Raw genomic sequence first — 276203 nt, 5'->3', positions numbered from 1 at the left:
CCAACAGTGCAGGAGGGTTCCCTTTTCACCACACCCTTTCCAGCATTTATGGTTTCTAGATTTTTTGATAATGGCCATTCTGACCAGTGTGAGGTGATACCTCATTGTAGTTTTCATTTGCATTTCTCTAATAGTTAGTGATGTTGAGCATCTTTTCATGTGCCTCTTGGCCATCTGTATGTCTTCCTTGGTGAAATGTCTATTTAGGTCTTCTGCCCATTTTTTAATTGGATTGTTTTTCTTTTGATATTGAGCTCCATGAGCTGTTTGTATATTTTGGAGATTAATCCTTTGTCTGTTGTTTCATTTGCAAATATTTTCTCCCATTCTGAGGGTTGTCTTTTTGTCTTGTTTATGGTTTCCTTTGCTGTGCAAAAGCTTTTAAGTTTAATTAAGTCCCATTTGTGTATTTTTGTTTTTATTTCCATTACTCTAGGTGGTGGGTCAAAAAAGATCTTGCGGTGGCTTACATCAAAGAGCGTTTTTCCTATGTTTTCCTCTAAGAGTTTTATATTATCTGGTCTTACATTTAGGTCTTTAATCCATTCTGAGTTTATTTTTGTGTATGGTGTTAGGTTGTGTTATAATCTTATTCTTTTACATACATGTAGCTGTCCAGTTTTCCCAGAACCACTTATTGAAGAGGCTCTCTTTTCTCCATTGTATGTTCTTGCCTCCTTTATCATAAATTAGGTGACCATATGTGTGTGCGTTTATCTCTGTACCATTGATCTATATTTCTGTTTTTGTGCCAGTACCTTACTTTCTTGATTACTGTAGCTTTGTGGTATAGTTTGAAGTCACGGAGCGTGATTCCCCCAACTCCGTGTTTCTCTCAAGATTGCTTTGGCTATTTGGGGTCTTTTGTGTCTCCATACAGATTTTAAGATTTTTTTTATTCTAGTTCTGTAAAAAATGCCATTGGTAATTTGATAGGGATTGCATTGAATCTGTAGATTGCCTTGGGTAGTGTAGTCATTTTCACAATATTGACTCTTCCAATCTAAGAACATGGTATATCTCTCCATCTGTTTATGTCATCTCTGATTTCTTTCATCAGTGTTCTATAGTTTTCTGAGTACAAGTCTTTTGCCTCCTTAGGCAGGTTTATTCCTAGGTATTTACTTCTTTTTGTTGCAGTGGTAAATGGGGCTGTTTCCTTAACTTCTCTTTCTGATTTTTCGTTGTTAGTATATAGGAATGCAAGAGATTTCTGTGCATTAATTTTGTATCCTGAAACCTTAACAAATTCATTGATTAGCTGTAGTACTTTTCTTTTTTTTTCTTTTTTTGTTTTTTTGTTTTTTGCTTTGCTTTTTTGCAGTACACGGGCCTCTCACTGTTGTGGCCTCTCCCGTTGCGGAGCACAGGCTCCGGACGCGCAGGCTCAGTGGCCATGGCTTATGGGCCCAGCCGCTCCGCGGCATGTGGAATCCTCCTGGACCGGGGCACGAACCCATGTCCCCTGCATCGGCAGGCGGACTCTCAACCACTGCGCCACCAGGGAAGCCCTGTAGTACTTTTCTGGTGGCATCTTTAGGATTTTCTATTTATAGTATTATGTCATCTGCAAACAGTGACAGTTTTACTGCTTCTTTTCTAATTTGTATTTCTTTTATTTCTTTTTCTCCTCTGATTGCCATGGCTAGGACTTCCATAATTATGTTGAATAAGAGTGGCAAGAGTGGACATCCTTGTCTTGTTCCTGATCTTAGAGAAAATGCTTTCAGTTTTTCACCATTGAGAATGATGTTTGCTGTGAGTATGTTGGATATGGCCTTTATTATGTTGAGGTAGGTTCCCTCTGTGCCCACTTTCTGGAGAGTTTTTTTTTTTTTGTCATAAACGGGTGTTGAATTTTGTCGAAAGCTTTTTCTGCATCTATTGAGATGATCATATGGTTTTATCCCTTAATGTGGCGTATCACATTGATTAAGTTGCATATATGAAGAATCCTTGCATCCCTGGGATAAGTCCCACTTGATCGTGGTGTATGATCCTTTTAATGTGTTGTTGGATTCTGTTTGCTAGTATTTTGTTCAGGATTTTTGCATCTATTTTCATCAGTGATATTGGCCTGTAGTTTTCTTTCTTTGTGACATCTCTGTCTGGTTTTGGTATCAGGGTGATGGTGGCTTTGTAGAATGAATTTGTGAGTGTTTCTCCCTCTGCAATTTTTTGGAAGAGTTTGAGAAGGATCAGTGTTAGCTCTTCTCTAAATGTTTGATAGAATTTGCCCGTGAAGCCATCTGGTCCTGGACTTCTGCTTGTTGGAAGATTTGTAGTTATGGTTTCAATTTCATTACTTGTGATAGGTCTGTATATATTTTCTAATACTTCCTGGTTCAGTCTTGGAAAGTTGTACCTTTCCAAGAATTTGTCCATTTCTTCGTGGTTGTCCATTTTATTGGCATATAGTTTTTTGTAGCAGTCTCTTATAATCCTTTGTATTTCTGCGATGTCAGTTGTGATTTCCCCTTTTCCATTTCTAATTTTATTGATTTGTGTCCTCTTCCTATTTTTCTTGATGAGTCTGGCTAAGGGTTTATCAGCTTTGTTTATCTTCTCAAAGAACCACTTTTAGTTTTATTGATCTTTGCTGTTGTTTTCTTCATTTCTATTTCATTTATTTCTGCTCTGGTTTTTATGATTTCTTTCCTTCTTCTGACTTTGGGTTTTCTTTCTCTAGTTGTTTTAAGTGTAGGGTTAGATTGTTTATTTGAGATTTTCTTGTTTCTTGAGGTGAGGTTGAATTGCTCTGAGCTTCTCTCTTAGAACTGCTTTTGCTGCATCCCATAGATTTTGGATCATCGTGTTTTTGTTGTCCTTTGTTTCTATGTGTTTTTTAAATTTCTTCTTTGATTTCTTCAGCGATCTCTTGGTTATTTAGTAGTACACTGTTTAGCCTCCATGTATTTGTGTTTTTTATAGTTTTTTTCCTGTAACTGATTTCCAATCTCATAGTGTTGGGGTCAGAAAAGTTGCTTGATACGATTTCAGTTTTCTTAAATTTTCCGAGACTTGATTTGTGACCCAAGCTGTGATCTATCCTGGAGAATGTTCCATGTGCACTTGAGAAGAAAGTGTATTCTGCCTCTTCTGGGTGGAATGTTTTATAAATATCAATTAAATCTATCTGGTCTATTGTGCCATTTAAAGTTTGTGTTTCCTTATTTCTTTTCTGTTTGGATGATCTGTCCATTGGTGTAAGTGGCGTGCTAAAGTCCCCTACTATTATTGTGTTACTGTCGACTTCTCCTTTCATGGTTGTTATAGCATTTGCTTTATGTATCGAGGTGCTCCTATGTTGGGTGCATAAACATTTATAATCGTTATATCTTCTTCCTTGTGTGATCCTTTGATCATTATGTAGTGTCCTTTGTCTCTTGTAATAGTCTTTATTTTAAAGTCTATTTTGTCTTATATGAGAATTGCTACTGCAGCTTTCTTTTGATTTCCATTTGCATGGAATATCTTTTTCCATGCCCTCACCTTCAGTCTGTATGTGTCCCTAGGTCTGAAGTGGGTCTCTTGTAGACAGCATATATATGGGTCTTGTTTTTGTATCCATTCAGCCAGTCTGTGTCTTTTGGTTGGAGCATTTAATCCATTTACATTGAAGGTTATTATCAATATGTATGTTCCTATTACCATTTTCTTAATTGTTTTGGGCTTGTGTTTGTGAGTCTTTTTCTTCTCTTGTGTTTCCTGCCTAGAGAAGTTTCTTTAGCATTTGTTGTAAAGCTGGTTTGGTGGTGCTGAATTCTCTTAGCTTTTGCTTGTCTGAAAAGCTTTTGATTTCTCTGTTGAATCTGAATGAGATCCTTGCTGGGTAGAGTAATCTTGGTTGTAGGTTTTTCTCTTTCATCACTTTAAGTATATCCTGCCACTCCCTTCTGGCCTGCAGAGTTTCTGCTGAAAACTCAGCTGATAACCTTATGAGGATTCCTTTGTATGTTATTTTTTTGTTTTTCCCTTGCTGCTTTTAATATTTTTTCTTTGAATTTAATTTTTGATAGTTTGACTAATATGTGTCTTGGTGTGTTTTTCCTAGGGTTTATTCTGTATGTGACTCTCTGTGCTTCCTGGCCTTGGGTGACTATTTCCCATGTTAGGGAAGTTTTCAACTATAATCTCTTCAAATATTTTTTCAGACCCTTTCTTTTTCTCTTCTTCTTCTGGGACCCCTATAATTTGAATGTTAGTGCATTTAGTGTTGTCCCAGAGGTCTCTGAGATTGTCTTCATTTCTTTTCATTCTTTTTTCTTTATTCTGTCCCTCGACAGTTATTTCCACCATTTTGTCTTCCAGCTCATTTATTCGTTCTTCTGCCTCTTTCTGTTATTGATTCTTTCTAGTGTATTTTTCATTTCGGTTATTGTGTTGTTCATCTGTGTTTGTTTGTTCTTTAGTTCTTCTAGATCTTTGTTAAACATTTCTTGTATTTTCTCAATCCGTGCCTCCATTCTATTTCTGAGATTCTGGATCATCTTTACTCTCATTACTCTGAATTCTTTTTCAGGTAGATTGTGTATTTCCTCTTCATTTATTTGGTCTCGTACGTTTTTACCTTGTTCCTTCATCTGTGACATATTTTTTTGCTGTCTCTTTTTTTTTTTTTTATGAGTGGGATTGTGTTTCTGTCTTATTGGTTGTTTGACCTGAGGCTTCCAACACTGGAGTTTGTAGGCTGTTGGGTAGAGCTGGGTCTTGATGCTGAGATGAGGACCTCTGGGAGACTTCCCTCTGATGAATATTCCCTGGGGTCTGAGGTTCTCTGTTAGTCCAGTGGTTCTGACATGGAGGTCCCACTGCAGGAGCTTCGGCCCAACCCCCAGCTCGTGAACCAAGATCCCACAAGCTGCGTGGGGTGGCAAAAAGAGAGAGAGAGAGAGAGAGAGAGAGAGAGAGAGAGAGAGCAATAACAAAGTAAAAAATAAAATTAGACTAGGAAACTAACAGATACATTAGAAAGAATATGAAAATAAAAATATAGATGAATCAACAACCGGAAGGTCCATCAGTAGCACAATAGTAAAAATAAAAGAGTAGGAGGGAAAAGAGAGAAAAAAAAGGGGGGGGGAAGGCCTTGGCTGTGGAGGGCGGGGCCTAAGCAAGTAGGCGGTTTGGGCAGTGGGTGGGGCCTATGCTCAGGACCCACAGGGCTGGAAAAGGCCCTGGGGACTGTTGGGGGTGGGGCTTAGGCTCAAGGAACAGAAGGGGCCCAGGCATACCCTCCACCCCTGGTCTCAGAGGGCAGGGGACCTCACCTGGGAGCCCGGCAGGCTTCCTGGGCTCCGGTGGGTGGGGCAAACGCCCTCCGCTCCTCTCTTCCCGGAGGGCCCCTCCCACCTTCCTCTCCTGTTCTCCCCTTGGTCTCCTTCCTATGCCCCCAGCACCAATGTGGCTGGGGGGATGGAGGGACCTGGAGGGCAGGGGACTGGCCTGGAAACTCAGCAGGCTTCCCAGCCAAGTGGGCAGGGCAGTCACCCTCCGCTCCTCTCCTGCCCCTCCCGCAGGGCCCCTCCCGCCTGCCTTTCCTGATCTCCCTGGCCTCAGGGGCGCTGATCCTACCTGGCCTCCACTTCTCCTCCCCCCTCAGTACCCCCCACCATGTCCTACCGTTCACTTGGGGGTTCCTCCCGTCTCCTTGGGCATCAAGTTCCCCCACCCGCGGCCAGCAGGCACCCTAGTTGTGGGGAGACGCTAACTCGGCATCTTCCCACACCACCATCTTTTTTTTTTTTTTTCTGCGGTACGCGGGCCTCTCACTGATGTGGCCTCTCCCATTGAGGAGCACAGGCTCCGGACGCGCAGGCTCAGCAGCCATGGCTCACAGACCTATCCGCTCCGCGGCATGTGGGATCCTCCCGGACCTGGGCACGAACCCGTGTCCCCTGCATCGGCAGGCGGAGTCTCAACCATGCGCCACCAGGGAAGCCCCCCCACACCACCATCTTGACTCTGCCCCATAGCATAACTTTTATAATACACTGGGAAACCAAAAAATTAGTTTGACTCGCTTTATTGCAATATTAGCTTTATTGTGATGGTCTGGAACCAAACCTGCAGTATCTCCAAGATATACCTGTATATTTGGATTTGAAAATTTGCTGTTCAAAATGCTTTTGGGCTACAAAAGTAGAAAAGGCATGAGGACTTTGACTGGGAAGGGGTTTATCCTGCTCATCTGTCTGGAGCCCCCTGTGCTTTTTGTGAATTGGATTGGCCATCTGTACAGCCATGGTCTTCAAACATTCTCGCTTAAATACTCTCTAAAAGGATCTTGCCACCCTGCGCAACTTCTTGCCACCCTGCGCACCAGAATTATACATCATCGTCTTAACTAGACAGAAAAAATAAAATTTCCAGCGTACTGTCACTATAGACAGCTTAACACAGAACTGTAAGATCACTCTTTTAAACATGCTCAGTGTAATCTAATCACTGCAGCAATTTGATACCTATTATAAGCAATTAAAAACCCTGAAAAAGCACTTTTCTAACAGGATGAAATTTTACATCATTTGTTTTCTTCCTTGAATTTTAGTTTCCATTCTGATTTCTGCAGAGAATTTGATGCTTGAAAATCTTTTATTGATAACTTGTTTTACTTACTGCCGTGGTCTGAATGTTTGTGCCCTAGCCTGCCACAGTTCACGTGTTGAAATGTTAACCTCCAATATGATGGTATTTAGAGATAGAACTTTGGGGGGGTGATCAGGTCATGTGGGTGGAGCCCTTATAGATGAGACCCCAGAGAGCACCCTCACTGCCCCCCCTCCTCCCATGTGAGGACTCAGCTATGAGCCAGGAAGAGGCCCCTCGCCTGACCATTGTGGTGCTTCGAGCTTGGACTTGCAGCCTCCAGAACTGTGAGAAACAAATTTCTGTTCTTTCTAAGACACCCAGTTTCTGGTATTTTGTTATAGAAGCCTGAACAGACTAAGACACTTACCTGAAACAATACTATAAGTTATTTTAAACGTTACTTTAAAAAAATGTCTTGTAACCATAAGCCTGAAGAGTTTAAAATATTTTTCTAGTTTGTGTTATCATTACATTTATTATTATTACATAGTTAATCAAAGCAACATAAACAGACATTGTTTAATTAAAGCATAAACATTCATAATTATTAAATAAAATTTCTTTAAGTGAATCTTTTAATGAGATAAATAGAGGTTTTTTCCCCATTTTAAATTTGTTTATAAATCCGTATATAAGGGTTTCTCAACTTGGACGCTGTTAACATTTGGGACCAGATTAATTACTTGGAGGCTAAGGAAGTGTCCTATGCATTGCGGGATTTTTAGCAGCATCTCTGGCCTCTTCCACTAGATGTCAGTGGCATCTGCTCAGTTGTGTCATCCAAAAATGCCTACAGACACTGCCGAATCTCCCCTGGGGAGCCAACTTCCCCTCCCCTCCAAAATGTACCTGCTGGCTCTTCCATCGGGTCATCCTTCAGTTTTGTGAAAACAAACACTTGGAAATAACGATCTTCCAAAGGATTTATTACCCATCACCAAGTTAATTTTTCTCAAATTCTCATACTTAAACCAAAAATAGTTATGAGGACTTGTAAAATGATGATTAATTTGACATTTTTTTTCCCCTTAGAGGTACTCTTTTAACCCAATGAACAGAGTTGAGAACAATCTAAATATTGTTGAAGTACAATAAACCTTTCCCAACACTACATTTTTTGATAAAAATGTGCCCTACATGCGCTTTTGTCAAAACCTTGGATCTATGTATAAGCCTTTCTCAGTAAATGAGAAATTTCTACCATGAAACTAATAAGCAAATCAGCGTCTTTTTCAAAGTAATCAACCATATCGGACTTCCTTTCCGTCAAAACATTCAGACAAGGGCTTCCCTGTTGGCGCAGTGGTTGAGAGTCCGCCTGCCGATGCAGGGGACACGGGTTTGTGCCCCGGTCCGGGAGGATCCCACGTGCCGCGGAGCGGCTGGGCCCGTGAGTCATGGCCGCTGAGCCTGCGCGTCCGGAGCCTGTGCTCCGCGGTGGGAGAGGCCACAGCAGTGAGAGGCCCGCGTACCGCAAAAAAAAAAAAAAAAAAAAAAAATTCAGACAAAATAGTTCAAGTGAAATGCATGAGTTAATTCATGTTTCAAAGAACATCTTGAGACCTACCGGGGAATAAATTACAGTAGACATTTGTAAGACTAATTATCAAAAGCAGAAAAGAGCTAATGAATTTATCCATTTTTATTGTAGGTTTATATAAATAAGAATAAACCTATATCCTGTTACTCATTATTTAATTTGCAGTAAATGTAATGTGATGTGTTGTATAAAATTGCAAGTTTTTATTAAGCAAGGGTTGTGATAAATGACATGGTATTCTTTTGGTAAATATGTGTGCTGTCGATAGGCTTTTGGGAATCATTAAGAATCATCTATAAACATTCAGACGTAACTCTATTAATTCTGTGAGACATCATGATCTTACTTTTCCTCTTTGTTTAATGAAAAAGAAAAGATAAAAAAACTAAAAATTAATTATCCCAGGAGCCTGTATGTTTTATGTCTTATTAATGAGAAATAAAATGTTAAACATTTTATATGATGAAATGAGGTGGGATTGACTGTAATTTAAGTAAATACAGCATTGCTTTTTTTGGTAAAGTAGGTTTCCATTGTTATTGGATAACACACCAAATCCCAAGGAAAGCGCATCGGATTTTTTTATTCTGAAGGTTTAAATCCAAAGTAATGTGAAGATTGGGTAGAGGCTGACTCCCGTCAGTTGCATTTAATAAAATCAAGGTTACTAGCCTGCAGCGATTCACCTGCTTAGAGAAGTTTTTCTTTCTAACTCATGACACACCACTTGCACTGTACTGTGTGTTGAGACTCTGAAAAGGATTGTTTGCATTGAGCTACATGGGAAAAGTACCTTTTCTTATTCAGCATTTTAAAATAATGTTCTTTTTGCTTTGTTAGTAGCAAAGGATGTCTCTTGAAAGACAGCCTAAGATAATGGGATAGGTGAGATTGAGGTTGGTTAAGGAAAGCTGGCATCAGTGTCACACTGCCCAGCCTCTGCAGCATGTCTCAGGCCTGGCCTGTCTCCTCAAATGGAAACAGAGTGTGTGAGCAGAGCTCGGATTGTAATTCTACTCGCTTTCCTACTCAATGAGCATCTTACATTCACTTCCCAGTTTCCAAAATGTGTTAAAATCTCCTCTGCTACCGTCTCCTCCCGCATTCTGTCTGTCATTATGAATTACTACATTGATTGACATACCATTATTGTGAGCTTTGAAAAGGAGAGAGAGAACATGTATTGTTAATCCACCATGCGTATGCAGACCTCTTAATTTTTCCAAAACTCCAAATTTAGACCTTATTTAACGATGTAGTTGATTTCATTAACGAGATAACTAACTCCTCCTCTTAACTATAATGGCGAGTTTGAGTTTTTATAATATCACCAAACCAAATCCCTTGTTATTGTATTAGAGCATTGACAGCATTTAATACTTCTTGCAATTGCTGTTTCTTCCTCTGAGTAAAAAGCTTATCACTGGTGTAAGGAGCTCCTAACAAACTCTTTGTTTGCCCTGGGTCAGGGGATGGCAAACTAGAGCCAGCGGGTCAAATCCACGCAGCCCCATGTTTTTGTAAATAAAGTTTTATTGGGACACAGTTACACACCTTCCTTTCTATACTGTCTGTAGCTGCATCTGAGCTACAGTGATGGAGTTGTGTAGTTGGGATAGAGACTGTAGATTTCTACACAGGGCATGTTATCCCACTTGCTGGTGTTGGCTTGGTCTGTGCCAAGCTGTGTTAACTCTTTGTAGGAGATTTCAGATGCTGCAGTTACGTCTTCGGAGTATCTTTCTGACTCTAATATACGTACCATGCTTTATTCTCGCCATGCACATTAACATATGTCGGGCACATGTGAGCAAGTCTTTCATTTTGCAGCTGATCAAACGTTTGCTTTGATCCAGGGATTTTCTATCCAAGTCTTCCTTGTTACAACCAATAGGAGTATTGACTTGTAACCTACTTGTATTTTGTTATTTATGTTATTTATATTATTCATGAATGGAAACAAATATTAATTCACTCTCCTCTAATGCTGTTTTATGGACGTGCACATTTGCATTTATGGCTAGCTTTGCCAGGTTTAGCAAATAAAAATACAAGATGCCTGAAGCTGAATTTCATATAAAATTCATCAGATCATTTTTTAGGAGAAGTATGTCCCAAGAGAATGTAATTCAAACTGAATACGGCATCTTGGGTCATATCTAGTAACTCTATTTATGATTTAAATTTATAGTGTGTGTGTTTTCTAGGGTGGTAGAGCTCTAGGGAATTAGCCCAACGATGGCAAATAGACTTGAAATAAAGACCTGAAAAGTCCACTTTTACAAATGCATGCCATTGTGGTGCCTGATGCCAGCCATTGAAGAAACAGATTGATGCAGACATTAGTTGATTCCTTGTTGGAAAGGAATTATGCTGTAACCGAGATTGATTAAATATTATACACACTTAGGAAACACAAGGGAAAAACCCATGTTCCACAGGTAGGAAATTAACACGGAGTCGGGGTGGCGAATCGTCTCTGGATGGTAGGTACAAGTGGAAGCAAAAAGGAGAGATTGGGGAGTGCGCCGAAATTGCCAGAAAGTAAAAACAACTTGCTGGGTCGCAGCTACAATGATTTCATGCGCGCTTCTGCCAGCACAGCTCCCTTCCGTATCTCACCGATGTTTTTTTATCTCCTTCCTAAATCTGTGTTCTACACTGTTTTCTTACCGCTCACTCTCCAAGAAATAGTAAGGGAAAACACCCTCAGATTTTACCATGAAAGTATTTTAGAAAATAGAGATAGTAAAGGAACGAGTGAAAGCGTGTAGCGTCGACACATGCTTCTTGTTGCTCGCGAAGGGTGTGTTGGGGACTTCACATCTAGGGGGAATCCTGCTCTGAGAAGAGCACCTGGTTGCTGTCCTTACCGGAACCTGATATACTGAGACTATAGGTTTCAAATGGATGTTAGTGAGCGCTGGGTGTGAATATATTTAATTTTTCGTTCATTAATGGCAGCATCTGTAACGTCCCACTCATAAACATAATCTTACATTCCATAACTCCGACTCTGAAATATTTTGCATGGGGCTTTTCTTAGCAACTTGACGTGACGCTTACATCTAAGTCTGTTCCTTTGGTAAACATCTAGTTAACCTTGCAAGTACAAAGGAAATAAGAGTGTCCTTGACCTCCCCAGCCTTAGATGGTACGTGGTTTTGAACTTGCATTCCTTGAGAGCAAACTTTGGTTTTTAAGTAGTGGATGTGAGGTTGTGACAGAGGCTCTGATGGTGTTTACATGCCTCAGAGGAGCAATAGCTGACCATCGCTCATTCTCCCTCCTTCCACACTCAGTCTCCCAGCTACCTGCTCTCCCGGCTTGTGGGGTATATTTATCTTTCCTGAGTAGCATGAGACCCTCGCTATTATACTGATCTTATTACCGTCACAAATTATAGGTTCTGGCTTTACTAAATGACCCTTCGAGTCAAAATAAATGATTATGGATATTTATAATTACAGTTATACATGGAATCAGCTCAGTGATGGAGGACGGTGTGGGTTTCACTGATGCTCTGTTTTATTTATATCAGAATAATTTTATGCACACAATAACATGTCATATAGGATGCTCCAGAGGGTGATTTTAGGGAACTTTGGCTAAAAGCTCTCCCAAGGGTTTGCATACAGTTTTAATAATATTCAACTAAACACATAATCAGATGTTTCTCATATATTTTCAAAAGCCCCATATGGTGTAAAACGCCTGCCAGATTTCTCTGTTTTGATAAACAGAATGACATTTATTTAAATAGTTCTGAAAAATATCTTCTTTCTCTACTTTATACTCAGGAGAGTTAATGCAGTCCTTGTTTCAGGCAATACAATGCCCCATTGTCTGGACCTGTCCTACTGATGATTCTGATTTTCTCCCTCACATGTCATTCTGGAGAGACCCCAAGGACACTAGCCTTCAAAGATTTAAGGGTTTTAAACCAAGGGTGGATGATGGCGAGTGTCTGACCTCAGTGAACTGGTTGGCACTGAGTTTTTAAAAAGTGATTTGGTGTTTGTTGCCTGTGAAACTCGGTATCCTCTAAGGAGGTTGTTACTTTTACCGCATGACATTCAATATATTTACCATAAATTCCAATGATAGAAATTGGAGCAGAATGGCTGAAGCAAAGCAGATAGGAAAAGGAGTAAATACTTCGGCCATTGTTACGTTACGTTGACATATTTTCTACTCCGCTTTGGACATTGTTACGTTACGTTGACATACTTTCTACCCTGGCTCTGTGGGTCACTGAGCCCCGTTATTTCGATAGCAAGGAAATCTAATTGAACTGAAAGTCCCCATCCTTGAAAAACGCGCTGTTTTGTTGTTTGGCTTTTTCCCTGTCAACCTTCCCCGTCTCTGAGGTTTGCTTTGACAGCTCGGAAGTTTGGGTTATATACGCTAACACACACAGAGTAAGGAAATAATTAGGCTGTATGGTATATTTTCATCCAGAAAACCACAGCTTTAAAATATTCCTATTGTTTTCCCCCGTCCTCTGCTGCTCGCTCACAGTTAACAAGGCCTTGTGGGCAAAGGGTTGGAGGCCTGTGTGCCATGCAGAGCTCTGCTTCTCCTGTCGTCCCGCCAAGGGAATGAGCGTGTGCTGGATTAAGTACAAGTGTGCGAAAGTTATATCCCAGTGCTACCAATGAATTAGAAAAAGGGCCTTTGATTCCGAACAAAACACTGAATAATTGAGAGAACTGTGTGTTGTGGTTGATTGTTGAAGGAAGTCTCCCCATCATTTACTCCCTAAGAAATGTGGGCGAGACATACCATGGTGTCAGAATATCCAGGATCTGGAAAATGTGGATTCATCCTGCAGAAGCCAAGGACGATCTAGAGAGTGAGCTCTGGCTGGCGCCCCGCAAAACGTATTTTCATGGGAGTTTCCGAGCTGTTCAGAGGGTGTTCTCCATTCTTTTCGGCTTCACGTTTGTGAAACTGGGTTCTCACAGCTTAGTTTCAGGATTTGACTTCCATGTTTTCTTTATCTTTATCTGTATCGTTTCAATTTCTTTGAACGATAAAGTTTAAACAATGCTCCAGTGAGTCCTTATGAGAAGCTTTGTAATAATGATAATACTTATGTGATCTTACACCAATACCTATTTAGGCTTATACCAATCCATACTTTGCCACCTTTTTATGACTCTCAAAGATTATGGGTGAAGCTTTCTTTTTCAGAACTCCAAATGTCTCTTCAAAAATGTCGTAGTGTGTTTTGATCAAAAGAGCCTACATTAGGTCGTCCTGGTAATGACTAAAATGAATGCTTAACTCACTGAGATGATTTCCACTCAGTGAAAATGAAGCAGTGAAGCAAGTTTTGAAAATAGACCAAAAGGTATTTTCAAATAAATTCAGGCAAGTCCATCTGCTACTGGAGATTGAAAATTTCTATTTTAAAACTGCTGAATAAAATGCTATTTTTATTTGAGATTAGAGAGAGAAAGAAAATGTTGATATTGCTTGCATTAGAGGAACTTTGGAGCCTAGAAATTTTTAATAGAAAGACTTGGTCTCTGACCCAACAGCTTCACTGCTGAAGAATCAGAAACAGACGTATATCTGGGATCAGGTGGGGTGAGCATTCTGCTTTTTCACAGTGAACTGACAGAAAGGGCTTTCAGGGGTTGTCTGTTAATCAGCCCTGTGCCTGTCTGACAGGTGCATCACCGTTGCTTGCAATCCCATCATTCGTTTCAGTTTCCCAACTGCTGGAAAACTGTAATGCTGTTGGGGAGAAATGAATAATTCAGCTTAAATTTAAAGTAACAGTGTTGATTGTCTACATTTTGTAGAATTAGAAAAGTAATTTTGAGTCATTTCATAAGAAGAGAACACCAAATCTGTAGAAAAGGGAGCCTTTATTGTAAAAACACAACTCAGAAACAAATGAAAAATAAATGTGAAGTAAAAATTAAAGAAAAAGGTAGGAAATAATTCAGGTAATCTCCACATATAAACACATATTTTTTAATAATAGAACATCTGACTCCCTTGCTGAATTCAAAATATCTGAATATGTTGCACAGAAAAATGTTTTGCAGGTCTTATGAAAATGAGTAGCTGAATAGAACTTTCTGCTCACGGGCATTTCTGACTTATCTTTGTAATAAATTTTTGTTTTATAACGTGAATAGGAAACCCATTATTCATGTTGTCAAAGGCAATCCATTTTTTAAAAGTCTTCCCAGTACTGATGGGATATTGCATGGGGTTTTACTATCAAAAACTATCAAAACTAGTTCTACTACTATCAAAAACTAGTTCTACTTTATGTCTGAAAACACTGCAGCAGAGCTCCCACAGATACAGATGTAAAAGCTGTATAATCAGGTAACACTCCTTGTATATTCCAATAAATTTTGGCAACAAAATATTTACGAGGAGAACTGCATTTTAAAACAAGCAAGCACAGAGAAGAAATACATAAGAATACATGAATATTTTATGACCTCTTCAAATAGCCTTACTTGAAAAGACCATCACTCCATGGCACATGGACCCAGTTGCTCCTGAAATAACCTTGAGTTGGGTGTGTCCCTTGACCATCAGCAAGCCGACTGTGAGGCAACGAGAAGGAAAACCCAGGTCACCTTGGGGTTCCTGTGGCCGACTTAAATGGGAAGGATGAGAAGGGAACTAGCTGACGTTTATTGAAGAAGAAGTGGCAAAGGTCTTCCACTTGGTACCTTTTAGTCATCATTGCTTGGAAACAAAGATGGATCATGTACCTGCATGTAGGAAAATAAATCTAGTGTGTACTTTATAAGAGAGCCGGGCAATTAACAAGTGGCAATGCCGGTCCCTAGAATCTGTATTGTCTTTGTGTTGGGCAGCATTTCGATAGAAGCCCGGTAAGTAACCCAAATCAGACAGAGGCAGGCAGATGGCTGGATGTCTCTATTCTATGCAAACCCATCCCTCCTCAGTGAAACCCCTAAAAAACCCTCCTCGCTGCCTTCCAGTTTATCGGAGTCTTTGCATCACCGCAGTACATCGCCCTCCTATGACTGCTGACGAATGTTGCCAGTATTAAGGTCTGAAGATGATTTTGACTGTCTTTTCTTAATTAAAAATAGTAAGCATGTTATGTAAATTGGTGACTTCTTTTGCATGTGGACTTCTCTTGTAATAGCCCGTGAAGAGTAGGAACTTGAGAAGAATATTTCAGTCTCTTTGCAGCTAAAAGGATTTTAATCATATTCCTCGACATTTTCTTGGCTTGTAAGTGGACTGTGTTCCAGAATGCAACGCACACAAGGACATTTATGTGTCATAGCATCTTTGACAAGTGAAATTCCCCCATTAGACTATAAATAAAAACAGCTGTGCAATCTCAGACACGTTACATAAACTGAAGATGTGTCAGATTTAAAAATGAAACAGCTATTATGGAATTAAACTCCTCCAGCTTTTAAATATCATTACAGACAACTTAATAATGCATTTCAGACTAACTGTGGCTTTTCAAAAATAAAAGCAGAGGCTTCCAACTTTAATCTAGAGAATTGTTTTTGTTGGAGATCCTTCCCTATTATTGTTATGCAACAAAAAGCAAAACGAAAAATATAGATAAAAATTATCTATGAGTAAGATTGTTAAATTGCATATTTGATTAGAGCTTTTTTAAAATAAATTTATTTATTTATTTTTGGCTGCGTTGGGTCTTCGTTGCTGTGCGCGGGCTCTCTCTAGTTGCGGCAAGCGGGGGCTACTCTTCGTCGCGGTGTGCGGCCTTCTCATTGCAGTGGCTTCTCTTGTTGTGGAGCACGGGCTCTACGTGCGCAGGCTTCAGTAGTTGTGGTGCACAGGCTTAGTAGTTGTGGCTCACGGGCTCTAGAGCACAGGCTCAGTAGTTGTGGTCCGCAGGCTTAGTTGCTCCGCGGCGTGTGGAATCTTCCCGGACCAGGGCTCGAACCCGTGTCCCCCGCATAGGCAGGCGGATTCTTAACCACTGTGCCACCAGGGAAGCCCTGATTAGAGCTATTTTAAAGTAAAATCGGAAATCCAATGGGCTGAGAATACATCTACTGAAAAAGCCAAGTTGAAAATGTTAAAGAGTCTATCATCATTTAAATAGAAGCCGTTTATTATATAGAGCGCTCTACTAGATGCTGTAAATATTTTATAAACGAGGCACACCAGCCTAATCTACTGAGTTTAGCAATGCTCTCTGAAAAACCTGGGTGAATTGAGTCTTATTCAAATACAAAATAGAAGTAGAGATAAGTCACCAGAACGGTTTGAAAAACTGTATGTGGTAGAGGAAAGAGAAATCCGTTAACCTAGTACAGGAATCCTGCAAAATAATATATGGTTCCCTAATAAAGACCAGAAGACTGCAGTCCATGACCTCATTACTTCATGGGACTTCAAGGTTAAATTAGTCAGTCCAGGCCCCTCCATTTCACAGAAATTCTAGATGCTTTATTATCTCGCCCAAAGTTGCACAGCTAGTTAGAAGCAGACTCAAAACTGGTCTATTTGTTCTACACCTGATTGATTTTACTGTAATAGCAGAATATTTACATTTTAATACGAAGGTTTCCAAAGATTTGTATTGATCCACCTAAAAATGTTATAGTTGGATTCCTGAAGGTGTCCCAAGTTCCCTTTTGAGGGTCATTTTCTTTGATTCTCTTTCTAGTTGCATTTTCTTTAACCAATCGACCCCTTATACTGAGTAGTCCTAGGTGTGATGGGAACAGTAAGCAGGACGGGTGGTTTGGGATGTTTCTGATAGGAGAGAAGTTACAGAAACTCTGGAGCATATGCAGAGAAAGGAGTTCTCATTTTGCCCCTAAGATTGCAACTCCTGATGCAACCCATATAAATATCAGAGCATTGCTTTTAGAGATTTTCTGAGGCAGTGGGTGGTGAGGCTGTTTGAAGCATTTTGTTCTCTGTTACTGACACTGAAGATCATAAAAGTAGATCTCAGTCTCCTATGCATTTTCCTACATGACCAGTCCCCACGCAAATGTCCCCCTGACCCTGTCTAGTTGAGCCCCATGTGTGTCTTTACTTGAATATCCCTCAGCTCTGAGAAAATTGACCGGACCGAGTGTGGGCAAAATTCATGATTCACCTAGACAAGATGTCAGTGGTTGGGTTATGATAATAAATGATCCCTTCATTGCAATTGTCTGTAGATTTCTATGCGCAAAGGTAAAATTAAATCCAGCCACAATGTTATGTACATCCTTTGAGCCAAAAACCATAAAGTAAGCAAAGATTTTCCTTTTATTTTCATATAAAGGCTAAACAGTTGGGGTAATTATACTGATGGCATAAAATGCACATATGTAAGCCCTCAGATATTTGAGCCAGGGAATATACATAAGCAAGATTTAGGAACTGTTGTTACGTTGCTTCTCTTTGTAATTGTCTTGTCAAACATTATAGAAATCCTTGTAAGTTTCATCTTTATTATCCGGATTGATTTCAACCAAAGCCTTCAGGTAGATCAAATAGATGTAATTATTTATTCCTTTTTTTAATTTCACATTTGCTGAGGGCTGTGGCAGCCACGGAAGACCTACAGAGATGAAAGTATTGTTCTTGTTTAGGGAAGTCCATTGAAACCAGGAAGATGGTATTTGATGTCTTTTAAACCATAAAAAGGTGACAAATACTCCATTTGAGCACTCTTTTGATGTCCTAAAAGCTAATGAGATCAGCCTCTCCTGGTTAACTAGACAGACCATCTGGTTCTGGACAGAAGTCTCAGCAGGGGTAATCCGTTGGCACAGGCCAGACAGGTTAAGAGGGGTGATCACTAACAGGGCTCCAGGATCAGCGATTCTAACCTTATACAAAGTTCAGGAGACCAGATCTAGTGAAGAATGTCTCCTTGGAAATCAAAACCTGCTGGGAAAGGCAACACAGCCCACTCTTAAGGGGAGAAGGAAGTAGTAGAACTCCTTTAGCAACTACCAAGATGGAATCATCGTATATTTTATTAGTAAGATGTTCACACTTCCGGGCTGGATTCATAAAGATGACATACTGCTTAAACCACGGTATTCAGCTTAGGACCAGGAGGACGTTTTGTTGAAGGCAGCGCATCATGGATAAGTAGCCTCCTGTCTTTGTCCATTTCTCTCTCACCTCCGGGCCTTCCAGGAGCCAACGTGATGAGAGGGGGGTCACGTTGAACCTGTAGTGAGCTGGAGGTATGACCGTACCCATCTCTGTCATTATTTTAGGTCTAGTTAATTTCACTTGTGTACATCTTGCCTCTTCCTCCAAGTTGTGAAAATTGTGTTCACTGGGATTATCTTCCTTTGCACCTTCAGCCCTCACATCCCGATGGGCTGTGTAATAGATGTTTGGAAAACCTCCTTTTGGCACCTGAGGGAATTTTGCCCTATAAACGATAGCTAGGTCACTCGCCATCTAACCTCAGCTCATTCTCTCTGCCCGTTTCCCAGTCAGTCCTTTCCCTCTGCAGTGGCAATCAACAATGTTTGGGAATCATGGTGTCCTCGGAGAATCCGGCGGAAGCTGTGGACTTTTGCCACAGAAAATATCCAGTACACACGAAACTCTGTCCTCAGGGTGTTCCTGACCCATGACTGCCAATCCAGGATCCCATGAAACACCCACCTGCTTGCCGCCCAGCCCCGTACATTTCGGTGTGGTCTGAGGCACACGAGGTACTCCTCCGTGGCCCACCATATCCTTGAGTTCTTAGGTCGAGCAAAGGTGGCTGCTGCTGGATGCTGTGATCTCCTCTCACGGGTTTGTGCTTCACATTATCATATTAATCTGAAATCGAACAGGAAAAAATTCTGCTAATTTTTTTCACTAGGCATTTCTGCCTTTAAAACTTTTTTTTGCTGAGGAAACATGGATATATAACATTATATGTTTCATGTGTACAGCATTATATTTCTACTTCTGTGTACCCTACGGCATGCTTACCACCCAAATTTAGTTTCCATCCATCACCATACACTTGACCCCGTTTACCCATTTAACTCTCCCCCCACGCCTCCCTTCTGATAAACACCACCCTGTTCTTTGTATCTACATACTTGTTTCTGTTTGATGTGGTTTGCTCATTTATTCTGTTTGTTTGTTTATTAGTATTTTATATTCCCCATGTGAGTACAATTATATGGTATTTGTCTTTCTCTGTCTGACTTATTTCATTTAACATAGTACCACCTAGGTCCATCCCTGTTGCTGCAAATGGCAAGATTTCATCTTTCTTTATGGCTGAGGAGTATTCCATTGTGTGTGTGTGTGTACACGCCACATCTTCCTTATCCATTCATCCATGGATGGGCATTTAGGTTGTTTCCATATCTCAACTGTTGGTAGATAATGTCATATGAACGTAGGGATGCATATGTCTTTTGGGTTAGTGCTTTCATATTCTTTGCATAAATACCCAGAAGTGGGATAGCTGGGTCATTTGGTAGTTCTATTCTTAATTATTGGTCATTCAGCATTTCTTAAAGGGATATAGGTCTGAAACCTATTTTGAATGATGTTTACTAATAGCTGGATGCAGTGGCATTAAGTGGCCAAGACCTCCTAGGCTGAGGGAAGAAACTTCCAGAATGTTTGGGTGAGGCGCTCAGCAAACCCTCTTCCCCTAAAGCCTTGATAAAACTGGAAGAGATTTTGTCAAAAGTAACATTTCAGGTCTCTAAAATCCAGCCAAAGGACGTACGAGATCCCGCAAAGCATTTCCCCAATAGTTCTCCCGCCAAAAAGTCGAGATCTCACATTGGCTTCCTGTTCTGCCCGTTTTGCCAAGCCCAACCCTAGACTGAGACAACCATCTGCTCTTTCTGATCCAGCATCAGACAACCATGTCCTGCTGGGAAAAAAAGGAAGTAACCAACCAGAGGACCCCAGTGGGTGCCGATGGGGCACTGCTGTGGACTCCAGTTCCACCTAGGCCCTCGGTACCACTTGCAGATGCTTCCACTTTCCCCTCACAGCTTCCTCCAACATCTTATCCAAGATGGTTATGCCACATTTCTACTGCTCATGTAAGCATCCTTTCCTATTCTTGCTTCCCTGGATTCTCAGGTAACAAGTTTCCCTTTTATTCTAGAGGGGAAAAAAAAAAAAAAAAAAAGATCAAGGCAGAGCTACCTGAAAGTACCTGCTTACTTAGCCTCTTCTCTTTCTTGCCTGTCAAGGTCATCTCCTGCTCGAGCGCAGAGCCCTCTCTTCAGCATCCCCTCTGAGTTCTGTCTCTCCCGGGTTCTCCAGCTTCAGCGTTTCTATTTGCCCCTTTGCTTCAACTCGTGGAAACCTGTAAAAATGTACAATTATCTCTTTCCTAGGGAAAACGTGTTCCCATCACCTCACACCTGTCTCTACCTCTCTCATTATCCTTTCCTTTCATAGCCATATTTTTAATGTGTGGTCAAACACACACAACATAAAATAACCATTTTAACCATTTGAAAATGGCATTCAACCTTTTTTTTTTTTTAAAGTGGAAGGTTCTCCTTTTAATTATTCTTTTTGGCATGATTTATTTCTGCTTTTTTTTATTCGTTTAAATTTTATCTTTATCGGGTTATTTTAGACATTTCAGTATTAAAATCTAAGCTCTTTTAAAAAATAATTTTTATTGGAGTATAATTGATTTACAATGTTGTATTAATTTCAGGTGTACAGCAAAGTGCATCAGTTATGCATATACGTATCATCCGCTTTTTTTCAGATTCTTTTCCCATATAGGCCATTACAGAGTATTGAGTAGAGTCCCCTGTGCTGTGTGTTCTCTGTTTTATGTATAGTAGTGTGTATACGTCAATCCCAATCTTCAACCGTTTTAAAGTGTACGATTCTATGGCATTTAGTACGTGCACAGTGTTTAGCAGCCATCGCCGCTGTCAAGTTCCAGAACATTTTCAACACTCCCCAAGGAAGGAAGGTAGCCCTGTAATCATTAGTAGTCACTCTCTCCCCCCGGCAACCCCTAGCAACCACCAGTCCGCTCTCTGTCTCTATGGATTTTCTGATTCTGGGCGCTTTGTATACATTCACAGCCATAGTTCTTGCAAAGATGATAAAAGCTACCAGCATCCACGAGTTCACTTTCCGTGATCTTCTCATCCTGCTCTAACCTAAGCTTGTTCTTTTCCTGTGCTCTGTGCTCCGAACCGGCTCTCTCTAGGACCTCCGATGACCTCTGATGACAGTCTCGGTAGCCATCCAGTGGGTTGTCTTGTCTTTTTCCTTCTTCATACCTCTGAAACACTGGAAATGGATCACTGGCTTTTGGGGAGCTTTTGCTGCAATCCACGTTTCTTTTTGCCAGCCAGGAATAAAAGATACCAACATCACTGTGGGAGCCACTCAGGACATCACATCCAGTGGTGGGAAACTGAAAACTATTGCAGCTCTGATGCCAGGTACCGAGACTGACTTCTAACCCCTGTGCTTATCCCGTTGGACATTAGAAAACACTATCTTGGGTTCATTTGCATTTTAGATTTTTCGTATGCATTTTGATTTCATGTGTTAGGCCAAAGTGTTTTTTTTTTCCCATGCTACCGTTGTCTCCTGAGTTTATATTTTCTACGTATGTGAATGGTTTTTGAAGGTTTAGTGCATAAGCAAGTGTTGAATTGGTGGTCTATAGACTTTCAGGCTTTAGCAAGAATGGTGAGGTCTCGTGAAACTTCAGGAGAAAGGCTAACCCTAAAGACATAGGTCCTATTTTATCATGGACCTTTAAAAATTTTTTTAACATCTTTATTGGAGTATAATTGCTTTACAATGTTGTGTTAGTTTATGCTTTATAACAAAGTGAATCAGCTATGCATATACATATATCCCCATATCTCCTCCCTCTTGCGTCTCCCTCCCACCCTCCCTATCCCACCCCTCTAGGTGGTCACAAAGCACCGAACTGATCTCCCTGTGCTGTGCACTGCTTCCCACTAGCTATCTATTTTATGTTTAGTAGTGTATCTATGTCCATGCCACTCTCTCACTTTGTCCCAGATTACCCTTCCCCCCTCCCCATGCCCTCAAGTCCATTCTCTAGTAGGTCTGTGTCTTTATTCCCATCTCTTGCCCCTAGGTTCTTCAGAACCATTTTTTTTTTTTTTTTTAGATTCCACATATATGTGTTAGCATACGGTATTTGTTTTTCTCTTTCTGATTTACTTCACTCTGTATGACAGACTCTAGGTCCATCCACCTCACTACAAATATCTCAATTTCGTTTCTTTTTATGGCTGAGTAATATTCCATTGTATATATGAGCCACATCTTCTTTATCCATTCATCTGTCGATGGACACTTAGGTTGCTTCCATGTCCTGCCTATTGTAAATAGAGCTGCAGTGAACATTGTGGTACATGACTCTTTTTGAATTATGGTTTTCTCAGGGTATGTGCCCAGTAGTGGGATTGCTGGGTCATATGGTGGTTCTATTTTTAGTTTTTTAAGGGACCTCCGTACTATTCTCCATAGTGGCTGTATCAGTTTACATACCCACCAACAGTGCAAGAGGATTCCCTTTTCTCCACACCGTCTCCAGCATTTATTGTTTGTAGATTTTTTGATGATGGCCATTCTGACCAGAGTGAGGTGACACCTCATTGCGATTTTGAGTTGCATTTCTCTAATATTTAATGATGTTGAGCATCCTTTCATGTGTTTGTTGGCAATCTGTGTATCTTCTTTGGAGAACTGTCTATTTAGGTCTTCTGCCCATTTTTGGATTGGCTTGTTTGTTTTTTTGTTATTGAGCTGCATGAGCTGCTTGTAAATTTTGGAGATTAAGCCTTTGTCAGTTGCTTCATTTGGAAATATTTTCTCCCATTCTGAGGGCTGTATTTTTGTCTTGTTTATGGTTTCCTTTGCTGTGCAAAAGCTTTGAAGTTTCATTAGGTCCCATGTGTTTATTTTTGGTTTTATTTCCATTTTTCTAGGAGGTGGGTCAAAAAGGATGTTGCCGTGATTTATGTCATAGAATGTTCTGCCTATGTTTTCCTCTAAGAGTTTTATAGTGTCTGGCCTTACATTTAGGTCTTTAATCCATTTTGAGTTTATTTTTGTGTATGGTGTTAGGGAGTGTTCTAATTTCATTCTTTTACATGTAGCTGTCCAGTTGTCCCAGCACCACCTATTGAAGAGGCTGTCTTTTCTCCATGGTATATTCTTGCCTCCTTTGTCAAAGATAAGGTGACCATATGTGCGTGGGTTTATCTCTGGGCTTTTTATTCTGTTCCATTGATCTATATTTCTGTTTTTGTGCCAGTACCATACTGTCTTGATTACTGTAGCTTTGTAGTATAGTCTGAAGTCAGGGAGCCTGATTCCTCCAGGTCCGTTTTTCTTTCTGAAGATTGCTTTGGCTATTCGGGGTTTTGTGTTTCCATACAAATTGTGCAGTTTTTTGTTCTAGTTCCGTGAAAAATGCCATTGGTAGTTTGCTAGGGATTGCATTGAATCTGTTGATTGCTTTGGGTAGTACAGTCATTTTCACAATGTTGATTCTTCCAATTCAAGAACATGGTATATCTCTCCATCTATTTGTATCATCTTTAATTTCTTTCATCAGCGTCTTACAGTTTTCTGCATACAGATCTTTTGTCTCTTTGGGTAGGTTTATTCCTAGGTATTTTATTCTTTTTGTTGCAGTGGTAAATGGGAGTGTTTCCTTAATTTCTCTTTCATATATTTTATCATTAGTGTGTAGGAATGCAAGAGATTTCTGTGCATTAATTTTGTATCCTGCTACTTTACCAAGTTCATTGATTAGCTCTAGTAGTTTTCTGGTAGCATCTTTAGGATTCTCTATGTATAGTATCATGCCATCTGCAAACAGTCACAGTTTTACTTCTCCTTTTCTTGGATTCCTTTTATTTCTTTTTCTTCTCTGATTGCCGTGGCTAAAACTTCCGAAACTATGTTGAATAATAGGGTTGAGAGCGGGCAACCTTGTCTTGTTCCTGATCTTAGTGGAAATGGTTTCACTTTTTCACCACTGAGAATGATGTTGGCTGTGGGTTTGTCATATATGGCCTTTATTATGTTGAGGTAAGTTTCCTCTATGCCTACTTTCTGGAGGTTTTTTATCATAAATGGGTGTTGAATTTTGTCCAAAGCTTTTACTGCGTCTATTGAGATGATCATATGGTTTTTCTCCTTCAATTTGTTAATATGGGTATCATGTATCTTTTAAAAAATAAAATTTAAAATATATTCTCTCTTCATTTAGAAAGCGTTTGTGGGGCCACTACCTATGTACAGAGGAGGGAAAATATTTAAAACTGATTTTAAACAAAAAAATTCAGTATGTTAGTAATATGGTAAAATGGGGGTGGGGTGGGAAATGGATTTATTTTTGTTCTTAAAATTTTTTTCCTAAAATAAGAGAGATTGTCACTGCTGGTCTGAAGGCTAATGTCAGAAGTAATTAAGAGGCTTCCAGGGACGCTTTGGTCTTGCGAGAAGTTGACATTTACAGTTTTGGTGAAGGTCATCTTTTCCCTTCGGCCAGAAGACAACATAACATTAATTTTCCTGTATAATTAAGTCAAACAAAGGAACGAGTAATCCCTACTGCCTAAAAATTATCCCCAAGTTTGGAAGAGTAATGGAGAAAACAAGAGGACATTATTTTTTAATGTCAGTGAATAATAAGGTGGTGATTTTTGTTCTCACAAGTCATTCTCTCAATGCACTGAGCTTTGGTTTCCTAGTATCAAGGTAATCAGCTTATGCTAAGGTCAATAGACTAGGTTAGAAACATTGCTTAATTTTAACCTGCTGGCTGCTGAAGTTGCCACTTTCTTTATGATTGGGGTTTTTGGAAGTACTCCTTACATGTGAAATGAAATTCAGATTTTAAAAAAACTGTCTGTGCTGTAAGGGACAAGTATTTTGATTGTTCGAGGGTTTTGGACCATACTGTAGTTTTAAAACTTCTTTCTTGTCATCAGGTAGACTAGATGTTTTTTTCCTCACCTATTTAAACTGTATTTTAAGCTTCTGATTAATTCAGAATTCAGTAGTGATTCTCCATCACTTCTAAAGATGCAACTGCCTCAGTCCTTCATGAACGAAAGGGGTTGAGTTTTTGTTTGCTTGTTTGGTGTGTGTATGTGTGTGTGTGTGTGTGTATGTGTGTGTGTGAGAGAGAGAGGGAGAGAGAGAGTGCATTATTTATTTGTGACAACATGTGTGAAATGTCTTCTACCAGGGAAGCTCATTAAAGAATCATCACCCAGGGTTTTAATTGGGGCTGGGCAGGTAGGCACCCCCTGCATAGCTCGTACCAAAATTCCAGATTGTCAGGGGAGCAGGTGTTTATCATAAACCACATCGTTTGTACAAACAATTTAGAGCAGTGAGACATTCTTATCAGGAATGGCAACAACATTTCTGAGCTCCACGTTCCCAGCTGCCAGCCAAGGGCTGACCTTGCAAGTGGGATTTCCTCGGAGGGCCCTCTCAGGTCTGCTGTGTGAGACTCTTCTGCACCACCATCACGTCCCTCATGTCTGGCCCTGCGTACGCAGACCTCCAGGTCCATCCCCCATCCTGCGTCTCATTGACTCTTGTACTCCATCTGCGGGAACTGCCTGCATTCCCCGCAGTCCCCCCTCTTCCCTGCCTCTTACTCCTTCTTCTGCCTGTGATGTAGTGGTGATGACGTACACCTTGGTAAGCTAAGCTAAAATACAGTGCAGTCACTCTAGACACACAAACATGGGCTGATGGAACAAAAGGCCTATGTTTTTGAACATTAATGTTTGGTCCATTGATGTTTTTGAACATGAATGTTTTGCATTATATTTTGAAACAGGTATGTTTTTATACAGATTTTACTATTACTTCATTTTATAGATGATGCCATTAAGATTTCATTCTGAAGCTTGTCTTAAAATTTGTTTCATTTTCCTCTGATCATGCTTTTAAAAGGATGAATTGAAATGTAGTTATATAATAACCAATTATTGCTAACAAATATTAATGTTATATTTTTCTTCTGATTAATTAAGGAGATTTGCCCTTCCTGAATTGCCACACTCTTCAGTTTCTTCCCCCTTATAATGTGAAAATCAAACATTAGGTTATTTTTCTCACAGTCACTCCTGTCTATCTATGGAATATTCGTCATTTCTCCTCAGTGCTGAATTTCGAAGTGTAACAGAGTAACAGGTGTTGGAGATGATGTGGGGGGTTGAGACGCCTCAAACGCTGCTGGCAGGAATGTGAAGTGGAGCCGTCACTCTGCAAAACACTGGCAGTTTCTCAGAAAGTTAAACGTAGAATTTCCACGTGACTCAAAAATTTCACTCCTAGATAGATACCCAAGAGAACTGAAAGCATATGTTCCCCAAGAGACTTGAAAGTGAATGTCTGTAGCAGCATATTCATGCAAGAGAAAATGTGGAAACGACCCAAGTGCCCATCAACTGATGAGTAGAAAAGCAGGATGTGGGCTACTACAATGGAATAGTATTCAGCCATAAAAAGGAATGGAACACCGATTCACACTGCGACATGAATGACCCTAGAAAACAAGATGCTAAGTGAAAGAAGCAGCCGTGAAAGGCCACCTATTGTATCCCTCAGTTTATATTATATACCCAGAATTGGCAAATCCATATAGACAGAAAGTAGATTTGTGGTTGCCAGGGGTCGAGAGGAGGGGGAAATAGGGAGTAACTGCTAACTGGTATGGGCTTCCTTTTTGGAGTCATGACGATATTCTGGAATTCAAGGGAAGTGATGGCTACACAACCTGTGAATATAGTAAAATCCCTGAATATAAAAAACTTTAGAATGGTGGATTTTATGGTATGTATGTTACATCTCAATAAAAAAAAATCAAAAAAAATCATGAATTTCCATTTGAAGGTAAAGAAAATAATATTTTAAGTTTCTCTGAAAGAATTTTACAACAGAGGATCTAACGGAAGTTTAAAGAGAAATGAGAACTGAGAAGCAAGGTCAGTACTACTTAATTCCACGACAGTTTTTTGAAGAATCGTGTAATTCAGCAATCGGCGTTTACTTTGTCTGAGAGTCCCCAGTCACACCTAATAATGCATTATGACGTACAGCTAGTGATCCTGTTAAAGTCAATCGCTTTCTTCATGTCAATCTTCACTCTGCTTCCAATGTTTTGAGGTATTGCAGATTTTTTCAGAGATGCGTGAATAGTGTGGGGAAAGACATATTGAGGGCGTTTGGAAAACCTCAATTTCTCCTACCACTCCATCACCAGTAAACGTAAAAAATGTGTCTGATGATGTATACATAAACCTCTTGTCTTTCTCTCTCCTTACAACTCCACTGAAGCGCTGTTAGGTGTTTCGCCCTTGCTAGCTTTGGTAGCTTGTGTCTGCGCTGAGAACAATTGGTCAAGAAGAGGAATTAGTTTAAGCAATGCCACAGTTAATATTGCATTTCCAGTTTCCGGCTTTTCAAGTCTGATGGTTTTGTTGGACCATGAGGTAGTTTCTCAGTGTTTTTCGCTACTTGGAGGAATGTAATCATACTTTCACATTTTTTCAGTGTTGGTGCTTTCTTTTTTTACTTGCAACTTATGCCTAAGATAATTTTACCTTTGTGCTGTGCTATGTGATAAGCTAAAATTGCAACAAACTACTTCACTGATAACAGGGGGCAGTTGGAATACCTTCACTCTGTGATCAGAGGACTAGTGGAATAGATTAAATGTCCAAAAATGATGACAGTTTTTAAAAGATCCTTTGTTTTTGGTTTCTGTTTTGATTAAGATGCTATAAAATTAGTCATGCTCCTTTGCAGGAAAGTAAGAATAAATATTTATTCACTTACTTAAGCACTATTACAAAGTAGGCACCATCTGTGAGACTCAGGGACTAGGAGAATGAGTAAGCACGCGAAGCAGCTCTTCAATCTGCCGGTGCACCAGAGGGGCCTCCAGTGGGCAGTGGGCGTGTCCCACATCCCTGAAGCAGATGAACACGGACTTGCCCTTACTTTCTTTCTACAGCTCAAAGGTCCAGCAGCTTCCCTTGAACCTAGAATGAACCCAGAAGTGAAGTCATGCACAGGTGCCAGGAGTAAAAATTGCCAAAACCGGGCTTCCCTGGTGGCGCAGTGGTTGGGAGCCCGCCTGCCGATGCAGGGCACGCGGGTTCGTGTCCCGGTCCGGGAAGATCCCACGTGCCGCGGAGCGGCTGGGCCCGTGAGCCATGGCCGCTGAGCCTGCGCGTCCGGAGCCTGTGCTCCGCAGCGGAAGAGGCCACAGCGGTGAGAGGCCCGCGTACCGCAAAAAAAAAAAAAAAATTGCCCAAACCTAGCAATTGTGTATAGTCCACCTTTGTTACTTGTAATCCCATAAAATGATAACTCAATGACAAAACACCAGAAAATGTGAACTACTTGGGAACTGGAAATACTTCAAGAGAAATCTGAATCACAGCATCAATCAACATTTTAGGGAGGGGACTAGACCACAGTGCTGCCTCCCGTGAGACCTTCTGCCAACAAAAGACAATGTAAAAAACGATACTAAAACGACAAGAAATTCTAGAAGAGAAAACTCGAGGCATGACATAGAACACAGTCTAGGGAGCCATTGCACATAGCGTTGGATTGCTTCATGTGAATAACAAGAACAGAACTTTCATCTCCTGCTCTGTGCTGTTTACGAAGTTACTTGCGTCCTTCTTAGGGGAGAGGAAGAGAGGACAGAAAACCATTCACCCACCATTGGTGGTGGAGGAAGGGGCGGTAACCTGACTAACTGGAATGTTCCACAGGATCAGTCTTTCGTGGCCATGCGCTAAGCGGTTCAGGCTTATTATCTCAAATTGATCCTTTTAATAGCCTGTAAGTTAGGTATTATTAGTATCTCTATTTTACAGATGTGAAAACAGGATAGAGAGCTAAGTGTCGATATTTTGCCTGGGAATGAATTGTGAGTATTTGGTAAAGATGTTTAATTGATGTTTAATCATCATAACTGGTCTGTTCTCTGTCTATACCACACTTTCTTTCATCTCCTGATTCATTCAAGACTTGGGTCGAAAATCCCTTTACACTTCACCTTTTCTAGAGTGCATCATCTGTTGGTTCTCAAACAAAATGGTGACTTTCCTTACTCTGCTCTCTGTAGTGGTCCCATAGCTCTCAAACCGCACATTATGACTGTTAGTTCCTTAACTGGTACCCACGAGTTTTATTGCATTCATAGTTTTATTCCTGGAACCTGGCATACTCCCGGGCGTATAGAGGTGCTCGATAAACATTTGCTGAATGAATGATTGATCATTGAAGGAGTAAATTGGATGATGTTGAACAAACGTTAATTCTCCATTCTCTGTGTTTACATACATATTAGAAGTAACTTCACCTAGTTAAAACGTTGTCTTGAAATTTATTCAAACTTCCCATTTTCTATGAATTAACCAGAAACCCTCTGTCTTTAGCTTTTCACTAGTTAACGAGTTAAATCTCTTTTGAATTACATCATTTGAAAATATCAAGTGGGACAAAATCCGACAGTTCAGATAGTCCACGTCTCTTTAAGGAGCAAAGGTCGCCCAGCCGTCTGCTCCCCTGTCTCAGTACTCAGCCAACACTTGCCCGGATGTCTGTTAATGCACATTAAATCACATCTCCTTACCTGGCCTCCAAGTGTGCCTTGTTCAACAGGTCCCTTGGTTATTATTATCTTCCACCCAGGAACAAGATAAAATATGCGCCAGAGAAAGATGTCTTATAGAGATTCTCGAAATGGGCTAGTTATACATAAACAAATAAATTACCAGACCGGACGCTCCTACCTTTTCGAAAGAGAAGATTTGTTCTAGGGGTTGAGAGTGAAGAAAATCGATCCCTGTTGAACTGACAAATGTCCCTTCTAGTTGATGTTGCCATTAAAGCATAAAGTTGCCATTTTCCTTTATCTGTCAGCTACTTACTTCCTGCCTGAGCTATTCAGGCTTTCTAAATCATCTCTGTTGGTCTCTTGCCAAATGCTTGGCTGTTGGGCGCATATGGAATAAATTATACAATGAAAAACATCTCCATCTTTCCAGCTATTTGATCAAATGCACCTGTAAATCTTGAAATGCCTATAAAGAAATGTCTAACAAGCACCTTGGACACGAGATACAAAAATCTCACAGAGGACAATAGTAAGTAAATTTCGGAAGGTTCACTGGACTTAGGAGATTTCGATAGTTAGGGAGGAAAAATCCCCAAACCAAGTCTTGAAATTCTAAGAGATGGTAACCACTATTTATACACATTTACGTTACTCTTCGTATTTGGGAAACTGATGGGGAAGTGGGTACTGGTATTTCCTTTTTAGGGTAGGAGGGGGAATTCCCCAGTAATGGAAGGGGAGAAATGCCCCGGAAAAGGGAGCACTTTTTCAAGGCGCCTCTTTTCCCAACCATGGGAAAGGCTCCCATTTCTGAGCTGCGCTATCCTGTGTTCCTTGTTCTCCTGTAGTGGATACTTGTCGAGGCTGCCTGTTTTGTGAGAGCTGTGTCCTCAGGCCCAGCATACTAGAAGAGTATTAAATATTATTGAATAAATGTATGTCACTGCTAGTTCCTACCTTTGCAGCTCTGTCAAGGTCATCCTTTCCTGCACCTGTCTCTCATCAATACCCCAGCACAGATTATCTGCATCGTTCAAGGGGAAGACTTTCTTTTTCTGGGGGATATTTTCTGAGCCTCCCTTGCAGCCTACCTGGGGGAAACTTCTCCATCTTTTTTTCTTCGTTCTACAGTTTGCATGTTGGAAACCTTTACTAATGCCCTTGTCACACTGCGTTGCCGTGTTTTACAGTATTTGCTCCTTCCATGACATGTGTTGTTTGCGTTCCCAGGGTCCAGTACATAGTTTTGTTCAATAAATAGAAACGCACGAGTGAGGTAATGAGGGGGTGAATAAAGATAAGATGTCCCTTATTGCCTTTTCTCATTGAAATCCGTCCTTGTTCTGTGCAAGTTCCCTGAGCAGAGGGTTGCCGGATTTAGCAAAACTAAACGAAGTCTTCCCATACGATCTAGCAGTTGTACGCCTTTGTATTTACCTAAATGAACTGCCAAGTTCTGTTCACTTGAAAACCTTCATGCAAATGTGTAAGCAGCTTTACTCATCATAGCCAGAACTTGGAAGCAAGCAAGATGTCCTTCAGTGGGTCAATGGATAAGCAAACTGTGGTCCCTCCAGGCAATGGAACATTATTCAGCAATGACCAGAAATGAGCTACGGTGCCGTGAAAAGACGTGGAAGAACCTAAAATGTATATGGCTACGTGAAAGAAGGCAATCTGAGAAAGTTATATACTACGTGATTCCAACTCTGTAACATTCTCAAAAAGACAAAACTATGGAGACAGTAAAAAGATCAGTGGTTGCCGGGGGTTAAGTGTGGGGAGGAATGAACAGGCAGAGCACAGTGGAATTTTAGGGCAGTGAGACTACTTTACATGGTACTGTAATGGTGGGTACACGTCACTGTACACCTGTCCAAACCCACAGAACACAACACCCAGAGTGAACCCTCGTGTAAACTGTGGACTTTGGGGGATGATGATGATGTGTCGGTGTTGGTTCACTGCTGGTAGCAAGTGCACCATCTGGTGTGGGATTTTGATAGAGGGAGCTGTGCATGCGTCGGGGAGGGATCTATGCGTATGGAAACTGTCTACTCTCCCCTCAGTTGTTAACCAAGAACAATTCTAAAAGGAAAAGTCTGCCTCCAAAATGCAGGGAACCCAATTAAATGTGAATTTCGGATAACAAGACCTTTTAAGTGTAAGTATGCCCCATGCAGTGTGTGTGTGTGTGTGTGTGGGTGCGCGTGTATCTGTGTGTGGGCACGCGTGTATGTGTGTGCCTGTGTGTGCGCGCGTGCATGTGTGTGCTTGTCCGTGCGTGCGCAAAGACCTTCGCATACTGCTAAGTGTTATTTGTTTGTTTTAGTTGAGACATAGTTTACATACCGTAACATCACCATTGCGAAGCATACATTTTGGTGGCTTTTTGTGTATCGGCAAAGGGGTACGACCATCACCACTGTCTAATTCCAGAGTATTTTCAACACCCTGGAAAGAAATCCCACAGCCACTGGCAGCTCATCCTCCTTCACGCCTCGTCCCAGCGATTGGCAGCCACTAGTCTTCTTGTGTCTCTGTGGATTGGGGACTGGTTGCTATTTAAGGCTCCCTTGAACTTGGGGATTCCGTTTCTGTGTCCCAGCTCACAGACACAAGCAGGCCTTTCCTGAGGGCAAGGAAGGCTCAGCAACTGCAGGTACTGTTACGCTCATGTTCTGAGTACAAAGAACTGACGAGACACTGTCCTTATTTATTTATTTTTTAACATCGTTATTGGAGTATAATTGCTTTACAACGGGGTGTTAGTTTCTGCTGTATAACAAAGTGAATCAGCTATACGTATACCTATATCCCCATATTCCCTCCCTCTTGCGTCTCCCTCCCACCCTCCCTATGAGGCACCGTCTTTAAATCTCACACTGATCTCATGGCCCTCACTCTCCATCTGAATAACCCCTAAATGTTGACTGCACATAAACATGCCCTGGTGCGTCTGTGGCTTAAAGGAAAATCCTAAAGTCAAAAGGTGAAAACGCCATTTTACTCATAGCCTCGTTTGGTTCTACAGGAAATCTTAGTTTCTATTCTTTTCTGACTATTATGCCGTTAACGGATTGGATCAAAGTATGCGTTCCCTTCCTCTCTCCCTTCCTTCCTTTCTTTCTTTCCTTCTCTCTCTTTCTATCTTCCTTTCGGAACTTGGGATTCTGAAAAGAGGAACCAGGAAATTCAGACCGCGCTTGCACTAAACCTCCTTGACATAGCGTGACTGGAGAAGATGTCCCTGGAGACGGAGGCAGGTCCCCCTTGTTCTGTGGGGACACCGGGTGGCACCCGTACTTGTGCTTCTTGTCTTCGCTTTGGCAGAGCGTGGAAAGCCCGTCTACAGTCAGTCACTGACGCGCCCGGGACATTCGGGATCAGGTATGTTTTATGATAGGAGCACATTTAGGCTATGGTGGAGAAATCTGCTTTTTATTCCAAATATATCACATCTGGCTTGTACTTAGCCAGAGGACAGCCATGTTATAATTAAAAATGAATTTGAGTTCTTACAGAATTCAAAACTAACAAGAGCCATGATTGAAAACACATGACAGTGACGGCTGAAAAAGCTAACACTTGTATTTATTTACTGTAAAGCTATCGTAAGAAAAGGGCTTATGCGGCAAAAGTAAGATACTCTGCAGCTCGATCCAAATACTCTCCCTGACGCTGTTCCTGCTTCTGGGGCTGTTCAGAGGGCTTTATACATACTTGGAGTCGAGGAGAAGTTTCTATTCAGTACATGTGTACGTTATGCACTCTATGACGAAATACAACGTATTCTTGGTCTCTAGATTTCACGAACTCACTCTTTGCTTTTAAGGAGCTATCTTTGAATTGGATATAACTGAGGACAGTTAGTAGAGTCACCTCATACACTTGGGGCCATACGAGGATCTCGCGGCATCCACTGTTTACCCCATAATTGCCTAGTGAATGGTGCATACAAGTTCTGGGGCTGCACAAGGAGAATCCTGACCTGCAGACCCGTGGGAAAAGTTTGCAAACCATCGAAAAACAGCACGAGGTACTTGTGGCTATGTCACCGAGAGGACATCCTACATAATTGTGGCAAGCCACGACAGCCTGTGCTACGGAGCATCGGGACCCCAGCATGGGGCACCGGAGTCCATTAACAGAGGGTGCAAGCCCAGATGAAACCACCATGTGGTCCTGCCATCGCTAAGCACAGCCTGCAGCGTCTGCTGTCTGCTGGTCAGGCTGGCCACTCCTCCATGGACGTGGCCAGTGGGGACACAAGGAGCCCGGATGGATGCAGGCAGGGGGCAAGGTCAGCATGGCATTGGCTCCCCAGGACTCTGGTCTCGCACGACAGCAAAGAACTCAAGGCAGAGGCCTTGAGCTGTGGGTGGCTGGAACTAGGGACATACAGCAGTGACCCTCGGTGGGGGGAAGGGCTGGGAACGTGCCTCATAGCAGCTCCTCCCCGGGCTTCACTCCATCAGCTCCCAAAGGAATTGCAGGGTCTTCCACCAAGACGTGGGTCGGGGTGTGGTCAGCCTTTGCACGGGCGGCCTGTGGAGCGCACACGAGGTGCCGGGACACCACCGCGGAGGCGTTTCGTACAGAGAACTGCTCAGTGTCGGCAGGGGGGCATCTGTGCCTCCACGGTCCACAGCCCGGTCCCCTCGAATCTATCAGAAGCTTTGCAGTAGTAACTCTCCAAGGAATGTCTGGAGCCAGGCTTGGCTACGGGGGTGTTTAAGATTGTGCGGGGCCATGTGCTGGCGAAACTGGGACCGGAACTCAGTGAATCTTCCTTATCTTTCTGGCCTGGCGATAACACCCTGGACGACAGGGTAAAATAATTCCTCTGTCTTCTGTCTCCCCACCCCCCCGCCCACCAAATCTCCTGTTCTGCGTCCTGCATCTGTTTCAGTATTTGTCCATGACACGTCATTGCCCTGAAACGTGCGTGGAAGCCCATGAGGATGACCTCCCCCATACAGGTCTGAGTTCTCAGTATTTCTCTCTCCGTCCTGAATATGAATCAATCACTGTGGCCTGTTCCAAGATGTCCAGAGACTGAGGAGAAGGCAATGACCACAGCTGTGGTTACTGGGGGTTTGGCCTGCCAGGTGCCCCGAGTTCCACCAGAAAGGCCTTCCTCTCGTGACTCCCATGCATCAGTACAAACGTTTGCCCTCAGCAATTTCATGCTGCAGACTTGAGGGATTTCTCTTCATTCAGACGCTCACGGGTTGTCGGAATTCTTGTGCTATCTTATACTGTAATGTGGAAAGCGCAGCGGAGATAAATTTAATGCGTCTCTTCATGTAATTAAGGCCTCATGATGAATGACTTGGCCATATATGACTGTGCTTCTGCTGTACACCGGATTATAGCTCTTGTCTACAATGGTGATTTATAGCGCATCTCTCTGTGGTAGTGGAGGAAACATTAAACCAGAGCTTATCTGCTAAACCTGCTGAGAGGCTAAGTCACTTGGTTTTAGTCCGTGGTGAGTCCTGAGTGTATCACTGGCCACTGCCTTGCTTCACTTTCTCCTACCTGACTTCCAAGAAGGCGTTAAACGCAAGAAAGATAAATGTGTATTTCAAGGTCTACCAGGAAATCGGACACTACTCTGAGTATTTAAAACAGAGGGCACTTAATTCAGGAAGGTGATGGCAGGGGATGGAAGAACTAAAGAGCCAACCTGGGCTGGGAAGGCAGAGCAGAGCACAACCTCCAAAAACAGTAAGCCCCCTCGGGATGGAATGCAGGACGGAAGCAATGATTTCCAAACCCAGGGCCAGCACCGCCTGCTGGGAACTGGAGGCGCTGGGATCTGTTAAAAGACACAGCAGCCCAGACGCACCGCCCATTGGGCAATCCCAGCTGGAAGCCTGCTCCTTGGAGAGCCTGGGGACCAGCCTGGGGTGACCAGCCCCAGTACCAGGAGGGGACGACAGTGCAATACACAGAATGTTTGTGCCCCCTCCCGCTGCCAAATTCCTCTGTTGCAATGCTATTGCCCAATGTGGTGGTATTAGGAGGTGGAGCCTTTGGGAGTGATGAGGTCATAGGGCGGAGCCCTCATGAATGGATTAGCTCCCTCGTGAAAGAGACCCAGAGAGCTCCCGCACCCCTCCGCCATGTGAAGTTATACTGAGAACGCAGCTGGCCATGAACCAAGACGTGGGCCCTCACCAGACACTGAATCTGCCTGCACTTGATCTTGGACTTCTAGTCTCCAGACTGTGAGAGACAAATGCTTGTTGTTTACGCCTCCCAGGCTAGGGTATGTTTATATAGCAGCCCACACAGACAGGTGCAAGAAATGGGAGCAAACTGACAAAGACTTGAGCCTTATTGAAGCTTACCTTGTAGGGAGACATGATAAACAATAAGCATTTTATATCATTCGTAATTACATTGCACGTTATTATAGTTTACGTAATGATAATTTTCTGCTGCATTGTTTAGACTTTAAAAGGGTGGTGAGTGTCACAGGGGAAAACAAGCTCAGCAGAGGAAGGGGGTCAAGAGGACTGGGGTGGAGGCAGTTCCCAGCCTTAGACGTGAAGGGCAGGGTGTGCTGACCTGACAAGCTTGCCTCTGAGCAAAAACTGGACAGAGGCAAGTGTCGCTTATGTGAAATTCTTTCCCCTGGTGTATTTCAGGCAGAGGACACTTCAAGGACAGAGACCTCAAAAGGAAGCAGGCCAGAAATGTTCCAGAATCACAAAGAAAGAAAGAACGAAAGAAAGAGAGAGAGAAAGAAAGAGAGGGAGGGAGGAAGGGAGGAAGGGAAGAAGGAAGGAAGGAAGGAGGGAAGGAAGGGGGCAGAGAGGGAGGGAGGGAGGAAAGGGCAGTTTCAGAAGAGGTCAGAAAGGGAAGGGGGCACCAGATCACACAGCATGGGGAGAGGTATGAGCAACTCTACAATAGAATCATCCCTTCAATGTGGTCCAAAGGATGTAAATTATGTCAGCGTAACAACAGGATCTGTGTATTACCAAGTAATGTTTTATCTGTAAACATGGACAACTCACCCAATATTCTATAAATATTGAGTTCTTGTTGTGTGTCACGAGTGGCAAATTTGATAGGAAAAAAAAAAGTTCTTTCATGGAGATTCAATTCTAATTAGAGATAAAGAGGAAACAATAAAATAAATAAATGTACAAATACAGAATACCATTTCAGGCAGAGATAAGTGTTAGGAAGAAAAATGAAGCAGGTCCAGTGAGTGACTGGGGGTTGAGAGTATATACGTGACTAGAGATGGAGAAATCAGAACTCGACAAAAACATATTTTTCTTGGCGTATTACAAGCCATTTTACAAATTTTTTTGGTTAAAGTGATGATAGGGAAATAAAAATCAACTTATGTACCATCTTTTATGTATTGAGAATTTTGAGGAAATTTGTCATTTCTTGTTCAATGACATTCAAAATGCAGTTCTCGTACAGACTAGGGGTATTTCTGCTGGACTGTGTGGAATTATTTTCCTTGTGGCAAAGAATGCGGTGGTGACACTTGCACGGGTGCTGGAGGATGAAGGGCTGATTGGGTGTAAAAATGGCTTTGGCTCTGGGAAACATTTGATCATCTTCTGAGGAAGGAACAAGCTTGAAGTACAGCAAGATGTACGCTGGGGCTGGAGTGGACAGAACAAGGAGAGGACCCAAGAGGGAGCCCGGGCAAACGAGGAAGGGCTGGAGGACAGGAAAAGAGATTGGGTTTCATCTACAAGTGACGGGGAGCCACGGGTGTGTGTGTAGGAGGAGAGCTACATCCCCTACTTTGTGCTTTGAGAGCTCAGTCTGCTGACATTGGTCAGTAGCGGGAAGGGCAGGTGTGAAGGCGAAGACGCCCTCGACAGCTATCGAAGTAGTGAACAGAAAAGAGCAGTGTCAGAGGAGGTGCTGACAGAGGTCACATGTGAAATAGGTGTGTCAGGGCTGTGTAACACGATATCGTTGGCAAGACTCGGGCGAGAGTGCACAGGCAGGAGGCAAGCCACGTGGTTCCATCACACTGAGAATGCCATTTGCCCAACACTTGGTCTCTGCTTTATCCTAGGGGTGGGCAGACTTCTTCCTTAGAGGTCAGGTAGTCCATCTTCTAAGCTTGGTACATCATAAGGTTTCCGTTACAACTACTCACCTCGGTCCGTGTAGTGTGAAAGCAGCCATAGATGGTATGCAAATGAGTGGAAGTGGCTTATTTTTTGTTCCAATAAAACTTTATAGAAACAGAAGGCAAGCAGTATTTGGTTCCTGGGCTCTAACTAGCTGGCCTTGTTTTAGAATCTTGGACCACCCATAAAATTCCCTGACCTCTGCTCCGTGTAAGAGATTGTGGCCATGTACTCTGGCCGTCCGTGTGTCCAGGGACCCAGGCTTCTGGACATTTTGAGCCGTTCAGTACCCGCCACCACCATCCCCAACTTCTGACCTGTAGGTTCACTTAATCTCTGAACTACAATGAGTCTTTTGAGCAGTTCACTGAAATAATATCGTTCTTCTTGGTGTTTACTTACAAATCTTTCACTTCTGTGTAAGATTTTAATGCTAGCCTTTAACTTCAGGTTATTACAGATGAAGCCATGGGTGCATTTATTCTGCCTCCCAATTACTTTCTTCCTTCTGCTAAATCCTTTTCTGCATTTTTGGTGTCTGGAAGGGATGGTCTAATGCAAAACGCATGGAATTTGGAGTACCTGGACCTGGGTTCGGATAACAGTTCCACACTTACCCACTGGGATTGGGCTTAACTTCTGTGAACCTTCATTTCCTCATCTGAATACTCAGATAATATTTCCTTTGCAGCCTAGTTAATATTAAACGATAACCCTAAAGTACCAAAGTACCAGACATTGAAACAACTTAGGATTTCTTTCTTATTGTTTTAATTAATTTTTAATGGAGTATAGTTGATTTACAATGTTTTGTTAGTTTCTGCACAGCAAAGTGAATCAGTTATACAGCAAAGTGAATAAGTTATACACATACATATATCCACCCTTTTTTAGATTATATTCCCATATAGGTCATTACAGAGTACTGAGTAGAGTTCCCTGTGCTATACAGTAGGTCCTTATCAGTTATCTATTTTATATGTAGTACTGTGTATATGTCAATCCCAATCTCCCAGTTTATCCCTCCCCCACTTCTCGCTTGGTAACCGTAAGTTTGTTTTCTACATCTGTGACTCTATTTCTGTTTTGTAAATAGGTTCATTTGTACCATTTTTTTAGATGCCGCATATAAGTGATATCACATGATATTTGTCTTTGTCTGACTTACTTCACTCAGTATGACAATCTCTAGGTCCATCCATGTCACTGCAAATGGTATTATTTCATTCTTTTTTATGGCTGAGTAACATTCCATTGTATATATGTACCACATCTTCTTTATCCATTCCTCTGTCGATGGACACTTAGGTTGCTTCCATGTCCTGGTTATTGTAAATAGTGCTGCAATGAACATCATAGTACATGTATCTTTCTGAATTATGGTTTTCTCCGGATATATGCCCAGGAGTGGGATTGCTGGGTCATATGGTAGCTCTATTTTTAGTTTTTTAAGGAACCTCCATACCGTTCTCCATAGTGGCTGTACCAATTTACATTCCCACCAACAGTGCAGGAGGGTTCCCTTTTCTCCACACCCTCTCCAGCATTTATTGTTTGTAGATTTTTTGACGATGGCCATTCTGACCAGTGTGAGGTGGTACCTAACTGTAGTTTTGACTTGCATTTCTCTAATAATTAGGGATATTGAGCATCTTTTCACGTGCTTTTTGGCTGTCTGTATGCTTTGGAGAAATGTCTATTTAGATCTTCTGCCTATTTTTTGATTGGGTCGTTTTTTGGATATTGAGCTGCATGAACTGTTTGTATATTTTGGAGATTAATCCCTTGTTGGTTGCTTTGTTTGCAGGTATTTTCTCCCATTCTGTTGGTTGTCTTTTCATTTTGTTTATGCTTTCCTTTGCTGTACAAAAGCGTTTAATGAGGTCCCATTTGTTTATTTTTGTTTTTATTTTCATCACTCTAGGAGGTGGATCAAAAAAGATCTTGACGCGGTTTATGTCAGAGAGTGTCCTGCCTATGCTTTCCTCTAGGAGTTTAATAGTATCCAGTCTTACATTTAGGTCTTTAATCCATTTTGAGTTTATTTTTGTGTATGATGTTAGAGAATGTTCTAATTTCATTCTTTTACATGTAGCTGTCCAGTTTTCCAAGCATCACTTATTAAAGAGACTGTCTTTTCTCCATTGTATATTCTTGCCTCCTTTGTCATAGATTAGGTGACCATAGGTGCATGGGTTTATCTCTGGACTTTCTATCCTGTTCCATTGATCTATATTTCTGTTTTTGTGCCAGTGCCATACTGTTTTGATGATTGTAGCTTTGTAGTATAGTCTGAGCCTGATTCCTCCAGCTCTGATTTTCTTTCTCAAGATTGCTTTGGCTATTTGGGGTTTTTTGTGTTTCCATACAAATTATAAAATTTTGTTCTAATTCTGTGAAAAATGCTATTGGTAATTTGATAGAGATTGCATTGAATCTGTAGATTACTTTGGGTAGGATTTCTTTCTTAACACATATCAAGTCAAATAGAAGGCGCTGAACCCACTAGAAAATGCTAAGATTTGTGAAACCTCCAATTAATACTTTACTGTTTTCTAATATTTTCATAAAGTTCCAGTGACCTCTTAATTTGACTATTTATGAATATTATGCAAATAAAGCACATAAACTCTAAGTATATATTTAGAAGAGATATTCAACTAATTGGTTATTCTTAGGGAATACAAGATGTAGAGCAGGAAAACCACATTTTCTAAATTTTTGTTAAAATGTCCTACCAATATACAGTGACAGAAATAGTGAATAGCTCTATAAGGGCAGAGATTTTTAGTGTGGTGAGATAGGTGACACTCACAAAACTCAAAATGTTTTAAGCCATTTACCAGTGCTTCATAAGTAGATATAAATACAGCTATAAGCATCGACATTATAATAGCATCATAAAAAGCGCCACACATTTTCTTTTATTCATTCCTCGTAGATCAACTTAATGTTCGGGCTAGGCTTGGAAACCCAGCTAATAATCATCTACCAGCATCTTTATGTCCCAAGTTTCATTACGTTATTTTGAACCAACAATTTCTTTTTCACTTAAATTTCACAGTTACTAGACTAGTCATTTACCATGAAAAATAAAAATCAATACAGTCAGTCAGTGTAATTGCAAAGTCTGGGATGATGGTTCCATAATTGCTTTTAAACTACCTTCTAGAAATCTTGTGAGATTGGAAGTAAATAATGGCCACACGCATTTAGAATAGAGAGAGAAAACGCAGCCGAGTTGTAACCAGGGTGGCAGTTGTAGTCCTACTGACTACAAGTAGAGTTGAGGTGTGTTCGAGTACCATATTAGAAATCACGGCATCGGGTTAAGGTTTTTGAAGAGAATTACCCTCTTACCTCATTTTTATAGCTTTATTTTACAGAGATATTCATTCCATTTTTCATCCTATAAAGGATTTTAACATCATATGACAAATGTGGGTTCCTTTCTTATATTCTCTTCTGTCTTCATGGAAGGTACCAGGGTGCAGACAAATTCAGCTGGCCCAGAGAAGAAAGCAGTGCATGGCTTAAATGAGAATGACGCTGAGTGTGTCCTATGACGTCCCATGCTTGTGCGCACGGAATAAAGATTAGTGCATTTCAGCCTCACAACCAAGCTATGAGCAGGACTCTGCCCCCTAGTTCACAGATTCAAGAACATCTATTTTTACACATATTAACCTCTCTGAAATTGAGGTGGGGCTCCCAGCACAATCACAGCGTCTCACGGTCACCGGTGGCCAGACGGCAGGTGGGAGACGGTCATCTTCACCTGAACATTGTCATGGCCATCGTTCACTTCTGCTGGGTTTTGTGAACTGTTGGTGCTACACACGCTGGTTCTCCGTGCCCAGCAGATGACACTAACGGTGGGAGAAGTCTCCAGCTCTCCCCTTTGAGGAGCGGCTGTCAGCGTGCTGCTGGGCTCCTGTCAGCGCTGAACATGGGATGCTCAGAGGTTTTGTGAGTCTCCCACCTGATAGCCCCGTTTCAGGGCGGGTCACCGCTGACTCAGTGACTAAGGATGTGGGAAGGGCCCAGCAAGCCGCCTCGCTTGCCCAGTGTGAACGGGGCATTCAGGGAGGCACCTCGGCCTCCCACAGGGGCTGCTACCCCTTGGCGGGAACCTCTCGCCCCCACTCTCATCACCTGAAGCAAAGCCCTTGGTTCCCAGAGTTTCCCCTAAGTGCCGGGGTCTGGTTCACCAACGGCTTGGCTGAGATGAGACCCAGCAGTGTCCAGCGGGCCGCAGCGGCTGTCCACCCTCAGCACAAGCGAGGCAGGTCCAGAGGTGGACAGCACGCAGGGCCATTCTCACGGCTCTGAGCAGCAGTCGACGTGATGATCCCTGTTTTATTTTACTGATCCTCAGGGGGTTGCCACTTAGACCACTCCAGACTTGACAGCTGTGATTCAACCCCGTGGCCCCAAGCAGGGCCCCTTCTCTGCTGAGAGACTGATCGCAGTAAAGCTACACCACCCAGGAGGTCCCCAGTGCTACCTGGTAATGGGTGACCTTGGCCCTGCAGCCCCCCATCCGGGCTCCTCAAGGTGCCCTCCCCTGCTTGCTGTCAAAGCGGTCATTGCTTTTGAACTTACTCAACACAGTGTCAAGTAGCTGGGTAGGCAAGTTCAACGTTTAAAAAAACCTCATTCTTAGCATTCTTTGGAACTAGCAAAGTTCATTGGTTGAATATTTGTTGAAAAGAGAAGCTCATGCAATAAGGAAATGCAAACTGTAGGACTGAATATCATTGTCTAGAGTGATGTAAACATCTCCACCTATGAATAAGTAACCTCCAGAGGGTGGAGACTTTATTTTGTCTGTTATTGCAACACAGTGTCTGGAACAGTGCTTGAGACAGTGAGAGGCTCAGAGTCACTGAATGAATGGATATTCTTTAACTTGTTGCTGGACAAGTAAAATAGAAAACTAATCATGTGAAAATCATGAGGCAGAGGAAAGGAGAGGGAGAGCAGGTGAATGCATGGTCTTCCCTCCCAGGGGCTACTTCTGGTCGCCGATTCAGGGGAAGAGGCCAGTCAGGTGCAGCCTGTGGGGGTGGAGCTGTGGAGCCCTTAGCTGGAAGTGAGGCTGTGGAAGGGGGAGCTAGTTACAACCTTCCAGTAGTTACGGAGAGGGAGAGAGAGAGAGAGAGGCTTTTATCTTCACAAGAAGTTCCACTGAGGCAACTTGAAGAGGGAGTGGAGTGAAGGCGGGGTAGGGGAGGGTATCCAGAAATGAAACAATACAAGAAACGGAAAGCTTTTATATGGTTCACTTCTAATTCAAAACATGCAGAACTTCATTTTGAAATATTGTGTCTCCTTTTGGTTTTTTTTTTTTTGGCATGGTTATATATTTTTGTTTTAATTGAAGGACACATTTGTTTATTTGTTTCGTTTTTCCTAGAAGTACTGCTTGGATATCCTCGATGTAGGAATTAGTCACATTGGTGGTTCTCAACGTAGGAAAGGTAGCAAAGATTGTCCCCCAGGGGCACGTGGCAGTGTCTGGAGACACCTTCGGTTGTCATACTGGGGAGAGGGTGCTACCGGCATGCAGTGGGTGGAGGCCAGAGATGCCACTCACCGTCCTACAGTGCACAGGACAGACCTCGCAACAAAGAAGGATCCTGTTCAAAATGTTAATGGTGCTGATGTTGAGAAATCATGAGTTTCCTACCATTTTCATCCAATTCTCATAATTTTTCTCAAATCTATCATTTGAATTCAGGAACAGAAATTCTCGTTGATTCTCAACTCTGGTGGCATCAAAATCACCTAAATGCTTTAAAAATTACTGACACCTAAGCCACCCCAGACCATTAAATGAAGATGTCTTGAGTTGGGCCCTTGAGTTGGGCATCTGCATTTTTAAATCACTCGTGGTCACAAGCATTGAGCGACACGGATTTAAATGATGCAACACAGGAAATTAAAACCACCAGAGTTGATTTACCTTATCTGTGTTTAAAATATTTACAAATAAAAATGATACAGCTCTCCAGCTTAAATGAGAATATAATAGCTGTCATTACTCCATGGCTTCCTATGTGCTTGATCATATTTTGTAGAAGGATTTTCTTTCACTTAGATATGGAAAAATGTGCATTAAAAATGTTTCCTGTCTTGTAAAGATAGATCTGGAATAGGATAAAAGTATTTACTTCTTTGTCTTGACATGTTGGTAGCAATGCTTAACTTCTAAGTCCTTTTTTTTTTTAAGTGAACATTTCAGTGACTTATTGGAGATGCAAAATAATGGTAATAATAATAAAAGTTATAAAGTATTTTATGCCATTAGTGTGCTAGGCTGCAAGTCCAGATATAAGACCATTATAATTTCTCTATAAATAAAAACTGGAACATAAAATACCTATGGATTGATAACTTTAAAATAACTTTTAGAATAATTGTGGTCTGGATTTAAACATTTTAGTTTTGGGTTGGATTATTCGTTTATTTACTTTCCTTTTAACTAAGTTTATGCTAGTGTGCAAGTGTTGTGTTTTTGTTTTCCTTTCTCTTCAATGCCCAAGACTTTTCCAGAGTTACTTATGAGGTTAGAAATAGAAGCAGACTTTCATGTATTAGGATTCTCCAGAGAAACAGAACTGATAGAAGATAGGTAGGTAGGTAGATAAACAGATAGACAAACAGATGATAGATAAATAGATTAGATACATGGATAACAGATAACTAGATGATACTGTAGATAGATAGATAGACAAATATGCTAGACAGATAGAGATAGCTAGCTAGGCAGATAGATAGATAGGTAGATAGATAGATAGATAGAAGAGATAGAGATTTATTATAGGAATTGGCTCATGTGGTTATGGAGTCCAAGAAGTCCCACCATCTGTCATCTGCTATCTGGAAAACCAGGAAGCTCAGTGGTGCAATTAGGTCTCAGTACCAAGACCTGAGAATTCTGGGGCAGATGGCGTAGGTCCTGGTTTGAATCTGAAAGCCCAAGAACCAGGAATGTGACTGTGTGTGAACATAAGCAGAAGAAGAAGCAGAGAGAGAGAAAATGCCCTTCCCCCGCCCTTTTGTTCTGATCAGGCCCTCAGTGGATTGGATGGTGGCCACCTGCTTTGGTGAGGGCCACCTTTATTCAGTCTACTGATTCATACGCTAATATCTTCCAAAGACACCCTCTCAGACACACCCAGAAATAACATTTTGCCAGCCATCTGGGCATCGCTTAGCCTAGTCAAATCGACACGTGAAATTAACCATCACAGTTCCTTTATCATATTAATAAATGGTTTCCCACTAACATGAAAAAGATCATGTTTGAAGAGAGTCTTTCCTAAAACTCACTCAAGTAATCCAAAAGATAAGTCTAACAAACACGGAGAAAACAATTCAGTAATATCATAGTAACAGAAAACCCTCAAATGGCTGATAGAAGGATTTAGGTTAGGTTAGGTTATATCTGATACAGATACAATTCGGAACATATCTTTTCCTAATATTACATTACTTGAGACCTTCCCCAGATGACAGGTCTGGGTTTTGCAGACATCACCAATCCATGAGTCTAGGGAAGGCTTTATTATAGTAGGAAGTATTTTCCTGGCTTGTGATGGTCTTTAATCCTTGTAGCTCTTCCCTTTTACATATATCCATACTTGGTCCCCACGTGACCTCATTCAGCCCGTGGTTTTGAGTATCATCTGTATGATGATGAGCCTTACGGTTTTCTGTTAGGTGAGTGAAGAGGTGAGAAACAAGGTGTCCCCTATCAGTGGGCAGGCAGGAGGTGCACAGGAGACCATGCCATGGGCGGTGGTTGTTTAAACCCTGCAGTTCTCATAGTCTCCCAGTGAGTCAGTTCCCTGTCTTGCACTTTTTACCTTCTCATTTTTCTCACAGTCACATATTGTCTTCCTAGGGACACGAAACAGTTCTACAAAGTCTGGAGCTATTGCATTCTCAAGGTCAACGTTCTTCAGTCATTTGAACGCTACCTTTTTGTTCCTTATTTTTCCCAAGAATAACTTTCGACTACTAAGACTTATTCTTCTCTGGCTTTGTACTCAGAAAAAAAAAGAATTGCTTTTTGACTCATTCTTTCAACAAGAATACATTTAATATTGCTCTAGAAGACCTGGGCCCTGAATTGCTGCTTAAATAAACATGTAGTATCTGGTACTGTGAATTTTACTTCATTTTATATATATATATATGTATATATTTATTTATATTTATATTTATTTATTTATGGCTGCATTGGATTTTCATTGCTGTGCGTGCAAGCGGGGGGCTACTCTTCGTTGTGGTGCGCGGGCTTCTCACTGTAGTGGCTTCTCTTGCTGTGGAGCACAGGCTCTAGGCACGCAGGCTTCAGTAGTTGTGGCACGTGGGCTCAGTAGTTGTGGCTCGCGAGCTCTAGAGCACAGGCTCAGTAGCTGTGGCACATGGGCTTAGTTGCTCTGCGGCATGTGGGATCTTCCCGGACCAGAGCTCGAACCTGTGTCCCCTGCATCGGCAGGCAGATTCTCAACCACTGCGCCACCAGGGAAGTTCCCCCATTATATTTTTAAATTAAGTTTCAGGAACATGGAGTTGGATGAATTATAATTCGTGGTCCAGACATTTTCACCATTTTCCAGATATGGTACCTTTTACGTATTCAACTAGCTATTTAATTAGATATTGTTAAGAGTGTAATGGACACGAGAAAATCCCATTACCAACAACACAAGCCAGGTCTTTTACAATCAACCAACCCTCTTGCTTTCTTCACTATAACCCTGCAATCTAGGTCAACTATCCCTTTTTCTTTCTTTTTAATGTAGATTTATTGCATATGTATGCTTACTAATTATTTTATTCTACTCATCTTTAACTTTATGAAAAGGATATCTTGCCGTACTAATCTCTTGGCAGTTCCTTTCACTGCCAAGTTGTTTTCAGTTTTTAAGGTTGATCTTTAACATGTACATCTCAGTAATTAATTTATTTTGATAGCTGTATACGACTTCGTAATGTGTATGCATCTGCTCTTCCACTGATAGACATTTTGTTGGTTTCAAGGTCTTGCTGATTTGAGCTGTGCTATTATAAAACTTGCTTGCCTGTGGTTTTTGCAATACACATGCAATAGCTTCTCTCGGGTTGCCCAGGAGTGTAATTGAGGGATCAGCAGCTGTGTGAGTGGTTTGGTTGTTTACAGGTGATGTCTGGCCCTTTTCCCGAGTCATTGCATCAATTTACAGCCCCACCAGCAATGAATAAAAGCTTCTGTGGAGCCCCCTACTCTCTGAGAGGTAGCATGGACAGACTTTCAGTTGTAGCTGAGAGAAAGGGTGTAAAGTCACATGTGCTCTGGTCTTATTTTAGATAATTTCTTTCCTGATCATCAATGATGCCAAACATCCCTTCATCTGCCTTTTAGAAACGTGTTTCCTCGTCTGCCTGTGCTTGTTCATAACTGTTGCTTAGTTTTCTTTTGGTCTGTTTATGCTATTTTTATTGATTTGTAGGAATTCACTCCCTGGTCTTCATTCTAATGTTTTGTCAGTGGTGAAAATATTTTTCTTCCACTTTGTAATGAGTCTCTTTTCTTTCTTTAAGATGTTTTTGATGAACACGATGTCTTAATTTTTAATATAACTGAATATATCTTTTTTTTAAAAAGTGAATGCATTGTGTGTTTTATTTAAGAAATGCTTCTCTATAGTTCTGGATTTACCTTTGATCTAACCTCTGATTTGTTCTCTCACGTCAGATGATGGTTTGAGGACTTCCTCACTTCCCCGGGCCTAATTCAGGTTTTGCTGGAAGGTAAGGCTGAAGCTTTGAGCTGGAAGCTCTCTCGCCTGGGACTGAGCTTCCGGCCCCCGTTCCACATCTCTGACTCCGGGGGCAAATGTTGGTGCTGCATCCCAGCCCTTTGCCGCCCCCTGCAGGCAGCTGTGACCAGGGTTGCTGCATTAAATCAGCCAAATTGCATGCTGGGAAGCAGAGAGAAGGGTGTGGCCTGATGAATTTCCACTTGTTTCAGGTCTCAATAACTTCAGATAATTCTTATGTGGTTCCTGAATCCCCACCTCATACTTTCAGAACCTCACATAGTTACAGGAATAAACTATTCCTGCACCAAACATGTTGAATTCAGAAACAACATGCTCCGTGAAAAGAAGAAAGAAACAACACTTCATACTGTCGTTTGTATGACGTTCTGGAAAAGAGAAAAATGGAAGGACAGAAATCAGCTCACTGGTCGCCAGAGACTGGGAGCGAGGGCAGGAAATGGATACAACAGGGCCTAAGAGAACTATTCGTAGTGCTGGGAATATTCTATATCACAGTCATATTGGTGGTCACACAACTGCATACTTTTTTAAGGCAAATTACGTCTTAACAATCAAATTGCTCATTTAAAATGTACAAATTGTATTTTATGTAAGTTAATTCTGTTTTTAGTAGATTTACCTCCATAAAGATGACGCAAAAGTAGAGTTAACTGAGGAAAAAATATATCATTTAACTCCCCAACGATCAAGTTTTATGCAGCAGGCACCTAAAGAGGTGTGTTTAAGATCAGGTAGAGTGTTTGACCAGGTGTAGAAAAACGGCTCTGGTGTTCACATCTGCTGTGCGAGTTCCTTCTGGATAACATCGGAGGTTTGACCGCTCGTCTTGGATACCCTGGAGAGGCAGATGGTCATTGTACCTGGGTATTTGCTTTTCTCTTTAGTCTGTCATCATTTATATATTGTCAAATAAGCCGTTTTGAGAAATCCTTTTAGAAAGTGGACTTCGTTTTCATATTCAGAAGCTCATGTTCATTTCAGAAGTCATTTGAACATCATCTTTACCTTTCCATTAGTGGGAACTCACTCCTCCAAACTAAAGATGTATTGCTCTAACACAGTGGTTCTCAGCTGGGAGTCATGGAGGGGACGCACGGTGCTGTCGGGAGACAATTTTGTTAGATACGATTGTGTGGGGATGGGGTGTGGATGCTACTGACATCTAGTGGGTGGAAGCCAGATCAGCTTCCCATGGTAGAGGAAGCTCCCCGCGGCAAATTATCCCCAAATGCCAATAGCGCTGAGGTTGGAAACCCTGGTATAAAATTTATACTAAAGGAGTAGTTAAAAACGAAAACAAAACGTACGTCATAAACCCATTGGTTGATACCGTGAATGCTATATGTACCTTGCCTAGTTTGGGCACTTATTATTCACTGAAGGTCTGTACCTAATCTTTTCGAAGTACTACTTCAGAATAATCCTGGGAGGTGGTTTCTGTTATGATATCTGTTTTGCAATGGGAAGATACGTGAACGCAGGGAAGGGAAGGAATTTGCCTAGGTAGCACATCCCTCGTTGCCCCTGTTGAGATTTTAACACCAGGTTGATTCCGAACTGCTATTTTTCACCCCTTCTAGTCTTCAAACTACATCATTTCTCACAGTCCCTTAGCATCTGAAGAGGCAAGTATGAAGTCATAACTGTATAATTTTTACAGTTACAGCTATAATTTCAGTTAATTATTTGGCAGGGAGGGAAAAATCTCTATCTAGGGTCAAAAGTCTTTGGTATTAAATTAACATTGATTAACATTGAACATGTGCACCTAATTCTCTGAAAGCAGGAAGGGGCTTAGATCACTTTCATTTCTTTCATTGTTCGTAACGCCAGGAGGCAGTAATTCACTTAGTGAGATCCTGCTAATGTGACAGAGTCAGCCAGATCTCAGTGATCCCAGACTCCTCTCAACTCCTCTTACTATGTATCAGTGACCCAGGAACACGTCTGCCGCTATGGTTTCTCTCAACTGAACACTTCCCCTAGCACGGTCCTCACATATGAAAAACGGTACGAATATCATTATGTCAAACATAAATTTCTCCAGGATGACTGTGGTCTGTGACCATCCAAAAGGGTAGCTACTAATTATTTGCAGGAGAAGAAAAAGAAACGGATTGAAAGTTCTTTTTGAGCTGAGAAGTTGTTGCATGGTCACCAAGGACCTTCTCTACATGATGCAACATCCAGGACTGTAAGAAAAATCTTCCCACTAGGAATCCCGCTTAAACACTAGGGGAACCCCGTTTACCATCTTTGATATCCAGTTCTTGTCCCTCTGTGTCCCAGAGAAGCACAGATTGCTAAGAAAACGGAGCACACAGAGCAAAGTAGGCTTGGCATTCCTCGTCTGGAGCTCGAAGTCAACCTTTTGTGTGAGAGGGAGTGTGAGCCTGTGAAGAGGGGTGGGCAGGAGAAGCGACTGTGTGGAGAGAGGAGGGAAGGGAACGACCTTTGATTTCAGCTTCCTGGAAGCACCCAAAGGCAATCAAGGGCAGAATATCGTCCAGCTGGTTCCTGTTAGCCACTGTAGAACATCCTGGAAGTAAACCGAAACGTTTTTTGTTTTGTTTTGGTGCTAGGGGACACTTTTTTTTTTTAGCCCCTGCAGATCCAGAAGAGAAGAATATTAATTCCGACCTTAGTTACATTCATCAATCTATTTCCCTCGGTCCCAGGGTATCACAGTGCTTCCCTCAAATTCTTCAATGTGTTTATCTTCATCTCTTGACTCTTGGTCCATCTTGTGTAAGGTGGCCAGTGAGCGATGAAAGGCAGTTTCTGGGTCTTCCTTCTGTTTTGCTAACACTGAAGATAAAGGCTGTCAACTTTATTTGCTTTAGTTTCCCCTGGTGTTCAGTTTTATTCACCTAAGTCTCATATTCTAGGAAATCTTAACAAGCAAGCAATGCGTGAGCTGCAAAGGTGTGTGGAAAAGGGGCTACTTCAAATAGAATTCACGCACAGGCTGCCTTTGTCATTGAGTTCTGTAGTGAATAGCTTGAGGAGTGCTTCAAAGCTGGGAAAAAAATTCACTTGAAGACAGCTGTGCTCATTTCCCTAGTTTAGTTCAGTGTGACTGTAGTTAAGGAGGAAAGCTTTCCTGTGTTGAAGTCCACCGTGGAATTAGTCTAGTTGCTATTCACTGAGAACGTTGCATGATTATCCCAGTCAGACTGATGCCTTAAAGTTGACGTCCTCGAATTAGGTTATCAAACAGAGGATTCTGTCGACTGCCGTCATGTTTTATGTAGATGGCCAGCATGTGGCGCTGTTTCCTGCTAAAAGTTGCCTTTTTCCTTTTCAGAAAGTTCTCCGAATCCATGGCATTTACATGGCTCAGTGGAAATTTCCATGGGCTGAACAACATCAAAGAAGAACAGCCCCACTTCAGTCTCTCAACAGAATAGAGCTTCAGTTTTCTGAGGAGCACCTGTGTAGGCTTCTTTTCATGTTTAGGAATGAAACTCAGAATAAAAGTATGATTATTTGAGCTTCATTTTAAAAAGCAAAAAAAAGTCTCACTTTTACAAAATTTTAAATATGAATTTTACTGCACCATTTCTTATTCATTTCCCATGAAAAGCAGGCCCTTGAGAAGTGAGAAGTGAGGTTTTTAGTTAAAGTTGTCTCATTTAAGATTTGGGATAAAATTACATAATGTACATTTCCTGTAACTTGCTTATGCTTCTCAAAATGCATGTTTGGGGGCAAAGTGGTAATATTTTGGTCATGTCAAGAACCTGAAATACACAAGTTACTTTTTATATTTTAGTGTCCACCATTTGGCCGTTACGTAGTATTTCTTTTCCAGCTATTTATATGTTTTTCAGTATCTACAGCTTATATATAAAATCAAATGTGAGAACCCTAACTCTTTCTGGTTGCTCACTGTAGTGTTGCTAACAGGAAAATTTGTGTAAAATCAGTTAATTGCCTGGTCTTTGGGACAAGTGTTCAGTTCTACTGACATTGAGCATTCTTTGAAACCACTGGGTTTTAAAAACCCAGTGTTCCTTGCACGGGCAGCAGCTGTTATGCTCAATAAGACACTAAAACCAACAAAAGCCCTCAAATAAGCTACAGTTAAAATTTCCTGGGGCTGAGAGGGTAATGCATTTACAGTTGAACATCACCATCACCATACAATTGATCCCTGAAACATAAACATGCACACGCTCCTATACATTTTTTTAGTAAGTATTTAAATTTTAGTAATTATTGCAGGGACAGAATAAAACTTTAGTGATGACTTAATCTAGAACAGGCTCTTAGCATGACTGCAGAACAGGTACCAAACAAATTTAACACTAATTGATGGATTGATGGTGACTGTGGGGGAGGGAAGGGAAAAAGGGCAAGGAGACAAATTCTTGAAGCGTGGTAGTAGCTTGAAATTGTGATATTTGACAATTCTTTGTATATTTTGCAGAAAAAAGTTTAAATTTTTCATTAAAATATTCTTCAGCACACAAAAGTAATCCAAACACATTTCTGATACTTCTTAGTAATATCTTAGCAAACATCGAGGTAATTAAAAATAATACCTTTAAACCTGTGTATACTGTATCTGAATTTTTATAATGTTGCTGAAGAGGAACGTCTTGTAAACTAAAATTATCTCCAAATAGGATATTTACATTGCAAGACGAAAAAAGCAAGCAGATAATTGCAAATGGATATGCGCGTCCTTCTCCAAAAAGCTGAGTGTATATTCAGTGACCCAATGCAAAAAGCTATAATTTTCATTTGTAAGTGATTACATTTGCCATCAGGGAACAGATTGGTACAGCGCCATAGAGGTTCACCCCATCCTTACCTGAAATCATATTACAAAGGATGCAAATCTGATATTTAGACATGCAGTTCTTAACTGCATCCGAGCTCCCCATTTCACTGTGTTTCTTTTTCCTTTTTTTAAGAGCTCTCTCTGTGTTCCCTGGATCATGCAGTTCAAAGCTGAGCAGACGAGAGTTAAGTCTGGAGGAGGGGGAAAGCCAAGTTGAGGAAGAGATCTGGCAGAGTCTGGCTACCAAATTCTGACAACTCCGCAGGCAGGTGTAGAGGTGAGTACAGGCCAAGGCTCTAGCATGGCTCGCTTCTTGGTTTTTCTCAAAATTTTAATTTTTAAAAATTAATTTTAATTTCTCTGGATGTTAACTGCAGTTTCTGAGAGAAGATGCATGTTATTGCATCATCCAGTGAAAGCAATTAAAAGGAAACTGGGCACCATATGTGAGTTCCCTGCCCTCACGTCACTGTCCCCTATAACCCATAACCAGTGACCACGGACCACACTAGGTTTAAAACTCATAAATGCCATAGAACTAAAGTATTGGCCTTCTCCAGTTTTAGAGTAAGCTCTCAATTTGCTTTTCCAAGAGGGGAATGTCAAAGATTGTGTTTGCTTCCTTCACAGTTTATCCTTATCGAATGCAGCTGAAAAGCCTTTAAAGAGACAAGCCGCCGGCCCCCAAAAATGAGTCTAAGAGTGTCTTGGCTAAACGTTTTGGGAAAAATATATCAATATGATCATTAAGAAGTAGATAGGTGTGTCCAATCTATATCAACACACACACCTAAAAAAGGTACTTTAAACAAAATAAAGTCATAGATGCTACTGAAATCAAAGCTTCCACTCCATTTTAAATGGGGCACATGTTTTCTAAATCAGTTCTCTCTCAAACCTGTCCGTGGCTCACGTGCTCTAGGATCAGGAGGTGTTGTTTCCAAGCTGAGATTCCAGGGCTGCCTCCCCTCAGATGTGCTTACTTAGAATCTCTGCACGTGGAGTCTTGGAGTGCACCTTTAACAAACCTCTCAGGGGCCTCTTATTCTCTGCTTAAGAAAAAAAAAGAAAAAAGTATAAAAAGGAGAAGAAGCCAATAACCTAAATCAATTGCAAGGAAGAGCATAGCTAACTTTTTGGAAACTGGGAATGGGGGCCTGGTTCTGTGTTTCTTCTGTAACCTGACTGAGATGGACCACACGTCCTGGTCCAACTGTGTTCATATACGTTGAGACAAGAGTCAATTAAGGCCCTTTTCTACTCTCTTTAATAGATGGGTGTTTTGTCTATTTAAGTCCCACTGAAGTCAATATGAGGTTCATTTCCTCTCCAAATTCAGACCGTGAGGTCCAACGTGGCTTTGAGGAAAGACATACTAACTTTCTTACTAAGGCACCTGGACGAGTCCCACCCATCCATTTACCTGTCATTCCTTCCCTACGTACTTCTGGTTCCCCTCTCATGTGGTTGGTCTTCAGGAACGTAGGGTATGGCTTACCCAGTCATGTCAAAAGTTAGGGAGTCTCTGTGCCAGTTCAAGGGGTGAGCTGCATAATAGTTGCGCATATGTGAGCAGAATACAAGAGTAGATTTTGACTGTTCTTCTGACTTTACCAAAATGCTTCCCTTTTCAAAGTTACTTTAAACTGCAATTAAAATAAATAACATGAAAAAAAGCCAGCATAATCACAGAAGATGTCTGTGATAATTCTAAAAGAAGAAAGCAATATAACCGCAAGTATTATTTTAACATATGCATAATAAAGCAGGCCTGTATGTTTAATCCTAAGCTTTTTGTGCAGCTCACTAGATGTTCTTTTGTGGTTTATCATAAAATGCATTTATTCATGGAAATGAATGTTATGTAACCCCTATAAGCAGAACACACGTCGCTTTTTAAAAAAATGCAGCGATCCCTTTGGACATTGAGAAGCTGCTGTAAAAGGCCAGCACGCTTGTCCCTGTGATTTCACCTTCTAGAATATAAATTTCATGATATAACGTGCAGAGTTATAAATGAAAGATACCATCAGAAAATACAGGCATCGTAATACCCTTACCTTCATCAAGACCAAGTATTTGCTTAACTTCAAAACTCAGACCCTGTGGGAAGGAGGCACTGCAGCTCTTGGAAGTGTTTTTAGTCATTCCTGAATGAAAGCGATAACATTCAGAAGACAGTCCCTGTGTTTAGCTGTCTCTCCTCCGTTGGTTGACCTGAGGCTCAGTGCGCCTTCCTGCTTGGGGTCACCACGGTTAGCTTCTTTGCTCTTAGTCAATACTGAGTATGTTTAACATTCTTTAAAAAGATTTCCATCCACAGTTCTGAGCATCTTTGAAACAAACTTATGAGTTCACGTGAGCCCATGTCTACATTTTTCATGTTTCCGGCTCACGTGCAGCATCGTCACGCTAAAAGCTACAGGTGCCGCCGGCTATGTCATTCGTGGGACCTAGGGCGAGATGAAAATTCGGGCGACGGTGTTGAAAATTAACATCAGCGTTGTGACGCAAGAGCATTAAACAAGGTATGGATCCTTCCAAGGTCACACACCCGCCAGGCCAGCTCTGCCTACAGAACCTTTTGAACAAAACAACGCTGGTTTTTACAACTCATTGGGAAACACGCTAAGCAATTAATTTTATTGGCCTTGCTGACGTAAACTCTATGAAGAAATATACATGTAAGCTGATGTAAAGGAAACATGGGTATAATAGGATAACTGCAGATGGTTGTTGTTACCGTTGAACAGGAAGATCTCAAAATCTCAGAGTGGAAAATCTGCAGAATTTTAGGGGGACAGGATTGGAGGCTGGGAAAAGCCACGGGCTCTGTGGGAAGAAGACCCCAGCTTTGCGCGGTATCTTTGAGCAGGTTGTGTGCATCTAGACGCTCTAGCTACGCTTAGTGGTGCATTTAGGGAGATACCGCGTCTTGGAATGTGCGAGTGCAATTCTGTACGAGAACGTGGCAGTGCCAGTTCACGGGAGTATCCGTCAGTTGCCCCGCATCCGAACGAGTGTGCGTGAGTCTTTTGGACTCTGTTGCGTTACATAAGTATCCCCAAGTTTGGAGCACAGCCTTCCTCATATCCCAGCCCTCTGTAGGCTCTCCTACCGGCAGGGGGCTGGAGCACAGTCACTTCCCAGTGGAGCTCAGGGCAGTACAGAGCTTTGTTAGGCGTGGTGTAGCATAGATGCTGCTGCGTCTCTTCCTCTGGTGGGGCCCTAGCTGGGGATGGAGAACGCGTGTGGTGAAAGAGCATTGGAAGAGAGTACAAGAGGGGACGGGGCAGCAATTTTGCTGCTGAAAAGGCCAAATCAAAAGACTTGGGCCAAAGACAAGGAGAAGAGTGTAGGAAAGGTTTGTCTTGAATAAGTCACTCAGGCTGGGCGGGTAGTGCTTACTAGAACAACACACACCTGAGGAAACCAGGGGGCGGGTAGTGCTTACTAGAACAACACACACCTGAGGAAACTGGGGGGTGGTCTATGAGCTGCCAGCTCAGATCGGTTTCCACGGGACAACAGGAAGGAGGGAAGGAAAGGACTGGAGGAAGGTCTGAATGGAGGGAGGAAAAAGAGAGGGAAGTAGGAAGGAAGGGAGGAAGAGAGGAAGGGAATGAAGGAAAGAAAGAAGGAACGAGGGAGGGAGGATGAGGGACGTGTCAGTCAAACGTCCCTGCCTGGCCTCTGTCTCGCCTTATTACACCCACCACAGTCCTGTCACTTAGCTCTTTCCCACTCCTCGGGAAAAGGGAAATTCAGATAAGCGAAAGCATGAGCGGAGCTGAGCCCGGGGTGGGAACCGGGGAGAAAGCCCACAGCTTAGGGGCGCTCCGTCCTTCCTTAGCCTGTTCCCATGCCCTTATGGGTGCCGAGGCCCTGCTGCCCGAGACAGCGCCTCACATCCAGGCCCGGGCTTGCTCGCACCTGACGTTCACTGGATGGCGTGGGGGAGGGGGGCTGGAAGGAGCGCAAGCGGACCGTGGGGGAACCTGCGTGGGAGCGGACCACCTGGAGAGGGGCGCACGGCGGCGCTCGGCCGGCATCCCCCCTGCGCTAGAGCTCCCGGCTCGCTGCCCCTCAGACCTGCCCACGGCCCTCCGCCCGCCCCCCGTCACTCACTTCCCTTCCAGCCAATGGCGCGGCCGCCTGTCACCCTCACCCCACCCCTGGAGGCAGAGCGGGGAGGGCCTTGGCAGGGAGGGCGCGGGGCCGGAGTTGAATGATTGAACTTTCCAGCGGAGTTGCGGCGGCCGCGAGGTTCCCGGCAGTGCGGCCCCGGCGCGGAGCTGGGAGCCTCGGCCAGCGCCCGGCGCCCGCGCCCCCAACCCGCAGCCATGGTGCCCGGGGCGCCCCTGACCCTCTGCCTCTGGCTGGCGGCCTCCGGGGGATGCCTGGCGGCCGGCTCCGGCGCGACGGCCGCCCGGCGGCTGGACGAGTCGCTGTCGGCCGGGAGCGTCCAGCGCGCCCGCTGCGCCTCCAGGTGCCTCAGCCTGCAGATCACGCGCATCTCCGCCTTCTTCCAGCACTTCCAGGTATGAACCGCCGCCCGCCCGGGTCCTCCCCGGCGCTGCGGGCCGCGGCGGGTGCGCACGGGGCGCGCGCCTCCCAGCCTCGCCGCCCAAACTTCTCGCCCAGCTCAGCCGGCAGATCCGTCTTTCCCTCCGCGTGGATTTTACAGTCTGGGTGCGCGAACCCTCTTTTCCAGCACCGTCCCTGCTCCCGAAAGGAAAAAGAAGCCTGCGGCATCTTTACCTAACTCCCTTCTTCCGAGGGGGAAACGAAAGGCGGTTTCTCTGGGAAGGGAGAGCAGTTGTGTGGCTTCCAAGGGTGGGAGTGTGGGTTTGTTAGTTGCCCGGGACTTCCGCGCGGGACTGCGGGCTGGTGGCGAGTCCCGCAAACTCCGGGGCGCTCCGGGCCCTCGGCGCGGCGGGCACAGCGAGCGAGGCCGGGAGGCGCGCACCGCTGCGCCCGGGGACCCGCGCGACGAGCCCCGGCCCCGCAGGTGCCCGCGGGAGGACACTTTTGTCTCTTTCGAGCTTTGCTTTCGCCCTCGGCGGGCCGAGAGCTCGCGGCCCACCCTTCGAGCCCCGGGCGGGGCACTTGGGCCAAGTCGTGCGTTCCAGCGCGTTTGTGTTGGGGCCCGGGGAGGCGGTGGTGATGGTAGCTGTGCGCGCCCCAGTTCGGAGCCCCAGAACTTCCAGGTCTCGCCAACGAATGGCGTGGAGAGTAAGGGAAGGGATGCAGGGGATACGGGACTTGGAGGCGCCGTGTTTGGATGCTCTGAGCGGGCTTCCGGGGGTCAGTATCTCCCCCAGTCCTCGTAGGTTCTGTCGGCTTGAGGGTAGGAGAGCTTGTGGGAGTGTGGGTGTTGGGTGTGTAGAAGGTTCAGAGAACGGCACGCTTGGTGCTGTGGATGGCCGGGATCCTCGGGCGGGGGGGGGGGTGATGGAGGGCGCCACAGAGGGGAGGACCCCCGCGGGACTTGCTCGGGGGCACTGGCCGAGGGTGGGCGCACGGGAACCGCTCCCGGCCCCGACCGAGGCGCGCCCCACAGCTGCCTTCCCCAGCTGACCCGAGTGCGCGCACTCTGAAACCATTCACGCAGATAACCGAATTCCTCTTGTCTGCCCTGGTTCTCGCCCTCGCCTTTTCGTCTCTATCCTTAGTTGCTCACCTGCTCCAAAGTCCCAGCTTCTCGCCGCAGGGAAAACTGCGGAGGCCAGAAGGAGACCGGGGCTCCTGGGTGGGGTTCTAAGCCGAGCCCTCTGCCCTTGAGAAATAAACTGGGCGTCTCTTCCACTCGGGCGGGATACGTGGGCCTTCCCAGAGGCCCTGGGAACTGAGCTGCGACAGGAGGCCATCGTAATGACCGTGGAGTTGGGGACGAATCTCCGAAGTCTGAAGCGATGTTCATTCTGGCGTGAGAACTCATGAAACCTCGCGCCGAGTGGCACAAGGAGAACTAAAAGTTGGGATCTTCAGAGAGTGAACCAGCTGGCGAAGTTTGCATGCGCCTGAGTGCGTGTTTCTCTGTGTTCTCAAAGAAGCGACATCCGGTGGGTGTCAGAGAACTCGGCGCGCTCTGCTGTCCTCGTGGGTCTTCAGGGAAAGGGAAAAGGGAGTGTGGTCTCGTGCGCTGAAATTACGCGGACATCCTGGAGAGGGCCCCTCCCCAGCCCCCTGGTTTCCAAACCGCCGGCCCTGCGCTCGCAGCCACTCTCCCGAGGAGACGCCACACTCTTGTGTAAACGACAACAGAAAACAAAACGAACCGGCAGCCTGTTCCCAGGGAGAAAGAGTATCTTTTCTTTTTCTTCTTTCCTTCCTTTCTTTCTTCTTTCTTTTTTTAAATTGAATTGTCAGTTGCTGTAATTTATTTGTTTTACAGTTTCAGCGGCTAAAGAAGCAGTTTAGATCGAGCCAATTCCCGTGAAAGGCTTTTCTTGTGGTCTCTTGGCATGATTTCTCTTCGGAAGAAAAACTGCTGACAGAATACACATTGCCAGACAATCCTGATTACATTTTAATTAGCTGGGTGAAATAAGCCGCAAATTACTCAGGACTTAATAACTGCTGTTTTTGCAATCAATTGCAAAGCCATTCTTGGAGGTTTAACCCTAACCTGGTAATGCCTATCTGATTTATCTAAATTGCAGGGATTAAGCGTTCTTAAGATTTGAGAAGACAGAAGCACACACTCCTTAGAAAGCTGCAAGCTTCCCTGCCCCTCCCCCTTTTTAAATAATTGGAAGGATGCGGAGGGATCAGCCTGGGGGCAACTCATTACGCTGCACGTGGGATTTATTAATGGGCGGGAGAAGCTGGGCTGGCGGAAGGGTTCGGAAGAGCCCCTTCTATCAGGGTCACCCCACGCACCTGTGCAAGTAAACCGGAGCAGAAGGCTGTTTCTGGAGCAGGTGCGGGTTCCCAACTTCTCCTGCACAGTTCCCGGCCTCCTTTAAAGGAGCTGCCAGGGCCAGTGACCTGGGGTAGCAGGCCTGCAGAGAAGGCTGGGGTCCAAACGTCTCCGCCCCGGTTCTGCACACTCGCCAGTGCCTCCCAGCCTTGCAGCTCGAGGCTGGAGGTGGATGGAGCGCACGCGTGCCTCCACGTGGGTGGGGCTAGATCGGCTTCACTTGTCAGTCATGTGGCTGTCAACCTTGCCTGATGGCACGGGGGACTCAATACTGATGCTTGGAAGTGGGTGTGGTGATGGGGATACAGGAGTGTCCGTATCCTGAACGATCTGCCCACGGTCCCCGACCTGAAGGAGCTTAGGATTTCATACTGCAAGGGAGATGGATTCTGAACTGAATCATTGATTTCACCACTGAGGGCTGCCTCTCATTTGTGAAAAGCAGTAACAGGTAGCACCTCACAGGTTGTCAGTACCCGGCTCCACGATGCCCTGCGCAGGGCATTTGGCACGTTGCCATTTCAAGTTCACACGTATCATGCGTGCATGTGGCTAAAAGCCTGGCAACGGAGGCGGTTGGGAAGGGCCTTTCCTCAGTGAATGCAGCTGAGGTCAGAGCTGTGGGGTAAGGAGCAGGGAGGCGGGCTCTGGAGCCGGGCAGATGGCGCTCTGCGTCAGGCTTAGCCACTTGACAGATACGTAGCTTGGGGAAGATCACCTTCCTGAACTTCCAGCCTCTCGTGTGTCCAGTAGGACACCTGCCCAGCCAGGTGGAGATCATAAAACCTGTTGGGAATAATGAAAGCGATGGTAATAAAGGGGTCACCGTTCTGGGGGTCTTACAAGTCTGTCTCATTTCATCCCCACAACCGTCATACAAAGAAGGTACCGTTGGTGTCCTCCTAAGAGCTGATGAGGACCGGAGATGCTGAGACGCTAATAGATGGGGGACCTGGGTTCCCAGCAAGGACAGCTACAGGTTTGGGATTTGTTCTTATTTTTAGGATTTTATTGGTTAGTGGTTTAACTTCAGAACTGGCTGCCTATTTCTTAGGCCGCAGCGCCAAATGGAAACATGTCGTCCATTATTCAGAGAGCGAGAAGAGTTGTCGATGGAACTAAAATATAAAACTTGTTCTTTCTTCTGTGACCCTTCTCTTTTGGAATTTGCTATCCAGTGCTGTTCTCGGTAAAGCATAATTTAAACATGAAGTCATTCGCGTGGAGCTCACTGTTCATCTTTTTCTTGTGCACTGCCAGTGTTACACGCAAACATCAGAGCATTTCACTTGTATGTGGAAAATCACCAGCAGTACACAGTTTTGATGTCCTGGTTCATCCCTGGAGGAAAAGGTGGGGAGCAGACTCAGGAAGGTGGGAAGGAGGACATGAGGACCCCCAAAGTGCCCTGTGTAGGGTGTGCCCAATGGGTGCCCCACAAGGGGATCTCGCAGGACATGTGTAGACCGTCACGGGCACCCGGGGTCTGGCGAGCGCATACGCTTGCTCGGGCACGGCCCTTGCCCAGTGCCCTGTTCTACCAGCTGCTGGACCAGCGCGCTGCACTTTGTTCTAGCCGCATCCTCAGGAAGCTGAACCAGGGCTCTCCCCCTCCGACGCTCAACCCATAGCAGATGGTCAGCCCCCAGGTGTGCTTAGATCTGCTTGCCAGATGCAATTAGCTACCTGCATTAGGGACGGGCAATAGGCTTGTTCCCGTGGAGTCTTGGGCTGTGGCTGGCCATCCACCAAACACAGTATGATGGTCCCAGCCTGGGCCGGGGACAGCCACCACTAAATTCTGGGACACATCAACGCATGCACGTGCCACCCTGACCCTCCTCGTGCCCACTCTCAGGCCCCTGCAGAGGAGAGAGGTGACAGTGATTTGGGGGTGAGGTGGGGGAGGCTGGGAGGGTTGGGGTGCCAGTGGGCCAGGGAGTGGGCCGCCGAGAATCTTCCCTGGGGAGGAGAGGGGTGGGGAGAGGCAGCATCATGCATGCCGGAGGCTAGAACATGCTCCCATATCCCCTCAGACTGCACACACGAAACGCAAACTCGAAGATAAGATCTTTGAGGATTTCAACATGGCGATCTCGGCACATTAACCCTCAGGTGCAGGACCCCTTCTGAGCGAGGGCCACGTGCACTGGTCGTTTGTCCCTGAAGCTGGCCCCGGTTTGGGTTTTTTTAACCCTTGGAAGAGGGTAGGTTAAGCCCACTTGTCCTGGTGGTTCTTCATAGTCTGTCCATCGTGTTCAAGGGTACAATGCTGACGTGCTCACTTGGGAATAACCTGCCGTGCACTTGTTTTCTCAACCTCCCTAGAAGATTAAAGAAGAGGGAAAACAGTGAAAATGTGCCTGAAATTAGCTGTCTCTTTTTGGGTGACTCTCATTTAAGTTGAGAGTGGCCTCCTCTTCTGTGCTTGTTGGGACATTCAGGGCGGAGACCCTGCCTGTCTCGCTAGGTTCTGCTCATCATGGCAGTGATGGATCTGAGTCTCAGAGCCTTGCAGATAGAGTCCTTCCACTAAATATTAGCAGACCTGCAACCTGCTCTTTCTCTGCCTGAGTCTTCTCAAAGGAGGCTCAGTAGAATTGGGCTTGAGGAAAAAGAGTAGCCCACGTGTAATAAAATAGGAAGAGTGCGTCTATTTCTTTGCCAGATTTTGGGACCGGAGGGGAAAAGTGGGTGGAATCTTGTTGGAAGATAAGTAGCAGGTTGCTGGCAGCCTTGGTCCTAGGGCTCTAGAATTTTATTAGCGTTAAGAGATTCCAGCTTAATGGGACATTTTTCACTCTCCAAACTACTGCTGATAGACTCGTTTAGGTAGCTGATTAGAGATCAGAGGCTTTTTTCTAGCAGTAATTGGAAGCTGTTTGTTTTGGCAAAAGAGAGAACTAAGCTGGCGATTAGCTCCTTCTGCTTAGAGGACTAGCCTCTCCTCTCAGAGAAAGTAAACAAACAATTAGCGCATCAAAAACCTTCAGCAGCCACAACTCTGCCCCAGGCTCGCAGTTTTGGAGGAGCGATTCTTTGGTGAATATACTCAGCTGCGGTGTGTCCGTTTGGCCTGCCGTGAGGTTGAAGTTATACGCTAGAAAGTCTCTGGGAAGAGAGGCCATCCTCAAGTTTGACCTTTGTATTTCCTGGTCCGGGTCACTGGATCTCTGGCTGTGTTTCTAAGAATTTCTGAATTTGACCCAAACTAAACATTAGGTTATTCATGGCAAATTTTCATGTTTTTAATACAGCATTTTTCCTTGAACCGTGATTCACAAGTGTATCTTATTGTGACTATTACAGAACATGAAGAAAACACATTAGAAAATGCCGACTGATTTATTTCTTTGTGCACTGTACTATTAGAGGAGAAATAAATTTATATATCTATATGTTTATATATTGAGTATAGTATATATTTATATATATTTCAATATATTATATTAATAAAATACATACATGTATGTATGTTTGGAGACCTACATTTAAAAGTTAATGTTGTTGGTTTAAGCATTCCCACCCTAATAACCTCCTAACTTATAATTTTTTAATGTTTTTATGAAATAGATTCATCAGATTTCACTGTATAACCTACCTGGGTATGTTACAGCAAATGGGCATAAAACTTGCAGGCTACGTAAAGAAACGTATCAAAGTGTCAGTGGGCATTGATTGTATTCGCGCAGAAATGGAGAAGTTCCTACGTGTGAGTTGCTATTGCCTTCCGGAAATCTGACTCTTACACGGTTTTGAGGGTTGGGCTTGGGACAATAAACAGTGAAGCGTATCTGGATTATTGAGAGGCATTTTTTATATGCGCAACAGTACTGGTGAAAATAGCAAACGCCCTGTTGGCATGCTTTGTCAAATTACCCCATAACTCATACTGTTGGTGCAGTGTCTGAGCTCCAAGTCCTTTCGAGTGCTGAAGCCAGCCACCTTTCAACATTTCCACTCACCCTGCACTCCATATTTTGAAAGTATGTTGTCTATCAACATATGGCCTTTATTAAGTATGACCTAGTTTTTCCTCTTCACATTAATCAAAGATATCCATAACTCCTTCAAACTTCAGATCAGCGTGAGGTCGCCCACATTACCACAGTAGACTGATAAAACTGACATTCTTGACATTTTAGTTATTTTTTGTACCACCTATCTTAGGAGAACGTGTAATTTGTTTCGGAGTCTCTGAATATTGGAAATGGGTCATAGACACCTATTCCTTCTCGGGAGACGCTGTTGGTGACTTTCTGTCGCTCACCCCGCCAGCCCCCGGCTCCTGGACCGGCAGCTAATAGCTTACAGCTGCTCCCCCTGAGAGACTAATAACCTTTAGCCCCTGGGCACCATCTTGCCAGCAGGGCAGTGTACCCTCCTTCCCTGATGAGGGCAGGTCATGGCCATTGGCTCACCGCTGGGGGATACAGGAGGCCAGCCCTCTGCTGGGATCAACTCTGGTACAATTTATGCTCCAAAGCCTTGCACAGGGCCAGGCTTATCAGGTCTCTAGCCGAGAACACATCCCTACTCAGGTCCTTCTGCATCCTTCCCTCCCCTTCCACTGAGAGCTTCCCCCCTGATACATCACATTCACAGAAAGCCTCCTTTCAGCCTCAGCCTCCAGGAAACCCAACCTCAGACACCTACCTTCAGATACGTCATCGAATTCAACCCTTTTGTTTTGCAGATTAGATAGCTTGATGCTTATAGGAATGATTCATTCAAGCACATACACATAATAGATAGTAGAAGTAAAGGTATAACCCAGCGTTCACAACTCTCAGCTCAGACTTTCCCCACTACCCCCTTTGCTGGTTTTCTTTTTTTTTTTTTTAATTAATTTATTTATTTATGGCTGTGTTGGGTCTTCGTTTCTGTGCAAGGGCTTTCTCTAGTTGCAGCGAGCGGGAGCCACTCTTCATCGCGGTGCGCGGGCCTCTCACTGTCGCGGCCTTCTCTTGTTGCAGAGCACAGGCTCCAGACGCGCAGGCTCAGTAGCTGTGGTGCACGGGCTTAGTTGCTCCGTGGCATGTGGGATCTTCCCAGACCAGGGCTCGAACCCGTGTCCCCTGCATTGGCAGGCAGATTCTCAACCACTGCGCCACCAGGGAAGCCCGCTGGTTTTCTTATTATTTATTGTTTTAATTTTTATTTTACACTGGAGTATAGTTGATATACAGTGTCGTGTAGTTTCAGGCGTACAGCAAAGTGAATCAGTTATACATATATCCATTCTTTTTCCGATTCTTTTCCCATATAGGTTATTACAGAACATTGAGTAGAGTTCCCTGTGCTGTACAGGAGGTCCTTGGTGATGATGTATTTCATATACTGTATGGTAGTGTGTACATGTTAATCCCCAACTCCTAATTTATCCCTCCCCCTCCTTTCCCCTTTGGTAACCATAGTTTGTTTTCTAAGTCTGTGAGTCTGTTTCTGTTTTGTAATCCACCATTCCCTTTTAAAAAAAAAAAAGTGAGAGTTTATACAAATTAAAAAAAGAATCCTTCTAGACGAGGAAGCACGTTGAGTCGGTACGTTTTCTGTTATTTGAATTTAGTTTATCTCGCCTGATGATTTAAGTAAAGAGTCTCAAATCTTGATCCTAAGACATAAGCACCTCATGCGCCTTCATTGCCTCTGTGAAAAAATATATATAGTCGGTGCTCCGTGTGCTCTGGTTCTGCCTATCCACAGTTGGTTGAACCTGCCAGTGAGGAACCCGTGGATACAGAGGACCAGCTGTACTCCTATTATAATACGGACCAGCTGTCCGTATTACATAACGGACTTGAGCATCCGCGGATTTGGTATCCACAGGGGTCCTGGAACCAGTCCCCCACAGATCTCAAGGGAGGACGGTGCTGTTAAAGCCAGCTTGCAGTAGTTGTCTGGTAGGTGGACAGTAGGTGGGGTGAGGGGACGTCATTAACCTCAGTACCCCTGGCAGGTCTAAGAGGAAGGCAGAGAGGCCCAGTTAGTTCAGATATTAACCAAGTTTGCGTTTACTCAGCAAGTGACCAGGCTGCCACGTCCCCCAGGACCTAGAGTCCCCTCCATATCTTTAAAAGATTATGCACATGGTTTCAAAATAGCGAGCGGAGGCATTTTCCCTGATGGTGATGGAGAAGATTGGATAAAAGTGGTTACCCCTGATAGCCGATAAGTAAGGAAAGATTGATGGAAGCAGTGTTTATGGCTCATTTTAGTGTAAATCTCAGACCGTAGATGCTGGGTCTGTTTCTCCCTTAAAAAACAAACCCGCAAAAACCGTCCCTTTAATCGCTTCTACTTACTGCAGCTAATATCGATGGATTGCTGCAGTCTCAGAGATGGGGTGGTGGACTCCCTAACCCTGAGGGGTTTGTAGCCTGGGGGGGGGGGGCTCGGCCCTGTGAACAGACCACTGCCGTCCACAAGGGAGGGCTCGGGGAGTTACCTGTGTGAGATCTCAGGCTTGTTGCTGTAGGGGACGTGTGCTAGGGGAGAGGACACTTGAGCTGAGCCTCAAAAGCTGGGCTCTTCCAACCGCAGAACAGCCAACGTGAGTAAATGCAGAGTCTGGCAGGAGTTTGGTCTGTCTCTTGGGGGCTCTGAGTGGCTCCTAATGGACGGGATGCAGCGTCAGCCCGCCCAGCCGGCAGCCAGGCCTTGGGAACTTGTGGGTAAGAGCTGGGACAAAGCTCGAGTGCTTTGTTCTGCAGGACGGGTTGAGAGCAGGTCATCCCACTTAGAGGTGTCTTCCTGCTTCTTGCTGATCTGGTTGGACATCAGGCCACGCTACCAGCTGCCCTCACGTTACTGAGTTGATCTCTGTGGAGATCCTCGCCAGCACCCCTAAGAAAGAGCCCCCGATGAGCATAAAAAGGAGAGAAGGGGGCTGCCTCTCCCGTCTCCCTGCCGTCATGCTTTGGCTTACGGGAGGACCCCAGTTCTGACTGGTGGGGCTGGATCCTAAGTAAGAAACTCTCCTGAATCACTGAGCCACAGGTTAGAAGGTACTGAGCGTTCATCGCTTTCTATCTTGGTGCTGAGAAAGCAGTTTCACATAAAATATCTATTTGACCTTCACAGCAGCTCTTTGAGGTCAGGAGTGTTATTTTATGTTTACAGATAAGACAGCTGAAGGTTGTGAGCTATTGGGAAGTGAGATAACCAAGTCTTCGTAGCAGAAACTCAAGCCCTAACTGTCATGTTCCCAAATATTTATACTAAATGATCTGCTTCTCAGCATGTTGACAGTGAGAGAAGACAGGGTGAAAATATCAGCTGGAATATCATCGACAATCATGGAGTTTTGGGGGGAAACGGACCTCCATGTCTCAGTCTCTCCTTGCCTCTTGGAGGTACCACTGCACCACGAAGTGGCACAGTTGTGGACGATTGAAAGGTTGCTGGTGTGATAGAAAAAAACCATTAAAAATACCAGTCCATCAACGACATGCACTGTGCCTCTGTCTATCCCAGTCCTTCCTCCAACCAATAGGGATCTGTCACACACAGTTGATTTTCAGGTAGCTTAGATGCTGGGGACCCAGCATAAGTGACACGTGCTTCCTGCCCACAAAAGAATTATTTTCAGAGAGAGAGAGAGAGAGAGAGAGAGGCAGACGTTTACACAAATAGTTGCAAAGAGTTGTTAAAGTGAAGAGTGTGTTATAATCATGAATCATCTTCTAAATCTTTATAGAGAATTGTTTAACACATTATCATAATTTCTTAGATGAAGATTTTTTTTTCCCTTATAAGTAGATTTTGTTTAGGTCCACCCAAAATCCCACTCGTCTAGCAACATAGCAGAGTAGTATTGTGATCCTTGCAGGAATGTTTCACGAACAGCTGAGCTCCTTGATGCCACGGAGGGTGAGTTTGTTGTCTGGGAATGACAGAGGTCTCAGGGCTTCACCCTTGACCTTCATTCTTGGCTACCATTGCTGTTTTGTACAGTGGAGGGACACATTTGGAATATTTGCAAGTGGTGTTCATGGCTTGTAGGTATGTGACTGCTACTGTTAAGAACTCAGTGTGTCTTATAAGTTTGCTTGCTTTTGTTTTGGTTTTGGGAGAGTGTGTGTGTGTGTGTGTGTGTGTTTACATTTTATCATTCTTTCCATCATCTCTGTAAGATATAAAAGTTGGACAATAAGGAATTCTGAGAAAAGAATTTAGAAAATTCTCAAGGCTGCATGTGAAAAGAAAATGGTGATGAATTGGGGTTCTTTAATCCCCCAGAGTACAAAAATCTATCCTCAGGGGAATCTGAGAAACAATGGCTCTTCAAGAGGGAAGAAAAGCTCTTAATTCACATGCTATTTATCCTTTTGTTTTAAATTATAACGTTCGTCATTTAATAAGCTTTTCGGTCTCCAAGTGATTAATACCCTGCCAACTTGAGAAAATAACATTCTGTTAGAGTGACCTCAAAATATATAATTTTGTATTTCATATTAGCTTCCTACTTTGAAAGATGAGGCAGATATGCCGTCACCACTGAAAACAGTCGAGTAATGTCTGGTGACCGCCATCTTCATTTTAGGGAAGTGCGGGTTCTTACTGGCGTGCATAGGATCTCAAATAACCTTCAGAGAACAAAAATGGATGTTTCCCCTCAATTCAGTATCTAATTATCATGGATGACTTTTTAAATTTCATAGCTAATTTCTGGTTATATCCAAAGAAGTGACAATTTTATAAGTCTGTAAGTGAAAACACAAAACAGAGGGTCCTTTTAATGAAACAAGAAACATTAATTTTGCACAGTAATCCATCACCTTACGAAAATGTCGTTAATCCTGCGGGTGCTGGGGACAAGAAAAATGATGGGAATTCATTCACTTAAGCGACTTAGAGCTCTTTTCTCCATATTCTGTTTGTAGTTTACACCTTTTTAAACCCACTTTAATATTCTAATGCATTAATAATTCTTATGTGTGAAACGCATCACAGTGTCTTTGTTCTTCCTGTCTCCCTCCAGTGCAAATGGTGGTCTTGTCTGAGGACAAACCAGGTGGATCACATTCTTGGGAGATTACTGACAGCTTCTCTAAAAGAAAGACTGAAACAGTTGAGAAATTCTAAATGAAAACAAATATAAAGCTTTCAGGTTAAAGGTGATTGTACCTGTTACTCAGTGTGTCTCAGTTGAGTTCATATAAATGGTTCATCTGATGTACGTTTATCAACTCTTGTTTAATTCTCTGATAATGCGTAATTGAGAGAGACAGCACTTTCTAGACTTAAATAAATGCCTCTATTCCTGTCTTTAAATGCCTACACTACTGCAATGAGTAGCACTCTTTTGAAATTTATACTGTTTGTTATACTTTGTGGACTGGAAACAAAATTGACAAAGGCTTGCAATAGTGAGAGAGATTTTGAAGAGGATGCACGTCTTGTAGTGCTATGTCACCCCAGCCGCTGGACAGGTTTCCAAGTGCTGTTATAGCAACCCAAATATGGCAAGGATCCTGGCATCTCAGGATCATTAGTTTGCTTTCCAACGGATGAGCAGACCCGTTCAGAATGCAAATACCAAGACCATTTCCAATCATGAGGGAATCATCACCACCACCACCACCATCATCACCATTATCATCATTATTACCATCACCATCATCATCACCACCACCATCACCATCATCACCACCACCACCATCACCATCATCACCACCACCATCATCATCACCATCATCATCACCATCATCACCACCATCACCACCACCACCACCACCACCACCACCACCATCATCATCATCACCACCATCATCACTATCATCATCATCACCATCATCACCACCATCACCACCACCATCACCATCATCACCATCATCACCATCATCACCACCACCACCACCATCATCATCATTATCACCATCACTACCATCACCATCATCATCACGAGTATCATCACCATCATCATCATCATGATTATCATGATTATCATCATTATCAGCATCACCACCATCATCATCAAAGCATTTGAAAATATGACACTGCTCCCTGAGAAATCTCTGTACAAACGATTCTGTTGAGATACTCAGATTTCCATGCCTGTCCATCATGGCAGGCTAGTTAGTTTTGCCCCTGCTTACTGATGTCTGTCCTTCCCTTGATGGCCATTCCCCCACAAAGAGGGTTTTGCTCACCATGGAGGAGAAACCTCGTGTGAAACAAGGATCAGAAGACCCCCGAGGCATCAGGGTGGCCCATTCTTGCCCAGCAGTCGTGCCATACGGATGATTCAAATGTAGGTAAAGTTACGAGCTGCAACACAGCATACCTTGGAGCTTGCTGTCTGGAGTGGAAGCGTGTTAGCGATAAGGATGCCAAGCTTATGCAGAAGTTACTACTTTCAGGAACGATGAGCAGAAAGGAGGAGACCGTTAAAACATTTTGGTAACTGCGATTCCTTTGCATTTCTTCTGTGGCAAGGAAGTGCAGAGAAATCACCCAAGATGCTATCCACGATTAAAGATAGTCATTGGTTGAAGACTTTCTTGGCTTCTCATTTGCTCGTTCACGTTTTGGGCTCTTATAGCCGTTCAGAACTAGAACTTTGCCTTTAAAACCTAAAATATGTACCCCAGTTCCTTTCTTCCTCTTTTAGACATAGGTAGGCCCTCGGTAGAGGTTTGGCAAATATCCCTGGCGCATCTTTGACTAGAAATGCACTTTCTCTCCCTTTCTGTCACCCCCTCCTCTCTCCCTCTCCTTCCTTTATTTTGACACTTGGCTGTACCATTTTGAAAGCAGCACAGCCAAACCCATTTGCTGATCATTCCAGAAATGGCCTACATCTGGGAAGTTATTTTCCCATTGGGCCAGAATCTAAAAGAAAGTACGGAACATCTTTTGTTTCCACATTTTTGTATCCGGAATTATGAGATAATGTCCTCACAGCTGCAAAGAAATAAAAAAACCACTTCTGGACAGGATATATTCACTTGTTAAGTATCACCAGAGAAAAACCTATTTAGAGGTGAGACTCCATGAGAACAGACATCCATTTGTATTTTGATGTTTCTGTCATACAGGGGCCATGGACATCCATTTGTATTTTGATGTTTCTGTTATACAGGGGCCATGGACTTGTATAATACTTTAAACCTGTTTTTTATTGGGCAAGATTGGCATACTCTAGTCCCATTTATTACTCCACAATTTTGACAAAAAAGGAGGAAGTTTCTTCTTTTTTGAACAGCCGTATGAAGTTAGGGCCAAAATGTTTTCCTCCGTATATATGTCTGTATGTATGATTCAAGAGTGTCTAGTTCATGGTTTCTCAACCTTGGCACTACTGACCTTTTGGGCCAGATTATCCTTTGTTCTGGGGTCTGTGCTGTGCATTGTGGGATGTTTAGCAGCATCCCTGGTCTTTACCCACTAGATACCAGTAGCATCCCTCCTACCCCCAGTCATGACAAAAAAAATATCTCCAGACGTTACAATATGTGCCGTAGGACAAAATCACCCTTGTTGAAAGCCACTGGTCTAGTTCTCTTTTTACTTTACGTCTGTCTCGGTTGATGTGTCTCTAGTTCAATATCTGTATTCAGATATGTGTATCCACATCTAAATGTATACGTGTATGTATGACTCTTTTATTACAGATTCAGTTACCCTCTTTGAAAGAATAAACTCAGATACATGAGTCAATAAATTGATTGCAGTAACAATGTTCTTTTTCACTTATAACATGGGAGTTTGGAAAGGTGCTCATTTATGTCTCCATTTGAGAATCTAGGAAAGAATAAGGCACTTATTTCGAAAAAAATGCTTGTCTTCCATTCTATAGCAAACATTCTCCTGAATGAAAACAACAGTATCTCTGTCTTTAGCAGTGATGATTCTGAAGACATGTCATGGCATTTGGGGATGTGATAGCCTCTCAGAAAATCGGGGTTTTTCAGCCATGACCAGTCTAATGTGTAAAGTTGGTCACATTGCATCTTTTCCTTTAAATACCTGTTGTGTTTTTAAAATTCGGTGAGCTGGTCCGAAAGTCTGATTCCCTCGGAATATCTTTGCAAGTAAACTGTCTTTTCCTTTTAAGAAACTTGTGTCTCTGAGCGTTCTTGCAGACCGCTTACGTGCTCTTTACCTCAAGTGCCTCGCCTAGAAAGTGGTGGCGATGGTTAACACGGCTTCCCTGGATCGTGCTCTGATATGCCACACAGTTCACTCGGAGCAGAACCTCACGTGTACTTAGCTCTACAGAAGTATTGGCTGCTGTGGTTCAGGTGAGCGAGGCACAGAGTGAGTGCTGTGCTGAAGATGCTGGGACAGAAAGTTGAGTAGCGTGCACCCCTCGGTCCTTCACAGGCTGCTCTAAGAGCAATGAAAGGGAATTTAAACAACCTGATTTTAAAGTGGGCCAAAGACCTCAACTGACACCACACCAAAGAAAATATCTAGATGGCAAATAAGCACATGAAAAGATGCCCCACATCACATGTCATCAGGGAAATGCAAATTAAAACAACAAGGTAGCACCACATACCCATTAGAATGGCCGTAATCCACGACACTGACGGCACCAGATGATGCCGAGGACGGGCAGCCACGGGAACTCTCCTTCCTTGCTGCTGGGAGCGCAGAATGGGACACTCACTTCGGGAGGTGAGCAGTTTCTTACAAAACGAAACGTACCCTTACCCCATGGCGCTTCTTCAAATGAGACGAAAACTTACGTACACGATGAAACTCGCACTTAGATGTGTAGAGCAGCTTTATCCATAAGGGCCAGAACTTGGAAGCAGCCAAGATGTCGCTCAGTAAGTGAATGGATGAATAAACGGAGGTACGTCCGGATTATGGAATACTGCTCAGCACTAAACAGAAATGAGCTATCGAGCCGTGAAAAGACACGGAGGAACCTGAAGTGCATACCACTGTGTGAAAGAGGCCCATCTGAAGAGGCTGCACACTGTATGATTCCAGCTGTATGTCATTCTGAAAAGCAAAACTATGAAGACAGTGAAAAGATCAGTGGTTGCCAGGGGTTGGGGCTGGGGGCTGGGTAGGAATGAATAGGTGGGGCACAGAGGATTTTTTCAGGATTTATTTTTGTTGTTGGGGAACCAACATTGTTTTCTTGTCAACAGAACCTGCCTGGGGAAGTAGGGGGCCCACTCTGCCCCCAGGGGGGCTATGGACCTTGGTGGTCTGGGGCCCGTGGGAGAGATGGGTCCACCCAGTGAGAACGGCTCTGGCCACCACTGGCACCTGGGTGGTCAGAGGCAGGGTCTGGGGGGCCAGCAGGGGGCATGGGAGCCCTCCGGGGACCTGGGTCTTGGTTTCCCCTGGCTCATCTGCAGGAGGCCAGTGAGGGCGATCAGCTCACGCCCACTGAGCCAGGCAGCCAGAGGATGGAGTGGGGAGGACCCAGGGGGACATGACTGGGGGTGAGACCACCAGCTTCAGAGAGCCCATCACCTGCTGAGGGGCCTGAGACAGGTGCAGGGGAACACACTGCCCACAGGGCAGCGGAGGGTCAGAAAGAAAGACATCTTCACAGCACATGACTGGGAACCCTGCATCCCTGGGTGGCTGCCCTCCACGGCCCTGAGGCCTCTGCCTGAGGCTACTTCATACAGAGGCCACAATGAGGGATGGCACAAGGTATGATACTGTAGTTATGGATATGTCATTATGCATTTGTCCAGACCCATAGAATATACAGCCAAGGGTGAACTCTAATGTAAACTATGGATTCTGGGTGATAATGATGTTTCAGTGTAGCTTCATCAGTTGTAACAAATGTGCCACTGATTGGGATGTTGATAATGGGGGAGGCTATGTGTATGGGGGAACAGGGGGTGGATGGGAATCTCTGTGCCTTTTAGTTTTGCTATGAACCTAAACTGCTCTAAAAAATTAAAACTTTTTTAAAATAAATGTTTTAAAATTTAAGTTTTTAATTTAAAAAACCCTTTGAAGTTTCTTCGTAAGTTCTTAGTTCTAGGTAGTGAATGAAATTCAGATCTCTTATATGCTCTTGTCACTTAAAGATTTTCTCTTCCCGTATGATGCATGGGAATAGCTTAAGTAGATTTTTAAATTGAAATTTGAAATCCAGGATAGGTATTGTGTAAGTAGAAAAGGCCGTTGAATTCTAGGTCATCTATTCTATTAGGGAAACATAGCTGGCTTCCCAGATGCTGGGTGCTTATAATTCTGCAGATAACATAGTTTTCTTGAAATTGACTGTTTTTATTTTTGCAAAGCGAGGTCTTTTCTTGGGGTTATCGAGCTTTCTCTTGTATCCCATTTAATTCATCATGTTTTCTCAAGTGATCTCTCATTAAAACATGCTATTTTTTTTGAAGTTCATATTAAAATAACCCAGAATCATGATGAATGGGCTAGAATATCATATAAGTCAGGGGATAATGTACTATGAGGTGTTCTGTATTAGTTTGATTAATTATTCTGTACTCTCTAGTGAATAGCATAAATTAGCACAAGGAAGAAGCATATATCACAAGAAAACCATGTGACAAAAATCTGACTTAGTAAAGGCGATTAGAATGGGAAAACCATGTATCTCTAGTAATTCTTTTTTCCTGCTTATGTTTTCTCCACTACAAATGAAAGTCAACTAAACTACATCCTGAGCCTTCCAGCCAATATGTGTGTATCAAGGTGGTAGACTTTGCTTTACTATTAAAATAAGTCCTTCTAGGATTTATTGAGTGTGTTCCAAAACGCGTTACTAAACTCTTGTGTAGGAATGCAAATAGTTTTCATTTACGGGGCATTGTGTGTTTTTTCAAGTAACATTTTTTAAATGGCTGTAGTGATACTAGCAGTAGAATCCAGTTCATGTATCCAGTTCATGTTATCTGGCAACACATTGTCTCTGGTTGCTATTAATGCTTCTGAGTAATCAGCTCCATAATTTAAAATTAATCCTTAGCCTCTGCTGGTCGGCACACCAGAGACCAGGCCATAATGAGTCTCTCGGGAACTGCTTATTATGAAGCACGGATCACCCCTGTCAAGTTTCACAGCTGCCAAGCATCTATTTTGAAAAATAATAGGGGACTTGAGAGTGTCTTTAAAGACTGCTGTGATTTTCCTCCTCACCGTTGTCCCAGTCAATGCATAGCATCTTCCTCGAGTTGTTTATTTTATGAAGATACCCAGAGACTGAGGTGAGGCCGAGACACAGTGGAGGCCAACGTGGCCTGGACCTGCTGGGGATCATTGCCCTGGGAGATTCGTGCTCCCCGAGGTAGTGTCGGCCCTCAGGCTCAGAAGCAGAAACGGACTTGGAGTTGGTGGAAAATTAGGCGCGCGCGCGCACACACACGCTCACACAGACACACAGACACACACACACACAGACATCCAAAGATCAATTTATTACTTGATAAAGAGGATTGTATGTCTCAGTACCCAGGATGCTATGAGATACCTGAAGAGCTGGATGAAGTACTCAGGACTCTACGTGGTAACGTGGAGAGAGAGAAGGAAGCAACACTTGGAGTGGGATTCCATGAAGTCCTGTGTGGCAAAGTACGACCAACAGTCCTCCTCCCTCTGCAGCCAGGTTCTCTAGCTTCAGCAAGCCTCAGAATCAGTGGGTAGCCTTGTTAAAACACAGCTCACTGCACCCCACCCTCAGAGCTTTTGATTCTGTGGGTCTCGGGTCAGACTCGAGATGTGCATGTCTGACAAGCTTCCAGCTGAGGCGGACACTGCTGGTCCCGGGACCCCACTTTGAGAACCACTGATGTAGGGTTATTTATGCTCTGGGGCTTCTCTCTAGGGTCCTTCTCTGCTTGGTAAGTTGTGCCACGTTCTAGCGTGGAAACTTTACGTTCTCTGCCCCCTGACCGCAACATTCCTCTTCTGACCAACCTTCCTCCTTCGTTCCAAGTTACATAACATTTATTAAGATTTAGCTGATTAAGTAGGAGTCGGTGGTGGCTTCCTCAGCAGGAATGTCACTGAGGGCACAGTTCCAAAACAGTCACTTGTCTAGGGAGAGGGTTGGAGTCTCCGCTGGCCGTCATCTCTTTTGAAACATGGGTCACGGCTCCAATCTGTTGATGGGGGAAGAAACCCATCACTGCTTCCTCTGACCATATGTGTTCAGGAGATCTAGGTATAGGGGGAAGTCGCCTTAACAAAGACCTCAGAGAGCAAAAGTCATTCGGAGTCAAGGTTTGTTATGAAATGAATTCAAGAACATGACGTTGGGGGGTCTGGACAGGGTAGAAAGAGCACCATAGAATGGACTGGTTCCCCTTGGGGGAGGGCAGATGCTGGGCATGCCCACATCATCTCCTTGTGACTGTGTGGTTGCTTATTTAAGAGGGCTGTTTTCACCCCAGACTGGACTGCTTGATCCTAAAGAGTCTACTCTGTGGTTAACAGTTGTCTCCTTATGATGCAAGCGTACGCCTTAAGTACTTTATGTAAAACACGAGGGACCGGTCATCGTTGGCGGCGAGATGGAGAGAAGATGGGATGTACAGAGACACTGCGCTCTGACCGGTGCCGGGACGTGGCAGGGAGGTCAAAGTGAGGGAATAAACCCCGACAGTGATTTTTTTGAAGCAAGTGAAAAAACTGCATGAAAATATTAAGGCAGATTCTCAGTTGGGGTGGAGGTTGGGGTTTGGTTGAAACAACATAGCATTCCTTCCATGGCTTTGATTTAGTTTTAGTCACTGTTATGGGATGAACTGTGTCCCCCACCCCCCAAATCCATATGCTGATGTCCTCACCCCCAGTACCTCAGAAAATGAGCTTACGTGGAAATAGAGTTGTTGGAGATAGAATTGGATAAGATGAGGTCATACTTGAGTAGGATTAGCCCCTAATTTGATATGACTGGTGTCCTTATAAAAAGGGCAGATTTGGACACAGACACGCATAGATGTGAGGACACAGGTAGAAAACTGTGTGGCGATTGGATTTGCAAGGAGAACGGGCAGCTAACGCTTAAAGGACCCGCGCTCCCTGGTGGCTTTGGGGGGGGGGCGGTTTAAAGGCATCATTTGGGGTGAGGGTTGCAGGGTACATGCCTTTCTTCTGATTGGTTGGTGGTGAGGTAACAGGAATCTTAATCATCAACCTCTGGTTCCCACCAGACTGGGTCTTGTGCTCTGTATGTAATCACCATCTTCCACCCGGGTGGGAGCCTTAGTTTCTGAAGAACAGCTCAAAGATGTGTGTCAGATGGTTATGTATGTTCCTTGAGGAGCAACTCGGACTCTGTTTTATGCTGAACTATTGTTTAAGCTATCATTACTTTTTTTGCTTAACTGCTTTTCCTATGTTTCTGCATTCCCTCACTTCCCTAATTAGTAACTACTTAAGTCTGCTCTTTAGAACTTAGGGAAGGCCTAGAAGACTAAAGCCTGTTTCTGTAAACAAGAAACAGGGTACACGGAGGGGCTTTTGTACCAGGGAGGACCCTGCAGGGTCCTGCTCAGTTTCAGTCCCCCCTTTTCTTTGCTACTCCTCGGCCCTGATGGGAACAGGGACAGGACAAGAAAGGGAATAAAGTTTTGGATAGAGAGGTTAATTTTATACCTGGCAGGGGAACTCGGTTTTAGGGGGACTCAGTTTGACCATAAAGCAAGGAACGGCTAAAAGTTAAGAGAAGGGCATGGACCAGATTCTCCCCTAGGGCCTTCAGAGAGGGTTTGGCTCTGCTGACACTTTGATCTCAGACCTCTAGCCTCCAGAGGTGTGAGATAATATGTTTCTGTTGTTTAAACCATCTAGTTTGTGGTACTTTATTACAGCAGCACTAGGAAGCTTCTTGTCACTGTGTTTCATTTTGAGTTTTAAATACTATTAGGAATAGCGTGATACTGTGATTTATAAGAATATATATTTGGTTGTTCAGGCGACCAGAGTATTTCTCATATTATGTATTTGGTCTTCACCCATTGGTTCCTGACTCACAACTCTTAAAATCCTTGCAATTTCCTGTAATACGAGTGATGAAGGTATCTTTTGTTACGTTAATGAGAACGGGGTGACTTTGGAACAGCTCCTGGGTAATCTAAAGAAGGGGGTTGGTTGCCGCCCCCTTCAGACATCCTGGGAGGGGAGGTGGGCTGGAGGTTGGATCAGTCACCAGTGGCCCAGGATTTAATCATACCTATGTAATAATAATAAGCCTTCTGTAAGAACTCAGAAGGATGGGGTTCAGAGAGGTTTGGGGTCGGTGCCCACGTGGAGGTGCTGGGAGGGGTTGAGTTTGGAGAGAGCGCGGAAGCTCCGGCCCCTTCCCCACGCCATGCCCTGTGCTTCATTTCCATCTGGCTGTTCCTGAGTTACATCCTTTTATAATAAAGCAGTCATCTAGGCAGTAAAATGTTCCTGTGGATTCTGTGGGCCACTCTAGCAGATTAATCAAACCCAAGAAGGGGTCTTGGGAACCACTATTTATAGCCAGTTGGTCACAAGTGTAGGTAACAACTTGGACTTGCAACTGGCGTTTAAAGCCAAGGAGGGATTGTTGGAACCGCCAATCTGTAGTTTGTGGGTCAGAAGCTCAGGTGATAGCCTGGGCTTGCTGTTGGCATCTGAAGGCGGGGGGCAGTCTAGTGGGACTGAGCCCTTATCCCGTGGCATCTGGCGCTGTGCCAGGGTAGATAGTGTCCGAATTGAATCACCCTGTTGATGTGCAAGAATTGCTTAGTGGGAGAAACCACCCTCCCCCTCGCAACACACATGTTGGAATTGGGTCCAGGACCCCCAAAGAAATAGTATTTGTTGTTATCAGATTTTTAATGTTCCCCCAAATGGGGTTATGAGTTATGAATTTAGTTTAGTGCAGCTCTGCATTGAAGTACTGGTCTGATCTATGCTTTCATGGACCTCGTGCGTTTGCGAAGATTCCAAGCAACCAGGTGATACAGAAGTTCACGACTGACCTTATTCCTAAACAGTTGAAAGTCGTTTTCTTTATCATTAAATCAGAACTTATTGAACGCTCTTAGAATTCTGACTTCTCCACAGTTAATCAGTCCCGTGAGCCAGGCAGGACTCCAGAACTCTCTGTGAACTTCTTCTAAGTTATTAAGAGTTGCTCCTCATGCGAAAAGCGCTCCTGTCAATGGATTTGCATCTTGCCAGCTAGACAGTAGTCTTGACTTTAGATGATCCCAGGGGTCTTCATAAACACCTCTGTGACGATCTTTCTAAAAACACTCTTCTTCGCATTTTAGTAAAGAAGAAATTAATTTTTCCGAGAGCTCACAGTTTACGATGGAGAAGTGACCTGGGATGCTCAGTAGGGTCTTCTGACTCCACATGAGGTGTGCTTTGTACTAAAATATTTTGATTTGAATCAACAATGTGTTACATGTTTTTAGACTTCCTGGACTCCACTATCTGCGTCTCTAAAGAGAGGGCATCGGTCTTGAATCTCCCTTAACTCTCCCAATTCTCATGATCTAGAATTTTCCTCAGATCCTGGTGTTGCCAGTATTGCTGATGGCTGTCATGTGTTACTCAAATCTGTGATAATGAGTGACCCAAGTGGCGAGACAGTCCTAGGCATGGTCATTCCGAGGTTTAGTGCCATCACTGGACACTTATATCCTCCCTCCCCACCCATTCTGCACTTTCCCTTCTCCTCAGACACTGGTGGGCATTTCTCAGAAAGTTCCCCATTTCACGTTCACTTCCAAGATGCAGGTTGTCTGCATCATTATCTTGGTCCCGCCGTTGAGTTTCGTGGGGTTGAGGAACATCTCTGTGGCCTTCCCTCTTAGGACTCAGACTGAATGGACCCTGCGTTGTGTCTTTCTCATGTGGTTTGGGCCTTTCTTTGTAGGTGTTGTAAATGTTTTGGAGAGTTATTAGTGGTGTTAAGTTAATTAGAGGATAAAATATTAGCAGGCAGAAGGTCTGAAAGTTAATACTTCTTACCCCTTTGCTCTTTAATGGTTTTGAGAGGTTTCGGTAGGAATCAGGGACGGAAGAGTCGATGAGACAGGGTAACGTGTTACTGGGACACTGTAACCCCTTTCCTTTGGAAAGTTCCTTGTATTGTAAGACAGTGGCATGTCATTAACGACTGACATGTGTCTTGTTTTCAGCAAGAAGATGGATTAAATGACCCTCAAAGGTCTTCTCTGTTTTGTAATTATAGGGTAGCGTCTGAGTCAGAATTCTACAGTTTACAAACATTTTGAGTGCGTATTTGCGATCATGTTTTGGGTCCCTTTCCTCGTCCTGGTTGTACATAGACAGCAGGCTTGGTCCTAGTCGAATAGATCTTATACTTTCACAGAGAGGGATTGACAGAAATGCCCACTGATGCAAATGCTTTGCACAGAACGTGACTGTTAGTAACGTTGAAGGAGGTCTCAGAGAGCTCTGGGATCCCACATGGCTCATGTGATGAACGGTGGAGAGCCCTCAATAAGTTTTGCTATAATAAATTGGTTTTCAATTGCTTATGAATAAGAGCGGCTTTTGTATACTACCCTTACCCAGGTAGGACAAGATTGAATCCCTCTGTAGCTCAGAGATCTTGTGAAGTCATTGTTTTAGTAGCTGACTACATCCCTTTAGATTCTGTTAATATTTCTCCTAATTTTCTGTTTTGTTCACGTCTAAAACATCCCACGATAAAAACACAACAGCAACAAGAGCAACAACAATTAAGGAAAGAAAAGGCCTAAGAAGACTCCTAAATATTCCTAGTCATTTAACGTTGCCTAAGTATACTTTAGTGAGTTGTAGATATGTACCTCATCACTGTCTTTCCAGAGAATGATAGTAAAAGATGTAATTAAGAGTTGCGTAAAGTTACGTTTTTAAATTGCTGTTCCACGTTGCTCTTGCATTTTTTCCTCCTTTGATAATGGTTTGAACTCTTCGCAGGAACTTTGATGTGTCTTTTAAACAATATTTCCACTGTTCCTTTCAATTGTTTGGTACACAGCCTCACACGAAAGTTGCTTTCAAAAGGGCAGATTAACACAGCTGCCTATAACAAGTGGAAACGTATTGGAAAAACAATATGTTCTTTGGTGAACATGCTCAAGAGACCACAATTCTCTTAGTTTCAGGAAAGATGTATTAACCTGCAGTGGAATTGTGATGGCTCCTAAACTAGCCTGGTTGATCGAGGAGCATCTTGTTGGGACTTGAAATGAAGAGATGTGTCCTTGGGCTGTAATGCTGACCCCCTTACCAGCCTTTTCTTATAAACCCACTTTCCTCTGCTGCACTGGAGGGGCTATACTTCCGTGCTGCTCTTAACACCTTCCCACCATGGGGTCCCTTTCTTCACCCCCCTCATCTTTTTCGAGAAATACGCCTCATATCTGCTTGCCTTTGTCGAGACTTAGCTTCTTCCAGAAGCCCTTCCGTTGGAGAAAGCGCATTCCCTCACACTCGATGTCTACGGCAAGATGCATGCTTTTCTCGGGTGGTGTTATTCGTGCAGCATATTCTGAGGTTTTGAGATCTGAGCTCAGAACCTTCCTGGGTGGTGTTCTTAGGATCAGCCCTGCAGGGGAAGTGGACGGAGCCTGGAGCGGGAGGCGGAGGCAGGCTGCGGGCCGGAGCAACTGCAGCCACCGCGGGTCCCGTCGCACGCCCTGGAGCTTAGGGTGCCTTGAAAGTTACCCTGAATGGGACGAGGTTGGGCCTTTGTTCCCCAGCATCAACCAGGCATTGGATACGGGCTTCTCCCTGAAGGAACGTGGCCTCGGGTCGGCTCTCTTCAACCAAGTGCCACTTCTGGGCGGGGAGAGAGGGAGTTTAGCTGTGAGCTGCCAGCTCTCAACACTCTCAGGAGCCAGGAACGTGTTCATTTCAGTCACGTGGTTGGGATGTGGGGCCATCTGGGTGGTCCGTGGCAGTATTTCCCACAGACAATTACTCTTATTTTGTAGAACAGAATTCTCCCACAGTTCCAACCATTGGCACACCTTGGCGCTCTCACCCACCAGAACGCTTCTGTCTTACGCTTTTTAAACTCCACTTTTCCATGCTGAGCACAAGCACCTACCATTTTAGTGCTTTCATTTCCTTTGCACAAGCGCTCTGTCTCGTTCAGCACAAGACCTTCATTCCGGAATCCCTCAAAGTTGAGATAGCCTGTTGGCCTAGTGTTTACTACATGTGCCACATTGTAAGGAACGTTCGGGGCATCTGTTAAGCTACAGGTTCCAGGGTCGCGTCTAGGTCTACCGAGTCAGTCCCTGAGAACCTTTGTGTTTAACACATTTCCCAGGCGATTCTTGAACCAGGCAAGTTTGAAAGTACTGTTACATTGACCCTTCTTGTCACTTCCTGCTGAGTCCTGTCTAGGACCCGTGATGTATCATTTCAATCTTTTTTTTTTCCCCCAGTAGTTTCATTTTCTTGCCCTTTGGCTACTCTCTAGCTATAAAATTCTAACTCTAAATCTGTCAGGCTCTAGTAGCTGCCTGCTTGGATGTCAGTTCAGTGTTGGGTACTGCCAGAGAAGATCACACACCTATATGGAGTGGTGTGACTGTAAATCCACAGTCTCAGCCGCAGGTAAACGTCTGAACTGTCCATCCATCCTCCGAGTGTACCTCGGGTCAACTTCAACTCTCATCTTCCTTCAGCAACTAGTGCGCTTTTCACTTCTCTCCTTAAATTCCCTCCCCCATTACACTCACTTCTTGTGGAAAGTTTCCTCAGTTCTGGTCTCGCTGGGAAGAACGAAAGGCACGGGAAGCCCCTTCCTCCCAACCTCCCGTCAGGACAAATTCTGTACTCACATCGCATGTAGACATCATAGGAGCTGACGTTGGGTTTACCTTCAGTGTTTGTGGTATGGGCAGACCTTCCTACATCCGCTGACCATCCCCTGCTCCTTACCATCACAGGCCGACTTTCTAGAAAATAGTTACCAGTTTAATAAATCACTCACTACTTATTTCCTGGCTGCAGATTAGGGAAAGGGGGAATAGTCCCCAGAAGAGTAACTATGAAGATATGTCAGTATGGAGGAGAAAGGGATTTGTGGAGAGCTGACATACATCTGTATACAAGATTTCACGGGATCTACGAAGCCATGGGCAGAACAGCCATTTTTACATAACCCTAAGATTTTAAAAAAGTGATTGTGAATAATGACAGATGGTTTAATGATGGTCATTTATGAAGCATCATTGGGTCTCACTAATATCTTGTTGCTTTGTTAACAGCTTTCATCTGGTCCAGGAGATTTGGAGATTTCTTCCGCCTTCATTTGCATTTTTGCATGAGATTGTGAATCCTTTTGTTCCTATATTAGTAAGAATGTGTAGCACAGATTCACCTACCTGTGACATACTCCTTCCTTAAATCCTATAAAGTATTAGTTATTAGTTACAAGAAAATATGAAAATGTGCAAGTTCAGTCTTTCCACCAATGAATATTTGCTGCACCTCTTTAGTCTTTGCATTTCTGAGCACAGAATAATTTTTCCTGTCAATGTCAAATCTTAGCCTAATTATTTTAATCACATTTTTTAAAATTAATTTTTATTGGAGCATAGTTGATTTACAATGTTGTGTTAGTTTCTGCTGTACAGCAAAGTGAATCAGTTATACATATGCATATATCCACTCTTTTTTAGATTCTTTTCCCATATAGATCATTACAGACTATTGAGTAGAGTTCCCTGTGCTATACGGTAGGTTCTTAGTAGTTACCTGTTTTACATATAGCTGTGTGTATATGTCAATCCTAATCTCCCAATTTATCCCTCTCTCCTTCTTTCCACCTTGGTAACCATAAGTTTGTTTTCTACATCTGTGACTCTATTTCTGTTTTGTAAATAAGTTCATCTGTACCATTATTTTAGATTCCATGTATAAGCGATATCATATGGTAATTTGTCTTTCTCTGTCGGACTTCACTCAGTATGACAATCTCTCGGTCCATCCATGTCACTGCAAATGGCATTGTTTAGTTCTTTGTTATGGCTAATATTCCATTGTACACATGTACCACATCTTCTTTATCCATTCATCTGTCGATGGACATTTAGGTTGCTTCCATGTCTTGGCTGTTGTAAATAGTGCTGCAGTGAACATTGGGGTGCATGCATCTTTTGGTTTTCTCCGGATATATGCCCAGGAGTGGGATTGCTGGATCTTATGGTAGCTCTATTTTTAGGTTTTTAAGGAACCTTCATACTCTTCTCCTTAGTGGCTGCACCAATTTACATTCCCGCCAACAGTGTAGAAGGGTTCCCCTTTCTCCACACCCTCTCCAGCATTTACTATTTGTAGATTTTTTGATGACTGGTATGAGGTGATACCTCACTGTAGTTTTGATTTGCATTTCTCTAATAACTTGTGACGATGAGCATATTTTCACGTGCTTTTTAGCCATCTGTATGTCTTCTTTGGAGAAATGTCTATTTAGGTCTTCTGCCCATTTTTGGATTGGGTTATTTGTTTTACTGATATTGAGCTGCATGAGCTGTTTGTGTGTTTTGGAGATTAGTCCCTTGTTAGTTGCTTCATTTGCAAATATTTTCTCCCATTTTGGAGGTTGTCTTTTCATTTTGTTTATGGTTCTTTGCTGTGCAAAAGCTTTTAAGTTTAATGAGGTCCCATTTGTTTATTTTTGTTTTTATTTCCACTACTCTAGGAGGAGGATCAAAACAGATCTTGATGCAATTTATGTCAGGAGTGTTGTACCTATGTTTTCCTCTAAGAGTTTTATAGTATCTGGTCTTACATTTAGGTCTTTAATCCATTTTGAGTTTATTTTTGTGTATGGTGTTAGAGAATGTTCTAATTTCATTCTTTTTCATGTAGCTGTCCAGTTTTCCCAGCACCACTTATTGAAGAGGCTGTCTTTTCTCCATTGTATATTCTTGCCTCCTTTATCAAAAATAAAGTGACCATATGTGCATGGGTTTATCTCTGGGCTTTCTATCCTGTTCCATTGATCTATATTTCCGTTTTTGTGCCAGTACCATACTGTCTTGATCACTGTAGCTTTGTAGTATAGTCTGAAGTGAGAGAGCCTGATTCCTCCAGCTCTGTTTTTCTTTCTCAAGATTTCTATGGCTATTCAGGGCCTTTTGTGTTTCCATACAAATTGTACAATTTTTTGTTCTAATTCTGTGAAAAATGCCTTTGGTAATTCAATAGGTATTGCATTGAATCTGTAGATTGCTTTGTGTAGTATAGTCCTTTTGACAGTATTGATTCTTCCAATCCAAAAACATGGTATATCTCTTCATCTGTTTGTGTCAGCTTTGTTTCATCAGTATCTTATAGTTTTCTGAGTACAGGTCTTTTGCCTCCTTAGGTAGGTTTATTCCTAGGTATTTTATTCTTTTTGATGCGATGGTAAATGAGATTGTTTCTCTAATTTCTCTTTCTGATCTTTCAAGTCACACTTTAAGTAGTAATTAAACCCAACATGTATAGAACCAACAAGGTACACAACTCAGTGTAAATGGTGATAGCGTGCACAACTGTGACCACCAAGTTCACATGTGTAAAGTGTTGACCTCTATGTCATGACTGCCACCTGGCCAGCAACGATGGTGCACATTCATCGCAGTTGGGGTAAGAAGCACCCCGACTTCAGAAACAATCAGATTTTATGTCTTCATGGTGTGTTATCTCGGGACTTTTCCTAAGGTTGTTGAAAGGGGATGTTCTAGGTCCAAACAAGTGGATCCTGGTTATTTAATCATGTTTTCAGAGCTCATTGCCTCCTCGTGTCCACCAAACTTTCCTTCTGTGCTTTGTCTCTAATTCCTGTGGACTGCAGGTGTAGCTGGGATACTCAGATTTTAGTGGGGACCGCATATCCAAAGTTGGACGGGCCGGCCCGGTGGTTGCCATGGAGACCGAGCTGAAGCCACATAACTGAGCCTAGCCTCCTAGTGTCAGAAAGTACCACCTCTTCATTCAGGCACCCACCAAAGGGACCGCTGAGAGGCAGTCCTCATGCCAATGGCTTTAGTGTGGCTGGGTTATAATAATCTTAAAGAATGCAGAAGATTTGCCTTCGCCTCTTGATGACAAAAGCAAAATGTGCTTTTATATTAAATTTTAGAGAGGTTTTAGCGTCTCGTGTTTATGCCCAAGGACTTAACATGCCACTTAACCCAGACTTTTGGGACCTTTTCTATCTTTCTTGCCTATTTCATCCACTTCCTTCCCTACGGCTCCTTCTCTTCTTCCCAGTCTTGTCTTTCTCACCATCACTGAAACCCAAACAAATGATCAGCACTAAAGTCAGGGACCCTTCAAAGTAAGGGTTGGAAACAGAAGTGGGTGTGGCCGACACAAGCCACCCACCTTGGAGATAACCCTTCCAGCACTTCGAAGCAGATGGTCATTCCTACATGCTGAACCCTTGTACCTCTGCCCTGCCAGCCTGGGCCCTTTATTCCATAGGCGTTTACTTTCCAGACAAGCAGGTATGGCGACTGGGGGAGGTTCCTGGAATTGGGAGAATCCACACAATTTACCAGCGAAGTAAACACTTGAGAGTGATGTCTGAGCATACGCCTGCCTTTATAATCTGCATTCATCTTCATCGACACTGTTTCTTGTCCCTGCTGTGAAGGAGGAGCTGGGAAGAGAATGAAGTTTATACTGACGTTTCTTTATTTTCTCGGTTTCCCAGGAACAATGCTGGCGTTGTTTAATTTATATAGGTACTCTATTGCTCGTGCTTCCCTTACTTTGTAATACGAGTCATTTACTAAATTTTAGTTATTACATTTCATGCTCCCTCTAAACCTACCTAAGGTTGGATTTCTTTCGGCACAAGTCATTTATTCAGTCTTGAAATCTTCCAGGGCTTTATGTGATTTTGTGGAGAATGCACAATTTACCAGAATTTTCTCCTGAAAATATAAATTTTATGACCAAACATGGTTCAGTGAATACATACCCAAAATCATAGCTGTGGCAAGAATGAATTCAGAACTAGCACATCCTCTTGGAGGAGATTACAGTTGGAAGACTACTGCCTGAGGTGTGCTAACAGAAGCTAGTATCTCCGATTCTGTGGTGGGTCTCAGCATTCTGTCAGAGACAGTAAGTAGTAAAAGTTGCGTCCTCATTTAGTGTTCTCCCACAGACAGAATTTGTAAGCATATTCCTTATGAAAATTCATAGTAAAGTGTTAATGAAAGTAATGTTTTCCCATATGGCATCGTCGAGCCCTTGCTGTTCTGTAAATTTTTCTTTAGATGACTTTATTTACATCTATAAAAAGATAATTAGCATGACTGTTTCTTAAGTAATTTGTACTTGATTCTGAATACAAGTTTTTGTTCAGATTTTCATATTCTCAGGCCCAATCTCTTGGACACTCTACAGGAAACAAAATAATGAGGCCATTTCCTAAAAGCTCCACCCAGAGAAGATGAAAACTTTGTTCAGCTCCATCCATTTATTTCCTTCTTTTCAGTTCCTCATGATCTAATGATTAAGTTTAAATTTATTTGTATGACTCCCTATTCCATTCATGTATTTATTCAGTCAATATTCATTAAGATCAGGAGGGAGCCAGTGGTGAGGGGGAGATATAGACACATTCTGTCTTTAAGGAGGTCATAGGCGGGGCTGAGGTGGGGAGTGGTCGTGATGATCACTAAGGAAAGACAACACGAATATGTTTATACTTGGCAACTGTGCAGAGTGCGTCGGAAGAGAAGTACAGGGAGGCGCAGAGCATGTGCAACAGGGGAGCTGTTGTAGTCAGGGAAGGCTTCCTGAAGGAAGTGGCCCTTGCAGTGACCTGATGGGTGCATGGGAGTCGACTTGGGGAGGGGACAAGTTCTGGGTGGGAGGACAGCACTTACAGAGGTTCTCGTTCCTGGACAAGCTTGCCAGGTGTGAAGAAGTGAAGCAAAGCACGTGGCCGGGCCCTGCATTCCGGTGGTGGGGGCCAGAGGGGAGGGCTGGGTGTCTGGAGAGGTGTATTTGTACGGTCAGATACTGTTTTCCTGTAGAATTCAGTTCACTCTGAGAGATTGGTAGAATTCAGAGGGAAATTTTTTAGGGGGACTGGTTAATGAAAAGGCTGTTTATTTACTGAGGATGGTCCATAACATGTGAAAGAACTCCTCCTCTAAACAACAGATGTAAACACAGAGCTTTTTTTACCTTTTAAGTAGACTTTGCTTTAGAGCTGTTTTAGGTTCACAGCACAATTGAGCAGAAAATAAAGAGTTCCTATATACCCTCTGGCCCTATACGTGCACAGCCTCTCCTGTTATCACCCTCCCCCACAGTGGTACATTTGCTACCTTGACGACCCTTCATCCACATGTCATCATCACCCCAAGTCCGCAGTTTACATCAGGGTTCGCTCTTGTACATTTTATGGGTTTGGACAAATGTATAATGTATCCACCATTACAGTATCATACAGAGTGGGTTCAGTGCCCTAAAACTCCTCTGTGCTCTGTCTGTTCATCCCTCCCTCCCCTGAGCCTCTGACAACCACTGATCCGTTCACTGTCTCCATAGTTTTGCCTTTTCCAGAATGGCATAGAGTTGGAATCATACTATACTGTAGCCTTTTCAGACTGACTCCTTTCACTTAGCAATATGCATTTAAGTTTCCTGAGAAATATTTTGAATGAATGTATAGTTGTGATGACCACTAGCAAAGATTCATTTTAAAAAATATTTTGAGCCATGGAAATGCTGAGTCTCTAAGTGTCCTGGACCCCTCTTTTAGCTGCTGTGGAACACGTGAGAAACTTTGTGAGTGTATCGACAATAGAAAGGAATATCCTTATAACAACAAACGAAATCAGCTATTTTATTTCTTAATTCCAAAGTAATAGGAAAATATTCTGGATGAAAATGAGCTGCTAAATTTTAATCTATGCCTTCATTTTAGAAACTTTACATTTAACATGAAATGAAAATCATCGATGGAGTCACAGCTAGTTCCTTGTGGTTTCGTAGGGTTGATTTGTAAAGTTCAGGTCTATTGTGGGTTTTCTGGAACGGTTTCAACTCAAATGTTCTGTCCTGCTGTTGGGCAGTCACTCAGGGCTGAGTTTCTGAAACTGCCCACTGCTCAGGCCTTGGGGCTCTTCCACACCATCCCCTGCTTATGCTAAAAAAACAAGTGGGATCTGTCCTAATTCTCTGTTTTCTTTGCAGATGGTTGTATCTAGATAACTAGTTTTCATCTCTCTTTATCCTTCCCTTGAGGGCTGTCTTTGAGTGAAGTGTTTACTTGAAGCTTTTGAAGCATTATTTTTCTTAAAGGAAAAAATCAAAAGGCTAGAAATGGAGGGACTTTGAAAATATCATTGAAATAGTGTCTGGGTGCAGTTGATTGAACTTTATATAGACTCTTTGAAAGTTGGATTGAGTGGCATTCATGTTTGATCTAGTTAAACCAATAAAATACAGGATATAATCTTGAGATAATTACAAAAGTCCCGCTGTCTGATCCTACCTGGAGGTTACAATGATGATTCTAGAGGCAAATGTCTTTCATGCCTAATGTACTTTGTCTCTTTATTTTGCTGGCTTTTAGCCAGAGCGAGACTTTTTTTATTGTTGTTGTCAATTGGCTTTAGTGGTGAAGGCTATTGTAATGCAACTAAAAACTTCCCCCAGGCGGGATGTTGAAATGTACCGGATTCTTGTCTTTTTCCATTGCTTTCCTGCTCAAAGAGAGGTAAGAGCAGGTAAGCAGCGTAGGTGGATGGTGCGGTGTATGTGCACACCTGGCCCAAACACAGTGGCTGGAGTTACTCAGGGGCTTATAGACATCCTTGATGCCATTAGGCAGGGTTCGTAGAAGTTCTTTGTAGAGATAAATTGTATGTATGGCCGATGGTGATTGATAAAGGCAAAGGCATAGGGCAGCTGCAATACCTTGACATGGGGGGGGGGGGGGTTGTTTTAAGAACAATAGGAAACCCAAAACCCAAAAAGGAAATAGGGTGGAAATGTGTGTGTGTGTAGAAAATTTTCTGCAGAGAGAAAACTCCATGAATAAATTCAAAAGACAAGTAATGCACTGGAAACATTTTACAACACCTATTACAGACAAGTTATTATTAAGTCTAATTGGTACTAATAGCTGCTGCAGTTGCTAAGAAAAGGGTAAACCATCCAATAGAAATGGTAAAACGCATAGACAGTTCACCGTAAAGGAAATACAAATGGCCAATTAAAGGCAGTTAGAGCAATTGCCGTCTCATAACATTGGCAAACATTGGAAAATTGCTACCACCCAGGGAAAAATCCATGATAATTCCCCCCGCCCCCCTCGCACCCCCCAAGCTTCACTAATAAGATGGAACCGGTTAGCCTAGGATGAGTGTTACACACAGGAGCTGGGAGACTGTAAGTCCAGGATTTCTCCTGCACTCCTCAGAACAAACATAATGGCAAACAAAGGAAGTAACATCAATAATCACAATGGCCTTAAAAAAAATTTTTTTTTATATCTAACTCTGTGCCAAATATTTTGCTAAATACTTTGCATGGATTACCTTTTTAATCTTCCCAAGCAAACTGTGACATACTATCTTCAGTAATGAAAAAAGAAATGATTATAATCACAATAATCTTTCATGCCTGCTCGCTGTTGCCCCGAATATTTCTTTCTAATGACAGCTTTTCATTTGATGATTAATGGGAAATTGTGCTTAAAATGAAAATGCTTTGGTTGAGGAGATGCATTGATATTAACTCCCAATAAAATGTAGACAACAGATGGGCTTTGTGGCTATTGGGGTATTCGAGCCAATAGGACAGGGAACACTGTGTTTCAGCATGGGAGGGGGCGCAGAGTTTGCATTTGCTGGGCGGCTGAAGACAGTCTTTGCCAGATTCTTTTATTGTTGAGGTTGGACCATTTCATCTACAAAGGAAGCAAAAGGATTCTAACCGAGGTGTGCCATGAACAGAGCGTCTCACAGATCGAATCCTCTATTTCTTTTTTAAACCCCTGACATTTACTAAATAAAATATTTTATTTCCAATAAGTCAAAATCCACTGTAATCTGCTTTCTACCTACTCAGCCAACCTCCTCTCCTATTGTCTGTTCCAGCCCATCCATCCGATCTGCTGTTCCCTGAGCTTACGGCGTTCAGGACTGTCTGGACCAATTCTGCTCTGCTTCTGAGATTATAAACCTGGAGATTCCTTCACAGCCCACTGTAAATCTCACCCTGTGTCTCACTCAGCTTTCCTCACTGGGGTACTCACGGTTGAGTTTAACCACTGGCTTCAGAATGTCCGTATTTTAGTTGCCGTCTTTGACTCCCAGTTTCTTAAGTAGAAAATGGGTAAATGAAACTTGTGTCGTATACGGGATGGTTATGTGGGGCTGAATATGTCCAACACCAGAGCGAGTGCCTGCTATATAGATGTGGCCAGTCATGTCATCATGGTAATATTTATAGGTAATAATCAGGTCAGTGGCATATTATCCCACGGGTAACATTTTGTCAGCCACTAATGGGGGGCCAGCAGCAGTTGCCACGCCTGCTTTTGCAGGCCCAGTCACCTTTGCATGGCCTTTGATGGAAGCCACCTCTGTGAGAATCAGGAGGAGCTGGTCCAGTTGCTACTGTGAAACTTTGAAGCAGAGAGCAAACAGGAAGGCCGGTCTGCTGGACCACACACTCTAGTTGAGGAGCTAAGGCTTAGATCAAAGAAAACAGATGCTACAGCAGGAGAGGGTGTGATACATCTCTCAAGAGCAGTGCGGCACATGCAGCAGAGGCAGGCATCCAGAGGTCCTGCCCATCTGTCCAGGAAAAGGCAGGCCTGGAGGGGAAGGAGGTGGAAGCTGGTCCGAGGTCAAGGTTCCCAGAGCAAGGGGCCGGACCCTCTGACCTGACACGAGGAGGCAGAAGGTCCTCAGACCTGGTGCAGGCGGTTGTCAGGATCTGGCCCTGACCTAGTCTCTTAGATTGGCGTCCATTCACTTCAGCCCTGAGTCTCTTTAGAAGGAACCCCACTGGTTCCCATCTCTGGGCTGTGAGCGCAGAGCACTCAAGTTGGGGCCAGGATGTTCTCTGACAGACGTGGTCCTCGGAAGTCCCAGCGGGACCCAACCCCGCATGGACCAAAGAGCCTTCCGGGAAAAGACAATGAGGGTGACATTCCCCAAAGCTGCCCTGGACCCTGTTGTCAGCTTTCCTGTGAAAATATACTCCTCAACATTTGGCCCCTGCTTTTTGTTGCAGTTGTCACCCTGTTTATGACCGACAGCTCAGTCTGCCTAACCCCCACTGTGAACTTTGAGTTTGTCACCAGGCCAAGGACTCCTTTTCTGAAACACCAATTTGCCCATAATGCCCTCTTTCTTGCACCCTTTTTACTAACACGTCATTTCCAGTAATTAAACCATGTCCACTGTTGGTCCAGCTTTGGCCTCTGCCCAATCTAATTATTTCTCTGATGTCAACCCTGCCAAAGATCATACTTAACCTCAGCCCAGGCTGTTCATATACCGCTCCAGCTTCAGCCCTTGTTTGTCGGACTGATGAACATTGATATGTAGAGAGAGATGAGGGCCCCCTGAAGATGTGTGGACCTTAATAAGGGGATGAGTAGGTTGATACCGCATTATCTAAAATGGCAGAGATGGTCAGCAATTTGGGGGAGTTAAGACTGTAAAGGGGAAAGTTAGGGCCGTATGGTGCAGAGATTTCATAGCTAAAGCCTTACTGTGGGACTGAGATCTACAGCTGAGTGAGTTTTAGATAGGAGAGGAAAATTTCTAATCCTAAACAGTTGAGATCTACCCAGTGGTTTTGGGAATCCTGTATTATTAAGATACATTACTGTGACTGGAAGAGCAAATACCCATACAATGGAACGTGACAACGAAAAAGAATGAAGTATTGACATATATGACAATGTGGGTGAAGCAAATATAGTATATCATTTAACACAATGTAAAACATCATGAAATGAAAGAAGTCGGACACAGAAGACTACATATTGTATGATTCCGTTTATAACAAGTGTCCAGAGTAGGTAAATTTATAGAGAAAGAAAGTACGTTCGTGGTGGCCAGGACCTGGGTGGAAGGACTGCTAATGGGTACTGCTTTCTGTCAGGGGTGATGAGAAAGTTCAGAAATTAGTGGTGATGGTCGCACAACCTTTCTTCTGAAAACCACTGAGTTATATAAGTAACTTTTGTGTTTGTGAATTATATATCAATAAACGTGTAATAAGAGTATTTTTCAAAAGATATATTATTGGTTCATTGTTCTTTTAACTGCAAACAAAGGTGATACTATTCTATTCGTACCGATGTTCTTAAAAGCTTAGGCATTCATATATAGGAAATGGACTACTTTATCTCATACCCAACCTTGAACTTCAAAGAACAGGAGGCCACAGCATCTTAATTTTTGGATGACTGTTTCTGTTATCTGTTACAACCACGCCAGCCTAGAACAATCTGATGTAAATATCACAGTGCAACCATCACCAAAATTTTAGTCATGTGGAATGACAAGTTTCAAGCAGAAATTTAAATACTAGGGATAATAAATCATAGTCCTCCAAAGCTATATTCAAAAAGATACACGCACCCCTATCTTCATAGCAGCACTATTTACAATAGCCAAGGGATGGAAGCAACCTAAGTGTCCATCAACAGATGAATGGGTAAGGAAGATGTGGTACATGTATACAATGGAATACTACTCGGCCATAAAAAAGAAGGAAACAATGCCATTTGCAGCAACGTGGGTGGACCTAGAGATTGTCATACTAAGCGAAGTAAGTCAAAGGCAAATACCACAGGATATCACTTATATGTAGAATCTAAAATGTGACACAAATGAACTTATCTACAAGACAGAAACAGACTCACAGACATAGAGAACACACTTGTCGTTGCCAAGGGGGAGGGGTGTTGGGGACGGGAAGGATTGGGAGTTTGGGGTTAGGAGATGCAAACTATTGTATATAGAGAATGGATAAACAACAAGGTCTTACTGTAGAGCACAGGGAACTATATTCAATATCCTGTGATAAACCATACTGGAAAAGAATATGAAAAAGAATGTATATATTTATATAACTGAATCACTTTGCTGGACAGCAGAAATTAACACAACATTGTAAATCAACTATACTTCAATAAAATAAATTTTAATAAACAAATAAATCCTAGTCCTAGTATTTGGTACATGTTGAGTAACTGTCAAGCTGTGCGAAGCGGATTGTGTCTCACTTAGTTATCCCACTGACCTCATGCAGGAGATATTGTCCTTATGCTTTACAGACAGATACAGACTGAGGGACAGACATAGTAATTCCCTTGTCCAGAGTCACACATCCCAGTGAAAGGGAAAGAGGAGGTTTTTCCCATGGGATTTGACGTCCAGGCTCAAACACTTATTACTGAATTGGTTAAAATTGAAAGCCTCCAGGATGCCAACTTGTAAATCTACCACAGCTACTTACTACGGAAGAACCGTCTAGCGGTCATTTTCCTGTTGGTCTGTATTCTGTTGCTCAGCACACCCGAGAGACGGCTCAGACACTTTTCCTTTTGAAACACCTTGAAATCTTCATTATTTTATATGTATTTGTATCATAAAGTCAAGGGCAAAAAATGATATCCTATTTTAGGAAGAGGGACATATATCAGGGTGGCAAAATTGGTCTTTCATTAATGCAAGTGTTTCAAAATTATATTAATACACACAGGTGTATGTAGATTTCAAATAGAAAATTATTTAATGAGTCAATATTTCTTTTTCTTTTCGCAGAACAACGGTTCCCTGGTTTGGTGCCAGAATCACAAGCAGTGTTCTAAGGTACGTTCCCTACAACTATATCAGTATTTTAGAAAACGTTTCATTTTGTAACAACTGTTAGAGGCACAGGACGTTGCCAAGCTAGTACAGAGAAGTCACATGTACTCTTCACTCATTTCCCACCAGTGGTTACCCTTTACGCATATGTAGAACAATATCACAAGCAGAAAATCGCCTCGGTACAAGGTGTGTATATAGTTCTATGAGATTTTATCACATGTATGGATTTAGTTAGTGTAGCCACCACTACAATCAAGATACATATATCAGCATTACTGTGTACTACCTTATTTCTCTCTTTATTCTCTAATTATTTCAATCAGAAGTATTTTTAAGGAGAAGACATCTTCTGATTACACGAGAGGATTTCATGCATTCTCCTTACACCTAAGTTGTTTTGTTTGCGTTTATTGTGTTTGTGTGTGGGAATTGCTCATTCGCTAATCGGATTCTTGAAGCAGTCTCTTTTCTATCTTTGAGTATTTCTTGTTGCACACACATGCTCTCAAGTTATCATTATACTCATTCATATGTTTCCTAGCATAGATTTCTTACCTCAGTCCCCAAACATCACCATCTTTAAATATATTTATATGTTTATAGAGAGAGTATATATGTATGTATATGCTTTAGCTCCATCTCAAAGTCGGTTTTATTCAGATTATATAAGTGAATAAAGTTGAAACTTGCTATCAATACTGCAGCACGTTGGGACTGTAATAGCGTTTGATGAGATTTCCTTCATGGTTACGACTGTTAGACCGAAAATCGAAGCATTCCTTGATTTCACAACCAAAATTTCATCTGAGCAATACACAGTAATATGAAACAGCATATTTATGAAGAACATTATTAGTTTGAAAGGGCTTTCAAACAAATTATCTCCAAGTAAACGGTTGTAGAATAATGTTCCTAAACCTAAAACTTCACTATAATGATACATTCTGACATTTATGCATGCGTTGTGTCACTTAATCCGCATGAGCGTTATTAAAAACAGAACAGAATTATTTATGTGAATGTGAAATTATTTGGTGAAAACAAACTTTGCTTAGTTCTGACTCTCTAGATCCTGGGCAGAAATGAAATGTCTGGTTTATGAGCCTTTCACTCTTTTTATATAATATCATACATATTTGCTCTGACAAGGTATTTTCTGGTTATCTATTATGTTCATTGTTCTTCAATTGGTGTTTTGGGTAATTTGTTTATGTCATCACTGCAGGAGAGGATATATATGTGTGTGTGTGTGTTGTATGAATGTATGGCTATGAGGCTGACTAAATTTCATAAGTAGTGTTTTTGTCCAGTTTTGTTAGTTGGGTATTACTTGAATGATAATTTGTTGTATCAGTATTATTTCTCATAAGCACCTCTTTTCTCCTCATGCCATCAAGAAATTATTTTTTTTTTACACTTGAAATTTGAATGGGACACGTTCATTTAAACTGCTTTTAAAATATCCTAATTAAAGAACATTGCAGCCCTAGGGAATACAGATTGTTAAACCATGTTTTGTAATTGAATGATCAAGGCTGACCTGAGAGACTGAACTTGACAAGAAAAGAAATCAATTCCTTTTGCCTGAAAGAAATAAATCAGTAAGTCATAGATAACTTCAACAGAAACTTTGAAATATATTACAAAGCCAACATAAATTTAAGGGTTGTCTTTAGTCTGAATACTTGGGGATGAACCTTAACATGTTCATCAAAGTTTATCTCTTTTGGATATTATCACCATGGGATACATTTGCAGATAATTACAGTTTGCACTTCTTCTGAGATTCATGAAGCATTGTGTAGGCTTTTCCTTTGCTTTTTAGGTTAATGAGGTGAAGGGTGAGCGGTGGTAACTCCATTTTACACATGGGGAAATTCAGGCACATACGTATTGCATAATGTCCTGGAATCACTCAGCAAATCAGTAGAGGTAAACTAAAGTTTGGAATGCCATCTCCTAGGCTGTGTTGTGTAGAGAGCAACAACTTGAAAAAACGTTTTGAGCAAATATTCGGACAGAAGAGTAAAAACACCTCATCAAATCAAGAAATAATGCTGATGGTATAACTTTCTGAGTATATATTAAAAGATAAAATTTACATAATATTTTATAGAAAGTACACACTTTCTAATTAGTTCTCGTTGTGTTTGCAAAGCCCATCACCTTCAGGATGCCTCCAGAAGGTGAGTTCTTCTTCCCATCTGACTGCCTGCCTTGTCCATCCTGCCATCATCTCTTCCTGGACCCATCCAGGAGCATCCTCTTGGGTCTCCCAGCTTCCACTCGACCCACGTAGCTGCTGGAAAGACCCTTTAAACATATCAGCTGAATCTTGCTGCTGTCTGCCTCACACCTTTTAATATCTTCCTACATCACTCAGTCTAAAACATCGGCCCTGTCTTGTCTGCCTGTGCTCTCTCTCCAACTTTCTCCTCTGCTTTACTCCCATCAAGCCTGCCTTTCCCTTCACCAGAAGGCTCCTTCCGCAGTCACCCAGCTCTCCGCACCCCATTCATGTCTCAGCACAAATGCCACCTTCTCAGCCTTGCCCTCCCAGGTCACCTCCCACCCATTTACACACTTCCTCGGCCTCATTATACCCGCACGACGTTATATAGTTGTTCCTTTATCTCTGAGAGTTTGTCCCCTTCACCAGAAAGTAAGCCCCGAGGGGCATCGACTGAGTTGTCTTTGTTCATTGTGGTATTTTCAGGCCTAGAATGGAGTTTGGCACAGAGTAGTTGCTCACCAAATATTTGTGAATGAATCCATGAATGAAGTCCATACAGTACATTTTCTCCTCCCCCAAAGTACGTCATTGCTGTATTACCTTCAGGAAAAAGGTTATAATCCATTTTGTATCCATGTAACTTAGCATGATTATTTCTTATTAATTAGGAAAATCTTCCTCCTATAATGAAGCCAGCACTATGAAGTCAGGGGTCTTTGGCATCATTTAGCTCCTAGATGATGTAGAGCAGTGACTTACTGTCCTGCATGGTTTGAGGCCAGTGGTTCTCAAGCTGGAGCGATTCTGCTCCCAAGGGGACATTTGGCAATGGCGGGAGACATTTTTGGTCGTCACTACTGGCATCTAGTGGGCGGAGGTCAGGAATGCTGACAAACTCCAATGCACAGGACGCCCTCACAGTGAAGAAGGTCCAAGCTCAGTAGCGCCGAGGGAGGTTGAAGAACCCTGGTCTGTGCAGTTTGCGAGTTATAAAGGAATTGAAGAACACACTCCTATTCTCAGCAGTTTTAACACTTTATTATATGAAGGAAAATAAACATATAATTTACCGAGCATGTGGTATGCGCCAGGCACCTTTTCAGGGGCTCATTATATGTTAGGAATTCTAATGCTCATCATATACAGTTTCTTTATTTTTATTTCTTTATTTATCTATTTTTGGCTGCGTTGGGTCTTCGTTGCTGTGCACGGGCTTTCTCTAGTTGCGGCGAGCGGGGGCTACTCTTTGTTGCAGTGCGCGGGCTTCTCATTGCGGTGACTTCTCTTGTTGTGGAGCACGGGCTCTACGCACGCAGGCTCAGTAGTTGTGGCTCGCGGGCTCTAGAGCACAGGCTCAGTAGTTGTGGCGCACAGGCTTAGTTGCTCCGCAGCATGTGGGATCTTCCGGACTAGGGCTCAAACCCATGTCCCCTGCATTGGCAGGCGGATTCTTAACCACTGCACCACCAGCGAAGTCCACATCATATACAATTTCTGTTAAAGGCCAGATAGTAAATATTTCCATCTTTGTAGCCCATAAAGTCTCTGCGGCAACTACTCATGTGGCCACTGTAGCCTGAAATCAGTGATAGATAGTACCTAAACAAAGGACAGTGGCTGTGTTCCAATAAAGCTTTATGGTTGGACACTGGAATCTGAATTTCATGTAATGTTCATGTCATGAAATTGTATTATCTTTCCCAACCATTAAAAAATGTAAGAACCATTCTTTGTCTGCCGGCTGTACACAAACAAGTGCCCGGCTGGACTTGCCCATTTGCCAGAGTTTGCCGTTGCATTCACATATGCAAAGTCAGTCAGAAACAAAACAGCACAGTTGCATTTGTCTCTCAGTACAAAGACATACCTTGGTGTATTCAAACTAAAAAAAGGGACAGTTTCTAGCCTCCTGTGTGGAACACTTTTGGTCAACTTGAGAGGATTTGTTGAATGAATGAATGAAGGAATGGTAAACAACTGTAAGAAAACATCAAATCACAATTAATTTTTGAAAATTCAGTGTTAAAACGCAATTATTAGAGCCAGTAAAAATTGTGGAGCGCTTCAAGATGGGCAAAATATGGCTGGATGTCCCCTCTTGCACCCTTGCAGGTTATCTGCGTTGCTCATCGTCTTTGAGCTATTTTGTTACTCTGTAAACGTAGAAAGCTGGTAATAATGCAGGTGATTCTTGTCCACGGAAATGCAAATGGTTGTGTGCAGTGTAGTGCAGTTGATGCTTCCCCCATCAACAGACCATTTTGCATCTAGTTGTAAATCCATTCTAGCATTTGTTTTTGTGTGAATATATTTATATTTCTTGGATTTCTCCTTTGAACCACATGTAACATACTACTGGTTCTTGCAGTATTTCATGAGTTAAATCTTGGACACTTGTTCATTTTATATTTGCATGCGAGTCATGCATTTACTTTATAAAATAAGCATCCTTTGACCTTACGCTGCCCAGTTACCTTTCTAAGCATTGCATCCAAGAATGGCGTTCTTGTTGACACGCACCCCTGTCTGGGAGCAGGCATGCTCATCCTTCTCCTTTTGGGTGTTATAACTCACTCACCCGACTTTTGTTTCCCATTTGGTTGTGAGGATTTGAGTTGAAAAGCAGTAATTTAGGGCTCAATCTTGGTGCGGTGGCATGTTGCTTTGATCTCAGTGGGAGTTCGGTTCTTATAAGGCTCTAACTCCAGATTCTTAGTGATTTTGCAGGTTTATTCAGAGCCAGATTTCGAGGTGAGGAAGATTGGTTTTGCTTGTATGAACATCTGGGCAGTTTCATTTGACATCTCTGAAACTTATCGGATAAAGGTCAAACCCCAGAAACATAACTGAATGTGACTGTTGAAGGTTTTTGTGTTGTGTTAGATGTCTTCTATGATTTATGTGGTAATGACTGTGAATCCATAGAGCCCCAGGAAAAGACATCTTAAGGAGGAAAATGAAAACTCAGGCACCCATGGAAATGCGCTATGTCCAAACACCCAAAGAACCAAAGTTGAACAGTTTATTTTTTGTAATATTCTAGTGTACAACAGTTTGAAAGTTCAGTTGTTTTATATCCTTTCAAACATTTAAAGCCTATTGTAATACTTACTGACATTCATACAGTTTTCCCTGACTTTGTGTAATCGACTTCAAGGACAAAGTTGACGTATACTGAGCGTCTCTTGTCCAACATATTGATATCTTTTGGGAGGTACCAGTTATTCCATAGGCAAAGCCACCATTGACATTGATTGTCAAGAGAGGTTGTAGGATTGTGCCACTGGAGGAGTAGAATACTTCTCCAGTGTTAAAATTAATTCCCTTTATTTTGGATACCAATGTTATTATGTCCATAAGTAATGATCATGATGTTATTTCTAAGTAAATGGGATGTGATAATCTAGGAAGAGAGAAATATTCTATTTCCTTAAACCAGTGGAATGAAAACGTGTATGGAATGCGTATGAAAAGAAATGGTGAGGCGTGTGAAAGTTTGGCTACTGTTCTTTTGAAATACCAGTCTGTACATGCATTATCGTACTAGCATGATGAATAAAAATTGTCAAATGCACATTTGTTAGACTATCCTATAACATCATGCCAGTAAATGGCATAATTCTAAGTACCCCAAAGACCATGATGTGCTTCTGTGCTAACCAAGAGATGAAGTCTCTCCTCCGGGACACCTGAGCTCTTGGATTTCCGGGTCTCCATGCAGCTGGAAAGTCACATCCTCAGCAGCCTTGAGTTAGGGGTCCACGTGTAGCTACATTCTCAAGTACTCCATCCAGTGTCACTGTAGGGGAACATGCAAGTCGGTATCATCTCTGAGGTGAAGGCAGAAATGGAGAAAAAAAGAAAGAACAAAGTGAGAGAATGGGGAACAACAGATAAAAACAAAAAGAACGTACAAATGGGGGAGCTAAATGAGTCCCTAGTTTCAGAACTTCCTTTCTGGCGTGGTGGGTGCCGAGGTTTCTGAGAATCAGCGAAGGCTCCCAGCAGCGTCCCTGCTAGGGCTCAGGCAGGTGGATCGGTGAGTTGATGATTTTAACCATGAGAGATCTGCCATCTGTCACCGCCTCCTGGAATGCAAGCTCACAGCCCTAATTGGAGCCTTCAGCATGGAAGGCAGCCTGAGCTGGTGTCACTGACTTGCTTTCCCTCACACCGTCATTCTTATGGTAAGTGTTTTCTGCCCCCACGCTGGGAACTTTTATCAAACATATTAGTGTGCTTTGGGGCGATCATTAGCCATCAGTAGCTGGAACATTCCAGGGTGTTTTTAGCCTGGAAACTAGCCTGTGTGCTGCAGTAACTTGCAAAACTTGGCCAGGCTCATAGCACCATCAATATTTAAGGAAAAGAACAGGTTCTTATTTGGATTTAAATCCAACATGTGACATGTTAATAGCCCAGCGTGTTTCTGATTTTCCATATCGGTTTTTATGGATGTGAAAGACTTCCACCTGCTGTAAACTTCAAAGCAAAGACATGTGGAGGGGAAAAGGACCTCTATGTAAGTCTTTATCCTCACCCCTTCCTCAGCTCTTCCTATCAATTTCTCCTTCCATCTGATGAAAGAAGATGCAAACGAAATCTCTTATTTGGTTCATGACTGAGGAAGGGTTCCCTGAAAGCTGGCTTTAGAAAGGGAATGCATTTTGAACATATGAAACACATATACGTCAGGATGCGTCACGTGGTGATAATGGTCTGACAAACGTTTTGAAGTTGTATTCATCAGAAGGCACACAGAGGAGCCGGGATGAGCTCCGATTGCTTGAAGATGCTGGGCTTGAGCTGGCAACTGGCAAAGAGGACCAGTGTCGATTGAAGGATGGGCATGGTTATGTTTCAGAAAGAAGATAGACTTGGACTTCAGTAAGCTGGGGAGGGCAGAATTTGTGGGCACTGAATACGTCATTGTGCTGAGTTGCCCTGCCTTCTCCAAGAAGTAGTCTCCCCTGAGGTGAAAACTCTCACTTGAGTTTAGGGGTAGAGGGTCAGCATTTGCTTTTCTGTGTTCATGATTGTGACCCCATCCTGTAGGTAGTCCTTGACATGGGGGTCAAGTTGTTCTACCTAATCATACACAGGAGTTCCTCTTAGAAGCCTAATATGTGTTGGTACATGGTCTGTCTTAGAAACACTATTGCTCCATGTTTGTAAAAGAGCAGTTGTTATAGGGAAATAAATCTAGGTATTAATTTCAACTGTTTTTACTAGCTGACACTCTCTTTACTAGGAGATGCTCTTGTGTCTAATTTGCCTAAAGAAGGAATATAGGCTAATTATTTGAAAAATTAATTTTCCTTTCTCAAGATTTCTCACTTTTGATCTATTTGATGTGGAAGAACTTCCTTCATCCTATAAATAATCACATTCAATTACCTTAGTATATTTGTTTTCTAATCTTTGGGGTCATAGGACTTTCTGTAAGATTCATTGCTCAAAGTATGATGTTCTTTGGGTGATGTTGTTACTGAACCAGACTTGGGCCTGATGGCCCGTGCAGTAAACCCAATCTACTGACACTGGGTTGTGGTGAAGGGAAGTGTAGTGTTGATTGCAAGGCCAAGAAAGGAGTATGGGCGGCTCGTGCTCAAAAGACCCAAACTCCCTGATGGCTTTCAGGGAAACGTTTTTAATGGCTCGGTGAGGAGAAGGGCTGCAGGTGTACGATCAGCTTGTGGACATAATTTTGATCGGTTGGTGGTGAGGTAACCTGGTGGTATTTTGGGAGTCAGTGTCATCAACCTTCTGGTTCCAGCTGGTCTGGGGTCTATGTGCTTGTGGGCAACATGAAGTTAACTTCTTCCACCTGGTGGGGGTTTCAGTATCTCCAAAACAGCCCAAGGACATGGCTCAGAATATTATCTATAGCCCTTGAGAAGGAAACAAACGTCCTTGATTTTGTTTAATGGCTAAACTATTAGTTTGTCTTGCTTGACTCTTTTCCTTTGTTTCTACATTTTTCACTTCTCAGATTAAATTTGTTCTTTGGAACTCAGGGAAAGCCTAGGAGGCTAAAGTTTTTCTACAAACGAGAGGAATGCAGAGGACATGGGGGGACAGTCTGTCCTGGGAAGGTCCCATAGGGTGCTGCTTGGTTATAATATGAAGTGTGTGTGTGTGTGTGTGTGTGTGTGTGTGTGTGTGTGTGTGTGTGTATGTTTAACGGCTAAACTGAACATCTGTTCTAAACTCTTTTTCAGCCTAAAATTACCATAGCTGTGCATGGGATCTACCATTGAGTTTGTACCTTTTGTTTTCTTCTGGGTTGGAAGAGAAAATTTTTCCTAAGGACGATCTTTATCAAGTACTCCCTTCATCTTCTTTGATGAGTGTCTAGGCAGAGTTAGGATGACGTTTTTATTCAAACAGTCATCTTCATTAGGACCTGTAATTTTTTCTGTGGATGTCAGAGCTAACAGCAGTTCTGCTGGCTGTGAAATGACAGTGACGTAGCAACAAGCCGCTGCTCTCCTGGTACTAGAACTAGAATATCAAACCTTTGGTATCCTTGCAGTACCAAAAGGCACCAGAGAGAAACAGTATTTATACATGCCTGATAGATATATAGTTTCCAGATGCTGTACAATCCATGCTTCTGTGACAGGACTGACTATGTCCTTTCACAATCTCAAAATTGTCCTTTGACAAATGCCATTTACTGAATCCCATGTTGCTGCAATGCAGCACGTGTAATATTCTCAGGAACTGTCTCACAAACCCAGTCACCGAGGCCACTCTGAGGAACTCGCCAAGGACAGCGGTCTGTTATTCCATGCCATCTCTAGGAGAAAACTTGGGAAAGCATTCATCGTGTCCACTTTATCAGTACTAATTATGCGTCCCTTCGAAACTGGTAGATATTTTAGCCTGTGGACACTGTGTTTTCCCCTTAGAACTGACTGTTAGAAAGCTGAATGGTAAATAAAATCACCTCCTTTAACAAGGTTACTGAAATTTATCCCGTGTGTGTGGGAACTAGCTTTATCCCTGACTCCAGTGTTTCTTCTCCTTTATCTTGTTTTTATCACACACGTGAGATTTGTTTTCTAGCTGTATCCTGTGGATCTTTGTAAATTATCTTGACTCCTTTTAGGAGTGAGAAAGGCAATAGATAAATCCATAAATCGCTAAAATAACAAATAACTAGAGAAATGCCCCATCGTGGCTGACACTTGCCTGATACGTTGTTTAGTTTCCTGAACCATTTTATCCACAGTTTCATGGTTCACTGAGATGAGATGACAAGACATCTATATTCCTAGCAGAGCTCTTTCAGCCGGTGCTGACAACGAGGGCTTCATTCCTTGGAAAGGAGCGAAGGTGGCCACTTGTCAGTTAGGTAATGGCTGTGCCTGGGCAAAAGAGAGAAGAAAATGCAGTTTAAGTTGTGAAGCCGGGGGGTGCGTATGGACGTGTTCTGAGGGGGAATGAGGTAAGTGGAACAAAGGTGAAAAGCTTTTGTTTGTGAGCGCCTTTTCGAGCCAAAGGGGTTTGGCCCTGTCTTCACAGATCTTAAGTCATAAATAGCAGAGGTCAAAGAATAGTCTTTAAAACCACACAATAAAGAAAGAACTTCTCTCAACTGGGTCTTTTCAGAGCAGAGCCACCAATGTGGGTGAGTTCATTTTCCATTCGCATGGGGGAGGCAGTGACTTAAAGTGTGCACTTTGTAAAGATGGCCCTCCCTCGCTCCCTCCCTTCCTCTTTTCTTTCCTTCTTTCCTTCTTTCTCTCTATTATAGTATCTATTAGAGTAGCAAATGTTGATGTCTAGGAAGAACCTTCCCAATCTGCCTTAGGTTATGGGAGTTCCTCTTGAAAATTTTAGGCATAGAGTAATAGAAGTGGATGAACTGGGCATTTCACCTTCTTTAGCTACAGCAGAAATCCCACTCAGCCTACAGCGTGTGCATCTCCATGTGCTTTTCCTCACGCCAGTAGCTCAGTTCACATGGATGTTGATGTCTATTCGTGTTGGAAGACAGGTCGCGGTAAGGCAGAGCTGAAGGGGAGACGTGTGCTGGTGGTCAGAAAACTGGGATCACGTGGCATTGCCTTATTAAATACCGGGCGTTTTAAGCAATTACAAGTGACGGATGCTGCGTCAGATTCCGCATAGGGAATGAGAACCGTGGAAGCTGCCTGGGCCAGGACGGGCCTTGCGCTGTGCAAGCGGAGGTCACCGGGTGTTCGGCCACCTGCAGATGTGGCCGGTTCAGCCTTTCGTAGACGTTTCTCACGTGCCTTGGTGGCAGCTTTGTGGAGAGGGGCCGGGGAGCTGCCCGCTCTTCCTCCGGACGGGATGCAGCTCTTTTGGAGTCCATCTGCTGATGAAGGTGGGGCTCTGGAGGGCTGGGCGCCTCTGGGTTCTCACAGCTGCAAGGTTGAACTTGGGCGGTTGCAGATGAATGAGCCGCCTTTCCCAAGAGAAGCTGCATAATGGCTTCGGGACTATTAAGCTGTGAAGATTCGTGCGCTGGCGTTTGGGAGTGTGTGTTCCGCATCTTTTCCTTGGGGAGCGAGGGGGGCATGTGCGTTTTTGGCTTTTTACATCCAACTGTATGCACATTTTCCCTTTTTGTATGAGGAAATAATGCCTGCACTAAGGGTAAACCCTCCCCTCCTCCTAAATCCTTCCACAAAAAGATACTTATTAAGGCTGGCATTCTGAAGAACTAAATGCTTCTTTAACTTTGCTTTATCTGCTTCAATGAGCACAGTGTACCGAGTCCGGGGAATTCACATTATGGCCGCGAGCCGCCCTCCCTATTCTCTGGGGCTCTTTGGGCGCAGAAATAATCCCTTCCTAGAAGCTTTTGAGAAAGGAACTGAACTATGCGGGCTAATCAACTGTAAATCTTGGCCATCCCCAAAGTATTGCATGAAGTCGCATCGAAAAGTGTTCCGATCACCAGGAAGCCTAATTTCAGGACCTAGGGCACATTTGCAGCAAACATGTTGATGTGCTGTGTTTTAAAACTCTGGAATGCGGCTCCTTTCTGCAGCCATCCTCCGCTTTTGTTGTTTGCATCCTGTGTGTGTTTATTTGGTTTCTTTGTCGTTTGGAGACAAAAAGACAATGAAACTCCTTAGAACTTTTGTTTTCCAACTGGTAATGGAGAATATTATAAGGAGAAGGGAACTCTGATGGAACGTTGAATTACAAACGCTCGGAGGCTTTTCTAGATGACTTCTAAATCATTTTCTGCTCAGTCAGGGGACAGTATTGGGGAGGAAAAAAATAACCTAGGTTGGGAGAGTCACATCTGCAGGCCTCTGTGAGCCACCGTGCTGCAGTCCCCCGTGTCATCACAGTAGCTGTCATTCTGCTGAGAGGTTGTGTCTTGCTCAGGACGAACGCAAAGCTAGGTCGCCTGCATTCTCCTTGGACCTAAGATAGTATCAACAATGCGTTTATAGTAACATAAATCAAGTCTTAAGACACTTAATGTATAGAGGTGAAAGCTGTCTTTCTGAATCACTGAAATCTAATGGAAATGGGACAGTGGCATTTGCTCTCTTTTGGAAGGCAGAATGAGAACTTCATTTTTGGCCAATGAAATGTCCCTTCTTTACCTGCCTCATTCTTCCCGATATTCCTCCGTCTATACGTGCACAGACCACTGCCATTATTTCTATCCTGAGATGTGGATTCAGCTCCATACCGATCATTTCTGATTTACGGTCCTTTAAAAACCCTTTAAGTTGCTGTGTCCTCATTGAGACACATTTCTTCTGCCCTTTGCATGAGAGGTGGTGAGCGTCACGTGGAGAGTCTGGTCTTTGGGCTCCAGGGCTGAGGGTGTGACTTACAAGCTCTGTGACCTGGACCAAGTTGCCTCTTTGCCTTCTCCAAACCTGTCCCTCACCCTGGATTCTCTATAGTAATTAAAAACATAGATATTCACTCAACCACTCAACCTAAAAACTCACAATTCTCCTTGGTGCCAGCCTCTCCTTTACCTTTATACCCATCCTTCCCCAACGTTCTTCAGTTTCATGCCTCAAGCTAATTTGCCGTCCTCTCTGCTGTAACTCACACATGTATTGTTGTCCTTGAAATATACTTGTCTCATGGCCTCTATTTTCTCCGTCTTTCTACTATTTTATGCCTCCCAACTTCTTAGAGCAATGCTTCTCAAACATTAGCATGCTTAAGCGTGTCCTGGTGAGCTTACTCGAGTACAGATTCCTGGGTCCCACCTCCAAAGACTCTGATTCAGTAGGTGTGGGTTGGGGTTTGAGATTCTGTGTTTCTAAGAGACTTCCAGTGGATTCTGGTGTTGCTGGTCCAGGGTAGCTGCAAGTTTCTCACCATTAAGTCTGATGATAGCTGTAGGTACTTTTGTAGATAGTCTGTATCAAGTTGAGAAAGTTTCCCTCTATTCCTAATTTACTGAAAGTCTTTATCATGAATGAGCGTCAGATTTTGTTAAACGATTTTCCTGCATCTATTAATATAATCATGTGATTTTTCTCTTTTAGCCTGTTATCGTTATGGATTACATTAATTGATGTTTGAATGTTGAACCGGCATTGCATTCGATGCTGGGATAAATCCCTGTTGGTCAAATGTTGTGAATTCTTTTTATACAGTTTTGGATTTGGTTTGCTAATATTTTCTTGAGGATTTCTGCATCTGTGTTCATGAGAGATAATTTTCTATGGCTTTCTTGTAATGTCTTTGTCTGGTGTGGGTATTAGGGTCACGGTGGCCTCATAGAATGAGTGAGGAATTAATCCCTCTGCTGCTATCCTCTGAAAGAGGCTGTAGAGAATTAGTATCATGCCTTCCTTCAATGTTTGGTAGAATTCACCAGTGATCCCGTGTGGGCCTGGTGCTTTCTGTTTTTGAAGGTTATTAATTATTGATTCAATGTCTTAACATAGATATAAGCATATTCAGATCATTGCTTCATGTGTGAGTTTTGGCAGGTTGTATCTTTTAAGGAATTAGTCGATTTCATCTAGGTTATTGAATTTTGGGGCATAGAGTTGCTCATAGTGTTCCTTTATTATACTCTAAATTCCCATGTGGTCCATAGTGATGTCCCCTCTTTCATTTCTGATATTAGTAATTTGTGTCCTCTCTCTTTTCCTTTGTTAGCCTGACTGGAGGCTTAATGATTTTATTGATCTTTTTAAAGAAACAGCTTTTGGTTTTGTTGATTTTCTTTATGGATTTCCTGTTTTTAATTTCATTTATTTCTGTCCTAATTCTTTTTTCTTCTCCTCACTTTGGATTTAATTTGTTCTTTCTTCTCTAGTTTTGTAAATCGGAAACTTAGAGTATTAATTTCAGATCTTTCTTTTCTAATATAACAGTCAATGCTATATGTTCTTCTTTAAGTACTGATTCCCCTACATGCCACAGGTTTTGAAAAGTTGTGTTTTTATGTTCATTTAGTTGAAAATAATTTTGAATTACTTTTGAGATTTCTTCTTTGACCCATGTGTTATTTAGAAATGTGTTGTTTGATCTCCATGTGTTTGGGGGTTTTCCAGTGATCTTTCTGTTATTAATTTCTAGTTTTCATTCCATTGTGATCTGGGAGCAGACATTGTATGATATCTCTTCTTTTAAATTTGTTATAGTGTATTTTATGGCCCAGAATGTGGCCTGTCTTCATGAGTATTCCATGTGAGCTTGAGAAAAATGTGTATTCTGCTGTTGTTGGATGAAGTAGTCTATAGATGTCAATGATATACAGTTGACTGTTGGTACTGTTGAGTTCAACCATATCTTCACTGATTTTCTGCCTGCTGGATCTGTACATTGCTGAGAGGGGGGTGTTGAAGTCTCCAGCTATGATAGTGATTGCATCTATTTCTCTTTGTGGTTCTATTTGGGCTTGTCTCATGGAGTTTGTTAAGAACCGTTATGTCTTCTTGGAGAATTGATCCCTTTATCAATATGTAATGTTCTTTTTTTATCCCTGATAATTTTCTTTACTTTGAAGTCTGCTCTGTCTGAAATTAATATAGCTACTCATGCTTTCTTATGATTAGTATTAGCATATGTCTAATCTATATGTGACTATATATTTAAGGCACACTTCTTATAGACAACATATAGCTGGGTCTGGTTTTTTGATTCATTCTGACAATCAATGTCTTTTAATTGGTACCTTTAGACTATTGACATTCAAAGTGATTATTGATTTAGTTGGGTTAATATCTATCATTTGATACTATTTTGTTTGTTGCTGTTGTTCTTTGTTCCTACTTTTTGTGTTTTTTTAAAATTGAAGTCTAGATGATTTACAGTGATTCAGGTGTATAGCAAAGTCGTTCAGTTTTGTAGATAGATAGAGATAGAGGTGTTCTTTTTCAGATTTTTTTCTGTTGTAGGTTATTACAAGATATTGAATATAGCTCCCTGTGCTATACTTAGGTCCTTGTTGTTTACCTGTTTTACATGTACTAGCATGTATCTCTTAATCCCAAACTCCTACTTTATCCTTCCCACCCCTTCCCCTTTGGTAACCATAAGTTTGTTTTCTATGTCTGTGAGTTTATTTCTGTTTTTTAAATTTGTATTATTTTTTTTAGATTCTACAGTTAAGTGGTATCTTGATATTTGTATACTCTGACTTCACTTAGTATGATAACCTCTAGGTCTATCCATGTTGCTGCAAAGCATTATTTCGTTATTCTTTTATGACTGATACTCCACTGTGTATATATACCACATCTTCTTTATCCATTTATCTGTCAGTGGGCACTTAGGTTGCTTCCATGTCCTGGCTATTGTGAATAGTGCTGAAATGAACATTGGGGTGCATGTGTCTTTTCGAATTATGTTTTTTTCCAGGTATATGCCCAGGAGTGGGATTGCTGGGTCATATGGTAATTCTGTTTTTAGTTTTTTGAGGGGCTTCCATACTGTTCTCCATAGTGGCTGTATCAATTTACATTCCCACCAACAGTGTAGGAGGGTTCCTTTTTCCCCACGCCCTCTCCAGCATTTGGTGTTTGTAGATTTTTTGACGATAGCCATTCTGACCAGTGTGAGGTGGTACCTAATTGTGGTTTTGATTTGCATTTCTTTAATAATTAGGGATGTTGAGCATCTTTTCATGTGCCTGTTGGCCATGTGTATGTCTTCTTTGGAGAAATGTCTATTTAAGTCTTCTGCCCATTTTTTGATTGGGTTTTTTTTTTTTTTTTAATTGAGCTGTGTAAGCTGTTTGTATATTTTGGAAATTAAGCCCTTGTCTGTCACATTGTTTGCAAATATTTTCTCCCATTCTATGGGTTGTCTTTTCATTTTGTTTATAGTTTCCTTTGCTGGGCAAAAGCTTTTAAGTTTCATTAGGTCTCACTTGTTTATTTTTGCTTTTGTTTCCATTACTCTAGGAGAAGGATCCAAAAAAATAAATATTGCTGCGATTTATGTCAAAGAGTGTTCTGCCTATGTTTTCCTCTAGGAGTTTTATAATATCCAATCTTACATTTAGGCCTTTAATCCATTTTGAGTTTATTTTTGTATATGGTGTTAGAGAACATTCTAATTTCATTCTTTTACATGTAGCTGTCCAGTTTTCCCAGCACCACTTATCGAAGAGACTGTCTTTTCTCTGTTGTACGTTCTTGCCTCCTTTGTCATAGATTAATTGACCACAGATGCGTGGGTTTATTTCTGAGCTGTCTATCCTGTTCCATTGATCTATGCGTCTGTTTTTGTGCCAGTACCATACTGTTTTGATGACTGTAGCTTTGTAGTATATTCTGAAGTCAGGGAGTGTGATTCCTCCAGCTTGATTCTTCTTTCTCAAGATTATTTTGGCTTTTCGGGGTCTTTTATGTTTTCACACAAATTTTCAAATATTTTGTTCTCGTTCTGTGAAAAATGCCATCGGTAATTTGATAGGAATTGCACTGAATCTGTAGATTGCCTTGGGTAGTATGATCATTTAAATAATAGTGGTTCTTCCAATCCAAGAACATGGTGTATCTTTCCATTTGTTTGTGTCAATTTCACTTTCTTTCATCAGCATCTTATAGTTTTTGGAGTACAGGTCTTTTGCCTCCTTAGGTAGGGTTATTCCTAGGTACTTTATTCTTTTTGATGCAATGGTAAGTGAGATTGTTTCCTTAATTTCTCTTTCTGATAGTTCATTGTTAATGTTCAGAAATGCAACAGATTTCTGTATATTAATTTTGTATCCTGCAGCTTTACCAGATTCATTGATGAGCTCTAGTAGTTTTCTGGTGGCGTCTTTAGGATTTTCTGTGTAAAGTATCATGTCATCTACAAACTGTGACAGTTTTATTTCTTTCTTTCCAGTTTGGATTCCTTTTATTTCTTTTTCTTCTCTGATTGCTGTGACTAAGACTTTCAAATCTATGTTGAATAAAAGTGCTGAGAGTGGGCATCCTTGTCTTGTTCCTGATCTTAGAGGAATTCTTTCAGTTTTTCAGTATTGAGTATGATGTTAACTGTGGGTTTGTCATATATGGCCTTTATTATGTTGAGGTGTGTTCCCTCTATGCCCACTTTCTGGAGAGTTTTTATCATAAATGAATGGGGAATTTTATCAAATGCTTTTTCTGCATCTATTGAGATAATCATATGGTTTTTATTCTTCAGTTGGTTAATGTAGTGTATCAAATTGATTAATTTGTGGATATTGAAAAATCCTTGCATCCCTGGGATAAATCCCACGTGATCAAGGTGTATGATCCTTTTAATGTATTGTTGGATTCAATTTACAAGTATTTTGTTGAGGAATTTTGCATCTATGCTCATCAGTGATATTGGCCTGTAGTTTTCTTTTTGTGGTATCTTTTTCTGGTTGTGGTATCCGAGTGATAGTGGCCTCGTAAAATGAGTTCAGAAACATTCCTTCCTCTGCCATTTTTTGGAATTCTTTGAGAAGTACTGTTGTTACCTCTTTTCTAAATGTTCGGTAGAATTTGCCTGTGAAGGCATGTGGTCCTGGACTTTTTTTTTGTTGGGAGTTTTTAAATTACTGATTGAATTTCAGTACTGGTAATTGGTCTGTTCATATTTTCTATTTCTTCCTGGTTTAGTCTTGGGAGATGGTACCTTTCTAAGAATTTTGTCCATTTCTTCTAGCTTATCCATTTTATTGGCATAGAGTTGCTCATACTAGTCTGGTGATCCCTTGTGTTTTTGAGGTGTCAGTTGTAACTTCTTTTTCATTTCTGATTTTATCGATTTGGGCCCTCTCCCTTGTTTTCTTGATGAGTCTGGCTAAAGCATTTTATGATTCTAGTTTCTCTCCTTTTTTAGCATATTAGTTATACATTTTTTTTTCTACTTTATTTAGTAGTTGTGTTAGAGTTTACAGTATACATTTACAACGAATCCAAGTCCACTCTCAAATAGTCTCATACTTCTTCACTGGCTGTGTGAGTACTTCACAATAAAAAACTAATCCTAATTCCTTTCTCTTGGCCCCTCTATCTTTGCTGTCATTCATTTTACTTATATATAAGTATACAGAAATATATATATCTACAATTATATAAATATATTTATATAATATATAAATATATTTAGGTATAAATATATACATTTTATATACATATATATTTTATATGTTATGTAATAGATGTATACATTATAAAATAAAAATGCACATATATATATTTATAATGCATAATGTATATATAAGCACACACAAGTGAATAACTTGATGCTATTATTATTTTGAACAAACTGTTATCAATTAAGAATAAGATAAATAAAATTTTAAATTTTATCTTCATTTATTCCTTCTTTAATATTCTTTCTTGCTTTAGGTAGATCTGAGTGTCTGATGTTATTTTTTTCTCTAAAGAACTTAACATTTCATGCAAGGCAGGTGTACGGGCAAAAAATTTTCTCAGTTTTGGTTTGTCAGAGAGTCTTTATATCTCTTTCACTTTTGAAGGATAATTTTACAGGTTAAAGAATTCTAGTTGGTGGGTTTTTTTTTCTTCTCAACATTTTAAATATTTCTGTCCACTCTCCTTGCTTGCATGGTTTCTGAGGAAGAGTTGGATGTAATCCTCTGTTCCTCTATAGGTAAAGTATGTTTTTCTCCTTTGGCTTTTTTCAGGCTTTCTTTTTTTTTTAATCTTTGATTTTCTGTAATTTGAAAGTGATATGCTGAGGGGCAGGGTTTTGGCATTTTTTCCACTTGTTTATTGAGCCTGTGGGTCTGAAATCTGGGGTCTGATGATTTTTCTCCTGAGCTGTGCACTTATCTACCCCTAATTCCATCAAAGGCATTCTTCATTTCTGTTACAGTTTTTGATAGCTAGCAGTTCTTTTTGGTTCTTTCTTAGGATTTCCACCTCTCTGCTTACGTTGCCCATCTGTCCTGGCATACTGTCTCCTTTATCCATTAGCGTCCTTAGCATATTAGTCATAGTTGTTTTAAATTTCTGGTCTGATATTTCTAACATCCCTGCCATGTCTGCTTCTGATGCTCGCTTTTTCTCCTCAAATTGTGTTTTTTGCCTTTTGATATGCCTCTAATTATCTCTTGAAAGCTGGATGTGATCTACCAGGTAAAAGGAACGGCTGTTAAATAGGCCTTTAGTTACGTGGCGGTGAGGTGTGTGGGGGAGGGGAAGCATCCTTAGTCTTACCATTAGATGTCAGTCTTTTAGTGAGCCTGTGCCTCTGGACTGTGACCTTCACACGTGTTTCTGAAGTTTTTTCTCCTCTCTTAGGTGGGACAGAATGGCTGAAGCCAGCTGGCATTGGGTATCCCTTGTCCCCAGGTCAGGCAGGCTCTGATAATACCCTGGCCAGTTAAGGTCTGGTGAACTAGTTTCCCTGAAGCTGGCCGTCTTGGGAAGAACACACTGCTCCAGCATATTTCAGAAGGGTTCCTTTTGGAGTCCCTGTGGAGTTGTAACCCTCAGACTTGTCACCTGGGGCCTCCAGCAGTTGGTGAGTTAGATTTGAGGTTCCCTACCCCAGCACTGGTTCCCACGGTGGCTTCCACCTGTGGATCTCTGCTCTGGGGAGCTGTGACTGCCTGTATCCGCCTGTGTGGCTCTCCAGTCTTCGGAGCACTGGTTTGTTCTGTCCTCCCTTGCCTTATGGGTCCAAGAGCAGTTGTTGATTTTTCAGTCTGTTCAGCTTTTTCTTTGTTGTGAAGATGGAGTGGCAACTTCCATGTTCCTTACACGTGGACCTGAAAACCGGATGTGCCCGTTCCTGATGTTTTTGCTGTGAAATTCTCCTTTTCCTCCAATGGCCAGATTTAATTCCTTTCTTTTGTGCAGCCTTTCCTGACCTTTATAGTTCCTCAGCTCCGGGACCGATGACTCAGTCCCTCCCGTGCGCTGACATGATGCTGCGTTCATGTTCATTGTCTTGGAGGTTTTTGCTTCTGTGTGTTTGCACGTGGAACCCAAGATTCTCGAGGCTGGGAACCTCGTTCTCCTCACACCTCTTTATTATAGTTAGTTTATCCTTCTTCGCTCGCTTTATATTGGTCCAGCTTTAATTACATTATATCTGTGTGCCTGGTCCAGCTTGTGGAGGGATAAGTAGGACGAGGGGATGGGGTGTGGGTTGGATATACATTTCGTCATCTGATCAGAATTCTTCAGTTTTCCGTTCTCAGAATTACCTTCTGATCAGTATAATTCTTTCACGTCCTAAATGTACATTAGTGGTAATTTGACATTTTTATTACTCTAGATTCTTCCGAAATGTGTTGACAGCAACTTTGGCTTGGTCTTCAGTCCTGATGTTAATATCTTTTCGCTTGGTTAAAATTTACAGTCTGCAAAAGTCTTCACAGAAATTAATACCATTTGCTTTTCCAAGCATCTTTCTGAAAAGAGGAGGGAAAATACTAACTTTCTTGGTTGTGCAGGATACGGTGTAGTGAACAGCCTTCTCCGTGTCTTGTGGCTAATAGGGTGTGAGGACAGTGGGAGGTACCCCAGTGGCCTTGGTGACTTTGAAGGAGGGGGTAGGAGAGCCTGGACGGCAGGAGCCTGACTGCGTGTGAGTTGAGGAGAATGTGGAAATGGAGAGATTTATTTCATGTTATAGTTTTTTGATAGCGTGGCCATAAGGAAAAGAGAATAAAAACGGAAATCAGGGTTTTGAGAGGCAGGACAGTCTCTCAAACAATAGATTCAGCTGTATTTTCTTGAATACGCATCAATTAATATTCCTCCTCACGTGTTACTAGTTTGTGTGAATACTGCTTTTCATTGCCTGCTCTATAATTGCGGGTTTCCTAGACTAGGGTAGAGGGAAAACACCTTCCCCTGCCCTCTTAGGTTCCCCAGCTTGGTCTCTTGGCGAAACTTGACACGTATGCTAGTTTTGAGGCAGGGGGTAAAGAAAAATGGCAGAATCTCGGGATGGCTCTTAAAAGTTCTGCTCCGATGTGGTACCTGGCACTCCTCACAGCCCATTGGCCAAGCAAGACACAGCACCCACGGACAGAGAAGTGTATGTAGCCGTGGACCCTCCACTTCTAGGTGGGGCAGAAAACATTTGGGATCAGCGTACAATCTGCCTTACTGGGAAGATCGCTTAGAATGATGAATTATTGGTTTTAATCGTTAAACATTGTTGCAGGTCTGCAAATAATGACAGTAACTGGAGATAATTTAACTCACTCCTACTAAAATAGCACACCTAAGCCATTGTTTATTTAGCTGTGTTGGAAGCAGTGTTCTCTTGCCCTAACGTGGGCATGAAACTCCCGTGAGACGGGACTGGTTCATGCGACTCACCTGGCTGAAATGGTATGGTTTCTTTAATGTGTGAGATTTCAGGCAGTGTTATTTAATATGCACTATATGCATAATACTCTGCTACAAATAATTTTTCTATCAGCTGAAATTTTGAATTACTTTACATGTTATTCTGCGTAACATCTTGATGTCTTAATAGTGCTTTACGATCCCAGGGGTGCAGACCTTCGGGTCCGGCTTTGGCTGTATCTTTTCTATTCTCCCCACTCTGGTTCCCAGTCAAGGAACCTTATAGAGACGCAAACAGCTAAGATTCTCATGTTAGATGAAAAATCATGGATTTGCCCACATGTATTTATTTGACGTTTTTAACTGTTTTTGCTATTACAGACCACAAATTACTAGTGCCGTGTCACACAACATAGTGCACTGCACCAGTGTGTCAAGACCCTGTTTGGGGGCCTGCTTACGTAGACCAGATTCCTCAAGCTTGAGTGCGCATCACTTGGAGATGTTGTTCACAGGTAGATTCAGATTCAGTGGGTCCGGTGTGGCGCAGAAGTCTGCATTTCCAGCAAGCTCTCAGGTGCTGCTGGCGCCGCTGGTCCATGGACCACATTTTGAGTAGCAAGGGTCTAACCAATTAACTGGAAATACTGCAGCCCTTCAGGGGTGGCGTCATGTCCAGAATAAGAGTGCTCATTCGTTGCAAAGGTTATGACATGTAGTTGAGTGAACTTTCCATTTTACTACGTGTAACTGGGTTTCCTTTTCCTTCCCTTCCCTTCCCTTCCGTTTTCCTCCCTCCCTCCCTCCCTCCCTCCCTCCCTCCCTCCCTTCCTTCCTTCCTTTCTTCCTTCCTTTCTTCCTTCCTTTCTTCTCCTAATGGAAATGTTTCCCAAGGCATGAATTTATTTTATTTCACCACAAACTAAACTTAATCCAGACAAGTTGAGTCCCAGGAACTTTTATTGTCATTATGTAAAAAAAGGGATATGTGCCTAAACTACGAATTGTTGAAGTGTTTTTCTCCTTGGCAGCAGTCTGCTTGGTCGTCAACCAGAAAAGCTTCTTTGATGTGGCTGCAAGACAAATGGGTCATGTTACACCACGGGACGTGGGCACCCGGCAGGAGACAGGGGCACTTTAAGCATCGTACCCGCAGCGAGGAGTGTCAGTTAATATTTTCTCCTTAGCACTGATTCTGCAGTTCAGCCACAGTAGAGATGCGTGCCACAGGGCAGACTTTCAGGACTGTTTGTTTCCTGTGAGTGGAGTTTGCTGTGAGGGGTAGCCAAGAGGTTTCTCTGACGTTCTCTCCCATCTCAATGCCAGGGGGCCCATAGGTGCAGGGTGTGTGTGTGTGCGCGTGCATGTGTCTGCCTCATAGCTAGGAGTGCTGCATAACCAGGCTGTTCATATTTTTTTTTATTGGGATAAGATACACATAAGATTAAAATGTTACCGTTGTAATCACTTTTAAGTGGCGTTAAGCACATTCCCATTGTTGGGCCACCATCAGTACTGTCCACATCTCGAGAACTTTTCCATCATCCCAAACCCAAAATTTGTACTCACTAAACACCTGACTCCCCATTTCTCCCTCCCCAGCTCCCGGCACCCACCCTCCTACTTTCTGCCTCTGTGAACGTGGCTCCTCTAAGAGCCTCATGTAAGTGGAATCGTGCAGTGTTTGTCATTTCGTGTCTGGCTCCTTTCACTTACATTATGCACCTCTTCTAAAGCCAAGTTGTGACTTACTTGACCATTACTGTTATTTTTAATGCTACATTGTCGAAACAAAGGTTGGTGGGACAGGGTGGGTCATCATTTAATCTCTAGGACTCTTGAGTTGAATAAGTACTCATGAATCAATGGTTTTGAACTGTTTGTCCTTTGGAAGAGTTCTTGAAACTAACAGATGCTTGACCCCTTTTGTTTTACAATTAGAGAGCGTTGTTTATTTTGCTCTCTTTTGGTAGCTGTTCACTTAGGGGGCATTTCCTCTCCAGATTATATGAGCCGTGGCGTCCGGGTTGCTCCCACAGTAAGTGGTGTGTTCCCACTGTGGACCTCTTTCATCTACTGCCGTGTTTATGTGCCTGTCTCCTTAGATGGGCGTCCCTGGAGCGGAGAGACGGTGCTGACAGCCTCTGGGGCTCCGTGAGCTCCTTGCTGGGCAGGGCAGTCTTTCTGCTTTTCTGTATCTTCTAGCACCACTAGCACCGAAATACCCTCGGTAAAGGGAAATTGAAAGTTAGAGCACGTGAAATGGGTGAAATGTACGGGTTGGCACATTCTGAAAGTTGCTCTTTTCAGTTTTTGCAGTGACCCCAGGAAGGGGCTATTATTTTTCTCGCTTTACAGTTCAGAAAGCTGGGCTTTGCTTGGAATAACGAGTTGTCCAAGGTTCCCGACATTGGCCAGTTGTGGGCTACATGGCAGGACTGTTTGTCTCTACAGCCCATGTTCTTTCTTTGTACTTTAACTGTTCCTGGCACCAGAAACGTTGAGTAGATTCCGCCTCCAAGTATTTGGGAGGAAATATAAAACGTTAGTGTATTTCACCACACTGAATATTGTTTCTTTCCAGAAGTACCCGTATATTTCTTGGGATGTAGAACTGGGAAGTGAGACGTTTCAGCCTCCGGGCTCTTGCCGTTCAGCTGCCTTTGACATTCCAGAGAGGCGGGTTGCTTCATGCGCCCCTCCCTTTGAACTTGGGCTCATTCTGGGGCCCTTGGTTGTTTATGGATTCTCTCACCTGACACAGTTATCTCATGTCCATGGGGGACTGTCTTCCCTCCTCCTTCGTCACTAAACTTTCCACGTATCCTATGAAACTGTGTGAGCCCACTTGAAAGGCCCCGGCGTCAGCTCAGGGTCCAGTGACGGAAATGAGGTGACCGCTCGCCGGGTCAGGTCACTCCTGCTGCCCCAGAGCAGTCGCACCTGGTCCCGCGTGGTGGAGGTGTTCGCAGAGAGGGGACAGAGGGCCAGCAGGCACAGCTTGGGGTGGTCACGGCTGTTAACTCCCTCTTTGGTTTCAGCCCCTGCTACTGATGGATCTCTGTTCATCTCATTATTCCCTCCCTGGGTGGCAGGTATGGATTAAAAAAAAAAACAACAACTTGTGGTGTTTTTTTAAAAATCTCCTTTCCCTATTACTTTTGTACCTTTTTACACATTGCTGGGTTAGGATTGCTGTCACTGCTCTGAGGTGAAGACAGCAAATAAATAATTATTATGCAAATAAAGTGAAAGCTGACATTGTTTTAATCCTTAGCCCTTTCAGGAAAAAAAAATCTGAATGTCCCATCATATTTGTTGGCTGTCAGTCTAGCTTTTTTTTAAAAAATAAATTTTATTTATTTATTTATTTTTGGCTGTGTTGGGTCTTCGTTGCTGCGTGCGGGCTTTCTCGAGCTGCGGCGAGCGGGGGCTACTCTTGCTTGCGGTGCGCGGGCTTCTCATTGCGGTGGCTTCTCTTGTTGCGGAGCTCGGGCTCTAGGCATGCGGGCTTCAGTAGTTGTGGCACGTGGGCTCAGTAGTTGTGGCTCGTGGGCTCAGTCATTGCAGCGCACGGGTTTAGTTGCTCCGCGGCATGTGGGATCTTCCCGGACCAGGGCTCGAACCCGTGTCCCCTGCACTGGCAGGCAGATTCTTAACCACGGCGCCACCAGGGAGGCCCAGTCTAGCTTTTTATACTAATTTCAGGAGTTTTAAGACAGTGCTATCCAAAATAGTAGCTGCTCGACACATTTGCTATTTAAATTAATTTAAATTGAGTGCAATTAAAAATTCAGTTCCAGGAGCCCCATGGTTCTCAACCAGAGATAACTGTGCTGCCCCCAGGGGACATTTGGCAGTGTCTGGGGACATCCTCGGTTGTCACAGCTAGCAGGAGGAGGTGCTGCTGGCGTCTGGCGGGTGGAGCCCAGGGTTGCTGCTCTAGACATCCTACAGTGCCCAGGACAGATCCCACCACAGAGGAGTGTTTGACCCAAAATGTCAGTGGCGCTCAGGTAGAGAAACTCCACATTAGCCACACTGCAAGGGCTTAGTGTCCACTTACCGCTAGAGGCTGCAGTGTGGGGCAGCCCAGGTACAGAACATTTGCAGCCCTCGCTGCAGACGGTCCTACTGGGCAGCACCATCTAAGGTGAGAGGGAAGATGGGAATAAAACTGAGGTGAGGAAGAGACAGGGCAGGGAAGTAATATACTTATAAAATAGATTTCTCTGGACAAGATAGTGCAGTTTCTGTGTTCCTTTTCCAGTCTCTGTCTTAAGTGTTGGAGATTACGACTCTCATTGAAGTCACCCTATTAGTAACGTTAGTACTCGTCCTCTTGTGTAGAAATCCATGACTGACCATTACGTTACCATCAACTGCCTCATTTAATTTTTGCAGAAGTCTAAAACAGATAAGCTTTCCATTTTACAGATTTATAAAAATGAGAGAGCGATTTATTTGACTGTCTTCGTACTAATGCCATAACTAATATATTTTAAACAGAAAACTGGTTTGGTCATGCCCACGTCACAGGGGTGGAGCGCAGGTCTTCTGGTTTGGGAGCCGGTGCCCTTTCCACTTTGTCACTGATGTGTCCTTTGAGAAAGTTTTTAAAGACTGCACTAGTCAATGTATAGTGTTTAGAAATAGGCCAGCTCTCAAAACCCCCAGTCATTTTTGCATCTCAATTTTCCATGGTCAGTCTTGGAAGGGAAAGAAAGTTATAAAGAAAATGTCGTTCTTTTCCCCTCACTGAACATTTATGAGACAGTTATGGATCTTCCTAAATTTATAGACCATGTTTTCATAAATACATTTTTACTGGAACATCTCAATTTAAGAAGAGAAGACATACCCCACCCCCCACCTCCTAAGTTCAGTGGAACTTATGGACGAATGACACAACATTTTACAAAAAGTATCAAGTCATTTTATTTTTCATATTTGGAAAGATTTTCCCCAGATTAGCTTATGCAAATAAAGATAACATATGCATGTGCCTTAGTTGTCTTAGTTTCTTTCCAAAGGAAAAACAGTTATAGTTCTGCTATTTCAACAAAATGAGCGATTTTGGAGAGGAAATCGAAGTATATGATATCAAACCATACATAAGGGAACCCAATTCCCAACTTCGTCTGGTTTGCCATTTGAGTTAAATGAAAAACAAATCAGTCAAAACAGCAAGAAATATAAACTAGGACACCCAAGGGGAAACTCCTCTTAACCATTTCTAAACAAAATTGTTGATGTAGATATGCTTAATTTTAGAGACCCAAGACATGGGCTTCTTACATTTGGATATCTTGATGATTGCGTTCTCCCAAATGTTAAGACCCATGCATGGCTGTTTGCAGCTCCACGTTCAGATAGAGACTGCCGTTGTCATTAATTTCTCGAGACTTTGCCTGGCATCTGGGTGGACTCTCTCTGAATACCGCCAGAGAGGACAGGCTTTCTGGTGGCGTGGTTACCTTGCCTTTCTTTGAGGAGATCCTTTGAGATCCTGCTCCTCTGCTCTGAAGGTTGAGGCCAGCCTATGATCAGTTTACGTATCTATGTGTTACCACATGTTTTGGCCCAAAAACGATGCCTAGGAAAATATGGAATACATTATGTTACAACATACTTGGGAGATTCTCTCTGTTAAGTTTTGTGCCAGTTCAGGGGTGCCAACTTTTGAAAGGAAATGTGTGCTAGTTGAGGTGCTGAATTCGCAGCTTTTGGGTCTTGAGACATTCCTTTCTTGTATAGGACGTATGGTAGTCCATGCGTGTAAGACTCAATTTCTAGACTTCCTTCCATGGCCCACATACGCCTTTCAGATCGTATTTGGTAAGAATAACTCTACAATCAGAAAGGGGCTGAGGAAGTGGGAGCTTGCTATCATGTTACCCAGAGCTGATTGCATGGAGACGGGGCAGAGACGGCCAAGTCGGGAGGTCAAATGCACAGATACCACAGTTTGCCTGAGAAAATCTGTTTGGGATTCCTCTGTTGCTCCTGGGATCACCCACATGTTAGAGGCAATTCAGGGATTTCTGTGTGTGAATTACGAATTTCACATGGATGAGGCACATGCCTTTTATTAGGAACTCCTCAGGCCTAGAGTTTTATGCTGGTCATTTGAGTCATCTGTATCTTTAAGACCTTAGAAAGTAGGTAAAGCAATCCCATCACTCAGTTAGTAACGTGTTACTTTCTTTGTGAGGCTTGTCGATTTTATAACTCTGACTTAAGGGGATCACAGAAATGTTAACACAAACAACCAAACAGACAAAGTGGGCACTTTTTTCATTTCTGAAAAGAATAAACAAGAGTAGTACTTTCGAAACCGAAATTAGCCGAGACCTTGAGGAAATGCTTTCTGTGCTTTTGCAACAGATACGCACGTGGATTCTGCTCCTCCCTTTTCCATCACATAAAAGTGAAGGGGCTTTGTAGAGTCTTCCCACGTTAAAAAAATAAATAAATCCAGAGCATGAGTTTCTTGGTGGGAAGTCAAGAAATAAGCCAAAAGGTCCTTACATTTGGTTTCTGTGGCCCTTCTCGGGAGCTTGTGAAGTTTCCTCTACTGTTGGCATTTGGAACGCGGTGACAGGCTGGTTGACACCTTGGGCAGAGAGAGACAATAGGCACCCTTGCAGTGCAGAGCTTTGGGTGGTGGGGGTGGCCCCTTGCTGAGGCCGGCCTGCCTGCAGCGTCAAGGTCATCACAGTCTACTCCACTTTCCCTTTGCCCTTGCTGGTCGCGTTCTCCAAGCATGTGCACCTTTGGCCCTTCAATCTCACTTAAATGTTGACTGCACCCAACCTGGACACTGAATTAAGCATCGTCTCTGTGGTGATTTGGGGAAAGGACCCAACGCAATCATTTCAAAAACTTGAGTTAACTTTACCTGACGTTTCAAGGCAGAACAGAGTTCACTGTCCATTTCTTGACACTCGCAGAACACGGACATGGAGTTAGACCGTCTGGAGGTAGGAGTTGGTGTGTGTGCCGTAGGGGAGACCCTCAGGCCCACCTTTAAGGTGACATCACTGCCCATGCCATCCTGGATCCAGAGGGCTGATGTGTCTGCAGGCTGCAGGGTTCTGTTTTTGACAGCGTTTGGAAAAACTCCCCAGCTCTGTCAGACAGAGACTTTCCTTTTCCATGGAGATTGTAGTAATGGTGAGCAGAAACGCGTACGACTGCCAAGTTCCATGGTTCCGAACGTTTCTGAAGCACCGTCATGTCCTGTGAAATCTCTTGTCAGTTTCCGAAAAAGAACAAAAAAAAGTCATTCCTGGGGGCATCGATGAACAGAGAAAAGAGCCAGATGCAGTGTGACTCGCCAGTTTTAAAAATACATTAGATCAGCGGTAGGTAGTCAGTCGTGCACGAAGCATTAAGTAGCGTTTACCATACTAATGCCGAAAGGTGAACGGATGTGGGTGGCACAGTAACAATTTTTAAATATGGGTTTTACCTGAAAATCATGTTACATCACCTTCATTTTTTATGTTAAAGGACATCTAAAGTAACAAATGATTTCGGTGTAAAAAAAATAGCTGTCTTATTCCGTAACGTGCATAATAAAGTTGAATACTGCATCGATACTCCATTTTAAGTAATATTTATTTAGTTACGTGCTACCGAGATAAAGTTCTAACTTCTTTGTTGGTTCTATGATTTTATTTGTTTTTATGTCCCCTGGAACAATTAAGAAAATGTCCTTTCCCTCTTGTTTTTCGCTTCCTGGAGGAAGCCTCATCCTGATGGAGGTCCATCGTGCTCTCCTGCTCTGTGAGATCAGCCACCCTCTGGGCGATGAGTTTTCCTGTTACAATCAGGATATGACTGGTGTTCAAGAGGAAGACCCCAAGCTGATGAATTAACAGATTGGTTAGCCCTGTCACGGGCCGGTTAAGGGCGAGGGTGTCTGGCTCTGAATTCTCATCCAGGGGACAAGAGATCAGCCCCTGTGCCCAGTGATCCCGGCTGCCTGGCTGCAGCAAAGCTGGTTAGCAACGAATGGCTCACATGCTGGGAGCAAGGGCACCCCTGGCCCTGGCGGGGATTATAAACTGACCCCCCGTCACTTGACGGGGAACGCTCTGGCGCGGGTCGTTCCCGCTGCTTCAGGCCAAGCCTAAACAGGCCGTTGATGGGACCTGGGCTCATAGATTTGGAGTTTATATGCACAGGTGAGGGCCTGAGCAGCAGATCGATTCCATGTACACTGATGCCCTCAGGCAGTGCCCACGCAGCCACCACCGGGAACCTGACGCTCTCCTGCTGTAAAAGTGGGTTTCTAAACGCTCCTTGGCATGACGGGGTGGGTCCAAGTTTTAATTCTCTTTAATGTCAGGGGAGCCGTGTGGTACACACAGGGCTGTGTGTGTGTGTGTGTGTGTGTGTGTGTGTGTGTGTGTGTGTGTGGTCTGATTTCTCTGGGGAAGTGATTCTTTTGATCCAGTCCAGAAAATTGGTCTCGATCATTGGATGTTTTGAATGGTCTGCTATACACACATAGTATAGATACATATAATATGTGCCACCGTCATATAAAGCATGTATAACTGGTGCTTCATCTGAGAGAAGGTCGGTTTTTATAAGCAGGCCGAGACATTTCCTAAGTCAGAGGAACACTCGTGACTACCGGTGCGTCTGGGCATTTGATCAGGTTACATCCTGGCTCAGCACAGAGGCTTCACAACCATGTTCTTTTTTTCTCTTTCGAAGCCAGCAGAAAATTACTATTCAGAAGAGTAATGGAGCACTGTACCCTCCGGTAACAACAGAAGGGAAATGTAATTCGCACATTTCTGCAAATATCGTCTTATCTGATTTGTACATGCCTTGACCCCCTTTTCTGGAAAAAAATATATTTGAATGTTAAATATTTAAACTAAGCCATTTCCCTTCATAGAGACGAAAACATCTTTCCCTAAAGTGAATGATTTGACCTTTTATAAATGCCTCCGATGAAAAATGGAAATATTAGTAAGAAGCTAGTATTTAACCTCTCTTTTGGAAGTGAGGTTCTGTCCTCCACGACAGGTACCTTGATATCATGTAATGAGTGACAAATATTAAATATTATGCAAAGGGCTTTTCCCCTTCCTACGACAGAATGAGGGGGAGGACGGTAAATAGTTACTAACTGAATGAATGAATTCTGATACCTAACGTATTTCTCATGTTTACTTCAAAATAATTCATTCATGTATTCATTCATTCATGTATTCATTCATCCATCTGCTTAAAAAAACAGTCATTTTGGGCTTCCCTGGTGGCGCAGTGGTTGAGAGTCCGCCTGCCGGTGCAGGGGACGTGGGTTCGTGCCCCGGTCCGGGAAGATCCCACATGCCGCGGAGCGGCTGGGCCCGTGAGCCATGGCCGCTGAGCCTGCGCGTCCGGAGCCTGTGCTCCGCAACGGGAGAGGCCACGACAGTGAGAGGCCCGCGTACCGCAAAAAAAAAAAACAAAAAACAAAAAAACAGTCATTTTGGCACATCATAGCGTGCTTATTCATTCATGTATTCATTCATCCATTCATTTAAAAAACACTCATTTTAGCACCTAATAGTGTGCTAATAAGCCTTTTCCCTGCAGGATGCTCCTCATGTAGGTACAGACTGCCTTTATGGAGTAAAATCGGTATTATTAGCAAAGAAGGAAGTGAGGAAAGCAGCCATTTCAGAAACGGATAGACATTTTATCAAGGGTTTTGGAAAAAATAGGGTACTAAGATAAGAAAGATAGGAGACGGGACATATTGAAAAAGTTCTCTGATGATGAAATTTCTTGGAAATTTTGAAGAGCAGGCAGAGTCAATGGCACGTACCAAGGCACTGGGGCAGGAAAGAACTCACTGTCTTTGGGGGAGTTTAAGAAACTGTTACATGGCCACAGGACTCCTGGAGAAGAAGGTCGGGGCCTGCGCTCTACAGAGCTTTGGAGGATCAAGTACTTTATATCCTGTCTGAAAGTTCAAAGAGAGAAGCCAACGAGGAGTCATAACTTGGGGTGTGTGTGATGAGATACAAGGTATATTTGGGGGAGGTTCTTAAGACAGAGACAGGGAATTGGGGACCTGTTCTGAAGCACATGAACTGATTCAGGCAGAAAAGAGAGACTGTGGTGCAGGCAGGGTGAAGAGGATGGATGTGGGGAGCTTCCACTCAGAATTGGCCAGGCTTGGATATGACGCCTGAGGGAGAGAGATGCCTGGGTTTCTTGGGAAACTGGGGAGAAGCGTGGGCCAGTTACTGAGATGGCAGAGACTGGAGGAGGGGCTGGGCTCTTCCTCTTGGGGAGGGGAGGGCCGTGTTGAAACTTCTTTCGAACATGATACATTGAAGCCTGTGAGATAAGGAAAGGCAGCTCTTAGACGAACGTCTCTCAGGTCTCTGGCTCAGGAGCAGTGGGGACAAGAGACGTGAAGTTGAGTTGTCAGTGGTTGTGTGACGTTTACAGCTTCCTAGGAGAGCCCTTTGGGTAATTCCACTCTCTGTGCCCGTGGGGAGTGTTTGTCAATGCTTCCCTCCGTGGTAATTTAATAAGCCCAGTATGTTGGTGAGGATGGGCGGGGACTCAGCCTTGGCGGACAGTTAGGGTGGTCCATCGATGGGCGGGACCGATGGGCGGGACCAGAGGCCGGGCCAGCGTGAAGTTTACGTCCCCCTCCTCTCGCACCTGCTCTTTGGCCACACCCGGCACCTTCACCTCCTTGCCTTTTTCTTCCCCAAAATGAGAATAATGAAAGTTAAGTTTTACCTTGCAGGTTCACGTAGTCTCAACCACATAGGGAAATCTGGGTTTATGTCAGTTTTCTGGCTCGTCACGGGTGCTGTGCTGATAGATGCTTTATAAACGCACGGGGAGAAGGAAGTGATAAGCCCGAATGCGGTGGCCGGTGGACCACTGCTGAAGCGGATCCATTTCACAGGCAGTGTCACTCCACAATGTACAGACAGGGTGAATCTCCTACTTTTAATGGAAGTAATGACATAGTTGCAATACCTATTTTAGAGGGCATTGCTGAATCCACAAAAAAAGGCAGGTGTTTACTCTCCTCTTTCATTGATTTCCTATTTGACATACTACCTTCATGTCACGTGCATGTTGATGAAAGATACTTAATGATATGTGCAAGCTAGCATTTTTACCATTTATAGATGCTGGTAAAATAATCCAAACAATAGTTTCTTGTGTTTTTTTCTTAAATTTCTACGTAGAGTTCTAAATTGGGTTTTTTTTTTAATCTAACATGTCAACTCAGTCCGTTCACCTACTTGGAGTGGCATTAATTTCAACATAGTTTTGGTACTTGTGTGATAGATTTTTTTACTAGAGATACCGTCTTTGATGGAATGTTTGCATGTTTGCCTTATGTCTGAGAACATTAAGAGATCGTGGACTTTTTAATGAATAGATTTCTATTGGGTTTTTTTTTTTTTTAGCACTTCCACCCCAAAATTGAGTGGAAAATACATGGAGTTCCCATATATTCCTTTCCCTCTGCATGGTTTTCCCTACCATTAGCATCTTGCTTTAGTGTGGTACCTTTGTCACAATCGATGAGCCAGTATTGATATATTATTATTAACTGAAGTCCATACGTTACATTAGGGTTCACTTTTTAAAAAAATATTTATTTATTTTGGCTGCGCCGGGTCTTAGTTGCGGCACGCGGAATCTTTAGTTGCGGCTCTTAGTTGCGGCATGTGGACTCTTAGTTGTGGCGTGCGGGATCTAGTTCCCTACGCAGGGATCGAGCCCAGGCCCCCTGCATCGGGAGCCCAGAGTCTCACCCCCTGGACCACCACGGAAGTTCCAGGGTTCACACTTAATGTAACCAAGAGTGGGGTCCGGCTGCTCACCCCTCAAAAGCCAATCAAGAGGCCAGGTTGGTGGAAAGGAAAGCTTACTTTATTTTGGAGGCCGGCAACCGGGGTGGGAGGGTGGACGCCTATCCAAAGGCTGACTCTCCCCACCCCGCCAAAACTGACAGTCAGTGGGCAAGAGCTTTTATAGGCGGAGGGAAGGGACTGCATGTAGAAACAGCACAGTCAGCTCTGACCGTCATCTTGAAATTGGTCATTGGTGGTCTGACCAGCGTCATCTTGACTGTTTTAGGTACAGTTAGTCTTCAGTTCCAAGGTCGGTTTGTTCCCATTTCCTTAGGCCAGTTCTCGGAATTGTGGCAGCTTATATGTCGTGGCTACAGTCTGGTCATCATGGAGTTCACTTCTTCCACCTGCTGGGGGTTTCAGTATTTACAAGACAGCTCACAAGATATGGCTCAGAATATGATCTCTAGCCCCTGAGGAGGAACTAAAGGTCCTTGACTTTGCCTAATGACTTAACTATTGTTACTTGGTCTCCTTTGACTGTTTTCCTTTGCTGCTGTGTTTTCTTACTTCTCTCATTAAACTTATTCTTTGGCTGAAGTTTTTTCACAGGAAGAAGGCAGGGGGAGGACACTGGGGGGAAGGACCATAGGGTCCTGCTCCGTTTCATTAATGGTGTGCATTCTGTGGGTTTTGACAAACATGTAATGCCATGTATGCACAATTTCAGTATCATGCGGAGTAGTCTCACTGCCCTGAAAGTCCCCTGTGTTCCACCTGTTCATGCCTCCCTCCCTCCCTCCTCTCCTGGGACCACCGACCTTTAACTGTCTTCTTAAGAGGCTTTGGATTTTTACTCTCACTTCGCTTTTCTGTTAGTTTTCATTGCGGCCACAAGGAAAGGATTTGCTGTTACACCTTTGATGCTGAGACCCTCCTACTCAACCCAAAGCTTTCGGACCGTAGTTGTTGATTCCAGCCATTGCCTTACGGGTAGGACAGGGGAAGGTTATGGCTCCCACAAAGTTGACCTGGCTTTCCTGGGTCAGCGTTGTTTTGGAAACTGGCTCCACGCACTTTGGTTTATACTGTAATACTGACCCTGCTGCTGTGGACAGAGAGGTTTTCATAGCTGCTGTTGTAATTGAATGGACCTTATGTGCTCCAGGCAGTTGGAAGCACTTTGCAGGTATTAACTCACGCGGAACCCATTGCAGGCCCATGAAGTAGCTTCTCTTCCTTCCCTGATTCTACACGTGGAGCATCTGGAGGAGACAGGTTTTGAACCCGGGACACCTGGCTCCACAGTCCATGCTCCGAGCTTCCACCCGCTGCTGCTTCTGCACAGCTGCAGTCTCGCCCTCCTGACCCAGGCGGGATTTGGGGGAGAGCCTACCTGAAAGAGAGTGGTCCTTTCTGGTCTTTGGCAACTAAATTCCTTAAATTGCTCCCCCCTCCCCAAAAGAAACCCTCCATCTCCCTGCTGATGTGTGATATCAGATAAACTTCCCAGTGGAGTTAAGTGGACAATGACAGTGACCCATGATCCCCTGGGTCCCCTGCCTGCTGGGTAAGCCAGGTCCCACGGTCGTGTTCATTCTCTGGAACTCGGATCTTCTGCTTGAGAACTGAAGGGTTTTCATGAGATGCTCTCCTGGGTTTGACCTCTAAGATTAAGTTCTAAAACTTGCATGAAATTAGGGAAGAATTTCATTTGTGCAATATCAGGAAGGCTTGAATCTCTTATAAAAAGCAAATGTTGACTCATTTTTCTCTTCATTTTAGACTTGAATTTTCTTAGCTATGTCCTAGAATTTTGAGGAAAAGTGTCAGCAACTCTGAGCGTCCGATGGGGTAGGGCTGGGTGAAAGAATACGGACCGAGTTTATAATTCCCATACAGTTCTGTACTATTCAGCCCAAGGCTGTGGGTGATGGCTGGGGTTTCCGTTCTCTTCACGAGTCTGATTGGCCTGGAGCGGGATGTATTTTCTCCCAGGTGGTTCCGCCGTGGGCACTTGATGTGCTTGTTCGGGGTGGGTAGCAGGAGGGTGGATTGCTGGCGTGGGTGATGCTGTCAGCTCTTGGGCATCCCTGGCCCTCATCCCAGGGCTCATAAGGAGAGTCGAATTTTCCAGTTATCAAGAAGTCTGGAGGCTGGGAGGAAATATGGAATTAAAGGGCACTTATCACAAGCGATGTAAATCTCCACGTTTTGGAGAGATGCCACCGTTTCATTTAGTACAAAACCAGTTTGTCCGTTTTTACTTCTCGGCCACTACAGGATGTAGAGCATTTCCTCTCAAGGTTCTCACCATGTCATAGACACCAGCCCATGCACTCCAGAATTCTAAATTAAGTTCCTCTGTAACCAGCTATAATGATGTGTCAACATGTTAAAAGTTAAAACTTGAAAACATCACAATTTTGCAAATTATCTGACTCCATTTTGTGTGTGTGTGTGTAAATTTCCCTTCAGCTCACAGTAGCAACATTATTTAATTTCTTGTTACAACACCTATGATATAGGAAAAGATAACCTATTACTGGTTTGGGGATCCCTGAATTGTTAGTAGTGAACACTGAGCACTGTTTCCTGTTTCCTTCGATTCCCTGTATCAGCATGTTAATCTTTCAAATTTGTGAAGTGTGAACGAGGAGATTCTTCATACTGGTACATATGTGACAGAGATTACACAGTAAGCTGGAGATATGAGACCCCTTCCCTTCCCTCTTCTTTTTCTTTTCTTTTCTTTTCTTTGTGGAGTGTTTATGAGTTAGACTGAAGAAATGTCAGTATTTTTAATTTCAAAGAATATCATCAAAAGTTGTTCACGGGCTTCCCTGGTGGCGCAGTGGTTGGGAGTCCGCCTGCCGATGCAGGGGACACGGGCTCGTGCCCCGGTCCGGGAGGATCCCACATGGCGCGGAGCGGCTGGGCCCGTGAGCCATGGCCGCTGAGCCTGCGCGTCCGGAGCCTGTGCTCCGCAACGGGAGAGGCCACAGCAGTGAGAGGCCCGCGTACCGCAAAAAAAAAAAAAAAAGTTATTCACTTCGCCAGAGTGAGCATGGAAAATACTGCCACAGTTACCTGCTGTAATATTTTGAAGGTCAAATTAAGTGACCGCTTTATTTCTCAGTAGTCACTTATCCAAAAGGAGAATTTTTTTAAATGTTTACATCATCTGGATCCCCAACATGTCAGCACCTGAAGCATCTACATCCTTATCGAGTAGTTTTAAGAAGGAAAAAATTTGATATTTTAGACTTCAACAGTTGTCTTAGTGAGTGCCTAGTATAAAAATGCTGCTTCCATGTTGAAGGCAACATACACCCCTTCAAAAACACGTAGAGAGTACGAATGGGGAGGAACAAACGTCGCCCCTGGTTCCACTACTCACATCTGAGCATTTGCTTCCTGTATTTTTTTCTAGGACTAGGAAGCCCTTTGGTACCAGTGGAACCTTTTTGCTGGTGATTCTGGCGCCTGGGGCTGGGACTAGCTCACGTCTCAAGCACAGCCTCTGTCTGGGACAGCTCTGGGAACCACTGGGTTCCTCTTTTCTCCTGCGTTTATTAATTTGCATCCTGTTTTAAGGAAGAATTTACTTTCCTATTTGTGTTTGTGTTCTCGGTGTGGACTCGTGAATTTGTATTTAACTTGTGAAAGAAAACCAGAGCGTGAGCACTGCAGAAGGGCCGGCTGAGGCGTGGACGTGCTGCTTCTCGAGCTCTGGGAGGAGAACTGCTAATGGTGATGAATGCCAGTCGTGTGTGCGATGGGACAGTCCCACACCGTCAGGACCGCTGGCCACACCGGGAGCCCAGGAGCGGCGGCCTTTATTATTTTTACTGTGGCAGCAGGCACTCCTGGTTAGCATCAGCTTTTTGAATTGCGGTCAGAGCCAATCCTTTATAGAAATCAAACAAGCAGTAGAATTCCCGCAAGTCTACCATTCTGGGCTGAACCGTGTCTCCTCTCTCCCGCTTTATATGTTGAAGCCCTGAGCCCCAGAACCTCAGAATGTGAGTATTTGGAGATTGAGCCTTTAGAGAGGGAACTGAGGTAGAGTGAGGTCATTAGGGTGGGTCCTAGTCCAGTAGGACTGGTGACCTTATGGGAAGAGGTGATCAGGGCACAGACACAGAGAGGGACGACCACCGACCACCTGAGGACACAGGGAGAAGATGGCCGTCTACACGCCCGGGAGAGAGGCCTCGGGAGAATCCCACCCTGGTGACACCTTGATGTCAAACTTCCAGCCTCTGGAACTGTGAGGCAGTGAATTTCTGTGGTTAAGCCCCCGGTCTCTGGTACTGTATGATGAGAGCCCTAGCAAACGATACATCTACCTAGATCCTTACACTTTCTTACCTGGTTGATCCGTCTCTTGCTGTAACCTTTAGCGTATTATCGAGAACTGCCTTTAGTAGGTACTGCTGTGTTCCTCTTGTCTCCTCTGCCTGCTGTTCACCTTCCTAGTCTGCCCCGGCATGCATCACTGTCTGGGCCGTTGAAGTTCTTTCTGTTTTGCTAAATGTACAGTGAGGCCCTACTGTGGACAGGGCACTCCCCATCTCCTCTGGCGTGTACATGCATCCGAAGTGCGAAGCACAGTGCGTATATGCAACAAGATTGTGACATGCTGTGGGTTAAGGTAGACATATCTCCTTGTTTTCCACGGTGTTCTGGTGCGTGCCTTTTACCTGCAAATCAGGAGCAGAAGAGGTGGACATCCAGGGCGTGTAAGCTGAGGGCCTGCGAAGATATTTTCCAAACTGCCCTCCTTCAAGGAGATTGCATCCTGCCTGCAGTTCTTCCACTGGAGTTTCTTGGGATCCCTTCTGAAATGACAGTGCTCCTGAGACCAAGTTTTAAATCAGTTCATACCATTATTCCCAGAATAAATTCCTTCATTCAAAATATCAGCAGATATTCATTGAACAATGACTAAATATCTTAGTCTCTGGGGATAAAGCGGACAAGTCAAATCTTATGGGGGGAAAACAGACGATAAAGAGGAAATGGTAACAGAACTTGAGAAGTGCTGTGAGTGGATAGGGCAAATAAGACAAGGCCCCCAGGCCCTGGGACAACACGAGCTGAGCTGACTCCGGAGGATGAGCCGGCCAACTGGGAGGGTGGGAGGTGGCGGGCGTGTCTGTGTTCCTGGGAGGTGAACGGCCGCTACAAGAAAGCCAGGTGCACCAGGCTCACTGGAGGAAATAGAGCCGACGGAGCCAGATGCAGATGGGGTCTCCTGTGTCCCCGCTGTGGCGCTGGCTGATCCCCTCACACCCACGGCTGCTTCTGCACGTGTATGTCACTCTGCCTGGGAGCCTGGACACAGTGGGGACCCTGGCCTCAGCCACCTGAGGGACAGCCGGGAGGGTTGGGAGTTGCCGCCCTGAGAGCAGCCCCCAAGCCCTGACGCCGGGAGGTGGTGGACGATAAGTACCTGGGCTTCCCTGTCACTGGGGTGGGAGAACAGCCCGCAGTGGTCCCCAGGGCTGCGGAGCCCCAGGTGCTCGGAGCAGAAGCTCTGCGTGAGTGCACTCTGGGTCCTGCCCTCACCTGCCTCACTCCCCTGCCCCCCCGCCCCCCGCCCGCTCTGTCCTAGGAGCGCACTGACCAGGACTTCTCCAGACTGGGAGGTGACAGACACAGTCCTCCTGACTGTCACGTATGTCCTGCTCGTCTGACACCGACTATAAGTTCAAAGGTTCCGCATACCACCCTTAGGTTGGAAAATTCACTGAAAAGGTGCAGAATTCGATGGTTCATGTTTATTCCAGGGAGAGGATGCAATTGTGAACCAGTCAGAGGAAGAGAAGCACAGGGCAGCGTCTGGGAGGGTTCCAAACAGACCTTTTCCCTCCCGGCGTCCCCGTGTGGCACTACGCACCGAACATGGCCAAGCCTGAAGCTCACCTGCGCTTCGGTGCCCAGAGTGTTTTCTCAGGGCTTCAGCAGTGGGCCTGGTTGATTGAGTCACTGCCCACGTAGCTCCATCTCCAGGTGCCCCGCTGACCTCCCCGGAGGTTGGGCGTGTACCATGCAGCCCGCCACCAGTCAGTCATCTCATCAGTTAAAGTCTCCATGAATAAGAATGGGACTCCCACCACTCAGGAAATTCCAGGGGTTAGAGGGAGGATCACCTCCCGGGAGCTAGAGGACCAAGGCCGCACCTCTCTGAGGGAGGCCACCTTCCTTACCACGCAGCTCCCTCAGCGTGAAGCTGGGGGAACCTAAGCCAGGAGCCTTGGGTCTCAGATTCTGGGGAGCGAGGGGCCTGCTTTCCAGTTCTGCTGACTCTGCTGGTGTTGCTGGACTGAGCTGCCGCCTCGGGTGAAACCACCTTCTCTCCTTCCTCCTGGCTGGGGAGCTTCCTACTAGCGATAAACTTGCTTTGTACCCGCCAGAGTACCTGCTGATGCTATTTAAGGTACTTTACGAGATAAAAGAAAACAATTTTGAGGTCTCAGATTCTTTCCAAAGGTCAGAATTCTGCTGATTTGAATTTGATACAGGTGTGCGGAGGCCCCTCTGTGTTCCAGGGCCCTGCTGTACTGTGGGGAGGACTGATGATAGAACAGGACTTGGCAAGTTTTCTTTAAAGGGCCAGATCACAAGGATGTGGGACTTTGTGGGGCTGAGTGCCCTGTTCCAGCTGCTCAACCTGCCTGCCTGGAAGCAGCTGTGAACAAGTAGATCAGTGAATGGGAGTGTGTGCCAACCAGACCTTGGTTTTGGACATTGACATTTGATTTTCATGTAATTGTCACATACTATGAAACTCTTATTCTTCTTTTGATTTGTTTCCACCATTTAAAAATTTAAAAATCATGGTTACATTGTGGGCGCTACAGAAACAGGAGTCAGGCTGGTTTGGCCTTAGCTGGCCAAACCCTGGATGACACACACAGCCCCTGATTTAAGGAGCTTATCGACGATTCTAGGGAGGTAAACAGAGAGGTAGATCATGTCAGCACCATGTAGTGAGCACTGTAGCCATGGGACAGAGATCACAGAGCAGGCCCTGGGCTAAGTTTTGCTGTTGGACATAAGTTAAAGGCTTTTTATGTTCAGTTCTTAAAAATCTGCTACAGTTCCTATATTGGATGAATTAAATGGATATAAAAAGCAAGAATCAAGGAATGTAAAATCTTGTTTGCTGAACATGGACTTTTTATAATTAATTAATTAAGTAATTTTTCACCGCGTTGGGTCTTCACTGCTGAGCAGGGCTTTCTCTGGCTGGGGTGAGCAGGGGCCACTCTTGGTTGTGGTGCGCGGGCTTCTCATTGCAGTGGCTTCTCTTGTTGCTGAGCACGGGCTCTAGGCGTGCCGGGTTCAGTATTCATGGCATGTGGGCTCAGTAGTTGTGGCTCGTGGGCTCTAGAGCACAGCCTCAGTAGTTGTGGCACGTGGGCTCAGTAGTTGTGGCTCGCGGGCTCTAGAACGCAGGCTCAGTAGTTGTGGCGCACGGGCCTAGTTGCTCCGCGGCATGTGGGATCTTCCCGGACCGGGCTCGAACCGTGTCCCCTGCGTTGGCAGGTGGACTGTCAACCACTGCGCCACCAGGGAAGCCCCAGACTTTTTTTTTTAGGCCACAGCACAGTGAATTTTTAGCAAAAGACCAGAAATATATTTTGTTGCTCTTGGGCAGATGGAGTAGAGACAGACCTTCACCAAGACCACAGTTTATTGTTTCTTTTATGGTGTTATATTTCCTACTAGCAGAGCACAGGTTTCTTTTTGGGGGGGGCAGGGGGTTTGTATTCAATTTTATTGAATGCTCTTCGTAAATATCCAAATGCTAATCCTGACGTCCTGTACCGATAGACTCTGCCCTCCTGATGCAGACCGATGGGGAGAAAACACCAGGTCCAGTTTCAAGGGGGCATGGCTGGCAAAAGAGGTGTCGGCTCTGGGGCTGGACGGCTTGGCCTTGGAAGTTAGAGCAGGGACGGTGTCTGAGGCTGGAGCTGAAATGCAGAGCCATTAATTTCATCCCACTCAGGGCCAGTGCCAAGGGGTTTAGCTGAGAAGTTCCCTGGAAGCTACAGCCATGTCTGTTTTCGTCACCACTGAATCCTCAGCGCCTGGCACCATGCTTGGCACTCACTGCAGTTCAGCTGGGAAACAAAGACGTTGCTTCATATCTGGAGCTGCGTGTCAATCTGGTTTATTCTTCACTCGTACATGGAATGTTTATGGAGTGCCAAAGACTGTGAGGGACTCTAGTGATTCTAGAATGAAAGGGTGGACACGTTCCTCATCCTCATGGGGGACCTTCTAGTGCAGAAGAGAAACAAGAAACACAAGAAGCAAATCTAAATACTGTGGTTGGCAAGGAGAGCAAGGGAGAAAACTGAAGGCACATTAGGGGAAGGTGGAGTTTGGGGAAGGTGTGTTTATTGTGCAAAAGGTTCCTGCTAAAGGCCTTTCGTATCTGCACATCTGGAGGAAGTGAGAGAGAACGTAGGTGTTTGGGAAGGATTTTGAAGGTGGAGCCGCCAAGACCTGAGATGGTGGATGGATTGCAGTTGGGAGATGAGAGAACAAGATGTCCAGGACGACTCCAGGGATGGAGGGGTGACTTCCCCTGCTGGGGTGGACACCACGCATTCACCCTCTGGGCACTTCCTTTCCACCCGGGAGAGCAACCCAGCCGAGGGATGGTGGGTTCACATAGGCTTGTTCAGGCACAGCTGTACGATGAGCTTTGTTTCTTCTCTGTTCCTCAAAATCACCAAACCCAGAACACGTCCAATGAAGAGGTGAGCACGTGACAAAAGTGAGCATGAAAGCAGCAAATGTTAGGGTGAGTGATATGAGTTCAGTGGAATGAAGACGGGCTTCGTTCACTCGGACAGAGGACTGGCTGTGCTCACACAGTTGGCCGGACCCTGTGGAATGGAGGATCCTGACTTTGCTCTGGAGAGATGCTACCCTGCGGTGACACAGGCTGTGAGCAAGGGCTCTAGGACACCCCCAGCGTCGCTCCTAGTGGCATATGTTCTGGCGTCTGTTCTGTTACCAGAAGGCGCTATTCCTGAACCTCAGCAGAACCTTCTTAGTATTTGTATCAGCAGTAATTGTTCCCGCAGCCTACTTCCTTACTTCTGACTTCTACATATGTGAACCATATGTGAACCATGCATATGTGGACTGGTCAAGGTCTCCTCTCCCTGTTGGGTCATCGAAAGCTGAGCCCAGTATTTGTGGCCTCTGTTCAGTGAGTGTTAAGGCCTTTGGAGGGTGTCATTTGGTATCAGATTATTGATTCCACTTCATGACCTCATTTCCTCTTATTTCTTCTCATTAGCTTCCAATTTAGGTCATTTTTCTCTTTTTATGAATATGTATATCATTTAAAATTATTCCTAAGAACAAAACCCAAGGCCTCAATGTACCCCTAGTCGTTGCTGGTGACCTCCGCATTCTCTGTGGCTGCTGTCTGAAGTGTCCCCCGGGGAAGTTTCACCCTGACCCAGGACCTCTGATCCCTTTGCTCACTGATTACGATGGGAGCTTTAGGACAGTAAATGCAGTTTCAGCTAAACTACTGGTTCGACAGGAGTTGATTTCACATAGGTAAAAATGCGGCAGCGATCTGTCGAGTTTTGTATGTGCCGTTTTCCACTCTGAAGTGTTTTATTGTGTGACCTGTGGAAGCCAGTGCAGAAATCTCAATTGGGGAAATTGTTTCTTGATTTAATATCATTTTAAATCGTTTTTAGTGCACCCGCTTTAGTATTCCACAAATCAGAGGCCCGTCCCTCAGACACTCCTGTTCTGAATCAGATAAAAGTGATGACACTTGGTCACCTATTAGATGAGAATATCGTTCTGAAAAAGGTTTTCTCTTTAATCCCTCCCGAGTAATCTTCTCTTCCCCCTGCAGTTCCGTGACTTTGCTAATCTCTGGCTAATTTTATTTAACATTTTCTCCCCTGTTGTTCAAGGCCTTAACGTATTCTGCGCTCCTTTTCACGCAAAGGGTAGTATTGGAGGGGTCTGGGAGGCGATTTGCATTGGCTTGAAGACAGAGGGCATGAGAAGGCCACCTGCTTTTGAGCAGGCTACGTGTTTTGCGGTTTGAGAGGTGGCGGGCCACCTTGGAGCACCTCTGAGTCCCTCCGGTAGGCTGGGAGGGACCTGCGTGCCTGGCCGCCCTGAGCCAGCAGCCCTGGCGTTTCCAGGGTACGCCGGCACAGGGCTCTGTGTCCCGGCCAGGCCATTTCTTCCCAATCATCTGTCCAGTCTGGAGACGCTATGTGCTTTCTTTCAGGTGTCAGTGTGGATCAAAGCCACCCAGAGGACATTTGCATGAGAATCTGTGGAATGATTAATTAGCAATGGTCATTAGTAATTTTCCTTTTAAGGCTTTGAAATGTCTCTCATTGATAAACTAGTTCTGTTAAGGCTTGACTCCTTTTCACATAGTTTCCACTCAGTCCTCCCTCTGTGACTACAAATTGGATTTCCCCCCTGTCTACACCTCTCCTGTTACTTGGATTCGGCAGTGTGGTTAAAAGGACAGCCTCCTGTGAGGGTGACAGTCTTCATCATCAACCTGCACCTCTTTTTCAGACTGTATTTCATAGGAGGGTATCTTCCATCCTCTCTTGTTGGCTGTCTCCTTTTCGGTAATTCCCACAGTCGTTCTGTTTACCCCATCTTCTGGTTCTCTCTGAATTGTAACAGTGCTGTTCTCTTTTTACAAGTAGCACTGACTTGACACTCTGATTCCCGCATGCCTTTTCCTGATGGTCCAGGAACCCCCTGGGGATGTTCTCGCAAAGGGCAGATGAAAGTGCATCATCAGACAGGGTCATAGGCATATTCCGAGGCAACAATTTCACACCCAGGAGAGACCCTGGAGCACTCTGGAAAACATTGCAGTCCCCACAAAGGGCATGGTGGCAGGTCCCCCAGGCAGCTATCACGGGCAGCAGCTCAAACTAATACCAGCCAACCCTTTGCCAAAAATGAAGCATGTCCCCATCACACAATGGAGGTGTGTGGAATGGAAGCTTACGTAGTTAAGAAAAACGAATGAAGATACGTTAATTTTGCAGATTTTATATGTGGACACATAGCAAAGACTTCTTCCAGGGCCTTGGAGGGGGCTCATATGGAGTGAGGAACAATGAGCTTTCAACTTGGGGAACATCCTGTGAAAGTCACTTCAGCACCCAGGCAGGGAGGGCTCGGCCACCTGCTGCCCCCGGAAGGTGTACCTCGGAAGTAGCTGGTACTTGTGGGAGCTCCACTTGGTGCTGGTGAAACGTGAGACGACAGTTCCTGTTCGTGAGAAATTTTAAATTATAGGACTTGGTCCTGTGGAGATTGGGGGCGCTGGAATTTGGTTGCTGTCTTCATTCGTGGAGTGTACCTCCTGCCCATGCAGAGTATCCCTGAGGACAGAGACAAAAATCTCGTCCTCGTGAGCATAAGAAAAGACGGTGATGGGGCTGTGGCAGAAAATAAAGTGAAGGATGTGGTGGTAGCCGTTCTCCGTGGCTCAGGAAGATGCTGTGACCACTGGGTGAGTGAGTGCCGGGGGCATGATGGGGGGCTGGCGGGGAGGTGAGGAGACGGGTCTTCAAGTCCTGGTTTTGTCATGAGACGATGTTAGTCACGTATGTCAACTCCCTGGGCCATGACGTTCTCAGCAGAAAAGTGGCGCACCCTTTAGCCGCTCCTGGACCAGTCTCAGGATTTGTGGAGTCTTACAGTTTGTTTTCTCCATCTCGCGTCTGGTCTCAACAATTCCGTCCCTGTATACCTCTTACCATCAGAGATGCTGGGATCGTTTTGATTTTGCATTTCATGAGGTGTCTTGCAGTTAAGGATGAACCCCTTATAGATACCTGGGGTACTCAGGGAATTCAGGTGTCATTCCTGGGAGAGACGTAGGCTAGAGCAGTGTAGCGTTTTTCTAGTGGATTTTCACATCCTTAAACCTTTCTCTATTGGAACCACTTTAATGGACGGTCTGGTGAGAAAGGAATTGCTGGCTTGGCACACTGCCATTCCCTGCTTGGTTCTTTATATTAAAGAAAGGAGATTTAAGGCAGTGTTCAGTCATGGGTTCAGTGTTTATTCATTAAACATCTAGAGTGCACCTGGTTCTGTGTAGCGTCCTTTAGAATACCATATGTCCATATGTCTATAAGTATATATTAAAACGGGCTGTTAATTTTTAAAAATTTAATTAAATGAGCGTATGTGTTAACATTGGCTATTTAGTAACATCTGGAAAGTAAATTAATAAGTAAATAAGCATGTGTGTTAAAACTGACAGGTTAGTAACTGGTTCTCTTAGAGAGTCATAGGAGCATTTTAAATACAGTATTGTTGCTTAATATGAGTAACAAATTTCTATGGTTCTTTAATTTTATGAAGTGACAATATATACTGAAAGTATAAAGGGTATAAAGTTAACATGTGTTAAAGAATTGTTGTTCTTCAACCTGGATTAGGTATAACAAAATGAGAAAACATGGGCCCGCTTTTGAATCACTCTGCTTCTTTTAGGCTCCAGAATTATGGCCAATAGTAACTGAGTGTGAATGCTTATTGGTGCTTTCTTTCAGCATTTACTTGACCTCATTAAATTTGTTCCCTTTGCAATGAAATTATCTTTATATAATTATTCGGTTTTAATATATCGTATTGGTCCACTTTATAAGAAACATATAAATTATTTTACACTATGAAGATTAACCCGAGAAGCATTATTATTATTATTTTTTTTTTTTTTGCGGTACGCGGGCCTCTCACTGCTGTGGCCTCTCCCGTTGCGGAGCACAGGCTCCGGACGCCTAGGCCCAGCGGCCATGGCTCACGGGCCCAGCCGCTCCGCGGCCTGTGGGATCTTCCCGGACCAGGGCACGAACCCGTTTCCCCTGCATCGGCAGGCGGACTCTCAACTGTGCCACCAGGGAAGCCCAAGAGAAGCATGATTTTAATTGGCTCATCTGACAATTTATAACATCATTACAGTTTAATGAACTTCGCCAGGTCTTGAATGCTTAGTGGAAATGGGAAGTTTTGATGATGTTTGTTGCCCTCAAGTAGGCGGCTGAGTGGAACAGAGCAGAGCGACTAAATGAGGTACAATTAAAATGTGTGAGTTTAAGGTGCTGGTTTGGCTGAAGAGAGTATAATGAGGGAAGTTCAATAATGTAACGATTCACTTTTTCTCTCTGTCCCTCATCTTCCTGGAAATCTTAGGCCTATTCTCAGGGTTGAACACAGTAACTCTCTTTGCTTACTGCTTACAGCTAAGAGGGAAAGGATCTCTAAAACAGCCTCTAGCTAGAGACATTGTGTTCACTGAAAAGCTAACAGACTTGGCTTCTTTACATAAATAGTCCAAAGTACCCCAGAAATATTATTCGAAGCAGTGTTGATCTGCGGAAATACTTTTAAACTCTAAAGTTATTTTCAAGTGTTAGTTATAATTGTTCTTCATTTTCCTTGTTCTCTTCTTTCACCCTTTGAATTGTTACAGTGAATTTCTTCTGTTCGAACCCACTGGCTTTAACGATCTGGATTATAGCGTGTGGAGGTGAGCGTTCCTGTTCAGAATCAGTAGGGCGTGCTCTGAATGGTTTCCCCCTTGGTGCCGATGGCTCTAAACTTATTTATTCATATGCTCTTACCGCATCCCATTGGTTCTCTGTTGGAGACTCGGCAACGTTTTGAGTATTTTGGGTTTTCCTACGTGGGGCTGGAGGTGCTGCCGGCCTTTAGTGGGTAGAGGGCAAGGATGTTGCTAACATCCTACAATGCACACGGCTCAGCCGCCCCCAGCAAGGATATAAGGTCCCAAGTGTCCAGCGTGCTAAGGATGAGAAGCCCTGCCTGCTTCCACAAGGTGAACAGTACATTACTTAGCAGACGCCTGCTCAGAAGGTAGAAGAGAGTTTGCTTTGCATGTGACAAATGGTGCCATTTGGGGGTCAAGCCCTCAACCTCGGTTTCATTAGTAGCTTCCAAATGCCGCTTGACGCATTCTCTTAAAATAGGATTCTGTCTTCACGACTTTCCCTTTTTGTGGGGTGGGGGTGAGGAGGGATAGCCTTTACTAATAATTGCAATCTACAACAGATATAAAGCTGTTATCATAGCCAAGTAAGGATGCAAGATGGGTGTTATGTTGTACATTTATGTTCATGCGGAGACATATGATGTCATTTCATTGTAGCCATTCTTAAAGCCCTTCAGTATCCTGGTGGCAGTTTCCAAAATCGTTAGGCCCACAGAATTCGAACTTCACCTGCCTGAACACGTCTTCCTTGATGGTCCCGCATTTATTACTCTTGTTCTCGAACTGTGCAGCTTTTCCTTTGCTCTTTGTTACCATTTTGAAGACTAGAGTCTATGATAGACATACTTCATGCTACGGCTCTTCTCCCCCAGGTAAAGACTCCCATAAGGCTAAATGCCTAGATACAGCTAAGGATATTCTTGCCTCTTTTGAAAAAGTAAATTATGGGGAATTTTAAAACAGGCTTTTTCCAGAATCAGAGGGAATCTGTATATCTGTATATAGCCACCCTCCCTCCCCAGATCTTTTTGTGTAAGAAGAAAAGACATACGAAACTACATCAGGTAGACCCAGCTTCCAGGCAATGTTTGAGTTCATGTTTCTTCTCTGAGGAGAGAAAGATAGGATGAATTCCAAAATAACTTGAAAAAACAAAAGAGCGTGACGATAGCGCATTAAAGGTGAGTGGAGAGATGTAATAAGAGGAAGCAATAGTAGAAACACAAAGTGCACTGGTCTATGTCTACCGCTGCATTAGGTCGGCAGGGTTATTGAATGTAGAATCTAAGGGTCCGCACAAGAAGTCTTCCTTCGGGGAGGCCAGCAGGTGGAAATCTCAGTCAGTTCGTGCCTTGCCAGCGTCTGCAGAGAGCCCTTTGGGTCACCCTTCTGGGTCTGGCGGGCGTGGACGTTTCTTCTCCTGCTGGACAGCTGGACACGTTGACCTCCCTCCGTCGATGGGAGGTTGCACACAGCGCCAGGGTACCTCTGCCTCGTTGCACTTCTCCCCCGAGGAGCCTTGAATTGCATGTTGAGGAGCATGCATTTGAAATTGGGTGCTTTTATGGTAAAAGCATGTCACTTCAAAATTACATACGGGAAGCCCATCCAATACAGTGTTGAGGCCAAAAGGCACACCACATCAGCCATCCCTTTCACCCTAGATCTTCAAAAGAAGCAGAACAGAACACTAATATAACTGAGAATGGGAGGGCCCGATTCGTGAGTGCAGTGGAGGGATTTTAGCTTAAAATTGTAGTCACCAGTATCTCAGGATGATGCGTCATTTTGCTACATTGATTAGAAGAGAGTCCAATGATTACAAGTTGCAAACACACCTCCTATTTTTTTTTTTTATTATAAAGACCTTTGCTGGATAACATATGCAATGTTAGGAATCCATAAAGGAGTGCCAGTTCTTGCACTGGTATGTCTAGAATTTATTTTTCAAGAGGTCATTTCATTTTCAAGAGGTCTTTTTTTTCCCCAGGTGACAGACACATAGAAAAAAAATGTTTTGACTGCCCTATAAAACTTAAGATAATGTCATTGTTTTCTAGCATCTCCTAGATTTACTGCGTGTGGGTGGTTAAATATGTTGTGTGGAAAATAATTATTCCAAAATTAACATGCAAGTAGAAACATTTAAAGTTCTTCAGAAAGAGTCCTGTTCTTCAGTGTGGCCAGGTCTTCTTCCGGTCTCAGAGTGATGTGAGGTAATTGCTGCCATTTGGATGGTGGCCCTCAAGTTCAGCCTGCATAAGCATCGCCTGGAGCCCCTGTGGACACATCTTCCTGGGTGCTCCTTCAGACCGAATCCCAGTCGTGGTGAGGTGCTGGGGAGGGGACCCAGCTCACACTCTGATGTGTGTGCTCAGCCCACTGAATGGGATGGATGCGTCTGACAACCCATTCAGTGTGCTCAGCCCACTGAATGGGATGGATGCGTCTGACAACGTGAATCTATTCAAAATGGGACAGAGATCACTAAATTTTTAACCTACGTGACTTTCATTTTCAATTACCGTTCAATAAAATTATATATCGGTGGATTTATAAACATAATTTTAAAAACTAGTAACATTATTGAGATATAATCCACACGCCATACAATTTACCTATTTAAATAACGCATTGGTTTTTCGTGTACTCAGAGTTGTGCAGCCGTCAGCACCATTACAGGATATGTTCAACACCATCCTCAGAAAACACCGTAGGCATTAGCAGTCGCTCCCACTTCCCTCTCATTTCCCCAGTCCCAGAGAACCACTCATCTATTTTCTGTCCCTGTGTAGATTGCGTCCTTCTGGTCATTTCATATAAATGGAATCGTATGCTACCTAGTTTTCTCTCTCTGGCTTCTCTCACCAGGTATCATGTTTTTAAGGTTCGTTGATGCTGTAGCATGTATCGCATCAGTGTTTCATTCCTTTTCATTGCCACATAATATTCCATTGTACATTTTCATTTTGTTTATTCATTCATCAGTTAATGTACATTAGGGTTGTTTCCACTTTTTGACTGTAATGAGGAGTGCTGTTAGGAACATTTGTGTACAAATTTGGGGTGGCACGGATGGAATTATTAAACCTATTGGACATATTTTATCCTGAAATTTTTGGATTAACTTTATTCTAGAGTTGTCTGTTTCAGTATTAAGATAAACTCTTTTCTTTGTTTGTCCCCACTGTAAGTTCCTGACTTAATAAAACTCACGCCTGACATTAAAACAATAACAACACAAAACAAAACCAGAGTGGATGCCTTTCTGGAACTCTAAACACTAACCTTAAATCAGCTTGTGGGGAAATTTGCTTAGTACTGTTGAGAAAAGACAAGGAGGGTGCGTGCACACACCCACATTCCCTCGGAGTGACATTCCCTCGAGCACACGGGCGTAACTGGGGTCTACACTTGGTATTTGAGGTGATATCTTGTGGGCTTTAAGAAATCCATGATGATTTCCAATAAAATAGCATGTGTATTGGTGTGTGTATGCCTGTGTGTGTTATTTGCTTTTCAGTCTTCTGATTTTCAATATTCTAATGGATCAAAGAAGGATGACAGTTGTTAAGGAGATGGATTGATTTTCCAGTGATACTGTCTTTCTTTTAAGAAGATTGGTGGGAATAATTGCATCTGCCTAAGTGACAGTGGGGAAAAAGGATCACAAGAAATAATAGTTTAATGAGAAGTTACATATAAGGATCACTATTTTATTTCACTGACCACTGTCCTGAAGCCTCTCTTTTTCTCTTTCCACACATCTGATTATTGATTATTCTCTCGTTCAGCAACGATGAATTAGATAGTTGGCAATGTGTTGCTTTTATTTCTTTGCTCTGTGTGTGTGTGTGTACCTGGTTATGTTTATGACTCTTCAGAGTCATAAAATATATTTTATTGCTTTCTCCCCTGTAAAATGCCTTACTCTTTGGGCCTTCCATATGTCTGACTAACCCACTTATTTCCAGTAGTTTCCTCATACTCTAAAAATGTTTATTTTTCTTCATATAAGCTGAGCTATTGAAGTATAGTCTTAAAGAACATCGGAGAAGGAAGTATAGTCCTGTTACAGTGAGAAAGCATTGCTCTGTTGATTATAACGACATTAGAAAACGCTGTTTTTTAACTACTGACTTGGGTCATGGCCAGTGTTGGGGCCATCTCTACCCATTGGTTTCTTTCCGGAGTGGAAATTGTAGCTGTAACTTATAGAAATAATCGATATGAATCACGTCCTGTAAAGCGTTTCTCATAGAGGCTGTCTTTAGATAGAATGAGCTCTTTATTAGCCTCGAAGAGCAAATATCTCTCAACAGTCCAACAGGGTTCCTGAATCGAGAAGAATTAATTTCAAAGTCCTACGTATGCTGTTACTGCAAGCAGAAGAAAAAATAGCCCAAGAATCAGATCTTCAATATTTCCAGTACTATTTTTTGCAGGTTCTTTTTTTGCTAATTTAAAAAAGTGTGAGCAAAAGGCTATGCTTTGCTTTTTTTTCCTCTTTAGAGCAAGCAACACGTGAGAGCCGAGTCTGCAAGACAGAGAAGGCTCCGTGTCTCACGGCTTAATCGCATTGATTCGGTAGGGCTCTCAGTGCGGTGGGCGGCCGATTTACATGTGCCTGATTTCTGTCGAGTGGCAGGCGGGGATTTGCCCCTGAGAAGACGAAACCCCCTTTCTGCAGCGGGTTCCCTTCCCCCCCTCCCTCCCCCCTCCTCCCATTAGGAGACCTCGCTGAAGACAAACGGATGCCTGATGCCAAAACGCGGGACTTAACCTGACCCTCCACGGCGCACAAAGGAGGGCTTTCAGGTCCCCCGGGAAACAGCCCCTGCATTTTATCAGGCCGTGAAATTCGGAGTGAAAAGCCCTTGCCTCTGGTTGCCTAGCCATGCGGGGCAGTGGTGAGGGTGTCCGGGAGGGAGCGGGGGGGGGCGGGGGAGGATGGACAAAATACCCCCGCACAAAGGCGGCCTCTGCCCCCCCCTTCTTTGATTGCTAGGTGGTCTGTGAGACTCCTGAGAAGCCGTCCACCCGGCCCAAGAGCATTTTGTTGTCACTGGGTCACTCTGGGCGGGGGGGGGGGTGGGGGTGGGGGGGGGGTGGAGGGCTGGAGAGGAAGACTGGAGTCTTCTCTGCACAGGAAGGCCCCTGGCTTCTCCTCAGTAACAAACAGCAAGGGCAGCTTCGTGTCCAAAAACTGAAAGCTAGAAGAGGGAGAAACTCCTCACTTCATGGGAAGGACCTACCTTATCGGACAAGCCTGGAGTCTCGCAAAGTGTTTAGCAAACTCTTATTTCCTGCAGGCGCTGGAACACTCTTTGCAATGAAGTCTGTGTACGAGTCAGTCGCATTTCCTACTTAAAGTTAATAACGGGGTACACGTGTCTAATGTTTTGTATCAGCACGTAGAGACGTTGCGAGCGTGTTAAAGAAATGGGAGAAAAGCATTCCTCGGTGTAAAGGTGCGTTAGGTGCCGCGAGGAGTAAAGCGGAGCGGCTGGCCGTCCGTGACGTGGCTGCATTACCGTCAGTGAGCAGTGTCTTGGCTGACTGCACTTCTGCTCTATTCTGCAGATTCAAGGTGTTTTAGGCCCCTCTCAGGAAGTAACAAGTGCACAACACACCGAATGAACTGGGCAGAAAATAATAGAACCTGTGGAAGAAATACCCTTTACGTTTCCTCTTGCGTGTCCTTGGCCAGTTAACCTACCAAATTTAGTGGCCCTCAGTTATACTGAGATGCCAACTCAGATTTATGGCGTTTGTACACCTTATCTAAAATTTCCAAAACAATCTCCTGTGTGGGTGAGAGTATTTTTAAGCTCCCCTAAAATGGAAGAAAGCCGTCTTAGTATACCAGCTATGTCATAAATACCACATGTGTCTGTTGTGATATAGGAGTGTCCTAATATACGCTGTTTTCAAGTGCATAGAATCTTACTTAGGAATTTTACCATTTCATAAGGCAGCTCTCTCCATGCTGTATTTATTAGGTAATTGAAGAATTGGTTCTATAAACGGTGCTGGATATTTGGAGAAACGGAAGCTAGATCATTTGTCTCTGATAAAGAGAACATAAATTTCTTTAATAACAGTCATTTTCTTTCCTCTGTCCTACACTTTGACATCATGTCTGCTATGCTTTTGGAAACACATTCAGCAATTACTCTAAGGACTGCTAAGATCTCAGCTTCCATTTGCCCAACAGCTAAAGTTTACTCTGGGTAGCCTGTGTGCTATAAATCTTGTATGTTTCCCATCTCACAACCCAGCAGAAACTGTTGGAGTGGATCTCCATCGCTGAAATTTACAGTTTTAGTTTCATGCTTCTGAAGGTCAAATTTGACAAGAAGATCCCACTTGCTTTTGCTACGCATTCTTCCTACTCATTATTCTTTTTACAGCCTAGACATCCCTTCCTGCAGAGAGCTCTGGTCAGCTCTGTGCTAGGGTTAGGTTGTCCCCGCCTGTGCTTCTCTCCATCCTTCTTCCATGGTATTGATCCCACGTGTTGCACCGGCTTGATTAATTTTGCCCCCCATCCCACTTAAGATTGAAGCAGGCAGACCGTCTGTCTTATGTGCCCACGAACTTCCCGTGTCTCTCAGGGTGTCGGACCCGCAGATGTGGCTCAGCAGATACGTTTGCAGGGGGTAGGGAGGTAACAAAGTGAAGGCAGAGTTTATAAACTAACGTGGGTGACGCAGTAGACAATGGGAGAAGCCATGGGTACATTCTTTGCGTTTTTGGTGGCATAGGGGTTAAATCTGAAGGCACATCTGTCTTCCTAGTTGCTTGCGTCAGCCAGTGTCAGTGAGGAAAACAAACCACTCTAGGTACATAAACTAGAAGGAATTGAATACAGGGAACTAAATGCTTCTAAAATGATTTGGAAGTGTTGAAGGAACGGGCTCTGCACTAAACCTCCAGAGGTGACTCCAGAACGGTACAGAGCCGACCCCCTTGCTCGTTCTGAGGTCTCTCTAGAACAGTGACCTCAGAGCTAGGAGTCTCCCCCAGGGAAGTCTCTTCAGACAGAAGAAAACCTGCACACATCCACAGTGTTCTGAAAGAGTGAAGAGGGGACGAGCAAGAAAATACCTTCTGCTTCACTTTTGCCTTCAAAGTTTGCCCTGGAGCATTCATTACCATGGCCAAATTGCATTCCGAATCTTAGTGATACAGTCATCTGGGAAATGTAGTTTTTATTTGCTTTCCCACTAGAAGGAGTATGTATAGTGGATATTGAATCTGCGCCCTTGTACTTTCTTTTAACTCTCCAGGGTGGTTGCCACTAGCCACATATGGCTCTGCAAATTTAAATGATTTAAAATTAAGTAAAATTAAGTGTTTACTTTTTCATTTACACTGGCCACATTTCAGGCTCTCAGTTGCCTCCTGTGGCTGATGGCCCCCATATTGGACCATGCATACATAGAGCATTCCCACTGTGGTCTTACTTTGGGTAGCCCTGGTCAGGATGCTGCAAATGCCTTCTTTTTCTGCCCTTTTTGGTCCAGCAGAGCCACTGATGAATGCGCGGGTAAGGTGGTCGAGAGCGTCAGCATAGAGTTCATCAAACGGGGTTGAATTAGCTGAGTTGGGACATGCAAAACAGCAAGAGGGGACTTCTTTGGTTGGGTCCTTCATTGTGTGTTTCAGGTCAAAAGAGGTACACGGGGAAATTAGCAAAGAAACCCACATCTGCGTTGCCCACGGTGTAAAGAAGGCTATTCTAGACCTTGTGCAAAATCTGAATCATTAAACAAATCTTCATTCTGGTCCAGAGTCACTAAGTTTGCTCTTGCTGCTGGTTTTGATTGGGCTCACAAGTAGGTTTAATTGCTATTTTATTATAATGGATTCCACTGGACACAGGCACCTCAAGGTCACTCTTTAAAGGGAGAACAAAATTAAATATCCACGTGAGACTGTGCAAGTTCCAAGTTTGGTTTAAAGGGCAAACAGGGTCTATAGAAATAGGGTCTCCCACCCATAACTAACGTATATCCTCCTCCCAGTGTTCTCAGCTTCCGGAAAGTTACGAATATTACGACTCACTTGTTAATTTTGAGCAGACCTACCGCATAAGGCCCACTTGAATGGGTTTGTTCAGGGATGCCCTAATGTGCTAGAGGCCCTTTACTGTCAACAAAGCCGGGCTGATTTGATCTGGCTCGGGAGACAGGAAGCATGAAAGTCCTTATGAGATTCAGCGCCCCCCCCCCCATCCTTTCAGGAGCACGCCGTGCCTTCCTGGAGCTTGACGTGTCAGACAGCCGAACCACACAGATACATATTAAGCTGTCAGTTTAACAAGCTGCTTCTATCTGAAAAGGATTAGCGTTGACACTCCTGATGATTTGTCTAACTGTAAAGGACTTGCTTCATTCCTGGGTCCTCGCCGAGTAGCTGCTACAATCACTCACCTCTCAGACAAATAGACTCGACTTCTTGGAAATAATTAGCCACGGTGTACATCTGCCTAAGCCATTCTTATATATTGCTGATACAAATAATCTTATTAACCCAGAGCACGTATTATAAATAAGTTCAAAAGTACCTCCATGAGCTTTAATATGGGGCCAAATTGAAAACTCAATTACTCCTGTGACGTAGGCGAGATTTCATAAGGCCGGTAGCTCAGGGCAAAAGGACAGCAGGCCACCCAGCTTGGGGATACGATTGACACGGTTCTCTGACACCACCAATTACATGATTTCTTAGGAATTGTGTATTGTTAAGAAGATGTGTAGAAGAAAATATATACAGAGATGAGGATCAACGCTAGACTTGCCTAAGCTTTTCAATGTAGCATGAAGGCAGGGAGTGCGTAATCTCCATTCACTGTGTGGCATGTCGGGAGCGGTTCCTTAACCTGGGCCTCATGCTGGCAGAAGCATGCTGTGCAGATTACATTCTGGCTTTCACGAGGGAGCGGGACCTGGCTGGTTAAACCCGCAGGACGCTCTGACCAGGGATTCCTCTTGAGCTGTGCAGCATCTGACCAAATGAAAGCACAAGACGGTTCTTAATTCAGTCTCTAAAATCTGACTTACGGTGGAGACAGGCTTCCCAACTTATTCTGATTCCCTGGGGGTCAATATTGGAGAAAGATGAGTCGTTGATTTGACAGCCTGCAAAGGACACAGATGCCTGTAATCAAACTATAATAAAAAACGGTGTGTGTGTGTGTGTGTGTGTGTGTGTGTGTGTGTGCGTGCGTGCGTGCATGCGTGAGAGAGAGAGGGAGATATCTGGCTTTGAAATGACGTAGAGATAATATTCTCCAGCCATTGTTGATTTGCTGAGCGCCCTGATGAAATATACATTTTTAATTTTCCCAGAGGGAAGGCTGTCTTGTCGTGTACCTCATTTGGTTGGGCTGTCTGCTTCTGCAGTCCATATCCCACTGAGGGCCCATTCTCAGGTGTCTTCAGGGAAATGTTCGAGTTAGGATGAGGAAATGGAACACGCCCTTCTGTTACATCCCTGCCTTGGCCAAACACCAGGGTCGGTTTTTCCTCGTTAGATGTGTAATAGGGGTGGGCCGATTCTGCTGATTTTAGAATTTAGGTATGAATTTAGGCAGCATGTGCAAACACTACTGGAAGCTGGTAATTATGCAGGATGTCTCATTGAATGGTTGGCAACGGCAAAATAAGTAGGTTATACTCATTTCCTACTTGCATTGTGAGAAACGTTTTGCTTTGATGTTGTAAGAATGGTTCCTTTAGTACAAAGGAGGGAGGGACATTTTCAGAGGCAAATTGGACCGCAGGGCTGAGTGAACTCATTTCCTGTGTTTATAATCAGAAACCGAGACAAGGGGTTGGGATGACTGGGGTCGTCGCACCCCCCCCCCCCATGGAATTACCTTGGGACTCCAGGATGACGGGGCTGCTCCAGTCTCAGCGCCATCAGGGTTCCTGAGGCTGTCCTTAAACCACCTGTTTATAGAACCTGTTAGATACAACTTTGCAGAGCCTAGTCGGTTTTTGTTAACCGTTCTGTGGGAAGACGTGCCCCTCAGTCACTAGGAGGTTTTGGGTCTCAAGCCTTTGTCTCCAAGTCTCCATTTCTTCCCACAACTTGTTTATAACTGCTTTACTAATGTTAAAATCACCTTTTGCCCATAGGTCTATGTCCATAATAGATTTCAGTGATGCCTGCTGAAGAAAATTTGTGATTTTGAGTAATTTTAAGATTACTTGATGTGTTCACTTTTTAAAATTTGAAGTGTAGTTGATTTACAATGTTGTGTTAATTTCTGCTCTACAGCAAAGTGACTCAGTTATACACATATATACATTCTTTTTGATATTCTTTTCCATTATGGTTTATCTCAGGATATTGAATATAGTTCCCTGTGCTGTACAGTAGGACCTTGTTGTTTTGATCTATTCATTTTTAACTTCATTTAGAACACTTCAGAAAAGTTACGAGAATAGGTCAGGGTACAGCAAACATTCTGACAAAGACATAAATATTTTTGCCTTTCTTGGACATACAAACTGTTGCAACTATTCACCTCGGCTATTGTAGCACAAAAGCAACCAGTGACAGTACATAAATGAATGGGTGTGTCTGTGTTCCAATAAATTTTATTTACAAAAACGGATGGTGGGCCAGATTTGGTCCCTGGTTTCTAGTTTCTGACCCCAATCTAGATTCACCAGTTAAGTTTTATTTGCTTTATCACGTTCTCTCTCTCTAGATGGATCGATACAGGTGTAGGTGTGCATTTACCATTGTTATTTTTTTCCCCAACCGTTTAAAAGTAAGTTGCAGACATCGTGACTCTCTACGCCTAAGTGTTTCAGCGTGCATCTCTTGCATAACTGCCGTGGCATAATCAAATTCAGAGAATTTCACACTGATGTAATCTCACGATCTCACCTTTGGTCTGGATTTTCAATTTCACGAATTGTGTGAATACTGTCCTGTCTGGCGTTGTTTTCTCGGATTCAGGATCTAGCCCATCAGCATGCTTTGCGTTTAATTGTCACATGTCTTCACTCTCCTTTCATCTGGAAGCAGTCCTCAGCCCTTCTTTGCCTCTCATGATATCGGTATTTTTTTTTTTTGAAACTAATAATATGTATTTTAATGTGGGTAAATTCAAAGTCCTGCCAATACTGACCACACAGATACAAAGATGAGAGACCAGTTCTTAGAAAGGAATCGTCGCGTCGTGGCCTCTTTGTCTTTGGATGTAGGGTCTTTTTTGGTAGGTTCCGGTGGTTTTGTGTGTTTGTTTTTGTTTTTCTGATTTTGGTGTTTTCCTAAGAAGGGGTGAGCTCGCGTCCTTCTATTCCGTCGTCTCGCCAGCAAGTTCCCGATGTTGGTATTTTTTAAGACCAGAGGCTTGTTGCTTCGTACAAGACGCCTCATTCTGGATTTGTCCGATACGTCCTCACGGTTCGATTCAGGTTGTGCCCTTTGGGCAGGACACTGCCTCCGTGATGGTGGTGCTTTGTTTTTACTAGTGTATCACATCAGGGGCACACCAGGCGGGTTTCCCTGTTCCTGGAGATGTATCCTTCATCACTTAGTTAAGGTATTATCTCCAGGTTTCTCCACGGTAAAGTTGTCACTTTCTCTTCATTATTAATATTTTTTACCTTCATTTTTAAAAACTTTTTATTACAAAAAGTTTTAATGGAACTATATTTGATGCACAATATTATATAAGTTACAGGCATGTATACAGGTATACATAGTATCTTTTTAATTTGAGAAGTAACCGTGGGCTATTATGTGGAACTTCAGTACTATGCCAAAATGCCATAGCAGATGATCAGGTGGAAAATCTGGTTGCTAAGAAAGTCTGTTTGGTCTTTAATGAAACAGAATTCCCTGACAGATCTATTTCAAGAGACTGAATGATGGGAATAACGGTATGAGAAAGAATGACAGTGACAGGATGATTTTCTGATAACTACTACCTCGATTTGTTTCTTTTTTCCATTTTAATTGTTTTTTGTTTGTTTGTTTCTACATACTTTCGCTGAAATTAAAAGAGCTCTTGATGTTAGAATTCCCTTTATTGTGAACAGTAGTTGTGATAAAATGGGGCCCAGATTCCTTGATAAGCATCGTGGCAGGAGAGTAACTACCCTTTGAGTGTTTCAGAGAAAGTCGACTTGTGATGTGAGATGTCTGAGGTGTGACATCCCTGTGCTGGGCTGGCACGCCGATTCCTCTCGGGTGTAGGCTCTGCTCATCGTTCAGCTGTACTTCCGTGGGCTGACTGCCAAAAGATCTCATTATTTTGGCAAGACACGGTACACTTTTTGACACAACAAGATTGTAACAATTTCTATACCAATTTAGAGCTGGAGAGAGTCCGTGAATACGTCTAAAGCCAGTGTGGTGCACATATTTCAGGAAATATATTGGGGAAAAAACCGCTTCCATCTAAAAAACAGATCTACAGTTTCCTAGAGAAACTTGCTGCCATTAATTCAGAAAACAGAAGAGGTCTTTGGAAACTTATGTTGCTGGCATTATTATATGCTATGAGTGTATACCTGTATGAAATGAAAAGTGGATTTTTTTTTTTTTTTGCGGAACCCCAAATTTATTCTTTACGTCCAGGCAACCATCTAGACAAAAATTAAATCTAAATCACTGGGCTTCCCTGGTGGCGCAGTGGTTGGGGGTCCGCCTGCCGATGCAGGGGACGCGGGTTCGTGCCCCGGTCCGGGAGGATCCCGCAAGCCGTGGAGCGGCTGGGCCCGTGAGCCATGGCCGCTGAGCCTGCACTTCTGGATCCTGTGCTCCGCAGCGGGAGAGGCCACAACAGTGAGAGGCCCACGTAACGCAAAAAATATATATAAATCACTATTTAACTTTTTTTTAGTCAACAGAAAATTTTTTTGTGTGAGAGCATACCATATGTCCTATAAAACGTACGGTGCTCTAGTCTCAGAATTTTCCTTCTAATTCCACCTTCCGGCCACATACGCAAGAACATGCCACCCCACCCATCCATAGCTGTTGGAATTGGGGCAAAAAATTGGCACTTTTGAAACAATTATTGGAACATGCTTGAGAGACTAGAATTAAAAGAAGGTTTATTTTCTTCTTTAATTAAAAGAAACAAAGGTAGATATCAGGGAAATATGAAAGAACTAAAATTAATTCTCCTTATTGGTCTTCTAGAAATGGAAGGGAATCTCATTCACTGAGTACCTACTACATACGGGCATTTAAAAATGTGGTCATTAAAGTTTTTATTCTGCAAGAATCCTCTTGGGCACATGTTACTCTTTCATGTATCAGAAACCTCAGACCTGGCTGGAATCGTCAGTTTCTGTGTCCCTCACCTGTGTTGTCTATCAACTCAGGACCTCTCAAGTTCAGTCACCAGAATTGCCCCTAGAAGGGCACACACATCTAGCCATCAGCACTTTCTCACCACACTGGAAAACTATGGACAGAATGTGCTTCTCATGACCATTGTTGTGTGTCTCTGCCTCCAGATTCTTACATCCTCTAAGCTCAACAGTGAATTGAATGGTCTGTGTCCAATCACAAATGGAGCCCTGGACTTGAATCCTGCTACCCAGCCATTGCTCCTGTAAAGATGTTTTAGTTCCCAAATCTGGAAGATGTAGGGTTGGGTTAGATGCCATCAAAGATGCTTGCCTTTCTAAAATTCTGTGTTTCCACGTTGTAACCCCGGCACATCCTCTGGGACCTGGATCTATTGATTATTTCCCATTTCTCCTACGTCTTCAGTCAGACCCCCTCCACCTGATCCTTTTTTTTCTGCCTACCAATATGTTCCATTCCCTTCTTTTTCAGTCTCCCCGGGCACAAATACAGAAGGGGGGCAAGATAGGTCACACAAAAACATTTTGCTGAACTGTGAGATTGCCTCAGTGTTGCCATTCTAGCTCTCATATATCCCAGCTCCCCAAATTCTCTACATGCCAACTTCATATTTTCTCTGCTTCCTCTTGACATGTATCTTGGACTTTCGCTTAAAAGTGAACATGCCTTGTTTACCTTTCTAGACTGTGAAGAACTTGAAGGCAGGTGTGTGTGTGGGTGTGTGTAATTCATAAGTTTAACAGACCCATCACTTAGCATGACGCTGTGGTGATGGAGTTCAGCACATGTTTATGAAAGAAAGGAATGAATGATGTAGAAAGAAAGAGAAAAGAAACCTGTAAATGCTCGTGATTAGCTTCGCCCTTTCTCCAGAACTGTGTGTCCATAATTCCAACAGCTTGGTGGGCATCCTTCCCTGTATATCCACTTGACAGCTCAAACTCATCATGTTAAACGCTTAATTCCACCTCTTGCCCCGTGTTTGTCTCGCCTGCGCCCTCCGTCATGTGGGCACAGTCGGCTCCTTTCCGATTGCGCTTAGAAGGCTGGGTGCCTTTCCCACTCTCACTTCTCCCACATTGCCTTTCATAGGTTGTTGATTTTTCTTTTCCTTTCACCCAATGTCCTCTTCCATCCAAATGGCGTATTGGCGCTAGAAGTGCTGGAGAGAAGGTTTGGAAGAAATTGTAAAAGCTTTTGCTCTGGTTGCATTTGCTGCGTGTTTTGCCTCCGTGATCCATCTCCTATTCTAACACTCAAGTCATTTTATGCACAGATGGGGCGAGCAACTCCTTTCTAAGACTGTCAGTGGCTCTCATTGAATTCCAAGGGCCATCTTCCTAGCCTTGTGTTTCATTGCGTCTTCTTGTTTAGCTCTCACACTCCACATATCTACGACGTTGTCCAGGCCCCAAATCTGTTTACCATTGATCAGGTCCTCCTCATTCTTCTAAGCTAATCCATGAGCCCTCAGTTCTGTGAAACCCTCTGCAGTTATCCCATGTGGAACGACATACCACTTCTTCGCTTTCTTATAGGACTTTATTCTTCTATCACTTATTTTATACTGTGTTGCTGTAGACTGATTTATTTGCCTGCTTTTCTCCCATGGAGATTATAGACAACCTCAAGGCGGAACAAATTTCGACCAGATTTCCCCCACCTTGGTGAGTCGACGAGTGCTTAGCACATAGGAAATACGAATCCACACTCATTGATTTAGCAGAAGTTCATTTGAACAGGTTGGAAAGTATGGAACGCTGGCTGCTGTGTTTTAACGTGGCTTCTGTCTATTTAGCATAATGTAATGATGGGTTCTGTTTCCGTGAGGATTGGGCATGTGTGAACATTTGAATTTTATAGGAAACTTTTTGCCTCGGAATTTTTTGCGATCGCCACTTAGGTAATATAATTTCCTTTTCTGTACTTTGGCGTGAAAGTTTTGGGTTAAGTGTAAGGTGTGGAACTTTGTGCTAAACTGTCCAGATGGTAGTTCACCAAAGCAATATCAATAATTTTCCTCTTTGTCGGTACTTTGGCTCGGAAGAGCGCGATCTCTTTGTCTGTGGTATACATAAATACCTTGGAATTTGTAGCACCTAGGGCCTTCTGGAGCTGAATCCTCCTTGGGGTCATAGTAATTTAGTAATCTCACAGATCTGCAGACCCCTCTTCAGTTTCCAAATCCCTGTCACATATCTCATCTGTTTAAGCTCTTGTAGCATGTGGCGTAAATGGGGCAGTGCTTTATAATGGAAATAACATTCCTTGGAGTGTGCCAACGCGTGGCTCCAAATTCCAATTCCCATAGCCTCCCCGACAGTCGCTTGCTTTGTTTCCTCAGCCTCTCTAAGCTGCAATTTCCTCTCTCTAAAATGTGAGAATAATAGTACCTAATTTTACACACTTCCGTAGTTTTGTTGTTATGGGACTCCACGGAACAAATCATTTTAAACGTGCTCCATAAATCTGTAAAGATTCTCTCACATTCAGTAATAGCTTAATAGGTTAATATGAATGACTGCGTTCTCATATTTGAATGATCAAGCTGAGGCTAGATAGTTAATGTGATTTTCTCACTTGTAGATTTAGACACATGGCCAAGTTAGGGCTCAAACCAAGGCTTTCCATTCCATGGTGCACATGGCTTGTTTTTTATAATCTGTTCTCTTGTTTGCATGCTCAGTTCCATATGCCTTGTGAGGGATTATAAAAGGGTTAGCAGACATATTCCCTCCTCTAGAGGATCTGGAGGTAGTGTAACTTTAATACAAGTCATAGGCTCCACAAATCAGTCAAAAATGTGAGAATTCTTGGGGGGAACTCTAAATGCTACATGGTTGCAGAGAGGGCAAATCAGTGTGCGCTGTGGGGACAGCAATGGCCAAAAATAGATGGTTTCAAGCAGCCACCGATCTGAGTGGAGAAGGACGGAATAGCTTGTCTGTAAGGAAGACATATCCTAACAGAGTGGAATTAGAAAGGATCTTGTTTTGGGGGAACAGAAAAGCAACCAGCTTCGCTGGAAGCAATTCACAGGAGGTTGAAGGAGCTGGTTGGACAGGATTTGCTGGTTGACCAGACGTTTCAAATATAAAACCATGTACTTTGGGTTAAATTCGATAATTATTGACTAATTGTATCAGTGACCTCACATCTTCAAAACCGTGTTTTAGAAGGATGAATGTGGCCAAAATGTATAGCATTGTTCCATGATTGCAGGTCATTGTCCTGAGTAGCATTTACTCCTCCATCCTGGGGAAGTTGTTTCTCAGGACCAGCTCTGTTACTGTGGTTCCTTTGCATGTTGTTCAAAAATTCTCAACCTTGGCACTGTTAACGTCTGGAGTCAGATAATTTATTATCATGTGAGTGCTATCTGGAGGATGTTTAAGCAGCAGCCCTGGCCTCACCCCCAGGAAGCCAGTACCTCTCCCCTTAATCATAACAAAGTGATTCCACACATTGCCAAACGTCCCCTGGGAATACAAAATCACTCCCATTTCAGAACCACTTACTTAGAGCAATTTAAAAAATTTACCTACTGTCTTTTTCTTTGAGCCACGCCACGCGGCTTACAGGATCAAGCCTGGGCTCCCTGCAGTGGAGGCGTGGAGTCCTAACCACTGGACCACCAGGGGATTCCCTCTAGTATATTATGATATAAATTAATTACAATAAAAAAAGACCTGTACAGTGTTGTACAATATATTTAAAAGTTGGAAGGGTTTATACAAATTCTGCATCATTGGCTTCTCTGTGAAGTTTGAGTGTCGGGCAGTTCTGGAAGACAACCAGAAGGCAGTAAAGAGCAGTTGTTCCCTGGATATTGGCTGACCTCTCCAGTTTCCCATTCTTTTGGTCACCCCAGTTATCCAAAATTTACCCCCTTCACTCTTCCTCATTATTTGCTTCGTCTCTGGAAGTACTTGGGTATCCCAGTCCTAAGTACTGGTTAGGAAAACATTTCAATTTATCAATAAATTTATTCAGCAGGTGTTTATTGAGCTGCAACCAAATGATAAGAATATTGTAGTCAACGTAGTAAATGTCACAAAGTCTCATTGCTCACTGTGCCATGAGTGCAATGCTGTAGGAACATGTTTCATATTACGGTACATTTTATTTTTTATTTATTTATTTTAAACACAACATATCTCTCACTTTATTTCTTTTTTAAGTTCACCTAGAAGTATTTTGGGTTTTCAGCATATAGGTCTGGACATTTTTTAATCAGATTTATTTTGAATTTATTTTTTTTGAATTTATTTTGAATTTTTTAAATTTTTCTTATACAGCTGGCTCTTATTAGTTATCTATTTTATATGTATTAGCATATACATGTCAGTCCCAATCTCCCAATGGATCCCACCACCAGCACCAACCCCCACCGCTTTCCCCCCTTGGTGTCCATACATTTGTTCTCTACATCTGTGTCTCTATTTCTGCCTTGCAAACCAGTTCATCTGTACCATTTTTCTAGATTCCACATATATGTGTTAATATATGATATTTGTTTTTCTCTTTCTGACTTACTTCACTCTGTATGACAGTCTCTAGGTCCAACCACGTCTCTACAAATGACCCAATTTCGTTCCTTTTTATGACTGAGTAATATTCCATTGTGTATATGTACCACATCTTCTTTATCCATTTGTCTGTCGATGGGCATTTAGGTTGCTTCCATGACCTGGCTATTGTAAATAGTGCTGCAATGAACATTGGGGCGCATGTGTCTTTTTGAATTATGGTTTTCTCTGGGTATATGCCCAGTAGTGGGATTGCTGGGTCATATGGTAATTCTATTTTTAGTTTTTTAAGGAACCTCCATACTGTTCTCCATAGTGGCTGTATCAGTTTACATTCCCACCATCAGTGCAAGAGGGTTCCCTTTTCTCCACACCCTCTCCAGCATTTGTTGTTCGTAGCTTTTCTGATGATGCCCATTCTAACCGGTGTGAGGTGATTCCTGATGGTAGTTTTGATTTGCGTTTCTCTAATAATTAGTGATGTTGAGCAGCTTTTCATGTGCTTCTTGGCCATCTGTATGTCTTCTTTGGAGAAATGTCTATTTAGGTCTTCTACCCATTTTTGGATTGGGTTGTTTGTTTTTTTAATATTGAGCTGCATGAGCTGTTTATATATATTTTGGAGATTAATCCTTTCTCCGTTGATTTGTTTGCAAATATTTTCTCCCATTCTGAGGGTTGTCTTTTCGTCTTGTTTATAGTTTCCTTTGCTGTGCAAAAGCTTTGAAATTTCATTAGGTCCCACTGTTTATTTTGTTTTTATTTCCATTACTTTAGGAGGTGGGTCAAAAAAGATCTTGCTGTGATTTATGTCAAAGAGTGTTCTTCCTGTGTTTTCCTCTAAGAGTTTTATCGTGTCCGGTCTTACATTTAGGTCTTTAGTCCATTGTGAGTTTATTTTTGTGTTTGCTGTTAGGGAGTGTTCTAATTTCTTTCTTTTACATGTTAACTGTCCAGTTTTCCCAGCACCACTTATTGAAGAGGCTGTCTTTTCTCCATTGTGTAACCTTGCCTCCTTTGTCATAGATTAGTTGACTATAAGTGCATGGGTTTATCTCTGGGCTTTCTATCCTGTTCCATTGATCTATATTTCTGTTTTTGTGCCAGTACCATACTCTCTTGATTACTGTAGCTTTGTAGTATATTCTGAAGTCAGGGAGTCTGATTCCTCCAGCTCCATTATTTTCCCTCAAGATTGCTTTGGCTCTTCGGGTCTTTTGTGTCTCCATACAAATTTTAAGATTTTTTATTCTAGTTCTGTAAAAAACGCCATTGGTAATTTTATAGGGATTGCCCTGAATCTCTAGATTGCTTTTGGTAGTATAGTCATTTTCACAACATTGATTCTTCCAATCCGAAAACATGGTATATCTCTCCATCTGTTTGTGTCATCTTTGATTTCTTTCATCAGTGTCTTAAAGTTTTCTGAGTACAGGTCTTTTACCTCCTTAGGTAGGTTTATTCCTAGGTATTTTATTCTTTTTGTTGCAATGGTGAATGGGATTGTTTCCTTAATTTCTCTTTCTTATCTTTTGCTGTTAGTGTACAGGAATGCAACAGATTACTGTGCATTAATTTTGTATCCTGCAGCTTTACCAAATTCATTGATTAGCTCTAGTAGTTTTCTGGTGGCATCTTTAGGATTCTCTATGTATAGTATCATGTCATCTGCAAACAGTGGCCGTTTTACTTCTTATTTTCTAATTTGTATTCCTTTTATTTCTTTTTCTTCTCTGATTGCCATGGCTAGGCCTTCCAAAACTATGTTGAGTAAGAGTGGTGAGAGTGGACATCCTTGTCTTGTTCCTGATCTTAGAGGAAATGCTTTCAGTTTTTCACCATTGAGAATGATGTTTGCTGTGGGTTTGTCATATATGGGCCTGTATTATGTTGAGGTAGGTTCCCTGTATGCCCACTTTCTGGAGAGTTTTTATCATAAATGGGTGTTGAATTTTGTGAAAAGCTTTTTCTGCATCTATTGAGATGATCATATGGTTTTTCTCCTTCAATTTGTTAATATGGTGTATCACATTGATTGATTTGCATATACTGAAGAATCCTTGCATCCGTGGGATAAATCCCACTTGATCATGGTGTATGATCCTTTTAATGTGTTGCTGGATTCTGTTTGGTAGTATTTTGTTGAGGATTTTTGCATCTATATTCATCAGTGATATTAGTCTGTAATTTTCTTTTTTTGTAGTTTCTTTGTCTGGTTTTGGCATCAGGGTGATGGTGGTCTCATAGAATGAGTATGGGAGTGTTCCTTCCTCTGCAAATTTTTGGAAGAGTTTGAGAAGTGTTAGGTCTTCTCTAAATGTTTGATAGAATTCACCTGTGAAGCCATCTGGTCCTGGACTTTTGTTTGTTGGAAGATTTTTAATCACAGTTTCAGTTTCGTTACTTGTGATATGTCTGTTCATGTTTTCTTTTTCTTCCTGGTACAGTCTTCAAAGGTTATACCTTTCTAAAAATTTGTCCATTTTTTCCAGGTTGTCCATTTTATTGGCAGAGTTGCTTTTGTTAGTCTACTGTGATGCTCTGTATTTCTGCGGTGTCTGTTGTAGCTTCTCCTTTTTCACTTCTAATTTTATTTGAGTCCTCTCCCTCTTTTTTTGATGAGTCTGGCTAAAGGTTTATCAATTTTGTTTATCTTCTCAAAGAACCAGCTTTTAGTTTTATTGACCTTTGCTATTGTTTTCTTTGTTTCTATTTCATTTACTTCTGCTCTGAACTTTATGATTCCTTCCCTTCTATTAACTTTGGGTTTTGTTTGTTCTTCTTACTGTAACTCCCTTAGGGGTAAAGTTAGATTGTTTGAGAGTTTTGTTGTTTTTTGAGGTAGGATTGTATTGCTATAAACGTCCCTCTTAGAATTGCTTTTGCTGCATCCCATAGGTTTTGGATCGTTGCGTTTTCATTGTCATTTGTCTCTAGGTATTTTTTGATTTCCTCTTTGATTTCTTCATTGATCTCTTGGTTATTTAGTAATGTATTGTTTAGCCTCCATGTGTTTGTGTTTGTGTTTTTTACATTTTTTCCCATGTAATTTATTTCTAATCTCACAGCATTGTGGTCGGAAAAGATGCTTGATACAATTTCAGTTTTCTTAAATTTACCAAGGCTTGATTAGTGACTGAAGATGTGATCTATCCTGGAGAATGTTCCATGTTCACTTGACACAAAAGTGTAATCTGCTGTTTTTGGATGGAATGTCCTATAAATATCAATTAAATCTATCTTGTCTATTGTGTCATTTAAAGCTTGTGTCTCCTTATGAATTTTCTGTCTGTATGATCTGTCCATTTAACAAGTGAGGTGTTAACGTCCCCCGCTATTATTGTGTTCCTGTAAGTTTCCTCTTTTATAGCTGTTAGCATTTGCCTTATGTATTGAGGTGCTGCTATGTTGGGTGCATATATATTTGTAATTGTTATATCTTCTTCTTGGATTGATCCCTTGATCATTATGTAGTATCCTTTCTTGTCTCTTATAACATTCTTTATTTTAAAGTTTATTTTATCTGATGTGAGTATTGCTACTCCAGGTTTCTTTTGATTTCCATTTGCATGGAATATCTTTTTCTGTCCCCTCACTTTCAGTCTGTATGTGTCCCTAGGTCTGAAGTGGGTCTCTTGTAGACAGCATATATATGGGTCTTGTTTTTGTATCCATTCAGTGAGCCTGTGTCTTTTGGTTGGAGCATTTAAACCATTCACATTTAAGGTAATTATCCATATGTATGTTCCTATTACCATTTTGTTAATTGTTTTGGGTTTGTTTTTGTAGGTCCTTTTCTTGTCTTGTGTTTCCTACTTAGAGGAGTTTCTGTAGCATTTGTTGTAGAGCTTGTTTGGTGGTGCTGAATTCTCTTAGCTTTTCCTTGTGTGTAGAGTTCTTGATTTCTCCATTGAATCTGAATGAGATCCTTGCCTGGTAGAGTAATCTTGGTTGTAGGTTCTTCCCTTTCATCACTTTAAATATATCATGTCAGTCTCTTCTGGCTTGTAGAGTTTCTGCTGAGAAATCAGCTGTTAACCTTATGGGAGTTCCCTGGTATGTTATTTGTTGTTTTTCCGTTGTTGCTTTTAATAATTTTTCTTTGTCTTTAATTTCTGTCAATTTGATTACTATGTGTCTCGGCATGTTTCTCCTTGGGTTTATCCTGCTTGGGACTCTCTGCACTTCCTGGACTTGGGTGGTTATTTCATTTCCCATGTTAGGGAAGTTTTTGACTATAATCTCTTCAAATATTTTCTCGGGTCCTTTCTCTCTCTCTTCTCCTTCTGGGACCCCTATAATGTGAATGTTGGTGCGTTTAATGTTGTCCCAGAGGTCTTTTAGCCTCTCTTCATTTCTTTCCATTCTTTTTTCTTTATTCTGTTCCATGGCAGTGAATTTCACCATTCTGTCTTCCAGGTCACTTATCCGTTCTTCTGCCTCAGTTATTCTGCTATTGATTCCTTCTAGTGTGTTTTTCATTTCAGTTATTGTATTGTTCATCTCTGTTTGTTTGTTCTTTAATTCTTTTAGGTGTTTGTTCTTTAATTCTTCTAGGTGTTTGTTCTTTAATTCTTCTAGGTCTTTGTGAAACATTCCTTGCATCTTCTCGATCTTTGCCTCCATTCATTTTCCGAGGTCCTGGATCATCTTCACTGTCATTATTCTGAATTCTTTTTCTGGAAGGTTTCCTATCTCCACTTCATTTAGTTGTTTTTCTGGGGTTTTATCTTGTTCCTTCATCTGGTACAGAGCCCTCTGCCTTTTCATCTTGTCTATCCTTCTGTGGATGTGGTTTTCGTTCCACGGGTGGCAGGATTGTAGTTCTTCTTGCTTCTGCTGTCTGCCCTCTGGTGGATGAGGCTATCTAAGAGGCTTGTGGAAGTTTCCGGATGGGAGAGACTGGTGGTGGGTAGAGCTGGCTGTTGCTCTGGTGGGCAGAGCTCAGTAAAACTTTAATCCGCTTGACTGCTGATGGGTGGGGCTGGGTTCCCTCCCTGTTGGTTGTTTGGCCTGAGGTGACCCAACACTGGAGTCTACCTGGGCTCTTTGGTGGGGCTAATGGAGGACTCTAGGAGGGCTCACACCAAGGAGTACTTCCCAGAACTTCTGCTGCCAGTGTCCTTGTCCTCATGATGAGACACAGCCACCCCCTGCCTCTGCAACAGACACTCCAACACTAGCAGGTAGGTCTGGTTCAGTCTCCTGTGGGATCACTGCTCCTTCCCCTGGGTCCCGATGTGCACACTACTTTGTGTGTGACCTCCAAGAGTGTCTCCATTTCCCCCAGACCTTTAAAGTCCTGCAGTCAGATCCCAGTAGCCTTCAAAGTCTGATTCTCTGGGAAGTCCTCCTCCCATTTCCTGACCCCCAGGTTGGGAAGCCTGACATGTAGCTTAGAACATCACTCCGGTGGTGGACTTCTGTGGTATAATTATTCTCCAGTCTGTGAGTCACCCACCCAGCGGTTATGGGATTTGATTTTATTGTGATTGCGCCCCTCCTACTGTTTCACTGCAGCTTCTCCTTTGTCTTTGGATGTGGGGTATCTTTTTTGGTGAGTTCTAGTGTCTTCCTGTCGATGATGATTCAGCAGTTAGTTGTGTTTCTGTTGCTCTTGCAAGAGGGAGGGAGTACTTGTCCTTTTACTCCACCATCTTGAACCAATCTCTATTACTGAACATTTAAAAAATATAAATTTAATATACAATTATCATCTGAGCAAATGATATTGTGAATGTATCTTTCTAGATTAAGTAAAAAAAAATTGATAGCTACATTCCAAATGATGATCAATGTGATTAGCTGGCTCAACCTTTATTTATTTATTTATTTATTTATTTTACGTTTCTCTGAAATGTGAAGTTTTTCTTCATTGGGCCTGAAGCAGTAGCCTAGGAGGAAATGATTTCAAACAGTTGATCAGCCTAAAACTTGAAAGGCTAAACCACTTGCTAAAATACTAACTTTGATCACTATGTTTGTTTGTTTGTTTGTTTTTGTAGTTTGACGCAGTATGTGATCACGGCCCTTAGAGTTGCAGTTGTTGCTTGTAGTATTACTTCTCTTCTACTCCCTTCACACGTGGAAGCGAGTTTTACGACTACCTTTTTTTGGCAGTACTTTATTATTATTATTACTTGGAGAAATAGAAAGTGTTTTCTTCTTGTTCAAAGTGTGAGAGAAATGGCTGTCATTTTTTTCCTCTTTGGCTTTTGTTGAAATCATTTTACCTGGCCAGTAGCACCGTAAAGAAATAGAGCTTTGGAAAATTTATCCTGCCAAGATTTACATAAATGTTTACATCTAGGCTGTTCTTGTCAGGTAGTTTTCACAGAGGATTACTAAAAGAAAATGTTGGCTGTCATTAGTAGCATTTTGAGATGTATCTTCAGCTGCTACTGATTAGTGGTGACTAGAAATGAGGCAAGCATGCAATTAAAATAGAACTTTAAATGAATTGTATATACCAATGGTAGACTTGACAGATGGCGATTCTGGATTAACAAGAAGACAAGTGCATTACGTATTGCTGCTGTTAGCATTTCAGAAATATGCCCACTTTTGTAAATGATATCTAGTTTTTATCAGGCATTTATTCCACAAGTTGTCAGGAATATGGTTATTTGCAATCATGGACATCACAAAGGACTGACTTTTGTAATGCACTCATGCATGTCTCTAGTTATGAAAATGCAACTGTATACATGTAATATCTTGCTTTCATAGTTTACATTTTCAGCAACAACAGAAAGCAAGAATCACATAATTATTCTGAGACGTTTTTAGCCACATTGCACTGAACAGTTTTTATATGGAATAAATGCTTGTTGGATGGTTCCCGAGTGAAATGACAGATACTTAACTTGTAAGTAGCTGAGCCTCTGTCCGTGAAAACTCCCCAGGTCTTGTGGTGCGGTCCTGCTCCGTTGTAGGCCACTTCTTCAAATGAAAAAATTGCAAAGTATTTTAAAGAGTGCCACTTATTCATTTCGAGTAGTCTTGAGAAGGAGTTAGGTCTACGCGTATTTATTAAATGACCAGTAAGGTTTTTAGGCTGGGAACCAATGTCTTGCAACAAATAAGGCTAACTCTGTGGGGTAAGGCGTTGGATGGACCTTTAGGAAACAAAACTCACTCTTCAGGGAGCTCATGAACTATGTAAGGTAGACAAGTTTTAAACTATTTCATTGCTATTAGAAAAATGGTATTCTTTTAGAATTGTTATATTGGTGAAAAATTGTACATTTGTTTTAGAACATGCTTGGAAGAGGTGAACACTAATAGACTTGGGACAAGCTTATATAGGTCTTGGAAAAGCATCATTGACGAGCTCAAGTTTTTTAAATTAAAATAACTAAAAATGAATTGTTCATATGCAACATTAAAGGATATAAAATCTAGAATATTCTCACAAGCAGTAGACTGATTCTTAAATGATACTTACATGAACCAAGAAAGAGCCATTACAGACCCTGTTTTCATCAAATTCTACAGCAGTTCTTTTTCTCCCCCAGCTTTATTGAGATATAAGTGACATATATAACGTTGTGTAAGTTTAAAGTGTACAGTGTGATGGTTTGATACACACATATATTGGGAAATGTTTACCACAGTAAGGCAGTTCTTTTTAAAGTTTAGTGTAAGCACCAAGATTTTCAGGAGAGCTTGCTAGACTCTGGACACCTAGTGCCTTTCCCATGAACTCCAAGGTGATGCTCATATTACTGGTCATTTATCGCACTTTGAGAGCAGTGCTGTGACAGACTGACAGTTGATACAGTCAGTAGTTTGTTTTCATATATGCATTTTTGATTGAAAAAAATAGCAGTGGACATTTGCAAGGTAAATTTCACCACAGAGTCTTCCAGTTCATCTTTAAATTGTATCTTTATTTTACAACAGGGAGGTTGCTAGAAAGTAAAGTGAAAATATAGTACAGGTGTATGTTCTGAATTCTACATTATATATGTCTGAAATTTAACTGAGAATTTTGATATCAACTGGAAAATTTATCAATAATGAAAGTCAGATACATAGAATAATCATGAGCTTATGGGAACCAGGGTATGCCAATATTTAGATAACTGTCATTTCACTCTACAAGATGATGAATTTGTACTAATTAAAATTTGCATTAAAATATAATTTGGAGAATCAAATATCCATTCATATGAATGTAAGATTTTAATTTCAATCATGAGGCCTGGCTGTTATCTCTTATTTATTACAATATATTATATAGATAGTATATATAGTGCGATATTTTAAGTGTTATAATTATACATTACATATAGTAGTATGTATATAAAACCTACATTTACACGTATATATACTTTGTTTATTCAATAATATATTATTTATTATTACAGTTGTTACTGAGCAGTGGATCCTGGCTATTATCTTTGATTTATTAAATCCTATATGTATATTGTATATGTATAATTACATGTATATGTATAATTACATGTATGTATTCAAACTGTATTCTGAAGCTCTTATGGCAGTCTCATATTCAGGCTTACTCCGTACATTTTAATAGAGTAATTAAACTGGGTAAATGTGAACGCTGCTGGATTCACTGAGATAAACACATGAGTTACAATAATGGGTGTGATATATATATATATATATATATATATATATACACACACATATATTTAATGCAATACTTCAGTCACTTACAGAAGAATATTCAAAAAAACCCTATGTTGTCAATTTAAAAGCAAGTTATCGTTAAGGTTGATGAGGAAAAAATTCATCGGTAACAACAACCTTTAGAAACTATTTTTTACTGAATAAAAATAAATATCCAAACTGCTGTTCCTGACAGGGAATACACCTGCTTCTCCTGCATGTCGCCTCCAGACTCTGCTGCTTTCCTTTTTCGATTGTGTGGAAACGTATGTCTTTCTGTCCCTGCTCGGTCATGATGCTCTTGTCTCGGATTCCTATGATACGCACAGTTACGATGAGCTGCTGATTAATTGGATTTCCTAAAGTCACTAGGAAAAGTAGGCCCTGAGAAGTCAGGAGTGTGCACAGGCGGGTTCTTTCCTTTTGGGCTTTGTGTTTACTGATTTGTTTTCACTGTTCATCTCTCCTAGTGCCTGGAGCCCTGCAAGGTGTCCTGGGACCTGCGGAAGCAGCAGTGCCAGAGCTTCTGTGAGGTAAGAGGCCCCGTACACAGCCACGGACACTCGGGACGCAGTTGCAGGCTGACCACGTGCCAGTGGGTCCTTGGCATGGGAGAGCATCATGTTCTGGGGCTGGGGAAGTTCACTTTCCTTCAGGTGTGTGTGTGTGTGCATGTGTGTGTAAATTCACATTAAAAAAATTCTCGAGACTTCTTAAAACCTAGCCACCCGCTGCTTCCATTGTTAGTTAATCAGACAGTAGAACTTTTTTTTAGCACCAGTGAAGAAGGGTTCCAGCCGTTGCGCTCCTCCCACCTCACATTATGGCTCTTCTGTGGGTGATTGTCAGCCTGATGATTCTCATGCTTTTGGAGGAAGCCGCCCTTTTATTAGCGGTGGGGTTTCTCAGAGATTTTCCCCTGGCTGTTCACCCTCTGGGCAGCCCAGACTCTGGGCTGAGGCTTGCCCACGTTTTCCCGTATGGAAGGCACCGTACTTTCCCCGTGCTCTCGGGTAGATGATAGAGCGTTGCTGTCCCAGACCACCACTGTCTAAAATCATCAGTTGTGCTGAAGAGGGGGAGGGCTGCTTTGCTGCACTGTCTCTTCCAGGGCAAACCAGGGACCCAGGGACCTGCCGTGGAGCAGCCAGGCTGACGGCACGGTGGCCGCTCAGAGTAAGAGCGGTCGGAAAGCCCGCAAGGGCCGTGAGCACAAGAGTTGGAAGAGTGCACTCTGGGGACCAAAGCCACACCGTGGAGGGTGGTGGCGAGGGAGCGCCAGCAGACATGCCCGTGCGGCATCAGAGGGAAACGACGCTGCAGGGCTTCTCTGAGTGGAATGGGGGGCTGGTAGGGCACTTCCGAGCTTCTCCAAACAGACACGGTGGTCTGGTCCCGCCCCCGTGCGGGAGCTGCCGAGGGGGTCCTGTTGCCTGCGTTTCACCTTGGGGGGCACACAGATTCCATTCTGCAAACATGCCTGTGGGCCTGAGGTCATAACAGCGCCATCGGTTTTTTGTTTGTTTGTTTTTAATTAATTTATTTATTTTTGGCTGCATTGGGTCTTCGTTGCTGCGCGTGGGCTTTCTCTAGTTGCAGTGAGCGGGGGCTGCTCTTCGTTGCGGTGCACGGGCTTCTCACTGCCATGGCTCCTCTTGTGGTGGAGCACGGGCTCTAGGTGTGTGGGCTTCAGTAGTTGTGGCACATGGGCTCAGTAGTTGTGGCTCGTGGGCTCAGTAGTTGTGGCGCACGGGCTTAGTTGCTCCACAGCATGTGGGATCCTCCCGGACCAGGGATCGAACCTGTGTCCCCTGCATTGGCAGGCAGATTCTTAACCACTGAGCCACCAAGGAAGCCCCAGCTCCATCAGTTTTAAGGTGCGTGAAATACATCCTCAGTCCTGATACCGTCTGACCTTCCCGACAAGCATGGAGATAAGCAGGGCACACTCTAAGTCCACAGAGCTGTGTGTGGAAGCGTGGAAGCCTGGGAAGCTGGAAATTATCAAGTCACATGGCCCACCCACTGCAGGTGGCAAGACTGCCTCTCAGCTCCATCTCCGACCCCTCTCCCCATGTCCATGTGCTGCTGTGGCTGGATTCCCCTTGGACGGTTACAGGGGCTCACTGTGTTACAGGGTTATTTTAGAAAAGTGTTTAGTGTTGTTTTGGAAAGCTAGAATGGAAGTGTTTCTCAACTGCTAACGTAATCAATACGTGATCTTCCTAATCTCAGTTTTATTTTGCTCCAAAAGCTTCTACTCAGCATTTTGTGACTGGCCGGAACATGGGTGATTTGCAAACTCTTACATAATGACATCTGTTGCCAGAAGTACCTGGGGGCTGAGGATTTTATCATAAGTGAAGTCTTTGGAAGCACTTTGTAGTCGTGAACTTCAAAATGCTTGCGATAATACGTAGGACTGGCAGGTATTTGAAGTTACATAGCCAATTGCTCTGCTACTGACACACACAGCTAAGCTAATGATTTAGTGTCAAATCAGATAGAAGAGCTCTCCTATGTCTTTTTGTATATTGTCCTTTTCTGGACGTTGGAGATGACGCAGAGGAGCATAAATCATGGCTTCTGCCCTCCCTCAAGGGAGCTGACATATTACACTTCAGGTTTTCCAGAACATCTTCAGGCTTCTTTAGGGATCCAATCCAAACTTCCCCAGGAAACATGCTTACCTGCCATTCACATGAATGTTTCTTTATATTACTTACCTCTTCCTGCATAAAAAATGACCCCCAAACTTAGTGGCTGAACACAGCACACAGTTTCTTGGGGTCAGGAGTTTGGGCACAGCTTAACTGCATTCTCTGCCCAGCATCTGTCAAGTCTGTAATCAAGGTGTTGGCCGGGCTGCATTCTCATCTGGGGGCTCGACTGTAGGAGAATCTGCTTGTAAGCTCATTGCAATTGTCAGCAGAATTCACTTCCTTGCAGTTGTAGGACTGCGGTCCTGTTTCCTTGATGACTCTTGGCTGGAGTACACTCTTAGCTCCTAGAAGTTGCCTGTGGTCCCTCCGCATGTGGCCCCCTTCATTGGCAGGTCACAAAACAGCTATGTACTTCTTTAAGGCCAGAATCCTGATTTCCAGTCTGCTGAGACGGAATTTTATATAACACAATGTAATCTCAGGAGTTACAGTTCTTCACCTTGGCCATATTCTATTGGTTAGAAGCAGACACACACACACACACACAGAGGTGATTACACCAGCGCAGGTCATGACTCGGTGGGGCTCATTCTAGGCTGTGGAGGGATTCAGGTCCCTTGAGACATAGAACAGAGAAGTTTGATCAGAAATGGAAACAAACAAGCAATAAACAAAACTGATGAATCTGTGCAAAGACAAGGGCAGTAAGGCCATCCCGGTGTCTCCTGCATTCTACAAAGTGCACTCCTACTTTATTTTGTATTCTGCTCTGTACAAACTGTACATATATATGCTGCTGTAGGATCTAGAGGAACAAGATGTGCCCTGCTCTTCGCTTGGTAAACACATTATCCCTTAATATCGCTGACTCTGTGTTGATAGTTTTACATCTGACCCCTGAGAAGGGAGATATAATTGAAACCTTTCTCCCTGAAATTCCAGATGTGATAGTGGGCTTCTGTAATTGCCGTTCTCTCTGAAATAACCGTGAGGACATCTGAACCACATCAGTTTATTAAAATGGGACTCGTGTGTACAAATTGTGATCTGCTGTTGGCAGAAAGGTTAATTGGAACTTGAAAGGTGGGGAAAACAGAGGCCAGTTAATGTGAGGGACTTTGTGGAGAGACCGCAGCCCGCTGGTCCAGTAACTCAAAGCCTCAATGTGCAATTTTAGCTGCTTCGATTGTTCTTATCTCGCTCTGCGTTTTTTTGCTTCTGTTTTATTTTGCAGTAAATGTCTGACTATTATGCTTAAACAGACTGAATCCTGAAAGGACTCATCCCTGTTTCAGTATTTTTCAGGCTAGTCATTCATTGAGACAGACCCGTCCATGCCCCTGGTTACCACATGATGTATTAAGAATGCGTACAAGTTCCATGTTGTCAGGAACCTAAGCTTTCCCTTGGTAAGAGTTCGGACCCAGAAGGACTCCAGGTTTTATTCTGCTCCAACAAACAACTAGACTGTTAGATATCTTTGGCCTCATGTGTATATTTGCAAGATGGTCTGAGCTTTATCTTCTAAGGCATGAGCTTGCAAACAACACCCCACACAGCAAACCTGGTCTGCCTCTTGTTTTTGTAAGTAAAATTTTATTGGAACTTGGCCAAACCAGTTTCTTTTTATATATCATGTATGGCTGCTTTTGTGTTACAACAGCAGAGTTGGGTAGTTGTGATATATCATATGGTCCACAAAGTGGAAACTTTACAGGAAGTCTGGCCCTTTACAGAAAGCGTGTTCCAACTCCTGCTCTAAGAACCACAGTCATAATGATATCACACAACCTACCTAACCATTCAGACTGTCATGATTTCTTAGTCTGTATTACCAGCACCAATTTCTAGACAGAAAGTATTTTCTTGGTAATTTTAGTCATGAAGTTCTGCTATGTGGAAAAGATTTTCAGGGGCATGTTAATAATAACATACCTAGAATCCATTCATGGCCTCCTCAGGTAGTGATCTCTTTAACTTCTCATATGACTATCTATACAGTTCTACTTTTGCTACTTTTTCAGGCTGATGGCAGAGTTAACAATGTTATTTTTTTAATGACACAGTTAAGTATATTAGAACAGGAATCTTTTTCTTTTAATTTTTCACATTTATTAACTCGTCATAGGGGTTCACTCCAGAATATGTTTTCTGCCTTTGGATAACGTATGAACTCTGACAAAAGTCACCATCGGCATTCATTGGGAAAGTCTCCAGTATGAATCTTTGGGGGCAAATTAAGATAAACATCTTGTCTCAAGAACCCTTTGGGATCCTGATGTAGCTTACAGAAAAAAGAGGCCGTTCTGGTACACAGAGTATCAGGACACTCTGTTCACCTTTTAATGTTTGGGATAAATGACAGCCCAAGGCCATGGATGTCTCTCAAGCCTAGATCCGAATCATAAGGGATGATTTCTCTGATTCACAAGGGATGATTTCTCATGTGGCCTTTACGAAACGTGTTATTTTCTGTGATAGAGACATAGATAGATTGCGCTTCATTGCTTTAGTTTATTAACTAGCCGTTAGCCCCTTCCTCTTACTTTTATAAAACCTTAAGAAACATGATAAACTATTACAGTTTTTCGTACTAGTCATAAAATGCATGTTTTCCCATGTTTAAATGTGTTTTTCTTACAACTGATGTAATCTTGAATTATAAACGAACATGTCCTTTTTCCTTGTTAACGGTATATAAAATAGTCACGTGTGTTACAGCTGTTGTTGTCTTAGTTTCGTTCTTTTTTTAAAAGATAAATTTATTTATTTATTTTTGTCTGTGTTGGGTCTTCGTTGCTGTGCGTGGGCTTTCTCTAGTTGCAGCGAGCGGGGGCTACTGTTTGTTGCGGTGCGCGGGCTTCTCATTGCGGTGGCTTCTCTTGTTGTGGAGCACAGGCTCTAGGCACGCGGGCTTCAGTAATTGTGGCTCACAGGCTCTAAAACGTAGGCTCAGTAGTTGTGGCTCACGAGCTCTAGAGCACAGGCTCAGTAGTTGTGGCGCACGGGCTTAGTTGCTCCGCGGCAGGTGGAATCTTCCCGGACCAGGGCTCGAACCTGTGTCCCCTGCACTGGCAGGCGGATTCTTAACCACTGTGCCATCAGAGAAGGCCCCTGTTGTCTTAGTTTTGATGACACCTGATACATCTTCGTTTAGGAATGGCCTTCTTGCTGATGAAACACCTCCCATCTTTAATTCTGATGTGTTTGACTTCATAATATCCCCACCCTAGTAGGATGTCCGCTGAGATGTCAACCTTGGCCGTATGAAATGTGCACTAAGGGTCATGGAAAGCTGAGACCTCACGTGCGTCAGGGGTCAGTCAGTGAGGGAAGCATCCATTGTTGATACTGAGCTTGTCATTCGATCAGCCTGGATTCTCATCGATCCAGTCCTGGTCAGGGTGAAATTAGGAATAAAAAAGAGGTTTTCACTCTGCCACAGATGGCATTATTGATTCATTTCTTTGTGCTTTTTGCTTTTCAAAATATTTTCCCATATGACTCCATTTGATTTCATAGCAATTCTTAGAAGTTAGGTCTGAATTTTACTAGGCGAACTTTATGGGCAGTGAAATCAGCACACAAGGAGAAAATGTTTTATTGGCCCAAGACGACATGGTTCAGAGGCAGAGGAGTAGGATCTAAAATCGAGCGGGTGTGCCTTCTAGTTAACGTTTCTTTCCCACTGTCCTCCATCCCAGACACCTCTGTCTACCCCTGCTCCATGAATGAGCCTATCTCTTTTGTAAAATTGTTGGTCCAACCATTTGTGTGTGAACAGGCTTACTCTCAAATGAGAAGGAAGCTTTGATGATGCAGAATCATAGTTAGTTAAAGGGACTTCAAGGAATTGAAGGAAGAACACGGCTCCTTACTACTTACTACGAGGTCTCTTTGGCCGTGGGATGTTCCAACGTGACTGGAAAGACACCTGGAAACGAAGGTGTCAGATGTATCCCACTGCCCTTCTTGCTGTCAAAACTTATCCTGCCTCCGCTGCTCCACAACCCAGTGTCATGTCTTCAAATCTCGGGTATTAAGTAAACGCATCGCTTCAGGAACTCAGGCAGAGCCGTCACCTGTCTGGGAATGTCTCTGCAAGAGTTAAAGGTACCGAAAGAAGCTGATGAGAGCTAAACAGGAAAAGGATGTAATCTGCCCCAGATGTTTGCATGCCGGGGGAAGGACGAGCACGTAGAATTGAATACAAGTCTTTTGCTTCAGTGTCCCAGAACGACAGCTGACCTGATTACAGTATCCTCGTGAAGGGACAAGTGGAGATGGACCTTGGTGCTGTTTTTCGAACGTAGTCATGTCTTTTCTTTCCTGGGGGTTGGGGATATACCAGAACGTAATAGAATAAAGCTGGCTTTGGGTGCCACACCATGGGGTTCATGATACAGTCACCTCTAGTCTTTTGAAAAGTCAACTAGTGAATCGTTCGGAGTCCATTAAATTAAGGTCCAGTGTACAAGAGGGACTCAATTTTTATTAAAAAGGTTTGCTCTGTTGGAATATTTTCCCTGAGAAAGTTATATTATAGTACGGCTCCTGAGTCCTCCCTTTATGGGAGTTGTTCATATTTGGGGGGGGCGGCACCAGGATGGCTCTTGAGGTGTATGACTGGTGGGTAAGAAGCACAGGTTCTTCTTACTTGTACAGGATGAGTGCTTGAGCAGAAGAGAGATGTTGGTGGGTTAGTCCAGGGTGGCAGTGGTGGAGGCGGGCAGAAGTGGGCAGCACATATTCTGAAGGTAGAGCTGACAGAATCTGATGACACGTTGCATGGGACGAATCGGGGGAACGAAGCGTTGATGGTAATGGCGGGGTCTTTGTCATGAACGGCTGGGGGAGGGAGCTGGCATGACCTTGAGCGGATACTGACAATTGGGGTATGTGAGAGGCACAGGTTTTGTGGGCGGGGGGGTGTGTGGAGAAAGGATGGCCAGAGGCTTGGTGTCGAGCATGCTGTGTCTGAGACGTAAATTAGACCTCCACTCGAGATGTGTCATGGGCACATAGATACGTGAGTCTGGAGTTGAGAGGTCAGGCTGGACATACAAATGTCATGGTGGATAGATGGTATTTAAAGTCACGAAGCTGGATGAAGTGGTAGAGGGATAAGAGCTTCATGGGTTATGTCCTAAATCAGTCCTGCTGGTGGACTAAGCGGGGGCTGTTAAGATTGGAGAAGTCCACGTGAGGGTGGAGTTCTAAAGGACACATGGCAACAGCTTCTCAAGAAGGAAGAGGTGATCAGTTGCATCTGCAGGACGGTGGAGGTCTGAAAATTGGTCACTGGATACCGTGATGCACAGGTCACGGTCGACCTTAACAAGAGCAGAGTTAGCGGGTGGCTGCAGAGAAAGCCTGATTGATGTGTTCCAGAGGAGTGGTAGGGAGAGACGGAGAGAGGAGGGGCTATGAGAACATTTCAGAGAGCACGGATCGCTGTGGAAGGTTGCGGGTGAAGGGGTGAGCAGGGTAGCCCCACATTACATCACGTTTGGGGTGAAGAAATCATCCCGTAGTCTAAGTGGATGGGAACTGTCCTGAAGAGAGAGGGTGTGTGATGCTGGAGGAGAGGGGAGACCTACAGAAGCACGTGACCTGAAACGGCAGTGGCGTCCACCGCACCATGTGAGGAAGGTTTGACGTGGGAGTAAAGGACCGTGCCTCCTTGTCGCAGGACGAGGTAGCGAATGAGAGCACACGGGCCAGCTTCTGGTGTATAGGCGGGTGTGAAAGGGGATTCGTGGAAGTGTCCCTCTCAACGCTTCACTTTTCTCCGTGAAATGGGCTGGTTTGCTGAGAGTGATGGAGCCTGGGGTGACCAGCACGTAGCACATTTTCCCAAAAGCGTTAGCTTTTATCACTGTAATGAGTAAACTTTTATTTTTTACAAATGATAAACATTTACCTTTTATATTTTTATAGTAAAGAAAAGTATTAATGATATAGTCTGGATTGTGGTCCTTGGTCAAGGTGCAGATTTGGTCCAAGTTTTCTTTTCCACTTAGTGAGGGTGGGAGTAATGGGATCGAAACGTTTCAAGGAATGCTGAAGATTTTTGTAATCGTTATGAGATTCCCTTTACCATCATCTTATAAAGGAAGCTGTCCTCATTAAATCAAATTTCACAGTCCTGGAAAATGAGGATATCAAGAATATTGAATGACATTTTATGGTCGTTCAGTAAATTATTCATTGGGTGGAACGTGTTCTCCATGGAATGCAGCCTTTTTTTTCTTTTCATTTTTTTTAAACAGTGAGGCTCAATTTTCATTGAATTTTTATGTGTTGCTGGGGAGTATACCATGAGACTCTATTGAGGAGAATTGATGAGTTTTGAAAATTTATAAGAGGCTGAGACTGGAGGCTATTTTGAATGATTTAAAGACCTATCCTGTCTCAAAAGAGGGACTAGCCAGGTAGCTACACAAGGAGTTAGGGGAATATCATAGAAATTACAGAAGCATCTAATTTAAGTAAAAAATCAAAGATGCATGTAAAGCACTTAAACAGTGTCTGAACATAACAGACATTGGATAAATAGTAGCTCTTTTTATTATGATGGCGGAGGGCCAGGTTGCCACTTTGGAATTCTATGACGGGTCAGTAGAAGACAGCCTTCAAAGGTCCCACTCGAATAGTAAATGTACAGGAGGAAATGTACAACAGATGCACACAACTCTGTCCACAAGTTGAAGTTCCTTCCTAAGACCACCTGGGTGGGAAAGAGGAGAGACAAGTGGCTGGGTCGGGGCTTTGATTTTGGGGAAATGGTTTTTGTGTTTTCACCTTGAGAAGACTTTGAATACATTTATAAGCCGAGGGGAAATGACCGTCATCGGGAGTGTAAAGTGGGAGATTCGTTGGGGGAAAAGCCCAGATTTCTGGAGTCAGAAACTAGGCTTGAATCAAGTTTCAGTGCAGCGATGGAGAGACTCAGCTTCCGCAGATGCCAGCTGCAGCTCCCCGGGGCCAGAGCAGCGCTTCCCAGGCTTGGGCCTTCACACACATCACCTGGAATCTTGCTAAAGTGCAGATTCTGTCTTAGCAGGCATGGGCTCTCGGCACGAGAGTCTCCGTTTCCCCAGCAGTGCAGATGCTGCTGGGTGAAGGACTGGTAAGTGTGTGGATTCCCCTTCTTTGATACTGGGGTTCCCTATAAGCTTTCACTTTGAGGTGCCTACAGATGAAGTCTTGTGATTTCTTCTGTGGTATTCTATAGAGAGAAAATGTGCAATGGCTGATAATGATTGAAAATAAACAGATGAAAATGGTTTTTTAAAAGTGGAAGGGCTTCCCTGGTGGTGCAGTGCTTAGGCAGATCCCACATGCCGTGGAGCAACTAAGCCCACGAGCCACAGCTACTGAGTCCATGTGCCACAACTACTGAGTCCACGTGCCTAGAGCCCATGCTCCGCAACAAGAGAAGCCATGGCAGTGAGAAGCCCGCGCACCGCAATGGAGAGTAGCCCCCGCTCGCTGCAACTAGAGAAAGCCTGCGCACAGCAACAAAGACCCAACGCGGCCATACATACATACATACATAAATAAAGAAATCAAACCCTCACACTTTTATCATTCAAAACGCAGAATTATAATTGTCGGTTTGTCTCTGTCCCCAGACGGAAGGTATTTCACTGGGTACAGAATTTCCAGTTAGCAATTTTTAAAAAATGAGTTGTTTAAAAATCTTTTCATTTTCTTTGGTCTTGTATATTTTCTGAAAAATCTCCGACATTCTTTTTTTTCCAGCTGTTTATAAAGAATCTGTTTATATCTCTGTCTGCTTTTAAGTGTTTCTTTCTGTGTCCAGTTTTAATATGATTATGGCTACCTTGATGGGGTGGCCTTTATGTGTCTTCTGTTGGGGGTCACTAAGTTTCTTCTAATTGTGGGCTTATAATTTTAATCAAATTTTAAACACATGGGCCAATTTTTTTTCTGCCCCATCCTCTGTGTCCTGTCTTCTGGGGCCCTAAATATACACGACAGACTCTATATGGTCTCCTGGGTCAGTCAGTCTCTGATCATGTTTTTTGCTCATTTTTCCCCCAATGTCTGCTTCATTTTGATCGTTTTTGTCATTGTGTCTTCAGGTTCCCAACAAGTGATCTTTTCTTCTACAGTGTCTGACACTTTTTCAATCCTCTCTGTCATGTTTCTGTTCCTTCATTTTTACTTCTGGAAGTTCCATGCAGGTCTTTCCTGCATCTTCTGTTCCTCTCCTCTCTGTGTCCATGTTTTCTTCTACATTCCTGGGCATATAGAGCATATTTATAATAACCTTTTATCAATAACTGTCCTTTCCTACTAATTACATCACCTGTGTTGTTTCTGGCTCTGTTTCTTTAGATGCTCTATTTCCCTTTTGGTTGTGTGTCATAGTTTCCTGCTTCTCTGCATGCCTGATGATTTTTTTTTAAGTACTTTTTAAAAAATAATTAATTTTTGGCTGCCTTGGGTCTTCATTGCTGCGCACAAGCTTTCTCTAGTTGCGGCGAGCAGGGGCTACTCTTCGTTGCTGTGCGCGGGCTTCTCATTGCCGTGGCTTCTCTTATTGCGGACCACGGGCTCTCGCCATGTGGGCTTCAGTAATTGTGGCACGCGGTTTCAGTGGTTGTGGTGCATGGGCTTAGTTGCTCCGCGGCATGTGGGATCTTCCCGGACCAGGGCTCGAATCCATGTCCCCTGCCTTGGCAGGCGGATTCTTAACCACGGAGCCACCAGGGAAGTCCAGCATGCCTGATGATATCTGATTGGATGTCAGATTTTCGTGTTCTGAATTTTGCTGTATTTTGTAAAAAGCATTCGATCGTTCTGGCATGTAGTTACTTGAGATCAGTTTGCTTTTGTAGAGACTTGCGTTTAAACTTTCTGAGGGCAGATTCAGAGCAGCCTTTAGTCTAGGCTAATTTGTCCCCATTACTATAGTGATATTTTTCTGAGGACTCTATCCGATGCCCTGTGTATTGTGTATCCTTTCTGCTCTGACGGTTAGAATGTGAGGTAGTAGCCTGCTTAGAACTCCAGGAATTGCTTGCTCTAGTGCTTTCTGTCTGTTCCTTCCCCGGTCTCGTGTGCTTTCACCTCATGCATGTTCAAGAAACAGACTTAATGGGCATGGAGAACAGACTTGTGGCTGCCAAGGGGGAGGGGGTTGGGAGAGGGGTGGAGTGGGAGTTTGGGGTTAGCAGATGTGAGCCTTTACATGTAGGATGGATAAACAACAAGGTCCTACTGTAGAGCACAGGGAACTCTGTTCAGTGTCCTGGGATAAACCATAATGGAAAAGAAGATGAAAAAAAAAAAAAAGAATGTTAGAAGAAAGCAGTATTCAGCCCAAAAATTGAGGGGTCCCTCACAGCTCTCTGGGTTCCTCTTTGCCTAGTTCCATCCTTCCTGATTTTCTGCCCACAAGACCTACTCGTTTCAGCCTCCTCAAACTTTGATCTCTTTCTCCTCCACTCAGAAGAGCTGCAGGACGACCTTTGGGTCACCCCTCCTCGCACTGCGGACTTGAACCTACCCGCAGCCGTGCATCTCGGCCGTCTCCGGGCTCACCGCATTTGTGTGCTGTCTCAGGGCGTACAGCCCCGTGCTAGCTGTCGGCCGTTGTCTGCTGTTCCATGTATTCTGTCCAGTCTTATGGTTGTTTCCAGAAGGTCAGTCCCCACGTTCCTCAACAGGCATGCGTAGAGGGTTTTGGGCAAATAAACCAAATGAATTGAAGCTCTCCAGCCTGTGCCCTGACGACTCTGGTTTTGCACAGTTGGTTCTTTATGGCTGAAAAGACACTGACATTCAGACGGTCCTCTGCACTCCTGCCTTTCTTCATTTAAGACAGCTGTCACATCTTCTGAGCGCCTCCTTTGACAACTTCACGTGAGCTCGTGTCTCTCCTGTGTTTAGTAACTGATACGGTTATTTACGTTTTAGCGCTCCTGAAAGGCGGGCAGAGTGGCAGCAGAGCCGTGACTGCCTTCTCCTTGTCCCTGTCATATGACACACTGCTGGACACTGTCGAGACGTGTTTTGAATATGCGCTACCCGTTGTTCTCGCGGGGTTTGTACATGTCTGTGACAGTGCTTATGACATCGTGGTTTTGTTGTTTCAATGTCTGTCTCCTACAGAGGATTCTGGACTTCTCCAGAGAGTGATGGAAGCTTATCTCCCTTTCACATTTGTGCTTTTCTGGCTAATGAATCAGTATATTGCTCTCATCCAGAGTCTTTGAAGTCCGACACTCTTGACATTTTTGGTTCCATACTTCTTTGCCATGAGGCTGTCCTGTGCACTGTGGGGTCTGTAGCGGCATCCCTGAGCTCTGCCCACTCACTAGATGCCAGGAGCACTCCCCTCCCAGTTGTAAGGACCAAAAGATGTCTCCAGGCCTTGCCTTATCATACTCTCTGTGGGGCAAAAGTCACTTCTGCCGAGAACCCTTTTGCTAACCTATGGTATTTGTACTTTCCCTTGTACATTATAATGAGGAAATAACATTCTATTCACAGTAATTTCTAGTTCACTTTGCGATGGTACCATCAGTCTAAAAGTGTGCTATTCATATAGTAGTGTATAAACAAAGGAAGAGAAATTTCAAGGAAGATTTCTGGGGTCCTGCGATTTATAAGAAGAAATATATGCATTTGGTCTTCGACCCCCTTCTTGGCACAGAGGTCCTCGGGAATGTCCTAAGTGGTGAGAGCTCTCACAAGGTGTCTTTTGTTACTTTAATGAGGTGACCTTGGCAAAGCCCCTGCTCACAGGGGGCTGGTTGCCAGGGGAGCAACCCTGTAGTTAGGGGTTGGAACTTTCCTCCCACCCTCTGACTTAAGGGAAGGGGGGAAGAGCCGGAGATTGACTTCAGTCCTCAGCAGCTCATGAGCTGATCAGTCATGCCCGAGTAATGAGGCCTCCATCAAACCCCCAGAGCACCGGGTTCAGAGAGCTTCCTGGTTGGTGAACATGCGGAGATTTGGGAAGAGTATCTTGTGTCCTTTCCCCATACCGTGCCCTATGCATGGCTTCCGTTTGGCCGTTCCCGCCTTACATCCTTTTGTAAGAAACTGGTAATACAGTAGGTGAAATGTTTCTCTGATTTCTCTGAGGCACTCTAGCAAACTAACTGAACCTGAATGGGGCTTGTCGGAACCTCCAATCTGTAGCCCTTTGGTCAGAAGCACAGGCGACAGCCTGAACTTGGAACTGGCCTGTGCAGAGGCAGTAGGGGATGTCGTCCTGTAGGACTGAGCCCGTGACCTGTGGGGTCTGATGCCGTCTCCAGGAAGATAGTGTCACGATTGAGTTGAGTTGTGTAAACACCCAGCGAGGGTCTGAGAATTGCTTGGTGTTTGTGCGGGGAATGCCCCCTCCCCGATGACGTTGGAATTGGGGGTACAGACCTTTTATAATTTCTAAGACTGTGAAAGTGTATCTCTTTTCTGAAGTATGATTTTGCTTGTAACTTGGATGGGACAGGATTGGCAAAATTCTCTGAGATGGAAACGTTAGAAAAAATCAGAGTAAATGTGTACATTTAACAACTTGACAATTTATTCCTCCTCAAAAGAAATTTTTCATATGAGTATTTTAGGTAATCTATAATTAACCTCTTGTGTTTCTCATTGTTTTTTCGTTTTTGTAGCATTTCTAGAATGATGTTTTAAAACTGTAATACTTCTTTTCGGGGCTAGCACTAATTTCAGCATGATTATGTGGCGGAACCTGTGCCAAGTGTTCAATATACGTCAATGCTTAGGGTAATAGTACACAGTTAGTATTATCGTTATTCCCCTTCTACATTTGGAGAAACCAAGACTTGCGGCACTGATGTCACCACAGCATGCAGCTCCTGCCTTACTGATGTATTTGCCGTGCCGTGAATGGAGTACCCTGTATTTGCTTCTGCCCTCGTGTTTGTCATTCTTTCCTTCTGGAATAGCCCTCTGCCCTTCCACACCACGCTTACCCAGTCAACTCATGCTAAGTGTTCACGGCCTATCTTAAAAGCCTTCTCCTTGTCTCATCCTCTTTTGACCTCACGTGTGTGTACCTGCGTTACCTCCTGTGTCTACCTCTGTTTGAATACAGATGAAACTGCTTAATGATGTCACCTGTTTGTTAGTAGAGACATAAACTGGAAGCATAGTGCGGCGTAACTGTCCTGCTCTTCTTCTGTTCATCAGTAGCTTCCTAGTACCTAGAATGCCAGTTTGGCTTCTGAGTCAGTATATAAAGGCTTCGCGGGGCTAATGATTCAGACATGCCTGGTAGCTCCTAGTAACAAAACGCAGGACGAGGGGGAGAGAGGGAAATGGTGGTCTACCAAGTGTCCTAACTGTCCCTGATTCTCTAGAAAATTTTGAAGTTTTGGAATTATTTTTGTGCCTGGCGATCTTCCAGAGATCTTCCAGCATGATTCTGGAGTGACGCTCCCAGTGGAGAATTTGACCTTTGATAACCTCATACCGTGTGTCACATTTGCCTTCAAAATAAATAGAAAAGCCAAGGAAGAGGAAGCCGGGATAGACATATGTAAAGATGACTCTAATTTAGCAAAAGGGACGTGTACTCATAGGAAAGTGACTGTTTTCGAATACATGTTTCTGATTTTCTCCTAATTTTACAGTATTCATGGCCAAGGTCTACAGTTTGCCTGGGAACCAAATTAACTGTAATCACATTTAATAAATTAGGATGTGTAACTGAGTTTCCAAGCAAATTATAATTTCATTTCCAAGCATAAATTAGAAACATGTGAACTGAGGATGCTTTTTCCTATTTCATGCATACTTAGCATTTAGATGCCTTCCTTGAAAGATACATCTGGTAGTTTGGGTTGTTTTTTTAAACAGTATAATGTCTTTATTTTTTATAGAAATTATATATGCCCATTGAAACATTTATATAACAAGCTGCACAGGAGACTAAAACTTAACCTTTACTCCAAAGTCTACCATCTGGAAATAGCCATGGTTACCTGTGCAGAGGAGTTATCATAGCAAACCTGTCCTTAGAAATTCCTGCCTAAAAGGTTGGCCCTTGGCTGGCTTCTGGAAACTTGGGCTGGGGGAGATTTTCCCACCAATCCCTAACTGAGAGGAGGGGGCTCACTGTTCTAAACTATTTTTTTCTCTTCCCTGTATTTTATTTTATTTATTTATTTATTAACATCTTTTTTGGAATATAATTGCTTTACAATGGTGTGTTAGTTTCTGCTGTACAACAAAGTGAATCAGCTATACATATATATATATCTCTCCATATCCCCTCCCTCTTGCGTCTCCCTCCCTCCCACCCTCCCTCTCCCACCCCTCTAGGTGGTCACAAAGCACCGAGCTGATCTCCCTGTGCTATGCGGCTGCTTCCCACTAGCTGTCCATTTTACATTTGGTAGTGTATATATGTCCATGATACTCTTTCACTTTGTCACAGCTTACCCTTCCCCCTCCCCATATCCTCAAGTCCATTCTCTACGTCTGCATCTTTATTCCTGTCCTGCCCCTACGTTCTTCAGAACCATTTTTTTTTTATATTCCATATATATGTGTTAGCATACAGTATTTGTTTTTCTCTTTCTGACTTATTTCACTCTCTATGACAGACTCTAGGTCCATCCACCTCACTACAAATAACTCAATTTTGTTTCCTTTTATGGCTGAGTAATATTCCATTGTATATATGTGCCACATCTTCTTTATCCATTCATCTGTCGATAGACACTTAGGTTGCTTCCATGTCCTGGCTATTGTAAATAGTGCTGCAGTGAACATTGTGGTACATGACTCTTTTTGAATTATGGTTTTCTCAGGGTATATGCCCAGTAGTGGGATTGCTGGGTCATATGGTAGTTCTATTTGTAGTTTTTTAAGGAACCTCCATACTGTTCTCCATAGTGGCTGTATCAATTTACATTCCCACAAACAGTGCAAGAGGGTTCCCTTTTCTCCACACCCTCTGCAGCATTTCTGGTCTGTAGATTTTTTGATGATGGCCATTCTGACTGGTGTGAGGTGATACCTCATTGTAGTTTTGATTTGCATTTCTCTAATGTTTAATAATGTTGAGCATCCTTTCATGTGTTTGTTGGCACTCTGTATATCTGCTTTGGAGAAATGTCTACTTAGGTCTTCTGCCCATTTGTTGATTGGGTTGTTTTCTTTTTTTTGATATTGAGCTGCATGAGCTGCCTGTATATTTTGGAGATTAATCCTTTGTCAGTTGCTTCATTTGCAAATATTTTCTCCCATTCTGAGGGTTGTCTTTTGGTCTTGTTTATGGTTTCCTTTGCTGTGCAAAAGCTTTGAAGTTTCATTAGGTCCCATTTGTTTATTTTTGTTTTTATTTCCATTACTCTAGGAGGTGGGTCAAAAAGGATCTTGCTGTGATTTATGTCATAGAGTGTTCTGCCTATGTTTTCCTCTAAGAGTTGTATAGTGTCTGGCCTTACATTTAGGTCTTTAATCCATTTTGAGTTTATTTTTGTGTATGGTGTTAGGGAGTGTTCTAATTTCATTCTTTTACATGTAGCTGTCCAGTTTTCCCAGCACCACTTATTGAAGAGGCTGTCTTTTATCCATTGTGTAACCTTGCCTCCTTTATCAAAGATAAGGTGACCATAAGTGTGTGGGTTTATCTCTTGGCTTTCTATCCTGTTGCATTGATGTATACTTCTGTTTTTGTGCCAGTACCATACTGTCTTGATTACTGTAGCTTTGTAGTATAGTCTGAAGTCAGGGAGCCTGATTCCTCCAGCTCTGTTTTTCTTTCTCAAGATTGCTTTGGCTATGCGAGGTCTTTTGTGTTTCCATACAAATTGTGAAATTTTTTGTTCTAGTGCTGTGAAAAGTGCCATTTGCTAGGGATTGCATTGAATCTGTAGATTGCATTGGGTAGTATAGCCATTTTCACAATGTTGATTCTTCTAATCCAAGAACATGGTATATCTCTCCATCTGTTTGTATCATGTTTAATTTCTTTCATCAGTGTCTTATAGTTTTCTGCATACAGGTCTTTTGCCTCCTTAGGTAGGTTTATTCCTAGGTATTTTATTCTTTTTTTTTGTAGTGGTAAATGGGAGTGTTTCCTTAATTTCTCTTTCAGATTTTTCATCATTAGTGTATAGTAATGCCAGAGATTTCTGTGCATTAATTTTGTATCCTGCTCCTTTACCAAATGCATTGATTGCTCTAGTAGTTTTCTGGTGGCATCTTTAGGATTCTCTGTGTATAGCATCATGTCATCTGCAAACGGTGACAGTTTTACTTCTTCTTTTCTGATTTGGATTCCTTTTATTTCCTTTTCTTCTCTGATTGCTGTGGCTAAAACTTCCAAAACTATGTTGAATAAGAGTGGTGAGAGTGGGCAACCTTGTCTTATTCCTGATCTTAGTGGAAATGCTTTCAGTTTTTCACCATTGAGGATGATGCTGGCTGTGGGCTTGTCATATATGGCCTTTATTATGTTGAGGTAAGTTCCCTCTATGCCTACTTTCTGGAGAGCTTTTGTCGTAAATGGGTGTTGAATTCTGTCAAATGCTTTTTCTGCATCTATTGAGATGATCATATGGTTTTTCTCCTTCAATTTGTTCATATGGTTTATCACATTGGTTGATTTGCATATATTGAAGAAGCCTTGCATTCCTGGGATAAACCCCACTTGAGTATGTGTATGTGTATGTGTATGATCCTTTTAATGTGTTCTTGGATTCTGTTTACTCGTATTTTGTTGAGGATTTTTGCATCTGTGTTCATCAGTGATATTGGTCTGTATCAAGAAAAAAAGGGAGAAGACTTAAATCAGTAGAATTAGAAATGAAGAAGGAAAAGGAACAACTGATGCTGCAGAAATACAAAGGATCATGACAGATCACTACAGGCAACTCTATGCCAATAAAATGGACAACCTGGAAGAAATGGACAAATTCTTAGAAAAGCACAACCTCCCGAGACTGAACCAGGAAGAAATAGAAAATATAAACAGGTGAATCACAAGCACTGAAATGGAAACTGTGATTAAAAATCTTCCAACAAACAAAAGCCCAGGACCAGATGGCTTCACAGGCAAATTCCATCAAACATTTAGAGAAGAGCTAACACCCATCCTTCTCAAACTCTTCCAAAATATAGCAGAGGGAGGAACACTCCCAAACTCATTCTGCAAGGCCACCATCACCCTGATACCAAAACCAGACAAGGATGTCACACAAAAAGAAAAGTACAGACCAATAGCACTGTTCCTAAACTGTTGACACCTGTTTCCTTCTGGGAGTCTGGGTTTTGGTACATGCTACGCAGGAGGTGCCTATGTGACCAGCCCCCCAGAAAAGCTCTGGGCTTCATGTCTCGCCTGGACTTCTCTGGTTGACAGCATTTCACACGTGTTGTTACAACTCATGGCTGGAGGAATTTAATGCATCCTGTGTGACTCCACTGGGAAAGTTTGCACCTGGTTTCCTCTGGACTTCTCCCCATAGGCCTTTCCCTTCTGCTCGTTTTGCTGCATGCAGTACATCATAGCCCTGAATACGGATATCCTAAAATTAAGTTCAGGATTTCTTGCTCCATTCCTTCTAACCTACCGGTTTTTTAAGACATATTCTTTTAATTTTATTATATCATATTATCTTTTTAAACTGTAACTCCTACTTTTTTCAATTTTAGTTTTATATTTATGTGGATGACAAAATGATTAGTAATTCTTTTATGCTAATTTCTTTATTTTTGGCTTTCTAAATTAGATCATGTCTCAATGTCTTTTAAAAGATACCATTTTCTTTGAGATTATTCACGACAGGCTCTGCCTACTGTTATACCTGATGTCCAAATGGGTTTGCACACACTTTTTTTCTCGCATAATATATAAGTACACACTTTGTATTTTTTTCAGGGGGTGCTGTGCTAGCCCATCTACTCTTTATTTCTGTGAACTTGGGAACAGCTGAATTTTACCATTGCATAGTTCTGCAAGAAAGGCTCATGCGTGTTATATTCTCTGAGTCTTTATGTCTTTGAGAATATTTCTGTCACATGTTTATTTGAATAACAACTTAGCTGATTTTATGTATATGTATTCTTTAGTATTATGTAGCCATTGCTGTATTGCCGTCACACATTACATTTTATAGAGACACATTAACCTGGGAGAAACCTTATTTTCTCCATCATAATGAACTTGCCTTTTCTACCTGAATGGCTGAAAAATTGTATCTTTATCCTCGGAGTTCAGTAGTGCAAGCTATATCTCAGCGTTGCCCATTCGTATCAGTATTCGTGGAGTATAACTGCCCTTTTGATTTATGTATATATATGGTTTACATATATACAGGTATGTAAGTGTGTGTGTTTGTGCACCCGCGTGCATTTTTCCCCTCTGCTCTAGTCCTGGGTGTTTCTGGAGTGCTAGAAGTCCCCAGGTTATCCTAGTAGGGAAGCAAGTTGAAAGCCATTGGCTTAGCCATCTTCTAACTTTACCCTGAGATACAGGGCAGCCCTTAGGTAAACATTGGCCCACACTCTTACTTGTTTGTGGTTTTGGATAGATTACGACCTCCCCGAGCTTCTGTCTGCTCATTTGTGAAATGGAAATAATCCTGGCTGTAGGGCCTGGGGAGGAGTACGTCGGGTGAGCTAGGGAAGCAGCTGGTGGAGGTGACGGGGTGGGAGACCCTCAGCAGCTGTTAGCGATGACCTACCACGGCTGGTTCCTCGGGTCGTCCCTGGTGAGGGTGGCGGGGATGGTGGTGATGATGGTGGAGAGCTCCTTTCAGGGGTCCACACTGAAGGTTGCATGCCTGTGTGTTGGCTGGAGCCAGGAGAGAGCCCCCAGGCCCTGGCTCTTTGCCAAGGCTGTGTATTGAGATTGGGCACATGTGCAGTTCTGGTGAATTGAACCAGACACCAAATGCAGAGTTTGCTCCGTATCTGAGGCTTCATATTTATAGGATTTCTAACGTATTAGTATATGTTACTGAATTTGATGTGTTTGTGTTCATCATCCCATGATTGCCGCACAAATTATTTTATTGTGAAGTACCTTGCGTTTTACACCAAACAAAATGAAGATAAGAGTATCTTTTAAAAGCATCCAAGAACAGTTACTATTGTTAGTATTTCATTTCGATTTTACCATTTGCCGCAAGAAAGGTGAGCGTAGTGTGTTGCCTAGGTGAGGCACTGAAAACACATTTGAGTTTTGGGCTAAGAGATGGGATGTAGGAGAGATTTATAAGAATTTATTAGTATTGTGTAGAATGTTAATTAAAATATGGGGGAGTTTCCCCTTAATGCAATGCACCCAAGGGCATTTTCCTTCACCTCTTTGCTTTTTTGAGCCCGTCTTTGGATGCATAATGACATCCTTTAGGCCCTAACTACTCTAGAAAAATACATGTTCTTTGAAGACTATTCCGCTCTTATTTTTGTATATGGACAGGGCAGAAAAAAACAAACAAAAATTAATCGGCATAGTAACTACGTTTTCTCCAAATTTTAAACTCGAGCCAGTGACCTGGAGAAATGGTTATTTGTGTGAAATTATTCATACGAGTAGTTTTATAAAGGAATTGTCGTTACATAGTTTTACAATTCATAATTTGCCTTAACAGACTGGATGCAGTTGTATAAACGAGAAATGCAGCATTCAGTAGGTGCATCTGTTGTTGCCATGCGTGTTTTCATTTCTGTGAAGTTGAGGGGCATGACACTCCTTTTGATTTGGGTAACCCGCACCTTTGCTAAAATGTTCACATCCCTCCTGACGAGTCTACGAGTGATTAAGTTGTAATGGCACAAGAAATATGACACGCTTAAAGGTCAGAAGTTTCTTTCCCTGCACCCAAATGATCTTTTGCTCACAGGATTTCCAACTGGTGATCAGGGGACCAATTTACACATTTTCTTTATATCTAGAGTCCTAATGTTCACACATCGTTTTCTCTCACCTGTGAGCATTTTTGTCCTTATTCCATTCAGTGGTAAATTCTCATTAAGCAATGATTAAAGACATGGGGAGAGACCTTGTGTACAGATACCATATGTTCTCTAATTTATATTCAGACCATTAATATTTTTCAACCTAATCCAAGAGGATTATCTAAGATAATTGATAGAGAACATCAAAATTTGCCTTCAGTAGTGCTGAACAAATAGAAGAGTGAAGGAGAACGCCTCTGTGAGATTACTGTACCAATTCACGTATTTGTGAGATGATCTTCATTTACGTTCAAGGACTGAAGACTCTTTCTTTCTTATAAATTCCAAGGGGGCCCAGTTCCCTCCCTGCAGATTTCAGTGCTGGGCCTGGTGGGGGCATATTGGAGACTTGTGGATGGTCACGCTGTAGGAGAAGCAAAGCCGCCTCTCTGTCTTTGGCTCTTGTAACGTTATGATCAGAATAACAGAAGAATTTGGAAATGTTAAACAGGAAATGTGTAGCAGTGGGAAAAGAAAAGATACATCCATGAGTCCAGTCCTGCTGAGTAGCTGTTGGGAGCTAACTTGGTACAGCCCTGCCTAGTTCTCTGTGTACACAATCTAATAGAATATTCATTATGTCATCTGGAACACTGCAAGCTCAGGGACCAGTCTAGAAAGCTCCAGTGCAGAGAGGAACTTTCTTTGATTCCTGATTTGTTTCCATGGACCTCAAAATACCCACCCCCCCCCCACAACAAAAAAAATCACATTTTTGAATCCATAGCAAAACGGAAAAGAATTGTAGAGAACAACCCTACCTCAACTGGAAGATCCAAAGGATTGTGCTAATTATGATCATTCTTCTTTTACACTCAGTGGGAGCAAATGTTGCAGATCTGTCTCCGCCAGTGTTTTTGTTTATTTGTTTTTAATTCTGGCCCAGTGAGTAATGAGCTGGGTGAGTAAATCAGTAAGGGGAGGAGATAGCAGCTCCTGCTTTCCTGTCCCTCCCAGTTCAAGGGCGTGGCAGTTGGCATGAAGATGATTAGAGTCATATGAACAGACAGCCCTTACTTCGTTATCTGACTCCCAAGTTATACTCCGTTTTCATGTGTGAGGATGTTTGCCGTGAGCTGATTTGATTATGCATAGCGCAAACTAAGTCCCTGTGATTGCTAACTTAGCAAGCAGTAAACGCTTGCCAGATTTAATAAAATTATGTCTACTTGCAAATCTCAGCCGGTGTGGCAGGGCCCAATGACTTTAGTAACTTAACTATTTTCGTCAGTGCATGTAATGTATACATTTTGTTGAAAGAGGAAAGCTGGCCAAAGCTCTATAATTGTTCCTGATCCTTTCACATGCTTCTTTGATTCCTAACTTAGATTTGGACCTGAATTGAGAACTTCAAAAACCAATGAAGGGCTTCCTTGGTGGCGCAGTGGTTGAGAATCCGCCTGCCAATGCGGGGGACAGTTGTTCGAGCCCTGGTCTGGGAAGATCCCGCATGCCATGGAGCAACTAAGCCCGTGAGCCGCAACTACTGAGCCCATGTGCTGCAACTATGGAAGTCCACGTGCCTACAGCCCATGCTCCACAACGAGAGAAGCCACTGCAACGAGAAGCCCACGCACTGCAACGAAGAGTAGCCCCCGCTCTCCCACAACTAGAGAAAGCCCACACGCAGCAATGAACACCCAACACAGCCAAAAATAAATAAATAAAATAAATAAATTTATATTAAAAAACCCCACACCATACCAACTCAGTATCCTTAAAAAAAAAAAAAAAACTAATGAAGTAAAACATCTAGTAGCTAACAGAAAAATGAGCTGTGAAAGTGCATAAGAGAGAAGAGCCTTAAGAACTGGTGATGCTTTAAATGTTTATAAAGTTTTTTTTTTAATTTAAATTAACTAGCTACAGACTTGTGGTACTTCAGTATGGAAAGCATGACCTTTCTTCTGTTTTACCTGGAAAGTTCTTGAATTGAGACACAGTTTTGATCCAGTCAATTCATGTTATTTTCAAATTTTATGTATCATTAATTAAAAAAACTTCTTTTTAACTTTGTTTTTTTAAAAAAAAAGAATTAATTTTTTTTGGCTGTGTTGGGTCTTCGTCGCGGTGTGCAGGCTTCTTGTTGCCGTGGCTTCTCTTGTTGTGGAGCACGGGCTCTAGGCACACGGGCTTCAGTAGTTGCGGCACGTGGGCTTCAGCAGTTGTGGCTCGTGGGCTCTAGAGCGCAGGCTCAGTAGTGGTGCAGAGGTTTAGGTGCTCCGCGGCATGTGGGATCTTCCCGGACCAGGGCTCGAACCCGTGTCCCCCGCATTGACAGGAGGATTCCTAACCACTGCACCACCAGGGAAGCCCTATATATGATTATTAACAATCAATTTTATTCTCATCTACAATTCTAATTCAAACCTTGAAATTATACTTTTCCTAGCTAGTGTTTCTAGTTTTCCACCTTTGGTAATTAAGAGTGTGAAATTTTTCCCTGGTATTTAATTGTCAGAGTATTGATGTCTCGATGTACATTAAATTTACAATATCAGAACTTAGAATGTAACAATAATCTGTGAATGCGTGTATGTGTAATTGACGTGTATCTGTTGCATGTAAAATAAAGTTCTAAGTCATGGTTCATAGTCCTTTAAAAAATTAGCATAAAAGATCACTTCTTTAGGGGGAAAGAAAGCAAGTACATTTACTTTGTGAACAATTCAGAGGAGACGTTGATGGAGTAAGAATTTTGACCTGCCTTTCTGACGCCTTGGAAATCAGACTCCATGTGTCTTTAATGGGAGAATTTTTTTTCTATTCTCTCCCAGCCTCTGTTCCCCAAGAAGAACTATGAATGCCTGACCAGCTGTGAGTTCCTCAAGTACATCCTGTCGGTAAAGCAGGGGGATTGCCCAGCTCCCGAGAAGGCCAGTGGCTTTGCCGCCGCCTGTGTCGAAAGCTGTGAAGTGGACAGTGAATGCTCTGGGGTTAAGAAGTGTTGTTCCAATGGATGTGGACACACCTGCCAGGTGCCCAAGACTCTGTACAAAGGTAAGGAGCAGAGCGGAGTAGGTGAGGGGACCTCCAGGGTCACAGGGGGGGTTGTGTGCGTGTGAGGAAGGATGTCAAAGATGTGACTTGGAAGGAAAGCGAGAACTGTAAGAAAATGTACCTTGTGCCACATACAAACATCTGAAAATACTTACTGGACCATAGAAATCAGCCCAGTGAACTCCTACTGGGGTGGAGTAAATCCTTCATGGGAATTCTTCTTATTTTTTTATTGAAGTATGGTTGACTTACAGTATTAGTTTCAGGTGTACAATATCATGGCTCCGTATTTTTATAGATTACACTCCATTTAAAGTTATTACAAAATAATAGCTATATCATATGAGCTTAGAAGTTTAGAAGTTAACATGTCGGAAGGCCACCATCAACTCAGGAACTTTTATTGTGTTTTTCTCCAACATGAGTAAATGAATGGAGCTCCACTCGCTACCTTGGAGTAACTGTATTCACATCCTTGGAAAACAGGCTGGCGATGGGGCCCAGCTGAAAAACGCATAATAGACGCATGAGTACTGTGGGTTTCTGTTGGCACGATCCAAGAACAGAAGTGTGCTTGCAGGGAACTTTCAATATTTTGATTAGTATCTTCAGTTCCCAGATGGAGGAATTGCCCTCTTCCAAAAGATAGGGACGCAAGTTATCAAACAGTTTAGCCGATGTAACGGTTTACATCCACAGGCAGCTTCTAGAGCACTTAACTCCTTTATGCTGTTACATGCCTCTTTCTGTGAGTGTGACAAAGTTCTTGTATGTTAAACCCATGCTGTTGTATTATGTACAGTTTGGCATGCCAGAAAGCATACTATGGGAGACATAACATTTCGTTACTTTTTTGGGTCTCATTTGAAGAGAAAAAGAGAATCGGTCACTAGGCATTATTCATTATAAGTAGAAAGAGATCTCTCTTGCTCTCTCGCACTTTCCCTCTCACGCATCAAGTGTATGTTGTTGCAATGCCGGTTCTGCATTATGGGCTTGTTGACTATTTTCAGAAGTCCGTTCTTGGGCTTATAACAATTCAGGTCTCCCAGAAGACACATACCTGCGCCATCTTCCTCCAGCTGCCACTCGGAAATACTCTTATCTGAAATCTGTGGAATCCATGCAGTTTTCCATTTTTTTTTCCCCTAAGATCCTTGGAAACCTGGCACAAATACTGTCTCAGATTCAAAATAATTGCTGCTTTCCCTTTCTTAACAGACTGACGTTTCCTTAATGGATTTAAAGTTTTATTGTTTCCATGCCTTTTGTTATAAACTACATAAAATCACTTCTGCCCAATCTAACACCATTTAATTTTTTAAAAGTCTACTCTTATGAAACCTGTTCTGTTATTATAGAACATTTGCTATTTAAGTATGAGCATTTACCATAAAAATAGGATGCTTTTAGAATGATGGTGGAAAACCCATTTGTAAAACCCTTTTTGTTTTAAAAGTCAGGTGGTTAAAGGACTCAATATAAATTAAAATATGCTTTGCATGCGAGAGCAGTGAGGAGTCAGTGTGAATGTCAAGTATGCCTGGTTCACCGAGAATAAGGGAAATAGTCTGTAAAGGGCCAGCATAAATGATTAATGATTAAAAGATAGCTGCAATTTAAACGTAATACGATGGGCTTTTCTCAAGCGCCGAAGTCGCCTTTCTACTACAAGTAAGTCTTGACCTGGGTGTTTGTGGACAGAGGCAATTCATGGAGGGCTAACCGCAAATAGAATAAAAAGACTCTGTTGACCTGGCAGTGACTTTTGCATAATGAGCACAAGGATAAAATAGTATTATTTTGAAATATATATATATATATATATATATATATATATATATATATATATACACACACACACTACATAGAGATTTTTTCCTTGCTCTCTGAATGAAGCCTGGCTTCCATGTCCTGGGAGCATCTGACAGTCATCAAAAGAGGGTTCTGGGCTTCCCTGGTGGCACAGTGGTTGAGAGTCCGCCTGCCGATGCAGGGGACGCGACCGGGAAGATCCCACATGCCGCGGAGTGGCTGGGCCCATGAGCCACGGCCACTGAGCCTGCACGTCCAGAGCCTGTGCTCCGCAACGGGAGAGGCCACAACAGTGAGAGGCCCGCGTACCGCAAAAAAGAAAACAAGAGGCTTCTGGTGCTGATGGTCCCAGCCTCTCTGAGAAAGGGTCCTTCCTGACCCAGCGCTTGGCTTTGTGAGGAGAAAAACAGCCATCGACATGCATGCAAATCAGCCTGACAACCTTTGGAGGCCCAGCTGTCACTGTCCTCCTCACCTTCATAAGTGCACCCTTACTGCCCCAAAACAACCGGTGGGAAACGAGCTTGCCTGCCTGTCTCTGCTCGCGCCGGGTCTTTGCAGGCGTTTTCCTTAGGAAGAGGGAGCTCCACCGCTGGTTGAGCTGGACCAGTCCCGCTGTCAGTTCACAAGTGCTGAGGCTGAGGTCGCAGGCCGCCTCCGAGGGGATCCAGGGGTTGGCAGCAGCGATGCGTCTAATGCCTGTTCCCACCTGGGCCAGCTCTCCTGTCACTTCTATTTTGACTCTATCCAGCTACTGTAATAGGACCCTAAACTTCAAGCCCTCTTTGGGCACCCCTGTATTATTATATTATAGCTCAAGTAAAAGACAGATCAAGATCCAATAGATTAAATCTAGTACAACCACTGATTTATCAGTAGTTTTTAGGCTCAGAAATAACATGGAGCTTTTTTTCTTTGAACTTTATTTCCAACTAGTTTGTGGAGTTGTAATATTTAAATTAGATACAAAGTATACCTCGTGAAGAACCAAATTCCGTTGGGCAGACCTGTAAGTTCCTCACGTCCGTTTCATTCATTCATTATTTACTTGTTGAAGTGTCCTCTCATGGGAAATCCCAGAGGGCATTTTCTTAATGTCTTCCCCATTTTGAGTTTAAAAGGGACTGATGTCACCTGGATCTCCAAGTACTGACACATTTCAGCTCAGTAATTACTGACTGTGTGTTAGGAGTTATGGGCAGTGCCTGACATGGCTTACGACCTGTACTGCGTGAGCACCGGGGTTCAGAATCAAAGGACACCAACCTCCACCCGGCCCCCCAGTTCCTCGTCAAGGTGGCCGTGCGCACACACTCACTGAAGTGGACCCATCACTTTCTTAACTTCTGCCATAAATTGCTATGTGCCATCCGCTGTCCTGTTTTTCCTTTTATCGCTTATTGAGTTAATGAAAAATTTTTTAACTACATGGAAACACATATATCCTTTCTGTCTGGTCCACTTTTGTAGAAAGGAAGATGGGGTGTAGGCTGATTTCATACCTTCGAAGGCTTTATATATGCTGGAAACTTGAGTTTTTCAAAGCACTGTGTGTTTTGAAAAAATGATAACAGAACGTCCCGCGTTACATTTGCGCATCTAATTTGGGTTATGCTGTGAGAAGTGTCCTTGCCTGATGCCTGAGTTAACTTTACAGACTGGTGTTAGGGTTTGAAACAAAGGAAAACAAAAGAGAGCTTTCCCTTCACCCTTCAAGTAAAACTGTTAGAAGCAGCCCCCTGGAAGACTTGACCATGTTACTGTGGGTAAACCAGGCCCGAAGGTGCTAGTCTCTGACACGCACACCTTCGTGAGACTGTGGGAAATTCCCAAGCTGGTCTTCTATGGGTGAAACACAAGCTCCGGTTCGTTGGGGCACTGGTTTTCCTTTGATCCTCCCCTATTTTAGGTCTGGTTTACAGCCTAGTTGGACTGTCCTCTGTCTAGAGGTGATGCTTTAGTATCTTACTGCCTCTCCTCACTCCCAACTGGGACATTTGGTTTGGGGCGGGAAAGAGAAAAGCTGAACTTGTTTTCCAAGTGTAAACATTCAGAGTAGTTTGTGGCCTTCAGTTAGGTAGGTGGCCGTGACACAGCGGTCATTTTTCTTTACCAGGTGCTAACCAGGAATTAATCCTAGATCAGTTTGTTTCTTCCCAGAAAGATCTGATGTGATGATGGAGTTGACTTACTATTTCCATGAATCTCTTAGTATTTGAAATACCTAAACCTCAGGATTTTGGAGATGGGCCACTTTTCACAAATTAACTTTTCACACTTTGACTATAGTGACTGAGTGCCTTAATGTGATGTAAGCACAAATTCCTTGAGTACAGTTGTCCTTAGGAGAGATATTATCCCTGGAACACAATATCTTTTTTTAAAAAAATTTATTGTATTTATTTTTGGCTGCGTTGGGTCTTTATTGCTGTGCGCGAGCTTTCTCTAGTTGCGGCGAGCGGGGGCTACTCTTCGTTGCGGTGCACAGGCTTCTCATTGTGGTGGCTTCTCTTGTTGCGGAGCACGGGCTCCAGTGCGTGCGGGCTTCAGTAGTTGTGGCAAGCGGGCTCAGTAGTTGTGGCTCACAGGCTCTGGAGCACAGACTCAGTAGTTGTGGCGCACGGGCTTAGTTGCTCTGCGGCATGTGAGATCTTCCTGGACCAGGGCTCGAACCCATGTCCCCTGCATTGGCAGGTGGATTCTTAACCACTGCGCCCCCAGGGAAGCAGCCCCACAATATCTTTTTAATTTTAATTTAATTTAATTTAATTTATTTTCGGCTGCGTTGGGCCTTTGTTGCTGTGCGTGGGCTTTCTCTAGTTGTGGCGAGCAGGGGCTACTCTTCATTGCAGTGCATGGGCTTCTCATTGCGGTGGCTTCTCGTTGCGGAGCACAGGCTCTAGGCATGCGGGCTTCAGTGGTTGTGGTGCTTGGACTTCAGTAGTTGCGGCTCACGGGCTTAGCTGCTCCGCGGCATGTTGGATGTTCCCGGACCAGGGCTTGCACCCGTGTCCCTTGCATTGGCAGTTGGATTCTTAATCACCGTGCCACCAGGAAAGCCCGGAACACAATATCTTGCTGCATTTTCATACCTAGACTTGTGACAAGTATATTTATATGAACAGTCAGATCTTGTGATGATTTGCAACTGCTGATGGTCTGTCTTTATTGAGCTTTCTATCAGCATAGTTTCAACATTTTTTGAAGCATTGGTTTCTGTTCCTTTGATTTCACCAAAATACTTGTTATGTTTTAAAGAAAAAAAAATGCACCGATATTGTCATGTATTGTGGGATGTTATATGATAGCATTTTTGAAGTTTTTAACAGAATAGTTTAGATTTCAGATGACTAATACGTTCAAAAATACTAAAAAAGAAAGATCCTAGTCATTTACATAATAAAAACCACACTGAGGACAGATCCATCCTCTGCATCTGGTTATGCAGCCGGGATGCTGGGTGAGCTCACAAGGACTGTGAAAGGACTGACGTGAGGGCTGAGGGTCCAGGCCTGAGCCCCATCTGCACACAATTATGCAGTGACTCCCAATCAGGGGAGCCAGCTGACCCTAATGTGAACCAGATGGACCGTTTCTTAAAATGCAAATTGCAAGACCATTGCACATCATAATTAAAGAGATTCTCAGATGAAGGAATTTGAACTGACAGTGCCCTGACAGTCATCGTGTGCCATGAAGGCTCTTGGTAGTTGAATGATATTCAAGACTGAAGCCTCAGAGCACGGGGGTGCGGATGCAACTCAGCAGCGGCAGCTCTGCTGCCGATGAGTTCAGGGTGCTTCAGCGACTCGAGGATTTACTGTAGCTGCGTTTACGCTAGAGGATTATACATGGAGAGCCAAGAACGTGCTCTCAGAGAAAGTGCTCTGTGCGGTTCAGGAACTAGCCAGCCATCGTCTCTTTAAATAGTAAGTAAAGGAATGTTTGAGCCATAGGACCTTGACAGAAAAGGAGATGTGAGCTCCTTGAAAGGATACACACGCCAGAGAAGGTGGCACCGAACGCCTGCGATAAGTCTTCTCCTTCCCCTCCGTGAGTCTCAAGCAGAGAGGGGTTTACCATTGTCCCAAAGACGTGTGTAAATGTTCCGAGTCCTCTTACGTCCCCAGGTGTATTCTTGAGAGAAGAATAAGAGCGGGTTGGGCTGTTTCTTCAGCGAACAGTTCCGGGCCATTCGCTCTTGCAGAGCGCTCTCTACGAGGACATGGTGACGTGGGAATTGAGGAGATGTGGTTCTTGACCTCTGGGGTTTTAGCTTTGTGGCGAAGGCAGACATCATTACGCAAGCTGGCCGTGGAGGGAGGCAGTTAAGTGCATTTCGACAGTGACAGGTTAAATGCTGAAGAGCTAGCAGAAGAATGGAGCCTTTCTTTCCAATTGGGAGCCTTAGGGAAAGTGGCTCCGAAGGGTGGCATTTGGACTGAGCCTGGAAGTATTCCAGGGTCTGTGGTCCGAATATAGAAGGAAAGAGATTTCAGAGTGAAGAAGACACCATGAACAGGCCGTGGTAGTAGGGAGTGCCTGGCAGTGTGTTTGTGGGTGTAAAGGCAGGTGTGCGACAGACACGTAAAAGGTACCACGAGATCAACTGAAAGATAACTGGTAGGTGGTGGTGAAGACGGATGCCTCGAGTGAGATGCAGAGACGTTTCCCTCCCTTCTGTAGCAAACAGATGCACTTGAACGTTCTGAGAAGGAGAAGGAGAGCCTCTCTCCTCCACTTGAAGAAAATAACCACAAATACGGTGAAGAGGGAATTAGAGAAAAGAGATTGGCTTGCAGGGAGATGGGTTAGAGGCTATGGTGATGGTCCAGACAGGAGAGGAAAGTGCCTGAAACAGGTGGTCACCATGGAGACAGGATGACTGAAGGGTTCCTGAAATTATGCTCTGCAGTGAAACCACAGGATGTTGGTGGGTGCAAGCACAAGACAAAAGGTTCTGGGAACCCTTCGATGTCCAACAGCCTAGAGATGTCATGAAGACCTGCGTCTCAGGAGGAGGGGCGTATCTGGGGACAGGCATTTGAGAGGGGACTTATGCAGGTGGATGGGGTCCTGCAGCCCAGAGAGGGACTGGGGGTAGATGTGAGAATCACTCGCTCTGCAGAAATATTCTGGGCATGGAAGCGTCAGTGTAAGGTTATGCACCGAGAAGTTTCTGAGATGAGCTTGAAGAAGACTCTTGCATGCAGGGGCACAGCAGGAGCAAAGACTAGGACGGAAGAGTCCCACAGCAACCAGCAACTTCAAGGACGTTAGAATCAGAATGTCCAGGGGACTTGCAGAGCTACAGAAACCCCTTTGTTTCTCTACCTTTCTAAGTGGCTTTTCCTAATCCAAAATGTGGCAGAAAATTCAGGGAGAAACCGGAGATGGGTCATGGCTGCAGGCAATTTATTTAATCTTCCTCAGACTCAATTCCCTGGGGTTCAGAATGTAGCTGCTTCACCCTTCACCCAGTTGATGAGGTCACTGCAAGGATCACATGAGACAACTTTATGGTAAAGTGAAGGGCAACGTACAGATACAACCCGCCAGCAAATCAACATGGAGAATGCAATAGGGGCGGTGACTGTGGTTGTTTAGAAAATAGTTTTTTGGGTTTTTTTAAATTTTATTTATTTTATTTTTATTTTATTTATTTTTGGCTGAATTGGGTCTTCGTCGCTGCACGCGGGCTTTCTCTAGTTGCGGCGAGCGGGGGCTACTCTTCGTTGCAGTGCGCAAGCTTCTCATTGCACTGGCTTCTCTTGTTGTGGAGCACGGGCTCTAGGCGCGTGGGCTTCAGTAGTTGTGGCTCGTGGGCTCAGTAGTTGTGGCTCGCGGGCTCTAGAGCGCAGGCTCAATAGTTGTGGCGCACGGGCTTAGTTGCTCCGTGGCATGTGGGATCTTCCCAGACCAGGGCTCGAACCCGTGTCCCCTGCATTGGCAGGCGGATTCTTAACCTCTGCACCACCAGGGAAGCCCTAGAAAATAGTTTTTAAGAGTCAGTGGGCTTTTGAGCAGATATACATATGCCATTTTAAAATTATCCACCTCTGTCCACCTCAGTGTTTAATGCCTTTAAAAGTTCCCAGCACAAGAGTGGGCTTGGATTAAGATCAGAATGAAATGAGTTGAATTCAGCCGCATCACTAACATGCATCAGAGCTTATGTTTTGTATTTGCGCATTTTCTAGTTTGCTCAGTTTAAACTCAAGAAACGGAAAAATGAATGCAGCGTTCTGAGCTAACCATTTCCAATGCTTAGCTGTCAGTGCTTTAGGCAAATACTCGTTCTCAGCAGAGAATGATTTTAATGCAGCTGGTGTTCTGGGTTTGGATGGCATTGAACATCATGATGCCATAGACTCGACCTAATTCAGTTAGTTTCATATGTCCTGTTAGTATTATAAATTGGTTTTAAAACTGCCTTTCCATAACGGCTGCTATTTCGAACCGTGGTTCTTAAATCTTTCAGTTACCAGGCAACTTGCATGCACTGTAGGGGAAAAAAGGAATCAAAATGATGAACTGCTTTCCAGTGAGGCACCTGTGAGGGACTTCTGAAGCCAGGCACTCACTCATGCCCAAACCAAACATTATCAATTCATCTTTTTCCAATTTTAGACGGTAAGTCGGTAGGGCAGAGGTCCAGCAGTCAGTTGGGGAATCCACAAGACTCATGCTTCGGAAACCATTCTTGTAAGATTGGACCACGTGAGAGGATTGGGCTTTATGATGTTTTCCTTACGAGGAAAACTCGCTCAGATAGAGAGGAGAGCAAACTTGAGAACCGTGCTTTAAGGACCCTGGGATCTGTCGACAGAGACGGAGCGTGTTACGTGGGAAAGAGGGCTCAAGCCTCCTCCTGACTGTCGCCCCGTGTGGATTCCGGGTTAGCCTCCAGTGGTGCAGCTTGGTAACAGGATTTACTTGGAAGAACACGCATAAAGGCATTGCTCTAGAGGTGACCTTTTTCAGAATCAGGAATCCGTTTAGACCCTCTAAAAAACTGGGAGAGCGAAACTGAACTTCGTGTCAGGAGATTTCAAATGTGAACCCCTGATAGGGAGGAGCTGCTTTTAAGAAAGGAAATAGAGGATCCGTTGTCACGAGATGAGATTTGTCTCTTCCGTAGATTTTCTTTCTCAACTTTCACCGCACTCCGAGTCACACACGGGCTGTTTTAACTGGCGCGGTTCTGTTTCAGGTGTCCCCCTGAAGCCCAGGAAGGAGTTACGATTCACAGAACTGCAGTCCGGGCAGCTGGAGATTAAGTGGTCCTCAAAATTCAATATTTCAATTGAGCCTGTGATCTACGTGGTACAGAGAAGATGGAATTATGGAATCCATCCTAGTGAAGACGACGCCACGCATTGGCAGACGGTAGCCCAGGTTAGTGCTTCATAGTCATTGTTTTCCCCTTGAGGCGGTGTCTCCTTCGCCTACAGAGAGAAACTGAGCTTGCTGTGCCGCGGTCAAAACAACCTGAGCACCGAAATCACGTAACGTAAGGTGGACGTGCCCTGCATGTGGGCGGAAGACGGGATGGGCTCTGTAGGCGTAACCGGGTACCACGAGAAACTTGGCTTCATGTGTTCACAGCGCACGTGGAAGGGAGACGGTTTTCTAATGAGTGTTCACATTTATTCCGAGAAGTACGCTTCCTTGAGATAACCTTAAAACCGACTAGAGTGAGGGAAATGCAACACCCGTAGGACTCGCCAATGTGCTAGTTGATCATCTCAACGACTTCTCCTCTATTTCTCCTACATTTAAGCCTTTATTCCGCATGGGACTCTCGTGGCGGGAGGAAGATTCATATCACAAAACTACTTAGTGGGAAGCGGCCAGCAGCTCATCAATCTCCCCTAGGTGCTTTCTTCTTCTTGGTCAGCTTACCAACTGGGAGGCCACCTGGATGGAGTTTATCTTCCCAGTGCTTTACCTCCTCTGTCTTGTGGATGTGAAAAGCAAAATATTTTCTTTCTTTTTAAGAGCTGTTAAATGGACTACCAGCTGCAGGCAGACTCCACGGATGGAGGAAAGAATAAATTCTCAATACACAACTGCTTCATGCTTTTCAGCAACTGAAATGCCTTCTCTACATGTAGGTCTATAGGGGGAAATTCTGTCCTGAAGTTGATCAGGTCATTTTTTCCTCCAAGGACAAGATTCCCATGATGTTTTTTCAGTAAATATAAAATAAATGTCAGCATTCAGGTGTTTAGGAGAAGAATTTGGTCCCTTTCGCAACAGTAGCATCTCAGAAAGGACAGACACTAAAATAATTTAAATACCACCCAAATCAATGAGAAATGTGATGTTAAGAGAAACATATTAAATTAGGGGGGAAGAAAAATGGTCAGATAAATTTAGCAATTCTATTCCATACCTACTTTGTTAAAAAATTGTGTTTTAACAAAACATAAAGATGTTCAGAATACAGCCTGAAATTATATTTGGTTTACATGGCATTCTCCCTTAAACAATGCTACAGTATCATTTGTAACTTTTCCAAATTATGCAATTTCCAAATATTTCCAAATTATAAATTTGAAGATTTATGAAAGTAACTGATGGTAAGCCCTTCTCTTTCATATCCTCTTATTCGGAGAGAGGAAAGACCTTGCTCTATCATTTCTGTTATTATTACTATTTTCACTAGTTAATACCACATGTAATGCTTCCTTTCTCTGTCTGCTGAATGCTGTGGCTAGCATGCTGGCTTTAGTTCCTTAAATTGAAAGCTAAAACTAGACAAACAAGTCAGTGAAAATGTTATCTCAAATTCTGCCAAACGAGGTAGAGAGCCACACTTGAAGTCATCTTCTTCCTTTGATCTCGGAAATGCTTAGCTTCTTTTGAATGTTAAAATACACATGACGATCCTTTTCAATAAGTTATTATAAACTCAGCTTTAGGAGGGTTTCAGTTCAGTTCTGTTTTCCAGTTTTATCCACCGAGCGCCAAGCTGAGCTCAGCACTTGGCACACGTGAGGCATAGAACTCGGGCGTCTATCCCTCGGAGTCAAGGCCAAGGTTTCACGTCTACCCTAGGACGTTGCTGGAAGCAGGCCTATTGCCCTGAGTTTGATGAAGGGGAGGGCAGTGGGAAGATGCTCAAGTTGTTTGATATCTTGGGACGTAGCTGTAGGGACAGCAAGACCTGTGGCCCTGTCCCACTGTCCAGTTTTCTTCTCTGGACCTTTTCTTGGACGAAACATCCCTCACCCTTCAGGAACACGACTCTTTGCAGATCTTACATGATTTACTCAAATTAAACAAAAAAGTCTTGGGTTGCAGCGTACTTCCAGAATTTAAGCGTGTGGGTTCACGTCCATACTTCCAAAATTATATTTGGCGAGCAAGTAGGAGGCATCTCCCGTCTATAAACTAAAGTCGATTTCATTTTCTCTATACTGTAATGATTACTTCATGTATTTATTCATCCGTAAGTATAATTTATTGATGAAATCTCTCCAATGCTGTATTTAGTCACCAGAGTTTAAAACAGCCCAAGCATTTGTCACGAGATTTTGACTTCCAGAGAGCTTTGACTCTTTGAGGTGAAATACCTATGAATGGAATCAAGCAGTTGGAACCTTCCCTAGGAATTCCTTGGTCCCCGACAGCCCCTCCCCTACCGGAGCAGGACGGGCTGCTCTCATCCAGGAGGGCAGGGCACGGCGAGGCTGTGTCGCGTGGGCTGATAAGTGCGTGTGTTTCTAAAACAGACCTGACGGGCACGTCAGGATAAAGGGGATCTCTGTGCTCTGTGACTTTCCCCTCAGACCACGGATGAGCGGGTCCAACTGACCGACATACGGCCCAGCAGGTGGTACCAGTTCCGCGTGGCAGCCGTGAACGTGCACGGGACCCGAGGCTTCACCGCCCCCAGCAAACACTTCCGCTCCTCCAAAGGTCAGTATCGCTTGCCTGTCCCTCTATGCCCAACTCGCCATGGGGGCGCATCCACCTCATCTCCAGGTTCTTACGTGTGGTTGGCCAACAGGTGTCTGTGCTGTGCTTAGCGAACGGGACCAGATGGGTCTGAAGGTGCCGGCGAATTTGTGATTAGGACCATCCCTGGGCTTTTACCTCTGAGAGACTGCAGAAGATAATGTGATGGGGTTTTCTCAACTCTGAAGTCATGGTTTTCCATGATCAACTTCCGTTGGCTCTCTCAATATATTCTGAGTCACGCACCATTCAATTAATTTTTGGAGAGAAAGGTTTACTTTCTGCCACATCAGACTATGCAGGTTTCTTGAAACCGTTGCTATACTGAGTGTGAATTAATCTCTTTTGTTTCATAAGGGGCAGAATTTAAATCCCTCCCGAGTCACTTTATCATGGCTATCATTTTGTTCAGTTCCTACTTCAGTGCTATTTTAAAACCTCTGTGGGATCCGATGAATACTAACTATATTACATGTGTGGTTAGTTTAGTCTGTGGTAGTGGGAGGACATCATTTGACTGGGTATTAATAATAGCTCCGTGTTTATTTCTCCAGTTGTGTTGAGATGGCTGTGTGCGCTCTGAATTAATGATACATCTGCCTGGCTAATAGCGAGGGCCAGTTTCATGGATAGAGGTTCGTCCGGTGATTCCCTTACTAACCAGCAGTTATCCTCTTAGGGAGCTCGTTTACGTTTATTTTAAGAATACATTATGATATTAATGAAGAATGTGAGACTGGTAACATCAAGCATGTCTTTCAAAACGGGAAGGTTTGAACTGGCTGCTATAAATTGCAGTTTCCGTTCCATTTTGGGTAAAATGTATGTTTCCGTTAGTCTGTCCGTTTCTCACCAGGTAATATTGCCACACCTTTCTCTGCACACTCATAGGTCTCAAGTGGGAACCCTGCAAGCAGATCAACTTAGCATTTGAATTCTGTTACGGTGTATGTTGTAGATTTTTAAGTCTTTCTTTTAAAAAGTCCTTTTAAGAAAAGAAAGGTGCAGCGCACACACCCCTGCCAACCCCGAGGCAGATACACTGAGCAGGTCCAAAAATGAAATAAGAAATACAGACATCAGACCTTCCTTGTCTGAGGACTGTCTCCAAGTGGTCCGAGGACTGAGAGAGGCCGTGGGAATAAATAATTAACAGTGGGTTCAGAGGCAGGGATCGGTACAGGGCTCGAGAAGTGTTCACCTTGACCTTGGCAGTTCAAATGCGGTCCAGGCGTGCTGTGGTCACAGTGCGTTCCCATCTCCTCCCTTGCCGGCAGGATTGGGGTCTGGCGCTCTCAGATCGTGGCTGCATGTCCAGACATGAGGCAGAGCAGCTCCCAGCCTCTGCAGACAGAGGTGGAATCCCTTTCAGAGTCAGACGGGGTCTGGGCAGAGGCCCTGTGACAGTCCCCGGGGCCGGCCCGGTGGCTGCCAACCATTCTGGGGAAGGAACAAGGCCGTGCTGTCCCAGCCCTTCCTACATGTCTGAGGACCATATATGTCTAGAATTAGAGTGGCATCCCTCAAATTTAAACACGCTTTTGTTGAAGGAAAGTGCACCATTTGGGGGAAACCTTGCAGTCACCATTAAATTGTTCTATTTCTTGGTTTTACAAATATGCCCAACATTCAGCATTCCAGACTTCAGTTCTTGCACTTCTGAAACCAAAACAATTATGCCTAGAATTTATGGAAGATTCTAGTGTTTCCACTGAAGATGCGCCACAGAATGATGGGAATATAATAGACCCACGAAACAGTTGAAAGCATTTTCTCCAGGATGTGGCTAAGGATACATCACCGTTTACAAGGTGGTACCCTGTCTTCCCTCACCTTAGTCAGTTCTCACGAAGCGTAGAACTGTGTCTTACTGGGAAAATAATTTTTAACAGCCTTATTGAAGTATAATTTACATACCATAAAATTCACTCATCTTAAGTGTGTTAGCCAGTGATTTTTAGGATTTACCATAAAGTCGTGCAAGTATCCTTTATACAGTTTTAGAATCCTCCAGGAGCCTCCCTGGCTTACTGGGAGAATTTAGGGTAGAAATAAAGTGTTTGGGGTCTCGTTTTATCACTCACGTTTCATTCCCTTTTTTTATTCAACAAATGTTTGTTGAGCACCTGCTCTGTGTCAGGCACTGTGCTAGGCACTGAGGTAACAAGTAAAAGACAAAAATGTCTGCTGTTGTGGAAAACACACACACACACACGGATTCACTCTAATTGGGGGTGAGAGGAAACAGTAAACAAGATTAGTACATAAAACACTCTCATATACTAGGGTAGAGAGTGATAACTGACAGTGCGAAAAATAAAGAACAGACACGGGAGCTGTGGGGAAGGGGGTGCTTTTGTTTTTTCCTATTTCAGGGAGGGCGGCCACAGAAGAGATGCTGTATAAAGGAGTGAAGGGCTGGCCTTGCACCGTCCGAAGGAAGAGCCTTCCGGTTCCAGGGGGTGGAGCCTGAGGGTGGAGCAGAGAAGGGTGCAGACTGGAAGGAAGGAGGGGCTGGGCGTGCTGGATGTCCAGGGTCACGGCACGGAGCGCCAGTGCAGTATTCCCGCTCAGAGGGCCCTGCGCTGAGTGAGGAGAGCCAGACAGAGGAAGACGAGCGCTCTACGTTGTCGTTTATATGTGGATCTAAAAAGCACAGCAAACCAGTGACGCAGCAGCAGTAACGAAAGGCGACAGTAACGTGGACGGCGGCAGAAGTCAGCTGTCCGGGGAGCTCATGTGGAAGGGTGACTCTGATAGGCTTTGGGGACTTACCCGCGGCCTGTAGGAAATGACTCCAGGGTCTTTGGTCAGGAACTGCTGGGCGACTGGTGTGACTAAAACAGAGATGACTGAGACAAGAGGGTGTTTCAGGGGAAGACTCTTTCCTTCCTTTGGGGATGCACATATTTCCAGAAGAGTAATCGTTGCCCAGCCAGTACGACTGCTGTGTTTTAGGGCCTTTCCTGCACACGGGCTTTTCTGAGGGGTGGACGTACCCCGGTGAAGGACCCTGGACGTGATGGAAACACGAGTAATCAAAGGAGCAGCTGAAGACACGAAAATAACTTTGTTTCTACCTTAAAATTTTCCCGACAGGGCACGGAGGATCTTAACGGGGTAGCGGAATCCTTCTAAAATGGTTAGTGGTGGTGGTCACACCCTTAGGAAACACTAGAAATCACTGCTTGCACGCTTGAGTGAACTGTATGGTATATAAATTCTAGTTCAATAAGATTGTTACGTTTTCTTCCCCCAGCAAGCACTTTTGTATATTTGTAAATGCAGTGGAGTAAGATGGGGAGAGACGAGGTGGACCGTTCTGGCAATGTCTTCAGCCGTCAGGCGGGTCTGTCATCCCCTCGCCCCCAGCCCCGTTCTGTGATGCAGCTTCCCGGAGACCGCCAGAGGATCTGGGATGACCAGCGCACACACGCTTTCGGTTTGCAGAGCACAAGGACTGAAGTCCGGAATGCGCCTTGCCTTGAGACGTATTGGAAGGATGCATGTGCGGTGTGGTTTGTAAAAGCAAATAGCACCCCATTTTAACGGTCACTGCAGCGCTTCCAAAAGCGGTGCATTTTCATTTAATTAAAAGCCCACTTATGCCCGCCCTGCTCCAGAACCAACTGACACTGTACCAGTTGTACGTCTTCTGGTGGTTTAAAATTACTTTAAGAAAGAAATAGTGGTTCCAAAATAGTTGTCTGTGCAAAGGGTAGGCCATTTCCTAGTGCATTTGAACTTGCATATGGGACCAGACTTGATCATTTACGGCTGGCTCAAGGGAAGGGGCAAGGATCTTTTCCATCTTCCACGAACACCTCTGAAAATAAAAGCAAAATTAAATAGGACGATAAAAAAACTTGGTAAAGTGGGCGTCATTTAGTTTAGTTAGGCCTGCTGCCTGGTATTCATCCTGATTCTCACAGAAAAGCCAAAATTCCTGTCTTTCTCTTCTTTAGGGTTACTTTCAAATACAAAATTACTAGTCTGTGGTTTGCCCGAATAGATTGGTTACTCAGTTAATTTCCCTTTAACTCTTTTTTTTTTTTTTTTTTTTTGTGTGTGGTACGCGGGCCTCTCATCACTGTGGCCTCTCCCGTTGCGGAGCACAGGCTCCGGACGCGCAGGCGCAGTGGCCATGGCTCACGGGCCCAGCCGCTCTGCGGCATGTGGGATCTTCCCCTACCGGGGCATGAACCCGTGTCCCCTGCATTGGCAGGCGGACTCTCAACCACCACGCCACCAGGGAAGCCCTCCCTTTAACTCTTATATCTCCCTATAACTTAATCCTAACCCCTTAGGGTACCTGTTTTCTATAAGAAAATTCTGAGTTGTTCATAGATTGGTTAGTCAGTTTCAGGCTTTTTCTTTCCAGGTGAGTACCGTTTCTGGATATTTTTATCGCTAACCCCTGCCAACGCCCCTCCCCAAGGTTGAGGTGATTTTTCTGTATTTACTTATTTAAATGCTCTATACTGTCTTTCTCCCTGGTACTTGAGAAGGAAAGTTGGCTACAACCTTAAAAACTAAAATTACAGGTAATTTAATAGACTAATGTATAATGTCCCTTTCTACTTTTTGTCTGTTAATGGAGAAAATGGAAATGGTAACCCTTCCACATGGTGAATTGCCTTCCTAGGCTACTCCTGGGATGAAGCGCTCGCTTTTCTGGGCACCAAGCCTGCCAGACCCTAGGGACTTGGAAACTTTTCCATCCCGTGGCGTGGGGAGTGAACCCTAGGAAGCATCGGGAGACAGGTGTAGATACGTGTGGAATCACAGGGGCGTTTGCACGTGGGACTCCTGATGCGGGAGATGACCTGCCAGGGACGTGATCCCCAGACGCCCATGCAAGTTAAGGCTCCACATGGAAGCAGTTTACAGAGGCAAGGATCCAGGACACCGGGTGGGCAGGGGCGGGGGTGAGAGGGGAAGGTGACCGGGAAGGGAAGGCGGAACACAAAGGCGCGTTCTCACGCTACTTGCCACAGTGGGCAGCCCTTCGCCCTCTGGGGAACTGGGGCGTTGCAGGCGGGCTGCTCCTGGGCGTCTGTGTCCTGCACACGCACAGAGCCTGCTCTGGGTACAGACAGAGGTGTGGTCGTTTACAAGCTGAGCGGACGTGCCCTGAAATAGCACAGGACAGGGGACAGGGGTGGCACCCCGAGAGCGTCTGCTGTCTACCTCTTGGTTTACTCAATATCTACAAGATTCCCGTTACAGACGTGTCTAATGTGTTTTGAATTATGGTTTAAAACAAAGATATGAATAGTTTGATGGACGCAATTCGGCGAGATCATGTAAGGAGCCCCCGTGTTCCCGAATGTGGGACAGACGCAATAGTAAGTGGAGACAGACAGGCCTTTCCAGGCTTGCTTTCTTCCCTCCCGAATCTGCCATCACCCTTCCCAACATCAGATCCGTTTCACACTGTCGTCCGCTTCTTTGACGAAGCAGCCCCTAACTGCTGACCCACAGAGCGCCCCAAAGTGGCGGGCATCAATTTAGAGTGACGCTCTTGCCAGCAGAAAACATACTTTGGTATACACTGGTCTTGAACATTCTCTCGATCATGTTGATATTTATGGACAGGGCAAAAAATGTGCATATACTGCATGCTTGGTATTGGAAATATACGTTACTAGTATCACTTCCTGTTGCAAGTGACTGCTTACAAGTTGACTGAATCGGGGAAATAAAGGGCTACAGAGCCTTCTGTGTGTCGACATCAGCAGTGGAAGCAGGAAGACGGACGGTTTTGTGCATTATGTTAAGCAAAGCCCAGCTTCATTTTCTTGCGTGTTGCCAAAAGCACGCAGACATTGGTCTGGATGTTTGAGGTTAGTCCGTATCCATTTAACACTGAATTAATGTGCTTTTAGGAGATCTTATAAAGACAAATTAAAAAATCCACCTTCCGTCGTCATTAACCTAATACGTCTTCTAATGTACATAATACAGTTATATTCACTTCCTTCCAAGTTCAGAGTTTTCCATCCATCTTTCCCCCCTTATTTCCCCACGTGTACAGGATACATTAAAAAGCAGAAGAAAAGCAGACGTTGTTTTCACAGCGTGCGAGCACCACACGGGATGTTATTCCACGCATACATTACGGAGTGTTAGGAAAGCAGGAACAGACTCCACTGTGGTCATAAAGTTCCCTGTCGCTCCACGGGGACCCATGACTTTCTACGCAGCTGCTCTGTGTGCCATTTCCACTGGACAACACTGTGCTGAGCACATGTCCTGAAACTATGTAATAGCTGGAAATTTGCCTGCTTCCTGCTTTGCAGCTTCTGCAGCTTCCCTAAGTTGTTGTGTGTCTAGATACTGCAGGGGGATTTCTTTCTTCTCCTTCCCTTCCCTTCCCTTCTCTTCCCTTCCCCTTTCCCTTTCCCTTCCCTTCCCCCTCCCCTCCCCTCCCCTCCCCTCCCCTCCCTCCCCTCCCTCCCCTTCCCTTCCCTCCCTTCCCTTCCCCCTTCCCTTCCCTCCCTTCCCTTCCCTTCCCTTCCCTTCCCTCCCCTCCCCTCCCCTCCCCTCCCCACCCCCTCCCCTCCCCTCCCCTTCCCCTCCCCTCCCTTCCCTTCCTTCCCTTCCCTTCCCTCCCTTCCCTTCCCTTCGCTTCCCTTCCCCTCCCCCTCCCCTCCCCTCCCCTCCCCTTCCCTTCCCTTCCCCCTTCCCTTCCCTTCCCTTCCCTTCCCTTTCTTTCTTCCTTCCTTCCTTTCTTTCCTGTCTTTCTTTTCTTTTTCTTTTTTTTTGTTAATGAGGGAAGTAAAATTATTCCAACCGCTGTGTCTGGAAAGAAAAACCAGTTTAAATATCAGAACTAACCTACGAATTAGCTGGAGAATGTGTGACTGGTTATATCATTGCTTTAAAACTCTAACTGCCCTTGATCACCGCCCCACACCTAAGAGGCAGTGCTCTGATGCATTTCAAATGGGAAGTCTGTTCCCTGGACATCGTCTGAGGAACTCAAATAAGTAATAAAATTAACATTCATGCTCTTAGAGCATATCTCGTTCCTCTCTCTGTGTCTCTGTGTACATACATTTCTTCATGATTGTGTATTTATAAAGCTCTCTCTTTTTTTACGGAAGTAGAGTTGATTTACAATATTGTGTTAGTTTCAGGGGTACAGCAAAGTGATTCAGTTATAAGTATATATGTTTTCAGATTATTGTCTCTTGTAGGTCATTACAAGATACTGAGTTTAGCTCCCCGTGCTGCACAGTAGGTCCTGCTGTTTATTTTATATATAGTATGTGTATCTGCTAGTCCCAAACTCCTGCTTGACCCCTCCCCGCCTTTCCCCTTTGGTACCCGTAAGTTTGTTTTCTGTCTGTGAGTCTGTCTCTGTTTTGTCGATGGACTCATTTGTGCCACATTTTCGATTCCACGTGCAAGTGGTATCCTATGATGCTTGCCTTCCTCTGTCTGACTTCCTTCACTGAGTATGACCATCTAAAGGTCTCTCTCTTTACTGCCGTTTGCACCCCACTCTGCTGTTGCGCTAACGCGCGGCTGGGTCTCCGTGTTTAACCAACAGGATCGTCTGGACACGTGGAGGCGCGCCTGCCTCACAATAAGTGATGGGCTTTCTCCTGGGATGGCAGGAAGGGCTCCTTTCCCATGAGAGTTCACATCAGTGTGATAATAGCCTGCCTTTCTGCAGGGGTGACAAGTGATTTCATTTGGCACTTTACCCCTCGTAGGGCGTAAAGCTGTTCTACCGTGCGTGTTACTTTGTCACAAAAGGGTCAGAGATGCAACCGTAAATCTATCTGCTGAAACCCAAAGCTTCCATCTTCCTTTGCCAAAAGCACTACATAGGATCGTTAATAAAAGGAACTATTTTTTCTCCAAGGCTGAAGTTGGTTATTCCTGCTAAACATCGAAGATACCTTTGCCCTGGAAATCATGCAAACTGTAAAAGGAGCTAATACGGGCTTCCTATTACATTTATCTTTGAAAGTGTACTTGCTGCCTGCTTTGTGAGTTGTGTTTCTGCAGATAATTGGGAAGGTTGCAAAGAGGGAGTGGATGAAGCAGAAAGAGAGGTGAGATGGGAGAGAAATGCTCTCACTTAAGCTTCAGAGGGAGGGGTCAGGGGAGCTCTGGTCTTGTGATGTGCCTCTGACCTTCTCCCCCTACACTCTTGGACTAGTGAATTAAACTCTCTGATCCTCAGTTTCCTCATCTGCAAAATGGGAACAAAAGGCCAACATTAAAAAAAACAAAGCACAACCATATGCATATAAAATTGGAAATAAGCTGTGCTTATGTCCAGTTCCAAGAGACTAAATGGTGTCATTGCTTTGGAAAGACTCTAGCTCCGGGGTTGACAGTCCATGGCCTGTGGTCCATATTTGGCCTGCCGCCTGTTTCTGCAGATAGCGTTTCACTAGCACAGAGCCGTGCTCATTTGTTTCCATATTATCTGCAGCTCCTTCCAAGCTACGACAGCAGAGTGGACTAGTTGCAGCAGAGACTGTCTGGTCTGCAAAGCCTTGATATTCACTGTCTGCCCCTTTACAGAAAAAGGCTTTCAATCCCTGTGCCAGACTGTAATGGGCACTTTCCCCAGCAAAGGGCTTCACATGTTGACTTTCTGTAGAGACAGTGGCCCATCGTGATGATGATGATGATGGTGATGTTGATGACACATAACAGATGTAGAGATGTGGCCTGAAACCCCTCTTTCTCCCCTCATTGTCATTCTCACGCCTGGCTCTGCCACCAGTTATGTGAATGACCTCGGGCAGGTCACTCTACCTATCCAACCCTTAAGATCCTTACCAGTTTTTTTTTTTTTTTTAAAGTTCATAAATAAATTATAAAATCCCTTAGAGCTTTATCATAATGTGGAGTTTCTATATGCATATAATTTTTTCCACAAGCTTCCAACTGCATTTCAATGTTTTAACAGAATTAAAATATTATGTAAACTGAAAGAAAAGATTTTGTGTATTTCAACAAAGTGAATATACTTGATTTCACACTGCAGGGAACCATTTCACAAGGCAGAGAATGACAGCAATCTGGGGATTTGTTGGGACTGAATGAAATCCTTCAGATTAGACAAACAGGACAGACTCTCTCATCTGAAGTCTTCAGTGACTAGACAGATAAATGAGTAGCTCGTTTACAGAGGATAATTGGGGCGATAACCTCTGCTATTCCCCTTTGGCTTCAAAATTTTAAAAAGTAGTTATTTGGGGGGAGAAAGAGATTGGGGGTGTCTCACGTTGGTAATGGGAGTACGCCACCTGGGTATTGTGAGTACTCAAATGGGCCTTACTTTTAAGAAAATGTGAAGCAAATATTACTAATTCATTTATTTGAAAGCAGTACTTCCTAATGCCATTGTCATAAATTATGTTGTTTCATATTTTATCATGTTTCATAAGCTAGATGATGTTTTTCTGAATTATGATCACATCTAAGGTATGAGGAATTTTTCCAGGGCAGTAAGAAATGATATCATGAATGAAGTAGATTAGGGAAATGATGAAATACTGAATACCAGTTGCCTTCCTTAAACCTGGAATTTCTTTAGAAAAGGAGGTGACTTTGAGCTTGTCCTACGAACCCAGACTCTCTGGAAGATTCACATAACTACTTATTTCCAGCATATAGACATCCAGGTGCATCACTGAAAACGTGAATGGCTGTAATCACCTTTACACGTTGTAATTTTTCTCTTGCTCTGAAGAGATGCTGAGCTTGCCAGCCAGCTTTCTATAAGAAAGGTCTGCAGTAACCTGTCGTAGGTTAAGGACTGACTCATGCCGCAGAGGTTGATCTTAAGGGCCTTGGAGAATACCAGAGTAGGAGAAAATCGTGGTGAAATTCTGCGGAGGAAAGCACATGTAACTGTTTTGAGTAGGGTGACATCTGGTCAACCTACAGTAGGTACAGCCTCTCGGTGGCGGGGGCAGGGAGGGAGGGAGGCGTTTAGGCTAAACCGGTGGAAAAGCTTCAGTAGCTCTTGGTTTTCATCTCCACGTAATCAGATGGGAACCAGTGTGGTCAGAGCAGCAGGCTCAGGTGGGGACAGGAAAGGAGGTTTGGGAGGTTATGTGTGGTGAGAATGCACAGGACTTTGGGGAGGCTGCCAGCACTTTGACTCTAAGTGAGACTGGAGGCCATCGAGAGCTTCCAAGCTGTGTCTTAAAAAACCACCAGCTGCCGTACTGGGAAAGGCTCGGAGGCCCTCGCCGTCATCAGGGAGCAAAGACAAAGGCTTGGCACACGGTGTTATGCTGGTGGAAACAGTAAGATTCCAGATAGATTTCTGAAGGTACTGCTAGCCCAAGGAATGAAAGCAGAAGAGGGATACGACCTCGAGGTTGGGCGCGGGAGCAGCGGGAAAGAGGAATTTGTGTTTCCTGAGATGGGGCGTCTGTGGGGGGCAGCAGGGGCTGGGAGGGACGGGGACTTCGGTCTTGGGCACATTCCTTGCAAGCCGCCTCTGAGACCTCCAGGTGTAGCTGACGCAAAGACCCCGAGTACGTGAATCGAAGTTCAGGGGTTTTAAAGCTGTGACTGGTGAGATCTCTAGAGATTGGGTACAGATGCCAAGAGGCCCCCGAGTTCAGAGGCCAGATGCTCCCCCGCTTAGCGGCGGTGGGATGGGGAGGCCAGGAGGGGGGAGGCTGAGGAGGGTCAAGGGACCAGAGGGACAGCCAGTGGGGAGCGGAGGCAGGCGGAGACCACGATGCAGGGTGAAGGCAGTGAGGCGTGTGGCGCCTCTGTGGGGATGACCACCGTGGGGCTCCCAGGGGCTCCGCAGAACCAGCAGAGCGAGGAAGGCCGTGCTTCCTGAGCCCGTGATAACAGGACCCAGCACTTCCCTCCTCGCGGGAGCCAGGGGCTGTTTACACCTTTGCCTGGCCGCCACCAGGTGCAGGACTGTCCAGCTTCTGATCTACTTCAGAGTCGCGTGTGTGCGTTACATACAAGTGTGTATTTTACATAAAACATGAACATATATTGAACGTGGCTATATCGATGGGCCACACCTGCACTCGCTGAATCAGCATACCGCAGTATAAGTCTTGGGCGCTCCCAGAGGGTTCCTCACGGTGACCGTTTGAGAACCACCTTGGTCAGGCATGTCAGGTAATGTGCATTGGATGAGCCATTAGCCTAGGAAAGCAACTACAAAGCTTTTAAAAATGACACAGCCCACCACACCTCCAAAACTTATCTATCTTACAGAAAAGCAAGAGATTTAAAAAAAATAATTCATGCTTCCATCATCCCCGAAACACAAACCATCCCAAGGGTAAAACCATGGCTATTTTCCGCCAGTCTTCTTTGTTTGTATGGAGTTAGATAGAGCTTCTCTGCCCCTCTGATGCAGATGGTATTAGAATTAGAATTATTGACAGCATTTTTCCGGGCAGGCGTCTTAAAACAAAACCATCTGTAAATCATTTGTGGCGAGCGGCGGGCTCAATTTGTGGCGAAAACATGAAGGAAAGACCCTCAGCTTTACACGTACTTAGTCATCTTCGTACATAGATTTCAAATGGAGGTTTGTAGAGAAATCATTCCAGAACCTAATCTCTCTCCTGACAGCTGAGACGGTTGTGGCTTATGCGACAAACTAGAAATGGTGGAACTATAAAAATGTTACCCGTCTGTCATCCACTTTGTAATGTGGCGAAGAAACGAATGGTTTGTTTTTGCTGATGTTTTCGCGTCACTCTTAACTTTTGATTGAACGGTCTAAAGCCCCAGGACCGCTCGGGTGAAAACAGTTACTCGAATGAGCTGGTCCTAGAGTTCTGTCTTTTCTTTTCAGAATTTTCAAAGGCATTTCAACCTTGCTGACCTATTTAATGCCAACCAACCTACATGGAATTTGACCATGTTTTACAGAACTTTATCCATTTTGGTACAGTGAAAATTTGGCTGTGTTGTAGCAGTATGGAAATGCCTAGATGACAAATATGGCGCAAACACATTGCTCTTACTGTTCTATAGGTTGTTTTTCAGTTTGAGGCTTAAGAAGGGGATCTTCCTTAGTGCTTATCTTCAGCTATTCTCCACATCAAGGGCAGTCTTCCTGCATCGACCCTGTAGTCATTACATGTACAGAGGCGATGCTTTTGTGGTCATCCTGGGCCCTTGTGTCTTTCTCCTGGGATTTCAGATCCATCTGCACCACCGGCCCCAGCCAACCTCCGGCTTGCAAACTCCACCATCAACAGTGACGGAAGCGTGACTGTGACGATCGTTTGGGATCTCCCCGAGGAACCAGACATCCCAGTGCATCACTACAAAGTCTTCTGGAGCTGGACGGTCAGCGGCAAGTCACTTGTGCCAACGAAGAAGAAGAGGAGAAAGACCACGGGTGGGGTGAGTGAGGACCAGGGGGAAGAGGCCCATCTCCTCGCAGTGGTGTTTGAACTCAGGCACCTGGTCTGAGAGTGGCCTCTGCTGAGCCACAAGAGGGACGGATGAGGGACAGGTTCCCATCCCTCCCCTTTGAACGAGGAAGTTCAGAAAACAGAGGACCAGGCCAGCCGTTCAGCCGTGCACACTTTAGGTGACAACAGTTGAGTTCAGTCTGTTGACTTACTCAGATCCAAATGGCTGGTACCACACCGGAAATCAGAGGAACAAATATGTCTCCATCTTGGGCTTCCCTGGTGGGGCAGTGGTTGAGAGTCCGCCTGCCAGTGCAGGGGACGCGGGTTCGTGCCCCAGTCCGGGAAGATCCCACATGCCGCGGAGCGGCTGGGCCCGTGAGCCATGGCCGCTGAGCCTGCGCGTCTGGAGCCTGTGCTCCGCAACGGGGGGGGCCACGACAGTGAAAAGCCTGCACACTGCAAAAAAAAAAAAAAAAAAAAAAATGAACTGTGAATTTAATTATAATTGTTAACAGGCCTAGAGTAGCCTTAATCATAGGTCACTATCTTACGAGTGATGTGTTTTTCTGGATCCACAAGAGGCAAGCTGTAGGTCATGGGACTCATTAAAGTTCTCAGTATTAAAATTTGACCAACTGAGAATTACGATCAGGAACTGGAAACATGAGAAATTGTGAAGTTTTCTTCTTGGGGATCGATGTCTTTTCATTTCCCAAGAGTCCATCCTAATACCTGTGAAAACTAAGAGGGGTGGGGACTTTCAAGGAAATGCTCTTTCAAAGGTGAATTCTGTTTTCCTTGTTTGAAGATAATAGTTTAGGAAGAGTGACACAGAACATGACGAGAAACCCTAACTAAAAATAATTGGGAATCGGTAGTTCATAGACATCCTGTAGGTGAAAGGCAGAAAGGGCACGAAGAGGCACGGGTAGTACCACGGTGGGTGTGGCTGAGAGGCGGCCCAGCCTCACCTGGGAGCAGGGACCACGGCCCAGAGCCTGCCTCTCGGCCCCCACTTCTGGAAGCGCAGTCCTTTCAGCCGTCCAGAGCCGCCCTGCTGGAAGGTGGCCGAGTTCTGATAACTGACCCCTCAAAAGCCTGAATCATGTAAAGGTGCCAAACTACTAATTTACAGGGAGCGTTGTGCTCACGGTTCTGAAACGCCCATGGAAATCACGTTCTCTCCCTGAAAAGAGATCTCACGTGACCCAAAATGGCGCGGAGAATTCCGACAGGTCATTGAGGTATTTAAACAAGGGACGGGCTTATGTGATTCCGTATTTGACAATTTCAGATGACGATACCTTCCTGTAGCACGATGCACGCGTGCAACTGGCCTACTCTTTGTGGGAAGGCACGTGCTACTTACTGACTGCCTGACGTCTGGTGTCGCATTAGTGATGGACACATTCTTCCCTTCATAGATGTTAATACCACCAATTAGACCATTTAGGGCCATGTGATATCACATGTACTATATTTTGATGAATGTTTGAATTCTAAGACAACAACCTTATTTCTCTTAATTCCGAGCACTTGTAAGGGGCTTTATTATTATACCTGCAAGCCATAAAAAAGTGCTTTAAGCATTTTGTCAGGTTGACTTTTCCTTACAACTTTTGGTGGAAATTTACTCCTAGAAGATTTAGGATAAAATCAGAGAAATACAGGGAATGCAAATTCTTCATCTTTATAGCTTTCTTCTCTCTGTAAGGTGGTATCTAGTAAGGAGTGAGGCGACAGAATTATTCATTTTCCTGCTACCGGAAAGCATCCAATAATGGGATTAGGAATACAATTTCCAAAAAAACGTGTTTGTGCTTTTTGTATGACGTTTATTTTGATCCACGGTAAAAGTGGATTTTCATATGCTAAAGATGTAGAACGATTTGTGATCTTAGATAGTCCGGGCAGACATCAGAGAGGAGCTGGTGTGCTTCACAAGGACACAGCAGCTGTGCAGGGAAGCTCAGAGGCAGGGCGGCTTGTAACAGAATCTGTGTGTGTTCCCTCCACCTGCAGTCTCAGAATTCTGTGACCCTGGAGCCACTGCAGCCCGACTGCGACTACACAGTAGAGCTGCAGGCCGTCACCTACTGGGGCCAGACTCGCCTCAAGAGCGCCAAGGTCTCCCTCCAGTTCACGTCCACACACGCCGTCCACAGCAGTAAGTGCTTCGAGTTCCTTTTTCCTATTTGCAGTCTTTACATGGAGAGTCTTCACACACGTAAATATGTCCTTTGAACTATGATGTGTACCAATTTTACCTCTGAGTTTTTCTTAGGATTTTTATCCTAAGTTTTATGTGCAGTATTTTGGCGTTATAATGGAAGTTTAAGAAGAAAGGGTGTCTCACTCGAACAAATGTTTATACGTCCATGATTTGGGGTCCTTATGCATATGCGTACTTGTTTTTAAGGAGGGTCCGCACAGTTAACTGTTAGAAACTGTTGCTTCCCTCCTAAAAATGCGACATGCCCTTTTTTCTCTTTACTGGTTTTACACAGTGGTCACAATTACTGCAAAAGGCTACCTAATTCTCCACTGGGGGCAGTGACTAAATCATTCCCATACCTTGTTGCCAGTGGTTCTAAACTAGTCTGTTTGCCGTGAACTGAGCAAAGCAAGGGGAGAGTCTTATGAGACACTCACCTCTGAGCTGGAAAGTGCCTTACGTGGTGTTTCCGGCTTTGCTCAGAGGTGGGGACTGGTGAGAAGAGCTGTGGGGAAGCTCCTGGCCAGGGATCTGGGGACGGGCAGATAGAAGGCGAGCCCGAGAGAGGCCGCCAGGGGTCTCCGCGGGTCCTGCTTCCCCAGGCTCGCAGGGTCCCGTGGGATCTGCCTTTCATCCCGGGACGGGGCCTGGTCAGACACGGAAGGTGTGACAAGCTTGTTGAATTTAGGAAAGGCAAGGCTGGCTCTGCACTGTCAGACGCAGGGATTGCCCATAATTATCTTCTACCACCTGGGAAACAATAGGATCCAAACGAGCAGGTCCATTTGAAATGATGCTTTCAAAATAGTTCTAGAAACAGAGCTTCCTACCTATTTGAGAAGTAGTCCTTCTGGAGATTAAATGGATTTGAAAAGTCTACTGTTTCTATGTATAAGTTTGCATACAGTACAACTTTTACATAAAAATTCTCATGGAAACATTTCTATGTGTTTAGTAACTTCACTGATTTTTTTAATCAGTATTTTTTATTGAAGCAGAGTTGATTTACAATGTTAATTTCTGCTGTACAGCAAAGTGACTCAGTTATGCACACACACATACACACACACACATATATATATATATTCTTTTCCATTATGGTTTATCCCAGGAGATTGAATATAGTGCCCTGTGCTCTGCAGGAGGACCTTGTTGTTTATCCATTCTCTATGTAATAGTTTGCATCTACTAACCCCAGACTCCCACTCCATCCCTCCCCCAATGCCCTCCCCCTTGGCAACCACAACTGTGTTCTCTATGTCCGTGAGTCTGTTTCTGTTTCATAGATAGGTTCATCTGTGTCATATTTTAGGTTCCACATGTAAGTGATATCATAAGATATTCGTCTTTCTCTTTCTGACTGACTTCGCTTAGTATGATCCTCTCTAGGTCCATCCATGTTGCTGCAAACGGCCTGATTTCATTCTTTTTGATGGCTGAGTAGCATTCCATTGTATATATGCACCACGTCTTCTTTTTATCCATTCCTCCGTCGAGGGGCATTTAGGTTGTTTCCATGTCTTGGCTGTGCTGTGCTGTGCATGTGCTGCTACGAACACAGGGGCGCATGTATCTTTTTTGGATTTTTTTTTTTTTTTTGCAGTACGCGGGCCTCTCACTGTTGTGGCCTCTCCCGTTGCAGAGCACAGGCTCCGGACGCGCAGGCTCAGCGGCCATGGCTCACGGGCCCAGCTGCTCCGTGGCATGTGGGATCTTCCCGGACCGGGGCACGAACCTGTGTCCCCTGCATTGGGAGGTGGACTCTCAGCCACTGTGCCACCAGGGAAGCCCTATTTTTGATCTTTAAAATTTTTATTTTATATTGGAGTATAGTTGATTAACAATGTTGTGTTAGTTTCAGGTGTACAGCAAAGTGATTTAGTTTTATATATATATATATATATATATATACACCCGTATCTATTCTTTTTCAAATTCTTTTCCCATTTAGGTTATTACAGACTACTGAGCAGAGTTCCCTGCACTATACAGTAGGTCCTTGTTGGTTAAAACCATTGTAACACAATTCAGTTTTAATAGCATTAATTTGTGTGCCTGATTTCAGCCTGACTGTTCTTAGGGAGGTCCAATCTTACAATTTGTAAATAGGTCCAATATGTCCGTTATATGATTATGAATCAGTTTCAAGAGTAATTTTAGAGTCAGATTTAGTAATATCTATGACAGCACTTATGGAGCACGTGACATGTTAAAGGCAAGATATCATGCATTAGAGACAGCTTCCAGCTGAGAGGAGGAATGAGGCGTAAGTCAATACTAGTGTTATAGGTGTGATGAAACAGGGCCAGAAAATCCTTATGTTCATTGGACAATGTATACCACACGTGTAGGGTCTCAACAGCTTAGTTGCTTGAAGTCATTTTTTCTTTAGCCTGGCTGCACGTTATGGTCAACTAGAGAGTTGTTTGTAAAAATGCTAGTGGTAGGGCACCATGCCCAGAGATTATAATGCAATGGTGGCAGGAGGTGGGAGGGTTGGGGGAAGATGCCTCTCAATTTCTTTTTCTTTTCTTTTCTTTCTTTTTTAATTCTACTGAAGTATAGTTGGTTTACAATATTGTGTTTCATTTCTGGTGCACAGCAGAGTGACTCAGTTATACATATATATTTTTTCATGTCCTTTCCCATTATGGTTTATCACAGGATATTGAATATAGTTCCCTGTACTATAGGGTAGGACCTTGTTTTCTATCCATCCTATATATAATAGGTTGCATCTGCTAATCCCAAACTCCCAATCCACCTCTCCTCCACCTCTGCTCCCCCTTGGCAACTGCAAGTCTATTCTCTATGTCTGCGAGTCTGTTTTTGTTTCCTAGATAGGTTCATGTGAGTCATATTTTAGATTCTGCATACAGGTGATATCACTTGGTATTTCTCTTTCTGACCTCACTTAGTATGATCATCTCTAGGTCCCTCCATGTTGCTGCAAGTAGCATTATTTCATTCCTTTTTATGGCTGAGTAGTATTCCACTGTATATATGCGCCACATCTTGTTTATCCATTCATCTGTTGATGGACACTTAGGTTGCTTCCATGTCTTGTCTATTGTAAATAGTGCTGCTGTGAACATAGGGGTTCAGGTATCTTTTTGAATTACAGTTCTGTCTGGATATGTGCCCAGGAGTGGGATTGCTGGATAACATGGCAACTCTAGTTTTAGTTTTCTGAGGAACCTCCATACTGTTTTCCATAGTGGCTGCAACTTATATTTGCACTATTCATTGATTTCTTTAATGCAGTCCTCCATTCATTCATCAAACTGTATCTAATGATGGGAATAATTACTACCTTATACCACTGTACACTGTATTATAGTATAAAGATATGTACACTGTAGGATATATACTATATAGACTGTACGTTATATAGTATATGTGTACCATGTATTTATATGTGTATATATGTTCTGTATATACGCACATGCGTACATCTACATGTGCAAACACACTCATACACACACATTACTGCAGCACTGGACACATTTCCATCTCTGCCTTCAAAGCGCCTACTGTTGAATTTGGGAGAGAAACATGTCAACATGATTACACAGAGACCAGTCCGTTGCACACAGAGCTGCAGGGAAGCATGGCGCAGACGGACAGACATGGCGGTGGGAACCAAGAGCACAGCGCTCCTCCTGGGTCCTGAAGAATGGGCGCTCCGTGGGACACAGGGTGTCACCCCACACAAGCGCAGAGTTGGAAGAGAGCATCGTTTGTGCAGAGAATCAGCTTGGGGGTGGGGAGTGGAGGGGGGGTCAGTTCCCTCCCCGGGAGACGTCAGTGACTCCCGTGGGTGTCGTAACCATCCACGTGCGAAGGCCACCCTGTGTCTCCCAGCTGATGCTCCCTGAAAGCAGAGGTGTGTGCTCAGCACCTCCCCTGGGATGGCCAACAGGTACTTCGAATGCAACATCCCCCAAACCAAGCTCTCCGCTTCCCTCTCACACCCGTTCCTCTCCCAGGCTCTCCTGCCCCCAAAGTTCCCACCGTTCCCCCTTTTGTTCAAGCCATCCATAGAGGTCATTCGTCATGCTTCGCTTTGCTTTCTCTTCAGAAATCCAGTTCATTAGAAAGTCCTTTTGACTCTAATTTCAGATTCTGTGTGGGATCTGTCCAAGTCTTGCCCTTGTTCAGCCCATTGTCACCTTTCTTATAAAGTAATCTCCTAACTAATATTTGTCTCCACTCTTTCTTAAATATCCATTTTGTAGACAGCTGTCAAAATATTCTTTAGAAAATATTAACCATATCACAGATTACTCTCCTGAGTTCCCCTCTCAAGACTGTCACCTACGTCTTCTCTTTGCAAGTCTCCACAGATCTCATCCTTTATTGCTTTGCCATGTTTTCCTCCCCAAATGTCTTCTCAAACCAAAACCCTTTAAACCTCTGCTTCTCCTAAGACCCATTTTTTTTTTTTTTTTCTATTGGTGGTGGGGATTTCCTCTACTGTGTGAAATAAGTTTGCCTTTTAGTCTCCTGGCTTTTCCAGTAAACAACATTCCTTCCCCATTGGAGACTGGTATGGGATTACAAACTCCCATAATTTAATATGTGTTTCTGCCCACAACCAAGAACAAGGAGAGGAAAACCCAGCCTTGGCTTGCCATTGTTGAAGTCATGTCATCGAGAATCTCTTCATGGTCCAGCCCACAGACACAACTGTTGCAGACTCTGGGTCTCCAGAGCACATCTAGGGCTTTCTCCTTCTTCCTGGGGCATCTCCCCACACACACCTGGTGAGATCCTCTTCAATTAGCTCCCTCTCCCTTCCTCTCGGGTATGATTACAAACCCTTCTCTCTCACTTTAAGCCATTAGGCATCACATAGACTGAATTCTTCCCTCTCAGTGAGCCACTCAGATCCCCCCAGATACAAACACATCTGTCCTTCACCCCTGAGTGTCTTCGCCTGTCCTCTGGAATCTCCGGTGGAAGCGTCCTTCCTTTTGCACACGACAGATTCCAGTCTGTGGGGTCTAGACCTATCCCTTGGAAAGTACATCCGCTCAACTAAGGTCTCCTCTAGGTCAGAGAACAGGGACTGTCCGCCTGTGTGCCCACAGCAGCCGTCAGAGCCCACGTGCTCCAGAAGCCTAGGCGTGGCCTGTAGCACTGCTTCAGGAACTCCTGTGAAAGCAAACCAGTCAGTTGTTCCCGCTCTTACCTGCGCACGCAACCAACTCCTGTTCCCGCAAGACGCTGAGTGTTATGGTCACTTTCTAATCATCTTGTACAATGAGGTAACGTTTTACCTGACCAATAAAGAGACGTGACAGTTAACCTACCAAAGGCCACTTTATGCTAGGATTAACTGATGCCTGTCATGCGGATTCAGAAAAATAAAATAAGAAGTGATAGTGCAAAGTACCTGTCATAATACATGTTATTTGGGTGTCAGTGTAGCCGACAGAAGAGACTGGTTTTACAAAGGATGAGGCAGGATATAGCTGAATACGTGTCAGGATGTTCTTTATAACCCAATGTTGATATATAATCTCGTAAACACTAGTATATGACTTTTACAAGAACACTATATTTCATCATGAAGCAACTAGAAGTAAGGAATAACTACAACTTTATAGTATAAACAAGGGAAATTATATTCTATAGGAATGAGTGTAGTAAATGTCAGCATATAAATTATTTTTTGAATTATATTTTTCCAGGTCTGCGGGGTGCCAGGTGTATTAATATAATAAATATTTCGATGCAAGCAAAGCCTGAATGTTCATACAGTTTTATAAAAGGGTCCCTTGAAGGAGGAAAGACATAATACTATCTTTAATGGAAATGTAACTTGCTTTTTTGGAGGTAGGAGGAGTATTTCCAGGGTTGACAGATTCCAAATGTTTTTTTATAGTTGCCTCATGCAACTGGAATATGCTTCCAGCTCTCCAAAATAAAAATGGACTGGAGAGAAAATACTCTGAATCTCTCAATCTGAAAAGGTAATCAGAGTTTTGACATCTGGAGAAATAGCATAGTCACTCAATTCTTTTAACTTTCAGGAGTATTAAAGAGTATAAATAAATCAGACCTCATACCTCTTCAGAATGTGAAGGAATGAATTTTATTCCATTTTTGTTTCCTGCTGAAAGTGGAGGACACACTCCGAGTCAAGGACGTCCTCCCAGGACTGAACTATCACGTCTGTCCCTACATGGGGGATGGGGCATGTCCATGCGTGTCTGTGCTGGAAATATTCACTAAAGCAGCAAAGATTCAATCTTGAGAGATATACATATATGTGTGTGTGTATATATTTATATATATATATATATATATATTCACACGTCCTTACGTCTGTAATGAGAAATGAATGTTTCCATGGCATATAAAAGACAGCAGGAAGACAATTTGCAGAGAGATTAAACACGGTTTTCTAAACTGTCTTGGTAGTCTGCTGGCGACTTCTTCCCATCACAGGTTCTTAAAGGAATTAGAAGCATAAATGGGCTTGTGAAAATCTGAAGCCTTTAATTCTTTAAAAGAAACATGCTTTAGGTGTAAGCAGCAGGATTCTTTAACCGCCGGGTGGTGTCAAGAAAGGGATGCGTTTGGGGGCGGAGCCTTCTGAGGGCTCCGCGTCCCAGGCCCTCCTCTGGGCTCCAGGCTCGCTGCGCTGGCGTCTGCAGGCTGGGAAGCAGCGTCTCCTGCTATCCGGTCTCGGCACATTCCTGGCCCCCAGAACGCCCACCTCCACCTGCGAGCTGAGGACGGAGGTTTGCCATCAGCGGCTAGTAATTTAATCAGCACGCCCGTGTGATGACGCCTCTGTAAAACTCCAGAAAGACGGGGTTCAGAGAGCTTCCGCGGTGGTGAACGCATGCTGGGGGAGGGGCTCCCTTAGACCCTCAGACGTGGAAGCTCCGCCCCCTTTCCCCACACCCTGCCGTGTGCATCACTTCCATCTGCCTCTTCCTGACTTAGATCCTTCTTTTCCCACTCACTTTTCATATATCCAAATCGAATTTTATGCTTAGACATGATTAACTTTGAAGACAGATGTTCTTGTTTACGTGAGCTAAATATGGGCTTACATGACAAGCAATATTGATGTGAACATTTCTATACAAGTTTTTCTACGTTATAGATCCTCATCCCTAGAACAGTCTTTTTTGTTACTGTTGTCTGTGGTTTTGTGTTTCTTTTTTTCAATTGAAGTATAGTTGATTTATAGTTTCAGGTATACAGCACAGTGATTCAGTTACACACATGCACGTATTCTTGTTCAGATTATTTTCCATTATAGGTTATTACAAAATATTGAGTATATTTCCCTCTGCTATACAGCAGGTGCTTGTTGGTTATCTCTTCTATATAGAGTAGTGTGTATATTTTAATCTCAAACTCCTAATTTATCCCTCCGCTTCCCCCCTTTCCCCTGTGGTAACCATAAGTTTGTTCTCTATGTCTGTGAGTGTGTTTCTGTTTTGTAGATAAGTTCATTTCTGTCGTATTTTAGATGCCACATCTAAGTGATACCATGTGATATTTATCTTCCTCCGTCTGACTGACTTCACTCAGTATGATCATCTCTAGGTGCATGCATGTGGCTGCAAATGGCATTGTTTCATTCTTTTTGATGGCTGTATAGTATTCCACTGTATATATGTACTGCATCTTTATCCATTCCTCTGTCGATGGACACTTAGGTTGCTGAGTTATATCCTTTTATTATAAACGGGTAATCTATCAAGTAAAATTTTTCTCTGAGTTCTGTGAATTGCTCTTGCAAGTTATTTGAATCTGAGGAAGGGGTCTCTGGAACCCCCCATCTATAGCAGGTCATCAGAAGCACTGCTGCCAACCTGGACTCGTGACTCGCATCTGAAGCGGGCGGGGGGTGCAGTCTTGCAGCACTGAGCCCTTACCCTGTGGGATCTGATGCTGTCTGCAGGTAGAAACTGTCAGAACTGAGCTGAACTGTAGGACACCCCGCTGGGGTCTGAGAATCGGTGGTATGGGGAACCCCTCATACACAAAGTGCTATTGGGTGCAGAATCCTTAACCTAATAAATGTCAGAGTTATCCAAACATTCATTTGAATTATTTAAACTAAAATGTAAGTACCAACTAATGTAACTATCCCATTCCTTTTAATCAGATCCATTGCATGGATGGTTTGACAGGCACACCCCGGTAAGGAGAAGTACACACTCGATGTACTTTTTCTTCTGGGTCCTCAGTTTTCCTTTCCTTCTCCTGATTCACCGCAGGTCAGCATTTCTCTGCATTCATCCTCATCTCTCCCTCTTCCTCCCACCTTCTCAAGAATGCAGACCTCACAGCTCTATTGGAAAAGTTTTGATAACACATTTCTGACTGCTTTATAATCAATACAGCTTAAGCTGTTTTATCTCTCAAAGGGCTACTTGGAATTCTGAAAGCAGAAAAGTCTTGTCTCCAAGGACGGAATTTCTAAATGTACAACTTCTAAAATCAGTGAACTGGTAAAGGAGAGATCTGAGGGCAGGGATTTTTGGTATACTTCCTGCTAAGCCGTATAAATTCTCACCTGGCTCTCTAAAGATGGAGGAACATAACATGCTGGTACTTCTGTGAAAAGCTACCTATACTGTTTTCATGAAATGGTATTTTAATACTATTTCATTTACTTCATAACTGCACAAAAGTCTATCTATTCTGAGAAATACTACTTCCACCTGTTACTGAAATCAGAGCATCTTTCCGGGCTGGTGAATGTATGTTGATTCCCAATTTAAGTTCGGGGGATCCCGTGTAATGTACACAGTCTACTTTTAGGTATGCATTCGCGCGTGTGATGAAGGGGGAGGTGTCATCAACTTGAGCTGGAAGGAACGTGTAGTCACGTTACATTTTACTTTAAAAATCAGGCAATAAATATGGATGAATAGCAGAGTGAAATTAAATACACTGGGATTACTGTCAGGTTACAGATTTATTTTTAACAAGTAAATCAGAATGTTGTGCTTTGTTGTAGAAGAACAACTTGGGAAAACTAGAAAAAGTGCGATGCAAATACAGCCTCCGTTTCAAAGACGACGGCCCACTCGCCTCCTGGAAATCGGAGCTCCGTTCTATCAAGACAGCCAGCTGCAAGTGAAGGTGTACTGGAAGAAGACCGAAGGTGGGCAGATGCTTCTGTTTATTTGTTGTTGTTCTTGCTAAGTTTTAGTTTCTATTGGAGTCGAGTTGATTAACAGTGTTCTGTTAGTTTCCGGTGTACAGCAAAGTGATTCAGTTTTACACATACACTCGTGTATTCTTTTTCAAATTCTTTTCCCATTTACGTTGTTACAGAATACTGGGCAGAGTTCCCTGTGCTACACAGTAGGTCCTTACTAGTTATCGATTTTATATACGGTAGTGTGTATACGTCAATCCCAACCTCCCAATGTATCCCTCCCGGCCACCCTTCCCCTTTGGTAACCATAAGTTTGTTTTCTAAGTCTGTGAGTCTGTTTTTGCCTTATAAATAAGTTCATTTGTGTCATTTTTTTTAAGATTCTGCACATAAGTGACATCATATGATATTTGTCTTTCTCTGTCTGACTTCACTTAGTATGATCATCTCCAGGTCCATTCACGTTGCTGCAAATGGCATTATTTCATTCTTTTTTATCACTGAGTAATATTCCATTGTATATATGTACCACATCTTCTATAGCCATTCATCTGTTGGTGGACAGTTAGGTTGCTTCCATGTCCTGGCTATTGTAAATAGAGCTGCAGTGAACATTGTGGTACGTGACTCTTTTTGAATTATGGTTTTCTCAGGGTATATGCCCAGGAGTGGGATTGCTGGGTCGTATGGTAGTTCTATTTTCAGTTTTTTAAGGAACCTCCACACTGTTCTCCATAGTGGCTGTACCAATTCACATTCCCACCAGCAGTGCAGGAGGGTTCCCTTTTCTCCACACCCTCTCCAGCATTTATTGTTTGTAGACTTTTTGAGGATGGCCATTCTGACTGGGGTGCGGTGATACCTCATTGTAGTTTTGATTTGCATTTCTCTGATAATTAGCAATGTTGAGCATCTTTTCATGTGCCTCTTGGCCATCTGTATGTCTTTGGAGAACTGTCTATTTAGGTTTTCTGCCCATTTTTTTCACTGGGTTGTTTGTTTTCATGATATTGAGCTGTGTGAATTGTCTGTATATTTTAGAGATTAATGCCTCGTCAGTCACATCGTTTGCAAATATTTTCTTCCATTCCGTAGGTTGTCTTTTCATTTTGTTTATGGTTTCCTTTACTGTGCAAAAGCTTTTAAGTTTCATTAGGTCCCATTTGTTTATTTTTGTTTTTATTTTCATTAATCTAGGAGGTGGATCAAAATGATTTTGCTGGGATTTATGTCAGAGAGTGTTCTGCCTATGTTTTCCTCTAAGAGTTTTATATTTGTTGTTTGCATTGAAGAGCGCTGTGATGTAAGGGTGCTCGTGCAAACGTCACCGTCGAGCCACACTATTGATATTAAGGAAACGGTAGCTGAACAAAACACATGCTTTTTAAAAAATTATTATTAAATGCCTTGCTCTTCTGAAGTCTGAATGGGTTGCCTCTGATTCCCAGGAATCTGTATCCCATACTGAAATCTGCTGCTTACATTTGATCATTTCAGGGATATTAACCTGTCTTCATGTCTTTCCTAAGAAGGTTGATCTTGTGTCCCAAACACTTGAGACGGTCATTATTTTGCACTGTAGATTCTTGTTCTAAATTAGAAGACCTATAATGCAAATAATTTGGAAAATAGAATAAAAGAGCCGATTCTCTTCTCGGTATCATTTCATAGAAATAGCATTTTACTGGATTTTCTTTCAGAAGTCTCCTATACCTCTGTTTCTCTCACTCAGTTGTTTTATATGTATATGTGTGTGTTTGTAAAGCACATTTTCATAAAATACTAATTTGCATTCTATATTGTTGGTATTTTTAATAACATTTTTAAATGGCTGCCGTGATAGATATTATGCCATAATGATTCCACTACAGTCACACATTTAGCTGCCTTCAGAATTTCCATCTTATAATCAGTACTGCAATGAACAGTCACCCTTAGAATAGATTCTTTTTTCTCTTTATCTTTGGGATAAATTCCTTTTGTTTCCTTGTTTTCTGTACTCTTAGAATAGTATTTTTAGAGTTACTTGACATACATTTTTATATTTATCACTTCTGTGCATTTTAAGACATAAACTCTATTTTAAGCAAAATACAATAGATTGTTTCAAGAATTGTTTTTAAAATTCTTATTTTTCTGAAGTGCTATTTTATTCAGGGTATCGGCTCACGAGCCATTGGGGATATTGGTGTTGGAGCTCTTCTTGTTCCAGAATTTTCTTCCAAGCTGCTGAAATTCATTCTCTAGCTAAAATAACATTACCAATCATGTTAATGTTTTATTACTATCATATGTTAATTTAAATTTTATTTATTGAATATTAATTATTAAATTAAAATTATATGTTAATATATCCATATTATGACATTTAATGATAGTTTTAAGTTAATATTAAATTATAAAATTTATTTGATCTATTGTACAGCCAAGCCCTCCACATCAGTGGGTTCTGTATCTGCGAATTCAACCAACTGTGGATTTTGTGCAATGTTTAAGATTGGCAGTTGGTTGAATCCAAGCGTGCAGATACCCACAGATACGAAGGGCTAACTGTGGGACTCGAGCAGCCTGGAATTTGGTATCCAGGGTGTGGATCCAATCCCCACTCTCCAGTGGGTACCAAAGGATGACTGTATTTATCAATTTCAAATTAGAATTGCATGTCAATATGACATATTAATAAAACATATTAATATAATACTGGAAATGTACATACCTCATGTAAGGAAATGAAAATGTACACACATGGGAGGTGCAAAATCTTAAGCACAGAACAGTAACCACCATTTCCTGACTTCTAAAATTGAAGATTTGTTTTACATGTATTTGAATGTATACAGATGGAATCATACAGTTTGCATCAGTCTTCTCACAGTGAACACTGCATGTGGGAAACCCGTCCATCCTGTTGCAGGAAGCAGTGATTCATCCATTTATATCACTGCATAGTCGTCCCTGGTACAGCAGTTGATGGAGATTTGGTTTGTCCAGATCTTTTCAGCAGTTGATGGAGATTTGGTTTGTTCCAGGCATGGGCTATTCAGAATGGCCCTGCTGTGAAGAGCCTATGAATACATGTCTGTTGATGCACATGTGTGCCTATTCCCCCACAGAGGGTGGGATTCTTAGGTCATAGAGGATGATGACCTTTAGAAGATGCTGAGAATTTCCAAAGTGGCTGGACCAATGCACATTCCCACCAGGAGGGTAAGATGGTCCCCACTGCCCCACATGCTTTCCCCCATGAGGCATGTTCTGTCTTTCTCAGTTGAGCCTTTCCGGTACGTGTGACGTGATGGCTCAGTGCCGTTTGAATGTGCATTCTTCTGGTCATCCAGGCGTTGAACACCTTTTCATAAGTTTACTGGCAGTGGAGCTCCTGTTTTTCAAAGCACTTTTCAACTGTTTAGCCAGCCTGTCCTGCAAGAGTCCTTTATAGGTGGAGTATATGAGTCATCTGCTGGTTTCATCTTAGTATTTTCTACTTTTATTTTTTTCACATTCTTAATAGTTCTTACTTTTAGAGATTATCAGTTCATCACTTTGTTTCCTTGAGGCTTACCGCTCTTTGTTTAAGAAATCTTTGCTTATGCCAGGGTCACAAAGATACTCTCCTTATCTCCTAGGAGTTACACTGTTTCATCTTTCTCTACCTTTTACCCAGATTTGATTATTGTTGTAAGCAGCTAGTGTAGGGCATCAATGTCCTTTCATTTTTCTTTCCCTCTTTTTTCCCCCAAAACAAAGAACTTTTTATTGAAGTATTAGTTGATTTACAATGTTGTGTTAGTTTCAGGTATACAGCAAAGTGATTCAGTATTACATATATATGTCTATTCTTTTTCACATCCTTTTCCATTATAGGTTATTAGAATATATTGAATATAGTTCCCTGTGCTATAAAGTAGGACGTTGTTGTTTATCTACTTTATATACAGTCATTTGTATCTGCTAATCCCAAACTCCTAATTTATCCCTCCCCCACCCCCTTTGCCCTCTGGTAATCATAAGTTTCTTTTCTAAGTCTGTGAGTCTGTTTCTTTTTGTAAGTAATTTTATTTTTATAATTTTTTTTTACATTCACATATAAGTGACATCATGATATTTGTCTTTCTCTGTCTGACCTGCTTCACTTAGTATGACAATCTCTAGGTCCATCCATGTTGCTGCAAATGGCATTACTTCATTCTTTTTTATGGCTGAGTAATATTCCATTGTATATTTGTACCACATCTTCTTTATCCATTCATCTGTTGATGGACACTTAGGTTGCTTCCATGTCTTGGCTAGTGTAAGTAGTGCTGCTACGAACACAGGGGTGCATGTATCTTTTTAAATTATAGTTTTGTCTGGATATATGCCCAGGACTGGGATTGGTGGATCATATGGTAGTGCTATTTTTACTTTTTTGAGGAAACTCCATACTGTTCTCCATAGTGGCTGCACCAGTTTACATTCCCACCAACAGTGTAGGAGGATTCACTTTTCTCCACATCTTCTCCAGCATTTATTATTTGTAGACTTTTTAATGATCGCCATTCTGACTGGTGTGAGGTGGTACGTCACTGTAGTTTTGATTTGCGTTTCTCTAATCATTAGCGATAATGAGCACCTTTTCATGTGCCTATTGACCATCTGTATGTCTTCTTTGGAGAAATGTCTATTTAGGTCTTCTGCCCATTTTTGGATTGGATTGTTTTCTTGTTATTAAACTCTACGAGCTGTTTGTATATTTTGGAAATTAAACCCTTGTTGATTGCATCATTTGCAAATATTTTCTCCCATTGCATAGGGTATCTTTTTATTTTGTTTATGGTTTCCTTTCTGTGCAAAAGCTTGTAATTTTGAATAGGTCCCATTTGTTTATTTTTGCTTTTATTTCTATTGCCTTGGGAGACTGACGTAAGAAAACGTTTGTACGATTTATGTAAGGGAATATTTTGCCAATACTCTATCCTAGGAGTTTTATGCTGTCATGACTTATATTTTAGTCTTTAAGCCACTTTGAGTTTATTTTTGTGTATCGTGTTAGAGAATGTTCTAATTTCCTTCTTTTACATGTAGCTGGTCAGTTTTCCCAGCACCACTTATTGAAGAGACTGTCTTCTCTCCAGTGTATATTCTTGCCTCCTTTGTCATAGATTAATTGACCATAAGTGTGTGGGTTTATTTCTGGACTTTCTATCCTGTTCCATTGATCTATATTTCTGTTTTTCTGCCAGTACCTTAGTATTTACTGTAGCTTTGTAGTATAGTCTGAAGTCAGGGAGCTGTGATTTCTCCAGCTCTGTTCTTCTTTCTCAAGATTGTTGTGTCTATGTTGAGGTCCTTTGTGTTTCACAGACATTTTTAAATGTTTTGGTCTAGTTCTTTGAAAAATGCCATTGGTAATTTGATAGGGATTGCATTGAATCTGTAGATTGCCTTGGGTAGTATGGTTATTATAACAATATTGATTCTTCCAGTCCAACAATATGGTATAACTGTCCATCTCTGTCAGCTTCAGTTTCTTTCATCAGCATCCTATAGCTTTTGGAGTACAGGTCTTTTGCCTCTTCAGGTAGGTTTATTCCTAGGTATCTTATTCTTATTTTTCTTTCCCCCTCTCCATTGAAATCTTTAGTAAAAGGCAAAAGATTTGTATGATCTGAAGAGAAACCAGAGTATGAATGGTATTTTATTCTTTTTGATGCAATGGTAAATGGGACTGTTTCCTTAATCTCTCTTTCTGATAGTTTGTTGTAGTGTGTAGAAATGCAACAAATTTCTGTATATTAAGTTTGTATCCTGCAACTTTACTGAATTCATCGATGAGCTCTAGTAGTATTCTGGTAGTATCTTAAGGGCTTTTTTTATGTATGGTATCATGTCATATGCAAGCAGTGACAGTTTTACATCTTCCTTTCCAATCTGGATTCCCTTTCTTCTCTGATTGCCGTTGCTAGGACTTCCAAAACTATGTTGAATAAAAGTGGCAAGAGTGGGCATCCTTGTCTTGTTCCTGACCTTGGAGGAAATGCTTTCAGCTTTTCACCGTTGAGTATGATGTTAGCTGTGGTTTTGTCATATATGGTCTTCATTATGTTGAGGTAGGTTCCCTCTGTGCCCACTTTCTGGAGAGTTTTCGTCAGAAATTGATGTTGAATTTTATCAAAAGCTTTTTCTGCGTCAATTGAGATGATCATATGGTTTTTACTCTTCAGTTTGTTAATATGGTGTATCACACTGATTGATTTGAGGATATTGAAAAATCCCTGCATCCCTGGGATAAATCCCACTTGATCATGGTGTATGATCCATTTAATATACTGTTGGATTCGGTTCGCTAGTATTTTGTTGAGGATTTTTGCATCTATGTTCATCAAAGGTACTGGCCTATAATTTTCTTTTTTTGTGGCATCTTTGGCCGGTTTTGGTATCAGGGTGATGGTGGCCTCACAGAATTAATTCGGATGTGTTCCTTCCTCTGCCGTTTTTTGGAATGGTTTCAGAAGCACAGGTATTAACTCTTCTCTAAATGTTTGACAGAATTTGCCTGTGAAGCCATCTGGTCCTGGACTCTGGCTGTTGGGAGTTTTTTAATCACAGTTTCAATTACCAGTACTGGTAATTGGTCTGTTCATATTTCCTATTTCTTCCTGGTTCAGTCTTGGGAGACTGTACCTCTCTAGGAGTGTGTCCATTTCTTCTAGGTTGTCTGTTTTATTGGCATATAGTTGCTTGTAGTAGTCTCTTAGGATTCTATTTCTCTGGGGTTGGTTATAACTTCTCCTCTTTCATTTCTAATTCTATTGATCTGAGCCCTCTCCCTTTCTCTTCCTGATGAGTCTGGCTAAAGGTTTATCAACTTTGTTTATCTTTGCAAAGAACCAGCTTTTTAGTTTCTTTGATCTTTTCTTTTACTTTTTTAGTCTCTGTTTATTCACAATAAGGATGAGTCAGAAGCACTTTTCTCCCTGGCTTGCTTCTTGGTTACTTGGTTGCTTATTTACTAGTAATTCACCGGAATATTTATCTGGAAACAAGCTAACAGTATTATTTACAACTAAGCAAAGTCACTGCAAACAGGTGTCTGTAAGCAACTATTGTAGGTAAAACACTGTACAGTTGTAAAGTAGTACTTGGACCAGAATAACATAGACTTTAAAAATAAGTTCTTAAATAAGGGTGGGATCCCCTAGAGAGAAGAGGGACCAGGACCGGGCGTGAAGGAACTCCAGTTTCAGCACAAAGAGGGGCGATGCAGCAGGGGACAGTGCAAGTGAGTGCCCAGAGGAGCTGGAGAACACGGGGAGATTTGAGACAGAAACTGAGGCGGGCAAGGGGTTTAGGAAGAGGGAGGGGGCTTCCGTGGTGGCGCAGTGGTTGAGAGTCCGCCTGCCGATGCAGGGAACACGGGTTCGTGCCCCGGTCCGGGAAGATCCCACATGCCGCAGAGCGGCTGGGCCCGTGAGCCGTGGCCGCTGAGCCTGTGCTCCGCAACGGGAGAGGCCACAACAGTGAGAGGCCCGCGTACCGAAAGAAAAAAAAAAAGCTACCTTATGCTACTGATTTTAAAATGAAAGGAGACACAGTGGATGCTCACAGAGTGTGTATTTGAAGACTCGTGTAGTCACTAAGGTTTATTTGTAACCCCTGACCAGTCCCGGGGGACGCTTGTGTGGTCCTTTGTGGGGGTGCTCGTACGGGGAGTGGCGATGGGCTTGAGTCGCCCCACATACACGTTCCCACCTGAAGCTGAGGGGACGCCGCCCTCTCGTTTCCACTCTCAAGCTGGCGACACATCCTCTGCCCGGTCTGTTTAGCGCCGTGGGTTTCTGGTCTGTTGTGTTGCATTTCCTTGCTTTTTGTTGGAGATTTGTCCTGGTTAAAGTGGCCCCGAGCATAGTGGTGGAGTGCTGCCTTTGCTGATTGATACATGAGGCTGCCTGGGAGGTGCTAGTCACCTTGGTAGTGTGTGATGAAGTTCCGAAAAGGTAAAAAAAAGTGTCTAAATTTGTCGTTTTTGAGATGGTGATGGATTAAAAAAAAAGTACAGTGGAGGCGTTATTGTGAGGCTGAAAGCAAAAGAAGTTTACTGTCCTGCTACCCAGGATCATGAAAATAATTTCAACTAGAGTTTTTTAAGTAAAGAAATATTACAGTTAATTATGACTTTATTAAATAAGTTTTTAAAAAAGAAAAACACACATAAAATAAGATTATGTATTGACTGGCTGGCAAAAATGTGGTGACCAGAAGCTCACGGGGAAACTAACGCTGTATTTCTCCAAGAAACAGCCATCCCAGATTTGCTAATTCTGCATTCACGGTGATTTTCTAAACCCTCACTTGTGTGAATAACGAGAACCGATTGTGTAGACCTGCATGAGAAACGCATGCCAGTTTTTGATTAAGCTTGGAAGAGTGCGGACTGCTGTGTATGTGTCTGAAAAAGTGCCATGAAGGACTGCTTAAAAGACAGCCTGTTCATTTTAATCATGTCTTAAAGGAGTGGGTTTTATTCGGGTCTGGTGAAGGCAACAGAGACAACGGCCACTGAGAAGGTAGTTTGTTACTCACGGCTCCCAGGACGTGGAGCCTCACACCACTCGGGCCACGTGGGGAGGCACCAGGGTCAGTCAGGAAGCAGGAAACTGTGCTCAGAAGCCTTTCCTCTGGCGAGTAGGAAAGGGCAAGATGGTCTCAGGATTAGCTAGTTAGGATTGGCTCTGGCTCAGGGGCTGTCCCCACCTACCTGGCCCTGGGGTGACGAGGGTGGTGGCCCAGAGTGTGAGGGCCCCACAGAGGAGGTGCTGGGGAGGGGCTCTGGGTCGGCTGGTCTGCACGGGGCAGCGGCCACCCTGCGAGGGCCGTCCCGGCAGGGTCCGCAAGGCTGCAAGATGTCAGAACATCAGATACAGAAAACAAAAAGGCGTGATTAAATAAGAGGCAAGCTGAACGCAAGGGCAACTGAGGGCAGGGATCAAGGGTGTGGTTTTAGAAGCGCTGAGTTTGAAAAGCATCTACATGGGACAGGAAGCTGGGAACTCCGGTGAAGGTAGAAACGCAGAGCCGTCTTGGAAAGCCTTGGGCTTGGGTGAAATTCTTCCCGGAGGTGGCAGACCCAGAGGAGGCGTGGACTCGGGCAGGGCGGCGTTGAGAGCTGAGGGCTCCGACGTGTCGCTCGGTGCATCCTCTTATGGAAACACAATTATGCTGTCAGCTGTGTGTGGGGTTCTTAGGAGACCTGGAGCCACGGGTATCAATCACACGTCACAGCACTGGAGTGCAGCAAACTGGAGTCCAGCCCCGGCTGCTCCGGACCAGGGAATGCCAGCCCTGCTGTGTGCCCGACTTTGGAACTTGCTACTCTGTCAGATGTGGGAGCCACGAGCCCCGTGGAGCAGCTGAATTTTAAATTGATTTCAGTGATTTAAGAATTTGATTCCTCAGCTGCAGCAGCAATGTGGTGACGAGGGGTCACCACATACAGAAGCTTTCGTCGTGGCAGACAGGTGTGGGGGACGGTGCCCTGCCCCCCGTTATCCACACCGACCAGGCCCAGTGCCAACCTCCTTCCAGGTTCCCCTGCGAGGTCAGCTCCTCTGTGAGCTGCGCCAGCGTTTTAGTGACAGTCGCAACCCTCTGTCGGGACGCCGTACCTCTCTCGCCCTCCGTGGTCAGCTGTAGGCTCATCTCCCTCCGACCCGAGACCTGACTCATGCACTTTCTTACTTGTCCAGCCCCCTTAGGATTTAAGAGGCGTGAGAGCAGCTGCTCGCTCCTGGGAGGTTATTTCACTACGATGCCTAGAGCAGCACCACTTGTTGAAAGAAAGGATTTGAATTCACTCAATGACTGACTTCAGCCTTAATGTATAACGTGCAATTCTTTTCTTAAAAAAAAGCCCTTGATGTCTGCCATGTAAAGAGTTAAAAACCTCTAGTCAGAGGGTTCCCCTTTTAGCTAAACACCATTGGTGCCCACTTGCTGTTTATTTTCTCAGATTGAAAGTTCTTTTCTCGTTCCAAAGTGCTCAGAGCAAGTTCCCACCAGAACCACCCGATTTCATCCAAGAGTTTTCCCCTCGGAAAACCTCCATCAAACACTTGGCGTGAGCATTCGGACGAGATGCTAATCACCCAGGGAAGCGATGCCTTTCACACCCGGGGACACACTGGGGCGATTATTAAGCCCAGGATGGCCCGGACCTCCTTTCCCACACTCAGTGACCGGCTTCTCATCACGGTGTCTTTTTTTCCACTCGCTCGGCCAAAGTAAAGACACGTGCAGAAAACGCGCTGCTCCAGCTGGAAGTGGGAACGTTTAAGGAGCCCGTATGCTGGGCTGGCTTTGAGAGCAGGCCTCGTTTCCGTAGCGATCGCACACACGCACTGCAAGGATGCACTTACCGTTAAGGCACCGGGAGGCTGTTCACCCTGTATCCTCTGATGAGGGGGCCCTGTCACAGCAAGGCTCGAGATGGAGCACATCTGAAGGGCCAGGTCTTCAAGTTGAGGGAAAGGCCTTTGTTCCTGCCTGGGCTTGACAGCCTCTCCATCAGCTTCGTCAGAAAAATGTAGGATTCAGAGACTTGAGACGAGTCTCTCTGAGAGCCTAGGAAATAAGAGAACGGCTGCTGAGTGCTACCCTTCGTTGGGGGATTTATGACTGTGGACACCGTGGCGAGGTTATTCTCAAGACCTCTGTGGAGTCATTTTGCTATGACTTTTCTAATTATTTTTTTCTGTGTGGTCCTCCTGTTGCAATTCGCTTTTCCTTTGATGGCTTATTGCTTTTTCCCCCTGACTCTAGTCAGAGTTTTGGGAGACCCACCTCCTCTGGCTGGTGTACGCAATTCTGGATCACCTGCAGGACTCTGTCCTTCCTTCCTGGTCTGTCGTGCTTTCAGGACTTGGGGCTGCGTGCACTGTGACTTGCAGACTGCTCTTCTTTGCTGATTGGTGTTGACTTTACAGATCCCGGTGTCAGTCGGTATCATGTGCAGTGGTTTCCGGAAGTCTGTGCCCACAACGAATCCGCCGGGGCGGAGGCATCCTCGGGCGTGACCCAGGTGAGGAGGTGGCCGAAATGCCGGATTCTGAACGGCTTCTAGACTCACCTGATCGGGGGACAAAGCTGGACAGAGAGAGGTGCAGGCCGTGTGTCCAGTGGGTAACTCATCCTCACGGGGCTCCCTAAGGGACCCATGACCAGGTGGGAGCGGGAGACACAGGGTCACCTGTTCACTCATCTCTCGGCCCTTCACAACCTCACACGTCATCGGTCAGCACAGGGCGGGCCCTGAGATGCAGACATTCAGGACACAGCTTGCAGGGAGCTCCCAGGACACAGGGGAAACGCTGCCAGCCTCTGGGCGTCTCATCTTAATTGCACGAAAGCTCTGAATTGTCTTCTGGATTTTGACTCGGCACAATGACCTAAAAGGTCTCATTTCCCCCAGGGAATTTCTATACGACACTATCATTCAGCATCGCCTTTGCTGCATCCCTAACTTCCACCAACTCGTCCAGGTAATGAAAGATACGGCCCGTCCTGTGATGTTCTGCCTTTAAGGGTCCCAGAGATGCTCCTGCTGCAGCTCTCGTACATGTACACGAAGCCCTGACAACTACACCCTAGAATGGGCACGCACACCCAACACCCAAAGGCGAAGAAACCTCGCACAAGCTCGTTAGGCCCGTCCGTGTCAGCTCTCCCGTTAGCGTGACGTTATACCCTCAGCCTCTCACTCCGCCCGCAGTTGAGTCTGGTTTTCGTAATCCTGTTTCACCGCAAAGTTCCGGCCGGCAGCAATCACAGCCCTCCCAGCAGGGGAGGCAATACACAGCTCAAGAATGTCTTCCTTTCCGTAAGGAAACACTCACAGCTAAAGCACGCCTGTGTCTCAGAGAAGCCCGAGTTAAGCTTTTTTTGTATTAACAACTTAGGTGTCTGTCTACAGCGTTACCCACTGCGTGGCCTCCCACCTCGCCCCGCTGCTGCCAGCTCCCCGAGCCTGCTCGTGAGGGCTGCAAGTCGGCTGTTTTGACGTGGAAGCGCTGCCGTCCTGTCGGGTTCTGGAGCCTGTGTCCCACCCCATGGGAGCCTCTCACAGTTGTAATAAATGAAAGCAGGGCCCCTGTCTCCTTTGCACTTTTTATGAAAGCCGTGGTGCACACGTCCCATATGTAGGAAGACAGCCTTGGTGGAGGTAGGATTTCCTCTTCTGCCAATTTCGTACCCTTGTGAGATTTACTGTTAGCGTATTCTCTCTCTCTCTCTAGGAAAATTACATGATTCTTCAAGATCTGGCATTTTCCTGCAAATACAAGGTGACCGTCCAACCCACACGGCCAAAGGGCCGCTTGAAAGCAGAAACCGTTTTCTTTACGACCCCACCGTGCTCCGCTCTGGAGGGCAAAAGCCACAAGCATGTCAGCTGCCCCGGCGACGCAGGTACGTCTCACGCGAACTTCCAAGGTTGCGGCTGTGATGTCAGCAACTCTGTACACATTTCCAGACCGCATTTCACAAGAGCCTACAAACCCAAAGTATCCCCCTTTCTAGACTGCAGCGTGACGGCCCAGTTGGGAGGTAACATACGTATGAAGGCACGCATTACATCCTCATTGCAGCAGCTCTGGCGGACAGCCTTTGGCGTGTCAGCCCTTTAGAAATGAAGCCGAGGGTCTGGGTACTGCTTGTCCTTTGGCGCACTTTATGTAAATGATTTCACTTTATCCCGGCCCTCTGCCGTGGGCGTCACCTCGACACGCTTTCCGAACGCCCCGTCTTTACCTTCCCAAGCCTCTCCTAAAACAGGGGCAGCTATTCTCAGACGCAGACCCCTGGGTGCCTTCTAGCAACTTCCGACGACTCTTGTAGTACCTTGAATATCACCCGTCTCACTGCAGTCTCTCCTGTTCTCTAAGTGGCCAGGCCCCGCCAGATCCCAACATTCTTCCTCTGTCTTCCACCCCCAAAGCAGGACTCTCAACGTAGTGCCCAAGGGGGCAGAAGCACGTGGCACGAAGGTGCAGGGCTGAGGCTGCCTCTGCACAGCTCGCCAGGGCGACTGTCTGACCCCGCGCTCCCGAGGCGGCCGGCCGAACCCCACGGGACGTACCTGCCGCCTAGGGCCCCTCTCGCGCTCTCCATCCCCTGACCCGGCCTTCCTCTTCCCGCTGCTCCAGGTCACGTTCATTCCAAAGTGCAAGCCAAACCCGAGAACCTGTCGGCCTCCTTCGTGGTCCAGGACACGAACGTCACGGGGCGCTTCTCCTGGCAGCTGAGCAAGGCCACCGTCCAGCGGCCCGTGACTGGCTTCCACGTGACGTGGGCCGAGGTCACGACCGAGAGCAGGCAGAACGGCCTTCCCAACAGCCTCATCCTGCAGTCCCAGATCCTCCCGGCGGTGGGTGCCCCTCCCTCCCGGGCCCTCGGGCCGGTACCCGCCCCGCAGGGGAGTTACTCACTGTCGGCACCCACGTCCCATCACGCTGGGGCCAGTTGTTGAGCCGCGTGTGTGCGTTGGCTTCTCCCGAGCGTATTATTTCGCAGGTACTGAAAGACACCACACAAGTGTTGCCGTGAACAGTCGTCTAGATGAACTGTGATTACTAGAGCCCCTCTTCAACCCACGTCTCCTGTCGACACGGGATGCCCGCGGTGTAACCATTTTATTCTCCTTTGTGAAGCCTGTGTCCCTCTGGCCCAAGTGGACAGGCCCTGTTTGAAGGGTTAAATTTGGGGGAAAATGGCTAAGAGAACCTTCTTCTTTCTCTCCGTTTCCCCACTTCAAATCTGGCCAGAGCCCATAACGAGTTGGCCTGTCTTCCAGGCCACTGATTCCTTGGCTTGAAAAAAAAGCCATGTACAGGCTTTTCCCAGCTCTAAAAATGCCCTTAGAATATCCAACTCCTGCTCCAAAAAGAAAAAGAAAAAGCAAACAAAAAAACCCTTAAATCCTGGAAGGAAGAATTCCATGGAATTGGAAAGTAATTTTTCTATGTGTGTATATATTAGGCTTTATTGAGTTTTGAGAAAAATGTGTTGGCATAAAAATAAACACTGTTGGCTATGGGCATTGACGATAGATAGATACTGCATCTTAAGGAACACAGTTGGCTCGCTTACGGTAATGTGGATTATGAAGAATTCACACCACAAGATGTGCAGATGAAAACTTTAAAACCATGGGAAAGTCTTGGGTTGAGGAATACAAAATGCGGTCCCAGGGGTGAGCCCCGAGACTGGCCCCGGCTGCCAAGAGCTGGGCTCTCACTGCCGAGGCTGCCCGGCAGGGCAGGACTCTAGCAAACAGGCACAGACGTTCGACCGACCACGCTGGGGTGTCAAAGCAACCGCACCTGCGTTTACACGGTGATCGCGGGCGTGCGGGCGGGAGGAAATGGGCAGAGAATGAGAGAGTCCGTCGTGTGGCTTTGTGGTCAAGAGGTGCCTAACGGGCGCGTCCTCTCCTGTCCCCCCTCAGGATCGCTCCGTGCTCACGGTGCCAGGTCTGCGGCCGGCCACCCTCTACCGTCTGGAGGTGCAGGTGCTGACAGCGGGCGGGGAGGGACCCGCCACCATCAGGACCTTCCGGACCCCCGACCTCCCACCCTCGGCTGTGCACAGTGAGTGCCGGGGGCCCCCGCCAGCTTTGGGGACACAGAGAAAGTCTTGCTGAAAAAACGAAAATGAACAGATCACTGCAGATTCCTACGGATAGGGAATTCTCTGAACCTGAACTTCTTCCAGGCCTTTGTATGTGCTCTTCCTGGCGGCCACGCCTGCTGCCCGCAGCCCACCTTACACGCTTCCTGGCCCTGCTCCCTCCTCCCTCCCCCCTCCCTCCCTGCCTTCCTTTCCGTTACTTCCTTTTCCATACTTCCATTTTTTTCCCTACATGATGCATGCTTTCTCCTTGTCTTTTAACCACAGATACACATGGGAGGGAAAAAAATCTCTCGTCTCATATCAATCTGAATTTTTGTTTTTTAAATTAAGATGTTCAAATATGACAAAATAGCAAATAGTATTTGGCTACGGAGCTTTTCTTATTACATATATTGTTACTATAATCTATTACATGAATTTTCTTCATAACATGACCCAAATCAATCTACTTGACTTACTGCTACGTTAAAAATAATTGTCACGTGTTGTTTCAAAACAGTGAGCCTCTTGTTGGTTTTTAAATTACGCACCTTGCTTTTCTAGCTTAAACCTTTGACATGGCTTTTTAAGTTTATGTGTTAAGAAAACTGAGAAGTCGTTCTAGTTTTACTTGTTTTTTAAAAAATGATGGATCAAATTTGCCCCCCAATAGCTTTCTGCACTTTGAATTTAAAGGAAAAAACCATCACGTGGAAGAGCTCGATGGCCCCTTACGCTTACAAGGGTGAATGCGGTCCCCATGTGCCTCCACTGAAATTCTGTGTAATGAGAGCATGGGTTAAGTTTTAAACTTTCTTGAGGAAATGCAAAGGATTTTGGCTTACATAATTGTGAGCCTAAAGAAAGGGGCTTGTCTTCTTTCTCTTGTGATTTTTTGGCGTTAGGGAGGGAACCAAAGCATGGGGGGAAGGCAGAGAGGAGAGAGGGAGAGTGAGTGTCTGTCTATCTGCACGTTCAGAGCTGGGAGAGGAGGGACCTGGACGGGAGGGAGTGCGGGCCCGGGGCCAAGGCGTTCACCGCAGTCAGCGCGTTCCTACTGTCCGTTCAGCCAGCCGGGGAAAGCGCCACGACCGACTGATGTGTCTGTTCTGCCTCCCTAGGACCCCACCTGAAACACCGTCATTCACACCATTACAAGCCTCCAGAAAGATACTGACCTGTTCCCGGAGATGTCTGAACCCCCAGCGAGCGTGTAAGCTCGCAGACCTTCGAGGACCGGCCGCGCCCGCTTACGGGGGCACCAGGCCTTTCCCATAGGACCTCCCGCCCCATCTAACTTTACTGCACTAAACGCTTCTGTCTGTCTTGGACGCGCCTGGACACCAGGGACAAGTGGTGAGACGGTGGACGTGGACACAGTTTCCTGTGAGAATGGAGAGAACACGAAGGCCAGGCCTGTTTCACTGCAAAATCTGTTTCCATACATGGTTTAGCTATGATCTCAAGTGAATTACTGCAGACCTGAGACTTCCCTGAATTTAGAGCGGCAAATTCTCAAGAGAAACCGGCGTAACAAATACACAGTTTATACACGTAATAAGCATGCTAAGCGTACACATAGTAAGCGTCACGGTACTCAATAAACATTTTAAAATTAAATTATTGGTTTGGTTTGCAAAATCGACTGAAGACTATACGGTTTTTTGGCCCTATTTATTCAAATACTTCTTAAGATGATTTTTTATCACGTGATTTTTTAGCTGAAAACTTGTGACCTGAAATATGCCAATTAATTTAGACTTAAAATGTTCCCACTTCCAGCACCTAAGCTTCATTTCCTACAAAGGCAAAGAAGAGCGCAGCCTGTCAATGAGGGTTTAGGGAAGACATCCACAGCGGAAAGGAGTCAGTGCCTTATGCTGCTATCCAGAGTCTGCCTTGGAGAAACTAAAAGTCTTTTCTGGGGATGCTTTTTAACATTTCATCCTGTACTGTGAGAGATTTCCCTGATACGCTATTTATGCTTTTCCTTAATGTGGGAAACGGCTGCTGACGTGCTTTGCTTTGCAGCTTTCATGTACCTAAGGCTTTGCAAAACCTCTTGCTTGAAATGAAGGAATCCCAACGATTGAATATTTTCAAATCTTCACTGAGATTTGCCTTTTCTTAACGAAAGCAAGCTCTTGACGTGGTAGAATACTGTCCGTAATGTAGAAAAGGCGGAAGGGCTTTGGCTGGTGGAGAAGGACAGCTACTTGCCTTTGACTAACCTTCCTTTACTCCTACAGATGTATTATTATACCTTATTTGAAAAATTTCCCAGGTTCCACGCTAAGCCCTCAGAGCATGAACGCAAGTCAAACACGTCAGTATACAGTATGCAGGGTATGTCGCGGCAGCCTTAAAGCAGAAATGTTTAGTTTAATATAGTTTTTTCCTCGAGGGAATACCCATATGTACGTTTTGAAACAGGCACGTATGTATGTGCGTCTGTGTGCTTCCGTGTGTATACATATACACATAGGCGCAAGCACACATACATACACACACTCATAGACTCACACGTACACACACGTACACCTTGAGGACGCATCTCTGAAGAAACTGTTTTTCCAGCTCAGCAATGGTGGATAAAGACACAGTTCTCCTACAGATCATTAGGGTCATCTATTTTCCCCGTCAGTATTGACACTATGAGAAAAGAGCAACTTAAAAAATTGAACATTTTAAAGGCTAGGCGTCCTCGTTTCATGACCTACACAAGTAAAACGAGGAAATTTTCAGTACACTTTCCTTGGGTTTTCACGGTGGGACTTGGAACTGGTCGTTTTGTTACGTTTCCTGAAAGCCTGCGGGCGCCCTGACTGCTCCTGGTGGGGTGAAGAGGAGCGAGAACGTGTTGGCTTTTGTGAGGTTTCCCACTCTAAGAGCAGAAGCCATGCAGAACGCAGACAGACTCTGTTACCAAATCGATGCCTAGCCTTAGGGAACACAGTCTGTAGGCATGGATCCCTGAAAGAGGATATTGAAAACTGCTTCCCGTGTGTTAAAATTGTTTAAAAGTCGCTAAGGCAGACAGTGTGCTGCAGCTTTGGACACGCGGCTCCGTGGGAAATCTCAGAACGGAAGTTCACGGCGCTTCCGGCTGTTTTTCTGCAGCTCCTAACGTGGCCTGGGATGGACTTTAGCACAGGCTGTCCTGAAATCACCTGGTTCCAAGAGTTCCAAATTTTGAATGGCGAGAACAGGAACAGCCTTCCTTTCAAACGCCCTTGAGCTTGAGCACACACAGAGATCTTCTCCGAAACTATGAGCTACTCTAGTGCCATTCCCAGCCTCTGAATTTCAAATTCTTAAAACTTCAAAAATGAAAACTTCACGTTATTGGCTACAAGTTTATCTTTTACCTTAATTTGTCATGAAGAAATCCACCAAGTATTCGTGCCAGCAAGTTTCTGTACTGTTGTATAGTTTAAAATGCAGGCGTATATACATAGATACACGATATTATTAAATTATTAAATAAGCTTAATTTTATAAAATTTAATTATGTTTCTTTTGTCTGGGTAAGAGACATTGAGCAAATATATTTTCAGTTCAGATAAAGGTTCTGTAGCTTACACCTTCCTTAAAAAAATCTGAAGCAGCTCTTACGAGCATTTCATCCTGCTATAATATTCAATAATTTAAATTTTGTTAGTGTTATTGGAAGAAAATTCTATTAATTAGGCAATGAGAGAAACCTGAGTTTCTTTTACGAATTTCAGTAATCTTCAATAATAGTCAAATGAACAAAAACATAATTACTACTTTTTGAATTTTTAACATTTGAGTGCCCTAATAAAGGGCTAAAAAGATCTGTTTCTTATTTTAAAACGTAGTTTTAGTGGCTGACTCTCTGATACGTTTTATGGAAATTAGATGCATTTCTCTCACGTGAGAAAAAGTATATTAACTGATAGTATTTACTCTTTAAAAAACTGAGCTCGTCAAACATATGACGTCATCAAAGACAGGTGGCTAATTCCATGTATATCGAGGCTACACGCGCTCTTTCTACTTAGAACATTCACTCCTCAGTGATGGATTTATCTGTGCTACCCCTTATTCTAAGTGGCCTCTATGGAGCAATTTTTATAAACAAATGTGTGCCCTTCATCTAGTGTTTTAATATATTTATGACAGGTAATTTTCTGAAATGTTTATTAAACAAAATTCAAAGTTGAAAAACAGATCTGTGTCCTAGAAAGCTGAAAGAACCTATACCCAATCTGTAGAGCAGGGTTTCTCCACCGCAGCGCTGTTGAGATTTGGGGCTGCACATTTCCCTGTTCGAGGGGCCCGCCCCCTGGGCGCTCAACGCAGGTCTCCACCCAGCAGTTGTCACGAGCACCTCCCCCAGGGGGTGACAGCCACAAGCTCTCTAGTCATGGCCCGCGCCCTCTGGGGGGTAAGGTCACCCCCAGCTGAGAATCACTGCTTCGTAATGTTTACTGAACAGATGAGAATTTGCCCTGTATGAGGAACCCAGTAATTCGCAGGGGTAGGAACGGCTGGGAAGTGATTACACTGGACTTCAAAGCCCTTGATTGTATCTTTTATCAACACTGAAAAATCCGATTAAAAGGCTGAATTGGGACTTGTGTCTGTATCACGTGAGTACAAATATTCCTTTTGTCCTACAAATCGGTCAGTGTCATTTGTGATAACGGCTTATCTACTTAATGCCCTTTCTTACACCGTGTGCTGTGGAGTTCCTCAAGTTTACTCATTCCTACGATTGCAAATATCTCAGTCTTGTTACGCAAACTTTGACGTCGTGACCAGAACACAAAGGCTAAACATCTGTTGCATGTACTTTAAGATTCATTTAAAATATAAATGCATAAAGATGGCGACTCTTATCTACGGTTTTGCATGGCCAGACTGAGCTTCTTACCTCTACTGAACATTTTAGCAAGTTATACCATTCACAGGGTGATCAACAGAGGTCTGTATGTAAAGCTGTTACGACTTTTTCTCGACTTAATTATAGTGTGCAGATAACACAACGGCTACCTTCTCATCCAAATGGCCTGTAGAAATCATGTCCCTTAGAGAGGTCATTTAAAGTCAATATTTATTTATGTATGTAATAAAAAATGTTTGATTTCTGTGTGTGTCTATTATGTTATTTAGGGAGAAGTAATCTTGTAAAAAAAAACTTGTAAAAAACAAAAAAGCACTGTAAATAGGCTGATACCCCGTGACTCATGATTTTCATGTTAGAGTTTGTACATACTGATTCCATAATAAAGGATCTTTAAACCCGCGCAGTGGACTAGACTCGTTTCCTGAAAACACACGCACACGCACACACATTTTCTTTCCATTTAGAAAGAAAAATTAACAGTTTCCTACGGCCCCAGAGAGATTCAAAAAGCCTCACTCTCCTGTCAGCATGGAGGGAATTGGAGGTCCGGTAAGTGCAGCAGGGCAGCACGTCATCCTGAAGAAGGGGTCCTGGCCTTGGACGGTCAGGCTTCAGAGTTCCTTCACCGCGTTTACAACCCTGACTCCTGATGGTTTGGTGGTACTTCCTATCAATAGTCTACAAGTTTACATCGCTCCCCGCCCCCAGGATGCACCCATAAAAGGCTAGGTATGTGCAGCGCAGATAAGCTTTCACCCACACTCCGGTGTTTTCAACACCAAAGGCCACTGACGGCTGCGGTCTCCACTCCCCACGCAGCGTCTAGAGAGGTTCCTGGGGCCGCCATGCTGGCAGGCGCTCTGCCCACAGCATCTCCATGGGGGACTCAGAAGAGCGCTGTCCCATAAAACACGACTAGGAAGGTGTTAACGTAGGGAAGCCGGGATTATTTTTCTCTCCATAAAATCACCTATTCGTTTATTTATTAGACACTCACTCAGCAGAAATGTCCTTAGTCTCTGCCGTTGCCTAGTCCTGCCCTCCAGGTGGGTTACTGACTAAGCATGGCAGGTGCCCGGTTTTCAGGGGTCTTCCTCTAGGAGAAAGAGACTGGCGATAAGTAAGGACGTCGTACGTGTGAACAGCCAGGGGCTGGAAAGGACGCGCAGCGCCGGGTTAGGGAGCGGCCGTGGGGCGCTGAGGATGGAGTTTCAGGCAGGACGCACTGTGGGTTCACAGTGCAGCTAAGCCCCGAGGGATGGGAAGAAGCCGGGCGGGGGGGGACCCACACTGAGACGGGGGCACGGCCCTGGGGCGCAAGCGTCTCAGCTGTGCGTCTGGGGTCACTGCTGAGGGTCTCCCGAGTCGCTTGTCCTTCCTTTGGTCTTTCCTAGTCGCTACTTCAAAGTGATGGGATTTGCCTGACAAAAATCACGTCATCGTTTGTTTTCTTTCTTTGTAATCAGAAGCCGTTACATGCACAGAGACTGAAAATTACTGGGCGCTCACCAGAAGGAACAATGGTGATAGATACTTTGTAAACAGTATTAGCAACACCTAAGAATCTGGACACAAACGGTCCCCTATGGCGTGGCTGCATTTTTGTGAACTTTCTAGAACAGGAAAGTCCATGGAGGCAGAAAACAGATGGGCGGTTGCCTGGGGCTGGGGGGACGGGATGGGAAGTGACTACTTCATGGGGGACGGGATTTGCTTTTGGAGTTAGTGAGACGGTTTTGGAACTGGATAGAGGGGATGGCTGCGCACTTTGAACGTGAACTAAAGGCCACTGAATTATACACTTAAACTGGCCCAGTTTATGTCATGCGAGTCTTAACTTCAATAGAAACAAATACTGGCAATACCACCTAATTTCCGAACACAAACACACGCATATATCATATTCAGTTTTAGTAGTAAGTGAAACCTATTTGCAGGATAACTTATCCCTCTGATTTTCAAATGAAAAGCAAGCAGAAGTGACGCCACAGACGGAACGTTCCTGGTCTTGATCTTGACTAGGGAGTGTCTGGGTTTCAGTCCCACTCCTCCCGGGCATCCTGTCGGAGGTGGTGCCCCTCCTGCCGCTGAGCCCCAGTGCCAGCTGGCTGAGCCCCCGTCACCACCGAGGCTTCAGCACCGAGGTCCCACCGGCCCCGGCCCCCCAGTGTCCTCCCACCTGGGATGCTGCCCTTGTCCAAGGCGGGGTCTGAGGCGTCACCGCCCCGCAGCTGCAGGGCCGTTGCCCCTCCGACTGGTGTCCACCCTCCCTGCTTCCAGCCACCCCTGCCAGGAGCAGAAGGACTGTGGGCTCCTGGCCCAGGGCCCGGGCTTGCGACTTACAAGAGAAACTCGACTTGCACACATTCTTGACCCCTGAGCTAGACTATGGGGCCCACCGTGGTGGAGGGCTGGTGGAGGGCCGTGGCAGAGACTTGAAACCAATGAACGCTTTCAGTATGGTTTCCTTTGGGGAGACGCTTTCACGCAGGTGTGTCTCAGGAACGTGACTTTGTTATAAATCGGAGAACATGTCTACGTACAACAGCCGCTTACGGAAAATGTCATGCTCAGCGAGGTAGCCGTGGGTGACAGGGAGGATTTTTAAAAGAGTAGGAACTGGGCCCCCTCTTGTGCTGTGACACATGGAGTGTGATGGTCCCGTTCTACGCCCCCCACCACCACCACTGCAGTTCGCAGCCAGATCGGGGGCCGACAGGTCCCGGGAGACCCAGGCCCCAGGCGACAGCACCAACAATTCAACTCCTGCAGCCACTGCGCCCCAGCGCCAGCCAACTCCACACTGCAGCCACGCACTAGGTCTGCAACAAACACAACGGACAAGGGGACGTGACCTTGGCCTGCCTCGGGGCAGGACCGCGGATGCCTGCACAGGCAGTGGGTAGGGTGCTGTGACTACGCGGGCCTCATTGCCCCACCCCTTACCTCCTTGGGGCCAGAGCACACACTTAAGGGCAATGGAGCCTTATCAAACCTGACCTTCAAGGCTTCTACTCCAACGCCTAGGGAGCAGACCCTGCCCCCTGATAGGGCTGTGACAGCCGTGGAGCAAAGAGGAGGCCCCGCCCAACATCCAGTGCAGGCTCTGGTCACAATGCCCATTGCACCCCCTGTCAAGGGGATAACGGTCAGCACACCGAAGAAAGATGTGGCTGGCATCCAGACCAAAAAAGGTCCTCACACCAAAAATACTGGACTCACAGTTTACATGGAAACACTCCCACACACAAATACCCCTTCGGACCACAGGAGATAACTGTTCCTCCTAAATTCACAGAGACGAAGAAAGTAAAATGAAAAAGCAGACAAACACACCCAATTAAAAGAACAAGAGAACCCCCCTGAAAGAACAAATAACAAACGGACCTCACCAGTCTACTAGACCCTGAGCTCAAAAAGGAGGTCATAAACATGCTAAAGGAATTAAGAAAGATCACTGACAGAAATGCAGAGTACTGTGACAAGGGAGTAGAAAGTATAAAGAAGAACCAGTCAAAATTAGACAACTCAATTGCCGAGATAACAACCGACCTAGAAGCAATGAAGAGAGGACTGAGTAGTGCAGAAGAATGAATAAGGGATCTGGAAGACAGAACAAGAGAAATCACCCCATCAGAACAGCAGACAGAAGACAAATGAAAAAAGTGAAGGCAACATAACGAGATCTATTGGATAATATAAAGCATGCCAACCTACACATAACAGGGATCTCAGAGGGAGAAGGAAGAGAAAACAGGATCGAAAATGTATGTCAAGAAATTATGGCTGAAAACATCCCAAACCTAAAGAAGGAAACAGATATCCAGGTACAGGAAGCACAGAGGGTCCCAAACAAGATGAACCAAACAGACCCACACCAAGACATACCATAATTAAAATGGCAAAACTTAATGAGAGGATTCTAAAAGCAGCAAGAGAAAAATAGTCAATTACAAGTGAACCCCGACAAGGCTACCAGCTGATTTCTCTGCAGAAACGTTGCAGGCCAGAATGCAGTGGCAAGATATAGACAAAGTCCTGAAAGGGAAAAACCTGCAACCTAGGATACTGCACCCAGCAAGACTATCATTTAGAATAGAAGGAGAGAAAGAATTTCTCAGTGAAGCAAAAACTGAAAGAATACAGCAATACTAAATCTATCCTAAAAGACAAATGGAAAGGCTTTCTCTACATAGAAAAGAAGCAAGGATCTATAGGAAAGGGAAAATCACAATAGGAAAAGCACATACGTAAAAGGATTGAAGATCATCTAAGTAAGCCGGTACACAGATTAAAAAAGAATCAAAACAATTCTGTATAAGTGATTATAACTGCAATTAACAGCAAAAGGATACACAACATTAAGATGTAAAATAGGACATTAAAATCACAAAATGTAGGAGAGGGAAGTAAAAAAATGTAGATCTTTTAGAATGTGTTTGCACTTATATTACTATCAGTCAAAAGCAAGTAGGTGTAGTTATGGGTTAATATACCCAGGGTAACCACAAATCAAAAACATAGAAGAGATTCACAAAAGCCAAAAAGAAAGAAACTCAAGCACATTATAAAAAAAACCCCATCACATCACAAAAGGAAAAACAAAAAAGAAGAAATGAACAGAGAAGAACTACAAAACAAACTGCGAAACCAAGTTTAAAATGGCAATAAGGACACACCTATCAATAATTACTCTAAATATCAATGGACAAAATGCTCCAATCAAAGGACACAGAGTGGAAGACTGGATAATAAAACAAGAACCTACAATATGCTGCCTACAAGAGACACACTTTAGGGTGAAAGACATATACAGACTGAAAGTGAGGGGATGGAATACCTATCAGAATGGCTATCGTCAAAAAGAACACAAATAACAAATGTTGGTGAGGATGTGGAGAAAAGGGAACCCCTGTGCACTGTTGGTGGGAATGTAAATTGGTGCAGCCACTGTGGAAAACCATATGGAGGTTTCTCAAAAAACTAAAAATAGAACTACCATATGACCCAGCAATTCCACTCCTGTGTATATATGCAAAAAAAAAAAAAAAAACACGAATTCAAAAAGATACATGCACCCCAATGTTCACAGCAGCATTATTTACAACTGCCAATATATGGAAGCAACCTAAGTGTCCATCAACAGAGGAATGGATAAAGAAGATGTGTACACACACACACACACACACACACACACACACACACACACACACACAGAGGAATACTACTCAGCCATAAAAAATGAAATTATGCCATTTGCAGCAACATGGATGACTTGGAGGGCATTATACTAAGTGAAATAAGTCCGACAGAGAAAGACAAATACTGTATGGCAAAACTTATGTGTGGAATCTAAAAAATAAGACAACCCAGTGAATATAACAAAAAAGAAGCAGACTCACAGATATAGAGAACAAACTACTGGTTACCAGTGGGTGTGTGGAAGGACAATATAGGGGTTGGAGACTGGGATATACAAATTATTGGGTGTAAGACAAGGATGTATTGTACGACACGGAGAATATTGCCAATATTTTGTAATGACAGAAAATGGAGTGTAATCTTTAAAAATTATATAAAATTTTTAATTAAAAATAAATATTTAAAAATAAAGATCGTAAGTTAAAAAATATATTTTCCTGCAACCTGAAAAAATGGGTCAATGATCAAATTTAAGAGGAAATCAGAAAATACCCTGAGACAAATGACAATGAAAATACAACTTTACAAAAATCTATGGGATGCAGCAAAAGCAGTTTTAAGAGGGAAGTTCTTAGCAATACCTGCCTTCCTCAAGAAACAAGAAAAATCTCAAACAACCTAACCTACCACTTCAAAGAATTAGAAAAAGAACAAACAAAACCCAAAGTCAGAAGAAGGAAGGAAATAATAAAAATCAGACAGGAAATAAACAGAGATCACAAAACCAAAAAGATCAATAAAACCAAGAGCTGGTTTTTTGAAAAGATAAACAAAACTGACAAAACTCTAGACAGGCTCATGAAGAATAAAGGAGAGAGGACCCAAATAAACAAAATAAGAAATGAAAGAGGAGAAATAACAACTGGTACTGCAGAAATACAAAAAATCATAAGAGAAAACTATAGTTTTCTGTAGTTAGCTACATGCCAACAGTTACATGCCAACAAACTGGACAGCCTAGAAGAAATGGGCAAGTTTCTGGAAACACACAGCCTGCCAAAACTGAGTCAAGAAGAAATACATAACTGTAATAGACTGATCGCAAGAAGTGAAATAGAATCTATAAGACAAAAACAAAAACAAAACAAAAAAACCTCCCAGCAAACAAAAGTGCAGGACTGGACATCTTCACTGGGTAATTATACCAAACATACAAAGAAAAACTTATACCTATTGTTCTCAAACTATTCCAAAAGGTTGAAGAGGAGGGAACACACCCAAATTCTTTCTATGAAGCCACCATCACCCTGATACTAAAACCAGACAAAGACACTACAAGAAAGTAAAAGTACAGGCCAATATCTTTGATAAATATAGATGCAAAAATCCTTACCAAAATATTAGCAAACCAAATCCAACAATACATCAAAAGGACCATACACCATGATCAAGTTGGATTAATTCCAGGTCCACAAGGATGGTTCAATATACACATATCAATCAATGTGATACACCACATTAACAAAAGAAAAACCACATGATCATTTCAACAGAAAATCATTTGATAAAATTCATTGTCTGTTCATGATAAAAAAAAAAAAAAACTCTCACCAAAGTGGGTATAGAGGGAACATATCTTAATATAATAAAAGCTATTTATGATAAACCCACAGCCAACATAATTCTCAACAATGAAAAGCTGAAAGGCGTCCCACTAAATTCAGGAACAAGACAAGGATACCCACTCTTGCCACTTCTACTGAACACAGTACTGGAAATCCTAGTCACAGCAGTCAGACAAGAAAAAGAAATAAAAGGTATCCAAATTGGAAAGAAAGAGGTAAAATGGTCACTATTTGCAGATGACATGATAATCTATATAGAGAACCCCAAAGACTCCATACAAAAACTATTAGAACTAATAAATGAAGTCAGCAAGGTAGTAAGATAGAAAATCAACATATAGAAATCTGTTGTATATCTTTACACTAACAATGAAATATCCAAAAAAAAAAAATCAACAAGCCAATCCTGTCTAAAATTTCATTAAAAAAAAATACCTAGGAATAAAGTTAATCAAAGAGGTGAAAGACCTATACGCTGACTATAAAACACTGATAAAGGAAAATGAAGATGATTCAAAGAAATGGAAAGATATCCCATGCTCTTAGATTGGAAGAATTAATATTGTCAAAATGGCCATACTACTCGAAGGAATCTATAGATTTAATGTGATCCCTATTAAAATACCCATATTTTTTTCACAGAACTAGAATAATCCTAAAATTTGTATGGAACCACCAAAGACCCAGAATTGCCAAAGCAATCCTGAGGAAAAAGAACAAAGCTGGAGGCATAACCCTTGCAGACTTCAGACTATCCTACAAAGCTACAATAATCAAAACAGTATGGTACTAGCAAAAAACAAAAAAAAAAAAACCCAGACATATAGATCAATGGAACAGAATAGAGAACCCAGAAATTAACCCACACACCTATAGTAAATTAACCTACGACAAAGGAGGCAAGAATATATAATGGAGAAAAGACAATCTCTTGAGCGAGTGGTATTGGGAAAGTTGGACAGCAGCATGTAAATCAATGAAGTTAGAATACTGCCTCACACCATACACGAAACTAAACTCAAAATGGCTTAAAAACCTAAATGTAAGACACAACACCATAAAACTCCTAGAAGACAACATAGGCAAAACATTCTCAGACATAAATCATAGCAATATTTTCTTAGATCAGTCTCCCAAGGCAAAACAAATAAAAGTAAAATAAACAAATGGGACCTAATCAAACTTAAAAGCTTTTACACAGCAAAGGAAACTATCAACAAAATGAAAAGACAACCTAATGAATGGGAGAAAATATTTGCAAATAACGTGACTGACAAGGGATTAATAGCCAAAATATACAAACAGCTTATACAACTCAACGACAAAAAAACCAAAAAACACAATCAAAAAATGGGCAGAGGGGGCTTCCCTGGTGGTGCAGTGGTTGAGAATCTGCCTGCCAAGGCAGGGGACACGGGTTCAAGCCCTGGTCTGGGAAGATCCCACATGCCACGGAGCAACTAGGCCCGTGTGCCACAACTACTGAGCCTGCGCGTCTGGAGCTTGTGCTCCACAGCAATAGAGGCCGCGACAGTGAGAGGCCCGTGCACTGCGATGAAGAGTGGCCCCGCTTGCCGCCAACTAGAGAAAGCCCTTGCACAGGAACGAAGACCCAACACAGCCAAAATTTTTTTAACTAATTAAAAAAACAAAAAACCTAGAAATCCAAAATATCAAGCTTGTTGTTAACATTTGCCTCTTAAATTTCAGTTAAAAAAGGAAGATGGCATAAAATTATTTATAATTAAAAAAAAAAATGGGCAGAGGACCTAAATAGACATTTCTCCAAATAAGACATACAGATAATCAACAGGCACAAGACACTCAGCATCGTTAATCATTAGAGAAACGCAAATAAAAGCTACAATGAGGTGTCACCTCATACAGGTCAGAATGGCCATCACCAAAAGGTCTACAGTTAATAATCGCTGGAGAGATTGTAGAAAAACGGGAACCCTTCTACACTGCTGGTGGCAATGTAAATTGGTGCTGCCACTATGGAGAAAAGTATCGAGGTTCCTTAAAAAACTAAAAATAGAGCTACCATATGATCCAGCAATCCCACTCCTGGGCATTTATCTGGCAAAAATAAAATCTCTCCTTCAAAAAGATACATGTATCGCTTCTCAGCCTTTTGGCTAAGATCAAGTGCAAAAAGATACATGTACCCCAATGTTCATAGCAGCACTATTTACAACAGCCAAGACATGGAAAAACCCAAGTGCCCATCAGCAGACAACAGATTTAAGAAAACGTGCCATACACACACACGTGCACGCGGGCACACATGCACACAGAGGAATATTACTCAGCTGTAAACAAGAATGAAATATTGCCACTTACAGCAACATGGATGGACCTAGAGATTATCATACTAAGTGAAGTCAGTCAGACAGAGAAAGACATATGTTATATCATATCATTTACATGTGAAATCCAAAAAGTAATACAAATGAATCTATATACAAAACAGAAACAGACTCACAGACACAGAAAATAAACTTATGGTTACTAAAGGGGGAAGGGAACAGGGGGATAAATTAGGAGTATGGGATTAACAGATACACACTACTATACATAAAATAGATAAGCAACAAGGATTTACTGTATAGCACAGAGAAACTGTATTTAATTTCCTGTAATAACTGCAATGAAAATTAACCTGAAAAACTATATATAAATATATAACTGACGCATTTTGATGTACACCTGAAACTAACACAACATTGCAAATCAACTATATTTCAACAACAACAAAAAAGAAGTAAAGGGAAATGATTACCCTAGAATTTCATCCGGTTTCCCCCAATGGTTAAGATCTTCCAAAACTGTACTGCCGTACAGTATCATAACCGGGAGACTGCCACCAACACCGTCCAGAGAACTTACTCAGCTGTCGCTGGAGTTACATGCACACGTGTGTGTGTGTATTTAGTTCTATGTGATTTTATTATATGTGTACCTGCCATTGTTTTTTAAGCAAAAGAACATCGAAAATACCATAACTTAAGGAATTCATTTTAAGGAAGTATTGTATATTTTTGCAGTTTCCCTCAGGTTGAATGCTATTCCCTTCATGGATGATTTTAACTTTAATGCTATCGAAATGATCAACTCAATATGCGTTTGATGCTGTCTTGAATTTCAGGCAATGAATTGTTTTCCTAAAGCTGCATGCATACCAGTTCTGTCTATAAAGATCTGTCTTGTCCAATGAAACTAAATTTATGTATAAGTAAAATCCACGGATTTGGAAACTCATTTCATGGATTGAGAGGAATGTAGGTGCACATTTATGACCTAGAAGTGGGTTTTAGGGAGGAAAAAGAAAAGGAACAGTGTAATTCATTCCTGTTTAGAAAGTCAGACCTTGCCTAAAGTCGGAAGTAGATTTGGGTTTCAGATGAACATCACACCTCAAGATAAGTTTTGAACGAACACCTCCAGTTGTGAGCACGAGTCCCACCCCGGCTCAGATGCTTTCAAAACGAGTTGCCTGTTAGATCCCAGGGGAGTTTTAACCAGGGTGCTCCGGCACTTTCAGGTCTGGACTGAAGCGTGGGCATCAGGGCTGTTTTAAAGGGTCCCTTGGTAATACTAAGATGTGCCCATGGTGAGAAGTCCTCCTGACCCTGAGGAAGTGCTGAATAGTACATGTCATAAACATCCTGCTTGTGGAGCTGAAGAAGTCAAAATCATACCAAAGCATCACATTCTGATTACACCAGAGCGAACCGAAGTTTTCCTCCCCTAGTTTATGCTTGAGTAAATGATACCTAAAGATGGAGCTGCAGATCTGAGGATGCATGCAGATATACACAGGTGTAGACGGACGTAGGTATTCCTATACACAGACGTCTCCCATTCAGTCTTTTGGTTGTAATGGAGAATTTATTGTGGGACACATTGATGAAACACAGGGTAGTCAAATATAGTCTTGGATATTCTAGTGTGTGTGTTAGTAGAAATTACATTTCTTCCCTGGCTGCTATGGAAGACCTTTCACAGAGGCAGCTTAAGTGGTTTAAATGCAGTCTTGGGGAGCCAATTAGAATGGAGCAGGCGGTGTACTTACAGCCCCAGGTCGTGTGCGATCCAAACCTGACTCTGACTGACCTTTTCACCCCAGGTATCTCTCACCTCATCTCAAACAACAGCCCATCACATGCAGTTGGGTTCATCACCAATAATGGAAACCATCCCTCATTCCTTTGTTGATTGGACACGCCTGGTATTGCACTGGGTTGATCGTTTGATTGTAAGACACCCTTTGCATTTTACTAGAGAAACGGCTAATACAATCAACCCCAGAGCAAACACTGAGAGGACGAACTGTAAAGCACTTGGCTAAAGGTGCTATTTGCAGTAACTCATTCATTTCTACCATCCAGGAGGCAGACAGCATCTGAAAGCTCAGAAGGATGAGACATAAATTGTTTAAGTCAATTGCTCAGATCAGGTAGCTGGTGAGTTCCAGAGTATGAAGATGAACCCAGGCCACAAACGTCAGGCCAGCATCCTAGCCGTTAACCACTGAACTCTGCCTGCCAGCCTGTCTTCCATCAGCTCCAGTTACAAAAGACACCGTGTAGCCTTTATAAGTAAGCACGCAATCTTATGTGTGTGTAAATAGATGCTTATGAAATACTATGTATATATGTTTATCAAATACTATGTATATATGTGTAACATATGTAGATATAGATATGAAATGTAAATGATACTAAATTTATCTTTTTATGCATATATGTGACTTGCTAGGTAGGAGGGTTTTTGCTTGTTCGTTTATCCTGTTTTGTTTTTGGTTTTGGAGTTACCCTCATGGATTCCCCACGAATCTTGATGATGGAATGTCCCTAGGGCTTCTGGATTGATTGTAACATGCAGCCAGACAGAGAACCACTGCCTTACGGGGTTGTCCAAACCCTCAGACAGATCTGAAGTCTTTTTCGATGTGCCCACAGCGTAATTTTCTTGCAGTATGGCTTGGGTTTGGCGACTGGAACGCAGACTAATAAATGTGGGTAACCGTGAAGTTCTTTTACAAAATCTTTTCTTTTTTTCTCTCCTCCTTCCCTTACCCAGATAGCAGGGGAGAAATCACAACTGTTTTATTATTTTACACAGAAAATCGTCCTTACATGTTTGTTTCTGAGTAAATTTGGGAAACCAAGGAGACATACTTTTAAGGACTTGGTTGACCATCTGAATCAAAGTGCTGCATTTATACAGTCATCAGTTTTGTTTGCAATGACTCACCCTGGGGTTGGCAAATGATTTGCCAGTCAGATGGTAAATTTGGAAGTCTGCCTAGAGGCTTTAAGAAAAGAATGAAAAAGAGGCTTTCATGTGACTGAATGTTCCGGATGGTCTGGAATGTAGAACAGGTGGTGAGGTCTGTACTCTTGGCTCATGCCACGTTTCTGAGCTCTCGATATCTGCCCAGTCCTTAGACTGCAAGTTGAAGATGCATTTACAGGGGCAGGTGTTTCCCAGTACCTTTTTTTTTTTTTTTTTTTTTACTATATTTGTATATAAATGATTATTGGATGAACTCTATCAAAGGTTAAACACATATATCATGGGGTAATTATTTTCCTTAAAACACGTTTATTGACTAAGCAGTAGATGGAAGACCCAGTATCACTGTTTGTCTATGTGAGGATAACTACAATTTCCTCCAAAATAATTGCATGCAATCGTTTAAGATTTAACAGTGAAAGGATTTACTAGTCCTCCGTTCCCAGAGGTGGTCATGCAAGAGGGAAGAGTTGCTGAAAGACGCCCCAATATTTGCAGGAACAGTGATGCAAAGCATTGCCGTGCTTTCCTTATCATCAGATTCACTCACACTTCCTTTCTCCAAAACATCAGGGTGTGACTCTGGTTCCAGGCTGACGCGTTGTCACCCGCCTGCCCCCAATCCCATCTATAAGACTGTCCCTTGGGATCTCCCAGAGGCTCCCAGAGGTGTTCCAGACCGAAGCTCAGGCCCAGTTCTTTTCACGTGGCAGGAAAGGCACAGGCTGGCCCTGCAGCTGTGGTCCAAGTGCTGGCGCGAACACGCCACACGGCGTGCACAAAACCCCTGGGCATCTTCACCCCTGTGAGCTTACAGGTGCTGGACTCTCGTTTGGCCACGTGCCAGCTTCCTCAAGGAACCCCTGAAGCCCAAACATCAGCATTTATCCAGTTGCTGACGAGCCAGCACCTGTAAAAAGCAAAAGAAAACACCGAGGGAAGGGGGCGGGAGTCACACAGGGCGCAGCATCTCCATCCCGCACACGGGCTTGGCATCGCAAGCTGGCCAACCGCGGCCCCGCTGCGTTACATGAGATCAGCTTAAATCAACACGCATTTTACAGCTGACAGCACGGCTGAGGGCCTGAAACCTGCCTCTTAAGGAGATGCACGGCGAGCTCTGTGGAGTCTCCAAAAGTCTTCAAGAGATGAACCTTGGGCATGATTTTTTTTTTTTTTTTTTTTTTTTACCGCCTTCAGAAGTCATTTTTGAGGGTTGCTTTTTGCTGTGGAGTTTTTGATCCATCCTCATCACCCCCCCACAGAGCATGTAGGGCTTGGCTGGAGCCTGTTTTCTTGATGTCTGTCCAGAATCAAAAGGCAAGGAAGCTTTAGTCCCAGAAACAAAGGCTGGGCTTTGGGGGCAGGAGGGGGCCTTCCAGTCAATGCTGGCTTAAAGGGGGAGAGCTTATTCGCATCCACAAGCACAGCTTTGTCGACCCAGAGAGGCCCGTACAGCGGACTGCCCTGCTCAGTGATGAACTGCTGATGGTGGGTGGGAGGTGGGAAATGGAAGCGGGACATCTGATCAGGAAACCAGTCGCAAGCTCCAGCCCACTGGGGAGCCAACGCAGACAACGGGCCGCGTGCCAATGCCACAGCGGCGATGCTCCTGGCCACCAGGGAAGCTCTGAAAATGGAGCTTGGAGTCCAACCCAGTAACTCTCCGAGCCACCCTTTGTCAAGCAAGCCAGAGTCTCTGCCTCCCCGTGAGTGTCTACACTTGGCCACTGCATTTGAAATTTGTATGCCACTCCTTACTAACTTGCTTAAACATCGGTGCTCTCAACCACTGCGTGACCTTCCAGATTTTTCTGCACAACGGCATTGCAGAAGAAAACTTTGATTTGCTTCTCTCTTTCCCTCCGTGTTTTAACTGCAGCAGAACATTTGGTGCTTGACATGCCATAAACTCTATTCAAATGCAGCCAAAGTCCTTGACTGGACAGATCCAGAAAACCTGAGGATGTGAGGCCAGCCCTGGGGAACCTGTCTTGCCTCGTCCATCTTCCAGGGGCCACCTTGTCCTCGGCCTGAGGCCCCTTGCCTCACCTCCAAAGCCGGCCGCGGTGGGTGGAGCCCTTCTCACGCCGTGTTCTTCCGCCTTCCTCGTCCACCTTTACGGATCCTTGTGGATCCATCCAAATGAGCCGGGATGCTTGCCCTGTTCTCAGCTGGTTAGCAACCTTAACTCCATGTGGAACTTTAACTCCCCCTTGCCCCGTAAGGTAATATATCACAGATTCCAGGGAATAGAGTGTGGACCCTTGTGGGGCAGCATTAATCTACCTTCCACAGGACCTGGATACGTTCTCAGACTAAAACATTCAGGTGGGAGACTCACACATCTCTGTTAAATACGGAGAGTTCCTGTTTCTTACTCCCTACGTTCTCGGCGACCCAGAGGTACACGTCGCTAACATTTTCCTGTGTATCCTTGCACCCCTTCCCCTATGATTTTACAGAGCAAAATCTTTTTACATAAATTCCAACTATATGCACTGTTCTTCAACTTGCCTTTCTCATCCATTAATGCATCTTGTTGAGCTGTCCATGCCAAGGCATGTAAATCTATCTTCTTCTAATCAGAATGTCCTAGCCTTGAATGCCACGAATTACGTAATCATTGTTCAAGGGATGGAGTTTGAAGAATCAAAATTCTTCCCTTGAAGACTGGCTAGCATTAGTGACGCATTTTTTACGAACACAATAGTGGTGAAAGTGACGCTGCATGACTTTTAAATCTAGGTCGTAGGAGGTAACACACTCTCTCTCTCTCTCTCTCTCTCTCTCTCTCTCTCTGTGTGTCTCTTGTATTGCTCCTGGGACCCAGCGGCCATGCCATGAGGAAGCCCCAGCTTCATGAACAGGCCCATCTGCTGTGGGCTTGATGACCAGCCTGCCTCAACCACCAGACAGATGAGTGAACAAGCCTCCAGAAAACTCCAGTCACTGCCCAGGTGGGGCAGGATGGATGAGAGTGAAATTCTTAAACAGCTAAGCCCTACTTATACAACAAGTGAATGCAACTCTCCTTAGATAGTTTCCCTGTCGGATATGGAGAAGCCTAGAGTCTGAAATAGGGCATTTTTATTTTTTTCTTTATTTTTAAAAATTTATTTATTTTAGTTCTTGATATTTTTTTAACATCTCTATTGGAGTATAATAGCTTTACACTGTTGTGTTAGTTTCTGCTGTATAACAAAGTGAATCAGCTATACATATACCTCTCGTGTCTGCCTCCCACCCTCCCTATCCCACCCCTCCAGGCGGTCACAAAGCACCGAGCTGATCTCCCTGTGCTATGCGGCTGCTTCCCGCTAGCTATCTACCTTATGTTTGGTAGTGTATCTATGTCCATGCCACTCTCTCACTTCGTCGCAGCTTACCCTTCCCCCTCCCCGTGTCCTCAGGTCCATTCTCTATGTCTGCATCTTTTGAAATAGGGCATTTTTAGAGGGAATTCTTTGGGGGATTTTGGAAAATCTTGGAGCAGGATGTTAAGAATTGTTTTCAGTCATCCACAGGAACTTTTTTCTTCTATTTTACCAAATGCATTTCTCAGACAACACAAGGAGGCTCTTCTGAACCATACTATAGTAGCATCACAAATAGGGACCGACAGAGTACAAGGTGCCTAAAACACGGGGGGGGGGAGGGGAGGGAAGGAGGGGCTTCACTCTCCCAGACTCCCTCTCCCCAAGCACAGCCATGGGCTCCAAACACTTTTTTGTTCGCTGACACCTACTCGTAAATGTTTTTAAGCATTCGTCTTCAATTTGTTTGTACTTATTATTTTGCAAATAATATGCATGCATTATTGTGTTCATATAATATTTACACTGTGAAACAGAATTATAAAGAGGATGGTATAAACAAAATTATAAAGCAAAAATATTTTTCCATGTATTTTATGTATAAATAATGCATATTCACTTTTATTATCATAAAAAACTATAATTTGAAAAGATACATTAGCTTTAATAACGTCCAGGCGGGCTTCCCTGGTGGCGCAGTGGTTGGGAGTCTGCCTGCTAGTGCAGGGGACACGGGTTCGAGCCCTGGTCTGGGAGGATCCCACATGCCGTGGAGCAACTGGGCCCGTGAGCCGCAACTACTGAGCCTGCGCGTCTGGAGCCTGTGCTCCGCAACGACGGAGGCCGCAACAGTGAGAGGCCCGCGCACCGCGATGAAGAGTGGCCCCTGCTTGCCACAACTAGAGAAAGCCCTCGCACGGAAACGAAGACCCAACACAGCCAAAAATAAAAAAAAATAGATTAATTAAAAGAAGGCTCAACATTTAAAAAAATAAATAAATAGCGTCCAGGATGGTTGACTTTTAATTATTTTGCTAATTATAATGGCTTAATAATATAATTAGCAATGATATCCAGATATAATACAAACTCCAGGGAAGTTCACAGCTATCAACAGTGTACGTAAATTCACATCTTTTTTTAAAAAATAGATTTATTTTATTTATTTATTTTTGGCTGTGTTGGGTCTTCATTGCTGCACGAAGGCTTTCTCTAGTTGCAGCGAGCAGGGGCTACTCTTCGTTGTGGTGCGCGGGCTTCTCACTGTGGTGGCTTCTCTTTGTTGCGGAGCACGGGCTCTAGGCATGTGGGCTTCAGTAGTTCTGGCACGTGGGCTCAGTAGTTGTGGCTGGTGGGCTCTAGAGCGCAGGCTCAGTAGCTGTGGCGCACGGGCTTAGTTGCTCCGCGGCATGTGGGATCTTCCCGGACCAGGGCTCAAACCCACGTCCCCTGCACTGGCAGGCGGATTCTTAACCACTGTGCCACCAGGGAAGTCCCCTGTAAATTCACATCTTAAATGATGCTCTTGATTACTTCAGATGTGGCAAGTTACTGCTTGTCTGATCTCATTCAATGTTCGTTGTGTTGACCTCATTATGGGGCTAGTGAAAAGCTTCTACTAGGATTAAACAGGAGAAGAGTCAACTGTGCTCTTACCTTCTTCTCTTGGACTCAAGATATGGGTAAGTATTTTCAATCCACAGTTCTTTTATGGGAAAATGTTAAGCTACAAGTCCATTTTGTAGGGGCTAGATTAGTTAGACCTGGATGAAATAATCTACAAATCTACTGAACCGTACATAAGGCACATGACACTATAAGTTGGGGATTAAGTAAAAGCCCAGCTCTGGGCTCCCACAAGCTGCACAAACTCCCAATTCGTCCTCAGGACATCTCGCATTCCCAGAACAGGACATATCCCATCTGTCATGGAACCACGTGAGGACTCAATATCAAGCTGACGGTTATGAATCAATACATCTTTATATATATAATATGTATACTACACATTTGTATATATGAGATATATATATATATTTTTTAAATTGAAGTCTAGTTGATTTGCAATGCCACATTAGTTTCAGGTATACAGCACAGTAATTCAGATAGATTTATGTTCTTTTCCGGATTCTTTTCCCTTATAGGTGATTACAAAATATCGAATAGAGTTCCCTGTGCTATACAGTAGGTCCTTGTTGCTTATCTGTTTTATATAAAGCAGTGTGTCTATGTTAATTTTAACCTCCTAAGTTATCCCTCTCCCCTCCCCCCACCCCAATTTTTCCCTTTGGTAACTATAAGTTTGTTGTCTATATCTGTGAGTCTTTACATTTTGTAAATAAGGTCACTTGTATCCTGATCTTGCAATCCTACTCCTGGGCAAACTCTAGTTTTCCAGAGAAAACTATAATTTGAAAAGATACATGCATCCTAATGTTCATAGCAGCATTATTTACAAAAGCCAAGACATGGAAGCAGCCTTTGTCAGGCTGACAGATGGATAAAGAAGATGTCTCTCTCTCTCACACACACACACACACACACACACACACACACACAATGGACTACTACTCATCCGTAAAAAAAGAATGAAATAATGCCATTCGCAGCAACATGGATGGACCTACAGATGATCGTACTCAGTGAAGTAAGCCAGAGAGAGAAAGACAGACATCATATGATATCGTTTATATGTGGAACCAAAAAAAAAAAAAGCAATCAATACATCTTAATCACCCTCTTAATTATTTAACTAGAAATAAATATAAATGGAAGTTATAGTACTTTCTTTCTACATCCAAACTAGTTGTCTTATAAACTTCACCCTATGCTGGGACCACCAGATTAGACAACCACCACTGAAGTACAGCCATAGTGGGACTGTCTGTGGAATTATCTCTGGGGGAATTAACAAAAAAAAAAGTTCTTTAGTATTTTTCAGTTTATTTTGTAGATGGGTCAGGTCTGTGGGGGGAAAGACACTTCTTGGGGTACCAAGAAAGGAAATGCCTTAAAGTGGCATTTCCATTTCCACAGATTATACCAACTCTGCAATAAGGATGTGAGAGTTATCTAGGGCTGCCCATGTTCTGGTTACACAATCCTCCAGACATTTCTCCAAGGAAATTAGCATTTAAGAAATGTCTGTGTAATGAATGAATAAATGAATAAATGTCAAACACATCAATGACTCACAGGGAGATACAAAGTTTCGCCTGAATTCTTACATAATCCTTACGGGGCATCCCAACCTTCAAGATAGAGGCCACCAGCACCTGCCCCAGGGAAAGGAAGCTGGTTCATGCTTATGTTGGTGCTAGTGGGCATTTATATGTGTCCTCGATCTGACAGTCAAACACACTTAATGGTAGTAAAAAGCACTGGTACGTTCCAAAAGCTCTGTTTCCTCCTCCGTCTTTTTTTTTAAAACTTCTATTCTGAACTACTATGGAGTCCTTGCTAAAGATAAATACTTCCTAGTGATGATTTATGGAGACCCAATAAAGAATTAAAATGGGAGCCAATACTGCCCTCTCCTCCCTGTGTTCCAAATCCCTCTTCAGTGTGGAATTGGTACCATGTGTGTCAGGCAACAGTTGGGGGAACTCCGATTCTCACTGTGACCCAGGAACAGGCCAAGAACAAAAGTCCTGCTCATTCGGAGGGGGACACAGGATGTTTCTGAGCAAAGATCAAGAGACACACACTACAGGGAGAACGAATGGGAGGTGATTTTGAACAACAAAGACCGACTCCCCTGAGTAGCAGAAATAGAGTGTATGTTTTTAAAAAAATTAGATGTGGACTGTTTTGATCAACAATGGATAAGAAAGGAGGGAGGGGAAATACTGGTTCTTGGAAAAATGTGCCCTTTCTCCATCAAGTGTTATCTGTATATCCCAGTAAGTTATCTTGCATCCACTGTTAAGCATGAAAAGCAACAACAAGAAACAATGTTGATATCTGGTTTGATTGAAGGACTCAATGTTTTTCATTTAAACATTGTAAACCCAAGGACAGTTTTATAACTTCTTTGGACATGGTTGTTATATGCAGAACAATTTGTCTTAAGTGGGAATAAATTCTAGTTACCTTTTCCCTGAAAGTGCTTTACCATTTAACTATATTTGTTTTATTCTTTAGGCAATGATAGAGACGGATGCAAACTGTCCAATGAAGCACAAAGACTGGAATTATGTGCCAAGTGAATTTATAGCCCTAAAAAGGCCCCTCAAACAATATTGCTCTTCCCCTGGCTTTTGTGAAAGAAGAATGCTGACCACTGACTCTAGGCTCCCGCAAAATTCAGTTGAATTTCTCACAACAGCATCCCTGCCGATGCCAGGAGACTGAACCCACATTCATTTCGCCCCTCAGGTCTCAGGAGCTTCTGCAATAGGACAACATCTATAGAGCTCTGCAGTTAGCTGGCAGCATCAGACGGCACAGTGATGGCCGGGGCGTGGAAACAACTCCTGCCGGGAGCTGTACCCGAGAGGCTGTCATTTGAGACGGACTCTAAGCCCTGCCTTGGAAAGACGTCTGCTATTTCAGTGGTTCCATTTAAGCAATCCTCGTCAATTCAACCGATCTTACTTAACCTCCATCAATGGGGCTGTGCAACACCCAAAGATCGCGATCGCCATCCCAGCGCTCTGTGGATACAGGCTCACTGACATCCTTGATCACTTTAGTAAATTTCATCTTGCCTTAAAATCCTTGGTGGACCAGTAATTCACATCCACCAAGTAAATGAAACTGGAAAGGTCAAAGGCAGCCTCTAGCCACTTGCTGGCAGAGTGAGACATCTTCCTTGACGGTCTTTCAAATCCTAATTTTGGCAGGCATAACTTTCAGGTCTGCTGTGTCTTGAACACATTTATTTTTCACATTTAGAACATAAAACTAGTTAATGCATATGAGCTCTGAGGCAACAGAGCCTTATAAAATATCCTGATGTTTAGCAAGTTGACATGAGCCTATGCTAGATGTCAGCAGAAACTGGCTGGCATGCCCCAAGCATTCTTGGACTCTAAGAACATGTCTGTTACACAGATCGTGTGGTTTCTATCCTAAATAACAACATGGCACAAGAATTAATCAAGTGAAGATTTGCCACATTTGTGTGTAAAGTTTCAACGTATATTGTAATGGTGGTCATTAAAAAATTTTTTTTTAAGAAACAGAATTATAAGTGTCATTCTATGTGCGAAGTGTATAGATTATATATCTGAAATCATTTGCACATCCTGTTTTTCATACAAAGGCATTTTAGCACTGTGCGTCATTGAGGAGTTTGAATTCACATTTGTATTCTTTTTCTTTTCAAACTGTGCTAATTATCTACTTTAAAGCATATGAATAAAATCACGATATGCATATGGAATCTTCTGGGGTAAATTTTAGAGAAAACAAATATACCGAGTTACCAAAAGATGTCTAAAATTTCTACCCTATTTTAGTAGTTGTTTGAGAAACAAGGATGGGCAAGATTGAAGGTAGAATCCGTCAGCTTCCCTTCCTAAGCAACAATCTCTATTACCAAGACAGCTGAACGTTAATAAAGCTTTGATTCATATTTCAGTAGGTATCACTTGAAATCTATCGGAGAACTGGTATTTGCTCTGCTGCCTTTGTCGTATTTGCAGTCTTTTTGGCGTCATCAATGCACCTTTAAAACACTGCATTAAAAATTATATTTCCAGGGACTTCCCTGGTGGTCCAGTGGTAAAGAATCCGCCTTGCAATGCAGGGGACGCCGGTTCGATCCCTGGTCAGGGAACTAAGATCCCACATGCTGGGGAGAAACTAAGCCTGCATGCCTCAATGAGAGAGCCCGCGTGCTGCAAATTACAGAGCCCCCGTGCCCTGGAGCCTGCACCACAACTAGATAGAAGCCCGTGCACTGCAAGGAAAGTTGCCACGTGCCGCACCTAAGAACTGACGCGGCCAAAAGAAATTTTTTTTCAGCAAGCACTGCAGGTGGTACTTAAGTGTCTGGCATAGAACCATGATCGTTTCATCATTACAAATCTACTCTTCTTCATGTGAAACCATCAAGTACGGTGACATTCTCTGCAGCCACAGAATATATACAGTGGCTAGGTATACAGACAGTATACCTAGCTGGGTTTCCTAGGGTTACATCATGTCTAGGGAATACTTCAGGCAGAAGGAATGATTGTTTGTCTATTTGTAAAAACAGTGGTTTGAAAATTTTTTTTAATCTATTCATTGCATATTAGTTCAAGTTAAAGCTATTAAAATAACTGATCACAACTTCAATGTTTGTGTGCGTATTCTTTATATATGTACAATAATGGGCTGGAAACATCTGGCTTTTCTAGTATACAAAATCCAGAATGATATTTTAAGAAAACCCTTTTGTGCATGGAAAGAAATGGAATAAATCAAGGATTCACAATGAAGGCGTTTCCAGGAAAAAGAGAATAATATTCACCTCCTTGATTGCCAACAAACACATGAAAGGATGCTCGACATCATTAATCATTAGATAAATGCAAATCAAAACTACAAGAGATATCATCCACCAGTCAGAATGGCCATCATCAAAAAAATCTACAAACAATAAATGCTGGAGACGGTGTGGAGAAAAGGGAACCCTCTTGCGCTGCTGGTGGGAATGTAAATTGATACAGCCACTATGGAGAACAGTATGGAGGTTCCTTAAAAAACTAAAAAATAGAACTATCATACGACTCAGCAATTCCACTACTGGGCATATACCCTGAGAAAGCCATAATTCAAAAAGAGTCATGTGCCACAATGTTCATTGCAGCTCTATTTACAATAGCCGGGACATGGAAGCAACCTAAGTGTCCATCATCGGATGAATGGATAAAGAAGATGTGGCACATATATACAATGGAATATTACTCAGCCATAAGAAGAAACGAAACTGAGTTATTTGTAGTGAGATGGATGGACCTAGAGTCTGTCATACAGAGTGAAGTAAGTCAGAAAGAGAAAAACAAATACCGTATGCTAACACATATATATAGAATCTAAAAGAAAAACAACAACAGCAACAAAATGGTCAGAAGAACCTAGGGGCAAGACAGGAATAAAGATGCAGACCTACTAGAGAATGGACTTGAGGACACGGGGAGGGGAAGGGTAAGCTGGGACAAAGTGAGAGAGTGGCATGGACATATATACACTACCAAACGTAAAATAGATAGCTAGCGGGAAGCAGCCGCATAGCACAGGGAGATCAGCTCGGTGCTTTGTGACCACCTAGAGGGGTGGGATAGGGAGGGTGGGAGGGAGGGAGACGCAAGAGGGAAGAGATATGGGGACATATGTATATGTATAACTGATTCACTTTGTTATAAAGCAGAAACTGACACACCATTGTAAAGCAATTATACTCTAATAAAGGTGTTTTAAAAAAAAATTCACCTCCTTGAAACGTACCACAACGCTGACATTTGAGAGAAACTCTGCAGTTCAGGATGGAGAGGACAAAGCATGAAACTCCAAAGGGAAATATTTATTATCAAGTTTTAGCAAAACACTATCTCATGTCCAATGCCAAACGATTAGCAGATGCATTATACCTTTCCTTAGAAATAATCACGTAGACAAAAATTGTTGACTGAGAGCAATGATGGTATGCATCCTTGGTTTTTTTCTTGATTTTAATAAGAAATAGCTCATTGCTTCTTTCTTTCTTAGGATCATTGGTGGTAAGCAGCCTTCTTCATGGTTAGGTTGCTTTCCTCTAGTCCTATCTTAGACTTTTCTTAGGAGTAGCTGCTGAATTCATCACATGCCTTTCATCACGACCCACCATGAATAGGAACAGATGGTTTTCTCCTTTGGTTTGTTAGGACAAAAGATCTTCAACCATCACTGCATCCTGGACTGAAAATAACAGTCATCTTCTTGAATACCTTAGACTCTGCTGAGTAAGAATCTATAATTTTTGCATCTGGTCATAAACGATAATCATATACATTCTATAATTTTTCCAATTATTTTGTACCCTAGCAAGTTTGAGCATTAAAATTACGCCAATATCACGGAACTGGACAGTTTCCCAGTTTTCTTCTATAGCCTAGAAAAGTTTACATTACACACAAGTGATCTGTACCTTACAGCTCAAATAGACTTCAGCTGTGATACCATCTGGGCCTGATGTATATTATTTTTTGAAACTTGCATCTCTTTCAATTACGTTTTCAGCACCTTCCTTGATTATTTGTGGATTCAGTTTTCTGCCTCTTTGGGAAGAGAGTTTGGATATTTCTTCAGGAAATCAACCATTCTCTTCAGAAGTCTCATGTATATAGCAATAGAGGTGTACACAATATGCCCTTAGAATTCTTCCCAGCTCTTTGATATGTGATTACATCGTTGTTTTTATTCATAATCTCATTCATTTTTTGCTTCATCTAATTTTCCCTAATCTAACTTTCTGAAAAAAATATATTTAAGTTCAAAGAAATGGCATCCAATGTATTTACGCCATGTTTATGATCGCTACGATTTATACTACTTTAGTAATTCACAGTTTTATCTTTATTCTTTTACTTTGCTTTTATTATGGATATTTTTAATCAAGTTGAGGAAGTTCACCTCTATTGCTAGTTTACTGAGAGTTTTTATCATGAATATGTGTTGGATTTTGTTAAATGGTTTTTGTGCGTCCATGGATATAACTACGTGGTTTTTCTTTTTAGCCTGTTGATATCGTGGATTACATTAATTGATTTTTGAATGTTGCACCAGCATTGGATTCAATGCAGGATAAATCCCACTTGGTCGTGGTGTATAATTCTTCATATACTTTTTTAGATTTGATTTGCTAACATTGTCTTAATGATTTTGCATCTATGTTCGTGGGAGAGATATCTGTCTACCGTTTTCTTGAAATGTCTTTGGTTCTCATAGAATGAATGAGGAAGTATTCTCTCTGCTGCTATCCTCTGAAGGAGACTGTAGAGAATTAGTATAATTCTTCCCTTCAGTGTTTGGTAGAATTCACCAGTGAACCTGTGTGGGCCTGGTGCTTTCTGTTTTGGAAGATTATTAATTATTGATTCAATTTATATAAGAGAGATAGGCCTGTTCAGATCGTCTCTTTCTTCTTGTGTGAATTTTGGAAGATTGTGTCTCTCAAGGAACTGGTCCATTTCATCTAGGTTATCAAATGTGTGGGCATAGAGTCATTCATAGAATTCCTTTATTATCCTTTTAATTTCCATGGGCTCTATATGATGTCTCTCTTTCACTTCTGGTGTTAATTTGTATCTTCTCTCTCTCTGTCTTAGCCTGGCTAGATTGCTTTTACTGATATATTACAAAAAAAAAAAAATACCCCAGTTTGAGTTCACTGATTTTCTCTATTGATTTTTTATTTTCAGTTTCATTGATTTCTGTTCTGATTCTTATTATTTCTTTTCTTCACCTTACTTTGGACTTAATGTGTTCCTCTTTTTCTAGTTTCCTAAGGTAAAAAAGTTAGATTATTGAGTTTAGGTCTTTCTTCTCTCCTAATGTTATACATTCAATGCTGTACTTCCCCCTCTAAGCACTGCTTTCATTTCCTCCCACAAATTTTGCCAAGTTGGGTTTTCATTTTCATTGAGTCCAAAATATTTTAAAACTGTTCTTGAGACTTCTTCTTTGACCTATGTATTATTGAGCAGTGTGTTGTTTAATCGCCTTGTATTTGATTGTTTTCCTGTTATCTTTCCGTTACTGATTTCTAGTTTAATTCTATTGTGGCCTGAGAGCAGATATTCTATGATTTCTACTCTTTTAAATTTGTAAATTTGTGCTTATGAACAGAATAGGGTCTATGTTGGCGAATGTTGCACGTGAACTTGAGAAGAACGTGTACTCTGCTGCTGCATAAAGCAGCCTACAGATGTCAATTATACACACTTGATTCCTGGTATCTGAGTTCCTTTCCCCTTCCTCCTCCTGGAATCATGAGGCCGTTTTTCTCCGATATCTACTATAAAGCACCTAGTCGAGCTCCTTGCGGTAACCTCACAGAAATGCCCCACGCCTGGACTTTTTACTCTCAGGCCTGTGCACGTGAGCCTCCAGCAATCCATCAATCTTGGGGGCAGTGGTTTGGTCGTGTCCTCCTCTCTGTCATGCATTTAAGAAGAGCTCTTGATTTTCCTCCTTTCTTGAGGAACCAGAAACCAGACGTCTTATTTTGCTTTTCCAATTATGTCTTCTAGTTTCTTATACTGAAGATGTAGTTCATTTATATTGCATCTTTTTCATTTTAATAATGAAAGCTTAGGTGGATATAAATGGGTCTGTCACAGGCTTTGCCAGATGGATTAACCTTTTCATTACTTGCTAGATAACTGACAGTTCTGTTAGGATTTTCCCTTTGATCTGGGTGTTGTTTCACACAACACCTCCCCCCCATTTTTTTCCCCAATTTACACATGAATCAATTTACAAATGACTAGGTTTGCGGGTGTGTGTGTGTGTGTGTGTGTGTGTGTGTGTGTGTGTGCAATTTGTACTGCTATCTAGCTTTGTGTATGAAAGTGTTTTGTAAAATCTGGACATTTTATATTTTATTAGGATTTTTTTTTTACCAAGTCATAATCAGAATGTAGATAAACTTATGCAGACGTACCTGTATGTACAGATATCAATGTACAGCTATAGATGCAATTACAGATGTAGATTCAGATACAGACGCAGATATCCTGCCCCTAGTTCCTTAGCTCTTATGATTTTCATGAACACTGCTCTGGTCCGTCTACCAGTCTTCCAGCACCTGTGCCGCCTTCGCAGGGCCACTGGAGCCTGCTCTGCAAAGCACACAGCGCGCCGGAAGCGCCAGGGCTTAAGGCCTCCTACACTGGCCCCAGCCAATGGCTGATGGGAGTTGATGCCTAAGCGTTCAGCTCCCTCTTCCCTTGGGAGTGAGAACTCTGAGGTTTGTGTTCTGTACCGCCCCCCAGAGGCCCTCAAGGGAATTAAGCTCCAGTTGCCCACACTAGAAACTTGCTGGAAAATCCATCTTTTCTTAGCTTCCTTCCTTTCCTTACTTCCCTTTTCTCTCACTGATCTTTCTTACCACCACACCCTAAATAAATTTCTGACATTCAAAATCACTGTCTCAACATCTGTTCCTGACACACACACACACACACACACACACCCCACATACTGGAAAATAAAGCACCGTTTTGTCTCCCACTATACTAATAAGGACAGGTAATTCCATTACTTAATTTGACCAGAATAGAAAGATCTGGAATGATCTACTCACACTCTTTGGTGAGTAATACATACACTACAGAAGTTCACATTTGTACTCTAAGTCACATCACAACCTATTCTCCTGAATAAAGTCCCATGACATCAAGCGCGGCACACTGCACAGAAGGACTTTCTCCGTCTGTTACGTAAGCAGCTGCGTGTGGCGTCCCTCTTGGTCTGATAACGCTTCGCAAAGCAATGGCTGACGGGGTTCGTTACCCCCACCTTCCACTGGGGCATTATTTCGACCTGGCTAGAAGCTGATGTGATCTCAGTTCAGTACCTTCTTTTAATGGAAATCCAAGTTGGGACAATCTAAATCAGTACTTGAGGCTTTGAGGGGAAAAAAATAGCATTAAAAGTTTGGCACACACCATGATATGCGCAGTACGACTTAGCCTAGGTCAATGCACATCTGCTTGATTGAGAAAAAAAACCCCGACAACCCAACCAGCCAAAAAAGAAAAAAAAATCCAGTAAATCTAATACATTCTGCTGAATTACACGTCAGTAATCATTGCAAACTAGATGCAGCTGAAGTTGGGAAAAGTCCATCAATGTTTCCTATCTCTGTAGCATCCAAACTGATACAACTTGACAAATTGAGGGATTCCTGGAATGTAAGCCTTTTAAAGTTTTATTGAATGGTTTGGGGCTCAGGCAGTAACGCGCCAGAGGCGGTTTCACAGAGGACGGGCAAACTTCCCTTCCCTCTGTCTCCTCCGCATAACCTCCTTGTGCAGATCCTAAGTCCTGTAATGCACGAATTGCTACCAGAGATTAAATGCTTAGAAAGGAAATGGATACAAATTGAGATGAAAGCCCCATTCTACTATCTGGTCTTTCTCAAGGGGTGTTTAAAACAACACCAAGAGCATTTCTACTTTCAATCACTGAAGCCTCTTTTAGGCTTATCCAGTCACCCGGTGTACATGAGATTTTTCAGGCGTTCTTCATCACCATGATTGCAGAGGCCATGAGTTCACCTGCATGTCAAAGTGCGCACTGTGACCAAATTATTCATCTGATTCACCTCATTCCATGAAAAACTAGTCAGAATTATTAATTAGCCTTCCTCTTTGGGGTCACGTGGACATGATGTTTAAATAGTTAAAGCATTTTGCTATTCCACTGAACAGTTCCCTACTCAGTTTGTGGTTATGTTGATGAAATAAACCGCGTGGTCTTTAAACAGTCCAGATAATGTTACATTCTTTGTTACGTAAAGTTTCTCAGCGCACACACACTGGGTCTACGTGGATACAAGCAATTATTATAACTCCCATTACGTTATTTGTAACAAAAACTCTCAATAAAGCCAGAGAACAAGGTTTGATTTTTCTCTAGTGTAATCTAGTTTAACTCAAACTTGCTGTTAGTGTTGTTTTTGTTTTTAATACATGCTCTTACTACAGCTGGGGAGACTAAAGCAATGGATGAATACATCGCAGGGCCTCCAGAGGCTTACGGAGAAAGATGCTAAGTAATCACGAGGGGAAGACTGAATCACTGTTTCCATTCTTCCAGCTCTCCTGGTCCTAAAATTACGCACCTTTCCACGGGAGTGTGAGCTCCAGCATCTGCCCCGTTGATGCTGGGTCTGGAGAGAGGACTTACATGGGCCAATGGGAAGTGAGTGATATGACAGTGGTCCAGCTTGGGGTTGAAGCCTCAAGAAGCATTACATGTCGCCTGCGCTCCTGTGATCTGCCTTTGGGAGATCACGTCCCAAGCAGTCACTGATGAAAGGAATGGGTTGGCGCATGGCACCTAAGTGGAACAGCAGCCCCTGCTTGAAGCAGAGCGGCCCAGCTCGCCTACACGACCATGAGCTTTCAAACGTCTGCTGCTCTTCGCTGGGGTTTCGGATATTGTTTTCTCTCAGCGTGATTATGGGAACGGCTCCACCACAGATGACATAACCATGGTTCGGCCATGTTGTCACAACTTGCCTGAAGGCGATTTGGCTAAAATCGTTAACAGTTCAAACAGAATAATCACCTGGCCCAAGCCCCTGGTGCTTGCACACGACACACACCCCTGTCAGGATGCTCCGTCACCCACAGCTCCCGACTGAGCGCACACACCTAGGTCATTTCTCACACCTAAGCTCCTGACCTGTAGTTTGGAAATCTTGGGCAAAAAGGAGAGAGCCACTGTGTTGGAGATACGGAACATGTAACAGAGAGAAGAGAAAGCAAAAGTAGTGAAAACGATTAACTTCTGAGGTCAGGAAAGCAACAAAGAAATGGTTGGTCGAAACTGCCTTTAACTCTTAATTTTCTCCACAATTCTGGCTCTATTTGGGTCGCTGTTCTTTAGTGAGACCGCTATGGGTGATCTCAGTGGAATACCTATTCAGCATGGTGGCCCCCTCATGGAGATTCTGCAGGTTCCTTATTTTCATATGTATCCTCGACGTTTGAGGTAAATGGTGGTATTTTCTGTCTTTTGAAAGCTGGCAAAACCTAATTAACGTGCTTGTCAAGACGAGGCTTCTGTATTAAGTTGCTGATGGCTCTCCCTACACTAATGCTAATACAAGAAAATATCTAGATTGCAAGTTCGAAACTGCTGCTGTCATGTTTTGTGATGGTTTTCTGACATTTGAGCATCTGGTCAGTGCCAGGCGTTATATTACGTGCTGGGGCACAAAGATGCTGAATCACTTCTCCCAGGAATCCAGTTGGACGTGTAGACATACACAAAGATGGTTTCAATGATGTGTATTAAATGCTAGTTTATACTGGATGTTAACGAACTGTAGGGGAGAGACAGAGCAAC

General features: G+C 43.5%; 1 protein-coding gene across 1 annotated transcript; it reads left to right on the top strand.

Moving 5' to 3' along the window:
* Nucleotides 1-44828: 44828 nt before the first annotated feature.
* LOC309978842 (anosmin-1-like) lies at nt 44829-243139 on the top strand (the record flags this gene model as incomplete). The annotated part of the gene is made up of 15 exons (XM_082865488.1): nt 44829-44833; nt 52727-52781; nt 94154-94201; nt 167547-167609; nt 191504-191726; nt 200755-200939; nt 203339-203468; nt 215680-215885; nt 217922-218066; nt 227110-227256; nt 238215-238309; nt 239523-239694; nt 240432-240652; nt 241733-241874; nt 243018-243139. The coding sequence occupies 15 exons, from the start codon at nt 44829-44831 to the stop codon at nt 243071-243073; spliced, it is 1893 nt and encodes a 630-aa protein (XP_082721614.1). The 3' UTR covers nt 243074-243139.
* Between the last annotated feature and the right edge of the window lie 33064 nt (nt 243140-276203).

Source organism: Leucopleurus acutus (assembly GCF_964270905.1).
Source record: "Leucopleurus acutus genome assembly, chromosome: Y".
Taxonomy (NCBI): domain Eukaryota; kingdom Metazoa; phylum Chordata; class Mammalia; order Artiodactyla; family Delphinidae; genus Leucopleurus; species Leucopleurus acutus.
The sequence above is the reverse complement of the archived record's forward strand: the minus strand, read 5'-3'. Positions and strand labels throughout refer to the sequence as shown.